General features: G+C 38.2%; 7 protein-coding genes across 9 annotated transcripts; 3 read left to right on the forward strand and 4 right to left on the reverse strand.

The window, feature by feature from the left end:
• Positions 1-7,066: 7,066 nt before the first annotated feature.
• Positions 7,067-30,261, reverse strand: LOC125225113 (probable glutamate receptor). The gene is made up of 9 exons (XM_048128674.1): positions 30,225-30,261; positions 29,189-29,390; positions 27,848-28,018; positions 24,309-24,526; positions 22,878-23,089; positions 19,755-19,906; positions 11,577-11,696; positions 8,323-8,489; positions 7,067-7,161 (listed from the first exon to the last, which is right to left on the reverse strand). The coding sequence occupies exons 1-9, from the start codon at positions 30,259-30,261 to the stop codon at positions 7,067-7,069; spliced, it is 1,374 nt and encodes a 457-aa protein (XP_047984631.1).
• Positions 30,262-35,509: 5,248 nt separating this feature from the next.
• LOC125229311 (acyl-CoA Delta-9 desaturase-like) lies at positions 35,510-78,773 on the forward strand. Its single transcript, XM_048134120.1, has 6 exons — positions 35,510-35,782; positions 54,186-54,561; positions 56,573-56,703; positions 58,259-58,464; positions 72,704-72,889; positions 78,192-78,773. Exons 2-6 carry the CDS (start codon positions 54,195-54,197, stop codon positions 78,421-78,423), a joined length of 1,122 nt encoding a protein of 373 aa, XP_047990077.1. The 5' UTR covers positions 35,510-35,782; positions 54,186-54,194; the 3' UTR covers positions 78,424-78,773.
• A 493-nt stretch (positions 78,774-79,266) lies between these two features.
• Positions 79,267-81,758, reverse strand: LOC125229328. Its single transcript, XM_048134143.1, has 3 exons — positions 81,463-81,758; positions 81,147-81,256; positions 79,267-80,719 (listed from the first exon to the last, which is right to left on the reverse strand). Exons 1-3 carry the CDS (start codon positions 81,527-81,529, stop codon positions 80,168-80,170), a joined length of 729 nt encoding a protein of 242 aa, XP_047990100.1. The 5' UTR covers positions 81,530-81,758; the 3' UTR covers positions 79,267-80,167.
• A 658-nt stretch (positions 81,759-82,416) lies between these two features.
• LOC125229300 (E3 ubiquitin-protein ligase TRIM9) lies at positions 82,417-96,906 on the forward strand. Of its 2 annotated transcripts, none has more exons than XM_048134102.1 (10): positions 82,417-83,468; positions 83,608-83,703; positions 84,388-84,621; positions 86,215-86,362; positions 88,421-88,563; positions 90,620-90,758; positions 91,136-91,363; positions 92,040-92,575; positions 92,657-93,357; positions 95,127-96,906. In XM_048134102.1, exons 1-10 carry the CDS (start codon positions 82,791-82,793, stop codon positions 95,383-95,385), a joined length of 3,162 nt encoding a protein of 1,053 aa, XP_047990059.1. In that variant the 5' UTR covers positions 82,417-82,790; the 3' UTR covers positions 95,386-96,906. The 2 variants fall into 2 exon arrangements, with proteins under 2 accessions (XP_047990059.1, XP_047990065.1); XM_048134108.1 differs by lacking the exon at positions 92,657-93,357 and adding an exon at positions 87,019-87,045 and having other exon boundaries at positions 92,040-92,212; positions 95,127-95,392.
• Positions 96,907-102,398: 5,492 nt separating this feature from the next.
• Positions 102,399-112,115, reverse strand: LOC125227544 (ATP-dependent RNA helicase me31b). The gene is made up of 8 exons (XM_048131884.1): positions 111,971-112,115; positions 111,334-111,560; positions 111,163-111,244; positions 110,644-110,850; positions 109,578-109,749; positions 109,026-109,176; positions 107,928-108,123; positions 102,399-103,992 (listed from the first exon to the last, which is right to left on the reverse strand). The coding sequence occupies exons 2-8, from the start codon at positions 111,399-111,401 to the stop codon at positions 103,540-103,542; spliced, it is 1,329 nt and encodes a 442-aa protein (XP_047987841.1). The 5' UTR covers positions 111,402-111,560; positions 111,971-112,115; the 3' UTR covers positions 102,399-103,539.
• A 1,067-nt stretch (positions 112,116-113,182) lies between these two features.
• Positions 113,183-116,763, forward strand: LOC125229814 (WW domain-binding protein 4). Its single transcript, XM_048134757.1, has 7 exons — positions 113,183-113,276; positions 113,356-113,428; positions 113,649-113,840; positions 114,310-114,448; positions 114,881-114,980; positions 115,811-115,981; positions 116,512-116,763. Coding segments are annotated over exons 1-7 (876 nt in total). The 5' UTR covers positions 113,183-113,274; the 3' UTR covers positions 116,711-116,763.
• A 10,101-nt stretch (positions 116,764-126,864) lies between these two features.
• Positions 126,865-199,013, reverse strand: LOC125229869 (visual system homeobox 1-like). 2 transcript variants are annotated; one of them, XM_048134811.1, is made up of 3 exons: positions 198,230-199,013; positions 170,880-171,124; positions 126,865-128,306 (listed from the first exon to the last, which is right to left on the reverse strand). In XM_048134811.1, the coding sequence occupies exons 1-3, from the start codon at positions 198,450-198,452 to the stop codon at positions 128,094-128,096; spliced, it is 681 nt and encodes a 226-aa protein (XP_047990768.1). In that variant the 5' UTR covers positions 198,453-199,013; the 3' UTR covers positions 126,865-128,093. The 2 variants fall into 2 exon arrangements, with proteins under 2 accessions (XP_047990768.1, XP_047990765.1); XM_048134808.1 differs by having other exon boundaries at positions 198,200-199,013.
• Between the last annotated feature and the right edge of the window lie 19,663 nt (positions 199,014-218,676).

Consider the following 218,676-nt stretch of genomic DNA (forward strand, 5'->3'; position numbering starts at 1 on the left):
AGTGCATGCAGTTTATTAAAAAAAATGTATAGATAAGCTGAGTATCACAGCAATATTATCCAATTATCGTCAAAATGAATAAACGTCTTAGAAGCGAATTACATGATTTTATATTTTATTTTAAATAAAGTATGTTTCTCTTACCCCAACTGACCTTATGTCACTATCACACCACCTAACAACGGCACCTAACGAACGACAATAAACAGGCCCCGTAGCTGAATGGCATTCTGCGACGCGAAACGCCACCGAAACGCCGCAGAAAGGTAGTCTTGCTCTGTCGCGCCAATGTGCAAGAGCGATAGAGATAGATAGCTACGAAAGAGATATATCGTGAGCGTTTGTGCATTCGGCTACGCGCACAGGTAAAGTTTTTCAAGCTTTCAACACAAAAAGTTGGGTCTTTAATAAAAAGAATCCGACTTAGCGCAAATTGCAGCAACCACATGCAGACACATCTACGTCACGCATTAAGTCTATGGAGATTCTGCTAAATCTCAGAGCATAAAATACCATTTTTTAAATCTGTGTGCTAAATCTGTGCTAAATGCTGCGAACTCTACGGAAAGAAGTGAAGATATATTTAAATTCGAAGACATTGCCGAGCCAGTGTAGATATGATATGTCTCATTACATAGTTATTTAACAATTCCTATTCGCTACGTGGACGACTAGTGTAATAGTGTTGCTATCATTTTGTCGGCTTTTCCATATTAAATTGTATGATGTAAATTAGTTCCAACGGCCGCCGCTAGCATTAACGTTGAACATGCCCACGGTTACCTGTATTTGTGACAAATGACAATCAGAGCAGCTCGCAGCGGCGGTTATTGGAAACGCGCGTGCGTGACAGAGAAGCTGCTTCTCTGTCACGCACGCGCGTTTCCAATAACCATAATTATGGTCCTCCATATTGAGGTAGGTAGGATTGATTTCAAATTATAACGACAGACATTTTAGAAAGGTTGAAGACGAATCCCAATATGTAAGTATTGGGTTGGTAAGAAAGTAATGAGCGAATCATAACCAATATTGTAATTTTTATTTAATTTATTATTTTAATCATTTATCAAAAATATAATGGCCTTCGTTATCTACTACTTGTCTCCATCGTTCTGGTGAAGAATGAATAGCATCGGCGAAGAAGTTCTTAGGTTTAGATTCAAAAAACTCTGCTATGTACTGTCGTAGATGGGCTTGATCATCGAACTTTTTTTCATTCAAGGCATTGCTTAGCGATCTGAACAATGCGTAATCCGTAGGTGCCAAGTCTGGAGAGTACGGTGGATGAGGTATCACTTTCCAACCTAGCTCCAATAGCTTTAGCCGAGTCACTTTTGCAATGTGTGGGCGAGCATTGTCGTGTAAGAAAAAAACTTTAGCATGCTGTGGACGATTCTGACAGATATTTTGGTTTAAATTTTCAAGCTGATTACAGTATACTGATGCGGTAACAGTCATTCCACTTGGTAGGAGTTCCCAGTGAATAATACCATGAATATCCCACCAAACGGACTGCATAACTTTTTTCGGGTGAGGCTCTGTTTTTGGTGCCTCTATTCCTTTTTCGTTTGGAGCTAGCCACTGACGTTTGCGTGTGTGATTTATATATAAGACCCATTTTTCATCTCCAGTGATAAGATGGTCCAACCAGTTGAATGTGCGGCGAAAAGACAGAAGTTGTATGCAGATATCGGCACGGCGGTTTAGAACACGGCGGTCTATCGGAACTTGATCTCTATCAAGTTCGTGCGGTATCCAAACACTGTATTTGTAGTTTTTTCCCAACTCGTGTAAATGTGTTTCTATGGTGACATGAGAGCAGCCTAACTCGGTAGCAAGAGTACGACTCGTTAGCCTCGGATCTCCTTCAATTAAGGTTTTTAATCATCAATCTTCACCGGTCGACCAGACTTAGGTTGATCTGATAATGAAAAGTCGCCACTACGAAACCGCTGGAACCATCGTTTCGCCGTGGCCTCAGATACAACTTCAGGAGCAACACGCTGACATATATTACGCACTGCTTCGGCGGCTGAATGGCCAGACTGAAATTCATATAGTAAGCAATGCCTTACATGCACTTTTAATTCGTCCATTTTCTTCCTTATATTAGCTCGGCGACAGCTAGTGAATGACTGACGAGAAACTGTGCGACTCGCCCTTTATATACTTTCGACCATAGAAGATTCTAGAACTCTCTCAAAAATTTTATGTGGAATTCAATCGATCGCTCATTACTTTCTTACCAACCCAATAAAATACAACATTTAATGCAAGATGATCCTTCAAAACAAATGAGTAGGTACCTAATGAAAAAAAGTGTTTTAGATAATGCTTCAAAAATACTTCACACACTTCTTTCAATATCCGGTGGAGCTAAAAAGCGATCTCTACCAGACAACCTTTAGGTACCTAGCGGAGATTAATAAATTTATACCTTGCAAATGTATTAAATGTAGAGTTAGAGGGAATCCTATGCTTTACTAACAACCCCCTTAATAAAAATTAGGTACTTAATATAAAAGAAAACTTATGTTAAGACGCAACAGGAGCGAAAATGCTAAAATGGAAAGGAGCCCCCCTTTCAATTTGGGAATTTTAGTTAAATAACTACTAGTGTTGGTAACTAGATATAGCGAAAATAAAATCCATTAAGGACAACTCAGTTAAAAGATATTGCGAAATAGTTATTTGTTATACAAGGGGGCAAAGTTGTATTTTAACGCCGAGTGTGGAATTGAAAAACGAGCAAGTGAAAGGATTCTATAGTTGAACCACGAGCAAAGCGAGTGGTTCGAGAATAGAATCCTGAACTTGCGAGTTTTTTAACACACGAGAAGTAAAATACATTTGCACCCGAGTGTAACACAAAACTTTTCCCCTCACTACAGCGAGGAAACTACAACGCAAAAAATGCGTTTATCGCTGCTTCCAGGAGTTCCACAGGTGGTAAATCATCTTTATTACTAGATTCACCTACTTGTATCAATTTTAAAGCAGTTAATTTGACTTTATTCAAGGTCAAATTACTTTACCCACTAGTGGATAAAATGCGTTTTTACCCGCTGGTATTAAAGGACAAAACACGTGTTTCTGAGCTAGTGAGGGGAAAAAAAATTAAAATCGAGGTTCCGCTCTCGACTGTTTTCCTCCTTCAAAACTAACAATAATATACCTAATTTTTTTTTAAAGTTTTTTTGGCTAATTGTTACTAACTTCAAAAAAATCAATACGGCCCGACAGAGATAATAATAATAATAACCAGTGTTGAAAAAACCATTGCTCAGCTCTATCTTTAAAAACCAGGGAGGAAATAGTCGAGAGTCTTAATAGTTCGGTGTCACTTACCTTAATATTATACCTTTTTATGTATATATGTATGTGATGTGTGTATGTTTATGGTTATAGGTACTTATTTAAGTATGTCTATTTGCATGAGTGTTTTGTGTTGTTTGGTTATATTTAAATTCTACTTTTCATATTTCCTAGAGCCACCAGCCATTCTGATTATATTAACTCCAATACCCAAAAGTTGTCTGGAAGAGATCGCTCTTAAGCGATAAGATCGCCTGTTGTTACCTCTGTTTAATTGTTTTTTTTTTTTTTTCTTGTGAATTACTTGTAAACTATGTGAGGTGTGCAATGAAGAGTTTTGTATGTTTTGTGATGGTTGGGTTATTATGGAAACATGGAATTGTTTCCATAATATTTATTTGTTATACAAGGGGGCAAAGTTGTATTTATACGCCGAGTGTGGAATTGAAAAACGAGCAAGTGAAAGGCTTCTATAGTTGAACCACGAGTGAAGCGAGTGGTTCGAGAAAGAATCCTGAACTTGTGAGTTTTTTAACACACGAGAAGTAAAATACATTTGCACCCGAGTGTAACACAAAATTTTTCCCCTCACTATAGCGAGGAAACTACAACGCAAAAAATGCGTTTATCACTGCTTCCAGTAGTTCCACAGGTGGTAAATCATCTTTATTACTAGATTCACCTACTTTTTTATCAATTTTAAAGCAGTTAATTTGACTTTATTCAAGGTCAAATTACTTTACCCACGTTTTTACCCGCTGGTATTAAAGGACAAAACACGTGTTTCCGAGCTAGTGAGGGGAAAATATAAAGACCCTATCACCTACATAGTGCTAGTGTCACAACACAGCACTAGTCATACAAATAAAATAACGCTAAGTAAATTCTGTGAGAGATGGTTTTGGTGCAAACGACCCTTACCTGGGCATTTCCAGAACTTAGGACCCCCCAATTAGCGAAAGTTGTTAACAAAAATTAACTCACTGCCAATTTTGTCACGATAATTAAGCATGAAATTTCAATAAAAATATCGTTTTTGTGTTAATTACATGGACTTTAAGCGATAATCTACATTCAGAATGTGTAGAAAGTAATTTTTTAGACAGATTGTATAAAAATCCTTTTTCAGGTTATGAATTTTTCAGACTGTCTGTGGCGTGCCTAATACTCGATCCTCTTTGATATGTGTTAAAATGTCAAATGTTAATATTAGCGCCGTCTAGCCGAGCGTCCCCCAAAGGTGTCACGCCATCTAGGCCACCGTACCTTTTCCTATATGGTTCTGAGGTACGTTTTTTTCTTAGACTGTAGCCAGGCCCCCGTCACTCGCTCAAGGTTGCGCGGCGAGTACCTACGCGCTAGCCGTTCCGCCGGCGTGACTGGCAGATAGGGTATGCAAACCGGTTAACCGGTTAACCGAAAAACCGGTTAACCGAGACTTTTTAGCCTCTTTTAAAAACCGGTTTTCAAAGTCTGTAACCGGTTAATAACCGAAACTATATTTATTTCCCAAAATGACCAAATTTAGGCATAAAAAAGGGTCAAAAGTACGTAATTCTTCAATGTTTTGTAACAATAATGATTTATTTATTACTTTTCATTGATAACATTACGCACCTGCACTGAATTTCTTAAAGAAGTCATAGTATAATCATGATTTTATAATCTAACTAAACGTGAAGATTAAACAACAGTCCCGAGTCCACTCAAATATACATTTTATACAGTATAGTCCGGTTAGTATTACGACTCCGCATATACCTAACGTCCAACCGCTTACAATAACCGAATAACGGAAGCACAGGTATTTGTTTGGTTTTCATATGTGATAAACATCTTATACTTTTAAACGAGCAATTCTTGTATATTTATTTATATCAGCCAATCTGTGTAAGAATGTCCTATTAATATTTATTTATTTATTTATTTATTTATTTATTTATACCGACGATCTCGGAAACCGCTCTAACGATTTCGCTGTAATTTGTTATGTGGGGGTTTTCGGGGGTGAAAAATCGATCTAGCGTAGCCTTAGATCCCGGAAAACGCGAATTTTCGAGTTTTCATGAGTTTTTCTTTTGCGTTAGTAAACGTAAAATATGGTCGTTAATTTCGCCGCGCGCGCATCGATTCACTTAACTCAGTCGTACGAGGTCGGTCTAATGTACGCAGATAGATCGTAGGTGTCAGGGTTTCGAATCCCGGCCAGAAATTAAGTTTTTGTCTTTTTTGTTTGTTTTTGTATTTATAAGAGTTTTTTTTTTATCTAAAGACGTGATATATTAAAATAGAACCGAGCGAAGCTCGGTCGCCCAGATATTGTGATATTATGAAAGTACATCCGTTTATTACGACTCCGGTTTTAACAACCAACCGCGTTTTACGACGTAATTTTACGCAAAATCCGTCCGTCAAGTCCGGTTACAACGACGACAACGTTTTTACTAGTAAATTGAGGAAACAAAGCTATTTCCACCCCAAGCACGGCCCCTTGTTTTGCCTACAAGTAGCAAGATGAGATTGTGGCCATGTGACTTTTTGGAGCATTGGTTTTAATAATTTTAACAATTGGTTCGCCTCGGGTCTAATCTTATAAGCTAAATAGAATCCACTTTTTATTTTTCGATTGCGTATAAACTAGTTTTACTTAATAAAAAAATCGATTGTCATATTAATTACGTAAATCGAGGTTCAAGGAATGCGACTATTTATTATTACGAAATACGACAGTAATTTGTCGGTGATGCTGATGAGCAAGCACGCATACTAAAAAATGACATATCTTTAAACCGAAATGAAATTCGTTTTGTACGACGTCCAGTTAGTACGACGTAATATCAGCGGTCCCTTGGGCGTCGTTATATCCGGACTCTACTGTATATGTGTCGCTTAACTTCAAACCTGGGTAAATCCAATCTGCTTTAAGGTTGAATATATAAAAAATATAATATGATCTGAAAGATAATTAACCTTATAACAGAATGGATTTACCCAGTTTTGAAGTTAAGCGACACATATTTCAAATTATATTTTTAAAATAAAGGGAAAATGTAGATCTTGGTTTTCTTACGTTAATTCCTTGTATTACTAGTGTCTCTGCGTCTCTGGGAGCTGTAGACCTCCGCGACATGCTTAGAAAACGCACAACTGACAAATATTTAGTTCTTAAAAGTGATTATCACAGTAAAGTCACGACAGTTTTAAGCGCCATATACGCTATGGGCACTCAAGTCCTTTATGGCAACTTCTGCATTTTACAAAATTTCCAAAAACTGGATAAAAATGATCTTCATCTGCATCGTAATATATCATAAACAACAGAATTCTTGAAGGTAATGGTAATATTATTGCGTAGTACGGTAATTTACTAAAAATCCGCAAAACCGGTTAAAAACCGGTTAACCGGTTTTGAAGGTATAGGTTCGGTTATTAACCGGTTTTTAAAGTTAACCGGTTTTTGCAAACCCTACTGGCAGAGGGCCATATATTGTCAGAAAAGGTACGAGTTACGCGATAGAAAGAGAGCGCACTTCTACTTTGATAAAATTGTAGGCATTTAGCGTTGCGCAGTCGGAATTTGAACTTAATAGTATAGTAGCATGAGTCGTTATTTCTTTAAACGGGTTTTTGGAGTGGGGTTTCTGTACTTGTACTAATATTTATTCTGTGCTGTAGCTGTCTATACGGAGTTTTATATGTCTTTGGTATTACTCACTGTATTTACTACAAATATTTTTTATTTACCAAGCTAATCAAATCTGATTCGGTTTAGTATTTTCGCGAAGTTTCGAGCCGTAAGTTTTTGGAACTTTTTGCGATTTTTCCAAAAGTATTCACCCATGCCTGAAACAAAATTGTGCAAATAGTAAATCGTCACTACTTTTAAAAAAACTTGTATCTTCGTCTGTCAATGAAAAGAAAATTGTAGTCAATGTTACATACATTTTAGTACTTACTGGTATAGATTTTTTAAAGTACCTATACATTTTATTAAAGTTACAAACTAATAATTATTACAAACGGCGGCACCCTAGGTTAGGTTTTTTATAATGTGTTTATATGTTTTTTTATATTGTTTTGTATGTGTTTTTGTATTTTACTTTTATATCCATATTATAAACAGCCTAGCCTAAGATAGAAAATAAATACTGGGAATTACAAAAATATAAAATAAAGTTACATCTGTTTGATTGAGTCTCAGAATAATTATACAATTCCAAATAAAAAAGGGCAGCCATTTGATGTTTTGAAGAATGAAAATATTTATATTGCGATAAAACTCCAGACAAGTTTCTTAGATATTCGAACACTTTCTGTTTCCTAGAACGGAAAGTAGTTTTGCTTTGATATCTGCTACTGAGAAATATATTAAGGTTTATTTCGTATGTATGTACCTAACGTCTGTAAAGGATACTTCAGAGGTATTTTTTTAATTTTTAACCTAGTATCATTATATAGTAATGCACGAGTTGCACGACATAATACGATCACGGCTTTAATACAATAACTCCTATTTAATAATGTCTTAATGATGCTGCTATGCCACTTGAATGGATATTTGATAAAAGGGTAAAACATATATCAATAAATAGTAATAGACTTACAATTTTAACATTTTTTATATTAACAATCGCTGCATCAGCAATAATATTGAAGAGCGTCTACAGCGAAGTTACTGGTTTACGGTACCAGCGCCGCCTGCAGCAGCGCCATCACTCCGCAGCAACAGCAAACTAGATCACAGCATTGTTTACGCTGAAGAGTCTCTACAGCAGGGCAACTGGTTTACCTAGTAAAAGTACAGTAACGAGTCCAATGACGAGGAGTATGAGCGCGGATCGCACGTCAGCAGCCCGCGCGGATGCGAAGCCGGGCGGCGGCTCGCTGCGCGGCATGCGCGGCACCAGGGCCGCCTGCAGCAGCGCCATCACTCCGCAGTAACAGCAAACTAGATCACAGCATTGTTTGTGCTGAAGAGTCTCTACAGCAGGGCAACTGGATTACCTAGTAAAAGTGCAGTAACGAGTCCAATGACGAGGAGTATGAGCGCGGATCGCACGTCAGCAGCCCGCGCGGATGCGAAGCCGGGTGGCGGCTCACAGCGCGGCATGCCCGGCACCAGCGCCGCCTGCAGCCGCGCCATCGCACCGCCGCTCCGCAGCAACAGCAAACTAATTCATCACGGAATTATATTAACAAAAATACGAACGATGCTGTTAAATTTTAACAAACAAACACAACAAAGTTGTATTTTAACGCCGAGTGTGGAATTAAAAAACGAGCAAGTGAAAGGATTCTATAGTTGAACCACGAGCGAAGCGAGAGTGGTTCGAGAATAGAATCCTGAACTTGCGAGTTTTTTAACACACAAGAAGTAAAATACATTTTCTCAAACATGCAATGAAATATTGTCTTTACGTTCCTTAAAATGAGCTGGGAAGTATCGCTTTTTGGGCGCAACAACTCGAGAGGACTGTAAAGGGATTTCATATTATTTTTTAGGCCTAGGCCTGCAAAGTAACGTTTTTTTTTATAAAATATTGTCCTTTTAGAGCATTTTTTTTTTATTTCATTGTATGTTTGAGATTACTCAAATACTAGCTAAAAGTAGATCAATTAGCATTCGACATCTCGTCACTACTTTTAAAAAATCTCGTATCTCACGCTGTTCCTCAAAATTAAAACGCAGTAAGTCTATATGCATTCTATACATACTTACTACAATTTTCTTTTCATTGACAGACGAAGATACAAGTTTTTTTAAAAGTAGTGACGATCTTCCAATCTGAGCCTAACAGAACTAGAGAGTGATTATACTTAAAAGAGATGTAGTTGTAGATTCTAAAAAAACATGCTTCGAGTTTGAAAAACAAATGGAATCACAATGAGGGTGAAATACACATGTCTGTCGTCCCCAGACTATTTCAAAGTAACGAAATCAAAACACATTCTTAACAACGTGTTGAATAATATGCCAAACGTTGGTTTTACTTTTTTATTTGTAGTTTATATAATAGCCCGAGCAATTGCTGCGTTTTAGTGTGGTCTTGTTCAATGTATGATCTGTATGAACTATGAACTATATGTGACTGATATTGGTTCTGGGATTCCGAGAATTATTAATTCCGATAGTTTAGTACTCCGATTCACAGTTTACAAAGCAAAGCTTAGCTTAGCAAAGATAGGTACACTAAAATATTTAGATACCAATTACGGGTTCCCTTTATCTTGCAGAATATCGATTGTCCGAAATACATTTGGCATAGCAGCTTTCGCAGAAACATTTTTACCCGAATGATACTTTTGCATAATTGTACAAATAGCATAACTGTCATATCGCATATCATTCATTTGGCAGAATTCTGGATAGCAGAATACTAATATTGTCGATTTTAATATAGAAGAATTGTATATAGTATACATTACATTTCACCGAATTAGTATTTTGCAGCGTTTTATGTCGCATAATACCTACTCATGTTGCTGACTGTAATTTGTTTTGCACCGAATAGACGATCCGCCGAATTTATTTTGACATGTTGCCAGAAATGTAGATTGGGTTAGAATCCCTATCCAGACAAAATACTCACACGACACAGAAATGTTATATGTCACAGAGTCGGTTTAGGTGCGACGACGAGCGAAGCGAGGAGGAGCGTGTTAGGTTGACAGTGAGTAAACCAGAAACTCCTTTTTAATGTAAATAATAAATGAAACATAAGACAATTGTGCGAAATTGCAGAATGCCTAGTCAATAGAATGCGACACAATTTTCGACAAAACAATTAATCGATTATACGACTATTATACTATTTACCATTATGCCATTGTATTACTCTGCTTTAAATAATTCTGCAAAATGACAGTATGCCAAGAAATTTATGCAAAAAGTCATTCTGCGAAAAGAGGATTCTGCCAAGCGTTGTTATGCGAAGGTAAAATATGACAAAGAAAATTATGCAAGATAATGGTAATCCACCAATTACGAGTAAATTAAGTGCTTATAATGCAAGTAATTATTATAGTTATTTTTAAACATAGATTGCCCGTGGTTTAATGTGAGATGAGCCTGCTTGACTGTTGCATGTTACTTAGCAACACGCGTTCTTTAACGAATTGGGGTTTGGGCAAAATGACAATCGTTCTTAAAAACGACACGAAAAACTTTCTCTTTCGCACTCATTTTAAAGAATGATCAATTAATAACCCCTTCCCCTTTCCCTTCCCTTCCCTTCGTTCCGTTTCTTGCAAATTATTATCAGTTTGTCTAGCCCCCCTTAACACATTTCATACAATAGGCCTTACCAGAAAATATGGATCTTTTTTTCATCTGTTTCATATGTCTGTTCTAATAGTAGAAGCAGATAAAAATGGCAATTTGCAGGCGTTTAGCTACCTGAGGGGCAGAAATGCCTTGAGTGGGACATATGTGGAGCAAGCGAAGATGCAGCGGCTACAGAAGGTGGGCCCGCGACCAGCATTCCACGACCAACATTTCTCGAATATTCCGCTTCATGACCATAGGACTATCTGACGAGCGTCGGACGCGCGTAGGGCGAGCGGAGAGGCAGCGGGGACGCGAGGTGGGCCCGCGTGGATGGCACCGCTAGCTCATGAAGTCTGCTAAAGGACCATGTTCCTATAGGTGCTACCTGACAAGCGTCGGACGCACGTAGGGCGAGCGGAAAGGCAGCGGGGACGCGAGGTGGGCCGGCGTGGACGGCACCGCTGCTCATGAAGTCTGCTAAAGTACCATGTTCCTATAGGTACTACCTGACGAGCGTCGGACGCGCGTAGGGCGAGCGGAGAGACAGCGGGGCGCGAGGGGGGCCCGCGTGGACGGCACCGCTAGCTCATGAAGTCTGCTAAAGGACCATGTTTCTATAGGTAGTACCTGACGAGCGTCGGACGCGCGTAGGGCGAGCGGAAAGGCAGCGGGGACGCGAGGTAGGCCCGCGTGGACGGCACCGCTGCTCATGAAGTCTGCTAAAGTACCATGTTCCTCTAGGTACTACCTGACGAGCGTCAGACGCGCGTAGGGCGAGCGGAGAGGCAGCGGGGCGCGAGGTGGGCCCGCGTGGACGGCACCGCTAGCTCATGAAGTCTGCTAAAGGACCATGTTTCTATAGGTAGTACCTGACGAGCGTCGGACGAGCGTAGGGCGAGCGGAGAGGTAGCGGGAACGCGAGATGAGCACGCGTGGATGGTACCGCTAGCTCATGAAGTCTGCTAAAGGACCATGTTTCTATAGGTAGTACCTGACGAGCGTCGGACGCGCGTAGGGCGAGCGGAGGGGTAGCGGGAACGCGAGATGAGCACGCGTGGATGGTACCGCTAGCTCGCGCAGGGCACAACGACCGCGCGCTTGGCTCAAAGACCTGTAGGACAACAACATCAATCAGCGGTCAGTAAGACCTGTCTGTTTTAGGGTTGCCAAATTGAATGGTCCCAATGTCAATGGTCAATGAAAGGGAGGTAAGGGGGATTTTTTCAACGAGTGTCACTCGCGACAGCCGCAGGCTGGAGAGAGTTAGAGACACGAGTTTACAAAATCCTTACCTCCTGAGTTACACACAATATTTTTCATCACATTTGAGAGGAAAATAATCATAGGGCAAAACCTTCAATGAATATCGGCGCCACTGCGACCAGTAGTCTATCTTCATCTTTATCGGATTCTTCATATAAGCACAAACAAACACTAAAATACTGCATATAAATTAAATTCAATGTTCAAAGAAGCATACAATTGAACTCATTTTACGTATCCGTCAAAATATTTTGTGAAGATTTTCTGTTGTACTGCCAGTTGCTATGGCAACGCGGTCAAGCGCAAATAGAGATGGCCGTCACAATTTCCAGCCAGATTGCAAATTATAAAGATTTTTCTACGTGAAATTTACAAAATAAATGTAAAACACACTGAAATAATTGTAAAACATAAATAAAATGCATTTTTATAATCCATACTATCCATACTAATATTATAAATGCGAAAGTAACTCTGTCTGTCTGTCTGTCTGTTACGCTTTCCCGCTTAAACCACGCAACCGATTTTGATGAAATTTGGAACAGACAATCTTTAGACCCTGAGACAGAACATAGGCTACTTTTTATTTCGAAAAAAAGGGATGAAGGGGTTGAAAAAGAGGTTGAAAGTTTGTATGGGATTTCTTAATTTTAAAAGATAAAACCATGAAACTTTATATTTTAGCACTTGATAAGAAATCATTGAACATCTTGATAACGGATAGGGATAGGGATAGGGATAGGTATAGGGATAGGGATTGGGATTGGGATTGGGATAGGGATAGGGATAGGGATAGGGATAGGGATAGGGATAGGGGGGATAGGGATAGGGATAGGGATAGGGATAGGGATAGGGATAGCGATAGCGATAGCGATAGCGATGGCGATAGCGATGGCGATAGCGATGGCGATAGCGATGGCGATAGCGATGGCGATAGCGATGGCGATAGCGATAGCGATAGCGATGGCGATAGCGATGGCGATAGCGATGGCGATAGCGATGGCGATAGCGATGGCGATAGCGATGGCGATAGCGATGGCGATAGCGATGGCGATAGCGATGGCGATGGCGATGGCGATGGCGATGGCGATGGCGATAGCGATGGCGATAGCGATAGCGATAGCGATAGCGATAGCGATAGCGATAGATGTCTGTCTGTTTGTTACGCTTTCCCGTTTAAACCACGCAACCAATTTTGATGAAATTTGGAACAGACAATCTTTAGACCCTGAGACAGAACATAGGCTACTTTTTAGTTCGAAAAAAAGGGATGAAGGGGTTGAAAAAGAGGTTGAAAGTTTGTATGGGATTTCTTAATTTTAAAAGATAAAACCATGAATAAAACCAAAATTTTATTTTCAAGATCGGTCCAGCAGGCCTAGCACATGATGGCCGCGAGAGTATGTCGCCGCGAGATAGACTACCTGTCCTTATGTCATTAATACAATTAGACAAAGACGTGTCATCTATCTCGCGGCGACATACTCCCGCGGCCATCATGTGCTAGGCCTACAGTAACGACGGAGATATCGTGGAACAAACATAAAAAAAAACATACAGACGAATTGAGAACCACCTTCCTTGAGGGTGCGGCGGTTAATAAGTTCGCCATAGCATATTTACCCACTTTACCCACTTATCCCCGTGCAAAGCCGAAACAAGCCGCTTGCTCGTTTAAATCATATTAAGTACTTATGTTCACGAGAATGTCAAATCCATGCCTCAGTTTGTAAATTAAATGTCGGGAATCCTAACTTCAGCGAGGTTCAATGTCCAAGTAGGGCGGATTTCATATCGATGACTATAAAATATTTATATTCCATTTTATGTCCACGGTATATGACGAGTTTCGCATTTTACGTTATGACCAACAAACATGTATGTATATGAAGCAAATTGCGATATCACAGAATATTTCAATATTTTTTTAGGATTTTGCTATAGTTATTTATATACCTTGTACTTTTAGCTGTTGAAAAAAGTGTAAACAAACCGGAGCCGTCAAATTTGACAGATCCAGGGGTAGTGAACCTTTTAAGGCCAGATCGAAGAACAAAATTTGTAGGTGGCAACTTGGTACTTTTTATTCATGGCGAGCCAATTTTAATGATTATAAACGCATAAATGGTAAGTAAGGTGAGAGTAAAAATGCGATTCCTTGTATTTTTAGGTATTTAAAAAACTGTGAACAAACCGTCAAATAATTGTTTATCAGGTAACGTTTGGTTCCTGTTAAAATTTTCGTATTTAAAAATAAATGCGCTCACTCCACCCGTTCCATTCCAAAAACATATACCTACTTTCGCTTAATTCTACCAAATACACATGTACAATTAGACAAGACGAGTGTAAGTACAAGTTTATAATGGGTCGGCAAACGCACATTGCTAATGTGAAACCAGAAAACTGGAGAAGATGCGAAGAGGCTACCTAATGATTCTCCGACAATTTTTTAGCCGATTATTGATTCGCCGACAACGATTCGCCGAATGCCATTTAGCCGAATAATCAAACTATCGCTGTCACTTTTGGTCGAATAACGTTACGTAGAATCTTGGTTCGCATACAGTTCAGTTCGCTTCTGTGCAAATTATCCGAACTATTATTGGACATTTTTCATTTAACAAAGTAATATTTTCGTTTAAGCCACGTTTAGTCGAATAACGTTTCACATTTTACAAATTGTTAAAATATTTTCGAATGAATGAATTATCGCTGTTGTAAAAAAATTACGCACTTAATAGACACTTTTTTTTCTTAAACTATGTATAATGTGAAATTCTTTTCGTTGCGGTAATAATTTACATATTCTGGCAATTAACATTATGTTCTTGAACAGAAAAGTGCTAATTTCCGAATGGGAGAACTAAAAATTTTAAAAGTAAAAATTTGGTGAGTTGATAGCAACAACACATAATTAACTAAAATTAATCCTTAAAATCAGGACATTTTGACACGTTGAAATAAATGTGAGTTTCTTATAAACGATCTAACAACTAGATTTTTGAATCCGCAGGACAGTTTGTACGCAAGTTTCAGCCAACTCACCAAAAAAAAAACCAAATGATCACTCGACCTATTGTGTTTCGACTAATTTTTTGTCGGCCAATTTTTACAATTACTGAATGATTATTCGACGAAAAGTCAATCGGCGTATCAAATTCCTGCTTACCGACTCCGTTTACGAACAAATATTATGCGAAATGAGACTTTTCCAATCGTTATTCGGCCAAAAAAGACGTCGGCGAATCGTTGTCGGCGTACCGAAAATCGGCGTATTTTATTTCGGAATATCAATCGGGCACCATGCGAAGAACATGTCATCAAGGAAGAGAAGAAAATGAAAGAGTTAGACAAGATTGACGATTTGACCCACAGAATAATAATAAATGTGACAGAATCATCTTCGTCTTCATCCTCATCGCCGTCATCGTCCTCACCAGAATAAAATAACGTTTTATTTAAAAATATACATATGTTTTCACCATTAAACACATAGAATAGAACGACATTTTTTTTTTCATATTTGTTATTAATTTAAGGACAGATAATCTTAATTTTATTTCTATTGCTTTATTTCTCTGTCTTTGATCAAAATTTAGTGTGGTACCTATAAATATTACTGAATCAACTAAACTACCATCTACTAAATATAACAATCATCATCTCATACGGAGAAACGGAAGCTCGAAAACACAAATATCAAATTTGGAACAGATGATGATGATGATAGCAAGCAATGGAAAATGTCAGATAGAATTAAAAATCGTGTTAATCCCAGATTAAAATGCAACCATGAGTTTTAAACCTCTGCAAAATTGGGTACTTTTTGGTTGATGATTCCCTGAAGAAAATAATAATATAAATTAAATGTAACGACGATATGCTTGTATTCATGAAGGTGTATTGTGTTTCGTCAAATTAAACGAAATTACATGTTAGTGGAATGAAATGGAAAATAGTAGTGAACTCAATTTATTTTTAAATAGAGAAAAAAAATCAGTAACCAAACGTTACCTAATAAACAACCCTCAAATTTGACAGCTCCGGTTTGTTTACACTTTTTTCAAGAGCCAAAAGTACAAGGTATAGGTACGGAATGGGAATAGTTTTCTTCTGTTTTGACGTGTATTTTTTTTTCTTGGTAAAATAAGAAATATTAAGTATTACCGAATAAGATTAAGTCCCTGGCGATGAACTGTCAATCAAGAGATGTTAGTAACTAGTTTACACGCGTGTGAAACTTGAACGTGTACACGTTCAAGTAGCGTTAACTTCGTAGACCGACCTTCGAATTTCAAATCAAGGGTGAACAGGCATCTTCTGGGCGAGCTCACTCCATTGTAGGCCACGTCTTTGCCTTTGGCTAGTCTGCGGTCAAGAGTAAGCCCATTATAATTTAAAAAAAAACGAAATTTTAAAACGCCAGTAAATACCCATAGCGGTACGTATTACTATTTTTGCTATAACAATTCGAAATCAGTCAATTGTTATCTCTTAAGAGGACAATCCTTAAACTATTTTGAGAATAAATTAAGAGATAAACAGGAACGACCATGGGAATTGTTACCTATTACTTAGCAAATAAGCACTTAAGGTTATTTAGGTGAGTATTAGATTATACCTATGACAACGCGATAGGCTTCTGTGGTCAGGTTTCAGAGAGAGAAGGTAATTACGTATGTTGAATTACGTATGAATGTGAGGATAAGACCCAGCGTAAATAATCCTGTGGAATTTTAAAACAATATCATGATATATTTCGTTGGCATAATGCGATTAAATGTTTAAGACCTTTAGTTTATTGTTATATTCTGATATAATATGGTCGTATTGTCCTATAATGTTTTTAAAGCTTCATATGAAACAAAAGGTGAATGGAATTATAGTTATTTGTTATACGTACAAGGGAGCAAAGTTGTATTTTAACAGAGAGTGGAATTGCAACACGAACTAGCGAATGGATTCTAGGGTTGAACTACGAGGTAGCGAATGGATTCTATAGTTGAACCACGAGCGAAGCGAGTGGTTCGAAAATAGAATCCTGAGCGAAGCGAGTAGTTCAAAAATAGAATCCTGAGCGTAGAGAGTGTTGCAATACACACGAGGTAAAATAACTTTGCATCCCGTGTGTAACACATAACTTTTCACCTCACTAAAGCGAGGAAACACGCAATAAAAACAACTGGAACATAACTGCACAGAAATAAGTCAATTTGCATTTATTACAATTTCCACGAAGCACCGACCGACACCACAAAAGTTTCAAATTAAGAATCAAGAAGAAATAGTTATTTGTTATACAAGGGAGCAAAGTTGTATTTTAACCGAGTGTGGAATTGCGACACGAACTAGCGAATGGATTCTAGGGTTGAACTACGAGGTAGCGAATGGATTCTATAGTTGAACCACGAGCGAAGCGAGTGGTTCGAAAATAGAATCCTGAGCGAAGCGAGTAGTTCAAAATAGAATCCTGAGCGTAGAGAGTGTTGCAATACACACGAGGTAAAATAACTTTGCATCCCGTGTGTAACACATAACTTTTCACCTCACTAAAGCGAGGAAACACGCAATAAAAACCACTGGAACATAACTGCACAGAAATAAGTCAATTTGCGTTTATTACAATTTCCACGATGCACCGACCGACACCACAAAAGTTTCAAATTAAGAATCAAGAAGAAATAGTTATTTGTTATACAAGGGAGCAAAGTTGTATTTTAACCGAGTGTGGAATTGCGACACGAACTAGCGAATGGATTCTAGGGTTGAACTACGAGCTAGCGAATGGATTCTATGGTTGAACCACGAGCGAAGCGAGTGGTTCGAAAATAGAATCCTGAGCGAAGCGAGTAGTTCAAAATAGAATCCTGAGCGTAGAGAGTGTTGCAATACACACGAGGTAAAATAACTTTGCATCCCGTGTGTAACACATAACTTTTCACCTCACTAAAGCGAGGAAACACGCAATAAAAACAACTGGAGCATAATTGCACAGAAATAAGACAATTTGCATTTATTACAATTTCCACGATCGACCGACCCCACAAAAATTTTGAATTAAGAATCAAGAAGAAAAATCTATTTGGGTGCTTTCCATTGCACGCGTTTTGAGATTGCAATGTTACTTAAGGTGCGTTCTGAATAAGTACAATGGAAAAGTCAATAATACAATTTCTTGTACGATTTCAAGTGTCTTATGGTAAAATTATGTTATAAAATTGTTTGAATTTTATGTTTTTAATCGGAGACAATTCGATATGAAATTATTTTTACGTTCACATCACATGATTTGTTAAGACAATTTAAGCACAGGGAGAAAATTGTCCTGTCTGGGACATGCCTTTACAAGAAATTATATTTAAAAAGGTAACTAATGACACGTTCGGATTTCAAATATTCTTTGCACTCTTGTGGATAAAATGCGATTATGCTATCTGTTTTTAAAGAATAAAAAAGTCCTTTCTGAGCAAGTGAGGTGAAAAATCTATTTGGGTGCGTTCCGTTTCACGCGTTTTGAGATTGCAATGTTACTTAAGGTGCGTTCTGAATAAGTACAATGGAAGAGTCAAAAATACAATTTCTTGTACGATTTCAAGTGTCTTATGGTAAAATCATGTTATGAAATTGTTTGAATTTTATATTTTTAGTCGGATACAATCCGATATGAAATTATTTTTTCCCCTCACTAGCTCGGAAACACGTGTTTTGTCCTTTAATACCAGCTGGTAAAAACGCATTTTATCCACTAGTGGGTAAAGTAATTTGACCTTGAATAAAGTCAAATTAACTGCTTTAAAATTGATAAAAGTAGGTGAATCTACTAATAAAGATGATTTACCACCTGTGGAACTACTGGAAGCAGTGATTAAACGCATTTTCGCTCGCTTCGCTCGTGGTTCAACTATAGAATCCTTTCACTTACTCGTTTTTCAATTCCACACTCGGCGTTAAAAATGTTAAAATACAACTTTGCCCCCTTGTATAACAAATAACTATTACGTTCGCATCACATGATTTGTTAAGACAATTTAAGCACAGGGAGGAAATTGTCCTGTCTGGGACATGCCTTTACAAGAAATTATATTTAAAAAAGTAACTAATGACACGTTCGGATTTCAAATATTCTTTGCACTCTTGTGGATAAAATGCGATTTTGCTATCTGTTTTTAAAGAATAAAAAAGTCCTTTCCGAGCTAGTGAAGTGAAAAAGTATTTTTCTATCCCGCATGTACGGCTTGCATTACAAGTTTACATTTATACAGATCGCCCGTCGACGGTCGCGGCAAGATAGGCTAAGGCTACGTTCACATGGGGCAATTTTTCCCGTAAGTATACCGTGTACGAGATTTTATCGAATATCGTAGTGACAGTAAAATGTGTATGGCAACTCTGTAAATCGATCACACGACGTCCATGCGAGAAAATCTCATATTCGAGACATATTTTTTACCGTATACCGTAGGGTCTTGCCACCGGAAATACGAGACTCTCGCAACGACGTCATCGAATGCTATGCTCAGTGGCGCTTATGTTTACGTTGAGTCGTTCACACGGACACAGTGGTTTCTCGTATAAGTTGTCGTTGTGTTTGTGACGTCGTTGGCGAAGGTTGCATACGGGAAAAATCCGAATGGACCTAGCACCGTGCGAACGGCCGTCTCGTATACGGTAAAACCGCACACGAGAAAATATCGAATCGAATAGTCGCCGTGTGAACGTAGCCTTAGTTCAGATGAACGCGCGGCGACCGACGGTTTTTGCCGCCGCGCGGTTAAAGATTATACTTAAGTAACTTAACAAATTAAAATCAATGGTGTTGTATACATACATATGACCGCGCGTTACCGCGGTCATCTGAACAGCCTTAGACCGACCGAGGCCTCTACAAAGACGGAATACAAACTTTAGTGTGGACCGTGCGGCGCGTTGTCCAGCGAAGAACGCGTAGTCCAACCGCGCAGCGCGCGCGAGCCCCTCCTCTGCCGAAGACACCAGATTCTCTGCGTCCGAATACCCCCGGATGTAAAACGCATTCAGTTGGGAGTCTTTTGTCGACTGTAACAATAATATATAATATTCTTATAAATATCTATCGTTTAATCCATCTTCCAGTTTTCGAGTACAATGGCTGTGACAGGATATACCTACGAACGGACATGATGAAACTAAAGGGTTCCATTTTTCGATTTAGGCAACGAAACTACCTCTATAAAAATTCACTTTATTGGAACAATACCTACTAACATTGGTAGGATATATAATATATATACTTAGGTACTTGTGTGTATCGCGTTTGTTTGAAAGTGTCAAGAGTGTCACGTCTCTCGCCTGTAATGTAAAAGCTTCTACTTGGCGGATAAAGCATAAAAGTTTATATTAAATATTCATATCACATTTTGGCAGTTTATAATGCAACAAATTGACCATTAAGTAACTTTATGCGAAAGCTATCTTTTGAATGCAGCTTCGTATCAATATATGGGTTTTAACATATTGTAGCCCTTGAAAACCTTATTCTATAGGCGCTAAAAACTCGATTTCGTCAAAAAGTCACTTAGTCGGTATTTGCATTAATGGGACGATATTCGGCCCATCTCTACTATAAGCCAATTTAATATAGTGGTCTTCTGCAGCATACTTTGACTCAAATTTATTTTAACGGGCAAACACTTCTGTACACGGCCAGACTTGCTTTTAGTGACACATTTTGACTACTAAGGCCCCAGGGGGCCGATTTTGGAGTCTCACTGTCACTAAAATACCGGTTGAAAACGGTGAATTGCCTATTATTTTCAGTGACAATTTTCTGAATTCGAACGCCGTGAGACTCAAAAATCGGCCCCCTGGTGCCACATTTTCAAATTTTCACGATCCTCATCATTCATACTCGTTTCAAGAGCCCGTGGGACTTCAAAAGGGCCTTCTGTTTTGAGGGAAATCCGACGTAATTGTAAATTGGACACCCACTTGTCTTATTTCCGTATTATCTTCATTCCAAATCCCCTTTGAAAGAGCTTGCACTTGTATTTTCGTCCGTGAGTCCACAAACGCCTAGCCTTAGATGCCTCTTTGAGATAATGAGACGTTTTATATATCTGTAGTTACATACTTCTAGATGGCAGAGTTCTTTGATACTTTTTAAATGAGGTTGTGATATACTTAGTTATAATGCTGATGGATCACAATTACTCTGTGGGGAGTAAAGTGGATATTTTACGGTAATGTCACTCTACGTCAATTGAAAGCACTTTGAACTCGGGGGTTAACAATTTGGAATAAGCTATCGGCCGTCGGCAGGACTACATTTACTGTTGATTTTCCGTGCCATAAATGTTAGCAGCATTTGGAGGACTCGTTCAAAAACGTAAAATAACTTTTCGATGACCGTAGGCTCAAAGGGCGTAAGGGACAAAATGGCGAAAATGAGTTATGAATGCAGTTATACTCAGATTTTTTTTCTCTATCGAATGGTATATTCAACGTCTCGATACCTTTGAAAAAATTTCCGATACGCCCTAAAAAAAATCGTCATTTCTACCAAGTTTGAGAGAGCATTTTGTCGTATCCACCAAGCTAAAAAAAACTTTTGGTGCGTTTTGGCGTAACTCCCTAATCTCATGTACGTTACAGGGCGGATCATTTTTCTAGATTTAAGAAATCTTTTAACGATGGGTGGGGATGGGGATGGGGGTTTGGTGCTCTCTAGGGTGCAAATGACGTAAAAAATATTTAAAAAAAATTTAAATAATGGGAAGTGCCTCCACAAAGCTATCTAAAAAAAAAACCAACGACGTAATAACTCTGCTTTGTATGTTTTGCTATGTACCCTCGTCGATATTTATAGTAACGTAACAGGAATTAAACTGCCGTTGAACATAGTGAAAAACTAAGAAAAAGAGTAAACAATTAAATACATGACCATTATGAGTTATGACCAATATAGTACTAAATAAGTAAGTTCCAAAACACTTTTAATGTGTTTTTCATTACTTTAAATAGCTTTGTGAAGGCACTTACCAATAATTGATAGTTTTTCAATATTTTTCTAAGAACGGCCTCCACAAGAGGCATCAATATCGCACCCATCGTTTACGAAAACCTCGAAAAAAGTATTTTTATACATTGATGGATCCACCCTATAGTACTCAGTGCTATATACGACAATTTTAACGCACAGTGTAATTTAATTGCGAAGTTTTAATTTGGTTAATTCCAAAATAAACTTATGATTCCCTCTTAATTACATACATAATAATAAAAAAATACGCAGTAAAATAGCAATTTGCATGAAATTTGTCGCAGATTTTACAAAATTATTGTTAAGAATAGTGTACGACTTACGCCAAATCGTTCTCATAAAACAAGTACCTATTTGTGTCCGATACGCCTAAATATTCATGAACTGAATATAGCTGTTTTTGGCGTAACGTACAAATCTTTTCAAAATCTCAATTTTTTTTGGCGTAACGTACATCTATCTCTGTTATTAATCCACTTAGCGTAATACTTATTATTTAGTAAAATAGAACTCAAAGATATATGAAAAAATCAAAAACAAGCACCAAAATTCATGAAGAAATAAAAGAGTTATGATTTTTTTTCTCAAAAATAAATAGTTTTTGGCTCACCTGAAAAATCGTGTTTTGTCCCTTACGCCCTTTGAGCCTACGGTCATCGTTTTATTTTCTAAATAGAATCAAATCAATAATTCAATACATGCTTCTTGTTTGCGAATTACCGAAATCAAAGGAAACAAAACTACTTACTACTACTATATTTGGGTCCGTAGCACAATTTGATCAGCTAGAGATTTTTGGCCGGCGCGAGCGAGTTTTAGTCGGCGAAAACCTTTATACTCGTATGTCACCACTGCGAAGAGGAGACACACGATCAGGAGCCTAGCAACTAACACTGACTGAATGATGATATTGATGATATCCTTCGGATATCGTTCTGATGTCGGCGACGTCGGTGTATGTTTGGTCTATAGGGTTCTGGTAACGTTTCTTCCGTTTGAAATACCTACCATAAGATACGCCTGGTCCGCTCCATTCTTTATATATCCGATTTTAAAGTTAGGCGAGTGTAGTACGGCGGCCACGGTGTCGACACTGGCGACGCGCACGGAGAGCACGGACGTGATGAACGCTGCGTACGCGTTATACGTCACCACGGCGAAGAGGAGACACACAATCAGTAGTACGCTGGCCGCCGGCGCCGGCGGCGTCCATGACCCGCCTAGAAACGAAGTTATTGTCATTACACATTTTACGAAAGATAGTATAATAACTAAACCAATTATACTGAAATTTAATTTAATCCCTAAAAAGACAAAGAAATGCCAAGCTCAACAGACAACAGCAAAGTGATCCTATAAGGATTCCGATGTTTCATATTACATATGTACTATCATAAAGCTGTTGGTTCTCATTAGTAACTAAATACGTAGTACCATGTAGGTAGCCTACTATATCTCGGATCTCAGTTACAGAAACAAGTTGGAGACTGAACACTAGGTACGTGCAATCTTACATAGGCATCAGGCACATGCAATGCAAATTGACAATACGCTGATTTCCATGTATAGAACAATGACGCAATCAGCTGGCAACAGCGAACATCGGCTGCTAGGGTTTACCCCTCCCATAGTTTTAATTCTTAATTTTTTATTTTGTGGTATCCGGGATTATAAATGAGTGGCTAATGGATATTCTAAAAAAATAAGCCATTCCCATGAAGTTAGCAGTAGGTCGAAGTTTAATAAAAACGATAGTAGCCCATAAGAAATCCCGGGCCCTTTACGTCTTCTTTGACTCGCCACGCGAGTCGCTTCTGTCTATTTCTATGCTTAATTGCGAAATTTTATTTTTATTTGCCTCCTTAATAGGAACCTGGGCCTGGGATGACTTTAATAAACAAAAAACTTTCATGGTCGACCGAGCGACGTTCTTACATTCAACTTCCCATGGCGAGTTTGAGACATTTCCGGCATTTAGATGTTTTAATCTCAACTCATAGAAATCCTTATATGTAATAATTGAGTTCTAGCCGACAAAAACCTATAAATTTGTGGGTGGTATTGCTATAATGGCCACCTCCTATGCAACAAAGTAGTAGGTATGCTTTGTTCGCATATAAAATACATAGTGTATAGGTACAGTCGACTACAAAGATATGTATCCAGTTTTTCACCTTATTACAATGCAATAAGGTGAAAAAGTGTATACCTACATCTCTTTATAGTCGACTGTACAACGTTTTTTTCACCACACCAACTGGTAAAGACCCTCTTGATTCTTCAAAAACGGAAGAGAAAGTGGCATTTTATCCACAAGAGTGCAAAGTAATTTCATACATTTACTTTTTATTTGTTGTAATTGAATGAATAACTTCTAAGGCGAACCAAATATCGAATATTTTTTTTTAGTTTGAACTACTATAATAGTAAACACAGCACCTTGTTGACAAAGAATCCCTGTAGTCCACACAAAGGCCTCAGTATACTCCATAGGCCGAGGATCGTTCGGATTAGGGCTAGCTCTGCTAATAAGTACGACGACGACCGAAGCGGCCACTGCCACGGCCAGCACACAGGCGAGTAGGCGCGCACTGAACGGCGCCAAGAAAATATCCCGCACTGTCGAGGTTTCCTGATGCCGGATGTAGATGTTGCACCTGTCGAGACAGAAGTCCATGGGCCATTTTTTTCAAAATTGTCCACCCCACTTTTTTTTTGGATTTGGATAATTTTATGTGGTTTCCACTCAGAATCGCGAGCTCTTTCAATTCTAATAGGAGAAAAAAAGTGTCCCAAGGTTTTTTTCCCATTCCGTTACCATTTTTTCATACATTTTGTATGGCGATAACGGAATGGAAGGTTTGAAGAAATATAAGGAAATCTTGGGACATTTTTTTTTCTCCTACCAGGATCGAAAGAGCTCGCGATTCTGAGTATTCATCGCGTTAAAAATACCCATGTTACAAAAAAAGTGGGGTAGCCAACTTTGAAAAAAATGGCCCCTATGCATTACAGAGCTTGCTTCTCTACAAGGGCAGATATAGGCTGACAGCAATCAAACCGCACCTTTTTTAGGATCTGCACGTCCAGTATAGCATGAATTTTCTGAGATGCTTTTTTGGCTTTTACCGTAATCTGTTAAACAAAAGCCTTTGTTTCTTTTATTCACGGCGGCTAGCTCCCGTCTCCACGGCACGCGCCATAGTCTCAGTGTAGTTAAAAAGCAACTTTCATAATAGTAATAATGGTCAAATCCGTAAAAAGCCCTTTCGGAGATAACTTTTTTTGTCATCTTCAAAAAAAGTTACCTGCATACTGCAAACTGTTTCATAAACCTTATTGCTTTTTAACTGCACTGAGACTTTAGCGCGTGCCGTGGAGACGGGAGCTAGAAGCTGTGAATAATAGAAACAAAGGCTTTTGTTGGGCAAAAGCCAAAAAACTGTCTCAGAAAATTCATACTATACAACGTCGGCGGTCGGTAGGTTGCAAATGTTACAATCCGTCATTAGTATTGGCCCTAAGGTTTTTTAAGCTTTTACTCTTCCAGGATTTGATGTACTTATAGAATAATGAGGCAAACGTTTAGTTACATTTTGCTTTCAGTGACTTTCTTCGAGATTTATTTTAGAGGATATTTATATCCCCTCGATTTACCTATGTTATCCCTTCCCCTCCCGTCGGCTTTACACGCGCATTCTTTCACACGCGATTGCTGTATCACGCGCGACAGAGCGTCTGTGTAAAAGCGGCTAATCTTAAAAATAATGTTGAAGACATGGCAACCTGTATGAGAATTTTCTAATGAAAATTTCCAGTTATTTACCCAAAGTTTGTGAATGTTCTGCAACTTGTACATTGCTTCCTACAGTTGCCGAAAGCTTAGCGTGAATACGAGTAAAAGCCATTTTGACCAAATTTGCTTTCCCAGTAACTTAAATAGTTCTTGAGATAGAACTCGCTAATTAACAAGCGGATTTAGTTCCTAACTTTAATAAATAGGGTAAACCTGAGTGAATGAACATTTCAACATTTTTTGAATTCATAAAAACATTTCTCAAATATTAGTTTAATTTTTATTATAAATTTAATTTTAGAATAATTTTAGATTCAATTTTTCAATTTTATTTGAAGATAATAATATATACCTACCTATAATTTTAATTACCTACCTATGAAATAAAAAAATTATAGTTTCTGTCCAAAACCAACCTATATTTTCAAAAAAATCTACATTATGTATTTATTATTATATTTTCACTGGCGGTTTTACCCGATATTGCTTACGAAGTGTTTAAATCAGATTTTCACGTTCCTTGTAATTGTAATCCACCGGGATTTCTTGGTAATAAGTAGTTTTGTGCAACAATTTAGTGTGATAAGTAATTTCAGCAACAACTTACTCAACAACAGTGGTTGAATTAAGTATGGGTCAAAGAGGATCTAGTACTCGTATTATAGAGAGTTGCTGTCAAAGTAAAATGTGTAATCACAGTGCATAGACTGCCATCTCAAAATCAAAATCAAATCAAAATTGTTTATTTGGCAATACAAATTTAGTCAGTGGTACATTAGACTGACCTCCACACTAGGCGTAGCCTGTATCGTGGAGGAGAATATACGATTAACAGAAATATTTGCGGCTAGTAACAAACATTAATCCAATTAAGAAACTATATTAAAAATTACATTTAATTACTTTGGATTTTTAAATAAAGAAATTAGGCTTATGTTATGAGTCATATGTATCAATAAACAATTCGCGTCAGCTATCTCGGGTTCAGAAACGGTGGGAGACCATTTATTATTTACATAGGCGATTACCCCACCTGCTTTATTTATATATTTTTCTGTTCTATACTAAAACCTTCAATTTGCTTGATGGTAGAGCTATCATTAATCCAACATTCACTGAAGAGAATGATATCGAAGTTTACATTAAAACGTGCAAGAATCAGTAGAAAATTATCGAAGTTCCTTTGCCTGCTCCTGATATATTAACTTGTAAAAGTTTAAGATTATATTTGTTTAGTATAGGACAACACTCTTCAGGCGTGGAGATTGTGTGGCATTCAAAATTGAGAGAATTGTCGAGTGCTGAAATATAATAAAATTATCGAACCTGATGATAGGATAATAACGCCACACGGAGTTATAAACGTCCCATACCTGCAGTGAGTAGTGATTCCTAGTTATGTATGTTTTAAAATAAGGTGCATCTGTTAAGTGTTTTTTTTTTGTATGTGACTGTGTGAGTGTGTGTTTAAGTGATGCTTGAGCGTGCTTCGACAAATCGACATGAATACAAATCGTGTTATTGTTAACAGAGTCCTTTTATGTGGGTTGTGTGTCGTGCTTTCGTTCCAGCTTCTGCAGGTCTTCATGTCTCTCGACACAAGCTTAAAACTTTTGAACCTCAGTTTTGACAATTTGGCCCATGTTGTTAGCTTGATATGTGTTAAAAGACAAATATTAATATTAGCGCCATCTAGCCGAGCGTTCCCCAAAGGTGTAACGCCATCTAGGCTACCGTAACTTTTTCTCTAGGGCTTTGAGGTACGTTTTTTCCTTAGACTATCCGTCTATACGGAGTTACATATGTCTTTGGTATGGGTGGATAAATATCGTTCTACTCATTAAGGGCTTGAATAACAGCACTGACAGAGTATTGTGTAGCTCTAAAAATACCTACCTACCTACCTTCATCATCATCGTCATTATCAGCCTATTCTCGTCCACTGCTGGACATAGGCCTCTCCTAATGCACGCCACTGCTCCCGATCTTCAGCTAATCTCATCCAGCCCGCACCAGCCAACTTGCGGATGACGTCACTCTATCTTGTCACAGGGCGTCCTGCACAACGTTTGCCGAGTCGCGGTCTCCACTCAAGAACCTATCGGCTCCACCAACCTCAAATGGCTGAGTGAGAGTAAATGGCGGAATTAGAACATATTTTTCAGTTACCCAAAAAACTCACATAGTTTCAGCAATTGGGAAGATAAAGTCCATGTCTTGGTAGCGTGGAGCGTGGACCGTGACGGGCTCCAGAGCGATGTCCACTGAGCGCTCGGTCAGCGCGCCGAGCAGGCCCGTCCATGCCCCTTCGTAGCTACGAAACCCTAGCTTGCTGTAATATCTGGTCGAACACCTGTGGAAAATCACGTTTTTATATACTGATAGATGGAGGAATGGGAGAGAGATATATGGGAGTTCACGAAATTATTACAGTTTTTGCAAGTCCTAAAGCGTCACGCGCGTCACATCATCACTAGAACCGTTGACTGCTTTGGTAGGAATATTCTTGAGTGATACCAAGGTAGCCCGCAAGACGATCTGGTTTGTTGCTGGGAACCATTGACATTGAGTTAGGGCAGGCGTTATTCATCGGGGGGTGCTGATCTGCTGATATCCTTCATGGCTTTGGTTAGAAAGAAGATTGAGTGATGCCAAGGCAGGCCCGCTAGACGATCTGGTAAGTTGCTGGGAAACAAACATTGAAATAGAGCAGGTTATGTAACGGGGTGCTGATTCGTACCAATGAGTTCTTCGAAACTTATATACGAATGTCATTTGGTATTTACCAGTTGCTTTTCGGTGAAGGAAAATATATATCGTAAGGAAACCGGACTAATCCCAATAAGGCCTAGTTACCCTTCGGGTAGGAACACAGACCAACCCCTATAGACATCTATTACAAGACGACTCGCGGTGGCCAGCCTTCCTAGTATTTGCACTGATATAAGCGCGGGCGCTCGCCGTGCCCGATCAGTATCGACCAAGTAACAGACCCGAAAGCAGCGCGTGTTTTTCGCACAAAAAAATTGGAAAAGGGTATTTTGATGCCTTAAAGATGTCCACCTGTAGTGTGAAATGGTGTGGAAAGGTAACAAGAAGCTCAAATTTAAAAACAGACGGCATTACATTCCACAAATAAGTCATATTTATAATTTATTCAGAGCCGGCATAGGTCAACTTACATTGGCCACTTACGCGTCAGTAGAGGGACAGTCATACTTCTGTCCCTTTTCATCTGGCGCGACTGCCCGCCGTCCTTGAAACGGCCAATCACAGCGCGCTTAACACATTCCCCGCCCGCTCCTCGCACCCCAAACACTGGTGACTCGTATCGCGAACCAAATATACAAGACTGCCACTCTATAGGAGGTTCTCTGTGGGTAGGAAGGTCAGATAGCAGTCGCTTTCGTAAAACTAGTGCCTACTCCAAATCTTAGGATTAGTTGTCAAAGCGGAACCTAGGCTCCCATGAACCATGGCATATGTTGGGATAACGCAAGGTGGATGATGAGTACAATCTTACGTAGCGTTTATCCTGAACGTGAGGAAGTGCAGGACATCGTCGAGCAACGCCGGTGCCGAGGGTCCGTCGTCGTCGGCGGCCGCCGCGCCGTCGCCGCTCGAGTTGCACCGGCCGACGACCAGCTCCTCGCCCTGAAAGTTCCGCGCCTCCACGGGGTGTGGAGCGTCTACGAGGGACATCGAGTGCTCTCCGTTCCAGTCGCCTGAACAAGGTGTAAAAAGTGTATACATTAACTAATAAAGGTAACGAAAAGACTTAAATTTTTAAATCTCGGAAACAGGTAGCGTGTTGAAAAATCTTTGTTACATTTTCCGACGAATGCTCTGAAATTCTGAAGATTGGGGTCATTCGATCTGGCAACCCTACCGACGGGCCAGACCGATCGTGATGCCATTATCTTTATTCTGAAAACTTTGTTATCAAATTACAGACAAAACAAAATAGCATTTATAAAATATTGTTGCGACTTCGACCTCCGATGGATCATTCATTTATGCACTATTTTCTCATATTTTTCTATTTAACGTTAGTGTAATCTTTTTGAACGTCCGAAACAAACATGACCGTTTTCTGGACTCAGGCAATAACTGTGTACTTTTAGAAGAAAACCCTTAACGGGATCAAAAAAATTGTGCGTGGAGGGAGTCCCTCCGCGCGAAAGAAGTGAAACTTCGTAATGTATTGTTTTTCAAAGTTCGAGTTGTCTGTCCGTTGGAGTCGCATTAGAAGTTTCACTTCGAAAAAAAATTACTTACCTAAAAAGACAGCGTACAGTGTTGAATTAGTCCGCACTTTGAAGTACTGAATCAAATGTATTCCTTCAATCCCACGATTAACATTAATCGCTCTGGCCCACTTGTTAAATTCTCTAGCGACAAAGAATTTACTTATGTTTACCATATCAAATGTCCGAGAAAAATTGTAACTTAAAACTCCTGACTGAAACAGCGGATAAACGCTGCCATGTTTCTTGTAAGTTTGGTTTCGGGTCAAATTTCTGAACCTTTCAGATGTTCGATAGTAATTTCTTTCATACTCTGTCTTGTTGCAATATTGATCGTAGCGATGTACATTTCGGCAATTGGTGTAGTAATATTGTTTTCTGGATAAGAAGTTACGTCTCTGATTAGTTGTTTTAATTGCCGATTTGTATACGAAATTGCTATCACAAATTTGTATGGAGCGAAATCTAGGCCTATAATTTGCATTTGGAAAGGAAGCTACAATATTTTGGTCGAATCGTACAGAAGTCGCATTCATTATTCCATTAATATGGTGCAAGTCCTCTATTGATTTGCTGACGACAAGCCAGTCGAAGGACGCCGTGTTCATGTCCATTGAGTGAAGCTGTAACAACCACATATTTCATATACCACAAATCAAGAAAACGCATCTATTGCTAAGTACATAAAGTAAACGAAAAGTCAAAACGTCTAGGGAGTGCGTCCCTACTCATAACTGCAGCTTTCGCGCGTCAATTTATGTCAAGTAGGTGAAAGTCAACTAAAACATAGAAAAATGCCTCGTCACGTGATATTTAATTGCAACAACATAAAAATTATGAACACTCAATGGCCAGAGATATATTTCCCATCACAGGTAGGTACCTATTTAACAATGTCAGTACAAACTGTGACACGCTCGGCCTATAAATACCTATAGAATAACTTAATATAGTTCTGTGGTAGCAACAGACGTAATCTCCAGGCTCCAACGATAATTGAAATTAAAGAACATCTTATTAAAGTATCATCAAAGATGAGAATGATAAAATAACTCTATAATACACACGAAATAACACATACGTTGCCAAAGAGCTAATAGGAATTTTATAGGATATATTTCTACTTATTTCCTCGCAGTTGGAATAAAAGCCGAGGCTCAAACAAAACCATCCGCGCTGTAACATTTTCAAAATAAATTGGCTCAACTGAAATGTATTGTTTGTTTATCAATAACTGTATACAATTCAATATAAAAAAAACCGGCCAACTGCGAGTCGGACTCGCTCACCGAGGGTCCCGTACAAACTTTCTTTCAAACTACCTAAAGTAAAATCCATAATCCTACGGACCAAATTGACAAGTAAGTGTGAACGAATGTTGCCACAGTTTGGCCAGTGTTGTTCTTATCGATATTAAAATTATTATTACATCGTAGATTTAAGGTGCACCCAGACGGGACAATGAAATTGGCAATTTGATCGGCTAATCAATATACCAACTTTTTCTGTGATTTCGACAGATCAAAAGGTCTGTAGACCGCTAATTAGAGATATTTTTTTTTATTTTGAAGCAGCAATAATATTATTCGAAAATTATATAGATATTTATGATATACTTGCCATAGCGTGACAGATAATTTATTATCGTTGGACATGGTATTTTATTTTTTACCTACAGGCTCGGAAACCTTTTTATGTTTTAAAACTAGTGGGTAAAAATGCATGGTATCCATCCACTACCTCGAAGATACATAGAACAAACCAAAATGTGTACCTCTTATTTGAAACTCATATACTTATTCTTGATTTAAACTTGTCTGTTGTATGTACTTTACAACTTGTCGATATATTGTTATCGACATATACCCTTCCCTATTTTAATTTTGCTGTTCCTGGTATCATTTTACCTGTCAGTCATTTGTCAATTTAGTCCGTAGGATTATGAATTTTACTTTAGTTAAAATAATCTCATGTTTTCATATAACTCTAATGACTTGACTAGAAGACAAAAGTATAGGTACTAATGAGCATTATTGTGTATAGCGCCATCTCTCGGTGAATTCGCTAACTAATTTGCGCGACCTGTATCCTGTATACTATGTTGGTTTTCAGGGATAATTCTGTATAATGTTAACCGATTTAAACAGTTTTTACTTTATTGGAAAGAAGACAGGTTACGTAACATCTCGTATTAATTTGAAGTACGATATACATTCGCAAGGGTGGGTAATTTGAAAGTAAAAATATGAAAAGTTTTTTGTGAATTAAAAAAAAAGTTTCCAAGATACAAACACAATTATATTTTTCCTGTAATATTTAGCATAAAACCAATGTTTCCTAAAATGTTCATAATTTTTAGTTGGTAAACTTCGGAGATAAGGGGGGGGGAACGGTATTTTTGTTTACATTTTCCTTCAAAATTCTTTTTTTTTCTACAACAAAAAAATTTTAAAAATAGTTTATTTACGTTCAATTTGCGCTCTTTCTAACGATATCCCACTTGACTTAGTAACTTGAAATTTACAGTTTGCCCCCCATTCATTTTGGCCATTTTCTACAATTAAAATTCATAAATTAAAAAAATTATACTTTCTATTTGTAGAGGTTTACAATGTTCATAACTATTCCAAATTTCAAGTTGATAGCATTAGTAGTTCTCGAGATATTTAGGAATGTGACAGACGGACAGACAGACGGACAGAGTCGCACCATAAGGGTTCCTGTTTGTACCTTTTTGGTACGGAACCCTAAAAGGGTACATATTCAAAACGGTTACCTATCAAAAAGTCGAAAATTGTAATGTCGAATATTAGTAGCCCGAAAACGCTTCCCATTTTGTTAATTGGCCTTGTTTGCCCGCAAGTACTTTTCCCTTATTATTATTTTCCCCATTTTTATTTCGCTGTAATTTTGTTTCGCTTATGATTCGAATCAACACTTATTAAAATTCCTAAGAATCATTTCATAATGTGTCACATGGTAGCAACAATATTTCCACCTTCGGTGTTAACGCTTGAATAAGGTGCATTAGGGTAATTCCGAATGACAGAATTGCTCTGGTAATTCCGAAAGGGGAATCTTGATATGATGGAAATAATGGTGATTTTATGCGACTTTCGTAATTAGACGACTTTCGGAATTACTCTAATGCAACTTACTGCACTACGCTCAGGATAGTCAGGATGGCACAAACGCTCAAATAAAACGAAGCGCTAGTAGATATCTATCTCTATCGCGCTTGCGTATTGGCGCGACAGAGCCAGCGGCGTATCGCTTTCGTTTGGCGTCGGAGAAATGCCATTCGGCTACGGGGCCAGGATTAAATAAACGCCCTCGCTATAAATAGGTCATTTTGTTTCCGTGTGACACAATCTACTATTATTCAATACGTATTCAATACAATCGCTTGGCATTTCCGATCTCCTTCCTTCCGTGTCATCATACCTTTGTAATAAGAGTAGCCAACGCCGCGCTAGCATTCCTCTGCATACTTGGCGCCAGGATGACAATACCAACACCGATTTGTACGTGAACGCGGTCCACCACGTCGACTGCCGTTGCGATCCCGTTCACGCTCAGACATTTTATTAGGCGCACTGTGGCCCACTGGCAATCTGCGAAGTAAAATTTATAAAATACTTAATTAAATTAAATGTAAACCTAATATATACCTGTTTAATAACAATCGTCCCAAATCGTAAATGTTTATGTTTTTATGACACACAATGAAATAAATAAATTGTGTTGGATGGATAGCAAAATCGAAAATATGAACGCAAGTTTCAAAGCTTCAAAGATAGGTACGTCAATGTCAATGCGAAAATTGGGAGTTCGGATTGTTTATCGTTTTATTTCGTTGTAGTGGTTGTAGTAGTGTCTTTTCGCAACTGTATTAAAAAACGTCGTTCGTCACACGTGCGAGAATGTCATTACTTCACGAGTCCCGAGACATTTTGCCACGAGCGGCACTTAAAACGAAATGTACTATTTCATTGCTGGTACAGTTAACCGACCAAATTAAAAAACTGCCTCTTTCTTAACCGTAACCATAGTCCGATAGTACTCTTTATTATACTGTGCCGTATAACACATGACATGGTATGACATGGTGTATTTTGTTATTGGGTCAGTGAGGGCTGCTACCAGATCCAGCTTGCGTAGCCGAATGCACAAACGCTCACGAAACGAAACGCTCGTAGCTATCTATCTCTATCGCCCTTGCGTATTGGCGCGACAGAGCCAGACTACCTTTCGCGGCGTTTCGTTTTCGTTTTCGCGTCTCAGAAATGCCATTTTGTGTTTCGTTAAATTCGTCACGTTGTTAGGTTCAATTATCAGGAACCATCCTGTATATCACTTTTGCTTAAATTCGCAAAAAAAAGTTTTTCATCGTTTTTATACATAATAAATGAATTCATCAGTGTGAGAAACCCTTAAGGATAACATTCAAGTTAGTGTCAAGTGATTGACGGCACATGTCAAAACAAATAACATTAGAAAGTGGTAAAGGCGGTACACACGTGTTCAGTAACTTTTTTTTTTTTATAACTCGGTAACCGTAAGAGCAAAGACATATAACTCCGTATAGACAGATAAAGTCTAAGATAAAAACGTACCTCAGTACCATACAGAAAAAGGTATGGTGGGCTAGATGGCATTTACACCTTTGGGGTACGCTCAGCTAGATGGCGCTAATATTAATATTTGACATTTTAACACATATCGAGCTAATAATAGTGAACAAATTGTCAAAACTGAGGTTCAAAAGTTTTAAGCCTGTGTCAAGAGATGGCAGTTTATGCACTGTGATTACACATTTTACTTCGACAGTAACTCTCTATAATACTCGATCCTCTTTGGTAAGAGTTAAGACGCTAGTTTCTTAGAAATTAATTGTATTTGATCTAAAGAACCCACCCTTAAAGTTAACGGAATTCAATAAAAACATAGTTTATATGTATTACAACGTACTTATGTATAGGCACTGGTCCCACCACCAGCTAGTAAACTTTGAGCTATCGGCTGTAAAAACGAACAAAAGATAATCACTCCCGCGTAAATAAAAGAGACACGGCGATGTGTATAGTTACTCGCCCAGCGGTGAGCTATCAATATCGCCGTGTCTCTTTTATTTGCACGGGAGTGCTTATCTTTTGTTCGTTTTTATAGCCGATAGCTCATAGCTTACTAGCTCGCGGTGGGACCAGTGCCTTAACAACGAAACTGGGACTTGTATTAGTACATTAGCAAATTTTACATAAATGACTCCGGAAAACTAGCACCAAAGGGAATTCATATTTCAATAAACAACACGATAGTTTCGTTTCGTCGTTCGCAAACATATTTAACTTGACGACAACACAGTTTACTAAGGGCCGGTTGCATCCAACCGTCTGTCACCGTTATAGCGTTCGTTAAATTTTATTGTATTGGAAGTTGCATAGACGTCTGCTGCTTGACGATTAAGTGTCAAATGTGGTTGAAGCAACTGGCCATAAATGTCAAAAAGTTAAGTTAAAAAGTAATTGCTAATTATGTTTAAAAAAAACGGGTAGTTTATCTTACACTGTCGCGGGCTCGTGTTCTAAGCTGGCAGTTTCGGGGCAGTCGCATATCTCTTGCACAATCGTGTAATGTTATCGGAATTCTTGAAATAAGTTAATTCCTCATGAATGAGGCATGGTCGGACGTGCTGATGCAGCGCCGGAGGCACATGGGACACACGTCGAGGCTCCTGTAGCATAAACAAACGTGCTCCGAAGTGCAACGTTGCACATCCATAGTCAGAACAGTCCGCGTCCGTCTACCAACTGCATGTGAAGTGCGAATGGACAAAAATGTGCTAGTGATTGTTTTAATTATCAAAACAGGTAAGAAAGTGCAGTTATATTATAGCAGGAACTGAGAGACAACTTTAATGGCCTCTTAGTCTAGGAAGAAGTGACATTGACTTTGCCTACGATTCCTATGAAGCAGGAGCGTTTTCACATTATCCGATCCGATATCGAATGTAAGACCGATATCTCGTATATGCCGTAATCTTTGACATCTACACCTTTTAAGTTCTTCTGAAATCCGATATCGGATCGAATAATGTGAAAACGCGCTAAAGTGGATCTGTGTATTTACAACAAGTAATCGGTACTGAATTATGGATGTTATCTACATACTCTTATATAGGTATGTATGTAGTGATTTATACGGAGGTATACATAATTGTAGTCTTCTTTTTATTACCCACAGTGCAAGCTTTGCTTATTTTTGGGCTACGACGTTCTGTGTAAAATTGTCTCCAAAGTCCGAATATACTTACATATTTAACTTATTTGTTTGGTAAAGTTTCGCTTTTGTTTATTTATTTACGTTGTTTAACTTTTTGTGTGGGTAGATCGATGATCGACTTTATTACCCGTTCCGTTCTATAAAATAGCAAGTTGTAATTAGTGCGTTTTCACATTATCCGATATCGGATGTCGGAAGGATTTCAATAGAAAAAATCCAAGATGGTGCCTGTAATGTGTAGGTAGCGAGTATGGACACGGGCGCGAGAGCGCAATTTGTGCTAAACGGCACAAAATCGCTATCACATCGTTTTCTACTCACTTCCAAGGTCTATATCCAAATGTATGAATAGCTATAAAGTAACATTACCGCTATTTCTATTATACTCATAACTTATTAATATCTGTGTCAATTGACGTCCCTTAATAAGCTCAAGCTTAACCATTAGGAGTAAGGTTTCAAAATGAACGTTCCTCTCCAGAAACAAACAAAATCCGTTTACGATATCGGAATGAAACGGTCGTACCGTAATGCCTGTAAATATTCATAAAAGCTTTACCTATTTACGCAATCCCTGCCTGATTCCACCCTCAAGTGGTTTTTCTCAGATAAAGCCTCTCTCTCGCGCGGAATGTTTCCACTGATCTAATGAACTTTTTTTTTTTTTATACTACGTCGGTGGCAAACAAGCATACGGCCCGCCTGATGTAAAGCGGTCACCGTAACCTATGGACGCCTGCAACTCAAACAGTGTCACATGCGCGTTGCCACCCCATTAAAAACTTGTACATTCCCTTTTGCCGTGTTAAGTACACAGCAAAAAGGAGTTGAACGACTCAAAGGACAATAGACGGAACAAGTTAGTTCCGTAAGTCCTCCCGTCATCAGCACACCGCACCCTCGTTGAGCTCTGGCAGCCTTACTCACCGGCAGGAACACAACACTATGAGTAGGGTCTAGTGCTATTTGGCTGCGGTCTTCTGTAAGGCGGAGGTACTACCCCAGTTGGGCTCTGCTCTAGATTCGAGCGAGACGATATCCGCTGTGCTGTGCCCTACCACACAAAGCGGAATATCATTCGCTATGCCCTACCTACTAACTTGAATGAAGAAGTACAATACCAGGCGGTTCTACCCTTGAGGAACCTTAGATGTCGCTTTAATCTAATGGGGGCGAGTCGCGCTCTGTCAAAATAAAATTGGTATTCATTTTATTAGACAGGCGTCCAGTTTTTAACCGATATCCATGTTTTGTTTTTTTTTTGGCATCCGTGGCGCAGTTGGAAGCGAGATGGCCCCGGCAAGGCCAGAGGTCGCAGGTTCGAGTCCTGCCGGAGGTGTGAATTTTTCCATTTTTCCTTTATTTTAAAAATACGATATCCATGTTTCATAGGGAGGAGGTTATCAATTCGGTTGTTTTTTTTTAAAGTTTGTCATTTGATAACTTTCTCAACCGTTCTGAAAACAAAAAACCGGCCAAGAGCGTGTCGGGCCACGCTCAGTGTAGGGTTCCGTAGTTTTCCGTTTTTTTCTCAAAAACTACTGAACCTATCAAGTTCAAAACAATTTTCCTAGAAAGTCTTTAGAAAGTTCTACTTTTGTGATTTTTTTCATATTTTTTAAACATATGGTTCAAAAGTTAGAGGGGGGGGGACGCACTTTTTTTTCCTTTAGGAGCGATTATTTCCGAAAATAAAAATATTATCAAAAAACGATCTTAGCAAACCCTTATTCATTTTTAAATACCTATCCAACAATATATCACACGTTAGGGTTGGAATGAAAAAAAATTTCAGTCCCCACTTTACATGTAGGGGGGGTACCCTAATAAAACATTTTTTTCCATTTTTTATTTTTGCACTTTGTCGGCGTGATTCATATACATATTGATACCAAATTTCAGCTTTCTAGTGCTAACGGTTACTGAGATTATCCGCGGACGGACGGACGGACGGACGGACGGACGGACGGACGGACGGACGGACGGACAGACAGACATGGCGAAACTATAAGGGTTCCTAGTTGACTACGGAACCCTAAAAAGGTTGAATATATACATACAGATTCGTCCCATTTTTTATTAAAACCCAGTTCTAATAACGGAAAGCTGTGCTGTGCGTTCATCCCACAGCATGGGCAAAGATCATCCGCTCGGTGTGCCCCTTAGGTACATTTTATGAAAGTATCATAATTAACACACGTAGGTAACGTGTTAGGGTCCCCCCACATCAAGCGTCTAGCGAGCGTAGCGTCGGGCCAACTGTATGGAAAAGCCTGACGCCGCGTCGGCGCGACGTCGACGCAGCGTTCTTTTCCGTACAGTTGGCCCGACGCTACGCTCGCGAGACGCTAGATGTGGGGGGACGGGGACCCTTATTAAGTATAAATTAATAGGAGGTAGGGCATAGCGAATGATATTCCGCTTTGTGTAATAGGAGGTAGGGCATAGCGAATGATATTCCGCTTTGTGTGGTAGGGCACAGCACAGCGGATATTGTCTCGCTCGAATCTAGAGCAGAGCCCAACTGGGGTAGTACCTCCGCCTTACAGAAGACCGCAGCCAAATAGCACTAGACCCTACTCATAGTGTTGTGTTCCTGTCGGTGAGTAAGTAAAGGTCCGGAACACTATTGTTTCGTAATGGAAAAAAAACACTGAACACCACAACATTATAAATATAGACCGAAAAAAAATATACTGAAGGTTTTAAACAGGATCTAATAAATAACCTTATGTCATTCTGTACAATCTCATAAAGCATACCATACTGAATATACAGGGTGGTCCAAACCTTGACGTCAAGACTTTTTTTTAGATTCCTCACATCATGGGCTATCAGCAAGTATATACCCCATGTATATTAGCTCACACTTTCACACTTTCGTTTTCTATCGACCCCTTTTTTGCCAAGAGTGGCACTGAAACTTGAGTAGTTTCATGTGCTCTGCCTACCCCTTCATGGGATACAGGCGTGATTGTATGTATGTATGTATATTAGCTGATTTTTTGTAGTTTTCGAGTTACGAATTTTGCATTTTTTGTTAGAAATCTAAAAAAAAATTGTTGAAATATTGTCGTCACATCCTGGGGCCCGTTTCTCGAAAGCTACAAGTCTTGTATTACAAGTGTGTTTCCATGACAATCCATACGATTTGACAGTTCGCGCACTTGTAATACAAGGCTTGTACCTTTCGAAAAACGGGCCCAGAAGTTACAGTCTAATGACAGGCCCCCGTCACTCGCTCGCGGTCGCTCGTTAAGTACCTATCACGCTAGCCGTTCCGCCGGCGTAACCAGTGGCAGAGGGAGGGCCGCGAAACGCCCGCCTGTGTAGTCGCGCGGCACGTATTGCTTTTCTGAGTATTACTTAGTAATTTATTAGTACTAGTGATCTTTTTTGTTTCTGTTTTATAATATAGGTAACGGTGGATATTAGTGAAAACATACATATAATCACGCCTATATCCCTTGCGGGGTAGACAGAGCTTGCATTGGTGTGAATACAAAGTACGTTCACGTATATGTATACAAATCGGTACTTATTAATTTGAATAAAAATATATGTACTTGTACGTAAAAAGTAACTGTATAAACAATCTGCATATTACTTCCAAGCCTACACATAAATACAAAGAATACCTATGATTAAAATACATTGCAGATTATTCTGATTCTTACTTTGCTAATTTCAAAAAGTTAAATTTATAATTAAGTATATTTACCTATGCTAGAAACAGTTCGGAAAGTCAAGAGTCGTGGAATGTATTGGACCCCATACATTTCACGACTCTTGACTTTCCGAACAGATTCTATTCTATAAATATTTACCTATAGGCACGTGACTGTACTTAAAATAGGTGATGTATACCTACCTACCTAAAGTTTAGGGAAGGTAAAAAGTAAATGACTATTTTATAAAAGTAAATCATAAAATATTACCGACCGACCGGCGCGGCGACCCTAACGTATTATTATCACACCGGCAGCAGTCGTCGCGCGTTGTGCGCTTGAAACGCTCCTTTGAGTCAAAGCCGTTAAGTTCATTTTTCTTGACCGCAAAAAAATTTAGGTAAATAAAGCGTAGGTATTTGTCGTTTGCGGGGAAGTGAAGTATCTGTTACGTTAGTATTGTAACTTATTATTAATCTGTGCTAATGATTATGATGTAAAGTGAACTCACCGCGATCCGACTCCGGCGCGTAGATAATGGCCTGATGCCATCCCCTCCACACTGCGTACTAAAGGAAAAGAGGGAACGATGCGAGTGAAAAACTGGGGCAGCGCCCTTGGACACACCCGGGCCAGCGTAATGGTGATTATAAATGTTAAGTGAACTCACCGCGGTCCAGCTCCGGCGTGTAGATACTAGCCTAATGCCATCTCCTCCATACCGCGTACTCCAGAACAAGAGGAAACGAGACGAATGCAGACTGGGACAGCGCCCTTCGACGCCGAGCCAGCGAAATGGTGATTATAATATAAAATATGTGAAGTGATACCAGCTTGCACCCTTTGACTCGGTCCAGAGACGCGCTGTGTGAATTGTCGACGATTCCAAACTTACAGGTGGTATTGAACCCTTAAGTCTAAGGAGAAATTTCGCCTCCTTATGTATGTTCTATCGCCTGTTCAATGGGTTGTGTTCTGAGGAACTGTTTGACATGATGCCAACGTCCACTTTTCATCGTCGCACCGCTCGCCATCGACAGGGCGCTCATCCACACACCTTGCAACCTAAATGGTCGCGTACCGTGCGGTTTCAGAGGAATTTCCTCCCACGGACGCTCCGGCTGTGGAATGAGCTCCCTGCCGAGGTATTCCCGATAAACTACAGTATGGGAATCTTCAAAAAAGAAGTGTACAAGTTTCTAATGGGTCGGCAACGCGCATGTGACACCCCTTGAGTTGCAGGCGTCCATAGGTTACGGTGACCGCTTTCCATCAGGCGGACCGTATACCTGTTTGCCACCGACGTGGTATAAAAAAAGTGAACTCACCGCGATCCGGCTCCGGCGTGTAGATAATGGCCTGATGCCATCCCCTCCACACTGCGTACTCCAGAACAAGAGGAAACGATGCCACTGCAGAACTGGGGCAGCGTCCTTGGACACACCCGGCCCAGCATATCACGATGCCAATTAAAACCCACCGCATCTGACAAAAAATGTTGGCAGGTGACAAGCTAATCGTATTACCATTGTAATCATAATAAGTAATTTAATCAGAAATAAGTTAGTTTATTCTTGATTAAATACAATACGGTAAAAATAAATACGGTTCAACTATGGCTATGAACTTGTTGTAATTGTCTACAGCTACTAGGTCTACAGTTTAACTGGATTTGCTAAAAATAAGTTGTAGGAACGGATGTTCTCCTCAACAATTTCTCAAAATGTTGTACACTGGACACCACATGGCATAAATTACACGCTCCTCAGTCATATTTGTCGAGATTTTCTCTGTATTGCTTTCTAGGCTAGGGCTTCACGTTTTTTACAATATGTGTATAAAACAGAATATAAAAACACTTACAAAACAATACAAAAGATATAAACACATTATAAAAAACTTAACCTAGAGTGCCGCCAGCAGCGGGAGCTGGGCTTGGCCCAAGCTGCCGGTGGTTAGGGCTGCAGAGAGAGGAGCCGTCGAACTATGTATCCACGCTGTGTCCAAGATCACCGCCTTCTGCATCCGACCCTTGATCCAGCCACCTAGCGAGAGTCTCTCGAGATGTTGGTCGAGAGACTCTTCGCTATGGGACCGTTCGCTGAAACGACTATCGGGATAATGACTGTCGAATCAACATCCCACATGGTGGTTATCTCGAAAGCCAAGTCTAGGTACTCACTGAACTTGTCCTTCTTTGTCGAGATTTTTATTATTTAATTAGAAGCATGACCTTGAAATGCACACAGTTGACCTATTTTACTAATGTGCTACAGCTGTCAGCACTATTACTTACCATATACCTATACGGATACCAACTTCCTTATCTCTGTAAGCACTTGACTAATTTGAAATTAATTTGAATCTCCAAATATGGCACACCAACATACCTTTATGCTAGCTGAAGAGTAATTAAGTCAATCCCAGTATTGCTTCAGGTGTTCCACGAATTGACAAAGGGTGAGTCGGCATTCGAATATTTGAATAGCCTTATGGCCTTAAGGGAATTGTAGTCAGTTACTTTATGAATATTGACGATGATTAATTAATATTGCCTCGTAGGTCAGTAATAATATTTTCTCAAACATGGTATGAAATATTGATGTTATGTGCCTTATAATTGGCAGCGAAGTATGACGTTGCAGGTGCGGCTAGGACGATTGATAGATAATGGAATTTCATACAAACCTTGCAGGCCAAGGCCGGCAAAGTCTTCTTTTTTAATTTCCAAACACAGATAATTGTGACATAACATCCAGGTATTTAGCCAATTAAAAAAAAACTATAAGGGGCTTTATAGACGTGCCGACTGCAACTGGTACGGGCCCTAGACAATATTTGATTTTGGGTGCGTTTTCATACAAAAAAAAATTTTATAAGCGTATACTCGATTATTTTTGCGCTACGACGCACCGTTTAGGAGATACAGCCATCCAAAGTTACTATTTTCAGTAGACTTTATTTATTTCATACCATGTTTGAGAAAAGCACTATACATACCTTTGTCCCGGCCTCTGTAGTAATGTACTATTATTGGAAATTAAGACGCTACAGGAGCGAAAATACTAAAATGGAAAGGAGCCCCCCCTTTCAATTTAGGAATTCTAGTTTAATATACTAGTGTTAATAACTAGAGATTTATCGAAAAAAAATTATCCATTAAGAACAACTCAGTTAAAAGATATTGCGAAAAAATCTTTGAAATCGAGGTTCCGCTCTTAACTGTTTCCTCCTTCAAAACTTAATCAATCGTAACGAAATTTGAGAATCTGAAAAACAATGAAATAATCTGTGTCAGACCGTTTAGTTTTTTGGCTAATTGTCACGAATTTTGAATACCACAGCCACACATTTTTTTACGCCTTAGTCAATAACGCCGTTTTTGGAAATTTTTGATGGGCTCCAGGGTCTTTAAACATAAGAATATCAAAAAAATCAAAACTGTTCGAAACAGATAACTTAGCTTTCAAACAAAAAAAACTAAATCGAAATCGGTTAATCCGTTCGGGAGCTACGATGCCACAGACAGACACACACACAGACAGACAAACAGACAGACAGACACGTCAAACTTATAACAACCCGTTGCTTTTGCGTCGGGGGTTAAAAATAAAAATAATATGTGTTGAAAAAATCATCAAAAACCAGGAAGGAAATAGTCCAGAGCGTTTGTACGGAGAATTGGCCCCTCCTGTACTGTCTTCACTAAGTAGTATTAGTCGTAGTTCGTCCCAAACTTAACTTAGAACTTGCTTTTCGAACAAACTTAGAATTCGCAGTACCGCACACCCTTTTGATTTACAATAAAATTCAATCAGACAAGTGATACCTACATTTCTATAATTATATTTCATCACACTTAGGCCGGTCTTACACAATCTGAATCAGAATTTGAATTTACGGAATTGCACATAATTTGAAACGCTGGTCTGTTATTGAGCTGAAAAAAAAATGTGTAACTGCTCTCGTCCACTGGTCCGCTGTCCCCACAAGTGTTTGCCTCAAAACGATTTTGAATAGGTACCACGAAATAAGCTTTGTTGTTTGAACTTGTCTCTGTTTCAACCGCCCTTTGCCTCCCCTACCAACCTACCTATTGGGATTACGTTAATGAACTCGAACAACTGACTTAAGACGCAAAGGGACGAGGACGATCGAGGACTGTCTGTTTGTCATACAAAAGTAGTCATATTTTTACTAAATTATGGAGACAACTTTTCTAACTTACACTTTTAATTTTCAAGTTTCGAGTAACTGTGGGAAATTCTCTGAGACATTTATATATATATGCCATAACTCTCATAAGCTATCGAATGTTTTGTTTTTCACGACAGGTAATTATGGCAAGTGCAGTCGTATTTGGTTAGCGATATGAAACTTTGGAGGGTTGCATTTAATAACTTAACCACAAAATTAAAAATTTGAAAAAACCTCTGACATAGTGGACCGATTTTCATGAAACATGGCTATTGAACACTCCCAACTAACTCAGCTTTCAAACAAAAAAAAGAAATCTAAATCGATTCATCCGTTCGGGAGCTACGATGCCACAGACAGACACACATACAGACAGACACGTCAAACTTATAACACCCCGTCGTTTTTGCGTCAAGGGTTAAAAAAATATTGAGAAGAAAAATAGGTAAGTACATAAATGAGGGTGTGTTGTAAATAAAATTCATCGTACTAACTAAGATACGTGGTTAACAGCTGCATTATAGATGTAGGTAGGTACCTATAAGTAGGTCGTACAAGCAGATCGTGTTTCGTTGTTTCGTGAAATATTTCTAACTAATCTATGAGGCCGCGTCGGACCGGGAACAGTGGAAATCCTTCCTGAGAGCTCTACAGGATAAAATCATCATCATCATCAATCTATGCGCACTGCGTAGGTGGCGGTAATAATTATCATGAGTTAATTTGTCCAAGAAATAAGTTTACAAACTGAAGTTGAATAGTTTTACTGTAATGAGCGAAATTTTATGAACATGTCCGTCCCGAGTCCGTCAACATGTTTATAATGTTGATCAAGCATTTATAACCTTAATTTATACCTCACGCTTTTGGGCGCGGAATTTATATTATTATAAATACTGAATTAGTTTGTTTAATACCTACCTACATCTACGTTATATATTTTTCCTCGCAAGAGTGTATTGAAGAACGTCGTGTGATACGGGTGTGCATATTTGGTCATTGTTTTTACGCACATCGGCATTTCTTATTGTGTGCAATATACCCCAAGAGCTATCCGGTCTTGCTACTACTGGGAAAAATAACTTAATTCTATAACAGTACTTTTTATCTCACCAAAAATTAAGTTTGGTAATTTGGTACAGTTTTTTTAGTTAAGCCACCAAAATTTGTGACAAGAAACGTATAATATAATAAAAAAAAGATTATTTTAATTCACTAAAAATCAGGCGAAAATGGTATCAGGACTTTTGTTTTAAATTCGACTACTTTAATTTATGATCTTTATAACACATTAAGAAACCACCTATTTTTGTGAATGATACTTCGTAGTAGCAAAAAGCGGAGTAATTAAATTAGTTATGACGCAAGCAATAATAGGACAAGTGAAGTTATGGTTGTTTTGTATCTACATTATGTGTTGAAACACTATTTCTACTGAAACCACCCTAAAAACAAAACGGAAGTTCAGTATTTTACTAGCTCAGAATAACATTCAGGGCAAAAATTATATCAGCAAAAAAATTGGAACAGACTTTTCGTTAAGATCAAAATAAAGAAGTATAAAAAATAATCCACCTTTAAATGCACGCCAAGAAGCGCTAAAATCTGTACTGAAAGAAGTATTTTCATATTTTTCATTTACCTACAAACTCTACTATTGACGATGTCATTTTCTGCATTATTTCAAAAGTTAGTTATTCATTCGTATTTTCATTACATCGCGGTATAATAATATATTTCGCCACCTTCTGACCTGACGTCGCGTCGTGGGTTCGATCCTCGGCTGTGGAAATCTTTTTTTCTTGTTATTATTTTTTTATCTTTTACACCCTTTTCAACCCTCTCTTTTTAAATATTGATTTTTTAGTATTAGATTTACAACCCATTTCATTGTTATATATCACTAGCTTTTACCCGCGGCTTCGCCCGCGTAATAAAAGTATTCATTAAGATTTTCATTTGGATCCTTAGGTTTCTCTGTAGGTATATTTATCTGCGATTATTTCGATTGCACATAATACTTTTGCTTGCATTGATTGTAGAAATATTACACATCGACCACAGCGTAGGTAATTCTATATACGCTGGGAAACCTTTATAAACATCCCACATAGCCCGTATTTCGACACTATGATCGGTGGGTAAAAAGTACTTTTTCTATTATCCCTTACAATTTTTTACATTTTGCTTATACTTATCACAAACGTAATCTTCAAGCAAGCAAACAACGATCGTCTTAGAGCACATTGATTGTAAGAGACCGCCGACCGATTATCCGTATCCCTCTAACGATAACCATATTATCCGTATCCGTATCCGTATCCGTATCCCTATCGCTATCGCTATCGCTAACGCTGTCGCTATCGCTAACGCTATCGCTATCGCTATCGCTATCGCTATCGCTATCCCTATCGCTATCCCTATCCTATCCCTATCGCTATCCCTATCCCTATCTATCCCTATCCCTATCGCTATCCCTATCCCTATCGCTATCCCTATCGCTATCCCTATCGCTATCCCTATCCCTATCCCTATCCCTATCCCTATCCTTATCCCTTATCAAGATGTTTAATGATATAACACTTTAAGTTCTCGCGCTTTGTACACATATTTAAAGTCACATACAGGTCGAACGCGATTAATTAACATTATTTTTACCTTTTTTCCCAACGTTTCGGCCAGGTTGCACTGGCCGTGGTCGCGGAAGACTGACGTCCCAGCAAAATGTCACCGGAGATGTAAACAACACAAAACTACCCGATATTAATTTATATAAATGTTCGGGGTAGACAAATAAATATAATCTACCCGCTTTTAGTTAATGTTTATTTCCCACCATGTTTATTTTAAAGGTAAAAATAATGTTAATTAATCGCGTTCGACCTGTATGTGACTTTAAATATAATGTTTAATGATTTCTTATCAAGTGCTAAAAGATAAAGTTTCATGGTTTTATCTTTTAAAATTAAGAAATCCCATACAAACTTTCAACCTCTTTTTCAACCCCTTCATCCCTTTTTTTTCGAAATAAAAAGTAGCCTATGTTCTGTCTCAGGGTCTAAAGATTGTCTGTTCCAAATTTTATCAAAATCGGCTGCGTGGTTTAAGCGGGAAAGCGTAACAGACAGACAGACAGACAGACAGACAGACAGACAGACAGAGTTACTTTCGCATTTATAATATTAATATAATATATAAATATATATAGTATAGTATGGATTAAGCTAGATTGAGTTGTTAGGCCAAAAAGTGTGTCCACATGAGAGGGTAAAGTTGGGGCTGGTGTCCCTCTCGCACTTATTGCCACTGTCAAAATTATTTGAATGACGTCATCACTGTCATTATTTGGGGATACCGGTCAATATTCAAAGTTACTACCAAATCTACTAATACCGAATTAAAGGTTTTTTTTAATTGCGCAAATCTTTGGTTTTATGGCTTCATAATAATGACTTACCAATTCATTACAAGGTATTAATATCCTTGCCTCGATATAATACAAAAATAATTTAAGAAGTTTATAAACTTAGTTATCATACGGGTAAAAAAAAATACTACTACTGTAGTAATCTCTTTAACACTGGTCATATGCGAGAGGGACACCAGCCCCAACTTTGACCCTCTCATGTGGACACACTTTTACTAGTCTGATAAGAACGCCTTTCTGCACCGGTGATAAAGTTCAATTTAGTATGGCAAAAAAAGTGTGAGCTCAGTCCCTATTGAAAGTCCATGGTATGAGTCAATGAAAAATTGGCTAAATAGTAATCAAAAAACAAGCAAAAAGGGTAGAATATATTTCTTATAAGTTATTTCTTTGGATTACATTACAAAATGAATGTATTATACATTATAATACTCGTTGTAATTGTATAGATTTCAATGAATAATTTTATTTATTCAAATTAATGACTTTCAAGGAACAAAAACTATTGAGTCGCTATTAGACCGTTTTCACATTATCCGATCCGATAACGGATGTCGGAAGGATATCAATAGAAGAATCCAAGATTCCGCCTGTAATGTATGGAATATCGGTCCGACATCCGATATCGGATCGGATAATGTGAAAACGTACTACATTTTACTCTTTTTAATACCAAGATTAATTAGAGTCAGTTGTATCGTCGGTACGTACTGTAAATAAAAAGTCGAAAAGTAGGTCCTTTCTATACTTTTTGCTATGTATTTTATATTTCAATAGGCAGGCTTTTGTACCCATATTACAGTACTTTCAATATGTGCTACCCTATAATTAAATTCGAACACTCGCGTATTAGACACTTCTAATATTATTTGAATGGCATTACCAACATTAAATCTCCTTTTGATCATCCCACACTATCAGATCAGAACCACTGGTATTTAATTTAAAACAAATGCCTATAATAAATAAATCCGATAAACCTTTGGGTTGTCTGCTGTCGAATTTAATTATTTTCATAGAAAATATTTTAATTTGTATCCTTCCAGCTCGAGATTCTTGGAAGCCTTGTAAATTTTTCTTCGTGACAACAAGATATGACATTTATTTCAGGAAATTTACACATACATACATTACATACATTTATTGTAATAAACGGAGTACAAGTGACCAAGATAAAGATGATACAGTAGGGTATTTTTAAAGTTTATGTAATGAAGAAGTAAAATTGCGGCCTTTTTTAGGTATTTATATTTATGGAATAAATTGGAAATATCTAATACCTACATACTTATTTATATTGGTAGCGGCTCCATTCGTTCAATATTCGTTCGCAATTCATTTTGACATATAAGTCATTTGAGCATATTATGCCAAAAGGTATTTTGATAAAGAGTTTTTAGTGTGTGGCAGTTCCATTTGCAATTTTGATACTTAGGTCTTTATACACTATGTTGGTTATGGCATGAACGATTTTTTTCCTAAGCAGATAAGAAGTTAACGTTATTAGCATCAACAAGAATGTTATAAATGCAATTTAGACCCAGATTTTTAAAACATTTTTGTTATGAATTGTGCGTCCTTGTATTTAATGTCATTGCAGTAGCTTGTACTCATCAACTTATAATATAAATAAAACCTTAAAAAATGAATTAAAAAAGCTGTAAAAACGTATGCGACGACTGAGATTTGAACTTGTGACCTGTGGCTTGTAAGTCTAACGATAATCGCCGGGGCTATACCTGGCCGTGACATATGGGTCGAAATTAGACTTTGCATAGCTTTCGCGTGTTTATAACAAGCGTTGCTTCAACGATTCTGAAGAATGGAAGAATACATTTCACAAGATGACGGAGATCTGTCAAATGGTAGAAGAGAAAAACGTGAGATAGATGTATGTACTGACAAGTATATACTCTTTTCGACGACTGTCAAATCGCATGCCTAAAATAAATGTGTAATTTTTTTAATTACTTTGGACTTTATTATCGGTGGGAAACGTCTGTTTTTAATCTACTTAAAATATTACTTATGTAGAAACAGGCATGTAATGAGGAGGAACACTCAAAGGATATGACAGATGGCGCCACCCTATTAGTCCGTGAGACGTGAGAGCGAGAAGCTGATAATTATGTTTTTTCTCTCTCTCACATATGAATGACAGTGACATGCATAGGCGCCGCCTGGCGGGGTAAAATGTCAGTGTGCCTCCTCATTTACGTTAATGTGTAATAGAAGAACAGAATAAAAAGCATGCGACACGGCTCATCACCTACCCTCGGCCCAGCTCCACCGGCGTGGTGGTTTGCCATATGGATTCCTAAATGTAAGACACTAAGGTCCAAACCAAACCACGCAAAAAATGTAAATATATTAAATAAATTAAAGTATTTAATAAAGGTCAAACTTATTGGGTGGATTATCATGCTGTTAATATTGTTAAATAGGGACAATAAAAGTCAACCTCGTACTATTATCTGTTTCGAATTTGCCCGGTCAAATATTTAGATTTTTTTATTTCCATATAAATATATTGGTGGTTTTTATATGTTAAATATCTGAAAAATTATGTGCTATTGATTTCTGCTTAAAAATATCTGTTATTATATCAGCTCTAGAGCACGTTAGACAAAATTCAAAAATTCTATATCAATAAAAATAGTCTTATTTCCCGTCATATATTTAGGTGGCTTCGGGTTGTAAACCTTAAAACAGATTTTTTTCTACATGTTTCCACCATTAAATTACTGTGAGGTATTTTGCTGAAAGAAAACGCTTATTTTCTAGGCGTAGTTTTTTTTAATATCTTCCATTCCAAACTATTGGTGGATTCGAAAATATAGGTTTTTTAAATTGCGGTTAAGCGCTGTATATGAAATAAAACTACTGTTATAGAATTATTTTCAAAAATATCGTACCGGTCTTAGGCTAATACCCACATGGCAAGTTTCGATTTTTTTTTTGTGAAATGAGATTTCTAAAGGTTCACAGTCTACATTTTAAAGTTAGATTTACTTAATAATATGTAGATATCACAGATGTCATATATACCATAGATCAAGCAAACGTATCTACTTAGCGTGTCAAATGAACTCAGTGAAATCCACTGAGTTGTCCGTCTTTACTCGCAGCTTGCAGCTTTCGGGCGTCAATTTTTGTAAGTTGAAGTCAACCAAAACATAAAAAATGCCTCGTTACGTGATATTCAATTGCAGCAACACAAAAATTATGAACAATCAAGAGCCTGAGACATATTTTAAATTACAGGCAAGAATCAACTTCAGTACAAAATTTGACACGCTCGGCCCCTATACAAATATATGACTTTGTTTCTTCTATCTTAGATATGGAAGTTATAAATATCGTCTTTTTTGTCGCAGCATTAAACTTATCAACCATTTTAAGGCACTATTCAGCCATTTGTTAAGCTACACCAGTTAATACACGATCGGCGTTCTGTAAAGAGTCGTGATGGATGGTTCTGACCAATTCTCTATGATGCCTCATCAATCTTCTACTTCGATTCAATCAATTTGAGATTTAACAATTGGTTAGAAATTAGTTATAATTATGTCATGTCTAAGGCATGAATGTTAGAAAACATTTCAGGTTTGTGACAGTGTACCTAATTATTTCATTAATTATGAAACGACCCATCAAAAAAATAAAGGTCTAGTTCAAATACAACCAACGGTTTTGTATCGATTTTGATATGTCGTTTATTATACAATACGACTATGTTAATAATAATTAGAAAGGTTAATAGAGGTAATATTATTAACCTTTCTATTGAATGAGATAATGGAAGATTATAGTAGTTTAGCGCCAGCGCCAGCTTGTATTCTCGTAAAGCACACGTTGAACGCACCATTCCAAATGTGAAATTAAGACACGGCAGTCGTGTAGGTAGCTAATAGGTACCTTAGCTAAGTACTATTGATTCAACCTTGTTGTCAACGTCAACATGCATGCAGCGCGGGTGCACGCGACCCGCCCACTCGCCCCTCGTACCCCGCAAAATTGCCCTTTTTATTAGACGACTACGAAATCTTCAAACGACTGTATTGTTTTATAGACTGTGCTATCGCTGCTATCAGTCACGATCCAGTCCCTCCCGTGCCCACGCTTGTTCGGAAAAACGCAGCCCATGTTTGTTGAGTCTTTTCAGTGGTACCTACTCAATTAATTAGTACATTACATCAGAGGCCGGGAAAATGAGGATTTCCGGCCAAGTGGGTATATACGATACGGATAGGGATACGAGGCCGGGAATCCGTTTTCACGCCGAGGCATGTATAGTGCTTTTCTCAAACATACAATGAAATAAATAAAAAATGCTCTAAAGGACAATATTTTATAAAAAAAAGTTACATTGCAGGCCTAGGCCTGAAAAATAATATGAAATTCCTTTACAGTCCTCTCGAGTTGTTGCGCCCAAAAAGCGATACTTCCCAGCCCATTTTAAGGAACGTAAAGACAATATTTCATTGCATGTTTGAGAAATAGTTATTTGTTATACAAGGGGGCAAAGTGACAGAGAAGAGTGGTTCGAGAATAGAATCCTGAACTTAGCGAGTTTTTCAATACACGAGAAGTAAAATACATTTGCACCCGTGTGTAACATAAGACTTTTCCCCTCACTATAGCGAAGAAACTACAACGCAAAAAATGCGTTTATCGCTGCTTCCAGTAGTTCCACAGGTGGTAAATCATCTTCATTACTAGATTCACCTACTTTTATCAATTTTAAAGCAGTTGATTGACTATATTCAAGGTCAAATTACTTTACTACCACTAGTGAGTGGATAAAATGCGTTTTCCCCTCACTAGCTCGGAAACAGGTGTTTTGTCCTTTAATACCAGCGGGTAAAAACGCATTTTATCCACTAGTGGGTAAAGTAATTTTGACCTTGAATAAAGTCAAATTAACTGCTTTAAAATTGATAAAAGTAGGTGAATCCAGTAATAAAGATGATTTACCACCCGTGGAACTACTGGAAGCAGTGATAAACGCATTTTTTGCGTTGTAGTTTCCTCGCAAGTTCAGGATTCTATTCTCGAACCACTCGCTTCGCTCGTGGTTCAACTATAGATTCCTTTCACTTGCTCGTTTTTCAATTCCACACTCGGCGTTAAAATACAACTTTGCCCCCTTGTATAACAAATAACTATTTTACCCGCTGGTATTAAAGGATAAAACACGTGTTTCCGAGCAGCTAGTGAGGGGAAAAATAATTTTCCCCTCACTAGCTCGGAAACACGTGTTTTGTCCTTTAATAGCAGCGGGTAAAAACGCATTTTATCCACTAGTGGGTAAAGTAATTTGACCTTGAATAAAGTCAAATTAACTACTTTAAAATTTATAAAAGTAGGTGAATCTAGTAATAAAGATGATGAAGATGACCTATGGAACTACTGGAAGCAGTGATAAACGTATTTTTTGCGTTGTAGTTTCCTCGCTATAGTGAGGGGAAAAGTTTTGTGTTACACTCGGGTGCAAATTTATTTTACTTCTCGTGTGTTAAAAAACTCGCAAGTTCAGGATTCTATTCTCGAACCACTCGCTTCGCTCGTGGTTCAACTATAGACTCCTTTCACTTGCTTGTTTTTCAATTCCACACTCAGCGTTAAAATACAACTTTGCCCCCTTGTATAACAAATAACTATTTCACCATACCAACAAGGCTCTCTTGATAATTCAAAAACGAATTAAAAAAAATGCACAAGAGTGCAAATTTAAGTTCATGTTCAAAGCTAGCTAATAGAATCGTCCTTGAAATGATATTGAATCATAAATATTAAAAAAGTAATCAATTTGGTTTAGTTTCATGTTTTACGGTTAATATTTTCCTCGAGTTGGTGCGGTAAAAAAATTGTGTTTGTCTTGGTGGCAAAATTTGTTTAACCTACGTGCCTTGAAATCTTCGCAGTGTTCAAGATTCCACATTTCTTTACCATTCTCGATTCTGAACCACTCGCTACGCTCGGGATCAATATTGGACTCTTTCGCTTGCTCGTGCGGGTATCAATATTTAGCACGTGTAAAATTGTGAACAATAGTTATTTGTTTTACAAGGGGGCAAAGTTGTTGTTTAACCGCACGTGCCAATATTGATACCCGAGCAAGCGAAAGATTCCAATATTGAACCGCGAGCGTAGCGAGTGTTTCAAAAAGTGGAATCTTGAGCGTTGCGATGGTTTCGAGGCACGAAGGTTAAACAAACTTTGCCCCCGAGTGAAACACAAAAATTTTCACCACACCAACACGAATAAAATACAGACTATAAAACATGAAACTAAATCAAATCCATCAATTTATTCAATATTTAGAATTCAAAATCATTATTTTTAAGTAAATTCTAACAGCCAGCGCAAGACATCAAGTTAAAATTTGTATGAAATTACTTTGCACTCTTGTGGATAAAATACAATTTTGCTATCTGTTTTCGAATAGCAAAGGGAGCCTTTACCAGTTGGTGTGGTGAAAAAAACTTTACCTCCTTGTAAAAAAACTAACTATTGTTATTCTCATGTAGCTATATTGATATGATTGATTAAAATAGTTATTAATATGTCAAATTTAATGAAAACATTTAAAAATTCCTGCAGTAGTCGGCTGTGTTGCAGGGTGACATGACTGTCGCCTACATTAATACAATAGGTACTTAGCTGTTGGTTTAATATTTATTTTTCGACTTACAGATCCACATAATGTCTCCAGAAACGGAAACGAAAACAACTCATTTAGACCCACCGGAGTTCATGAAGAGTCTTACACAATGCAGGAATTGTCATGTCATCCACAAGTCCACTGAAGGGACAGAGTGCGACAATAACAACAATAACAATATAGAAACTAACCAACCTTTCATAAATGAGAACCACAACTCGGATAAACCTTTAAGAAGGGTGCCGGAACTCTTCTGGCTCCGACGATGGGAGAAACGGATGGGCTTCGAAACAGAACTCATCTGGTTGAACATTATATCCATATTCGTATTGCATATAATTGCAGTTGTGTGGTTCACATACAATTTAGTGACCGGTCACTTCCCGAAGTGGCAAAGTACAGTTTATGGTGAGTTAAAAGATTTATCTTTACTTTTCGTGGTGTTTGCAACTTTTGCAAGTAAAAGGTACCAAATTATCGACTAAATTTGCTCGTGTAGATACTAATAACTTGTTAGACCATCCTCATGGTTAAAGTCATCGTCAAAATATTCTTTATTAAAATAGGCTTACAATAATAGTATTTTATGCAACAGGCGTTTAAAGGAGGTCAAAAAAGACGAGTGGCGTGGGTAACAATTTCAGGCGAAGCCGAAAATTGTTATTAAGACGCCACGAGTATTATTTGACTCAGTTAAACACCGTTGCATATAATAGTTTTTCTACGACCATGCACTTAATTTTTAATACTTTTCTTGAATAACTTTCGTGAAATTCACACTGTTTCCTGTATTTTGACGCAAAGGTTTGCACTGTCAGCTCAGCTGCCCAAAGCTTTCCCGCGCACGCGCGCAGTATCGTTATAACAATGCGTTGCCATGGTTACAGAGCCAAACAATGCGTTTTCAGTTTTTTCGATACTGCGCGCATGCGCGGGAAACCGGCGGACGCTGGCTTTGGGGAATAGACTTTATGTAGGGTTTTTAAAGATCTATGCACGACCCTGTAAATGGTGTGATACTATACAGCACGACCAGTCGACCACGGATGATTTTACTAATTCTGTTGCGGTACAAATTCACGAAAAAAATTTACTTTTTTGTACTTACGTTTAAAAAAAATGTAGGTACCTTTATGGTTTCGGAGTTTCGATATAGGGGCCGTAGTCGTGCTAGGTAGGTACTCCCTGGCACGACCACACTGGTATTTAATGATTTTTTAAATTTCTGTTGTGGTACAAATTCACGAAAAAAAATGTACTTTTTTGTACTTACCTTTTTTTTAAAAAAACCCGCCCCGCGCACCCACGCTATATCCCTTAAAGGCTTCCTAACAATGCTTTAAGAGCGGGCATCTTTTATGTAGGGTTTTAACGATCTATGCACGACACTGTAAATGACGAATAACAACACGGGAGTAGAAAAACACTTTGAAATCCTCAACAATGTAGGTACATGTACTTGTACAATTATCATCTTATTCTAAATATCAGAGCAATTTATTGGTGCAATGAACATTATTGTTTTAAAAGTAGGTATATTGAATTAAGAAAATAGTTAACTGCAGCTTAAGCAACAATGTGGTACCTTCTACTTGAAAAGAGATAGGTAATTTTCCATAAAAATAAAGAACCGACTCCGATAGGTATCTCTCTGTCGTAACATGCGATTGTGACACGTACAGACAGGGCCCAGGCAACCTAGAAATGTTTTTAAATTAGAAGCGCTATGACAAGTTCCTAGGGGACTTAGGTCTTTAAATCCGTGCCTGGTAATAAAATCACTCCCTCGGGAAACGTAACCAATTATTTCGGAGGTTACTCGGTTGATCTAAATACTTATTTATATAGGTTCAAATTCCTGAGTTAATTAAAAGGTTCGCATAAACACTTTATAATTTATAAATCTTTAAATAACCCTCAAACCAGGAAGGTGCTTCTCAGTTTACTTGAATGGTTAATTGTTTATGTTGAAATTGGATTGGAAATTAATTTTTCACCACACCAACTGGTAAAGGATTTCTTTGCTATTCGAAAACGGATAGCAAAATTGCATTTTATCCACAAGAGTGCAAAGAAATTTCATACAAATTTAACTTGATGCCTTAAGCGGGCTGGTAGATTTTACCTATAAATGATGATTTTGTATCATAAATATTGAATAAATTGATGGATTTGATTTAGTTTGATGTTTTATAGTCAGTATTTTGTTCGTGTTTGTGTGGTGAAAACTTTTGTGTTTCACTCGGTGGCAAAGTTTGTTTAACCCTCGTGCCTTGAAATCCTCGCAACGCTCAAGAATCAACTTTTCTTTTAAATATTGGAATCTTTCGCTTGCTCGGGTATTAATATTGGCACGTGCGGTTAAACAACAACTTTGCCCCCTTGTAAAACAAATAACATTAAATCGCGTCTATTTCAGGGTACTTCGTAGGCAATGTGGCGGGGTTCGGCGTCACGGCCGGCGTGCACCGGTACTGGTGTCACCGCTCCTACAAAGCCAAGTTGCCACTGCAGTGGATCCTCATTATATGCTACTCGGTGGCAGGACAGGTAAACGACAGGAGTCTTACCTTTCAACAATTGACAATTATTTTTCACCAATTTTCGAGGTGGTATAGTCAATTTTAATGGCTAATTAAAACAGTCTTCAAAAAACGGTGGTGCATAATAAGGTGGTTATCAATTTAATTATCGGTTTTGGAAGTATCTGATATGACAGAACTTGGTAATTTTTGGAGCGATTTTTATTTTGACTTCCATGGGATCATTTAGTATCATAACATAATATACCTAACAGTCGTCGTGTGTTTTTCCGATTCACAATTTTAAGCGTGTAATAGAGTGATCGTTAATAACTGCTAAGAAGTTATTTGATTTTCTATCGGCCCTTAAATTGAGAACCCCTCATTTGAATTGCACGTGTTACTTTGACAGTGACAGCAGTTTGTTTACGTTTATGCCGTTCAATTCGAAATGGCATAGATGGAAACCAAAAGTACTTATTCTGATTTTTTGTAACTGAAATAAACACATATACATATTGTCAGTGTCAACAGTGTTAATTCATCGACGTTACATTGCTCTGCGTGCATATCAAATCCAGATCTAATGACTCATTCGTAACCTTTAATCAATCAGAATACGCCTAAATAAATATAAATAATTATCTATTTAGATGTTCAGCCGCTGGGCCGAAACTTGTTAAAACTGCCGATACCAGTCACGAGTTAACAAGGGTATAGCCTCAATTGTAATTGTTTAACTTTTTGAATTGTGTTGGCCGAATCTTACTACTTTAAGCTTACCTTGGTAGCCTTGTTATCAGGTAATAGAAAGCCAAGCCGAATAGGATTTTCCGATTTAGCCACGCCTCAGGTAGTCAGGTCAATTATGATTTCATAATTTGTGAATGGTTTCGATACGCCCTTGGCGATCATCTTGGGTTCAATAATTAATATCGGGAACACGTATCTAATTACATAGCAGCGTTGTTGAATTGAAGGTATCTGAAAAGGAAAATTTAGCTCGAATTGTTAATTGAAACTCCTCCAGACCTTAATCAATATTAATTGTCCGACTGATTCTAAAATTGTTACACTTTCATGAGAATGATACTTATACATAAAACAGTCCCAGTATACATTGAACTCTAGGCTATTCAGATCAACATTTGTTCAGACTTTTATATTTATTTTGATTATAATCACCCTGAAAGTTTTTTCATCTTATTGCGAATTCTGTCTAAAGTGATTAAACAATGAAGCTAATATTTAGTCCTCACTCCAAATCACCTCAGTTTTGACTTTATTTACTGTCATCTTTCGTCAAGGATTAAACGCCCATTTTGACTTTGCAGCAAAACGCCCATAGCTTGCCTGTTGCTAATTTTGCATTTGGAAGCTTTTCTTGCTCAAGATTCCACTTTCAAAGTTATGCTATCTAGAGCTACACATCGTGGCATACGAGATTTTTTATGTTGCCTGTCAATCATTGCGATCGATCTTTGAAGTTTGAGTCAAATATCAAAGCCATAATTATATAATAAATAATTATAATTGTCTTTCCCGACGCCCAAATGCAATATATTTGAATGTAATGTCTGCAGAACCCCATCCCCGACTGGGTGCGCGACCACCGCGTGCACCACAAGTTCTCGGAGACCTCAGCGGACCCCCACGACGCGCGACGCGGGTTCTTCTTCGCGCACGTCGGCTGGCTCATGATGAGGAAGCACCCGGACGTCGTGCGCGAAGGCCGCAAGATCGACATGCGTGACATCACCCAAGACCCGCTCGTGCAGTTTCATACGAAGTAAGTTCTTTAGCTCATGATGAGGAAGCAGAGGAAGCATCCGGATATCGTGCGCGAAGGCCGCAAGATCGACATGAGTGACGTCACCTAAGACCCGCTCGTGCAGTTTCATACGAAGTAAGTTCTTTAGCTCATGATGAGGAAGCAGAGGAAGCACCCGGATATCGTGCGTGAAGGCCGCAAAATCGACATGAGTGACGTCACCCATACGAAGTAAGTTCTCTATCCGTGCGCCACGCGGTCTCGGAGACCTCAGCGGACCCCCACGACTCGCTCCAGGGTTTTTTACGCATGTCGGCTTGCTCGTGGTGAGGAATCACCCTGACGTCGTACGCGAAGGCCGCCGTTTCGACATGAGTGACGAGCTGCTCGAGCAGTTTCATATCAAGCGGTGGACGTTTGACGAAATTCAACAATACTTAATTATTTCTTTTTGGGAAACAAGAGAACAAAGTTCATATTTAGTGATATGAAATGAACGATTCTATTAGTAGAATCAGGAGAGTCAGGAGCTAAGCTAATTAGAACCCTAAGCGTAGTGTGAAACACAAAAGTCACGAAACGTAAATATCTCCTCGGCCTCGTGTCGTGTACTGTAGAATGTTTCATCAACCCACTGAGATCTGTTTGTCACTTTCCTTTTGATGATTACGTAAAAGGGATTGATAAATAGTTATTTGTTTCACAAGGGGGCAAAGTTGTTGTTTAACCGCACGTGCCAATATTGATACCCGAGCAAGCTAAAGATTCCAATATTGAAAAAGTGGAATCTTGAGCTTACACAAACTTTGCCACCGAGTGAAACAGAAAATCTTTCACCACACCAACACGAACAAAATACTGACTATAAAACATCAAACTAAATCAGATCTAGCAATGTAGGTATTCAATATTTTTCAACAAAATCATTATTTATAGGTAAATATACATATTCTACCAGTCAGCTCAAGGCATCAAGTTAAAATCTGTATGAAATTACTTTGCGCTCTTGTGGATAAAATGCAATTTTGCTATCCGTTTTCGAATAGCAAAATTGATCTTTACGTTGGTGTGGTGATATAATTAAAATAGGTAGTTATATCGAACATGTATTAGGCTCCGAATATATAAAGGACATTTGAATATATAAGTCACTTTAATGTCGTTTAGTCTCACTCAGTGAACCAATAACTATTTTGCGGGCGTAGCACACTAATTGGATAAACTTTATCGCATCGGTGGGTCCGCTCTGGCAAATAGAAAAGGACGGCCCGACGTCATATCATTTATCGCGCGACCACGCTTGGCTGCTTGCTCACTGGTTTTAACGAACAAAGTACGGCTGTCCCAGCTTAGGTTCGAAAAAAACCGGCCAAGAGCGTGTCGGGCCACGCTCAGTGTAGGGTTCCGTAGTTTTCCGTATTTTTCTCAAAAACTACTGAACCTATCAAGTTCAAAACAATTTTCCTAGAAAGTCTTTATAAAGTTCTACTTTTGTGATTTTTTTTCATATTTTTTAAACATATGGTTCAAAAGTTAGAGGGGGGGGGGACGCACTTTTTTTTCCTTTAGGAGCGATTATTTCCGAAAATATAAATATTATCAAAAAACTATCTTAGCAAACCCTTATTGATTTTTAAATACCTATCCAACAATATATCACACGTTAGGGTTGGAATGAAAAAAAAAATCATCTCCCACTTTACATGTAGGGGGGGTACCCTAATAAAAAAAAAATCCATTTTTTATTTTTCCACTTTGTCGGCGTAATTGATATACATATTGGTACCAAATTTCAGCTTTCTAGTGCTAACGGTTACTGAGATTATCCGCGGACGGACGGACGGACAGACAGACATGGCGAAACTATAAGGGTTCCTAGTTGACTACGGAACCCTAAAAAGGGTTGGCGATTATATTTCCGAAATCATTAATTTTCACTCTTTAAGAGTCCGCAAGCTAGTTTCACCATACAGACGTAGTTATGCTCTCAGATCTCAGTAACAACGACTAGTTAGATGTCTCTGAAACTTTGAGCTTAGCTAATTACACTCAGTACAAACAAATGTATTCACTTTTTCACCTTATTGCATATGTATGTAATAATACTAATAATGTGAAAAAATTGATACATTTCTTCGTAGTCGACTGTACATACCTATAACGATATAAGTACATATGTAAGGTAGGTAGGTATAACCATGTCTGTATTTAAGTCTTTCCAAGTTTTCCAAAGATACTCCACTTGATCCACACTTGAATTTCAATTGGTAAGGGTTTAATCCAGATTTCAAATCAATAGCGTGTTGTTCTTGAGATATTTAGCTATAAAAACGGGACGGGCGAACAGAATAGCAATATGAGCACCTTCATTTTTGGTACCCTAAAATTGACAGAATGACAGCGAATTAAAATGTTATCATACAAAACTTGTTTGAGCTCTATAATTTGTTTTATAAGCATGTTCTTGTATGTGGGTAGTTGCATACTTTAAATTACAATCCAACTAGTAGTTCGAAATTAGGCCTAAAATCCGTTTGTTGGGGAAGGTGAAACTCGGCCGAGCTTACTGCGGACTCTTAAATCTTTAAACACAACTTACAAACGTACCTTTATCATTTATTTTCTCTTGAGCTTACTACCTAATAGTGTTACGACATATCAAGGTAAAGATAATATTTCAAACGACAAATATCAAATTAAATGTTTATTTAACAAAATATTCAAGATTACATAAATATTCAAAATGTCACCAACCTTACTAGAAGACGTCTCGTTCCGAAGTGTCAACTGTCAACCGTGACTGACTGGTTGTGACGTAGCCATTCGTTCACTATGATATTAGCTAGCAAAGTATTGCCAGTGCAAATAATAAACGTCACGTTACAGTCGGCCATCCTTCAGGAACGAGTCTCTTCGTTCCAAATCATAATCAATCTTTGTTTTAAAATACACTACAATCAAATATCAGTCTTTTCTTTTTAAACCGGAAATAACAGTTTGGTACATCTAAGAATCATAATACTCAATATATATTCATCCATTATTAGGTATAGTTTCATACAAGTTCACACAATTCTAATGAATTAAAATCTTAATTCAATTATAGTCATGAAGTAAGGAGGTTATTCCTCACAACTACCTCACTGTCAAGACTGCGATGTTTGGAACCACTCCTGGGCGGTGAGTTCGTACACCAATCATGCCCGATTCCAAACACCCTCCCTAAGTGTGGAAGTTACTTCCTTCACAACCACACAATCACTAATGGATATGGTTGAGCCACTCCTGGGCGACGAGTTCATACGCCAATCCTGCCCGACTCAACCAATCCTCTCTATTCATCATTATCAATCAATAATCAGTTTGAGCCACTCCTGGGCGGCGAGTTCATACGCCAATCATGCCCGGCTCAACATCACTCACTATCCTTTGCTTTATATATAATCATAATATAATTATTGTCTACAAATATAATAAAACTCACTTAATCAATACACTCGTGATATTTGAACCAATCCTGGGCGACAAGTTCATATGCCAATCATGCCCGATTCAAATATCACTCATTCCAAAATACACTTATATATTTAATTATATTGTAGATCTATATATACATTTTTAATTATTAAATCACATCATTTTAATCACAGTATCTTTTTAGCCATCTGTAAATCGCATCATTTTCATCAAAGTTCTACAATTAGTTGATTCTGTATGCTTTGTGATAGTGAAGATGATTAGAGTTAATGCAGTTTATTGATCGATTCTAGATTCCCTCTTCGCTTTCAAAATCTAATTTTATAAAAACATCATGTATTTAATCATTCATTATGGTTAATCATTCTTCATTGCTCCCTTCATCCTCACTATCATCACTTGAAGAGCAAGCAGTGGCGTTAAAGCTAAGCCAAGGAAATATTTTATCGATTGCGACAACTGTCTCATATCTAGGTCCCTTTTTGGTTAGAGGAGTATCCTCCACAAGAAAACGATCATTTGGTAAAACTTTCTTAATTCGATAAGGGCCCTTGCATTTGGGCTCAAGTTTTTTTGATTGGCCTGGTCCCGTCACTACCGCCCTCACAATCCTAACCAAATCGCCCTCTCTATAAACCGAACTTTGTTTTTTGTTTCGATCATAGCGCTCTTTAGTTTTTTCTTGATTCGCTTTTATTTTATCTGAAGCCTCAGACCTAATGTCCTCTATTGTTTTATTCCCTACGTTCTGATTAACAATGTCATCCGCAATTTCATTTAATATGCCCTGTGATGGGTTTGTAAGTGTTCTACCAAACAAGAGTTCCGTTGGCGTTTTCTTTGTGACGTCATGAACTGTCGTATTTAACCCTAATTGTACATCAGGCAGCAAATCTTCCCAAGTATTCTTATTCTTACCATGCACCATGGAACCAAGGGCAGACAGGATCGTCCTGTTGTAACGTTCGACCTGCCCATTGGCCCGTGGTGTGGCAACGGCGTTTAGCACGTGTTTCGTGCCAATCGATTGTAAGAAGTTTTTAAATTTCTTGCTTGTGAAGCTTGTACCCCTGTCCGTAATTAATCGCGTAGGGGACCCAAAATAACTAAATAGCGTTTTAAATGCCCTAACGCTCTCCTTAGTTTTAGTACTTCGAACTGGGAATAGGCTTACATATTTTGTGAAAGCATCCACTATCACTAATATGTAAGTGAAACCACGTCTACTCTTTGGGAAGGGCCCAAGGTGGTCGGCGTGGAGTGTGTGAAACGGAACATCCACCTTTGGGATTGGGTGCAGTAGTCCCTCTCGAGAGCCCGCTGGCAATTTATGATGCGCGCATTCAAGGCAAGCGGATACGTATTTTTTTATAAATTTACGCATTTTAGCGAACCAAAATAAGGCACGAATCCGGTCCAGTGTCTTCTCAAAGCCAAAATGGCCTACGCTGTCATGATTAGCTTTTAAGAGTTGCCAACGAACTCCCCTTGGGACTACCCATCTCGTTTCTCCATTCTTAAGAACGCGAAAGACCCGCCCATTTTTAAGTATGTACTCCTTGGAGACGCTAACGATCTTAGGTGTCATTGGATCTTCAAGAATACCCTTTATGCGTTTTATTTCATCATCAGAGGACTGCACAGTTGTTATCCAATCTTCTGTACTAACGGATAATACATCCAGTGTATGTGTTGGCTCTGGACCCACTGATACAGGTCCCCTGCTGAGGGCATCAACGTGTGACATTCTTTCACCCGGACGGTATTCAATGGTGCAGTCGAATTCTAAGAACTGAATCCACCAACGTGCTATACGTGGGACAAGGTCCCTTTTAGTGAAAGTCGATCGTAAGGCGTTACAGTCACTAACTATGGTGAACTTTATACCGATGAGGTATGTGCGAAACTTGCTCAAAGAACTCACTACAGCAAGCGTTTCGAGTTCGAATGAATGAAGTTTCATCTCATCCGGCTGAGTTTGACGGCTATAATATGCGACTGGCCGCCAAGCATCGGATTTGTGTTTCCTTTGCATCAGTATACCTGCAACGCCGAACTTGCTGGCATCTGTATGCAATTGCGTTTCAGCGGTATGGTCGTACAATGCGAGAACAGGCCTATCCATTAGTTTACTTTTTATTGTCTGAAAGGCTTCGTTTTCTAGTTCGCCCCACTGCCAAGGAGTATCCTTCTTCAAAAGGTTCGTCAGAGGTCTCGCTATTACGGCGAATCCCTTAACAAACCTCCTGAAGAAGCTCGCCAATCCAAGGAACCTCCGTATTTCGTGTTGATTCGTTGGCTTTGGGAATTTGGCTACGGCCTCAGTCTTTGAGAGCCCCGGCCTTATACCATCTTTATCTATCTCGAATCCAAGAAAATCAATTCGTTCTTGAAAGAAGTGACACTTTTCCATTTTTAAAGTGAACCCTGCCTCTCTCAACAAGCCTAACACCTCCTTGAGACGTTCAAGTCCTTCCTCGAAGGACTTGGACGGTATCAAAATATCATCCATGTAAATTACGATGTAGCCTACCTTAGATTTACTGAGAACCCTGTGAATTGCCCTCTGAAAAACTGCTGGAGCGTTTGCCAAACCAAATGGGACCCGGTTATACTCATATAAGCCATCAGGTGTGACAAACGCTGTTTTCTCACGTGAACTCTCGGATATAGGTATCTGGTGATAGCCTGAGGCTAAGTCCAGAGAAGTAAATAAAGACTGACCAGAGAGCTGATCCAGCAGATCCTCGATATGTGGCAAGGGGTAATGATCTCGTTTGGTGCGACTATTGAGAGCGCGATAGTCTACGCAAAGGCGTTTTTCACCCGACTTCTTTTTAACCAAAACGATCGGGCTCGCGTAAGGAGACTGGGACTCACGCACTATTCCGTGGTCCAGCATATCACTAACCATGTCTTGGACAAGCTTTCGCTCCGAATGAGCTAAGCGATACGGTCTATATACTACCGGAGTAGTGTCCTTCAGGTGAATCTCCATCTCAGTCACAGTAGTAAACCCCAAGTCGTGCATTCCAGTCGAGAAACAATCTTTAAATTCACTGAGTACTTCTTTGCATTGGCGTTTTTGACTATCCGTTAATTGCTCCCCACACTTAGGTGCCACAGAGTCTTGAGGGAGGAACTCATTCGAAATTTGCAAAACAGTCTTACTAAAACCTACAAATTTAGCGCGAGTAATAAGAGTGTTTTCTTTAAAGATCAGCGGTGTTGAGCTAACGTTCTGAATAAGAAGATTGCAGTCACCACCTTTTACTTGGTATTCGCCTGGCAAAAGGTAGTATTCTTGACCAACAGGACCCCTTACTGACCCGTTCACATAAAAATTTCCATGGCAAGAAATGTTAGATTTTACTGGGACAGATGCCATTTCATTTAGATCTATGGAAATATCACAGGTCGTATTTAATTCTACTTTCAAATCATCTACATGTTCCGTCCGTTCAAATTTCAATTCTTCCGGTGTCTTAGTGATTTTCAGAGTCGGTCTCTCCGTGTAACTATGGCCCAGTAGTACGTTAGATTTCACTAAATGATCGTCTACAATAAATATTTCTACATTTCTTTCTAAAATACCCTGAACCTCTATGTCCACTAATGCAAAACCCAATGGCAAGTATGGGACGTTAACCTAAGCCTGTCAAGTAAGGACCTGTAACTTCCTTCCAAACAATGCCCAACTGCAAAGCAGCACTCTTTTGGACAAGAGTAGTCTCACAACCTAAGTCTACTAGGCACAAAATAGGAATACCGTTTAGTTTTACCAACATTCTATATTTATCGCTTGTACTTTCAGAAACTGAAACTCTAAGGACATTTTTCTCTTTGGGTGGATTTTCTTTTGTTTTTGTACAATTTAGAGAATCGTGTCCAACAAAGTTGCAAGTTGTACACTTTACCAAGGGTTTGGGACATTTAAAACTAGGATGTCCCATACCCTGACAATTGAAACACTTAATAGTTCCTTTCTGGCTATTATTTTTAGATGCATTACCGTTAACGTCACTAGGCTTTGATAAATAACTATTCGTGTTACCAGGACGCCTATCGCGGTTCGTATTAATTGCGCTATCTAACTGATTTCTGTTATTAGATTTTACGGTTTTCAGGAATTCAAGTACATCTTCAGGTTTGTCAAATTTAGCTGCTTGAGCGCCTACGCGCACACCTCTGTCATCAATCGCGTAAAGCAAACAGTCCACAGCTTGCTTTCCAAATATTTTACATCTATTCAGGAGATTAATTTTTGCAAAGTAATACATCTCAAATGATTCCCCAGGGCGTACCCGTCTATTAAGCATCTCAGTTAGTAACTCAGCGTAATTTTCAGTGGCTGGAAACGATTCTCTTAGTAAGTCTTTCCACTCATTCCAAGTATGCTTAATTGAGGGTAGACCCTGATACCAGGTCTTCGCAAGTCCAGTTAGTTTTGGCAGGGCGTAGTGAATCGTTTGCTTGTCGCTCCAGTTATAGATCTCTGAGCATTCCTCGACTTTATCTAGCCATACATTTATTGTCTGCTCTTTCGATATAGGGTCAAACTCAGGTATGACATTATTTAAGCTTGAACCAGAAAACGTTTCACTATGCCCAGTCTTTGATTTCAACAATTTTACAAACTCGTCAAAAATACTTGATGATGTCGGTTTATCCTTTTCGTTTTTACTTTCGTCGAAGCCAGGACTACGCTCTTTAGCAGGTGTTCTTAGGCAACGATCACGAATATGACGACGGTTGCGTGTAGTATTTTTGCTTCGGACTTGGCCATGAGAGGCACGCAAAGATGGTAAAGAATGCACTACGCGCTCGTCGTTTATTCGTGAACGTTTACAGCGTACCTCACTTTCGAGAATCCTGAGCTGCTCCCTCTTCCGTATGAGCTCCCGCTCTCGCTCTCGCAATGACTCGCTGCTATCGACGCTCGAGCTCCGGCGGCGACTCCGGCTAGGCCTCGTCCGCGAAGCACGATCAGCATGACGACTGCGACTGCGACTTGGGCGCGTCAAGGAGTTGCGGGGTCTGCGTAGGCTGCGGCTGCGGGTGTGTCGCGCACGAGTGCTCCGATCATCACATCGACTGCGCTCGCGGCTGCGTCGCGAGCCTCCAGGCCGCTTTCGCTCAGTATCTTCGTCACTCATTTTCTGAAACTCAGTCCTATTATGTTAGCTTACAGTTAGATTTCTTCAAAGTTAATTAGTTCACAGAATATTTAATCATGTATTTTTTCTGCCAGGAATAGGGTAGAACACAAAATTCATCTAATTATAAATTTTTCTGTTTACTTTGTAATGTCATAACTTTATTTTTGTTTTCAAAATCCATGTTCATCCAAGCCATGTTTCGTTATTTTTAAGATTAAATATATAAAATGCGTACAATTATATTTCTTATTTTCATTAAAAGCCATATTTTTAGGATTCCTTACGATATTTCAACAAAATAAAATAATATAGACAAACTTAATAACCAACGGTTTTCTTTAATCCAAGTTCATCTGCTATAAAATACGTTATTTTTATTGTAAAAGACACTTATTCCCATTAAACTTGTCAGTTCTTTAATATTTTGCTTATATTTTTGCAATTAGTGACCGTTTTCGAATATATTTTTTTAAATTAAAACGACGTCGGTACGATTCCAACTCAAAATCCATTTACATCACTTTACTGACGGTATATTTTTAAAATAATCGGCCACTAATACGTTTAACTATTTCAATTGTATCCATTTTCACTAATATTTTTAGAGTAACCAACTATTTTCTTTTATTTTTAATTAAATAACATTCGAGCTAATGGCGTGGCGTTTACGAAAGAAATTCGACTATTTTTCGCAACGATCCCTACTTCTGATATGTTACGACATATCAAGGTAAAGATAATATTTCAAACGACAAATATCAAATTAAATGTTTATTTAACAAAATATTCAAGATTACATAAATATTCAAAATGTCACCAACCTTACTAGAAGACGTCTCGTTCCGAAGTGTCAACTGTCAACCGTGACTGACTGGTTGTGACGTAGCCATTCGTTCACTATGATATTAGCTAGCAAAGTATTGCCAGTGCAAATAATAAACGTCACGTTACAATAGTGACTGATGAATGAATGTTTTCTCAACTTCAGCAATCCCGAACACCCCGAACTATAATACCTTACACCCACACAAAGAAAATAGTTTCAAAAAAGGTTCAGATTCATACACAAAGAAAATAGGGTAAATTGACGAATAACGGCACCTGCCATCAATGTCAGGTCGGCTGCCCTACGCAGAAATCAAGTATCTCAATTTTTTCCAAAAAATGGTTTTTTACATCATTCGATTAATTTTTTCAAAACGAAATAGATGTATCTATCAGTATTTTTTTGAAATTTTTGTAATGTATATTTTTCAAAATACAGAACTTTAAAAAATTCAAGTATCTTTTTTTAACAGGGTATTCTACGCTAAAGTCAAGTATCTATCTTGACGACCGGTCTGGCGCAGTCGGTAGTGACCCTGCCTGCTATGCCGCGGTCCCGGGTTCGAATCCGGGTAAGGGCATTTATTTGTGTGATGAGCACAGATATTTGTTCCTGAGTCATGGATGTTTTCTACGTATATAAGTATTTATATATTATATATATTATATATATCGTTGTCTGAGTACCCACAACACAAGCCTTCTTGAGCTTACCGTGGGCCTCAGTCAATCTGTGTAAGAATGTCCTATAATATTTATTTATTTATTATTTATTTATTATCTACCCTATTTCTATCTTGAAATCGAGTATCTTGCGAAAGATACTTGCAATTCATATTACATGGTTAAGTTACTTGACTTCAGAGTTGAAATATTGATATTGATTGCGAAGTTACTTGACTTCAGCGTAGAAATATTGATATTTATTGATAAGTTACTTGACTTCAGCGTAGAACTGTTATTGATTGATGTGTGTGTTATTGATTGCGAAGTTACTTGACTTCGGCGTCTATCATTTTGTGATAATGTCAAAAGCTTGTAATTACTCATACATGTATTAATTTGGGTTTCAGGTAGAAATTAGTATTAAAAACAACCAGATGTAAACAGTAAAAGCACGAGGAACTTGTTTTATTTAATGTGTAACTTCTTTTATACAAAATACGAAAATACATATAACGAACATACTTAATAATTATTGCATGTTGATCTTGTTATTGCACTTGATCAATAGGCTACTTGCCACCTAGTCAAATCAGCTTCTTTTTAAGAACTGTTAAAACGAATTTGAACGACTTGCTAATATGGAATTTATATGAAATTCAATTGAGTGACGTCACGGTCAACTCAGTTACTTTATATATTTCCTGACTGACTTATTAAGTAGAAATTGGATTGAAAAATAACTGCTGTCCATGTTTTCTCATAATTACGAGTATCTGATGCTTTATTTCGTGCATGGTATAAAATATTTTATTTTAACTACAGTTCCCTATTAGTATAATTAAGGAAGACTATAACTTTCATTATTTGTTTCTGTCTTCAAGTATTTAGGCACCTACCTACTTAATTAATATTGTGCGTTCCACGGGAAATCGCTTTCGAGGTTTTTTAGGGTTCCGTAGTCAACTAGGAACCCTTATAGTTTCGCCATGTCTGTCTGTCCGTCCGTCCGTCCGTCCGCGGATAATCTCAGTAACCGTAATCACTAGAAAGCTGAAATTTGGTACCAATATGTATATCAATCACGCCAACAAAGTGCAAAAATAAAAAATGGAAAAAAATGTTTTATTAGGGTACCCCCCTACATGTAAAGTGGGGGCTGTTTTTTTTTTCATTCCAACCCCAACGTGTGATATATTGTTGGATAGGTATTTAAAAATGAATAAGGGTTTACTAAGAACGTTTTTTGATAATATTAATATTTTCGGAAATAATCGCTCCTAAAGGAAAAAAAAGTGCGTCCCCCCCCCTCTAACTTTTGAACCATATGTTTAAAAAATATGAATAAATCACAAAAGTAGAACTTTATAAAGACTTTCTAGGAAAATTATTTTGAAGTTAATAGGTTCAGTAGTTTTTGAGAAAAATACGAAAAACTACGGAACCCTACACTGAGCGTGGCCCGACACGCTCTTGGCCGGTTTTTTTTTGTTATGTAAATAGTCTCCTACAACGTAAGTAATTGATTACGTTTAATGAGTATTTTTGAACTCTTCGTGACAGAAAAACCTCTTAAACCTATTTTAATCTTAAGACAACTTGCATTCAAACACAACCAGAGCTTCTTTTCCGTGGATTACTCCAATATTGCATTTATATATTAAAACCTAATTTACACAAGCATGACATACACTACATTAAAGGCATCTATCTAAAATGTATTACATTGTATACATATACTAGCGGTCCGCCCCGGCTGCGCACCGGGCTATCATAAAAATGGTTATAGTAATTTATCCCTAAAAGATAGACATATGCTATTACAGACTTTTTTGTATGTCTATGAAAGGTACACAATTTTGCCATACATTGTTTTGATATAGCTCAAATAGTTTGGGCAGCGTTTTCGATTAAAGCTCTCAGCCAGCAGAATTTTGTCCGACTTGATTATCAAAAATGGACATATTTCAACCAATTCAAACAAGATCTTAACAAATTATATACTAAAACCTGTCCCAAGAATCATTCTATTCATTGGTGAAAACGGCATGAAAATCCGTTCTGTAGTTTTTGTTTTAGATACAGTTAAAAATAACAAGCCTACCAAAGCTAAATGAAAACAGTTCAAGATACTTGCTTTCTTGTAGAAAAGCTTTAAAATTTTCTTATCGCATTCTACGCAGAAAGCTGTTTTGGTATTTTAAAATGATTGTGCTAATAATTTTGAAAAAATAATTATAGTACACTATTAATGATATCTAGTATAATAAAGTTCATCTGTTTTAAAGGCTATCAATTAATTAATAAGCATATAATCAGGAAAAATTAAAAAAAACGTTTTTTCGCTCTACTGTAAAATTTGACAAAACCCAGATACTTGATTTCTGCTTAGGGCAGCCGAGGTGCTTAATCTGCTAATATCTCGTTTTTACCCTTGTCACGTCCGGACTTTTGGACGGAAATTAATATAATTATGAATGCATGAAAATCACAATGTCCCATTCAATATTACTCATTCGAATGAAACGGACGAAAGTACCAGCAGTCAATTATTATTGGCTCTTAAATGCATGACCTTGACAAAGATTTATTCAAATTTGAATTTTGACATACTGTCAATAGTCAAAAATGCATGATGCATATATACATCACTATGCATGTAAGGGTCAATTAATTCTCTTGATAATTGGATGCTGTAAATAAATATATGTACTAATACTATTTCCAAACAGTATGTTTATCGACAACACAGGGTATCCCAAGACTATGGGACATGAAAAGAAAGTACCTAAAATATAACACATAGGATATTTTGCTGAAACAAGACATTATTTTATTTTTAAAACTTAGTAAAACTGCATTGAAATATTTTTTTAATACAGTTGCTCAAAAAGTGCCCGTTTTTTGGCTGTTTAGCGTGCGAGAAGTTGTATTTTACGAACTAGTGCGTAAAAAGTATATACGTTCCATTTTACGACTACTTACCGAGCTGTTTTCATATTAGTCTAGTTTACTAAGACAGAATAAAACTATAAACATACTATTAAGTGATTAATATTTAAAACGTTAATATTTCATATGTAATTGTTTACTTTTAGTCATACTAAACATAATTTATAAAATGGTTTATACATTAAAAAATCGGTCATAATGAGTCGTGTAAACAGAACATGATTGGAACGAAACGCGTCTTCTACTGTCAAAGTAGAGGCGTCTACCATGTTTTAACTTAATGCACGTTTAAACCTCAATATGTTACGCGATTTGTCATAATTTTTTTACGTTATTTGCAATACGTCGGGGCATAAATGGATCGATTAAATTAAAATGTAGTTGTACATTAAACAATCGTCCCAAATCGTAAATGTTTATGTTTTTATGGCACCCAATGAAATAAATTATGTTAGATGAATAGCAAACTCGAAAATATGCACGCAAGTTTAAAAGCTTCAAAAATACGCATTTGAATTGTCAAATAATCCGTCAATGTCCATGGGAAAATTGATAGTTCGGATTGTTTTATTTCGTTGTAAGTAAGTAGTAGTGTTTTTTCGCAACTGTATTAAAAAACGTCGTTCGTCACACGTGCGAGAATGTCATTCTTCACTCGTCCCGAGATTTGCCACTCGCGTGCCGCTCGTGGCAAAATGTCTCGGGACTCGTGAAGTAATGACATACTTCTCGCACTTATAACGAAATGTACTATTTCAGTACAGATGGTGTTTTTTTTTTACGCACTAGTGCGAGAAGTGGTTCATTATATGCCAGGTCGAAACTTCGGAGGCTCATCTGTACTTACTGAAAAACGTCGTACGATACACGTGCGAAAAGGAAATTCGTAACTCGTGTCGATTTAAAACACTCCCTTCGGTCGTGTTTTAATTTATCGCCACTCGTTTCGAACTTCCTTTTTTACGCACTTGTATCGTAATGTACTATTTTTACTTGTGGGAAAATTTAAATAGGTATTTTACAAAATAACTTATTATTATATTTCTAATCTTTAAAAGAACTAATTTCATGTTCGGAATCTAAGAATTACGACTAACAAGAAAATCACGCGTACCAATTTTATTCCTAGACTTACTTACCTAGAACTTCCTCCGAACTTGCAACAAATCTGCTTGTTCCAGACACTTCAAGTTGTTCAAGGCAGCGTTCTGCTTCGTGCTGCCGACGCTGGTGCCCGTGTGGGGCTGGTCCGAGAGCTGGGAGTACGCGATACTCTCGCAGGTGTTCCTGCGGTACCTGATGAGCCTGAACTTCACGTGGGCAGTGAACAGCTTCGCGCATCTGTGGGGCAACAAGCCTTATGACCCGTAAGTGTAGATAAATATCAGCCGTCAACCCTTTTAGAATGGCTCATGGTGGACCGCGCTCAGGTGTCCGACATACAATTTTTTATGACGAGTTGATGGATCAATCGAGCGGTCGGAAACGGATCGCCGGAAACTCTGGTCCAGACCTAACCCAGTCTAAAAAAAACTACAATCAGAGGCCCATTTCTCAAAACGAGATGACAAGTTGGAGAGAGACTTCCACTTGTAAATTGTAACTTTCAGTTTTGAGAAATGGGCCCCTGATCTCAAAGTTGCCAAATGCCAATGGAAGGAAACTTGTGCAACAAGCAGGGGCGGCTCACTCCGCGATTCTATCGCCGCGCTACAAGTACATGCTGGCGGCCGCGAGTTCGCGGCCTATTCAGGGGTGGCGCGCGTTCTCACGAAACGCACGTTCGCACTATCTACTTATTGTTACTTTAGGTCGCGAGGTTTTTTTAAGAGATATCCGCGTGTGGAATGGGTAATAATACTTAGATAAATAGACATATTGAATAAAATAAATGCCATAGGACATTCTTACACAGATCTACTACTGATTAAGTCTCACAGAAAAGTTCAATAAGGCTTGTGATGTTGGAACTTGAACAAAAATATATAAATACAGTATATATACCTAGAAAGTAACCAAGACTTGAATATAATAGTAGGTATAACATTTTATGTGAGTATTAATTCGTTTGAATCCATAGGTAACCCTATCGCCGGACGCCGCGCACGTGCGGCTCGTTTCTTTGTGAGAATTTTGTAGGCATTTAAAAAGGCGGCATTTCGTGAACATCAAAGCAGTGGGCCTTCTGTACTTGTACTATTATATATTCTGTGCAACAAGTACAATCCTGAATTTCACGCATTAGTTTAATCATGATCCAGAATACCAAAATCATATAACATAATCACTGCTACGCTCACGATTTAATATTGGGAATCTTTCGCTTGCTCGGGTATCAATATTAGCACATGCGGATAAACAACAACTTTGCCCCCTTGTAAAAATTATTTAACGTAGCTAATCAAAGTCTGGTCAGGATTAATGTTTGTAAACGATTTACTGAGATTAAAATGTTCTTTTCCAAGATCAAATATGGGAAGGTATATATATAGACTCAAAGGTTTTTTTTTTATTATTATAAATGGGCTTACTCTTGACCACAGACTAGCCAAAGGCAAAGACGTGGCCTACGATGGAGTGAGCTCGCCCAGAAGATGCCTGTTCACTCTTGATTTGAAGGTTGCCGGGTTATATGAGCTCGGAAATAAAGGTTAGATAATGTAGGTACAGTCAGCGTCAAATACAATGTGACGGCCAAAGCACCAAATATATCGTAACACACCTTGGTTAGCATAGTAATAAAGAAGTGTACCGGTATATTTGGCGCCTTGGCCGTCACAATGTATTTTGACGCTAACTGTACAGTCACCGGCATAAATAAGTGATGATTTCTGTACCTTGTCATATTAAAGTCAAGTCATCACTTCTTTGTGCCTGTACCTACTTATTACCTATAGATACTTTCAGTAATTATTAACACAGCGCTGAGCTACGGTACCGCTACGTCGTAGCCGATAATATGGATTTCCCCGTATGTAGCGAAAATTGATCGTAAAGCCAAAACGACAGCGTGTCGTGATTAGTCTGTGCACTTCTCAACTTCTTCTTCTTCTCGGCATATTCGCGTCCACTGCTGACCATACATAAGCCTCTTTCATGGATTTCCATTCCGACTTACTACTAGGTACTTATTTACTTTTAATTTTACAGGTTCTACATATAGGTATTCGGATAAACCACTATTCGGAGCATCTCTACAGTCCTCTAGACAACGTGATGTCTATTGGTCTTTTGGGCTGTAAATACACTAAACTCAAAATACACTAGTAGTCAATATGCTACAATTTCAAAACGACCTTTGCTCATAACACACGAGACCCTAATTACTATATTCCCAAAAGGAACCTGTCCTCGATATGCACCATTCTCATTGCGTACTATTTCCAAAATACTATAATCCCAAAATACCCTAAATTATCTCCACTCGCAAGTGCCAAAATACTCTACTGTCATAAGGCATTATTCCCAAAATACTCTAATCCCAATACACCCTAGTCCCAAAATACCCTAATTTGTTTTTAATGCCAATTTCTGTTTTTTCGTTATTAAGTTTTCTTTCAACTCCTGAATTGCCAAGAGTGGCACTGAAATTCAAAGTTTCATTTGCTCTGTCTACACGATTTGTGAGTTTATGTACGTTAACTTATTATACAGGGTGTATTTTGATAGCGGGTCAATAAGGGCAGCTATGAGATGCCGTAGTCCTTACGTGAAATTGGTCTAAGGAGACCATCCATCGATTTCAAATTGATGAAAAATGGCATTTAACGATTTTGGAAAAAACATACAGGATGCGAGAAAAAGGGCATTGTTGACAAACTTTTTTTTTGACGCCAATCGATCCCATTCCTATCCAGGAACAAAAGCTTGTATGGGACCAAAAAAACGTTTCCGGCTAGAAAAGTCACAAATTGCGAGAAACTTTTCCCATACAATTTGTATGAAAAAAAAATTTTTTTCGCATGGTGTTTTTTGATGCCAATCGATTCCATTCCCATTGAGTATCGATAGTTTCTTTAGGCTCAACTTGCGGTAATGTACTAAAGAGCCACAAATTGAAGAAAACTTTTTCGATATTTTCCCCATAGTAAAATGTAGCCATTGATTTGTGGGTTTTTAGTGCATTGCCGTGAGTTGACCCCTAGGCAAGTATTGATACTGAATAGGAATGGAATCGGTTGGCATCAAAAAACACCATGCGAAAAAAAAATTTTTTTTTCATCAATTTGAAATCGATGGATGGTCCCCTTAGACCAATTTCACGTAGGACTACGGCATCTCATAGCTGCCCTTACTGACCCGCTATCAAAATACACCCTGTATAATAAGTTAATGTACATAAACTCACAAATCGTGTAGACAGAGCAAATGAAACTATGAATTTCAGTGCCACTCTTGGCAATTCAGGAGTTGATAGAAAACTTAATAACATAAAAACCGGCCAAGAGCGTGTCGGGCAACGCTCAGTGTAGGGTTCCGTAGTTTTCCGTATTTTTTTCAAAAACTACTAAACCTATCAAGTTCGAAACAATTTTCCTAGAAAGTCTTTATAATGTTCTACTTTTGTGATGTTTTTCATGTTTTTTAAACATATGGTTCAAAAGTTAGAAGGGGGGAAGCACTTTTTTTCCTTTAGCAGCGATTATTTCCGAAAATATTAATATTAAGAAAAAAAGATCTTAGTAAACCCTTATTCATTTTTAAATACCTATCCAACAATATATCACACGTTGGGATTGGAATGAAAAAAAATATCAGCCGCCACTTTACATGTAGGAGGGGGAGGGGGTACCCTAATAAAATATTTTTTTCCATTTTTTATTTTTGCACTTTATCGGCGTGATTGATATACATATTGGTACCAAATTTCAGCTTTATAGTGCTAACGGTTACTGAGATTATCCGCGGACGGACGGACGGACGGACGGACGGACAGACAGACATGGCGAAACTATAAGGGTTCCTAGTTGACTACGGAACCCTAAAAACAGAAATTGGCATTAAAAACAAATTAGGGTATTTTGGGACTAGGGTGTATTGGGATTAGAGTATTTTGGGAATAATGCCTCTAAAATACCTTAATTTCTTAAGCTATGGCCGGTGCAAATAGGAAATGATGATTATCAATTCCTAAGTAAGGAGTTGAAATTAAACGAAATTGTGATGGTGACCGGTTGCCAGCCCACCGCCCGCACCACAATGGAATCCAATAATAAGTTAAGTAACTACTACTACTACTAATAGTTTAACAATTATACTTAGCTACACTCGAGCACTCTTACGCTTAACTGCCAAATTAACATAAAAATTCATATATATACAATACTATGAAACGCCAAATGTGAAAATATACGCGCGAAATCGTTTTATAAAGGAAAATTTGGACTACATTTTTGTATGAAAAGGCGATTTGACGCCTCTCAATTTTCGCCTTAACGCTTCCGGCTATCTACTAAGCGCTACGGAAACGGTGGCAGTGAATGCATTGTTATCATAATTGGCCATCGTGCGCCCAATGGCACCCTCCGCCGACCAATTAGTTTATGTAGGTATATCAGGCCCCGTAGCCGAATGGCATTTCTCCGACGCCAAACAAAAACGAAACGTAGTCCGGCTCTGTCGCGCCAATATGCAAGAGCGATAGGGATAGATATCTACTAGCGCTTCGTTTCGTGAGCGTTTGTGCCATTCGGCTACGCACCCAGTTGTACATTTACATAAAGATACCCCCAATTCGGTCTTAGATTTATAACTCAGTAGGCATCTAATGTTGTACTGGTGGTACATGGGTACTTCGCCAAAGTCACACTCGCTTACGCTTCGTATAGGCGTTTCGTAATAGGTACCATCAGCAACACTGTTAGCTGTATATTTTCCTTATTACAAGAGCAGTAGTTAAGAATATCGCTGTTGTACTCGTAGTTGGCAGCTCTGTTGCGCCAATACGGAAGCGCGATAGAGATAGCTAGCTAGCTATGATAACGGTATTATCGTAAGCGTTTATAAATGCATTTGGCTACGTGCCCTGGGTACGGTAGCCGAATGGCACAAACGCTCACGAAACGAAACGAAACGCTCGTAGATATCTCCATCGCTCTTGCGTATTGGCGCGACAGAGCCAGACTACCTTTCGCGGCGTTTCGTTTTCGTTTCGCGTCGCAGAAATGCCATTCGGCTACGGCACCTGTAGTGGCGCGACAGACTAAGACAGCTGCATTACGATCGCCACATTCGCCACATAGCGTCAACGATTGTCACTTCGGTTATACCTACCGGCTGACGAGTTTTGCTTCTTAAAAATATATGTAATTTAACACAATTACTTGAGCATTTCTTTTTTTTTTTGCCACTTTTATAAAGTGTGATATTTTTGAAAAAAAAACGCGATTTCTACTCAGAATTACTAGCCTTTTCAATTCTAGTAGTTTAAAAAATTGTCCCTTACGATTTTTTTCTTATTTTGTTACCATTTTCCGTACATTTTGTATGGGGTAACAAAAGAAGAAAGTAACAAAAATGTATGGAAATTCTGGGACACTTTTTGTCTCCAGTGAGATTGAAAGTACTCGTGATTCTGAGTACAATTGACCTAAAATTCCCTAAAACAATAAAAAAAAAATATTGGCAAAAAAAAAAGAAATGATCACTTATTTAATTTTAAATCCCCAGGAACATCACGCCAGTTGAAAACTGGGGCGTGTCTGCCGTGGCCCTGGGCGAGGGCTGGCACAACTACCACCACACGTTTCCGTGGGACTACAAGGCGGCGGAGCTCGCCTACACTTTGAACCTCACCACGCTCCTGCTTGACGGCTTCGCGAAGATCGGATGGGCACATAACCTCAAACAAGCATCGCCGCAACTTATAAAGGCGGTGGTCGAGAGAAAACACAAACATTAAAAACCTAAGTTTGTCAAATAAGAATAAAAGGGTTAACATTGTAGTACCGTCCCTTCCAAATCAATGTGAGAAAACGAGACGACACTACCTTGTTGCCACTTTTTAATTACCTACTAATCTTTTTTGCCAAGCTGTATTTACTCGGTGAGAGAACTCGTATTCGAGTTTCATTGACTACATTGCGGAGTTTTATTGGTGTGCTGAGCTGAATGTATGTAACCTCAACAGTCTGCAATGAAACTGAAATAAGAAGCGAGTTCGTACGCCATTTAAAGTTTTTAATAATGTCAGGCTGTCTCATTTAGGACTGGCAAATGAGAGAGTCGATTTAGGTTTACCTACCTATCTTACCTACTTACATATATTATTAGGTGTCCATAAGTGTAGGTATACTATAGTTTTATGGATTGATATTGCAGAAAGTATTTTAAATGTCTATGTCATGTAGCAATATTTTTCAGTAGTCTGTTCAGTCAAATAGTACAAACGGAGCTAAGTAGACTACCGCTAAGTAGCTACCTACTTTAAATAAATCGAAACTATGCCATAAGTACTTACTTACTGTAAAACCAGCCATTACTGGCCTTATTAGACTAACAACTTTCGAGAAATGGGCCCCGGCTCGTATACCTACTGAAAAACTTTGTACGATACACGTGCGAATGAGTGACTTGCATTTCGTGTCCATTTAAGGGTCCCTTTGGTTTTTTTTTTATGGGATAGGAGGCAAACGAGCAGACAGGTCGCCTGATGGTAAGCGATCACCGCCGCCCATGGACACCCGAAACACCAGAGGTGTTGGAGGTGCGTTGCCGGCCTTTAAGATGGGTGTACGCTCTTTTCTTGAAGATTTGAAGGTCGTATCGGTCCGGAAATACCAGCAGGCGACAATTCATTCCACAGTTTAGCTGTTATAATTTATCGCCACTGTGCACTGGTTACAAATTTTCGACATTTCGCACTTGTATCGTAATATACAGTAAATACATATGGCGCTACTTTCGCGCACCTTGCACTAGAGTACCTAGCTACCTACATACGAGCGCTACTTTACTTACCTATGTCGTTAATTCTAAGCTAAGGGCAATATTTTGTACCTACCAAACAATACACGTGCGAAATAGGTAATAAGCGTTTCGTGTCCATTTCATTCTTCGGTAGTATTTTAATGTACCGCCAAACGTTACGATTTTTTCACTTTTCGCACTTATATTGTAAATAATTGTAATCAATTGTCAGATCGATAAAACTGAACTTAATTTATTTCTACTTTATTTTAGTTATTAATGTTTTATAAATATACATATTTATTAATAAAATCCTTCATTTTTTTCTACTTACTGAAATGAAAACCATGAATCAGCTAATCAAAAATATAGTGTGACAGTCTTCACTTCACGCAACAGCAATACCTACACTTTAAAGAAATCAAAATAGTGTTTACTTACTAATAGAATTCTTATATCTTCCTAATGACTGACATAATCACATTACTCTGTCTGCAGAAGTCTCAAACTATTTGTTTCTTATTTCTTCTTAGATATGTGCAACTGCAATATGAATAATAAACCTTTCAGCAAATTTTAAACATTTATTTTTGCAAACTAAGTTCTTTATATTTAAGCCAATAAAAATAATAACATATCAGTATTGTACATCTTTATGCACCACACTTACAACAATAGAGTAAATTAAATTAGTTGCATCTAGTTATAACTATACTGAAGGGACCAGAGCTGCAAGTTCAGTCTTCGATTAAAGTAAACAGGTCCTTTTTAGGCTTTAAACTATTTCCTGAAACAGTCTCATTATTGCACTCTTGGATAGCATTCAGTTTTTGCTCTTTCACCGGCCTTACATTCTCATCTTTAGAAGGTTTACGCTTTAAACTAATCACTCTATTAGAATACACTCCATCTTTTTCATTTGTGTCACTGTTTGAGATCTTTCTCTTCTTAGTCTTAGTAATAACAAAATCTAAATCGGAAGAGTCATCATCAAAGCCTGCATAGATAGGCACAGAGCGTCCACTCCTGGTTGACCGTACAGGCTGAACCCTGGTGGTTTCCTCCACTATTTGAATTGGAGGAGGCCAGACAGTGAAATTAGCAGACAATCTAGCTTGGCGGTAGTTGTTTATGGACATCATTTTAATGTAAACCGCCAGAGCTTGGGCCTTCTCGGCCTGTGTGATATTGCTGGGTAGCACACTCCAAGGCATTCTTCTGTCCTTTACGTTTAAATACCTTCTCTTCAATTGCTTCCTAGGTGTAGCATCACATTCCATTATTTCATCCTGTAAGTAATTGAGTATGTTAACTTGTTGCATGCCGCAATTTTTTTTTATATGGTTTCCTTGTATGCGGATCCGCGTTCCGGCATACGAGAAGTTAATAATATATGTATAGTATACACAACAAACAAAATATAATATTTCTATACCTCAGAGCATAAAATACTTTCTATACATATTATATTCCATAAACAAAAATAGTAAAATGCTAAGTATATAAGAATACCCATAGGACATATTATACTTTGGAATTAATCAAAGAGATTACAGAAACTAGTTCATATTTCTGATGGTAACTATGGTTGATAGAGCCCTAGTTACATGGTAAATAATTATTCCCTATTTATGTATACAGGGCAGACCACTGCTGTGCAACAAATATCTGCAGGGTTGGCATAACAGGAGGTGGCCCCGGACAATTAAATACTACCTTTTGTCGAGAGATTTCATCCTCCATAGCAGTTGACTTGGAATTATTCAAAGCTTTCAATAAATCACTCATTTCTTCTTTGCTTAGGTTTTCATCCTCCAATCCAAACTCTGCAAGAATAAAATTATTGAGTATAAAGTCGTTTAAATGATTTTTTAATACAAGTTTCTTTGTAATTAGAATAGGGTATCTTATAGAAGCATTGAATGTTAATGAGAATAATGAGGTTTTAGACGACTCGTCGAAGTAGCAACTTGAGAATAACGAATTCGGATTCTACTTATTTTATATTTAACAAAAATAGGTAGACGATTACCGGTTAGCTGACTTTTCATATTCTTCATTTCGGAATCGCAACTATCATCAGAGGATGGCGCTTCCATTGTTGCTGTTTTCGGTACAGCGTTGTTGAACTCCTGTTGCTTTTTACCGTGGTTACACCATGTATGTGAATAATGAAGAGGATCAGAATATCGTATGTTTTAACTAATTAATTATGATAAACAGCTACCATGTAACATAGAGAAACAGTAGTGAAAACTTAAATTTTAATTTTATCAAGCCGCAATTCCTTCGAATGTCAGTGTCAAAAGTGTCAAAACAACATAAATAGTATTTACAACAAAAGACAACAAACATCTGAAACATCCAAAGCAAAACATGCCAGAACCACAGACTAACAAACAATTTTATAACAGACCGGCGTCCCGGATTGCGAACTTGGTCTGGTTCCGGTTCAAAAATGGATATTTCATTCAGACCATTCAGTTCATCATGTGATTCGTGTGTGATTCCATCCCTATTAAATTTGTTCTTGTTCTGTTCTATTCAGTTCAGTCAGTAGGCTTGTGCCGTTTCGTTCGTTGATCGGAGCGCTCCGATCTCGTTCAATCGCTCCCACGAACTAGTTCGCTCTTTTAGGTCTTTTGCTCATTTAGTTCAGCCAGACCAGCGACCACTGCGGTCGGAAACCGGGACCGAATAGTGTCAAAATGACACGAATAGTCCACAGATAGTATTATTTCGGGCCGAAAGGTTGTAAGTAACCGAAGTTCAATATGAAAACTTGACTTTTTTTGTTGCTCTGCTAAGTAGCTCTACACTCATTCTCGATCCAAACCGCTCGCGCTCGCCGATCCTATACTGAACTAAATGAGCAAAGACCGATTCTCAGAGCACGGAAAGATTCAGTTCATTTCGGTCATTGATGGGATTTTATTCCTAACAGTTCATAGTTCGTGAACGACACAAGCCTATCAGTCAGTTTCAATCAATCATTCGTTCAACTGCTTACATTTTGGGCTATATGTTGTAACCATTGTTTATTTTTATAAAAGTATTTTAGATTTAGTTCATAACAAGAAGCGTGACAATTGATAATATTTTTAACGAAACAAGGCTTTGACGAAGTATTAACAGCATATTAGTGACTTAATATACACGCCTTGATATATTAGGGAACAGAAAGTTTTGTGCAACATGATCTCGTCCATGAGGGCCGCGGCATTTACCAGTGACCCTGGTTTCCATTATTACTATTTTGCAACACCAGAAAAAACATTAATCAATTCGTTAACAAGTCAATAACAAACGGATTCTGATGGGTGCAGTGTTCAGTAAACACTATTTGTCCTAAGCCTCAAAATGGAAGAAGAATTACGGTGCTTCGTTTGTAAGGAATTTTACCGAGAACCAGTGCTACTTCCCTGCGGGCACGCTCTTTGTCGTTTATGTGGGGTGAATCTACAGAGTCCGGTACATGAAAATGACGGAGCTTCATCGACTGACTATCAGGAGGCGGATAAAGCGTCGGTGTCGAGTGAGACTGACAGCGGTGTGGTCTGCGGCTCCAGGCCTAATAGCTTTGCGGGTACGCCCGCCGCCGCTGCATACCAGAGCGCTGCATTCACTTTAACTTGCCCTTCATGTAACAAGCAAGTTTTTTTGGATGACAATGGAGCTGAAGGCCTTCCACCGTTTCGTGTTATGCGAACTATTGTGGAGCGTTTCGGTGGCGTGGCCGGAGCACCGCCGGCTGAAGAGGCATGTCAGATGTGCGAGGGGGAGCGCCGAGCGGCGGTAGTGAGGTGTGAGCAGTGTTCAGTCCGGTATTGTGCTAGCTGCCGGGACGCATGGCATCCCACCCGTGGACCGCTTGCCCAGCATGAACTGAGAACTCTGGGCACTACTTGCCCTGACCATGGCTCTCCCCCAGTGCTTTATTGCAACAGCTGTCTAGTCCCTGTGTGCCAGAGGTGTGTGACTGAAAGGCACTCTTCCCATGTCACACAGCCCCTATCAAGTGCTGCTAGAGCACACAAGGTAATCTTAGTTATTTTTTTTTATTATAATTGCATCTGCATTCAGAATTACCTACATTAATTTGCATTAGCATTGAATTTAAAGTTTATATGCTGTTATACCATGTAGCACCACAACTTTACTCAATACTTTGTTTCAGACTGAACTCTCCCAAGCATTACAACAGCTTTCAGAAAAGGCCAAGGCTATGACTGAATACATCCAAGTAGTAAAAGGCTCAAGTGAACAAGTTGGTGTAAGTATTCTTCATTATTTCATAGCATAAGTTGCCTAACTTCCTACATGTTTTCTTGTAAGCATACATCAGAAATTATTAACATGATGAAAACAAAGTTACATCATTTCTTGTCTTGAACAGTCAAGTGGTGACTTCCTGCTTTTTGAAAAAGCCAAGCCGTCCTTTTTAAAACATAAATTCATCTTGAAAATCCAATTAAATTGCATACATTCTGTGTCTCACACTCACTTTAGTAAATTGTTTTGTCATCTTTTGGTTTGATAGGTAATCCAGTTGCCATTAACACCCTCACTGTAAACTTTATAGCTTTGTAATAAAGATTGTATCCATATGTGGAGCACTGGACAGTGAAATTGTTAATGTTCAGCCTCTGGTGTTGTAATGCAATGATAATGACATAACTAATGAGTTGTTGTAAGTAGATGTAGAATACAGTACAGGTTTCTTCACTTAATTATTAAATAGTTTGTAACTGCCTGCATGTTTATTACAGTTTTATACTGAACTCATCTATGAAGCAGTTATTGACAATAAAAAAATATTTAATCTCTTTCTTGTGCTCAAATCTGCCAATTAAAGACATTTTCAATTTAGAGACCACATTCTACATGTAAATAGAACATCACAATTGAAATGACATAGTAGATAAATCAGTGTAATGCATACTATACATGTCTGTAGGAATCATGCTCTGAACTAGAGCGGCAGATAGAACAAGCATGCGCAGAAGTGACCCGCACTCTGGGGCAGCGGCGTGAAGAGTTGGTGCGAGCGGCACGGGCGACCCGCGCACAGGCCGCGGCCGACGCGCGGGCCAGGTCCGCGCAGGCCTCCCACAAGCTCAGGGAGGCCACGGCTCTGCTGCACTTCTCCATTGAGGCTCTTAAGGAGGCTGACCATGCTGCCTTCCTTCAGGTAAATTATTAAAAATACTCGAATTTCAGGCGTGCAGGCTTTCTATAGATATTGCTGCAAAATTTCTACATTAAAAACAGACTCGACAAATATTTATTGAATGGACAAAACACAAGTGCATCAGGACATTGACGTGCACGTATCAGCTTTTCGAAGCTGCATTTTCTGGGAAACCCATGCTACGCTTCTACGAGCGGTGTGCCCGATTTCTTGGTAGCAAAGTGTTAATAATAATAATTAAGATGCTTATGGAGGAGTGTTCTGTTTTCATTTACATTGTAGCAAGAGATTGATGATGATGAAATGATGATGTCCTCCTAGACGTATCCGTCGACGGCGACATCCAGACAAGCATTGTTAAGTTATTATTATTTATAAAGAAGGGGTTGATTTTTTTAAGACTATTTTATTACGTGCATAAGCATGAGCCTGACTTGCAAATCCGAATTTGGTTCTGAAAGTCCGACAGCACGGAGCACAGTTATGTAGAGTTGTAAGTTTTGAAGCTATAATGTAAAAACTTTTAAGGATCAATCATGATAAGTAGGTGACTTTATTACAAAGGCGACCTATGTCATCATTGTAAAGGAATTCCAAACAGATCTTTACATAACAGATAATGCAGCTATTAGCCTAGAATACTAGTCACAGCTAAATTTATAGCCTGATATCATGAGGCGTGTGTAGTGTAGTGAATGTTTATCAATCTGTGTCATGGATATCTAACTCGAATATCATATTCAGGCTAATCAATAGAACCATCCTGATTTGATACGAATTATACGTGCTGAATATGCTTTATCACTCTGTAGGTACCTACATTTATATTACCTATGTGTTATTGATTCAATATTTATCGAAGTTTATTTTGTTTGCTTGGATAACATTATTTTCCTAGCAATAAGATAAGATGTTGACTAATAAAAGTAATAAATAAGTATGTACCTATTTGATATTGTTGGAAAGGAACAAGGGGTACATAAACAAACATTTCTTGTTCATATCATATTAGACAAATAAAAGTAGACAGAATGAGTCATATGTATGTCATTACGTATATCTGTACGTAAAAGGAGAGGTTAACCACTAAGGAGGTCAATTTTGCTTATATATCTTATACAAATTATTACCATCTAGTTTCCTTGTAACACAAGGTTGATTATGCATTGCCTCACATGGATTTACAATTTTTTTTTTTTTATTATAGATGGGCTTACTCTTGACCACAGACTAGCCAAAGGCAAAGACGTAGCCTACGATGGAGTGAGCTCGCCCAGAATAAAATTGTTTCGTAATTTTTGCCTTATATTAAAAACTTCAACCTATCTGCAATTGTAGAGTTCATTCATAACATGTCTACTCGACGCTTTGGTGCCCAGATCTCTAAGTTGACGCTCGGTGCGGAACTGCGCGTTCGGCGGGGGTGCGGTGGGGCGGGCGAGCGTGCATACAATCTATCCAGCGTCGACTCAGGACACTTGTATGAGCTTCAATTTGAGCGTGCACTTAGGCCTTACACTAAGCTTACGCGTCTGTTACGCTCCATGTGCTGAGTGCCAAAGGGTCCCCTATTATAGCGATAATTGCACACAGGTGGGCAACATTCTGTCAGCGCGCGCACAAGAGACGAGCAACACACTATGCGCGGCGCTGGAGCCGCCGCCGCAGCCGCCCGCGCTCACGCTCGACATCGAGCCCGTGCTGCGCACCGTGCGCGCCATGAACTTCGTCGAGTGCATCCGTGAGTCCCTTCTATCTGAGAATGAGCGAGTGAGCAACGTGAGTCTCTTCTATGTGAGAAAGAGAGGTGAGCAGCCGGTCATGGAAGTAAGGCGTCGCGAACAGCCTACGATGCTTCCAGCAAGAAACGACGCATCAATATGTAGCCGCTCGAGGGTACTACCTAGGTGACTATTCACTAGCTTGCGTGGGTTAGTCATCTTGTATCGACGAAGACTGCTTTGAGATGTAAAATTATGTATGTTACCCTAAAACTAAGTCTCTTCCCCTAGGATACTTTTTTCACTGGTCGCTCGGTCGGTCACTGTTTTTTGTACTGTAGTGGTTAAGTATTTAAACATATAGAACCAGGATAGGACTCCTAGGTGAAGAGACGGGGTTTTATGGTACAACCATTGACTGCATTTTTATTGAAATACATATGTAAGTATAATAAGCATATCTGACACATTAGTCACACTAATTGCAGTCACAACGAGCGTGAGAACTGATTAGTGGGCGAAGTTCAGATTACAAACAGTCGTCAAACTCCTGTTCAACAGGAAACTCCGTCATCTAGTTTATAAATAAGATGAACCCGTTTTAACAACAAACTGCTCATAAAACGGTTGCCGAATATAACTTTGTGCTATTTTAATGCTCACATTTGGAATGCAGCGGAGGAAAAGGAACTGGGATCCTCAGGTACGGTGGCGATTTTATAAGGTTTCAGATTTCTATTCTAGAAGGAAACTCTTTTTTATAAAACGTATTTGAAGATGAACTAGTCAAATAATTCTGCTGAAACTAAAATTAGCTTCAACTATCCCAGTCTGATAGTCTATTAATCTAGTTCAGCTACATACTGAACGAGAGATATATATTAGGATTAGGAAATTATTATACACTAGCTTTTTTGCCCGCGTTTTTCTCGCGTTAAATTCGAAAATTGCGGAATGCTCCATACTATCTTCAACTCCCTTTTAGGGATGTGATCTTCAACTCCCTTTTAGGGATGTGATCTTCAACTCCCTTTTAGGGATGTGATCTTCAACTCCCTTTTAGGGATGTGATCTTCAACTCCCTTTTAGGGATGTGATCTTCAACTCCCTTTTAGGGAGACAAAAAGTAGCCTATGTCATTCTCCGTCCCTTCAACTATCTCCACTTGAAAATCACGTCAATTCGTCGCTCCGTTTTGCCGTGAAAGACGGACAAACAAACAGACACACACACTTTCCCATTTATAATATTAGTTTCTAACTATATCTACTTATGGATAATACATTTTATTTCAAAGGAATATTTCATTCAGAAGATACGAAGTTGCAATCGAAAAATAGAACTAGAATTACGAACGATCTTTTACGCAATTTTTAGAACAATACAATACCTATAATTTGTTTTCATTGTGAGCACTGAAATGAAATTGGGTAAATAGGTCGAAGTGCGCGAAATAAACCGTGGTTGGCTTTCGGCCACACTCGCGTAACATTCGTAACCGATCTCATGTTACAGCGTGTGCCGGTATCAGTGTCATGTTTATAATTTTAATATAGCATGAGATTGAGCATCAGTATAAATCGGTTTTGGAATAATTTATTTACAAATCGATATTCTAATATCATGGATGCAATGAAAGAAGTCATCAAAGATTATATTATTTTAAAGTATGCATAAGTTCGGAAAGTAATGTAGGAGAGTCTGCAATAATGTAATGTACAAGAATTACGGAATGGCTACGAATTCGCAATTATTTACACGATGCCGGTGCGAGTTTCATTACATTGCGGTATTTGATTGGTGCTGATTTGTATGTAGGTAGTCTCAACAAGTCAACAGTGTAGTGTAACTAAAATCGTTTTCGGGGTCTCACGTCGTCTAAATGTGCCTTAACGGCCCAGCCACGACATTGGTCTAAGCGCGACAACGGTGAGCGGCCGCCATACGTGCGAATGAAAAGTCCCATCGCAGTGTCTCGCTCCAATGTAAGGCCGCCGCTCACCGCTGTCGCGCTTAGACCCATGTCGTGGCTGAGCCGTAAGAGTCGGGCGTTAATGAAGTGTCGTGTCGTGTTGCAGCCCCGGGCGCGCCGACGATGGCGGTGGAGGCGTGCGCGGCGCGCGGCTGCTCGTGCACGCTGGCGTGGCGCGCGCCGCCCGCGCCCGCCGCCGTGCGCGGCTACGTGCTGGAGCTCGACGACGGCCGCGGCGGGCCCTTCCGGGTGAGTCTCTATAGTGTAGTGCACTCTAGTAGCTGTACGCTAGTCGCTAGTCTAGTGTACAGTCGAGTTCATAAATATGTGTACATTTCTTCATCTTAACTTGTTGCAATAAGGTGAAAAATGTACACATATTAATGAACTCGACTGTACAGGCTGTGGCGCCGTGCGCGGGCGCGTGAGGAGCAGGACGACGGCCGCGGCGGGCCCTTCCGGGTGAGTCAATAGTGTAGTGCACCCAGAGATGTTAACTATTTGAAATAAAAGCATTTCAAATAGAAATACAAAATACCTATTTTGTATTTGGTATTTTAAATACTTTTATCGAAAACTATTTTGTATTTTATTTGAAATACTTTTTAGTACAAGTATTTTGCAATTTCTACCACTTCAAAATACAAAATGCTTTTTGTCACTTTTTGACGTAAGATAGATGGTACCGAGCGCGTATTCTATTTTTTTGTCTGCCTAAGTTATGTAGGTGACCGGGACAACACGTTCGGAAGCGCTTAATTTAATGTTTTACAAAAACACACTTATTTTCAGTGCTGCCAACATAGTGGTTCCTATAATAATTAAGGTTGCAAAGCACCCTGACCGTGAACATCGAAAAACCGGGGAAAATCCATATCGATTTGTATACCTTAATAATACCTTATACAGCTGTAATTTATGCTTAATTAATATTAAGTACCCAGTATTATTTTAGGATTTTTTTTTCATATTTCATACATGCAATGTAACTCTTTCATTCGATTTTTATAATATTAGGTAAAAGACATGGAGACAGTCCATTTTGGCTTCACTTTTTATCGTGTTAATTTTATAGATCCAGGAAGGAGCCAGGTTTCTGGGATCTCTAGTGATTCTGTGTTTTAAACACATCTTTAAAATAAAGGCTTTACTTTATGTCAAAAAAGTATTTTATTTGAATAAAGGTATTTTGAAAATACCTATTTTGCATTTTGTATTTCAAATACCTTTTTGTAAAACTATTTTGTATTTTTATTTGAAATAGGTAAAAAACCAAAGTATTTGCATTTTGTATTTAAATACATTGCACTACCTATTTTTTAACATCTCTGAGTGCACCCTAGTCTAGTGTAGTGTACAGGCTGTGGCGTCATGCGCGGGCGCGTAAGGAGGCGGGCCCTACCTGGTGAGTCCCTAGTGTTACATACGTTGGTGAGAGTTTCGTGACGCCACTCAGTGTTAATATCAACCGGGTCTGTATCTATCCCTCTATCCTCGAGCATTGCCATTCTTCTGACAGCTTCGCGGCTGCCGCTCTCGTACTGAACTTACCAAGTTACCTGTTATTTGCGAAAATGTCGCAATCTTACGGATTTTGCTTGTCCCCCGATATAAAAAAAAATAGATTCAGATAGCAAGATCCAAATTCAAATTATTACAACAGAAGGGGTTAATAGAGATGACCCCATTCCATGGCATTATATGAAAACCGGTTTTGAAATTGGGGTGTACGGCGGTACAGGCATATGGAAATACGTAATAATGGTCCTGGGAGTAATTTTATTAAATACCATTTTAAAATGGTAATATGATTAGGTCTAGAGTTCTGTCCCACTTACGTTTACTTTTTCGTAGGTACAATTTTTAGCAGGATCCTGTTTTTGTAGTATACATGCAGTATCCTACAGCACGCAATTAGCATGAATATTTCGTAGGTTGGTACATACTAAAAGTTGCGAGACCTTGCATGCAACTTGAGTTTCATTACAATGCGATATCTAATTGGACGGCTGAATTCAATGCAACCTCAATCGAGCGCTATGTAAATAATTGCGAGTGCACACAACTTTCTAGTTATTCAGCCCTTACGTGACATTGCTTGGCTATTGTTGCCTGCGCTCATACCATAGAAATCGCCGAAAACTCCGCCAAAGAGCTCGTTTGACCATTTATTAACCAATGACATATTGACCGGGATATAGACCGTGATTACCTTTTTGATTTTTGTTGTTTGTGTGTGTTTTTGTTTGATATCCCGGTCAATATAAGTCTAATGAAAATAACCGTGAATCATTCAAAACTGCAGGAGGTGTACTGTGGGCGCGAAACTATATGCACGGTGGATGGACTACATTACGCGTCCCTCTACAGCGCGCGGGTTAAGGCCTTCAACGGCGCCGGTGAAGGCCCTTACAGCGAGGTCATCGGCCTTCAGACCTCATCAGGTATAAACTACATCCTGTATCCTACTTAAGAATAACTTTTCTCATTCTGATTTATTTTGTAATCTTTATTAACTTACTTTTAGGTAAGGAAAGATTAAACTTGCGCACGAGCATGTTAGGCAAGGAGCATGTCAGCTGCAAAAGATTTTGCTCAATGTTAATGTGACGTCGCCTTTACGCTAAACCGCATTGGATCGGTTGGTTGGTTTCTGGAGTCTTCAGTTTCCAACGCCAATATATCTAATCCAGAACAATAAAATATAATTGAAATTTGATTCTCTTAAGGATATTGAGTGTTTTAAGTTTGGCCATGCTTCACTAATAAGTGACTACTAGTAACTGCGCCCAAGCATATAAACATGAGCGTTATTCCCCAGTGGCGTGGTTCACGTGGGACCTACGGTGCGCGGCAGGCGAGGGTCTGACGCTGTCCGCGGACGGTCTATCAGCGCGCGCGGCGGGCTGGCAGCCGCGCGTGGCGCTCGCCGACCAGCCTCTAGCGCGCGGCGTGCACTACTGGCGTCTACTGCTTGACGAGTATGACGGCGACGCCGATCCTGCGTTCGGCGTGGCGCGCGCCGACGTCGCCAAGGACAAGATGCTCGGTGAGACCTGTTGCTAGGCGACCAGCCTCTAGCGCGCGGCGTGCACTACTGGCGTCTGCTGCTCAACGAGTACGACGGCGACGCCGACCCCGCGTTCGGCGTGGCGTGCGCTGACGTCGCCAAGGACAAGATTCACAAGATGCTCGGTCAGACCTGTTGCTAGGCAACCAGACGCTCGCGCGCGGCATGGACTACTGGCGTCTGCTGCTCGACGAGTACGACGGCGACGCCGACCCAAGCCAAGGAGAAGATGCTCACCTATTGCACGCCCATTATCCGCTGGCAACTATAAAATCAGTAATAAATTCTTCTAAAAAATTTTGCGCCGCGCGGTTTGTCCTTGAGTAGCGCTCTGCGCGAGCGAGGTGCAGAGAGTACATGTACGACGGACGATCGCGGTCGCGCCAGTACGCGCCGCGCCGCGTGGCGCTGCCAAGGTCGCGCGCGGCGCGTGCGAGAGAGCCAAACACCGATAGCAGGAGATTCACTACTGGGTCGTCCTTACACTGTGCCACTGGCGATTTTAGTAAACCAATATTCATCTCTGAATCACGTCAAATTTGTGTGTTACTGTGATCAAACTGGATACCATAATTTAGAATCACCATCATCGTTGATGAGATGACATTTATTGCTTCTAGATAATAATTAGAAAGTTATGTTCGTCAACTCACAGGTAGCGACGCACTGGGCTGGGCGATGTACATCGACGCGCGGCGCTCGTGGTTCGTGCACGGCGGCGCGCACGGCGGGCGCGCGGCGGGCGGCGTGGCGCGCGGCGCGGCCGTGGGCGTGCTGCTCGACCTCGTCCAGGGCACGCTGCGCTTCACCGTCGACGACACGCCGCAGGTACCCACGCCACGTGTGTCTCCTACATCGTGGTTCGTGCACGGCGGACGTTGTCGCGCGCGGCGCGGCCGTGGGCGTGCTGCTCGACCTCGTCCAGGGCACGCTGCGCTTCACCGTCGACGACACGCCGCAGGTACCCACGCCACGTGTGTCTCCTACATCGTGGTTCGTGCACGGCGGACGTTGTCGCGCGCGGCGCGGCCGTGGGCGTGCTGCTCGACCTCGTCCAGGGCACGCTGCGCTTCACCGTCGACGACACGCCGCAGGTACCCACGCCACGTGTGTCTCCTACATCGTGGTTCGTGCACGGCGGACGTTGTCGCGCGCGGCGCGGCCGTGGGCGTGCTGCTCGACCTCGTCCAGGGCACGCTGCGCACGTGTGTCTCCTACATCGTGGTTCGTGCACGCGGCGCGGCCGTGGGCGTGCTGCTCGACCTCGTCCAGGGCACGCTGCGCTTCACCGTCGACGACACGCCGCAGGTACCCACGCCACGTGTGTCTCCTACATCGTGGTTCGTGCACGGCGGACGTTGTCGCGCGCGGCGCGGCCGTGGGCGTGCTGCTCGACCTCGTCCAGGGCACGCTGCGCTTCACCGTCGACGACACGCCGCAGGTACCCACGCCACGTGTGTCTCCTACATCGTGGTTCGTGCACGGCGGACGTTGTCGCGCGCGGCGCGGCCGTGGGCGTGCTGCTCGACCTCGTCCAGGGCACGCTGCGCTTCACCGTCGACGACACGCCGCAGGTACCCACGCCACGTGTGTCTCCTACATCGTGGTTCGTGCACGGCGGACGTTGTCGCGCGCGGCGCGGCCGTGGGCGTGCTGCTCGACCTCGTCCAGGGCACGCTGCGCTTCACCGTCGACGACACGCCGCAGGTACCCACGCCACGTGTGTCTCCTACATCGTGGTTCGTGCACGGCGGACGTTGTCGCGCGCGGCGCGGCCGTGGGCGTGCTGCTCGACCTCGTCCAGGGCACGCTGCGCTTCACCGTCGACGACACGCCGCAGGTACCCACGCCACGTGTGTCTCCTACATCGTGGTTCGTGCACGGCGGACGTTGTCGCGCGCGGCGCGGCCGTGGGCGTGCTGCTCGACCTCGTCCAGGGCACGCTGCGCTTCACCGTCGACGACACGCCGCAGGTACCCACGCCACGTGTGTCTCCTACATCGTGGTTCGTGCACGGCGGACGTTGTCGCGCGCGCGCGGCGGCCGCCGTGGGCGTGCTGCTCGACCTCGTCCAGGGCACGCTGCGCTTCACCGTCGACGACACGCCGCAGGTACCCACGCCACGTGTGTCTCCTATCTACTTGTCTCCTACGTCGTAGTTCGTACACGGCGGACGTTGTCGCGCGCGGCGCCTCCGTCGACGATACGCCACAGAACTAAATCAAGATAGAAGGAAAAAGTGTATCTACTTCGCGTGCCGAAAAGTTAAATAGCGAGCAACATTGTTCGCCGCGCAAGTCAGTCTGCTCCCGACCGCTGCCCGCGAGTGACATACAGTGAAAAATACAAAATGGGTCGGTATTCGATAATTAACTGTTCAAACACCACCAATAAAAGCAAGGGTGTTAAACAAAGTGTTTCCTATCATCGGTAAGTACCATTTGTCCTAAAATATTTTTTATTAAATAAAAGACACGATTTTCCTATTTTTATCATCAAAACATTAGCTGACGTACGGCCGTCAAACTAGTTTTCCATTGCGGCTTTAATTTGACGAGTCCGACTTGGCGTGCGTTTAAAACAAGCGATATAAAAATAGGCTATTCAAACTGTCGAGACAAAGTGAAGGTAGATTTGTTATTTTGTCCGTCGAACTCACGTCGAACTTAAGAATAGTGGTGCACCACGGAACTATATCGTCATGTATGCTGCGATTTCCTTATTCGATTTAAATCGATTTTGCGAAGCAGTGGAAATTATAATTATGTTTTTATATTGTTATGAACGTACATATAAAGTACGAGTGAAAAGTAAATTTAACTTTAAAATGGGTTACAGTTACGGTATTAACGTTGAATTTGTGGTCGGCAGAAAAACAAATACAAACATAATACGCTCTATATTTATTATGAATAAAAATAACTCTAAAAATGTGTTAATGGTTAATTATATTTATATATTACTAAAAGTTGTAACAAATAACATGAGGATAATGAAGTGAGTACATGGTCGATTTTCTTAAAAATATTACGAAATATTAACTAGTATTACCTACCTACTAAAATCTTTGTTCCTGGCCTTAGGCAAATTATACCTATACCTACTAGTGAATTATTTGTCATCACACGAATACAGGTATATACTTACTTCATTTCACAATGAAGATGAACATCCGATATTTTTAACTTCGGCGGGCATCCCGCACGCAACATCCACAATCGATCGAATGGGTTACGCGGCGACAACGTTCCCATCACTAAAGTACACTCGTGACGTCATAGGCTCGACACAAAACGTTACACGCTCGGTTTCGCTGTTAATCGCCGAGCATTTTCCTTCTATCTTGATTTAGTTCTGTGGCCTACGCCTACGAGAAGCTGATAGTCATGTTGATGTTCGGAATCCTAGTCATTTCACTTTGTGGACGTTGTGGTCGCAATTGTTAAAATTACCGCGTTATGAAGTTACGTTTATTATATGACCCCGATTTCCAAAGAATGTTTATAACGTCATTCACCTATTAGTTTTTATTACTATAATGACCTGTTTTGAAACCTCACTAAGGCCGCGAACTATACGCAAGCGGCGCGTGGTGCAGCAAATAATTGATTGAGACCATTCATACGTTACGTCTCTATTTTCCGTGCGCCGCTCGTGTCCAGTCCGATCTTTGTCGGGACTATAATGAATAATATTTGCAGCTTCACTCCCACCAACTGACCAAACGAATACTCATTTTCAGGGCGAGATCGCGTTCACAGGCCTCCGCGGCGCGTTCTACCCCGCCGTGTCGCTCAACCGCGGCGTGGCCGTCACGCTGCAGCCCGGCCTGCCGCCGCCCGCGCTGCTGCTCGACCAGCTCGCCGCCGAGTGAGCGCCCTCCGCTATCTACCGCCGCCGTCGGTGCAGCTCGTCTAGCGCCTTCCACGACACGACACGGTCGCCATCAACTGCTGCCATCTACAAATACATCGCTCAAAACACCAAACAAAACGGTGTGATGTAAAGCGGTATTTTTGGTATGTTGTTTCGAGTTATATTGCGATTTTTCGCAAATTACGAATTGCGTCCCCTGCAACGAGTTCGAAAAGCGCGTGTATGATGCGAGCCCATGGCGTGGCATCATACATTTTTTATAGAGTCATCTTTCCCATAGACTTTTTATACAGTCGAGTACACAAACATATTACGAGCCAACATGGTGACCTCGTGTACTGCAAGGTACATACCTACACTACAAGCGCAAAATGTGTTCTTTTGGTTAATAATTCATATTGAACAATTAACTTAGGTACTTAGATATCGAATTTATATTATTTTTTATTATTTAAACATGTATACCCGCCCAATAGATAAAATACTAACTTAATTAGTAAGTAAATTTTCGTAATATATATTGTTACCTACACAGGTATAGCGAGTAAGTGTTGAGTACACGAAAATATCACGTTTACCGTGTGCATATAGTTATATGTAAACATATAATTATTCAGTTATGGTCGGTCAATTTGACTGTAATTTACATATAGGTAAGTTAATTCTACACATATTAAGTAATATTAACTCCTCGTGTTATTATTGAAATCCGAGTACCTAGGCGAAAAGTAAGTAAACCATATTTGAAATGTTCGAAAAAGGGGTTGTTGAGCGTTGCAAAGTACAAGGAATAACAATTTGCTACCAAAACAAATAAAACATGCAAATTTTCACAAAATACCTCAGGTATAACCATATTACGTTATAGCGTTTACCTACTATAGGTCTATGCGTAATAGTCTATCTAAGTAGGTAAACGCCATAACGTAATATGCTCCGTAATCATTCAAAATCATCACTTGATAGTGACATGACATGAGGGAACTCAAAATGTACATTAAACTACTTCGTCTCTCGATAAATTGTAGCGAGCCGACGCAGTAAGATACAATTCATGTAACTGGCATTGTGTTTATTTTTTAACTTTTTTAATAACCTGTGTTGCAGATACTTAGTGATATTTTTTATTTTTTTTACGTTGATATTTTTATACTAAGTAGAGCCTACATGCACGGCAATTTAATGAGCAGCTTATTAAAAGGTTGTAAGGTAATTGCATTCCGTTTGAACGTAGCCTCCGATGTTCCATGTTTTATTTTATTACTTAAGATATTGTGACGTACTTAAGAAAAAGGTACTAAGGTGGGGGAAGATTGTAGGGTTTTTAATAAAATCTTCTGTTCAAAGCACTACAAGAGGCTGTCTGTCTTACCCTTCAATCTTCCCCCACCTTACCTTACATTGATAAGGAAGTTGAAATTTGCTTGTATCTTTGAACGAAGAAACTATTAGAGCGTTTTCATGGCAAGCAACAATATGATACCTTTTCCTTGAAAACTTGACAATTTATTTTATTTCATTTAAATATATAATGATCTCTAGATAGCTAAACTTTGTAGTCAGCAGTAATAAATAACTACTTAACAATGCGTTAGTAAACAATTCGGTCGATTCGATTTATTCAAATGCATTTCTTTTTGTGTCACAAACCTCAGGGAAAAACTTGGCACCAAGAAAAAAAATCAAAAAGTATTGAAAAAATAATATGATTTCTTGGGTTGGCCACATCCATGACAGCAAAGATGGATTCCCGGTAGTGATTTTAAGGCCACTTAAAATTGTCTCTAGACTTTTCAAGACTACAGACTTACAAGACTCTAGACTTTTGACAAGTATACCTAGGCTAGGCTAGGATAGGTAGTACCTGGCCTCCATCCCAGTGACTGCTAATGAGAGATATCTTCATGCTCTAGCTGACCTTAATTTATCCGGCCCAAAATCGTAAATGCGGAAAAATCCACTTTTTTTTTTACATTGCGTGCCCTACCCACATATTCCAAAATGGCGAAGGGGGTCGCGAATAAATTCAGTTATTGTGATTCAGATTAACTGGAAAGTTGCACCAATGTCACCATGTACCTCCAAGTCCTCCAACATTCATAAGGTAGGTGCTTCTGTTAGGGCGATGTGAAAACGACAAAGACAAAGTTACATCGCTGTCCAAATTCTATCTATCCGACAAATCCAAAGCGGAGCTCCTCATAAAGCTAATGGCGCAAAACGTCACATAGAGGCGCAATTTGTATGAGTCAAAGGAGCATAGGAGGATAATAAGCGTGACGATGAGTTCAAATACTTGGAAACCTAAAGGCACATGTAGTGGCAAAACACCTAAATGGGCATCCCGACGCTGACAAAGAAAAAATTTCGCGCTCGCTTCGCTCGCGTTTACTATTTTTCATTTCATAAATTTAAAATCCCTTTATTTTTCGTGAAAGTTTCGTGAATTTTTCATGAAATTTAAGATTTTTTTGGAAACATTCCGCAACTTGCACATAACTACTCTGCTCTGATAGACTAGGTACTTCATTTTGTTTCCTATGTTATGTACATACAATATAAAAGGGGAAAAAAATTCGCACTCGCTGCGCTCGCGAGATGTTTTTTCTGGTGTAGGATATCTAAGGGCGCTGAAACTCAAACTCGCTCTACCCTGATGCACGGGCCGGCACTGGTATAGCCAAAAGTAAATGGCGATAACTACGAACTACAGATTTCGTTTACGTTAGTTTTATAAAACCAGAAATTAAAGTTTAATAGTTAACCTTAGGTACAAAAGTATGAACTGCCTTGCAAATTTTAATACAGTGGAAACTGTATAAGTGGAATCGCAAGGGACCGGCTGTTTAGTTCCGCTTATCCAGGTTTTCCATTTATCCAGTTTTCCACTTAACCAGGTTCAAATAAAACGTTTTCTCACTTACAGAGGCTCTCACTAATAGAGGTTGTCGATTCTAGTAATGTCGCTCATAGAGGTCACGTATATGGTCAAATAAATATGTATCTTTTATTTAATATGCATGTAAGTAGATATAAATTAACAAAATCCTGACTTCAAAAAGCAATACTGTAAATAATCCACAATACTGTTATACAAAAACAATACCTTTCCTTTGTTATGAAGTAACTTATATTTATTTAGACAAAATCACTCCCAATATTTATTTATGCAAGAGAAACCAGTATGGTTAAATAAATCAATATACCGATTGTACTTAAATGAAAATTCCATTTTTTTTTTAATTTATCCCGGAGAGACAAACACTTGATTGTGTGCTTAGGAATTGCTTATCTAACAGCACGGCACCGCACCACAGCTAAAACCAAACTGAACGATGTGTAATCTCATACAAAATATATAGGTATAGTTAAAAGACAAACCATAATGTTAACGAAACAAACTACCCTCCTTGTGGCGGTTTATTATAAATACAAATTATATAACGCCAAGCTTTTCCACTCATAGAGGTTTCGGAGATGACTGCTTCCAGTTGCAGAGGTAAAAATAAGAAATCTACGAAAAAATGGATTCCGCTTATAGAGGTCCCAAAATTCCACTTATAGAGGTATTTCGGTGCTAAGGGACTGGGACCGAGAACTTAGGTCCACTTAAAGAGGTTTTCCACTTACCCAGGTTCCACTTATCCAGTTTCCACTGTATTTCGTACTTTAGAACACACACATATTCCAGAAAAAAATTGGATTGACAGACGGACAGACAGACGCACGAGTGATCCTATAAGGGTTCCGTTTTGCCTTTTTAAGGTACGGAACCCTAAAAATTTTTTTAGGTTTTTTCAAGACAAAAAACCGTTTTTTTGCAACCCTAAGCAAAAGTGGTAAAAATTAAAAATTTGGTCAGGGAAATTTTCTTAAATGGTCATGGAAAGTCAGGGAAAAGTCAGGGAATTTTTTTTGGGTTTAGTAGTGGACACCCTGCCTAATACAATAAATGTACACTGACTGTACCTACGGACTTGAAAATGATTGTAGGTACTTTTAGTTTAATTTGAGTGTTCTACATATTTATTGTCTTAAAATTGCTGCAAATAGTATACATTTATAAACAAAATGCAGAGGTGCATTTCAAAAAGGCCTAATTAATGGATAATCTATTAAGATTATTTTTAACTTTTGTGCAAGTAATTTATTTTGTGAATTTATTTATAATTTAATGTACTATTTCCGCCTTCTAACGTAAAAGATAACCATAGTTTATATCGTACTCTAAAATAAATTTGTGCCATCATCAGACACTAACCATTTTTTGTATTAGTACTATCGGCATAGAGCGTACCGTACTAGTTCTCATTATTTTTGGTTGTTAATATAAATCAAATTATATGAAAATGTTTTCCGTGTCAATATTAAATCCAGGGAGGAAAATGGGTACCTAAGTACTACACCCTGGCAAGAAAGAGTAGAATGAAATAAAGTGACAATATCCTCGTCTGGTCCCTTGAAAATCAATGTGAGTGAGAATTTGAGAAAACGGGACGACACTACGATGCTGCCTGCCACTTTTTTATTTAGTTTTCTCTATTTTGCCAAGCTGTAGGTTTATATGAAAAAGTAGCCTTTCCTCCTAAATTTTAAGAACATGTACTTGGTCCTAAATTGTTGGATTTTGATATATTGTAAATTGAGTTATTTAAGCGAAAATGTGTGCTGTTCTTAATGTACTTAATGATTATTGCGACTGATTTACAATAAATTTTAATAACCTTTATGGCTATTTTGTCTTGACTGACCACAGTCCACAATTCTAACAAACCCAAACACAGATTGCGTTGATTTAATACATAGTTGTTTCCATTGTCATACATTGCTCAAAAGTTATAAGCGGAAGTCTCATCTCACTAGTCATAATGAGCTGAGACCAACTTGTAATTTGTAACTTCGATTCGAGAAATGGGCCACTGGTCTTCATCATCAGATAAGATTGTCTTAACCATGATATTGCATTGGCAGCAAACTTTTTAGGTTTCGTACGCTTTTTGCTTTGTAAAATATAAACCGCTACTTCGCCGGATACTTCATCGCCGTCCTTGCATTATCCCATGCCTCATGGGTGTCTGGGTTCGCTTTGACAACTGGACGTAGTGGACGCAGGAACCTAGAGATAGATAGTCTGAAGATTAGGCGTAGGCACTCATTTTAGGAAAGCGACTCCCAAGCCCGAAGTTTGGGTTTGGAGACGGCCACTATATGGCGGCACCGCTATCCTAGGAAATCCGGGACGAGATCACAATGTTGCTCACAATTAACTTGTGATTTTTGTTGCACCACAAGCATTACTTGTAAACTATATGAGGTGTGCAATAATAGTACATTGCAACAAGGGGAGGAAGTTGAATATTATTAACGAAAGTAAGTTAAATCGCGACGGCTTATCGGAGCGATTTAAAGCCTCGAGTTTGTAATATTCATACTCCCCGAGTTACACACAGTTTTTCATCACACTCGCAATGTAAACAATATGTAAATATGTACGGTACAAGAAATTTCATTATTCCCTTGGGAGAACGATTTTTCTATAACTCACGCTCCGCCTGCGTGCAATAGCACATTTGTGCGGGTGTGATGAAAAGAGTATTGTATCTTGGAGAATTTGGTGTGATGTGGAATCTATAATAAATAGACTTCGCCGTCTACGACTGGTGCCCGTATATATCCACATCAAAGTCAATTTGAAAAGCTGGAAGTGGAAGTAAATCAAATAAACTATTTGGCGTGAAGAGTTTATTTTGGCCAATTTTCAACAATAATATATTTTTTTTAATATCAAAAACAAAATCACAGAATTTTAATGACACTGCCACTGGAAAACACTAAATTTGCAAAATGCTAGTGTATAGATAATAATAAAGGCATGATTTCTTAAGTAAATAATTACACATGGGTTATAAAAAAATCTAGATGATATGGTTGATTGTCAAATTGTCACTGGATGAAGTTAAATTCAGTATATAATTATTTTTTGTTAACCGATTCAAGGATATATTGGTACCTACTATACTCTATACATTTGGTCTATCTTGTAACATATCCATCAAACATACATAACTTGATTCACAGCATTACTTAGCATATCGGAAGACCAAATCAAAACCCAAATGTCAATTAGACCTAAAACATAGCCAGCATGAAGATTATCACAGATAAATAATAGCTCCCATCCCATCATTATTTACTTGTTTTGTCGCGCTTCTTCGTAACGGTTAAACCGTACATTTACACTTGTGTCCATAAAAAGCACTTTCATTACACTCTATTTCATATACATACCTATTATATAAAACATGCCTGAGCTAACTGTAATAAATTTGATGACTATGTTTTCGAAAGTAAAATTGCAAATTTAATGTGTATTCTAATAGGTAGGTACACCATTTCCACATGTTCATTAATAATAAGAATAACACAGTGAAGTGCAAAACCATCAGAGGACTAATCTTTCAAAGATGTTCAGACTGTAGATATGAACATAACCAGAGGGCGGAATTGCTCATGGCAAAAATCAAACGTCAATAGAGTTGGAATGTTAAATTTTATCGACATTTTCAGCTATCGATAAATTCAGTCTCCTTTTACATTTCTGACTTTAAACCTCTTTGATTAGCTATTCGACCATTTGATTTTGACCTCTTTGATTAGATTAAAAGTAAATTGTATGACATATAATTACAATTACCATTTCTGTCACTAGTCCTTTTGAAACTAATTCACGTTTGAAAAAAATGGTTAATCCAAAACGAAAAACAGTCAACAAATGGATAAAGAAGTATCCTTGTCGTACTTACGTCGAAAACAACTCAACAATATACTGATAATTTCAGTGTTATCGATAGTCGATAGAATTTAACGTTCCAACTCTATTGACGTTTGATTTTTGCCATGAGCAATTCCGCCCTCTGAACATAACACAACTCTTGTCCACTTAAATCGGCATCATGTCCGTTTACACATTTAATAATAATACAGTGACAGTTTCAAATTACAAATGTGAACATCAAATACTACAATTTCTAAGCAGAATTCTGCAACAATAGTGACAATTAAAATCAGGTACTAGCCGATTGGTCAAGTGTCCCTGGGCACAAGTCGTTGAAAGGCAGTGCCACACTACAGGAAATTATTTATCCCAAGTAATACTGAACACAGTTTTCTTTTTATAATTTAACGTTAAGCTACATGTTGACTGAAAATACAGACCAAACGTTTTAACTCTTCACTTGACATTCCCCATAATTCATTTCCCCAGAGAGTCAAAATATCATGTTACTTTAATAATCAAAACTAAATACTCTCTAAATAAAATTTCCCCTAGACCAAGCAATGTACCGTGACCGCAAGCCGCAGCAGTACAGTTCATTGCCCAGCCTCGTTAAAGTCACAGTTTCTTCTAAATTCAACAAAAAAAATCATCTCCATAAGGTCAGGTAGGCCCAGCTGCATCTATCATTATCACCAATTTATTTAGAAGTCTTTCGGAATCACTTTTTTCCTTAGCCCTTGTTATGCAAATATTTCTCTCGGAACCAGAAAAAGAATTATAAAATAGATTTGATTTGTTCCATTAGACATGCCTACCAAACCTTACACCAACTTAAGTTATCCTACTGTGACTTAAGCTGCTTTACACTCGAAAAAAATTTAATGACATTAAAATACATCTGATATATAAACACGGCTTGATGGAATAGACACTGTCCCAAGCAGACAAAGACAATGTCCGTGACACTGTTTTTCATTTTGTATCATTTATCACAACATTAATTTGACAGATTGGCAGAGCTAGACTGTTCATACTCACCCATATCACAGAATTAAATTTTTAGAAATTCACACGTAAAAGAAACCCGGTGCTAGCTCTACTGTACGAAATATGGGCAAGTATCCTCATGATCATCTGTCAAAAGTCTACCACAATTTATGTTAATTTCACTGACAAATCTAGGTAGACTCCCACAGATTCAGATAAATATTTTACGTTTTAACAATATAGGAATTCACGCACAGTATCCAATATGGACAAAGAACGTAGACGCCTCTCGCAAGTCCCGATGTTCGTTTTATATACACTTTAAAAAAGTAACCCATTCCAGGTTCAAAGTCTTATTTCACGATAAACTATTTACACGCACATTTCGTTACAAATAAATTCATTACACTTTTTACAAATAAGTTTTTCGTTTTATATTTTTATAGTAATCCATTCACCAGTCAGTCGGCGGCGCTGGCATTAGCGGCGCGGGCGCGAGCACTCACTCGGCGCGTTACTTGTCCGCATCGTCGTCGTCGCCCGCGCGCGCTACGTACAGCGCGGGGTCGATGACCTTCGGGATCGGCTTGATCTCCGTGCCCAGCTCCTGCTCGATGCGGTGCAGGGCGAACCGGTCCTCGTACGTGATGAGGTTGATGGCGATACCCAGGTGGCCGAAGCGGCCCGAGCGGCCGATGCGGTGCAGGTAGGTCTCGGCCATGCGCGGGAAGTCGAAGTTGATGACGACGTTGACGGCCTGCACGTCGATACCGCGCGTGAACAGGTCCGAGCAGACGAGATTGCGGCACAGCCCAGCGCGGAAGTCGTGGAACACGCGGTTGCGGTGCGCTTGCGCCATGCGCGCGTGGATGTAGTAGCAGCAGTACCCCAGCTCGGTGATCTTCTTGGCTAGCAGCTCCACGCGCTGAGTTGAGTTGCAGAAAATGATGGACTGATTTATTTGTAACTGTAACAAAATAATGCAATAAAAACGTGTTTTTAACCGCCTTCCAAATCTCAAAGGAAGGGGTTATCAAGTCGTCTGTATGTTTTTTTTTTTAATGTTTGTTCCTCGATATCTCCGTCGCTACTAGACCGATTTTGAAATTTTTTTTTTTTTATTGAATGTATATGCATACAGATTGGTCCCATTTTTCTCAGAACCCAGTTCTGATGATGGGATCCTGGAGAAATCGAGGGAACTCCTCAAATCTGAAAGGCATACATATGGTGATTTTTGTGTTTTTAAAGGAACAGTGCATTTACGTACGGAACAGTGACATTTGGTGCAGTGGAACTCCTGATGATGGTCAGAATGGAACTCCTCAAATCTGAACGGCACACTTATAGTGACTTTGGTATAATTGCTGATGATGGTCAGAACGGAACTCCTCAAATCTGAACGGCACACTTATAGTGACTTTGGTATTTTTATAAGAACAGCATGCACTTACGTCCAGAACAGTGACATTTGGTGCAGTGGAACTGCTGATGAAGAGTGAGCCGCCCCTGGTTAGAGTTCCGTTCTGATAATCATTCTCATCTGTAAGTACTTCAGAATCATCCAGATTTCAAAATTGGTTCAGAAATGACGGAGATATCGAATAACAAACATTAAAAAATATACAGACGAATTGATAACATAATCCAACATTTGAAAGTATTTATCACCAGAACCCCAAAGGAAGGCGGTTTTTTTTTCCTTAAAAATTATTTTTCTAATATACAAAAGCTGTACACAACCTAAAATTCAAAGATAAAATGTTGTTGTTTGGGCCAATAGAAAAAATTTTTTTGGACTTCAAAGAACAATATTACAAAAAGATGCTTTATTAGAGGAGGACAAGAACTGAAGCTTTGAATGGAAAATGTAAAATTTAACAGTTGCAATGCAACTGTTCCAGGTACCTAATGGAGGCCAGCTTTTATAATACCACCCCACACTTACGCGTTTAAGAACTACCACACAGTACATTTGAGTTGATGTCGATACAGATGGACTGCAACTTGAAAAGGAACTGCATGCAGTCCCTGCAGTTGAGTTGCAGTCTGTTTGCATCAGACTTTAGGGCTATGAATCAGACTGATCAATCAGATCTAATGAGAAGATTTGAGGAGAGAAGTGTGGAAGGGCAGCCGGGACAGTAACCTGCAGCTCCAACTCCAGGGAATTGGGCTGAATGAATGCATCATGTGATTGATAGCCCGCCTGTTTCATCTACAAGACTGATCAATTTAAGGTAAAATCCTAGAGTAGGTACAAGTGGTACTACAGCGTCAAATGCAGTATCTCATATTAATAACATATTTTTACATTTATTATAATTTTTGTTTGTTATTCAGATGCACCATCATAGATTTTCTGATATCATTTTGTAGGGTATATGATAACATTTTGTAGGGTTATCAAATGATGTATTGTTATTTGCTTATAAGACATTATATAACTCACCATCATTGGCAGTTTGTAAATAAAACCAAAGAGAATCAAGTATGTAGAGGACTGTCATAGTGCATGACTGTTTATCTCTAAACACAAGATTAAAACATTTGAACCTCAGTTTTGACAGTTTCATCTATATTGTTTACTTGATAGGTGTTCAAATAATTGACAAATATTAATATTAGCATGATCTATCCGACAACCAATAAATAACAATAATAAAATAAATATTATAGAACATTCTTACACAGATTGGCAGAGTCCCATGGTAAGATGGTTTGTGTTGCAGGTAATCAGACGCTATATATAATATTAATAATATACAAATACTTCCATACATAGAAAACATCCATGACTCAGGAACAAATATCTGTGCTCATCACACAAATAAATGCCCTTACCGGGATTCGAACCCGGGACCGCGGCGTAACAGGCAGGGTCACTACGCGCTAGGCTAGACCAATCAAAGGGGTGGCGCCATCTGAACCAGAATAAATGATTCTTTATGGTTTAGAGTTATGTTTATTCTTAGACTTTATTTGTCTTTTACGGAGTTTTATGTTTTAGATAAAACATAATATATAGGGTAAATTGTAAATGACTGGTCAATTAACTCTTGAACGAAGAATGAACTTGTACTAGAATTTAATATTAAGAATAAGAATAATTTATTGAAAAATTGCTAATATTAATTAAACAGAATTTATTTTAGGACATTGTGGCAATTTTACTTTTTTTAGGGTTCCATACGAAAGAGGTAGAAAAGGAACCCTTATGGTCCGCTCTGTCTGTCCGTCTGTCACATTACAACATCTCGAGAACTACTTATGCTATTGATATGAAATTTGGAATAGTTCTGAACATTGGTTCTTAAAATTGAAAGTATTTTTTTTTATTTATAATATTAATTTTAGAAAAAGGCCAAATAAAATTGTCAAGTTACTAGGTCAAGTGAGGTATTGTTAGAAAGAGCTCAAACGTACATATCTGTATCTTGGAAACTTTTTTTTAATTCACAAAAAGCCTTCCAGATTTTAACTCTACATTACGGGTTTGCGTATATTGTACTTCAAATTTATATTTTTTTTTACGTAAAACATCTTTAAAACAAAATTCAGTTCACAATGTATAAAGAATTATCCCTGAAAAACCAACATCTCTAAAAACAAAGAGAAAACGTTGAACATTTTGGGTAATTCCATGGCAGAGAGCGAAAAAAATTAATTTTTTGAGGTCAGAATTTTTAAAATCTGGTTATGGGGTAATGTTCTTTGGCTCTAGACCTTACTTGAACCGATTTTTTTTTAATAAACTGAGTTTAACTAAGTATGCCAATTTTTTTAAAGTTTGAAATGCGTGCTTTTTAAGATACGTGCGTAAACGGAACTAATTAAAACTCACATTATATTCAAGGGGTTTTTCTAATTATAAAAAGTAGCTGACATTTTTAGAAAAATACCAAAATAACAAAATATTCAAAAAATCAAAAAAATAATTAAAAACTGAATATCTTTTTTGGGGGAAACAATATAATCTTCCCTAATATCAGGGGCGGCTCACTCCGCGATCCTTTCACCGCGCTACAAGTACATGCCGGCGGCCGCGAGTTCGCGGCCCATTCAGTGGCGACGACCTTCGCGCGGCGCAATAGAATTCAATGTCGTCTGCACGCGTGCGGTCCGTTTGTTAATGTAGGTAAGAATTTAGAATGGCGGCGTTTTGTGAACATCAAAGGAGTGAGCCTTCTGTACTTGTACTATTATATATTCTGTGCTAATATCTAAAAATCAAGGAATCCTGTATTTTTTTACTTGTGTAACTTTTACTTCATATTTCGATCACTAACTATAAAAAAATACGTTTCATTCGGACGTAACAAAAGTTACTGATTTCTTGAAACGCAAGTTACCAATGTTTTGCATGTTTATTTTCATAATTGAAAAATATTAAGATTCCTTTTTGCTACATAAACATACCTGTACTCTTGACTGACACGATTTAAGTTACAAGAAAATTCGTAAACCAGTATGGAAATAAAAAAATCGTATTTAAATGATGCTTTAAAAACCCATGTCCAATTTCTGTAACGAAAGTTACCACCTCATTTTAGTGTACCAGGCCAGAAAATGGTTATGTTTCAAATAATTTCCACTTTAGTTTAATGAGATTTAACTGTATTAAATGGTGCACCAGCAAAAAAAGATATTTAAGTATGAATTAAGCCACAAATAACCTTGTTTGACAACTTTGCGTTCTAAATGTAACGCAAGTTATCATGGAATTATATATCCCCCCGACGTTTTATATTTGATTTTTGTCTTATGTCTGTCTGTGGCAAGGACATAATTTCAGTTTTTTTTTTTATTTGAAAGCTGTGTTAGTCGGGAGTGTTCAAAAAAATTGATATAGGTTATGATTATGATTTGATGACTGAGGTTAAAAGACACTAAGAAACTCACCTTTGAAAATAGGGTATTTAAACAATGCACCTTCTGCCTCTCTTGTACAAATGCATAATATTGTGTGACTCCCTTCAGCGTGAGCTCCTCCATGAGGTTAATTTCATAGGGCTCCCTCAAGTGCTTCTCCATGAATTGCTTCACACTCAACGGGAAAGTGGCAGAGAACAGCAAGATTTGGCGTTCTTTGGGTAATCTGGGAAAAGTAACCAACTATGTAGTGCTGAACCTTATTTGTTTGAATCACAGCCTTGTTGGAACAAGAATATAAAGGATCACCAGCACAGACTCGATGACAGCAGCTCAAGACAGAGACAAATGGTTAAGCCTGCACCAATCTTAGGGTTGTAAATGAAATTTTTAAGTATTATTTGTTTTAAAAACACCTTTTTAGGGTTCCATAGTCAACTAGGAACCCTTATAGTTTCGCCATGTCTGTCTGTCCGTCCGTCCGTCCGCGGATAATCTCAGTAACCGTTAGCACTAGAAAGCTGAAATTTGGTACCAATATGTATATCAATCACGCCAACAAAGTGCAAAAATAAAAAATTTAAAAAAAGGGGGTTGCATGTAAAGTGGGGGTTGATATTTTTTTTCATTCCAACCCCAACGTCTGATATATTGTTGGATAGGTATTTAAAAATGAATAAGGGTTTACTAAGATCGTTTTTTGATAATATTAATATTTTCGGAAATAATCGCTCCTAAAGGAAAAAAAAGTGCGCGGCCCTCTAACTTTTGAACCATATGTTTAAAAAATATGAAAAAAATCACAAAAGTAGAACTTTATAAAGATTTTCTAGGTAAATTATTTTACACTTGATAGGTTCAGTAGTTAAGTTTTTTCGGAAAACTACGGAACCCTACACTTAGCGTGGCCCGACACGCTCTTGGCCGGTTTTTTAATATTAGGGTTTGATTCATAAAAAACCAAATTAGCAAAACCAAACCAGGAACCAAAATTATGAAGGGTGTAATTCTGGACAGAAATAAATGGAGAATTATGGGAGAGGCAGATGTCAAAGACAACCAAACAAAACATCTGCGGAGAAATGCTCTCAGTAAGTAAGCAGTAAATACATTGAATTAAATACTAACCGTGAAATAACCATATCCAGCATGCCTTTGAAGTCCTGAGAAAGAAGTTTGTCAGCTTCATCTAGGACCAGCATCCGGCACTGGTCCATCTTAGCAACCTGCTTGTCCATGAGATCAATCATTCGGCCTGGTGTGGCAATAATCACTTGCACTGGAATAATAAAAAAACTGTCAGATGATCATTTACCATTGGTGAGAAATAAACTGAAGTTTACCAATATCAGAACTGGTTTTTCTCACTTATACAAAGTGAAGGGGAATCCAGTAAAATATCATCATAAATTTCTTTGAAGATGATAGAATAAAAAATATTTGTTGCAAAGGCTTTGAATATTAGAAATCTCACCTTTTAGATTAGAATACTAATGTGCTAGCATGAGTTGTTTTTTTTTTTCAATACTATGTAAGCACCATCACCACCAGCTCCTCACCATGCTCTTGTTTTCATGCAGAAGACCATAATTATTTGAAGTCGTGTAACTCATACTAGCAGTTCTGATCTTAATTAAGACAATAAAGCTTGATAATACAATAAAGATTATGAATTCTTACCATTTTGATAAATACGCATAATATCATCTCTGAGGTTGGTGCCTCCTGTGGTGACCATCACGCGTATGTCTGTGTGTTTTGCCAGTTCAATGCAAATTTGTGATGTCTGAAGTGCTAACTCTCTAGTTGGTACCACAATTAAAGCTTGGATAGCGTCTTTTTTAGGATCAACCTAAAATATGTTCAAAAATATTAGAATCATGAAATCATGTTGAAGATAAATCGTTAAACACTGTTTGAATCAGAACTGTTTTTTCTCATTTATAAAAAATGAAGGGGAATCCAGAGGTATCATCACTAAAGTGCACATTTCTAAAGGTAAGTGGTCTGGCCACTCAAATTAGTATATGGTTTTCCATCACAGAGAGGTGATGGAGATTCAAGTGCAATAAGGACATCTGAAATTTAGAAAAAAAAATCTGAACACCACTTATTGCAGATGAAACATAAGAATCCCTCTTTGATGGAATGTAGGCTTGTGTCGTTCACGAACTATGAACTGTTAGGAATAAAATCCCATCAATGACCGAAATGAACTGAATCTTTCCGTGGTCTGAGAATCGGTCTTTGCTCATTTAGTTCAGTATAGGATCGGCGAGCGCGAGCGGTTTGGATCGAGAACGAATGTGTGACTGCGTCGACCGAGAGCGAGAGCTATTTAGCAGAGCAACAAAAAAAGTCAAGTTTTCATATTAAACTTCGGTTACTTACAACCTTTCGGCCCGGAATGTTACTATCTGTGGGCTATTCGTATCATTTTGACACTATTCGGTCCCATTCGTTCTGATCTTTCCGACCGCAGTGGTCGCTGGTCTGGCTGAACTAAATGAGCAAAAGACCTAAAAGAGCGAACTAGTTCATGGGAGCGATTGAACGAGATCGGAGCGCTCCAATCAACGAACGAAACGGCACAAGCCTAATGGAATGCCACAAAGAAGAACTCTAATAATAAATAGATATCTAGTCTTCACATAGCACACAGTATTAGGAGGGTGGCAGCCTGACATCAGGGAGCACCACATAAATTAAAAATAATTACATTAAATAAATTATCTCAATATTGTACCTGTTCTAAAACTGGAATACAGTAAGCTCCAGTCTTGCCTGTACCATTTTTGGCTCGAGCGAGCACATCTTTACCACTTAGTGCAATGGGGATTGAAGCCTCTTGAATGGGGGACGGTTTTTCCCACCCCTTCTCAAAAATGCCCATCAGCAGCTCTCGTTTTAAGCAGAACTCTTCAAACTCATTACCTCTAGTATCAGTGACATCCTAAAAATAGAAATGTTTATTTATTTGTTTCTACATGTTTGATACAATATCTCTGACCTAGTTTAGAATAGTTTTAGAAAGACAAGGTAGATAAACAAATATTATAAAACAATTACTGAGTAAAAATTAGCTAACTTAAGCTGAGTTTACACCTACCTGCAACTTTTGAAACAGAGGTATACAAGAAATGATATTTGCCACTCACTTTTACCCATAGTTGCGTCTGAAAACTTGCTGGTGTAAACTTAGCTTTATAATAGGATGCAAGTGCATTCACATTCAAAATGAAGGTAGATAAAGAAAATCACTTACACTAGTTCTTATTCTTCTATCTTTTGGGGGTATTTTTAATTTTGATTTCCAACCGATGTCGTCGACAGCTTTATCGACATCTCTGAAATTTTAAACAAGGGGATAAGTACCTAAAGGCATTTAAAATTTCCGTTATTTGACAACGAACGCAACAAAGGAAAATATACAGACCCCTTATTCTGATTGCTCATACTGTTTCCGACGTGATTACTTGAACTAATTCTATTTTCGGTCATCATTTTGCCAAACTATCCCACTTAGGGGTAATTAAAATTAGAAACTGATCACAATTTTTTTTGTCCAAGTCCGACACTAAACAAAATTTATTACAAGTCACTTTTAGATACATAAGCTATTTGAGAAGTTTATCACGTTCACCAAGTTAAGTCCAGGAATATCTGAAACAAGACAAACGTTATCAACTATATAACGGTACTTCAAATTAGATTAGAACCGAACAAGACGCGTCAACAATCAAGATACCTATAAATACAATCTAAATGTTATTGACGCAAAATATCAATACAAATTGTTAATTGACAACTATAACATTAAATAGATAGTATTGTACGCATAAGAGAAATTACTGAAACATAAATGAAGCCTAAGCTGATGATGAAGAAGATTGAACGCGATTCAATAGTGCAAGATGTAAATTTCGTCTTAAATTTTTAATATGGCCGCCCGCCAGTGGCATCCAACAAAAACCAAATTTTACAGTACACTTTAATTAAAGGAGTGTTGATTAATTACTATTATGTATAAGAAAGTACGCTTTCTCTAATTACCAATTATAAACAAACGTTACCTTGATAAAACTTTACAAAAGACGACGACACTCGATACTCGACGACGACATCACAGTAACAATTCACCAAAGACAAGATTTTATTTTATGAAAACTGACAACAATCTGTTTACCATAGAGGTCTAGGGTTGCCCGTACACCAAATGCTAGTGCATGTTGTTTAGGGCCCCCACAGACGGGAGACAAAACTGTTTTGTCTCCGTCGCTCGGTCTATGGGCTAGTATGAAGGTGCGCACACGAGGCGACGCAACTTTTCATACAAATACGAAAGTCGCCGAGCAACTGTTGCCTCCGTGTGCGCGGGGCCTTAAGCTAGGAACACACTACGCGGACGTCCGTCGTAAATCGACCGCGGACGGGAATCTGGACAATGGAAATACACATAACCGTGCAAACTATCGGTCGACGGACGCGGACGTGGCCTTGAGCGCACGGACGTCCGATCGAAATCTGGCTCTCTGGATGTTTTGTTCCGTGCACACTGATAGGTCGCGGTCGCGGTCGTTTTACGACGGACGTCCGCGTAGTATGTTCCTAGCTTTATTCACGGTTTAATATAATAGACCCAAACTAGAACATTTTAAATTGTTAGGTTCCCCACAGACAGTCTTAAAAATTCATAATCTTAAAAAAAACTTGTATGCAATCTGACAGTTCAGATCTGTCAGTGTCTTGTCAGTGTCAGTTTGAACTGTCAGATTGCATACAAGTTTTTTTTAAGATTATGAATTTTTAAGACTGTCTGTGTAGTATGTTCCTAGCTTGAAACATAATATCAATCCTGTTTTGTTGCTTTTGAGGATGACAATTATATATTTAAATCGCATACCATTTGTTGCAACATCTCTAGAAGCCTTTACATATTGTGCTTTGTTGTCTGTGGCTGTATGTTCGAAAACCATTATTCATTGTATTTTTTACTCTCACATCTCAGAACTAATTCAAAATAATAAGTTTTTATCCGGAGTAGCTATCAATGCTTTCATCAAATTTAATTAGTTAAAAAAATTGATCGTTAAAGTTAAAAGACCAAAAGCTCGAGTGACCACATGTCTATGTATATTGGCATGATTTAATGCAAGAAAAGTTTTGGTATTCAAACGTACCTTTGACAGATGACATTTGAGCCATTTGTCAAGTGTCACTGCCAAAGCGAAAGCCAAAATATTGAGTGTGTTACATTACATTGAAATGCTGTAATGCTGTATTTTTTAAACTCAAAATTCAATGCCGTAGCTCCATTCATTTGTAATAATTTATTAACTTTAGTAATTGTCTGTCCTGCAAGCTGCTGTGAGGCAAAATGTATGTGTCCAAATGCTGCTCATTCCTTATATTAATTGGGGTGTAAATAGCTATATAACCTCCCTTCTAACCATTTCAGGACAGAATACTGGAAATCTCAAGCTCGTAAATATTGTGAATTCTGTAAATGTTGGTTTGCTGACAATAAAGTTGTAAGTAATGCTTAAATTCTGATGAACAAAAGTCCTAATTCAGTTCAGTCTGTAAGGACGGTAGTTCATGATTTATTGCGGTTATCCAATTTTTACTTATTAACATGTGTACTCACAAGACTATTATTATATTTAAAACATGTAGTTTAAGAAATTACAATTAGGTTTTATGTATACCACTACCAGCTATACTAATAAATTGTATGTGTATTCTTTTCAGTCCATTTCATTTCATGAAGGAGGAAAACGTCACAAAGAAAATGTACAAAAACATATATCTCAGATCACAAAGAAAAGCACTAAAGAATTCAAACAAAAAGAGAAAATTGATGATGATTTGAAAAAAATGGAAGCAGCTGCCATGGCTGCCTACTTGAAAGATGTACAGAATAATGCAGACCTCACCTCACAGGTAGTATGGGGTTAACAAACCTGGCCACAAATGTCACAATTTTCGTTTTCTTTCAACCCTTTAATTGCAAGAGTGGCACTGAGACTTAGTAGTTTCATGTGCTCTGCCTACCTCTTAATGGGATACAGATGTTAATGTATGTATGTATCCTGTGCAAACACATTATATTTCGTGTGTTGTGATTATATTTTCAGCTCATATAAGCAGACAATAATTTTTCTGTACATAATCCTGCACATTGTTTTAGAAAAGATCCTCTTTCGCCAGCCACTTTGCAGAAAAAACTCCTTTGTATAGGACAATGACAGACTATTTTATATAATTCTCCAAATTTAAGCTATAGCTTGTATTGTGGGTCATCTTGCAGAATTAATATCACTAGAATTAAACAGCTATTAATATTCAACATGCAAGACATAGTTTCTTATAGTTTTAATTACACACTGAGATTTGGTAAATTGTGTTTCAGAGTATCAACAATATGTTGGGTGAAAGCACCTCAGAAAAAAATGATCCCGTTGTGGAGGTCCCTCAAGCTAGGGCTGCTCCTGTTTGGCATGAGGTCAAAGCTGATGATGGTTCATACTTTTGGAACACGGAAACCAATGGTAAAAATAAAATCTATGATGTTAATAGTATTATTTGCAAAATAAAAGCTAGACAGATTTGCAAGCTTTTTATACTACTGTGACATCTTGTGATAAATACATAAAAATAACTACAAAATGTTTAAGCCTCATTAGCAAAATTAAACATATAAAATTCACGGTCTCATGGTAGTTTTATTATTAAAATTAGCAAAATTATGTTTATATTTTAAGCTTTTAGACATTGTTGAAGAAGTTTGAGGAAACAAACTTGCCCTTACACTAGGCCACATACAGACTATGGAAAGACACCCTTACTCAGTATTTAGCTAGCTAATTTTAGTGTCAGTGCAAATTGTTTATACATAGTTGTGGTTGATAGTATAAAATATCTTGGCTTGAAACAAATGGCACTGTTTTTATATTATAAGACATTATTATCTAATATTTCAGAAACCACATGGGATCCCCCAGACCATTATTTATCTCTTGCTGATCAGGAAAAAGAGAAACTGAAAGAAGAGGAAGCAAAGAAAATTAAGAAAAAGCAAAAGTAAGTTTATGGGTAAAGTAATACTTGTGATTCTCATTTTCATCAAAAACCATCTTTACACGAAAAATAATATAAAGAAATAATGTCAATACAATCTTAATACCAATAATACCCAATACTTGTGTCACTTAACTCAGTTAACTTCAAACCTGGACTGGATCCAAATTGCCAATGATAGGGACATGTGGAAATCGATGAAGGAGGCCTTCACCCAAAAAGGGTCTAATGCACCAGCATAATTAAATAAATTAATGTAAAAAAATTGTAATACTTGCAATGAGAATAAAAGGCATTTTTATTTTATTTATATGTATAAAAAAACTGTTTTTATCTGAAAGATAATCAACCTTATAGCAGAATGGATTTACCCGAGTTTGAAGTTAAGCGACACACTTTTTTGTGTAACTAGGTCTTAAAGGAACATGTGACTCATATATTGACCGGGATATAAAATGTGATATTGTACCTTTTTCCTGTCACCATGATGCATGCAACTTCGTTGAAGTATCGGCACCTCAATAAAAATCTAAAAGGTAATCACGGTCTATATCCCGGTCAATATAAGTCTAATGAAACTAACCGTGAATCATTTAAAACTTAACATGTGAGTACCAAATTGCTGTCCCCAAAGAGCCTACGTATAGACGAGATCATAATGATTTATTTCACATAAAAATACATATTTGAGTGTGGTACATACACATTACTGTGTTTTACAATATAAAGATAAATATACATAGAATAAAAAATACAAAACAGAAATCCGAAAGTGTGTTCGAAACAAAAATGTTTATAGTGAATACGCACCTTTAATGATGTACTCTTTTCAGAGAACAGAAGCACAAAGAAGCCGTTGTGGAAGCGAAGGCGCACCTCGCCCGCGAGAGCATGCGGGCGCTCTCCGTCAAGAAGGAAGCGCCCCGGCCCTCCGCAGGGATGGAGTTCGGGCCCGCGCCGCGCGCCGCCAACCCTTATGGCTCGTGGAAAGCTGTGGAAAACAAGTGAGTGCTACTTTGTCTCTAGGTTTCGTTCGTCATAGATGCCCAGGCAGCAGTGTGGACAGCATATCATATTCTCAGCACACACGTGCAATCAACTGTGGGTATACCTACTGAACCTGATATAAGGCCCTTATTAAATTATATAGTTAACACCTACGTATTGTATCGAATCAGAATTTATTACATAGGTAAATAGAAAAAAAATGATTGAGGTTTCTTTCAGATTAGTGAAAGTTTCCTATTGTACCTCGTAAAATATATTGATTAATACTGATGGATGTTCAAAAAACAACTCTGCGTCGTTTAATTTCAAATAATTTAGTCGTTTGTTAACCATTTCTACATTTTATCATCATGACATGGGTGTAGGTATACAGTCACTATACATATAGACTGCTGCAACTCCAGGGTTGATAAATACACGGCGCCTACTCCAACGCATACACTCCTTTCTAAAGAGCCCTGGTCTTCAAGAAACCTAGCGCACGCTACAGCCGGTGTCAAGAAAGTCATCCCACGACTGTTTTCAGACCGGTGGAGCAGATCGACCTGCAGCTGCCGAAGCCCGACAAGGAAGTGCTGCCGCCGCCCGTGGTCATGGAGCCCGAGGCGCGCGCGACCTTCGGCGAGCGCCGCGTCGACTCGCTCGGCCAAGGGCCCGTCGAGTTCAAGAAGCGGAAACTTAACAACCCTAAACGGAATATGCGGCAGAAGCTCGATGATGACTGATGAGAATTATGTTATTTATAAGTATTAAGTACCTAATATAAGTTTTTAACAAATGTTGTTTTTTACTAATATTTCCTGTTCTTACGTACTTATGTAGCCTATGGGTAGGTACTACCTGCACTATCATTGAAATTCTTACGACTTCCGATATCGGATCGGATAATGTCTGTGATCTATGTCTATGTCTAATGTGAAAACGGACTAAGGGTCCATTTACACAGTTGAAGAACTCTCGTTTGAATTGTATGTATTGCACTTCACAATATCATTTGAATGGTATGTGTATCCAATAGGGTGTTTCATTTTTCCAAAATTTTGATTTATCTTTGACTTTGCTTTTCTTCTTGGTTCTACACCTATACAGAGCCCATATACCAAAAATCAGGGAAATCGGACAATATTTAGAGGTCGCGCTCTGTTGCAACTTTTGTCTCAAGAAGTTACTATGGGCGCAGGAGAGGTTAGGAACAAAACTTAATGTAACTTTTTGTAGGAGGTGGTTTAAAAGTGATTTTAATGAGTAGTGTGTATATTGAAGCAAGTTCTTTTTTAAAAATGAGTAGTAGTCGTGACATTTAGTTTCTAGGCACAGTTCCTTATGGTCCTTTTTTGGACGCTCGACTTCCTTCTAAGGAACAAGTTTTGTTGATTTTTTGTCCTGTTTTTGGCATAAAGCAGTGGTCTATCGGCCCTCTCAGGGCACTAATAACAGGATAGGTGGAAGAAATCAAGCGGCACATGGCTATCACCAGGTCCGCCATGGACCGGCTCAGGAAAATATGGAGAAAAAGAAACATCACAAATGCCACTAAAATGCGACTTGTCAGGGCATTAGTATCTCCCAATTTTCCCATACTTCTTTACGGTGCTGAGACATGGACTTCAAGGGGAAAGAAGATAGATGTCCTAGAAATGTGGTGCTGCAGAAGAAAGCTAGGAGTGTCCTGGACAAGGTTCAGATGCTATGGACCGGCCAAGTCAAGGCTGCATTCAGTGGCCCACTCTACGAATGCGTAAGGAGTATGGCCATGCATTGTTAAGCTTGCTACCACCCCTGATGTGTCGACTACCACCCTGCCAAGAGTGTAAGGAAAAAGAAGAAAACAAGATCGTTCTTTGGCTTAAGTATATTTACCGGGACATAGACCGTACTTACCTTTGTGATTTTTGTTTTCGAACTATTTAATGTCCAGGATGTTAGCGATTATTGTAGCCCTAAAACCAGAGACTTGGTCGATAGTCTGACAATAGTCTATGATACCGCAAAGAGGAGAATATATTTAATAATAGAAATTAACCCTCCAGTCAAAGATAAAGAGCAAAACATCGGTGTCGAACATCACAGAAAATGCGTTACTAACTTACCTACTAGTCCTACTACTTAAGCGAACAGAAGATAAGGTTGCGGCTTACATTTGTAAGCTAAATTATGATGATGATGACTTTCTTTTATCAAGAATGGATGGTACAACTGTTGTATTTTAAGTTTAATAAATTTACTTGTACTTTAAAATAATTTACAACTACTCTATTGTTTTATTTGGTAATTGGATAACATTACTTTTTAGTGACTTTCTTTCAAACTGTTCATCAAGCGCGACCTCTAAACAACGTCCAAATCACTTGAAATTTGGTATATATGCGTTTAAGATAAGCTATTAGAACCGAAAGCCGAGCGAAGTCAGAAAAAATATCACAATTTTATTTTTCCCATACAAATATGAAACACCCTAGTATCCAATTGTTAAATAAATATTATTACATAATTACTTAGTGTCGCCAATTTTCCATCTCACCGAATATAAATCAAGGACGTGGCGCCATCTAAACAAGAACTGTTCTTGGTGTGTTAGAGGTAGGTATAGTATGAATTTTTTGAAACGAACGTTTCTAAACAAAGGTATTGTTCCTTTTGTGTTGAGCGGGAGCTTCTGTATTTGCACGCGCTAAGACAACAAGAAGCGACTGTATCCTCATAATTGTAAGGTTCAAATCTGTACAGCAGCAAATTTGAGATAGATTATTTTGGAAATGTGAAGCGATAGACCACACCGCTATAGGTGCGAAAATACAGCGCTTCTAATACTTTGATACTTGGTGGTGGTGCTGTAAGTAATGAAACACGTATATTATCACTGTTATTTTTTATTAATGATTTTGTTAACAATCACCAATTGTATATAGCAATATATAAATAGTAATTACATAAATATTAGGTACAAGTCTTGATATATAAAATAACATAAATAACTAAACAAACCGTAAACCGTATTTATAACAAAACATAACAATGGCGGTCAGATTGAAAAACCTTATCAGTGTTTATTGTCACTTTGCGATGACACCTTAAGGTGCCAGGTGCTTATCAACCTTTTAATCTGGCAGTTTCGCTGTTTAAACGTGTTATTTTTATTATACAGACTGACATATTACCGATGATTATTATAACTATATGTACTATACTTACACCATCAAGTATCAAAGTATTAGAAGCGCTGTATTTTCGCACCTATAGCGGTGTGGTCTATCGCTTCGCATTTCCAAAATAATCTATCTCAAATTTGCTGCTGTACAGATTTGAACCTTACAATTATCAGGATACAGTTGCTTCTTGTTGTCTTAGCGCGTGCAAATACAGAAGCTCCCGCTCAACACAAAAGGAACAATACCTTTGTTTAGAAACGTTCGTTTCAAAAAATTCATACTATACGAGTATGTTTTTTCTTAGACTTTATTTATCTAATGCGCATATAATATCCTTGGTTTTAAAATGAGAAATAGTTATTTGTTATACAAGGGGGCAAAGTTGTATTTTAACGCCGAGTGTGGAATTGAAAAACGAGCAAGTGAAAGGATTCTATAGTTGAACCACGAGCGAAGCGAGTGGTTCGAGAATAGAATCCTGAACTTGCGAGTTTTTTAACACACGAGAAGTAAAATACATTTGCACCCGAGTGTAACACAAAACTTTTCCCCTCACTATAGCGAGGAAACTACAACGCAAAAAATGCGTTTATCACTGCTTCCAGTAGTTCCACAGGTGGTTAAATCATCTTTATTGCTAGATTCACCTACGTTTATCAATTTTAAAGCAGTTAATTTGACTTTATTCAAGGTCAAATTACTTTACCCACTAGTGGATAAAATGCGTTTTTACCCGCTGGTATTAAAGGACAAAACACGTGTTTCCGAGCTAGTGAGGGGGAAAAATATTGAATGGGTTTCGATCGAGCTTACCGAGGACTTAAGCGGATGTACCTACAACAAATTTAGTTTATTAGTCATTTTGGGTGTCCCCAGATCCGCATACTTCCAATTTCGATACGAGATCAACTACAGAATGAGAAGTAGGTAAGATGCGTATATTTATCGTGAGGTATGTATTTGAGATGCGTTACGCATTCGTAATAGCCTGTGACGCGTGTACGATACTTCTAGATCAATTGCTTAAGAAATTGCTAAATAAATTCAGATGACATGTTTTCATACAAATTGCTCATCTAAATAGGTATTAAAAATATAGGAAGCCATCATTATCATTAGTAGGTACCTATTGATCCGGTAACAATGGTTTAACTTCATCGCATCGTTGTTGAGTTAGATAACATTCAGAGGTGAAGTTATAAAGTTATAACTTTAGTTCTTAAGGTTCATGTATGAATGGTGAACTTACGATATCAAAACAGTGAGACAAAAAGCTTGAAAGCTTTAGCGTAATGAGATGTTGGCGTAGGACGGGAAGGGTTTGCTAAACTGAAAAAAAAAGGTTTTTTATTACGCGTGGGCACTTAATAGTTTGTTTACAGGCAGGTACAGGTATTACTAATAATTAGAACAAAGTAGATACGAACGGAGGCTTACCAACAACTAGTTGTAAAGATGTGATAGGCTATCCTTTTTTTATAGCCCTAAAAGTATACCATTAGCATTAGCTTACCCTTATACCTATCGTGTTTGACTCTTTAGAATGTTAATTCCGCTTATACCTAGGTATTTACTTATTTTAACTTATGGTACTACTGGTAAGTATAACATAAACATGATATAAGTACTTAAGTACTCGAACTATCCTCTATAAAGAAATCGTTATAAATCTTATCACAAAGGAGCCTACGACTACGTCTCACCGCTCATGACAGATCAATTATATGGATACCACTTTTTTGCGTCGATTAATGTGTGTCGAATGCGCACTGATCTATTGTCACCGCGATCCGATATGGAGATGATCCTCGAGATGTTCCGAAGCACTTATCACGTTTGATATAAAGCATACTATCCATTGGATTATAATGTAATGGTTCGGTTATAGCTTAATGTGACATTGTGTGCGTTTAAGTCCGGTACCATTGAACGGAGGACGCGAACATTAGTGGTCCGCGCACGAAGGGACCCCGCCGCGTATATAAGGATACGGCGGGAGAGACTGACACATATTAACCAGCAATCCCGTCTAGTGCAGGCTAGAGCAGGCTTTGGTGGCTTTTTTTGAAAAACAAAACACATTACCACGATGGTGAAATTGGTAAGCAATTTAAAAATATTTAAATTAATTTTGCCTAAATTATGAACTTTCCTGTTTATTGAACTTTCACCCAAAATAGTGGTCTAATGTACCTAATTTCTATTATTTTTATAACCCTGTATATAAAAATAATCTAAGTTGGACTTCATAAGCTTCATAACTTAACAAATTAATTTGTAAAACTTACGGAACAAACCAAATTACTGTAATTAAATACCTCGTATTGATAATATCCTCGTTGTTTATACCTACTGCATGTAAAAACATATATGTACCTAAGTACTTACGCCGTAAAACTTATTAATTCATATTATTTTAAAGATGTCCCTAAATAATGTTAAACTCGTTGATTTAAACGTCAACGGTTTCCGCAAGTTATGAAACAACCAGCAGTTACATACACCCGTGTACTAATGTACTAATCACCCTGGGGCCTAGCCAAGATTACAATCGTTTGCAGAAAACGAAATGCTGACGTAAACAAACATGGAAAGAAATTGTTTAGTTTGTTTTCTGAGAATGAGTGTCAATTTTTGCTTTGCCCGCTGACCTACATTAATTACCAAAATATAAATTAAACTCGTACAGCTCGTACTTTTATGGAATCCAAATAAGATAAGTCTGTATCTTCAGCCTTCATTATGTAAGTAGGTATATATAGAAGCGCATAAAATTAACATTTCATTACAAGTGGCGTAATTGTTGATTTTCATTCATATACCAGCTTGTTTAAATTAGGTTTGAATTAATAACTGAGTACCTGCAAATGATTCCCTAGGTAGGTACTTGTGATATACATAGGTAGTGCTCTAGAGAATATTGGCGCGACAGATCCAGACTACCTTACGCGGCGTTAGCGTGCGCACTAATCATAATTATTATAGCCGCAAACTTAGCTCATGTGTTACGTCAAAAAAGGTTTTTATATTAAAATGAACGCAAACTTGCGCTCGCACTAAGGCCCCGCGCACACGGAAGCAACAGTTGCTCGGCGACTTTCGTATTTGTATGAAAAGTTGCGTCGCCTCGTGTGCGCACTTTCATACTAAGCCATGGTCGGGACAAAAAAGTCGCCGGCAACAGTTGCTCGTGTGCGCGGGCCCTAACCCAAGCGACGTTTGTACGATATTGTTCTGTTGCGCAGATGGCACTGGTGGTGTGCGTCCTGGCGGCACTGGCGCTGAGCCCTGCAGAGGCGAAGCCCCAGGTGCTGGTCGACTACGGGTACTCCGGCTACTACGCGCCAGCTTACGTCTCCCCCTACAGCGCTGTTGCGTACTCCTACCCGTACGCATACACATACTCTTACCCCTACGCGTATTACTAGACCTAGCAGGCAATTATGGTCGCGCGATAAATGATAAAACATCTGGCCGTCCCTATCGCACTTACTAATAGTGCGATAGGGACGGCCTGTTATTTTATCGTCTATCGCGCGACCATGCTACCCGTGCTAGAGTAGACTAAGCTTCGACAGACAAGGGGGTAAGCTATCGTTATTTTACTTTAAAATAATTATGAAGGTTATATTATACGTAATATTTGCTATAAAAAAAACATTCGTATTGAATTCGGAAGCTACTTGGTAATTCCATTCTGCGGATGACGTAATCGATGGATAACAATCGAGTGTTTATCCAGACACTCATACGAGTATGTTTATGAATATCTGATATACTATTTGTGTTGCGAAGACACTGTATATTCAACTAACCTGTGATGTAATGTCTATAATTCTACATATATTAAATGTGGATATAATAAGTGGAGGTATTGTACGTAGGTACACTCATATATTTTTTTATATGTTCAATCATAATTATGTAGAGCTGTCCGGCTGTATTTTTTTTTACAAAATAGTACCTACATAATTTACTGTCGATTGCTAATTGTTACCAAGATAAGTATTGAGTTTAGTTCTTAATGAAAATAATGAAATCGGCCTTGAATAATTATTTCGTATAATGGCATTAAATTAGGTAATGCATTGTTATCATGAATAAATTACCAAGAAATTAATTTTGTTTTATTACGTGTACTACATACCACTGCCAAAATGAATTTATGAAATGTGGATTTGTATGACATAGAAGCGACATGACATTTGTACTTATTTGTTATATATTATTTATCCCGTTCTGACTCTGATTGTATGGGCCAAGCCTGTAAGTACAATTATTTTGATTGTCTGTCTGTTCGTCAGCAGGCTCTAATAAATCGTAGGTAGGTAATAGGTAATTGATTCGTTTAAAAATATAATTACTTATGTATTTACACGTGCACCCTACAATTTATTATGTCCGCTATTTTAACTTACTCAACTTAACTAAAGTCAACTATAATGAGCTTATTATAATTGAGTCGGAACTGCCATAGAGTATCCAACACTGAAAAGTTAGCACTTATAGTTTAGTCTGTGGTGTCCTAATTGACAGATTACAGTCGACAAGTAGAAAAAATACTATTAGTTACTTACATGATGACTTCGGCTCCGCGCACGCTTAACAAATGTCCGGAACATGTTCCGTAATGGGTAAAAATATGCGTATTATTATATATTGTTTAGTCACTCTAAAGTTATGAATGTAAAGTTCGTTTCAATGGAATACTAAAGTTCAAATGAAGTTATCACATTATTGTTAATGAAATCCATTACAAGCGGTTGATTTGTTATTACAAGTTATAAATGGGCCATTTTTTTCAAAGTTGTCCACCCCACTTATTTTTTTTAGATTTGGAACTTTTTATGTGTTTTCCATTTTTTTTCCTATCAGGATCGAAAGAGCGCTCGATTCTGAGTATGAATCGCGTAAAAAATACCCATGTTACAAAAAAAGTGGGGTGGACAACTTTGAAAAAAATGGCCCAAATATTGTACTAGTAGGAGTAGGTACTTAATCATAATCAGAGTATTGAGTAGTACCTGCTTAGCATGCAAACCTGTTACGCGAGATGACAGCCCCATGAGCGCATGGTGTGAAGTGGTGACGCTGACGCAACGGCGACGCAGACCTTGTGGTTTTCCTCCTTATCAGTATGCCAAGAAGAACCTTTTATTATACCTACTCTAATATGTATGTACTGTCGATCGATCATAAACATCTTTGCGAGTCAACATGCCAAAAATATGTAATAGTACGTCTCTTAAAACAATCACAATAAGGTAGTGTAATATAGATAGGTATGTAGGTATATTTGGAGTGTTGGTTTGTAAATATGTTTGTGAAGTCGACTATACGTACCTAAGGATTTTTTACGCGTGACGCGAGAATACCTGTCACAATGGAATTCGCGAACAATGTAAACAAACCTTGTATTGAAATGTCTTTAATTTCCATTCTACCTTGTCAATTCTGCTAAATCCATAATCAATTTTTACCACATTAGTATTAAAATAATAAATTAGTGCTAGCATATGGATATATGTCATTAAATGGTTTGTTTATATTGTTCGGATTTCTATTGATTTAATTCAAGAGAGATTGATTATATTTATATTGAATATAATATTTTTAATAAGATTAAGAGAATTATCAACAAACTAGTGATGTGTAAGTTGCGGAAACTTTCCAAAAAAATCTTAAATTTCTAGAAAAATTCACGAAACTCACGAAAAATTAATATTTAAATTTATGAAAATTATAAATTTATGCAATGTTTCCATCCATACGATTGTCCATATAAAGTATGGAAAGTTTCCGAAGTTTTCCAATGTGAAAATTTCTGAATTTTGGAAACTTCCGTCGGCACATCAGTACACCAAATATTACCACGTTTTAGATAGGTAGTTGCGATTATGATGACCACCGTCATAACACTAACAGACGAGAGATAGGTAGGTACACATTTTGCGCTCTAATAGACATCAACGATCAATTCAATTAAATATGCACGTATTACAGTGTACACACGGATGGGTAGAGATAGGTATAGGCTAGTTTCCTACTAGTCAAATCAGCTTCTTTTTAAGAACTATCAAAACGATTTGCTAATATTTGCAGATTTGCAGTAGGTAAATAATACACACACACTTTCTCTATCACGCCCAAACATATATAGTTTCTGTATAAGTGCTCTTACGTTCTGTTTAGTTATAAGACTTAGTTATTAATTTTCTGGGTGCCCTGAAAACCAGTGCCGCGTCTATTAGACACGGTATTCGCTGAGTGGCATCCTATTTGGTGTAGGTACTAGTTATTAAGTATTACTTTTTATATTATTTATCTGTATGCCAAATAAATATTTTCTATTCTAATCTAATATGGAATTACTATGAAATACTGAAGAGAATGACGTCACGGTCAATTCATTTACTTTATATCTTTCTGCTTGACTTATTAAATATGAATTATGTTTAAAAGTAACTACTGTCCATATTTTTCTTTTAATTATGTGGTGCTTTATTTCGAGCACTGCATAAAATATTTTATTTTAAGTACCTATAGGAAACTAGCCTATTGTAGGTAGGTCTCTCATTAAAACTAGCACGAACTTCAAAGTATCTATAGGACATTAGACATTCAAGTCTACATTTTTTGGATTTGTCGCTTCTACTACGCTTCTACTGACGGAAATGGATGAACTTAAATACTGGCTTATTTAGTTGTATATGTACTTGTACAATTGCACATATATGTATTAGACAGCGCCGACAGCGGTTAAAGAATTATTACAAATATTTTGGCATAGGTAAATATTTATAAACAGAGACAGGTAGCGGTAATTTTCATTGTAAGTAGATATATTATATTAAAATAAATACACCGGCATTGGATATTTAGTGAAAGTTTATTACAGACAAATATTTTAGGTATGCTATATTCTGAATGATGGTTTCTTTGTTGGTAAAGAAGTAAAGATCGTGACAAGCCCCTAGCCGTTTGAAAATCTAGGTATTTACAAGATTGTCATTATACTCACCACCAATTTGAAATTAAAAGATGAGTCGCTTCGTAGCAACGACTAAATAAACGCAGTAATTTAAACTCTACGCAGAAATATGAATTCTGTTACGTTGATATATAAGTCCAGAAGGCGGAATTGCTCATGTGCAAAAATCAAACGTCATTAGAGTTGAAACGTTAAACTTTATCGACATTTTCAGCTATCGATAAATTCAGTAATTTTAACTATAAAACTCCCGTGAGACTCATACATATTTAAAAATATTTTAAGCGGGTTACTCACGTATTAAGTCGATATAGCGTTCGACATGTCGAACGCTATATCGACTTAATACGTGAGTAACCCGCTTAAAATATTTTTAAATTCAGTCATATTTTACATTTCTGCTGACTTTAACATTGACCCCTGATTAGCTATTCGACCATTTGATTTTGACCTCTTTGATTAGATTAAAAGTAAATTGTATGACATTTCTGTCACGAATCCTTTTGCAACTAATTCACGTTTGAAATAAATGGTTAATCCAAATCGGAAAACAGTCAACAAATGAATAAAGAAAACAACTCAACAATATACTGATCATTTCAGTTTTATCGATAGTCGATAAAATTTAACGTTCCAACTCTATTGACTTTTGATTTTTGCCATGAGCAATTCCGCCCTCTGTATATAACTAATATAGAGATAAAGCCTGACCAGAAATATATGACTACGCGCCATGTTGCGGAATTTAATTAGAACTATTTTCTTCATACTAAACTTAACTGTCACCCCATACATCAGAATAACAGCGCCCTCCTGACAATAATAATATACCTATTTCTGGTCAGGCTTTACTGCATTACGATTTAAATCTAGTGGTATCACGAGGGTTCCATATAACCAAATTTGGTACAGAGCACTAAAATATAGAGCTACCGCGTAGGTACTTGTTCAAATTACTGGTTGGTGGTACTTTTTTGGTGCTGATTTTTACATAGTACCTAATCTACTGTCACAAATATGTTGTAATAGGAAGTTCAGTTTGCATCTAGGTAAATTATATCTTCTTTTCTTCTTTAAAAAAATCTAGTTAAAACGAGTAACTACTTGACAAAACGACGATTTTATCTAAGGAAATAAAGAAAATAAAGTCACTGAATTGTATTTAAAATGTAAATAAATATGTTTCTTATGGATAGGAAAATATGACTGTATGTAAATTTACGCATCGTATCGCACTATTTATAAGTGCGATAGGGACGGCCTGATCATTTATCATTTATCGCGCGACCATGCTTATACGGCTGATTTCGATAAACACATGCATATGTATACATAAAACAAAACTTGCAGTCTTTAACAGTTGCTTCGTCTTTTGTCATGTACGAGTTTTTCCGAGAAAATGTTCTACAAGTAGGTACTAGGTACATCAAGGAATCGTGCTACTTTAATGTTGAATCTATGCTCGTATATAACTTGTCATGCAACAAATGTGTTAGGTACATCAATTATACAATAGGAATTCGATTATTCTGTGGACCATTTCTAATTACATTTGCTTATCAGATAGGTACCTTAAAATCTAAAATATACAATATGTTTACCTAGTATTCTTCAAATAATAAATATTAGCACACAGTTGTCTAGTGCCCGAACTATATAGATAATTACCTAATTATATTGTTACTAGTTGTTAAATCTGTTGCATTTAATTAAACTGGCGTCTGTTGCTCTTGTGAAAGGTCACAGCGTTGCACCGTTTTCACAAGAAACTTGCACAAGTCGCGAAGAGTTCCAGTGTCAACATTTCAAATATTGCATCAAGTTCTTCTGCGACACTACCGTTCCATTCGATTGCACGTATTGACAAAACAGCGTTCACATCACTTGTTTGTTTATAGTTTTCACTGATCACTAGTTGTACCCGTATTGAGTAAGGAGTTTGGCACGCGAGTGTCTGTGGGGGAGGTCTCAAGCGACCTCGAGGTCGGAGTCGGAGTCGTCGGAGCAGCGCGGCGGCGGCGGCGGCGCGCGCAGCGGCGAGTGCGCGATCGCGGGCGGCGCGGGCGCGGGTGCGCGCGCGCCGAGCCGCCCGCACACGCGCTCCTCCTGCAGCTTGCGCAGCCGCTCCTGTTCCTCGCGCTTCTGCTTCCGCCATTTTGCCCGACGGTTTTTGAACCACACCTGAAACAATTACTTCCGTTAAAACAGTAATTGTCAATCGTGTCATTGGAAAATTGTAATCCTCTCCAACACTGCTAAATAACAAGAATTCATTCATGCATCACTTGAATCAGTTCCTTGTTATCCAATTAATGTTATTCGGTTACACCTGTTTGACGCCTTCAGTAGGCTAGTAGGTAGGTAGGTACTACTCTACTAAATCTACTAATCAAATCGACATGGGTGTCTAGATCTAGATGTATTTTAGACTGAATGCCTCTTATCCTAATCAAAACAAAACAAGACCTGAATCAAGCAGTTATTTAGACAGCAACAAGGCACAACAGATGAGGGCAGGGGCCACAGTAACTCTCTGCTAACAATTGCTTGAAAATAATTGATATCAGGCGTCCGGTTCCATCAGAATAAAAGCACCACTAGAATTAGTTACACCTCCATCTTACACCAGAATTTGTAATATCATTTAATTACCGCCTCCTAGCCTAGTCCGTAATATGTAATGTCGACATATTGAATGCATCTACGATTCTGCGAATCAGGTCATAGTCCGGGTTTGGGCGGTAATCCTACACCTGAGTTGCCTTGCCTATTATGCATCTGTCCACCTAATTAAGTAAGTACTTACTCGTACGTAGCATGTCGACTCCTTATACATAGGTTCGTGTAGCATAAACTCTATTTTGCTTAAAGAACGATTTGTGTTACATTATCCAATATTTTTTTATATAAATAGCACATGACCGATCAACCGCTTAACATTTCATTACTTTATCCTCATAACACAACATATTTTATCAATGAAAACTCAATTTAAATATTTCTGTATAGCTACCGTTCCGCACCTCAAAAGGTTTAGAAATTGATATTAACAAAGCATTCAAATTCAGAAGGCGATATCGTATTGTGATATTTGTAACTGATGCATCAATAATCTGGCGTGTTATTTTCGGACAATCGTCCGGCCCAATTTTGTGAACTGACCGGGTTCTTGAGGTTTGGAAAAAATGTGTTCACGTATTGGAACGATCATTGATGCTGGTTCTCAGTAGGCTTTGTGTCGCTTGGGTGCGCGCTTCCACTCGAGCAGCCTCCACCTTCGTCTCCGGGTGGTCTGGCCATTGTGCCACCGAAACGATCACAACACCGGGCGGCAGGCTTTCTGTACTTACCACTCATTCATAAATGTTGACATGGATGTTTGTGTATTTTTTATACTAATTATTACATTTTCATTTGGCGTTGGGATTAAGTTGAGAAAGTTATAAAAGGGATGGAATCTTTCAATTCAAATATTGTATTTAATGCAAGCGGCTGTTTATGGATATTAATAGTTATTTGTTATACAAGGGGGCAAAGTTGTATTTTAACACCGAGTGTGGAATTGAAGAACGAGCAAGTGAAAGAATATTATTTAGCTGGCATTGTAACATATTTTCAAAATACCCAGATACATACCTATATGGCGCAGTCTGTGTGAGTGTGTACCTAAGTACCTATAAGTATAGATAATACCTATACTGTAGTAACTCTCTGCTAACAGCAATGACTGTCTTCTAAAAACTATGTTTCTTCTTTAACTTTGTTTTCTAGTTATAGGTATGTATTTTCTATTTAATTATCTACAACCAAACTAATTAAAGTACCCGTACCAATGATTCACCCTTTGTAGATAGATTAGAAAAATAATTACCTATACATATATAATGTCCGTAGTAATTAATATTTTCTAGCTTGAAATCATTTTGTTTGCTGTAGGTACGTTAAGACGATACGGTAGGGGTCAATTCTCCATACAAACGCTCTCGACTATTTCCTCCCTGGTTTTTGAAGATAGAGCAATGATTTTTTCAACACAGATTGTTATTATCTGTGTCGGACCGTTTTGATTTTTTTGATATTCTGCTTTTTAAAGATTCTAGAGCCAATCAAAAATTTCCTAAAACGGCCTTTTTTATTATGGCGCAAAAAAGGTGTGATACTCAAGATTGGTCACAATTAACCAAAAAAGCTAAACGGTCCGACATAGATTATTTCATTGTTATTCAGATTCCCAAATTTTGTTCCGATTGATTAAGTTTTGAAGGAGGAAAGAGTCGAGAGCAGAACCTCGATTTTAAAGATTTTTTTGAATTATCTTTTGACTGAGTTGTTCTTAATGGACAATTTTTTTTCGATAATTCTAGTTAATAACACTTGTATGTTTAACTAAAATTCCCAAGTTGAAAGGGGGGCTCCTTTCCATTTTAGCATTTTCGCTACCGTATCCTCTTAATGGAACACTGTCTGCATTTCTCTTTTAGTACCTAAGTATATCTATTAAAGGGACGGAGGTCTAGAGTTCGTTATCGGAGTGCAAGCGATCGGCATCTTGGTTAGACTCCCTGGAATACCATATCCCTACCAAATCCCTACGTCATGAGATGATAATTACTTACTTAAACACTTTTTATAGGACCTAAAATTGTCAATACCAAATGTTATGAACGTTATGTATAAGCCGCACCCCGGCCATTGATAATGATCTCCGCTTCCGCGCGGCAGCTTTAAAAATTAATTCGTCAGTGATATAGCACCATTGTCGAAGTTAATTGCATTACAAGGGCCGGCCGGTAGCTCGACAAAGGCCCCATTAACTTTCGGCGAGCGAGTGGCGGCTTAACACTTGTGCCGCTTGTGCGAGTTGTTCCATTCGGTGGCACTCAAGCGGGGAATATGGCCCGGGCTGCATTCCCATCGCATCCCGAGCGTTCTCTTCGAACCGACCAGTGTACCTATAGCCAAAGCTACTCAACGTGACCAGAGATCCCTGTTCATACTGGTTGTTCTCAGGCTGAGGCTTTGTAAGCGATGGGAACGTGGTCCAGGCTGCCAACGCCAGACGCGGGGGCGCTGCAATAGTCTCTCGTCTCGGCCTATAGAACCATTCGCAAACCTCTTTTGTCCTCCCGCCCACTAAGATTATCCGCGCGACGTTCTTTTGTGTGCATGATTGTGCTTTGGTTTAACTCGTTTGTCCTTATCGCTGGTGTTAAATCTTTTTGAAAAACGCCGGCGCTGCTCAAATTGGTTTCGGCATAATAATGTTTCCGATAAGTAAATAAATACGTAGCAATGCTGTGTACTGTTGTACGTACTGCGTAGCTACACGAGGTAGGTAAAATACATATATGTAATATTTAGTTTAATAAATCCATGGTAGTTTATCGTTTATGGGAATAATTCGATATTGGTACGAGGCCTACATTCAGTAGGCATAGGCTAGGCACATAACGTTTGCTTTCGACTTAACCGGCTGACGCGGAGTTAGCACAGCCCCCTCCAGCCATCATGCACGTACCTATTGTTTTAAAGCCGAGCGAAGAGAATTCCCAAATTCCATTGTGCCCGCACGTACTGCATCGCTCCTCGTATCATGCATACATAATATGTTAGTTCGCAGTCTGCCAAAGATAAACATGGCGTTTTATTGAAAGCTAAACCGTATGGTAAATTCGTAGGCATTATGTTTCACTCTGTTTAGGCACGGCGAGCTGAGCTGAATACCCGGTGCTCAGTAATAATCAACCAGGCTGCGCTCTACTACGTTTGAAGGGAACGTGCTGTAAGCTTAGGTTTCGTTATGATAGAAAAATAATTAAATTTCTCAGAATTTTGGATGAGAAAAGCTAATTAAACCCAATAAAAACAAACAAAATGTTTTTTAGGTATTAAAACAGAAACAGAATGTGGTCTCTTCGGGGACTTTCTTGAAGCACCTGCTTTTTTCAGATGATCCAACAACTGTGTTTAACAATGCGTGTTGGAATATTTAATTTGATAAAAAAGCAGAAAATTAATTTGCCTAGAAGCGAATTTTATTTTACTGCAGTTTCAGTAGACTTTAATTATATTTCCCTACATTTAGAAAAAAGAAAACACACGCCTGTAAGAAAATAGGTACTCAAATTCAGGGTACCTAAATACATATTTGGCTTTAAAAATCAACTTTCACATGGAGTATGTGCAACGATTTCATATTTCTGTGGTAATCCATACTAATATTATAAACGGGAAAGTGTGTCGTGTGTTTGTTTGTTTGTCCGTCTTTCACGGCAAAACGTAGTGATAAACTTTTTGTCTCTTTCTAACGCGAGCGAAGCCGCGGGCAAAAGCTAGCATTATAATATTTATAATTGCATGTCAACGCCACCTTCCTCCTATATTTTCTGATAAAATCCAATCAAATAAGTGCACATAGCTATGTGATTCCTGCCAATACCAATCTGCGTACGTAATTAGTGTAGAAGCGGCGTGTGGGAAGATAAGCAGATGAGTATCGCCGCGGGGCGGAGTCGCGTACCACGCCTCGACGCCTGCCGAGCGCCGACACCCTACTGTACGGGGGCTCCACACTATTACTCGACTATCGGACTAACACATAACATGATCTGAAAGTTTGGTTTTTAGAGCTGAAGCCGGTGTATGTACCTTTTATTCTGCTTTGCTCTACAAACTCCTAGTTCACTTATCAGAAAAATATTGTAATGAAATATCCTTGATTTACAAACTTTTAATTTAGTTCTAAGAAAGCTATACTTAATAGTAGACATATTCGGATATATGCAACAACTGCGCGTACTTTAGGTAACTAAGTGGGAAAGACTCCATAAAAAAATTACGCATAACGTCAAAATTGTCTAATCATAAGGCCTTAACGGTTCGATATCTAGTAATGTAAACAAAGTAGGTAATTCTAATTTATTAACGACGATTAAATCCAAGTATGTATGTCAAAATATAGGGCCATTTTTGGGTGATTTTCTATATAATAATTCGAAAATAAGCTCACGGAAGTTTTATAACAAAGCATGAAGGTACTCTAGACCTGCGACAACATATTAAAATCACATATTATATTGTACTCCTAATTCCTTGCGCTGGCGCTTGCGGTGGCTGGGCCATGTGCAGCGTATGGACAGTACTCGTTTGCCCAGATGGACTATGCTGAGCCAAATCGCATCAGGCAAGCGCAATGTAGGACGCCCACTCCTCCGCTTTGACTGTGTAAAGCGTGATATGGCAGCTTTTAACATAGATTATAACTCATGGGAAGACCTAGCAGCAAACCGCGTCGAGTGGAGGGCCAGCCTTTTAAGAGGTCGTGAAACCCATGACAGGTCCTGGTTTCAAAACTTAGCCCGAAAACGGGCAATAAGGCACAATGAGGATCGCGCTCGTGCGGACCCTAATTCTAGTTTTATTTGTGACTGATGTGGTAGGTTATGCCGATCACGAATCGGGTTATATAGTCACAAGCGCCGCTGTCGTTAGATCAGAGACGCTGCTTAAATCATCTGTAAAGATGTACAAGGCCTGATGATGAATTCCTTCAAAAAGGGCGCACTTTACGTAGTGAAGAATTGATACTACTATAATCAGTCACAATCACAATGTCACAAATATCGCCAATATATAACATATTAGCTTTTGCTCGCGGCTTCGCTCACGTCAAATTCGAAAATTGCGGAATTCTCCATATAAACGCCCACCCCCCATTTTGGGGAAGTGGGGGGTTAAAAAGAGACAAAAAGTAGCCTATGTCACTCTCCATCCCTTCAACTATCACCACTTAAAAAATCACTTCAATTCGTCGCTCCGTTTTGCCGTGAAAGACGGACAAACAAACAGACACACACACTTTCCCATTTATAATATTAGTATGGATTATAGAAAATCCCAACCCTTATTTATACATCTCTCGTGACATTTATTAAACATCTTAGTATGATACTTGCTCTACGGAAGTTTTCACAAAATTTAAAGTTAGGAATTTCATAATCTGGCAATTAGAGTAGAGTGTTATGTTATGAGAGTTTGTTCACATTGCCGATTTTCCTATCGCAGAATAAATGTAATGTAAACACAGGGCGCAAAGTGGCCTTCGTGTGAACGGCCCGCTGGGCCGCGGCGGCGAAGCGAACCCGAACTTATTGTAATAATGTTTTTAGAACAAACACGCTCCCTCCGCTGTTTGAGATTACAATTACGGTTTTAGCGAACTGATTTATTAATGGACCGCCTGATCCGCCCTTGATACTTTAATGTCGATTTAATTTGCATTCACTGATGTTTTTAGCTTTCAGGTTTTGCAAGTTAATTGATTTAACCTAGCGTATGTTTTGTTTTAACTTGGAAGCTAATTAGGAAGAGTAACAGAGGATGGACGATGGATGACGCCCGCTATAGTGGTTTATTGATGAAGATAATCTATTATGAAAATGTAATTGACACATTTTACTACATACTCTATTAGCTTCTTATGGCAATAATATAATTTTGGACAATTTAGATTTGAATTTTATTACGATTAATAATAGACGCGTCTTCTCTTACACTGATATATAAATGAGTTTGGAGTTTTACATGCAACTGCAGAAACAAGAAGCCCGTGCAAGCTAATTTCTATGCAGGTCACTTTTTTTGCAGCGCAAGGTAATAAGGGTAGGTAATTAAATACATAAATATTGTATGACAAAATCATAACACTACAATTTAATGTAACCGAGTTCAAGAAAAAGTCCTCTCCTATGCCCAGCTTTACAAGAGCGCCTCTAATTATAGCATTTTAAAAATCCATCATCATGTGACACGCACCTGTCGACGCTCATCACCCCATCCGCGCGAAATGCATTAGTCAATATTAAAGACGCCGCGATAATTCCACAAAGGGCACTTCAAATCACACCCATCTCTTTCTGCTGAATGTCAAAACACCCCCTGCGGCCCGGAGGCTGGAAAAGTATCCCCCAGTATCTGTCACTTTGTATCAATTACCGCACCCAAACAACCGTGTCCGCGCGACGCTTACGCTCGGAAAGGCCTATCTGCGCACAAAGCGACAGTCGAATCGAAATTCAATTGTTAAAGATTGCTTTAATAGTACCCCGATTTCCACTCAAATCAGAAAAGAATTTTATCCTTAACGTTTCCAACTAAAACAACACTTAATACCGTAAATATAAGAGTCTGATTCGATTGACCTGCAGCCCTCGTAGGCCCCCCGAGGGTCGCACTGCAAACAACGCGCTCCCCTAAACGTTATACTTTGAAAACAATAATTTGTATTGCGTATCGAACGCGTCCATAAATAATAGAGTGATACTCCACTACAGTCGGGGATGTTGGTTTGGTTAGATTAAAATAATAACATTATTACCTTCCAACTAATCATTTGAAACTTGAATAACGAAGAGTGTAATTCAAAATAGAGTTAAATGCTGTGTTAACTTAGCAATCAAACTAAATAGCGCTAATCTTAAACCACAGAACACTCCTAAACCTGACTATGGAGCAAGTCGAGTTCTCGTAAATGCAGTGTTTGAATATATTGGCGCAGCACAGTGCATATACTTAATTCATATGCATATTGTTTACATGAGGTCGGAATGTCACGATGACATATGACATATGATATAAAATGAATAATGGAGATGAATGAACAATACGCGTTAGTATAAGATCGCTTGGTCCGGAAGTACCTAAGATTTATCGAATGATCTGATGTATTGTGTCTCTTTGTTTGTTAGTATGTTCACGATAAACTTAAAAACTGCTAAACGTATTTCACCCATGAGGTTTAGGTTTCAGGTGAGGTTTGGGTCCATCGTAGGCCACGTCTTTGCCTTTGGCTAGTCTGTGGCCAAGAGTAAGCCCATTTAATTGGTACATTTGGTACTATCATTTGTGAAGGTTTTTTTATAAATTTATTGAAATACGATGTTATGAGCTAATCAAGTAGGTATTACAAGCACAAGCATAGTACAAGCTTTGTACCTTAAGGGTACCTATGTCTATCTTTTAAGGATAATTTAATACTATAACCATTTTTATGTTTTTACTCCCGTGCGTAGGCGGGGCGGGTCGCTACTGTAATATGATTCAAAGTGAAAATCAGGGTCATCATCATCTCTAGGTATAACTAATGAATTCTGCTTTTCAAAATTTAATTGTCAATACCTAAATACCTAAGGTTTTCGTAACGTAAGTCTGACATCCTTCTTCTTAACAAAGTTTTATCCTCATTTTCCTTTCCGTAGGAACAATGATGATATATGCATTAGTTATGCCTATTTATCAGTTTTTGAAAATATAAAAAATGACGGAGTTATAAAACCAGTTCTATATAATATAACAGTTAACAGACATACACACATGCATAATCTCACGTCTGTATTTAAATATTCCCTAAAGGGGAAAGCAGAACATAAGAAACTGCTCTAGTTTCAGTTGTCACTCTTAGAAATTAAGGGGTTGCAAGATATCGAAATTGTAATTTCATGTTGTATTGCCACTGCAATTGCTTAGCCCATCGCCCTGTACCTATCACAATTGAACCCACAGTCGATTTCTAAGTCACCCACGGGAGAAAATTTGTGGTGAAATTCTTAACCCGTCGCTACACGGGGCCACAGGGGCCTATCTACTAGTACAGTATAAAGAATTAATAACTATCGATATCTTGCTAAAAGTGAGGTAAAATAAAATTATAAGTACGTGTATAGAAAATAGCCTACATAATTCTTCATAGCACATAAAGACGAAGCGATTGACTAAACTCAAGCATCCGCAGGCGCTCACGGAAAGTCATTAAATTACGGTTAGTCCCTCCTTAATTAAAGAACAACAAATATCGTATACCTACCCGCTCAGCAACATTTTTGTCTGTAGAATAATTGTATTATCCACGTCTAGTTTCACAATCAAATAGGAGTAACAAGCGTAAGGGGTTCTTTGATCAGGGCGCTCGCTTTTCCGCGCTCATAAAGTCGTTATTACTCGTTTGTCATGGAGGCAGGAGACAAAATGGCGCCGCTTTATTACTTAGTAACACATTGCGAGCATATCTGTTTTATAGGTACCTTACGAGATAAATTTCCGGGAGACAGGGTGACACGGCGGGCGGGGCGGGGCCACGCCCACTTTTTCTCGCCGCCTGTGTCTGTCGGCGGATGTACTCTATCATTTGACTTTGCATCGCGAGACTTCTTCGAGACTGAAGGATATTATTGCGTTTTCATTTCATCCCGAGCTGCTGTAGAGCTGCCTGTTAGATACATTATTATGCCGAGCCTAAAGCTTTCTAGCAAATAATTTGGTAGGTATAATGCGTGCTAATAAAACATGTTTATTACCAAGAACGATTTAATACTGGACTGACAAAGCCCATACAAAGAAGCGTACCTCTGAAATTGGGCCTTTTAGGCTTAAAATTAGATGGCGCTCTTCGCAGTCTGGAAGTGGCCAAAATCATGTTTTCCCCATATAAGGGTGTAACAGTACCATATTAACGTTTTGACAATAGAGGCGTTTTCCGATATTTGTGAGAAGTGTAGTATCTCCGATATATTTGATGGTGACTGTATATGATCGTGTATGTTAATATTAATATTAAAATTCTTACACAAAATAGCGAATCCTACTAACAATATAATATACATAGATTGATGGATTTATCAATCTCAGAAGCCGTTAGTATGAAAATTACACCACATCATTATTCCACTATTTGAGACCCACAGGGCTACCCTGCACACCTCGGGCATACGAATTGTTTTAAAAATGAACCATAATTAGCCCAAATAGTCTTTTTCATGTGCACCTATATTGTAAATTTCATCGATAATATTAGCCGTTTTTTTTAATTCATGAAATAAGTATGCAAATGTGTCCGAAAAAATATGATAGCTTATTTTCCGCTACTGTTCAATATTGCAGCGCAACTAAAGGCCATAGACGGGTTTTCACAGTGACATTAGTAGGTCGAATCGGCCCTTAAATTAATTTGGCTCAGGGATTTTTCGTGATTTCTTATGGTAAATAATATGTACTTTTGCTGAGTATCAGTATTCTACTAGAGACAGTTTTTGACTTAGGAACAAAGATTTTTCATACCTGATGTATCGTGTTTCGGGATGTATCAAACTTACCAATGAAGTATAAATGGTTTAAATTTTTTAAATTATGTTTATTTAATTGAAATTTGCACCGAGATGATTTTAACTAGCGTACCCTAATTGTATAATATTTAACTGCAATGAGGTAATCCTTTTTATTAACATTTCCATAAAACGGATTCATTACAATTAAGTAAATACGAGTACGTATTATCGAATTACGCTCGTTAAAATCATAAATGGCCTATAAATATTTCATTAAACAGCTACATCACGATTCACGATACTACATTGATGCACGATACTACTATGTACATTGAGAAACGCCCATTGGAAAATTTGACCACACATTTTGCCGATTTGTTAACAGGAAGTACCGCTGGTGAAAAAAGTTAAATACCATTCACTTTGATACATCTCGAAATTAAAAGAAGAAACCGGCCAATTCGAGTCGGACTACAGCAAAATAAAATATACTTACTTACTTTCTTGTGCAATGGTGATTTTTTTGCCCATTTTCTTAAATTACTTGACTAAAATGAAAAGTAGAAAAAAATGTTTTTTCACCACACTAACTGGTAAAGGCTTTCTTTGCTATTCGAAAACAGATAGCAAAATTGCATTTTATCCACAAGGGGGTAAAGTAATTTCATACGAATTTTAACTCGATGTCTTAATCTGGCTGATAGATTTTACCTATAAATGATGATTTTGAATCATTAATATTGAATAAATTGATGGATTTCATTTATTTTGATGTTTTATAGTCAGTATTTTGTTCGTGTTGGTGTGGTGAAAAATTTTGTGTTTCACTCGGTGGCAAAGTTTGTTTAACCTTCGTGCCTTGATACCCTCGCAACGCTCAAGATTCCACTTTTTGAACCACTCGCTAGGCTCGCGGTTCAATTGCGGTTAAACAACTACTTTGCCCCCTTGTAAAACAAATAACTATTTTAGGGTACCTCCCCTACACCAAAGACATATGTAACTCCGTATAGACGGATAAAGTCTAAGAAAAAAACGTACCTCAAAACCATAAAGAAAAAGGTACGGTGGCCTAGATGGCGTTACACCTTTGGGGAACGCTCGGCTAGATGGCGCTAATATTAATTAATATTTGACATTTTAACACATATCAAGCTAACAATATGGGCCAAATTGTCAAAACTGAGGTTCAAAAGTTTTAAGCTTGTGTCGCGAGATGCACTGTGATTACACATTTTACTTTGACAGTAACTCTCTATAATACTCGATCCTCTTGGCCTACACGTAAAGTGGGGACGGTTTTTTTTTTTTCACTTCAACCCCAACAACGTCTGATATATTGTTGGATAGGTATTTAAAAATGAGTAATAGAAGTTTTCTAAAATTATTTTTTGATAATGTTAATATTTTCGGAAATAATCGGTCCTAAAGTAAAAAAAAATGAGCCCTCCCCCCTTTAACTTTTGAATCATATGTTTAAAAAATATGAAAAAATCTCAAAAGTAGAAAATTATAAATACTTTCTAGGAAAATTATTCTGAACGAAGGAAAACTACGGAACCCTACACTAAGCGTAGCGTGGCCCGACACGCTCTTGGCCGGTTTTCCTTTTTGGGGTTCGGAACCCTAAAAAGCATAGATATTGGATAATCAGCATATTATAGGATTATATGCCTAGGACAGTAAAGTAGATTTTTTTTTAAATCTTTTAATTTATTTTCGATAAAATTTTATTTTTAAGGTTTAGGTACTTTAGGTATCCACGTTATGCGTAGCATAGGCGCGTAGCATTGCTACTATAAGTTAACGAATAGCTACAAGTCAAGGACCATAATAATACGGGACAGACAATTAAAGCCCATACAAAAAAGCGTACCCCGGAAATGTATGGGTCTTTCAGGCTTAAAACTAGATGGCGCTGTTTCGCAGTCTGGAAGTGGCCAAAATCAAATTTACCACAAATATTTTTGCGTGTTTTTATGTTTTATAAGAACAAATGACATGCTTCTTTATTAACCGACTTCAAAAAAAGGAGGAGGTTCTCAATTCGACTGAATTTTTTTTTATATATCATGACATCACGTCAATACACATCTTGTATAAAATAAATTTGTAGGCATGATCAGTGTAGTTATGACAGTAATTTAATAGGTGGCGCTAAAAAATGAGGTACGATTCTTGGTACGGAGATTGTAAATCCTATATAAATCATCCTTGCTACAAATTGATATCACCTATGCAGATTCAGTATTTTTTTTAAATTTTACTACTTATTAAATACTTATAAATGGCTTAACTTAACAATTCATCTATAAGAACACGTGTCGAGTTTTGTGTTTTTGTTGGGTTACATTTATGCGTATAAAATACGATTAAGTATAACGGGTATAGCCATTGCACTGATAGCACGTTATCTATTCGCGGATAAACAAAGTATGTTTTAGATTTTAATTTTTCCCAACCTGAGTGTAAACCGGTGAAAAAAATCGATATATGTTGTAACTTTGTACTAGTAGGTACCCACAATGAGCTGTATCAGTATGAACAATAGTAGAGTAGAACCACATTATAATAAAGAGTATTATCGTACAGTATGGCCACTCTCGCTCCCCGCTGAAAGTGCCGCCCAACCCCTCTCGGTTACCTCACAGTTACCGCCTGTCAAAAATGCGAACAGTCGACCTGTCATATCTTACTCATACAATCATGGTACGCGTTCACTCAGCAGCTGCAGCTCGTGTAGAGCTTAAAATGTGTGCTAGGAACGCGCCTCTTTCATATATTTGATCGCCAGTGTCCGAGATGTGGTATAAGCTAGGAACACACTACGCGGACGTCCGTCGTAAATCGACCGCGACCGCGACCGATCAGTGTGCACGGAACAAAACATCCAGCGAGCCAGATTTCGATCGGACGTCCATGCGCTCAAGTTCACGTCCACGTCTGTCGACCGATAGTTTGCACGGTTAAGTTAGGAACACACTACGCGGACGTCCGTCGTGAATCGACCGCGGACGGGAATCTGGACAATGGAAATACACATAACCGTGCAAACTATCGGTCGACGGACGCGGACGTGGCCTTGAGCGCACGGACGTCCGATCGAAATCTGGCTCTCTGGATGTTTTGTTCCGTGCACACTGATAGGTCGCGGTCGCGGTCGTTTTACGACGGACGTCCGCGTAGTATGTTCCTAGCTTTATATGTAATATCATTGTCCAGATTCCCGTCCGCGGTCGATTTACGACGGACGTCCGCGTAGTATGTTCCTAGCTAGAACCGTCCAATTACTGTGATGCAGAAGCGCGTGAACACTCAACACGGTCACTCGTATTCGTATTTCGTACGTACGTGAAATACTGAATGACATTCCGCGACTACCACTATTTGAGGCTTTGAGTTTCAGCGGCATGACGAAAACTATTTTTAACCCCCGACGCAAAAACGAAGGGGTGTTTTATAAGTTTGACGCACCTATCTGTATGTATGTGGCTACGTAGCTCCAGACGGATGAACCGATTTAGATTTTTTTTTTAAAGCTGAATTAGCCGGGTGTGTTCTTAGCCGTATATCGGCGTCGTTATGTCGTGCTTTTTTTTTTAAAATTTAAATTTTGTGGTTAGATTATTTTGAACTATTTTGAGGCATAGAGAAATAAGTAAGCCATTTATACCCATGTATGCCAAGAAATTTGTACAAACGTACAGCTCGAGTCAGTCGTAACAAAGAAGGAAAATAGTTCCTTCTCAAAAGTACCTACTTGTTAATGTTCTATAGTAATACATTTCGTTTGACGTTTATGCCACAGTATTACCTGTATGTGGTCCACAGATATAGGAAAGAAGGAAGGAGATCGGACATGACGGGCGATTTGTATCAACTTCTTGAATCCACACACTGTAGATGGACGACAGACGCTCCTATTAAGAGGCCGTCAATATCAAAAAGTAGAAAATCGTAAAATTGGTAGTTTTCTACGTCCGTTTTTAGTTTCAGTATATACTTATTGATAAGAAAAGCACTTGTTTTAAACTGCGCGTATTCTTATCTACAAAATCAGTAGTTAACATCAAGGAAAAGTTAAATCCCTGAATTAATTATGATTTTTTTCCTGACGCTAGTTTAAGAAAACCCGCAAATAGTGCTCACGTCTGAGTGAGCTGAGCTCAATTTTGTATACTTTAGGCTGCTAAAATTGATGTTGTCGCATTACTTATATCCTAAACTAAAAATTCAGTAGTTTACATGTGTGTTATCATGCTACTAAAATACAGTAAATGGAAGTTAAACGACATCAATATTTGTCTAAAAATACTTCGAATCAAATGGCAATTACTTCGAAAACCTTTTAGGCAAACAAAAGGCTTTCTTGATAATTATAAACTTTAAGTATGTGTATGCAAAATAGTGTGTAATACAAATCAGGAAACACTTCCAATTTTAGATACATACTTACTTAAAGTTGCAACTAAAATGCGGTCGGCCCCTGTCGGCATCTTCATAAATTTGAATATGTACGACCGTGTTTTAGTTTTAAAATAATGTTATTTTATAAGCTAGATAACTGGACTACAGAATTATTACCTTTTCATATTTTTCCTTACAAAGAGAACGAATAAAATCAATGTTAAATATAAACTTTCGTAAATTTTCCATACAAACGTCAAAACTGCGAACAGATTCTATTGAGTCAGACGCCCGATCGGGCTCGTTCGGAGTGGACGTGTCGCCAAATTTGCTCCAATGACATTTGTTTTTGACACTGGAAATCATATACGGATACAAAAAGATTGCCAGTGCTATGAATGTATTCAAAAGTAATAAGGTAAATAAATATCGTCACGTCTAAAAGAGTCTCAGTTTAAAATCGTTTTTTTTTTGTGTTGTTTACTACTTATTATTGTTGAGAAATAAAAAAATATATGTAACTTTAATACAATGATAAGAAATGTAGGTATTTTTTGTCTTCTAAACTTTATTAAAATGAAAGAGTTTTAAAATTAATTTTAACTCGTTGGACTTTATTATCATTATACTGGTCACATTATTTAGTGTGTCAGTGTGTGTAACATTCTCTTTCGCGAAGAGACATTCAGTGTGGCGTATGAAAAAACTAACATAACTAATCATTATAATTATATTCTATAAACGATTATTTACGTAAATGGCGAAATTATTAATTGTAATAATATATTATCTTATCACAAAATTGTTCTGTATGACTTACCTTCTTACGTTCAATATAATTTTTAAATGGTGTTTGCACACGGGGCACGTAACCTTAGATTCAGACAACTTTAACTAAATTTTGAAAATTATTATTTTAATGAAGAATTCTATATATGGCAACAATTTTACATGTAAACTGACTGTCAACCTCTGTTCATACATAATCTCAACCTTTGTCTCAGTGCATTTATAACGGATGTTATAATGGCTAAACCGATCAGGAACAGTGAATTATTTTAATTCATTCGGAAAAGGGTTTAACCATTTATAATTAGAATAAAACTAAGCACTGTTTTTTACACCAGAGTTGTTTTGATTTTATATGGTGTTTGCACAAATATATTTTGAAAAATAATCGGAGTCAATTCGTGTGATGTGAGATGGTAACACTAAATTGACACTGTCCGCAATCTAAACACGCGGCAGCGTGTCAAGCCAAGTTCAAGTAACCGAACTGGCAGACAACATCGTGTGTAATATTACACGAACTATTTGGAGCCTCTATGGGCGTCCTCACAACAAAAACTATTTCACATAAACGTCTTAAATTTGGCTCTTATATTGATATTTGTGACATACATATTATGTGCCTGTCGTGATTGTTTCACCGGATGGTCTGATCGGAAGATTAGACCATTTCGTTGGAGCTCCTTCTTGTTTATGTCTTATTATTTGTAACGTTTATTTTGTGTGTGTGTTAACGAATAAATTAATTATATTCTATTCTATTCTATTATAAAAGTTATAAGAAATGATATTTTATGTCATCAATTGTCATAAAACATTTTAAGGACTGCCATTGAACTTGGCACCCGTTTAGATCTCACTGCTTTTGTCGTTGACGCCAACAACCAAGGCATATATAATATTGAACTTGGCTCATATTTCCCTTTTTTGGTTTTGATGGGATTTTAACGTTACAACTGATCTTCAGTGAAACTATAGACCTGTCTTAAGTTCCTCTCACTTAGGTCACTGACCTCTTCCAGTAAATTGCGGTAGTGTGCGAAAAGTATGTTGGTGAGTGTGACGTGCGTTAGTGTGTGTAAATGGGGTAATTTGACAGATACTGAATTTTTACCCATCGTGACGGGCTCTTAATGAGAAATACACGCGTATCATGTCCATGTCTGTTTACATACAAAGGACCAATGAATCGTGTCATCACGCACGAACACAACGACAATTGTACTTGAGCATTTCTTTTTTTTCGCCACTTTTATGAAATGTGATATTTTTTGAAAAAAATTATGGTATTTCTACTCAGAATCACTAGCTTTTTCAATCCTAAATAGTAGTTAAAAAAATTGTCCCATAAGGTTTTTTTTTATTTTGTTACCATTTTCCGTACATGTTGTGTGGGGTAACAAAAGAGCTAAGTAACAAAAATGTATGGAAATTCTGGGACACTTTTTGTCTCCCAGTGAGATTGAAAGTACTCGTGATTCTGAGTACAAATTGACCTAAAATTCCCTAAAAAAATCAAAATAAAAAAAATGGCAAAAAAAGAAATGCTCACCTGCGACACGTCTTCCGGCGGCTTTTCCGCTCTTTAGCATATTACCTCTGAGGTTTATACATATTATAAGGAAATAATCATTGATTGAACATCAGACGGCGTGCTGTAACGAGTACGTACGAGTATCTACATTAATAGGGTACCTAAGTCCATTTTCTCAAAAGTTAGCTATATGTGTTCCGAGTGTTCCTATGACTCAATAATTACATTATACATAATATACCTAGTGCCATACATCTAACTTATACAGAATAATAAAATCAATTTTCAGTTCAATTACCCTGAGTGAAAATCTTTGAATGTGAACGGTATAGCCAACGAGAAGTCTCATTGCCCCAGGCAGAGCAGAAGCCAAGATTACATGTCTCGTTAATAATTAACTTGTGTAAAGAGTTGGGCGCGCCATACAATAGGATTCCAACCCTCCGCTGTCTTTTTAGTTTACTCAGTTGCCATTCTCAACTGGATGTATTGACTCAATTTTCTTAAATATATATGAAGAAGCCGGGTTGCTAATTTGTATGACTGCAATAGCACAGGTAGTTGTTTGCCTTGTCGAGAAATTAAAATTAAAATAGTATATAAACTACTAGCTGTTGCTCTCGACTTCGTATGCGGGGAAAGTTAAATATGTTGGATGGTACATCTATGTACCTATATTCTGCATAAACGTTGCACAACAAAAAATAGTAGTACCTACATAGGCTTCAGAATATATTTAATTTTTTAGATTTTTGTGCCTACCATAATTACAAACTTTCAAGCATTTTTATAATCACTTGGGAAATAAAATTATCATATAGGTATTATGTTAGGTATATGCTGAAATAAATTTCCTTGCTTTCTATGATTTTATTGTCTACTCATTTTGTGTTAAGAGGATACGATACAGGTCAATTCTCCATACAAACGCTCTCGACTGTTTCCTCCCTGGTTTTTGAAGATAGAGCAATAATTTTTTGAACACAGATTATTATTATTTTTATCTGTGTCAGACCGTTTAGATTTTTTTGCTATTTTCATTTTAAAAGACGCTAGAGCCAATCAAAAATTTCTAAAAACGGCCTTTTTCAATATGGCTCAAAAAAATGTGTGATACTCAAGATCGGTAACAATTAGCCAAAAAATCTAAACGGTCCGACACAGATTATTTCATTTTTATTCAGATTCTCAAATTTCGTTCCGTTTAAATAAATTTGAAGGAGGAAACAGTCGAGAGCGGAACCTCGATTTTAAAAGATTTTTTCGCAATATCTTTTAACTGAGTTGTTCTTAATGGACAATTTTTTTTCGATAAATCTAGTTAATAACACTAGTATATTTAACTGAAATTCCCAAATTGAAAGGGGGACTGCTTTTCATTTTAGCATTTTCGCTCCCGTGGCGTCTTAAAGGAAAGACCTTTAATAGGGTAAATGCACCAGTGCGCGGCCATGTGCCAGTGCTCAGCCTTTCTTGCCAATTTCTGGCTGTAGGAATTATCATTTTTTGTCAAAACTAGATATAATTATAGTAGATTAATTAAATGGTAATTAGAAAAGAAACATTTAAAATTGTTTTCAAGTATGAACCACAAGACTTCTCCAAAGAAGTGCTGTTTTTGGACATAAAACATTATGTGATTATTTATATAGAATTTACAACTTCATACTAAGTATCGTACCTCGATTTTTTTAGCGCCACCTATTAAATACTATCATAACTACAATGATGATGCCTACAAATTTATTTTTAGGGTTCCGTGCCAAAAAGGTACAACTTATGACTCTGTCCGTTTGTCTGTCCGTCTGTCACAATACTAAATATCTCGAGAACTATTAATGCTATCAACTTGAAATTTGGAATAGTACAACTTGAACATTGTAAACCTCTACAAGTATAATCTTAAATTTATGAATTTTAACTGTAGAAAATGGCCAAAATTAAAGGGGAACAAACTGTAAATTTCAAGTTACTAGGTAAAGTGGGGTATCGTTAGCAAGAGCTCAAATTGAACGTAAATAAACCACAAGAAAAAAAAGCATTTTGAAGGAAAATGTAAAAAAAATACCGTTCCCCCGCCTTATCTCCGAAGTTTACCAACGAAAAATTATGAAAATTTTAGGAAATATTGGTTTTATGCCAAATATAAATAAAATAAAATCGTGTTTGTATCTTGGAATCTTTTTTTTTAATTCACAAAAACTTTTCAGATTTTTACTTTCTATTTAACCACCCTTGCATGTTACATGAACCATCTTCTTTCAAATAAAGTAAAGTCTGTTTAAACCAGTTAACATTAGAAACAATTATCCCTGAGAAACCAACATAGGTACTATACAGGTCGAAAAAATTAGTTAGCGAATTTACCGAGAGATAGCGCTGTACACAATAATGCTCATTGTCCTTATAAAAAATAAAAAAACACGTAAAAATATTTGGGTAAAATATGATTTTGGCCACTTCCAGGCTGCGAAACAGCGCCATCTAGTTTTAAGCCTAAAAGGCCCATACATTTCAGGGGGTACGCTTTTTTGTATGTGGGCTTTGTCAGTCCCGTATTAAATCGTTCTTGGTAAGTACTTATTGATTTTTTTAATATACTCCAAATTTCTAGCGGATATTGTATTTAAAGCGCGGCGTCGATGAGTCAGACAGAACACATGCATAAATATTGGAGTACTATAACAAATTAATTCAATTTTGTTTACATTTTATTTCAATAAATTGAAACAAGAACCTTAATTGATTACTCTCAATTGAAAATAACATTTTTTATGTTACACAGACATGGATGAAAATCCATGCCTAAATTATAAAAGTTGATTAAATTAAAGCGGTGCTTTACTAAAATAAACATTCATGAACCGGGATTAATTCATGTAATAAGCCTAAATTTTAACTAATATAAAATAATTGAGCCTATATATACGGTATACGTATACGTCCCACTGCTGGGCACAGGTCTCTTCTCATGCATGAGAGGGCTCGGGCTATTAGTCCCCACGCTAGCCCAGTGCGGATTCACATAATTATAACTTTGAATTCCGCATAACTTTAAGATGCATGCATGTTTCCTCACGATGCATTCCTTCACCGGAAAGCTAGTAGTAAATATTTTTGTTCAAAATGTTTGGGTCTCGAGGGTTCCGTACAAACTTTTAATAGTTGAATCATCAAAATGTTATTCATAGAACTCTACAGACTTGACTAAATCCCTCAAGACTCGATTTCCCACATAACAAGTAATATTTTAATATACAATGTTATTGTTAGACAACGTCCAAATAAAAGACTATTCGACTTCAATAGTTTACGACTTACGACATGTCGCAAGGACGCTCCTCAACCGACCTCATTATATCAAGAAAAACGCGTTGTAGGAAATGAGCGTTCAACATACAGCGACATCTATCGGCAAATTGAGTAAACTAATGCGCGCGAGCTAGTATGGAAGATGATTTTTATAGGATAATTTTATTGTTTATTGCGTGAACCGATTTTAACCATTTCGCCTCTATTTGAAAGCAGGTAATTTCATTGTTATTTTGTTAAAAAATGCAGGTACAATAAACACCCGCAAGGGTGTTGAAATTGATAATGAAGAGGGTAACGACGTTCATAAGTATTCCAAATTTCAAGGCGATAGCATAAGTAGTTCTCGAGATATTTAATAATGTGACAGACAGACAGACGGACAGAGCGGCGCCATAAGGGTTCCTTTTGTACCTTTTTGGTACGGAACCCTAAAAAATCTTTAAGGTGCAGCGGGGTGCAGTTGTAGCGCAGAACATGGACAATATTTCGATTAAGGTTAAAATTGATCCTCAATAGAAATTGTCCCGGTGCTCCTTACGTTACATTAAAAAAAAATCTGTTGCATAAAAATCCATAAGAAACACATTGGCAGCTTTTTTGAGAAATTATTATATTTTTTGGCATAGCCAAAGACGGCGTCATAATGTGTAACGCACACAGAGCAATACCTGAGGTACACCCGCCGGGGTGAAAATTTGAGAGTCCATCGGACCCGGGCTATTGGATTGGGTGAACTAAATAAATATTGGGCTATGGCAAAAACCGGACGTCTGCCTAATTAAATGATATACCTATACTAAACCAAGACGTGGGTGACGTGACCTAATAGGTGAAGTACCTATCGTCTATTTTTAAAACTAGAAGATGCAGGTATTTTGTGTATAATAGGTAGAGTCTGATCCGAAAGAGAACAGTCGTTGAATGTATGAGGCGCTATACTTTCCTAAATCACACGATTTAGTAAAGAATAGGCTATAATAAAATGAGTAGTGGTAATTCTACAGGTCTATGACTCTTCTCTTTCCAAACCGACTCTAGCGAAATCAATTATAATGCCTACACGTTCCATTTGCCCACTGAGGGAGGAACTAACATAAACATAAATAATTACAGAATTCAGAAAAAAAACAAGCCCGGTTAGCAGTAACTCGATTTTGGGCAAGTGTTGCGGTGGCTAAACAAAAGCGGTTTAATAATGCAGTTTCCAATTGGTGCTGCGCAAATAGCAGGGGCCCACCGCCCGTTGCAAACACGCGCTTTACGCTGAGCCCACACAAAAATACTACACATTCCATTGTTTTTACTCCTTTAAGTTTTATTACACGGGCAGAACACAACGGAGATCAAAATCCAGGCATTTATTTATATAACGTCTGACCCCCTTATTCATAACTTATGTTATGGGCCTGTATATGATTGAATTCACACAAAAACGTCACACACATAAGCCATTTTCTACAATTAAAATTGATAAATAATAGTTATTTGTTATACAAGGGAGCAAAGTTGTATTTTAACCGAGTGTGGAATTGCAACACGAACTAGCGAATGGATTCTATAGGGTTGAACTACGAGCTAGCGAATGGATTCTATGGTTCGAAAATAGAATCCTGAGCGAAGCGAGTAGTTCAAAAATAGAATCCTGAGCGTAGATAGTGTTGTAATACACACGAGGTAAAATAACTTTGCATCCCGTGAGTAACACATAACTTTTCACCTCACTAAAGCGAGGAAACACGCAATAAAAACAACTGGAACATAATTGCACAGAAATAAGTCAATTTGCGTTCATTACAATTTCCACGATGCACCGACACCGACCGACACCACAAAAGTTTCAAATTAAGAATCAAGAAGAAAAATCTATATGGGTGCGTTCCGTTTCACGCGTTTTGAGATTGCAATGTTACTTAAGGTGCGTTCTGAATAAGTAGAATGGAAGAGTCAAAAATACAATTTCTTGTACGATTTCAAGTGTCTTATAGTAAAATCATGTTATAAAATTGTTTGAATTTTATGTTTTTAGACGGATACAATTCGATATGAAATTATTTTTACGTTCGCATCACACGATTTGTTAAGACAATTTAAGCACAGGGAGAAAATTGTCCTGTCTGGGACATGCCTTTACAAAAAAATATATTTAAAAAAGTAACTAATGACACGTTCGGATTTCAAATATTCTTTGCACTCTTGTGGATAAAATGCGATTTTGCTATCTGTTTTTAAAGAATAAAAATGTCCTTTCCGAGCTAGTGAGGTGAAAAAATAGTTATTTGTTATACAAGGGAGCAAAGTTGTATTTTAACCGAGTGTGGAATTGCAACACGAACTAGCGAATGGATTCTAGGGTTGAACTACGAGCGAGCGAATGGATTCTATGGTTCGAAAATAGAATCATGAGCGAAGCGATTAGTTCAAAAATAGAATCCTGAGCGTAGAGAGTACTGCCATACACACGAGTTAAAATGACTTTGCATCCCGTGTGTAACACATAACTTTTCACCTCACTAAAGCGAGGAAACACGCAATAAAAACAACTGGAACATAATTGCACAGAAATAAGTCAATTTGCGTTTATTACAATTTCCACGAAGCACCGACCGACACCTCAAAAGTTTCAAATTAAGAATCAAGAAGAAAAAATCTATTTGGGTGCGTTCCGCCTCACGCGTTTACAGATTGCAAATATTGCAATGTTACTTAAGGTGCGTTCTGAATATCTAAGTACAATGGAAGAGTCAAAAATACAATTTCTTGTACGATTTCAAGTGTCTTATGGTATAATCATGTTATAAAATTGTTTGAATTTTATGTTTTTAGTCGGATACATCAATTCGATATGAAATTATTTTTACGTTCGCATCACATAATTTGTTAAGACAATTTAAGCACAGGGACAAAATTGTCCTGTCTGGGAGATGCCTTTACAAGAAATTATATTTAAAAAAGTAACTAATGACACGTTCGGATTTCAAATATTCTTTGCACTCTTGTGGATAAAATGAGATTTTGCTATCTGTTTTTAAAGAATAAAAAAGTCCTTTCCGAGCTAGTGAGGTGAAAAAAAAAATAGGTACTTTCAATTTGTAGAGGTTTACAATGTTCACAGTTATTCCAAATTTCAAGTTTTTTTTAATTCATTTTTAAAGGACCTTTATAAACATTACATATCGGCCCTGTAAAAAAAAAAAAATCAAGTTGATATTAGCATTAGTAATTCTCGAGATATTTAGTAATCATTATTTAGTAATGTGACAGTGACAGACGGACAGAGTCGCACCATAAGGGTTCATTTTGTACCTTTTTGGTACGGAACCCTAAAAACTACAGCGTTTTAAGTAAAATAACTTGAAAGTAAAATATTTGAGTGATTTTGACGGACGATAAAAAAAACGAAAATAGCTAAGAATGTTTAAATGGCCTAGACTATTACCTACTTTCGGCTTTGTATCCGGTTTAACGGTTACCTATCAAAAAGTCGAAAATTGTAATGTCGATTATTAGTAGCCCGAAAACGCTTCCCATTTCATTAATTGGCCTAAGTTTTGTTTGCCCGAAAGTACTTTTCCCCTATTATTATTTTCCCTATTCTTATTTCGCTGTAATTTTGTTTCGCTTATGATTCGAATCAACACTTATTAAAATTCCTAAGAATCATTTGACAACTACTTTTTGTCGCGTAAAGTTTTTATTCCGAAATATTATTTAACCGCTATATCAAAAGTTTGAAATTCGAATTAACACTTATTAAAATTCCTAAGTATCATTTGACAGCAATTTTGTATGGCGTATAATTTTATAATTTGAAATATTATTAAGCCGCTATATCAAAAGTTCAATAAATCCTTAATTTTCTAACAAAAGTTTGTTCCAGACCGACCCTTCACGGTCGCAGTTTTTACTTGACCTATGAGTCCTTGCCATAAGAGTTTGTGGCAAAGGTTTGTTTCTGCAGGGTCGCAGTTCTAACCTAACCTAACCCACTTTCTTACAAACGTTTGTTTCTGTGAGTGTCGCAGTTCTAACCTAATCTAACCCACTTTTCTAGCACAAGTTTTTTTCTGTAAGGTCGCAGTTCTAACCTAACCTAACCCACTTTTCTTGCAAATGTTTGTTTCCGTGAGGATCGCAGTTCTAACCTAATCTAACCCACTTTTTTAGCAAATGTTTGCTTTTGTATGGTCGCAGTTCTAACCTAACCTAACCCACTTTTCTAGCACAAGTTTGTTTCTGTATGGTCGCAGTTCTAACCTAACCCACTTTTCTTGCTAATGTTTGTTTTTGTGAGGGTCGCAGTTCTAACATAACCTAACCAACTTCTCTAGCACAAGTTTGTTTCTGTATGGTCGCAGTTCTAACCTAACCTAAACCACTCTTATGGTAAGGGTTTGTTTCTGTATGGTCGCAGTTCTAACCTAACCTAACCCACTTTTCTTAGCAAGTTTGTTTCCGTGGGGGTCGCTTTTCTAACCTAACCTATTTTTTTTGTAATGTTTCTATAAAATTACCTCTATATTAGGGAAAATGACATTTCGATGTCGCGTAGCATCGGCTTTATGAAAAGGTGGTTAACGAAACGGTTGTCAAATGATAAGATTGGCAACCGTACTTCTGGTTATTGAGTTTCTATAAAATGATATTAGGGAAAATGACATTTCGATGTCACGTAGCATCGGATTTATGAAAAGGTGGTTAACAAATTGGTTGTCAAATGATAAAGTTGGCAACCGTTCTTCTGGTTATAGAGTTTCGGGAAAACGATAATGTGGCATAGCAAACTAGCGACATTTTAAAAATATGGTAAGCAATGTATTTGGATTATAAAAATTCTGTCAACCGTTTTCGGACAAAGTGATAATCGGACAAAGGATTTTCGAAACATCGATAGGTTACCGGTTTAACACTAAGTTCTCGCGCTTTGTACACATGTTTAAAGTCACATACAGGTCGAACGCGATTAATTAACATTATTTTACCTTTAAAAAAAAAACCTTGTAAAATAATGTTAATTAATCGCGTTCGACCTGTATGTGACTTTAAATATTTGTATCCGGTTACCAGACACCCTGCGGGTAATACCTACGCATGTCTATAGAGATAAGATAATAGCCCCATTGCGAACTCCACACATTAGGATAAGAACTACTTCTACAGGGACAGATTCTGATTTTAAGAATAGGTTAAGTCACTAACGACGCGACCATTTTTATAAATACATATGGCAAACGGTCGAATACTCGTTTAAAATATCAATTTAACAAAGAGCTTATAAAACGTGCAACTTATTCAAAGTTTCGCATATTGTCGGAAAAAACGCCGTTATCCGTGAAAAGCCGTAAAAGTTGCCCTCATTAAGCGCCTTGTTGTACTTTTGCCCTCGTCTCGGGCAGCATAAATAAATCAAGTTTAATTAACTTATATTAATTCACTCGCAGCCCCTGCCGCGTCGCCCACACCGACAATTGTGAACTCACCGGACTTGCTAGGGCTTCCTTAATAAAAAGTTTACACTTAGCGAGTTAACGTATCGTCCATTACTTTTTCCATGGGGCAAGCCGTACAAAAGCATTTAAATTTGGTTCATTTTGTCCGATGAATTCATCTGCTGAATCTTTGTAAATGTATTTGTAATCGTAAATCTCGAAATTCATTTGAATGCGATTGGAGCATGTAGCTATTTGATTGAGGATTGTGAAAGGTCATTTGAATACAATATTTAATATAATTATATATGTAGGTACTGTCGAAATTATATAAGTATACTAGCTTTCACCCCCAGTTTAGGGAAATGGGTGGTTAGAAAAGACAAAAGTAGCCTATGTCATTCTCCATCCCTTCAACTATATCCACTTAAAAAATCACGTCAATTCATTGCTCCGTTTTGCCGTGAAAGATGGGCAAACAAACAGACACACACACTTTCCCATGTATAATATTAGTATGGATACTTAAGAGGAATCGGTAAAATATGAACATGCAGTTTTGTCTATATCTATGAGTCTACTAGCAAAAAATATGAGCACAAAATTTGAACTCTATATTCATACTGATAAAAGTATGAAATATTGGAAGTGGGCAGTGTTTTATGAACCGGGTCTTCTTAAACCATACCTGTTATTCTGATGTATAGGCTGACAGTTGAGTTTAGTATGAAAAAAAATAGTTCTAATGAAATTCCGCAACATGCCCCGTAGCCGAAAGGCATTTCAGCGACACCAAACGCCGCAGAAATGCAGTCTGGCTATGTCACGCCAATACGCAAGCGCGATAGAGATATATTGCATTTCTGCGGCGTTTGGTGTCGCAGAAATGCCATTCGGCTACGGGGCCAGGCTTTAAGCCTAGTGGCATCGATTGCAGACGTTTCTGCTTGTCAAAAAGTTGAATAAAATGTTTCATTTATGAAACTTATGTACGAATTAAAAATATTCAAGTCACTTGGGGGTAAAAAGCGAAACGATGCACGACGCTGCAACACAAGTTAGTCCATTTCTAAATTGGCAGAGATCACGTGTAAGACGGTGGGCAAACACCTCGGCCTGGGTGGCGTGTGGAGTGGTCGGCACACACGCCAACACCGGTAGCCACAAATATCCCCTACTCACTTTCAACATCACAAATTCTATCATCGAGAGCACTCGGACGGAACTACGGAGAGTTTAAGCGCAAACAGACTTCGGTAAGAGGTCTTGGTATTTGGCGCGAGGAAATCTTTCTAAAATCACTATTAAACATAGGACTGTCCGTCTGCCTCGTAGTGTGTAATGTAATGTGTATGCTTCATTTGGAGAATAAGTAGATATTAGACATGATTAGGCTTTTTTAATACTATGTTTTCACTAATGAGGACATGGACTACCATGGTTAGAAAGCGACCACCTGCAGTTTATTTCAACAGTTCTAGTTTTGTTTTCACTTTATATACTTAAGAGAACAATTATAATAACTAGGAAGATTTTATTATTAAGCAAATCAAATACGTACCAAGACATGAGTAAGATAAAATGTTACTGCAATATGATAAAGACCTGTCAGTGTCAATAGCGCAGTTTAATTCTTCAAACAAAAACGTCAGTTTTTGGCACTGACTTATCCGATCTATATCTTATCTGGATCTAAATTTTTTTTTTTTCAAATATTAAACGATTTTTTAATGAGACAATAGGTATACGAAAACATCCGTATTGAGGACACAATTAAAGAAAACGACAAGATAAAAATCGACCCGTATGCGAACGGTAGGTATTTTTTATAACGCATACGAACAATCAATAAACGATTTTCATTTATTTTATTTTTTTCATTTGCTACATGCATTACCTAGCTATGTGAATAATGAAAATGACATCGTACTTACATACATAATATGTATTATACTTATTACAACAATTGACGGACATATGTACGTAAGGTACAGCGGGGCAAACCTCGACTGGGGGGCAAATTTAATTGGTCCATTTTTTCCATGTTTTACAATGTTTGCATTATTAAATAGGTCCACCGGTTATATAATTATGGTAGGCGTGTTCAGTGGATACATATATAACTATTTACGTTATACAAGGGAGCAAAGTTGTATTTTAACGCCGAGTGTGGAATTGAAAAACGAGCAAATGAAAGGATTCTATAGTTGAACCACGAGCGAAGCGAGTGGTTTGAGAATATAATCCTAAACTTGCGAGTTTTTTAACACACGAGAAGTAAAATACATTTGCACCCGAGTGTAACACAAAACTTGTCCCCTCACTATAGCGAGGAAACTACAACGCAAAAAATGCGTTTATCACTGCTTCCAGTAGTTCCACAGGTGGTAAATCATCTTTATTACTAGGTTCACCTACTTTTATCAATTTTAAAGCAGTTAATTTGACTTGGTTCAAGGTCAAATTACTTTACCCACTAGTGGATAAAATGCGTTTTTACTTTTTACCCGCTGGTATTAAAGGACAAAACACGTGTTTCCGAGCTAGTGAGGAGAAAAATATCATAATCCAACACAATCACCTTATTAAAATTACCGTTAAATAGCTGTTTACGGTTTCCCAGCGAGGCGACATAGACGGCCACCCACCGAGTAGTGGCACTTGAAAAGTGTCGCGTCAGCGCTGTTGGCCCATGGTCCTTGCTACTTATAAACGTTACGCCCTACTGAACTCCTCGCACGCGGCTATGCAAACAGCGTACGAATGTTAATCTACTAATACACAGCGTAAAAACTCGTTACAAAAAACGTAAAATCGATTCAAGAGAAAAGACAATATACTTTGTCCAATAACACGAACTTACATTTTGCGAGTCTAATCAAAGATGTTTTAAAAACAAAATACATACGGGGCCTTATTCGACTAGCATTAACTGTCTTAAGTTGCATCATTTTAAAACCAACAGAGGCAACAGATGACATGACAATTGAATGCTAAAAAGTGGATATAAATATACTAGCTTTTACCCGCTGCTTCGCCCGCGTACTAAAAGTATTTTTATTCAAACGTATACAAAAATTAAGATTTTCATTTGGATCCGTAGGTTTCTCTGTAGGTACATTTGTCTGCGATTATTTCGATTACACATAATACTATTGTTTTTAAAGAAATGCTTGCAATGATTGTAGAAATGTTACCACATCGACCACAGCGTAGGTAGTAGGTATGAGTAGGTATGTATTCTATATACGCTGGGGAAACCTTTATAAACAACCCACATAGCCCGTATTTCGACACTAATGGTCGGTGGGTAAAAAGTACTTTCTTGCATTATCCCTTACAACAACGATCCCTTCCCACTGAGCCGCCTGCTTTTTGCACTGCGTTTTACACTGCCTGCATATCCCTCTAACGATACCCATATTATCCCTATCCCTATCCCTATCCCTGTCCCTGTCCCTGTCCCTGTCGCTGTCCCTGTCCTTATCCCTATCCCTATCCTTATCCCTAACCTTATTCCTGTCCCGGCCCGTCCCGTCTCGTCCCGTAGCGACTACATTATATAAGGAACCTACGTGCCAAATTTGGAATCTCTAGGACCAGCGGTTTCGGCTGTGCGTTGATATGTTAGTCAGCCAGTCAGTCAGTCAGTCAGTTTCTTCTTTTATATATTTAGATTTAGAATGTTCGGGAAAGTTCTTATATTTTCTAGAATGTTCTAGAACGTTCCAAAACGTGTAAAACTTAATGTTGTTCATAAGGATGTTCTGGAATGTTCTAAAAATTTCTGAAATGATCTAGAAAAGTCCAGAATGTGTGTAAATGTTTCAATCGATATGGAATGTTCTAGAAAGTTCTGAAAACTTATGGAATAATGTAGAAATTTTATAAATATGTAAAACTTAATTCAGTTTAACACATTTTGGAACGTTCTAGAACATTATAGAAAATATTAGAATTTTCCAGAGCATTCTATATCAACTGTATTCAGTTTTGCACATTTTGGAACGTTCTAGATCATTCTAGAAAATATCAGAACTTTCCAGAATTTTCTATATCAATTACATTCAGTTTTGCACGTTTTGGAACGTTCTAGATCATTCTAGAAAATATTAGAACTTTCCAGAACATTCTATATCAACTACATTCAGTTTTACACATTTTGGAACGTTTTAGAACATTCTAGAAAATATTAGAACTTTCCAGAACATTATATATCAACTACATTCAGTTTAACACATTTTGGAACGTTCTAGAACATTCTAGAAAATATTAGAATTTTCCAGAGCATTCTATATCAAATAAATTCAGTTTTACACATTTTGGAACGTTTTAGATCATTCTAGAAAATATCAGAACTTTCCAGAACATTCTATATCAACTACATTCAGTTTTGCAGATTTTGGAACGTTCTAGATTATTCTAGAAAATATTAGAACTTTCCAGAAGTATCTAGAACTTTCTAGAACATTCGATATCGATTGAAACATTTACACACATTCTGGACTTTTCTAGATCATTTCAGAAATTTTTAGAACTTTCCAGAAGTACAGATATTTAAGTACAGATGCACTTACCCACATTTTTTATATTGTGTGACACATTTAAAATTATATTGCGTGATACAGAAGTAGAGATGTACCAGTACAGAAGAAGGACAGATATATATTTTTTTAACATTTTCGCCACCTACAGCCACCCACTTCCACCCACCGCGACCAAACTCCCTTACTTTCATCTAGAGACCAAGGCGTATTTACCACCCCAACAGGGGGTTGATTGGAATTGATAGTGATAGAGAAAACCCCGGACATACGTACATTAGCGTTAGCATTTTATATATGTATATAGATTATATCATGTTAATTCTATCATAATATAGGTATCTTGATTCGATCAAGTGTACAAACAAAATGTAACAATTCAAAAAATAATGTAACCAAAAAATTTACTTTGTTTCATACCGTTGATACACGAGGGTTTACTGGTGAAACCCGATAAGTTGAGCAAACCGGTTTTTGAAATTCGAACTAAGTGCAATTTCCACAATGTTGTTATTTCAAGGACAAATTATCTCGATTTATCGGGTTTCACCAGTAAACCCTCTAGTCATAGGGCTTACGGCGAAATTATGGTCAAAAGCTGCACTTTATGCAGAAAACAAGCCACTTTGCACAGTGATACTAGGGACCAATACAAATGATTTCATCCGAGAAAACACGATTTTCATCCACTAGAATTCAAAATGGCGGACATTTTCTAAAATGGCGGCCGCATATTTTTAAAAATTTATAGAATCATAACGGTTGTACCGATTTTGATGGTTGGGGTGTGCAATTCAAATAATGCGATGTAACATTTGCAAAGGCAGCTGCCGAAAAAAAAGTATTTTGCAAAAATTATATTATAAATTATTATTTATTCATTATTTCCTTGTATTTTGGTATTATTTTGTATAACTTTTATCTTTCAGTATAACTTAGACGAGAAGCAAAAAATAAGTTTTGTATTAATATATGTTTCCGTAGCCCCCAACACAAAACAGAAGTTGTCGGAGATTATCTCTAGCCTTGAAAAGGAGAAGTGATACAAATGTTATGTAGTAGTTCAATGTGTGTACCTATTCAAGTTCTTTTACGTATTAAAATAAGAATCTGTTTGGTGTACCTAATAAAGTAAAATAAAAATAAAATAAAAGAATGATGACCATCAAAGTTTACGGGGGTTATCTAAATATACCTAAACTCGGAATAAAAAACTAATAATGTATATAAATACTAAAAACATTGATCCCGAATAGTAATATAGTAAGTTGTGACCAAAATAAATAATCAGTCTTGCGTGTATAGCGATACCAAACGATACGATGCATCACATCAAGTGCAAAGACGTCTTTCAACCCGCGCGCTTCATTTGCAATAATTGCAATAGTTCAAAAACTACTGAACGGATTTTAATGTTTTTTATTTTATTTTGCAGATGATATTATCAGATTTTATTTCAATAAATAAAAATGTGACCATATCGTAGAAAAACTGTTCGTAAATTTCGTGATAATAAAAAAAAATTGAAAATTTCATATTTTTCTTATTATTCGGCCGCCATGTTTAATTTTTTAAATGATGTTAATTTTTATATGAATAAATGTTTTAATACAAACTGAAAGCCACCCCAACCATTAAAATCGGTGCAGCCGTTATGATTCCAAAATTTTTTACATCACGTGCAAAAACGTTTTTCAAATCCGCGCGCTCCATTTGAAATGGGTACAGTTCAAAAACTACTTAACGGATTTTCATGATTTTTCCTTTATAATTTAGATAATATTATCAAATTTAATTTTAATACATAAAAATGCGGCCATGTCATAGAAAATTTATTGGTAAATTTCACGAGAATGAAAAAAAAAGTTTGAAAATTTCATATTTTTCTTATTATTCGGCCGCCATCTTAAATTTTTTTATGACTTTATTTTTTTATATTAATAAACTCTTCAATACAAAATGACTGACATCCCAACCATCAAAATCGGTGCACCGTTATGATCCTATAATTTTTTTAAAATATGCGGCCGCCATTTTGGAAAATGTCCGCCATCTTGAATTCTAGTGGATGAAAATCGTGTTTCCTCGGATGAAATCAGTTGTATTGGTCCCTAGTATCACTGTGCAAAGTGGCTTGCTTTCTGCATAAAATACAATTTTTTTCCGTAAGCCCTATGACTACTCGCAATTTGATTTGTCACACTTATAACCTAACTGTGAATTGCAAATGTCTAATTTTGTCAGGTTATTGTACCTATTCGACAACTTGTGATTTTATCCACACCAACGGAGAATCAATACGAAACGACAACAGTTTAACAAGTCGAAAAAATCCTGTTAGAAAGTACTAGAACGTTCTGACGTTTCATAAAAGATGGGTACCATTTTTTATTTGATTAAGATTTAGTTTCATTACTATATATTATTTGGCATAAACTAGGTAAGTTTAGTATGTACCTAGGTATAATAATATGGCTCTTAATGCCGATATTGGCAAAAACGATAACTAACTAGGTATTATCGATTTTACCGATCAGTGTCTATAGGGTTTGCTCCCGGGAAATACCGGTACCGAAAGTACCGGGAATTCCCGGGATTTTTGAACAAGCAAAGAACCGGGAAATCAACTTGAAAAATCCCGGTATTTTCGGTATTTTCGGAAAATACTTTTTAATGACATTTTTTGCTACAAAATGTATTTATTTCTGTTTATATTATTTAAACAGTTAAAAAATAGGCATAGGTACAGTAGCACACGCTTAATCACTATTTAATAGCGGGTGGCAGTGGTAGCCTGACAGCCGTGGCCACCGCGATACCCTAGCTAGCCCCACTAGGCAGTTCAGTAGTCGAGTTTTGTATTATTGGTGAAGGTTTGTTATATTCATTTGTGTATTTATTTTTTCTCTCTCAATCTCATTTCTCATTTGACTCATTTCTCTGCATTTTATAAAACTGTGTTCGCGTATTTTTCGATAGACTCAAAAACTACTAAACGCATATTTATGCGTTTTTCACCTATGTATCAATAGAGTGATTCTTGAGGAATGTTTAATGTTTTATTATTATAAATCCAAAAGTCGGTACTGCTTAAGAGCTTTAATCGAAAACCCTGCCCGTACGTACCGACCGACTTATAACAAAATAATGTATAGTGGAATTGTCGCTCTTATACATAAATGTAGGCCTAGAAAAAAAGTCGGCAATGAATTATGTCTAACTTTTAAGGATAACTGCTATAAACATGCTTAACTGTTAAAAAATGTTTACATACAATGTGGTATTACGGTGTTCCACAGAAATTTCTAGAAAATGACTAATTTTCTCGAGAACATTCCCTCTGACTAGCAAAAAAATAGTGCACCATCTCATATGTTTTGTTTCCTTTAGTTTACATTCTTTGCTTCAAATTACGTGTTTGGGGAATTTTGTGAGGTTTTACTGCCGGTCTATAATGAATTATTATATTTCTCTAATAGTAATATGTCTTATTTCTTTTACTAAGGGATTAAACATCTCTCAGTAATGGCACATCGCTTAATCGGAGCAATGTATTGCAACGGTAACCATTAATGCCTAATGCCTATGGTTGCCAGATAGTCGGGTTTAGGCGGAATTTTTCACGATTTTTTGCTTGTTCTCCCGACTCCCGATTCATTATAATAAGAAAAGCAGATAAAATAATACGCCGAGCGAAGGCGGTGCGGTTCGGTTATGGTAATATAATAATAAAAGATGTAAAATGACAAAAAAAATGTTGTTTTATTTGAAAAAGCCAAAAAAATTGACCAGTCCCGAAAGTACCGAAAATCCCGGGAAATCCCGGTTCCATATTGCTTCGGTACCGAAAACCCCGGTTCTTTAAAACAGTACCGGTACTGCAATCCCTAGTGTCTATCCGCAAATTTGGATACCTAAGTTATTTTTAAAATTATAAATTGAAATAAATATCATACATACCACACGCCCGCCCGCCGCCGTCTAGTGGTAATGACGTTAGCCGCGTAAGCTGAAGACCCGGGTTCGATTCCCGGCTCGGCCACCAGTGGGCCCTGCCGTTTTTTATTTCGTGTATGATATCTATTTCAATTTATATATATATATATATAGTAGTGTGACTACTTGAAAAAAGAACAAACCAAAAATATTCTTAAGAGGGCATTCAACGAAAACGTCGCAATAATGTAAAATTGATAGTTTTAGTCGGCAAAATGCTACACTTTCCGTCATCTAAAAGACTTATTAAGTTCAGGATTCGATTAGGACATCTTCTTAACTTACATGTTGTGAGACTGGATTTTTAAAAACTAACTCACTTAATTAATTATGATTTTTTTTCTGGTGCATGTTTAGGAAAACCCGCGAAAAGTGCTCACTTAGTCCGTCTAATTTGTAAAATTTGGATAGTTTTGAATGCTTCAAGTGGTAAATTTGTATTATGTATATCCTGTACTACAATCTTCTGAGACTACTTCTTTGTTATAAGGCTTTAGAATAGAGTAAATGAGGATATGATGAATCCAATTTGTTTCAGAAATCACCTCAGAATAAGTGTCAATTTCTTCGAAAACTTACGTGTTTTTGAAGTAGTTTTAATATAAAAATAATCTGTAACGCTTACTCAAACAGATTTTATGCAAAAGTTTTCTATTAATTGCAATTTAATATTTTTGACGATTTTTTAAAAATGCCTCCCTATTACCGGTTACGCGCGCTTGCGATGTCAGTACCGCGGCAGAGCTTGTAGAGGCAGGACGTATGTTAGTCCGCTCCGCACGCGGCTCGACGATCGCGAAGTTATTTTGTCATTGTGTGCGGCACCCGCCGTGTCCAAAACCGCACTTGTGTGCGTGTTTGGCTGTACTGTTGCATGTATACTGCGACCGAAAACTTTGATCCTTGGGTTGACGACTTTGGTAACTAATTCACTTGACTAATATTTTTAGTAAGTATTATTTATTATTGAATATCATTTTAGGTTACTGACTCGTCTCAACAAAATCTTTGACAATAGATGGTACTCAGGATCTGATGATGAAGTCAGATGGTAGTCATGAGTTCTCATCAACCAGGTCTTGAAACCATTTCGTGTTTGGGCTCGTTTGATTCACCTCAACAAGATCTTTGACAAGAGGTGATGGTACCCAGGATCTGATGATGAAGCCGGAAGGTAGTCATGAGTTCTCATCAACCAGGTCTTGAAACCATTTCGTGTTTGGGCTCGTTTGATTTGCCTCAACAAGATCTTTGACAAGAGGTGATGGTACCCAGGATCTGATGATGAAGCCGGAAGGTAGTCATGAGTTCTCATCAACCAGGTCTTGAAACCATTTCGTGTTTGGGCTCGTTTGGTTCGTCTCAACAAGATCTTTGACAAGAGATGGTACCCAGGATCTGATGATGAAGCTGGAAGGTAGTCAAGAGAATTCATCAACCAGGTCTTGAAACCACTCCGTGTTTGGGCTCGTTTGGTTCGTCTCAACAAGATCTTTGACAAGAGGTGATGGTACCCAGGATCTGATGATGAAGCCGGAAGGTAGTCATGAGTTCTCATCAACTAGGTCTTGAAACCATTTCGTGTTTGCGCTCGTTTGGTTCGTCTCAACAAGATCTTTGACAAGAGATGGTACCCAGGATCTGATGGTGAAGCCGGAAGGTAGTCAAGAGTATTCAACAACCAGGTCTTGAAACTCTTCTGTGTTTGGGCTCGTTTGATTCGTCTCAACAAGATCTTTGACAAGAGATGGTACCCAGGATATGATGATGAAGCTGGAAGGTAGTCAAGAGTATTCCACGACCAGGTCTTGAAAACACTACGTGTTTGGGTTCGTTTGATTCGTCTCAACAAGATCTTTGACAAGAGATGGTAATCACTCTTTTATACTCTGGCGCATCCACTGTCTCAGTGTGTCAACAGTCAACTAAAGCAGGTAGGCGTAGCGTAGAGTTGTATTTCCTTACAAAAAACTAATACATAGATGTGGACCTTCCTGTGCTCCATGCAATTAAAACAACATAATATTTAAAAACCGGCCGAGAGCGTGTCGGGTCACGCTCAATGCCTACACTGAGCGTGGCCCGACACGCTCTGGGCCGGTTTTTAAAGCCGCGTTGGTAAATAGCCGCTCGGCTCTTCCGTAGTTTTCCATATTTTTCAAAAACTACAGAACCTATCAAGTTCAAAACAGTTTTCCTAGAAAGTTTATAAAGTTCTACTTGTGTGATTTTTAAATATTTTTTAAATATTATGGTTAAAAAGTTAGAGGGGGGGGGAGGGGGGACACACTTTTTTTTTCCTTTAGGAGCGATTATTCCCGAAAATATTAATATTATCAAAAAACGATTTCAGTAATTCATTTTAAATACCTATCCAACAATAAATCATACGTTAGGGTTGAAATGAAAAAAAAAATCACTCCCTACTTTACGTGTAGGGGGGGTACCCTAATAAAACATTTTTTCCACTTTTTATTTTTGCACTTTGTCGGCGTGACTGATATACATATTGGTACCAAATTTCAGCTCTCTAGTTCTAACGGTCACTGAGATTATCCGCGGACGGACGGACGGACGGAGGGACAGACAAACAGACATGGCGAAACTATAAGGGTTCCTAGTTGACTACGAAACCCTAAAAACACATTATAAATATAAAGAAAACTACTTAAAATGAAAGAAAACCGATCTTAGTTCCATTATATATACACGGTGGGAATGAGTATACCGACAGACTTTAACAACAGCTTCCTGGTGACATTACAAGTAAATTTTGTTATATCAACATTGGTCCAGTACCGACATATTAACTTAGTTAATTTTAGGAACAAAAAAAATCAATTAACGATGGTCTTCCTTGTGAACAAATCCTAAGTCTAAGGAGTGATAAAGAAAAGTATACACTTCACGAACGGCTCCGACAAGATACGAGATAAGAGACGAGTGAACTTCAGCATGACACTTGATTTTTACGAGTTCAAGCTTTTAAGACAATAAACGTCAACTTTCGCCGCCATATTAGTGTGATCCATAGACTTAGAGACAATACGACGAAATTAAAAATACGTTTGGAGTACTTAGAATGTTCCTGACAACAGTCAAGAACCTACGTAATTTGGTCGGAATGATACATAAGAAAAAATGAGACTATGTAAGTTCAATAAGAGGACCTCATCCAGCATCCAGTTATAATAGATAGACTTATAATGTTTTATTGATCTTTTTTACCTATGACTTAATTTTGGCTATTTTACCAAAATAAGAAATTTGATACCCTATTTGAAATATCATCTGCACAGGCAGGTCTGTCAAAATCACTGCCGCGGCTAGCTTATAGCTTGGTACTATCAAAATTGAGTTGAAATTCGACACATTAGTCGTAACGCAAGATAACTGGACTACGTATGAGTTAGGAAAAAAATACGGTTAAATACCACATACTTTTTTATTATAATAATACATTTTAGAAATGCGAGCCTTCATTTGCAACACAAAGAGCTAATCGTAATCTGATTTGATGATGTAATAAGCAATTACTATTTCTTATTTCATCCGAAGCTCTTCTTCTCTTGTATTTACCGGCCTTGCGTACAACTTGTCCTTCAATATCCCCCAAAAAGAAAAGTCCAAAGGGGTGAGGTCGGGTGATCTGGCCTGGCCGGCCGGGTTACTGATTCACTTCCACGTCCACGTCCTATCCAGCGGCGAGCATATGCTTGATCCAACCAATTCACACTTCACGGCCAAAGTGAGGTGGGGCGCCGTCATGCTGAAACCGCATACTGCGTCTGGTTTGCAAAATTCGACAGTAAGCCACCACAGCTAGCCCATCACCAGGTGTTAGTCCTTGAACTTTTCTGTAGTGATATGGACGAAGGCCATACCTTTTCCATTAAGTTATTACAATAATGTTGCGGCATAATGACTAACTTATTATTTTGATTTTGGTGACAATCGGTTATGACTTTGAAGTCATAAAATGTCATAATATGTCAAGAACGTTTTCTAACCAAGAATATTATATACCATGGATATTGCGTGCCGAACATTACGTTGAAGCCAGAAAATTTGACCTTGAATTACGTCACGCCGGTCTTGCATCTCTTTCTTTAGGGTGTCCATGATTAAGCATACATTAGGGATATCCCGCGGAATTTGACGTATTACGTTTATACGACTGATTAATTTTGTAACTTATTAAATTCAAATCCGATCAATCGTTTTATCACGAAAGTGAACATCCATCCTCACAAACTCAAAAAGTAAGGTACATTAGGGCAATTCCGAAAGTCGTCTAATTAGGAAAGTCGCATAGAAATCACCATTATTTCCGTCATATCAAGATTCCCCTTTCGGAATTATCTGAACATTTCTGTCATTCGGAATTACTCTAATGCACCTTACTAATTTGTCAACCGCCAATAAGGTCCATTTCTATACCACTCTGCAGTTACTTTGCCTTACGCCACAAAATACGGTACAGTTTTTACCAGTGGTAAACTACTGGGATTTTTTTTTCAGAGGCTTAAAGAGAGGCTTAAAATATAACTTTTCTTTTACTGACACCTGTATTTATTAAAAAATGTTTCAGTCACTTTAAACTATCACAATAATATTTTGGTAGTAACTACTGGGAAAACTAATCCCAGTAGCTATCAACCCCCGGTGTGGTAATTAACAATGTGGGGAAAATCCCAGTAGTTAGGACAGGTAAAAACTTGGTGGTAACTAGTGGGAATAGCCACAAAAATATAAGGGAAGTATTTGTCAATGGGGAAATAATGAAATACTAGGACGTTTTAAAACAGTATCTTTATTTTTAAGCGCCGCCCCAAATCTCAAGGAAGGTGGTTCTCAATTCGTACGTATTTCAATTCTCTTCGCATGTATATATATATATATATGTATCTCAATTTAATGTTTATGCCACGATATCTCCGTCGTTACTGGACCGATTTTTAAAATTTCTTTCTGTGTCATAATCTTCAGGCTTAAAGTGCAAATCTGCAAATTGTCGAACGCTCTGAAACATTCCCTTTTATCGACAGCTATATACAATCGACAGCCAACGCTGCCTCCTTCCTTCATCTTTTGGAACACTGAAAAGTTTAATATTATTCATGTTAATTGTAAAGACATAAACAATAAAGTTGGTATTATTATACTGTGATATGAACTATGAACATAGAAACCGTACCAAGTTGATAGATTTAGCTCCATTCAATAAGAGTAAATACCATGCAAGAAAAAATATTGGTCACCCTAGTCGTAAAACCACACATAGCATTATTTTTCTTTAAAGGTCATATTTATCGTTCGAAACCTATTCGTGGGAATTTTGATATAATTTGAGACAATGAAAACAATATAATGATAAGAACTAACCAAGATTACAAGCAAAATAGCAGAAAATTTATTGCCAGCGAGGTTTATGAACATTTTGGTAAAATAAGTACTTACTTGTGAAATTTTACGTCGGATTTCGGTTTCCATTTACTTCCACAATGGTTCACTATGCAATACATAGCGCAGAACTTAAGTAAATCGTCGAAAAACGTTTATTTCGCAAAATAAATATCTGAATCGGTGAATGACTTTTGACAATTCTGACATATCGGGCATATTTTTTTATTATTAGTGTTCCCATAGTACGCAGGAGGTAAATACCGGAGAAATAAGGTTTTTGATTGAGTTTTTTTTCGTATAATACAAAGAAAAGTAAGTCAATTTGATTGAAGAATGTTTTATACGTTTTTTTTAGTAACTAATCTGGCAATACATCACAGTGTCGGAAAGAGATAGAACATAGGAGTAAAGGTGAATGAACCTGGCTTCAACTCATTGGTCGGCACGCAAAATCCATGGTATATAATATTCTTGTTTCTAACTGATTAAAGGCCTGTAAACGTACACGACCAGAAAAGTCTGCTATCGTTGAGAACAGATAGTAAAATGAAAGGCCAAACTAATAGTGATAATATTATGCTAAGTTTTAAGGATATTTTGAGCACAGCTACGTTTATACAGAGCAATCGTTACGTTCGTGTGCTATGTTATGGTAGCCATAAATACTTAACACATTTTCCTCAATAGGTTTAAAACTCTTTGCTGTTTAAACTCAACTATCAACAAAAAGTTTCACAAAATTATAAGGACTGGCCGGCAAGTTTGCTATTACCGCATTGAAACTTCGTGTAGGATGCATCCTTGCGCGGATGGTGACGTCACATTATAAAGGCGTGTTACCATGGACATTTTTCAGCATGCGAATTACTGAAATATTTTAATATCTTGAAAACTAAGGCTTTAACTAGCAATGTTTATATGAACTTTTTGAGTCGAAATGGGCCCTAGAAGCGTTAGTTAAAATCTGTCGGTATACTCATTCCCACGGTGTATGTACCTAGAAAACATCATCATCTTCCTTGCGTTATCCCGGCATTTGCCACGGCTCATGGGAGCCTGCGGTCCACTTTGACAACTAATCCCAAGATTTGGCGTAGGTACTAGTTTTTACGAAAGCGACTGCCATCTGACCTTTCAACCCAAAGGGTAAACTAGACCTTATTGGAATAAGTCCGGTTTCCTCGCGATGTTTTCCTTCACCGAAAAGAACCTAGAAAACATATCATATACAAAATGAAATAAAACTAAGAAAACGGATTATATTCATTATACGCGATATAATCTGATTCCATAAATTTATTTCATGAGTAACTATCGCGGTGACAGAAGACAATATTATATACACAATGTATTATATTATAAAAGTTTTTTAATTTATTTCTTCCAAGGCTACACACGTTTTAATAAAAAAACTGTGATAAGTTTAATAATTAAACTAAAAGGTCAAGTATTTATGCACGAAATCATGTATGTGTTTTTACGCAAGTATCAATAATGGTTAGTCCGCAACGCTACTGACGGCGTGGCGGTACCGACCATGAATGCTATCCCTTTCGCTCTAGCCGCACGTAAGGTTGGTTCGAAGAGGATCGCACGCTATGTCTGTACCGCAGGCTACAATCGTTATGCTTCTGGTTATAGTGTGCGTCTGCACACAGGCGCACGCCAGCGCCGCCGGCGTCGAAATTCGAGCAAGCAGATTTTTTGAAAGCGCTCTTAAAAAAGTAATTTGAATTGTTCCCTAGTTATTTTTAAAATTTAACATTATCTCCTTTACCAAGAAACAAGTTAATTTTGGTTTTCGCCAACGAAGAATTAAATATTTTCCTTTTCCCGTAATCCTAAAGCTTATCGAATTTGTTTATTTTTACTCGGTTATTGTTAAAACTGAAATCAGAGAAGTCCCACGCATCAAAAGTATTATACGCTTTGATGTTGTAGGTACTTAATATTTTTTATGTTAGCACACTTTGCCAATTGCCAATAGGTAGATGCTTGACATAATTAGATTGTAAATGTGAAATCAGAAAAACTTTTTACACATACATATTACAAAACAAGGTCCTCCGCCGCGTTCGTATGTCTAAGATAAATTCAAACACTTACACAGATTTACGAGTACATGTGATTTTCAGGTTTTCATCTCTTAATAAATGTTATAACATGGTGTGAGAGGGACAGCGCGCCATCGTTACATCGCGCTGTCCCTGTCACACCATGTTATATAACAGCCAGTGTGGGAGCACCATTGGGTATATACAATTTGTTGAGTTATTGTGTAAACTGGTTGAATCCGTGCGAAGCTGAGGCGGGTCTCTAGACATACTTATTTCAAAAGGTATTTGGCCGTAAGTAATTGTAGATTACAAATGTAGTAAAGTAAGAAATGTCTCAGATCACATGTAATTGTCGGCCGAGGCGAAGTTGAGATCAATAAACATGTGATCTGAGGTTTTCAGATTTACTGGCAAAGGTGTGTAGGTAACACACCTACACACCTTTCAGTTACGAGGTTAGGTTCAGATTAGGTTCAGTTAGGAGGTCGAACTAGTTTCGGTTCTACCTCAGAGATGGCGGGGGGCGCCAAGCTCTCGGTAATTGTGTCATATACTTGAAATTTTCGACCCTTGCTTTCGTGTACCGATGGCCGAGTGTTTGAGGCATCCGTCCGGTTAACGGAGTACGCTGGTTTGAATCCAGCTTGGAACACTTGGAGTGGAAGCATTGGTCATTTTTTCTTTGTATATGACATTTATTTAATGTGTGTAGGTAAGTATACCTATACAATTTTTTCTGTTCGACGGAGTTCGCCTCGTCGGACTTCGTTTAGCGCAGCAATCTGAAATTTGACGCTTTCCGGCCAGAGGGCAGAAAAACAATTTATCGACTTTTACTTAGCGTCAGTTACGAGTCAAATAGGTACGTCAAAATACAAGTCGGGCGTGACGCACTACGTTATCCATACACCCATAAACCATACACTTAAAATAATATAAATTAATATTGTCTTCGGTTACCGCGATAGTTACTCATGAAATAAAACTATGGAAACGGATTAAATCGCGTAGTATAATTAATTTAAAATTCATCCCGATGCACATTGTAATTTTTACTCAGTCACCCGTTGACCACGAACGCTGTAAAGAGTTCGAAACGTCGGGATGAATTTTAAATTCATTATACACGATTTAATCCGTTTCCATAGTTTTATTTTATAATATAAATTAGGTAAATATTACCTCAACCCTCTCCTCCTTCAAGTCGACGCGCAGCGCGAGTTGCTCCCGCAGCACAACGTCGGGGTAATGCGTCTTGTCGAACGTGCTCTCCAGTTGCTCGAGCTGCTCCTCGGTGAAGATGGTGCGGTGGCGGCGCTTGCGCTTCGGCGGCGGGCCCGCCAGCCCCGCCAGCGCCGCCGCCGCGTACCCGCCGTACAGCCCGTACCCGCCCGAGCTGGACACGCCGCCGCCCATGCCGCCCACTCCTGCGCACAACATTAGGTAGGGTTAGTGGGCTAGTTTAGCTACGTCAGTTTAATAGTTATTTGTTATACAAGGGAGCAAAGTTGTATTTTAACCGAGTGTGGAATTGCAACACGAACTAGCGAATGGATTGTAGGGTTGAACTACGAGCTAGCGAATGGATTCTATGGTTCGAAAATAGAATCCTGAGCGAAGCTAGTAGTTCAAAAATAGAATCCTGAGCGTAGAGAGTGTTGCAAATGTTGCAATACACACGAGGTAAAATAACTTTGCATCCCGTGTGTAACACATAACTTTTCACCTCACTAAAGCGAGGAAACACGCAATAAAAACAACTGGAACATAATTGCACAGAAATAAGTCAATTTGCGTTTATTACAATTTCCACGATGCATCGACCGACACCACAGAAGTTTCAAATTAAGAATCAAGAAGAAAAATCTATTTGGGTGCGTTCCGTTTCACGCGTTTTGAGATTGCAATGTTACTTAAGGTTCGTTATGAATAAGTAGGTACAATGGAAGAGTCAAAAATACAATTTCTTGTACGATTTCAAGTGTTTTATGGTAAAAACATGTTATAAAATTGTTTTCATGAATTTAATGTTTTTAGTCGAATACAATTCGATATGAAATTATTTTTACGTTCACATCACATGATTTGTTAAGACAATTTAAGCACAGGGATAAAATTGTCCTGTCTGGGACATGCCTTTACAAGAAATTATATTTAAAAAAGTAACTAATGACACGTTCGGATTTCAAATATTCTTTGCACTCTTGTGGATAAAATGCGATTTTGCTATCTGTTTTTAAAGAATAAAAAAGCCCTTTCCGAGCTAGAGAGGTGAAAAAAAAATTGTATATAAAACTTCGCATTGCAATCCATATTGCGTAAACACAAACATATATAAAAACCGGCCAAGTACGAGCCGGACTCGCCCACCGAGGGTTCCCAAACTCTCAATAGTTCAAATAATCTCACGTTTCTCAGATAACTCTAAAGACTTGACTGTATGTACTATTAATGAGTATTATTATGGTGCTACCATCTCTCGGTGAATTTGTTAACTAAATAAGTAAACGATATTTTTTCCACAACAAAAAAAAATAGTTTGCTCCCCTTTCATTTTAGCCATTTTCTATAATTAATATTAATAAATTAAAAAGAAATAAAACTTTTTAATTTGTAGAGGCTAACAATGTTCATAATTATTCCAAATTTCACATCGATAGCGTAAGTAGTTCTCGAGATATTTAGTAATGTGACAGACGGACAGAGCGGAATCAAAGGCCTGATTTAGACGGCTTGCGAACTCGCATGCGATTTTAGTTACATTGCGGTCTGTTGAGGTCACATACAAATTTGGGGTCCGTATCATTTTTACCTTATCGCTAAACGACAATATAGCTGAAACGTCTGGATTGTATTATGTCGTTGTGACCACATAGACATGAATGCTAAATGCCTATTTAGCAAAACGTCTGGAACTCATAATGTTACAATTTAAAATGAGCTAGCAGCAAAACCTCTTTATCTTCGAATATCTTTATGACTTAATTGACATTAACGCTAAATGGTTCGGTAGCAAAACATTTGCAACGCAAAATACCCATGAAGCAAAACGTCTGGATTGTGTGACGTCTTCATAATTAAATATGACAAACAAATTCTAATTCACACGTATACTAATTATTTTATTTCAGACATTTCATGACGTTATGCTACTGACTCGTTCTGTGTTCATGTCAATCAACTTGTATCACTTTCGGCTTATTGGGTATTCTAATCATAAGGGCTATTTATATTTCCAGACGTTTAACTACTTGTCCATTCTAATTCTTAGTCATTCAGCTAAATTGACGCTTTGCTGAGTGTGTATTATACTTTTATGTCGCCGCGGTTGAATTGACTCTATGCTGACCGTATATTTAACTTTTATGTCATCTAACTGAAATGGTCGTTTAGCGATAAGGTACATTCGATAGTGACCCCAAATTTGCACAGCCATCAAATACCGCAATGTAATAAAACTCGTATGCGAGTTCTCGTACCGTCTAACTGGGCCTTAAGGGTTCCTTTTGTACCACCACCCCAAATGGGCTTACACCTAGAACCATACCGCTGTCGATTGGTTTCAGATAGTCAGATTCAAGAGTTCGATTCTGCCGGAAACTTAAAATGGATGTAAGTACATAAATGCAAATACTAAATGGATGTTTTCTATGTACATAAGTATGTATTTATCTATTTAAGTATGTATATCGTCGCCTAGCACCCATAGTACAAGCTTTGCTTAGTTTGGGGCTAAGTTGATCTGTGTAAGGTGTCCCCAATATTTATTTATTATTTATAGAAAAAAAAAGCACAATCGACCTCAACCCATCATTGGCAACTTGCGTAAAGAAGTACTAAATGGACACTATGAGATTAAGGGCCAGTTGCATCAACCACATTTGACAGACGTTGCATCAACCACATCGTCATCACGCTGCAAAGGTCTATGAAACTTCCCATACAATAAAATCTTGCGAATGCTTTAACGGTGACAGACGGTTTGGTGCAACCGGCCCTTAAAGTTGTGCACGTAGCGAATACATGTGGTTTGATCCATTATATTAATGTATTACCTATTCATAGTATAAAAACATACCTACTGATAAAAACAGACTGAAGAATTAATAAGAAGCTTGTATGTAGTGAATATTTTCCTCTCTAGGTAAAAATAGAAAGTACTTATACCTATAAATATATTTCTTATTATGTTATTACTGAGAGGAAAACTACCGTCACGTGACTTATTTTTCACGTGAAAGGCCTCCATCGTTAAACAAGGAATTTAGACCATTATTTTGCTGGTTCTGTACAATTTAAGAGGGCTTTCGTGTGAAAAACAGTGAAATCGCAACCGAGCGCTTGATCATACCGTCGTGTGTGGTATCAAATTAAAGAGCTTTGCGAGTAGTTTACAAATATATATCACATTATAGGACTTTTTCTACTTGGTCTAACAAAATATGAGAAAATGTCCAAAAGTGGTAATAATTGTACCGGTGAAGGCTCGTTTTCAAAAAATTGCCAAAAATAAATAATAGCAATTTATAATCACTAAGGCATAACAGCAATTTAAGTAAACGTTGCAGATTAATTAGGTACAAAAACTACTTCGATGTGATGTTGATTTTCAAAGAAATCGTCACTCAATTTTAGGTAATTTCTGAAAAAAATTAAATTCGTCTTAGCCTCGTTTACTCTTTTTCTAAACCTTATAATAAAAATGTAGTCTGAGATGATTGTAGTACAGGATATACGAATTATAAATTTACCTGTTTTAGTATTCAAAATTGTCCAAATTTTACAAATAAGATCGACTAATTCAGCTCTATACGTGAGTTTTTCTAAATGTGCATTAGAGAAAAATTCATAATTAATTTAGTGAGTTAGTTTTCAAAATCCAGTCTCATAAAAATCAAGATAAGAAGATGCTCTAACTGAAACTTGAATTAAATAAATCTATTGGATAACGGAAAGTGTAGTATTTCACCGACTAAAACTATCAATTTTACAATCTTTTGACGTTTTTTTTTGAAAGCACCCTTAAAAATAAAATAGTTATTTGTTTTACAAGGGGGCAAAGTAGTTGTTTAACTGCACGTGCCAATATTGATACCCGAGCAAGCGAAAGATTCCAATATTGAACCGCAAGCGTAGCGAGTGGTTCAAAAAGTGAATCTTGAGCGTTGCGAGGGTTTCAAGGCACGAAGGTTAAACAAACTTTGCCACCGAGTGTTTGAATTTTTCACCACACCAACACAAACAAAATACTAACTATAAAAATTGTATGAAGTTACTTTGCACTCTTGTGGATAAAATGCAATTTTGCTATCTGTTTTCGAATAGCAAAGTGAGCCTTTAACAGTTGGTGTGGTGAAAATATCATTTCACTACCTAGGCACCAAATGTTGATTAATGGTACATTTCGCATTATGATTATCTACTGCTTTCGGTCCTTATTAAAAAAACAAAACTTCAAAGCAAACAAATTCGCCGCGCGCCGTGCTAATCAATAAAGATTTAAGGTGAGTACATTTTTAAAATCCTACCGCGTCACTATCTATCAGCTTAAACATGTATCTGAGGCAGTCGATGCATGAATATCCCGGAGCCCGGCGCTCCCCCGGCGCTTCTTAACGTTAAAAATACTGTTACGAATAAAAATTGAATATTTTTGCATAAGTATTCAGCTGGTAACGGTATTACTAGCATTTCCCTTGAGTTGAAAGCTTTTGTGGCCGCCGGCGTGTAAGGACGTATCGATTAGCAATTTATACAATATAAGCTTTAACAGTCTGCATCTGCAGGACGAGGAAACACTTACCTACCTACGGTTTAGATCATTGTCTCAAGTTATTTCCTGTATAATAATTAATCATTTTCAACAGATCGCATTAAATTATGATTACATTCCATGCATAAATGTATTATAGAGATTAATTAATAGGTAGGTACACTTTGAAATTATATCCTTAATTAACATTACCTACACTAGTTAAGCAAATGATAGTGTATTAAATTTGTATAACATATATTCATTAAGTAAGTAGGTAATTATTTTTAAGTAATCATTTTTAAGAAAAAAAAACCGCCGCTTGTGGTTCTTGTGAAAGGTACTTGCGAATATTGGATTATGTAGAAATGTGTCGGTATTTTTTAAAACTGCTTTTAATATAAATCTTTGATTATTTGATGGAAACACAAATGAATATACGTATACTGTTAAGGTTTGAGGAGTTTCAAAACAAAAAATCACCATATGTATGCCTTTCAGATTTGAGGAGTTCCCTTGATTTCTCCAGGATGACTGAGTTCTGATAAAAATGGGACCAATCTGTATGCATATACATTCGATAAAAAGAAAATTTTTCAAAATCGGTCCAGTAACGACGGAAATATCGTGGAACAAACATAAAAAAACCGGCCAAGAGCGTGTCGGGCCACGCTCAGTGTAGGGTTCCGTAGTTTTCCGTATTTTTCTCAAAAACTACTGAACCTATCAAGTTCAAAACAATTTTCCTAGAAAGTCTTTATAAAGTTCTACATTTGTGATTTTTTTCATATTTTTTAAACATATGGTTCAAAAGTTAGAGGGGGGGGGACGCACTTTTTTTTACTTTAGGAGCGATTATTTCCGAAAATATTAATATTATCAAAAAATGATCTTAGTAAACCCTTATTCAATTTTAAATACCTATCCACCAATATATCACACGTTGGGGTTAGAATGAAAAAAAATATTAGCCCCCACTTTACATGTAGGGGGGGTACCCTAATAAAACATTTTTTTCCATTTTTTATTTTTGCACTTTGTTGGCGTGATTGATATACATATTGGTACCAAATTTCAGCTTTCTAGTGCTTACGGTTACTGAGATTATCCGCGGACGGACGGACGGACGGACGGACAGACAGACATGGCGAAACTATAAGGGTTCCTAGTTGACTACGGAACCCTAAAAACATACAGACGAATTGAGAACCACCTTCCTTGAGATTTGGGGGCGGCGGTTAAAAACAAGTTTAAACATATGAGGATAATTTTAGCCTTAAAGTGTTAATTTAGGTACGTAATAAAATATCATGTCCAATTTAGACTCGAAAATGTGTTCGTACGATCAGTAGATAGTGACGGACCCAAACATGGACAGTTTAAGATGCAGGTGGACCGTATTCCCAATATTCCCATACCTATGCTTGTTTGCCACCGTCGTAGTATAAATAAAAAACCGGCCAAGTGCGAGTCGGACTCGCCCACCGAGGGTTCCGTACAAACTTTCAATGGTTAAAATAATCATACTACTCATACTCATATTCATTTATTCATATTTGTAACGCCATTTTACACGTCAAGATTTGATTTAAAAAAATAATATTCATACAACAATAATACTTAGAGAATAAATAGACAGAAGATTGAAATTACAAAAAGTTAGGCAATATTCACATAAAAAATGCACAAAAATATTTTTCTAATTAGGTAATAAAAAAATTGTCATAAGTGTAGAACGGGTACTCGACCAGCCAATTTTTTAAGCGATAGGTACTTAAAGTTCGACACACTAGGCGCTTCAACCATATATTGCGGCAATTTATTATAGACGGCAGGGTCCATCACATGTGTTAATTTGACCGTAAATTGGATTTCGCCAATTTACGGTCGATACCTACTAACTTTCCGGCATTTCGAATGTTGTACTTGGAACACATGTTGTTAGTTTTGTCACAGAATATATGTATAATAGTACAAGTACATGCAGAAGGCTCACTCCTTTGATGTTCACAAAATGACGCCATTCTAAATTCTGCGAGCAGCCAACATTGAATTTTTCCCCTCACTAGCTCGGAAACACGTGTTTTGTCCTTTAATACCAGAGGGTAAAAACGCATTTTATCCAGTAGTGGGTAAAGTAATTTGACCTTGAATAAATTCAAATGAACTGCTTTAAAATTGATAAAAGTAGGTGAATCTAGTAATAAAGATCATTTACCACCTGTGGAACTACTGGAAGCAGTGATAAACGCATTTTTTGCGTTGTAGTTTCCTCGCTACAGTGAGGGGAAAAGTTTTGTGTTACACTCGGGTGCAAATGTATTTTACTTCTCGTGTGTTAAAAAACTCGCAAGTTCAGGATTCTATAAATAACTCGCAAGTTCATGATTCTATAAATAACTATTATACAAATAACTATTATTGCGCCGCGCGAAGGTCGTCGCCAATGAATGGGCCGCGAACTCGCGGCCGCTGACATGTACTTGTAGCGCGGCGATAGAATCGCGGAGTGAGCCGCCCCTGGTTTTGTGTGCTGCCAAGTTCTCTCTTACATAAATGGCTACCTGCATGATAACTATTGCAGGCAGTGTAATGAGTGTAAAGATTCTTATTTTTTAAAGAGTTCTTTGGCCGGAGTGTCTACTGTCTACAGGTACCTGAGCAACGATCCTGACAGCTCGTTTCTGAAAGCAAAAGACCCTCTCCCATTCAGCACAACGTCCCCAGAGCTCCGCACCGTATATTACTGTATTAATGAATGGACAGTGGCGAAATAAAATAATAGATGGCGCTGCATTTGAATTTCTTGACTGATTACTCTAATACTAAATTGAATATACTCTAAGATAGAGCAGAGTCTAACTGGGGAATTACCTCCGCTTTACAAAAGACCGCAGTCAAGTAGCACTAGACTTTACTCATTGTTGTGTTCCTGCCGGTGAGTAAGGCAGCCAGAGCTCAACAAGGGTGCGGTATGCTGACGACTGGAGGACCTACGGAAGTAATTAGGACAATAGATCCTTCCTCCTTCCTCCTTCCTTCCTTCCTCCTCCTTCCTTCGGTCCTTTGAGTCGTCGGCACCCAGGCCCCTTCTAAGTACAGGTTTGTACAAGTTTCTAATGAGTCGAGTCGGCAACGCACATGTGCCACTCCTTGAGTGGCAGGCGTCCATATGTAACAGTGACCGCTTTCCATCAGGCGGACCGTATGCATGTTTTAGGGAATGCAGAACCGGTACCAGTCCCAGAACCGGGACTGAGATTTCCGGTACTGGGAAAGAACCGGGAAATCCCGGTTCTTCGGTACTTTTCGGTACTGAGGGTTTACTAGTACATTTGTTGTAAAATTATGAATAAAACATAAAATGGAAGTCGTCGATAAGTTTTGCTACCTTAGGTCGACCGTATCCAACAATCTCTCGCTTGTTGCAGAGATTGTTGGATACGTTTTGGCCAAGCGGCGACCATGTTCGGGAGGCTACGTTCAAGAGTATGGTGTAACAAACATCTCATTGTGTTTTATTATTATTAAGAGCCTGCGATGTCCCACTGCTGGGTAAAGGCTTGCCCCGCTTTTTCCATTCCTCCCGGTTTTGTGTAGTCCTCGGCCATTCTTTCATAAAGGAGTCCAACTTGTTCCGCCATCGCATACGTGGTCTGCCGGGTCCCCGTTTTGGCCTGGGCTGCCACTCTGTGGTAATCTTGGCCCATAGCTCATTCGGCATTCGGCAGACATGACCGGCCCAGTCCCACTTCAGCTTTGCCGCTTTTCGAACTACGTCGATTATTTTTGTTTTGGAGCGCAGCGTGGTGTCCCATGTCCATGAGTTTTCGCTTAAGTGACAGTGGCAAATCGCCTTTCATGAGATGTTTTATGGACCAATAGCTTCTCCAAGCCTTTTCAGTCCGTCTTTCGACTTCTTTCTCTTGTCGCGCCTGGAAAGAAATTAGTTGGCCCAAGTAGATGGACATATGCAACTGATTCTCCGTTTATCTCAATCCTACATGCGGTACTATTATTGGTCATGAACTTGGTTTTCGACATGTTCATCTGAAGTTCAACCTCGAGGCTTGCGTCACTGAGGTCTTGAAGCATTGATCGTAGTTAGGAGGCAGTTGAGGAGAACAGACCAATGTCGTCGGATTAGCCTTCTATTCCCGACGATAAGGCCCCGATCTTCCCAACTTGGCATAAGCTTCTGGAAGACTTGTTCAAGTGTGCTGGTAAACAGTTTTGGCTATAACGGATCTCCTTGCTTGACTCCTTTTTGAATAGAAAATGAGGAACCTGAAAACTGTAGTTTTATGGCGGCTGCACTATTTTGGTGGTTATGAGCTGAATGTAACTGGGATCTATACCTTGATTACGTAAAGCTGTGAAAATGGAATTGTGATGAAGGCTGTCGAAAGCTTTAGAGTAATCGACAAATGCGATGTTGATGTTGGAAGCTTTCTTCTAAATCAGACACAGGCTGTGGGTGTGTGGGAGATTCGGAGTAAAGGGTTTTGTAGAATTTGGTGGCTATTGTTAGAATTTTATTCCGGTCGCCTATTAGGACCAAAATTATAGTATACCAGACTGCGTTCTAAGCACAGAACACCCCACTAGAAGCCAAATGCAAGCGATATTGTTCGAGACGCAAATCACCAATCCTTGCGGGGTGAGGCGGGCGCGCACGGTGCTGCCATTGGTCGTTTCAAATAATGGCGCGCCTTTATGATTAGCAGTAGGGATGGGAATGGGACATGTCTATTATAGACAATGGTACCGGTACCAGTACTGTGGTGAATTTGTTTTGCAACAAATTATAATATTATAATTAAATTATAATAAGGCCTAGTTACCCTTCGGGTTGGAAGGTCAGATGGCAGTTGCTTTCATAAAACTAGTGCCTACGCCAAATCTTGGTAGTAGTTTCCAAAGCGGACCCCAGGCTCCCATGAGCCGTGGCGAATGCCGATGCCGGGATAACGCAAGGAGGATGATAATTGTGATAGCATCTCAATAAAAATCATTCTAGTAACCAATAACTAAACTGTGCATTTTTACTTACGTTTACTAAGTTAAATGCCTAGTCGTTTACGTGAAAGGGATAGCATATCACATTGTTAACTCGGTAAAGAGGGATGGACGCGCCTCGGCGCCGCTCAGCACAACCATATTGACCAGTATAAATGAACTCCGCGGACAATAAACAATATTCAACAAAATAATTAATTTGACTTAACTGTGGAATGTTGTTCCATCTTTTTTACATGTAGAAGTGTTAGAAGACTTGCCACACCACTTTATGCTGTAAGAGACCATTGTTTGCAACCAAAATTGATTATTTAAGATTTTTTCCCGAGCGGACACGGACACTGTTAGCGGGTCGTATACTTGGGCGCTACTGATCGGTGTCGCACGCGTTCAAACTTTTATAAACCTGATTTGTCGTATGCTTGGTGACCGCGAGTCGCCCTGTAAGGGCCATCTTGTTGTATTGATCTGTGGTTCTAAGCATACTTTCGAAACCTGGACGACATGTGCAAGAAATCATTACAGACCTCAACTAATTCTAACATTAGCAAAGTTAGTTTGGTTTACCCTCTAAGTATAACCGACGCCGAGGTCCCGATCATAGCCGATGAATACCGAGCGGGACGAGTCTAACGCGTTTGAAACTATTTTCATTACATTTGTACAGCATTCAAAGGATATTCCGTTTTTTACGTTCAAATTTTGATTAAATGCGTTTTAGTTTGTAATCTTTGTCCATTTTTCAGTACCGAAAAGTACCGAAGAACCGGGATTTTATAACATCAGTACCGGTACTCAAAGAGTTCAAAAATCCCGGGATTTCCCGGTACTTTTGGTACCGGGAATTCCCGGGAGCATTCCCTAGCATGTTTGCCACCTACGTGGTACGAAAAAAAAACTCTCGACGAATTCACCTTAAACATTAAAAACTAAATCAAAATCGATTGATTCGTTCGGGAGCTATGATGCCAGACAGACATGTCAAGCGTCAAACCTATTATTATTATTTTAACACTCCGTCGTTTTTGCGTTGGTGGTTAAAAACAAGAAACCTCCTTCAAAACTATAATAAAACACAACTTTCTATGAAAATCGGTCAAGTGCGAGTCGGATTTCGACATTTCCATACAAAAAGGTCATGAGCGCCTGACGACATGTGATGGCAACGTAGACTAGATTTGTACTTTCAATATTTTGCGTATATTTTGGAAACTATAAGAGATAGAGCAAATAGACTTCAGATTTTGGTTGTCGGTGGCACAATTTTTTTGTTTTCGTATATATACACCATTTTTTGGACCTATGTGGGCAATATTATGGTCAATGCAGTTCTAAACAGTCTTAAGCGCCTCCTTTTTAGTAGGAACTTAAGTCATTTTGGCAAATGATTAAAATTTTTAACAATTTCTAAACAGAAATGAATTTCTTTCTACCTGTCCATGGCGCTCACAAAATTTCAAAACATTTAGTAAGTACTTGCAGCGGCAGTGAGTGAAAATCTCAATTTGAGTTTTTTCTCTTAAGTCCGACTTACGCTTGACTGTAGATTTCTAATAGGTTTTCCTGTAATCTACAGGTAGAGGGCTATCTCGTGTATTTTTTTGAAAATTTTACGCTAAGTAGTTTCGGAGATAAGGGGGGGGGGGGGGAATGGTAATTTTTTGCTTATTTTCTTAAATTACTTCTAAATTACCAAAATAAAAACTATAAAAAAAATATATTTGAGATGCTTATAAAATGCTCTTTCATTTGATATGTAACACAATATAGTTCTAATAACTTTGATTTTAAATTTTCAATTTTACCCCCCAAAAGTGCCCCCTATGATTAAATTTCGTTTAATTTCATTTAATTATATTACATGTCCGTCTTTGGGCCACAGGTTTACATACGTGTGCCAAATTTCAAGTAAATCGGTCTAGTAGTTTCAGAGAAATCGGCTGTGACAGAGGGACAGACAGACACGCGAGTGATCCTATAAGGGTTCCGTTTTTCCTCTTTGAGGTACGGAACCCTTTCCTCTTTGAGGTACGGAACCCTAAAAAGAAACCAGTCAAGTAAGTGAGTATGTAAGTACATAATTAATTAACCTCCTTGTAAAATAAATATGTACTAATAAAAATACTACCTAGTTTTAAATATATGACTTCGCTTAAAATCGAAAAAACCATAAAAAAGTTTCAATAAAACGTTGCCTATTTTTACAACCCTTAGGCCGATGGTCCACTATCATATGTTTATCATAGAAATATGATCATAAGCAACATGCCCAAAAAGGGAGGCATACAGAATTACAGACCTATGATCATATTTCTATGATAAACATATGATAGTGGACTATCGGCCGTAGGTAGACGCCAATATCGTGTTGCTTTCTCACTCTCGAAGGAGAAAATCGTAAAAACAATGCCCTTGGGGATGTTTTGAAATACGAAAAAAGGTTTCCAAGCTAAGTGGAAAAAATACTTTAATTGAGATAAGCGGTCTTCACCCCTGCCGGGGTTTGCCGCGGGCTTCGGCGTAACTCGCGTAGAACGCTTATAAGACGTCACTGCGACGCGGTACAGTCAAGTGTAAAAATATGGGTGCGTACAACTTATCAAAAATATGTCCCATAGCACTTTATGTCGGCGGAATAAGGTCTCGGTACATATTTTTGAGCGGATAAAATCGATACGTATTTTTAGGGTTCCGTAGTCAACTAGGAACCCTTATAGTTTCGCCATGTCTGTCTGTCCGTCCGTCCGTCCGTCCGTCCGTCCGCGGATAATCTCAGTAACCGTTTGCACTAGAAAGCTGAAATTTGGTACCAATATGTATATCAATCACGCCAACAAAGTGCAAAAATAAAAAATGGAAAAAAATGTTTTATTAGGGTACCCCCCCTACATGTAAAGTGGGGGCTGATATTTTTTTTCATTCCAACCCTAATGTGTGATACATTGTTGAATAGGTATTTAAAAATGAATAAGGGTTTACTTACATCGTTTTTAGGGTTCCGTACCTCAAAGAGGAAAAACGGAACCCTTATAGGATCACTCGCGTGTCTGTCTGTCCCTCTGTCACAGCCGATTTCTCCGAAACTACTAGACCGATTTACTTGAAATTTGGCACACGTATGTAAACAAGTGGCCCAAAGACGTACATGTAATATAATTAAATGAAATTAAACGAAATTTAATCATAGGGGCCACTTTTGGGGGGTAAATTGAAAATTAAAAATCAAAGTTATTAGAACTATATTGTGCTACATATCAAATGAAAGAGTATTTTATAAGCATTTCAAATATATTTTTTTTATAGTTTTTATTTTGGTAATTTAGAAGTAATTTAAGAAAATAAGCAAAAAATTACCATTCCCCCCCCCTTATCTCCGAAACTACTTAGCGTAAAATTTTCAAAAAAATACACGAGATAGCCCTCTACCTGTAGATTACAGGAAAACCTATTAGAAATCTACAGTCAAGCGTAAGTCGGACTTAAGAGAAAAAAACTCAAATTGAGATTTTTCACTCACTGCCGCTGCAAGTACTTACTAAATGTTTTGAAATTTTGTGAGCGCCATGGACAGGTAGAAAGAAATTCAATTCTGTTTAGAAATTGTTAAAAATTTTAAGCATTTGCCAAAATGACTTAAGTTCCTACTAAAAAAGAGGCGCTTACGACTGTTTAGAACTGCACTGACCATAATATTGCCCTAATAGGTCCAAAAATGGTGTATATATACGAAAACAAAAAAATTGTGCCACCGACAACTAAAATCTGAAGTCTATTTGCTCTATCTCTTATAGTTTCCAAAATATACGCAAAATCTTTAAAGTACAAATATAGTGTACGTTGCCATCACATGTCGTCAGGCGCTCATGACCTTTTTGTATGGAAATGTCGAAATCCGACTCGCACTTTACCGATTTTCATAGAAAGTTGTGTTTTATTATAGTTGTGAAGGAGGTTTCTTATTTTTAACCACCAACGCAAAAATATAATAATAATAATAGGTTTGACGCTTGACATGTCTGTCTGGCATCATAGCTCCCGAACGAATCAATCGATTTTGATTTAGTTTTTAATGTTTAAGGTGAATTCGTCGAGAGTTTTTTTTTGTACCACGTAGGTGGCAAACATGCATACGGTCCGCCTGATGGAAAGCGGTGACTGTTACATATGGACGCCTGCCACTCAAGGAGTGGCACATGTGCGTTGCCGACTCGACTCATTAGAAACTTGTACAAACCTGTACTTAGAAGGGGCCTGGGTGCCAACGACTCAAAGGACCGAAGGAAGGAGGGGGAAGGAAGGAAGGAGTACCGCACCCTCGTTGAGCTCTGGCTGCCTTACTCACCGGCAGGAACACAACAATGAGTAAAGTCTAGTGCTACTTGATTGCGGTCTTTTTTAAAGCGGAGGTATTAGACTCTGCTCTACCTTAGAGTATATTCAATTTAGTATTAGAGTTATCAGTCAAGAAATTTAAATGCAGCGCCATCTATTATTAGTTTCGACAACTTTTCATGTGACTTTCCATGCCTAAAGGTTCGCACAAGTCTCAAGTCGCGTAAATTACTTAGTAAATTTTGCCGAGAGACGGCGCTAAATACAATAATACTCATTAGAGTACCTATACTTCTAGTCAAAGACATATATAACTCCGTATAGACAGATAAAGTCTAAGAATAAAACGTACTTACCTCAGTACCACACAGAAGATGGGCTCAGCTCACAGACCAATACAACAAGACGGCCCTTACAGGGCGACTCGCGGTCACCAAGCATACGACAAATCAGGTTTATAAAAATTTGAACGCGTGCGACACCGATCAGTAGCGCCCAAGTATACGACCCCGACCCGCTAACAGTGTCCGTGTCCGCTCGGGAAAAAATCTTAAATAATCAAATTTGGTTGCAAACAATGGTCTCTTACAGCATAAAGTGGTGTGGCAAGTCTTCTAACACTTCTACATATAAAAAAGATGGAATAACATTCCACAGTTAAGTCAAATTAATTATTTTGTTGAATATTGTTTATTATCCGCGGAGTTCATTTATACTGGTCAATATGGTTGTGCTGAGCGGCGCCGAGGCGCGTCCATCCCTTTTTGCCGAGTTAACAATGTGATATGCTATCCCTTTCACGTAAACGACTAGGCATGGGGCCATGTTAGTTTATGTCTGTTGCGGGAACGTCGTACTGCCGTTCGTACCATGTGCTACCATTTTATGAAATATAAAAGAAAGCAGATTTGTAATAGTGAATAATTATCTAGAATCTGTAGAGTCTGTAGTGGTATTTAATTCATTGATTAGTTTAGAATATTTAGTTGGTAATTTAACTTAGTAAACGTAAGTAAAAATGCACAGTTTAGTTATTAGTTACTAGAATGATTTTTATTGAGATGCTATCACAATCATCATCCTCCTTGCGTTATCCCGGCATCGGCATTCGCCACGGCTCATGGGAGCCTGGGGTCCGCTTTGGAAACTACTACCAAGATTTGGCGTAGGCACTAGTTTTATGAAAGCGACTGCCATCTGACCTTCCAACCCGAAGGGTAACTAGGCCTTATTATAATTTAATTATAATATTATAATTTGTTGCAAAACAAATTCACCACAGTACTGGTACCGGTACCATTGTCTATAATAGACATGTCCCATTCCCATCCCTACTGCTAATCATAAAGGCGCGCCATTATTTGAAACGACCAATGGCAGCACTGTGCGCGCCCGCCTCACCCCGCAAGGATTGGTGATTTGCGTCTCGAACAATATCGCTTGCATTTGGCTTCTAGTGGGGTGTTCTGTGGCTCAGCTAGATGGCGCTAATATTAATATTAACACGCTTTTATTAGGTCGTCGTGTATGTAACTAACTATGTAATGGAATCTACGCCTCTACGGAGGCTAATTTAACCATCTTCCAAGGATCGTAGCGTAATGATAATTGGCAGCTGTATGTAGTTCTGATGACCAGTACAATAATATGGTACTGTTGAACTGATCTGATGATGGAGCCGGAAGATATGAACTGGAACTACATGATGGAACATCGTATCATAGCTGTTTTTGGGTTTCTTAGAAAAGTCTTGTAATGAACTTTGACTACGATTAGGTTTCAAGGTCTGATGATGGAGCCGGAAGATATGAACTGGAACTACATGATAGAACATCGTATCATAGTAGTTTTTGGGTTTCTTAGAAATGTCTTGTAATGAACTTTGACTACGATTAGGTTTCAAGGTCTGATGATGGAGCCGGAAGATATGAACTGGAACTACTAAAAAGATCAACGTAGTATTTAAAATAAGTTGGGATAGGGTTTACTTGAGACCCGTAAGAGCAAATAAAGGCGGGCTCAGGGGCGATCGAAGCCCCCCACAAAAAATACAGATCAACGTAGTATTTAAAATAAGTTGGGTTAAGGTTTTCTTGTGACCCTCCAGAGGAAATAAAGGAGGGGCTCGGGGGGCGAAGCCCCCCGCAAAAAAGAAAGATCAACGTAGTATTTAAAATAAGTTGGGATAGGGTTTTCTTGTGACCCTTAAGAGCAAGTAAAGAGGGGCTCGGGGGGCGAAGCCCCCCACAAAAAAAAGATCAACATAGTATTTAAAATAAGTTGGGATAGGGTTTTCTTGAAACCCTTAAGAGGAAATAAAGGGGGGCTCGGGGGGCGAAGCCCTCCGCATAAAATAAACATCAACGTAGTATTTAAAGTAAGTTGGGATAGGGTTTTCTTGTGACCCTGAAGAGCATGAATAAGGGGGGCTCGGGGGCGAAGCCCCCCGCATAAAAGAAAGATCAACGTAGTATTTAAAATAAGTTGGGAAAGGGTTTTCTTGAGACCCTTAAGAGCATATAAAGGAGGGCTCGGGGGGCGAAGCCCCCCGCATAAAAGAAAAATCAACATAGTAGAGAATGCCTTAAAGCATAAGTCCGCCTTTTGTACTGCAAGATTTTCTTTTATCACTGCTTCCAGTAGTTCCACAGGTGGTAAATGATCTTTATTACTAGATTCACCTACTTTTATCAATTTTAAAGCACTAGTGGATAAAATGCGTTTTTACCCGCTGGTATTAAAGGACAAAACATGTGTTTCCGAGCTAGTGAGGGAAAAATTCAATGTTGGCTGCTCGCGTGCGGTCCGTTTGTTAATGTAGGTAAGAATTTAGAATGGCGTCATTTTGTGAACATCAGAGGAGTGAGCCTTCTGTACTTGTACTATTATATACATATATAAATACATATATTCTGTGACAAAACTAACAACATGTGTTCCAAGTACAACATTCAAAATGCCGGAAAGTTAGTAGGTATCGACCGTAAATTGGCGAAATCCAATTTACGGTCAAATTAACACATGTGATGGACCCTGCCGTCTATAATAAATTGCCGCAATATGTGGTTGAAGCGCCTAGTGTGTCGAACTTTAAGTACCTATCGCTTAAAAAATTGGCTGGTCGAGCACCCGTTCTACACTAATGACAATTTTTTTATTACCTAATTAGAAAAATATTTTTGTGCATTTTTTATGTGAATATTGCCTAACTTTTTGTAATTTCAATCTTCTGTCTATTTATTCTCTAAGTATTATTGTTGTACGAATATTATTTTTTTAAATCAAATCTTGACGTGTAAAATGGCGTTGAATGAATAAATGAATATGAGTATGAGTAGTATGATTATTTTAACCATTGAAAGTTTGTACACGCTCTTGGCCACACTTGACTGTACCGGTACCGATCTATAGTCTGTATCTTTAGGTATTTAACGATATATAAACAAAATATACCCTCAAGTTAAAAGAATACTCAAACAAGTTGAGGGTAAATGAAAAGATTACACGACCAAATAAGGTCTTGTATTGTATAACAAATATATTTGTTGGTTGGTTAACCAACAAAGATGTAACTACCCGAAAATGTACAAATTAGGTATTTGTTTACGTTTTTTTTCTATTTCTATTTTCTATATTATATAAAGCTGTAACCCGACTGATTAATTGTCATGATTGTTTGTTCTCCTAGAAGGAGACGAGATAGATCAAATTAAGTGTTTGATACCGTCGTATATTAGCGGTTGGTCCTGTGACCATGACCCTGGGAAAAATCTGACATTTGGTCTACCCGTTCTGGGTCAAGAACAATATCAGCTGTTAATTTATAACAGCTAGGCCAAACGATAAGTAGAGGAGAGGACCCTGGGCAGTGGGCAAGGGGCAGTATCTGACGCCGCCATTTTTTTCAAAATGGCCGACTTCTTTGGTCATTTCAAATTTTGGACAAAAAAATCTCCAAGAGAAAAGGCGAATAAACAATGCTACAAATGCCAAAAAATTAACCACTTTTTGTATGGCACCTTTTAAACAGTAAATGGTAGATAGGGGGTGCTCGACCAAATGTCATAGAGGGCTTTGAGTAGAAAAAAGTTGCATCAAAAAAATTCTAAAAACTAACTAACTAATATGGCTCTGCGATCCAAAGAGAATCCTGGCCTCCAAAATGAGAGCACGCCACTAATCCCGATCCTGCGCAGCTTCCTGCCAATTATCGGCTAGTAGCTGACACAGATCTGCGTCTTCCCAGCGGTATCTGGGTCGACCCGTCGGGCGGCCACCAGTTGGTCTTCCCAGATACGCCCTTTTAGCAGCCCGATCCTCTCCCATTCTTAGTAGGTGGCCGAACCAGCGAAGTCTGTGGGATTTTGTTACGCCGATGATATTTGCTTCGCCCACCAACTCCTCTATGGCGTTCCTTCTTATCCACTCCACGTGCTGTCTCTCTTGACAGGTCCCAGGATTTTGCGATAGATCTTTCTTTCCGCTACCAGGCTTTCCTCTTTTTGTGTTAGTGTCCAAGCTTCACAGCCATACATTAGGCTTGGTCGGATGACGGTGTTATATACCCTTAGCTTAGTATTTCTGCCGAGAAGCCTAGACACCAACACTTTATGGAGGGCTGCACTGCACCGCAGCGCATTCTGTATGCGAATAATGATTTCCTCCTCCCTGGGTGGCTAGCCGAATGGCACAATCGCTCACGAAACGCTCACGAAACGAAGCGCTAGTAGATATCTATCTCTATCGCGCTTGCGTATTGGCGCGACAGAGCCAGCGGCGTATCGCTTTCGTTTGGCGTCGGAGAAATGCCATTCGGCTACGGGGCCTGGTGTTTGTATCGGTGATGGTACATCCAAGGTACCGGAATTAGTCAGCTCCACGGTAGACGGTACCCCCAACATGAAGGCTTGCGCGCTTAACTTGTGTATTTTTATAGCGCTTCATGTGGAGGTATTCGGTTTTGGCGTGGTTAATCCTGAGACCTATCCGAGAGGCCTCTCGCTCCAGGACACTGCTACTTCTCCGTGGTTTTCCCTAATAAAGCAAGGTCACCAGCGTACCCTATCACCTTGTGCCTACCGCTCAGCTTCAGCCCTATGCCCAACGATAACACTTTTCGGACCACACGTTCAAGGGCTAAGTTGAAGAGCACAGGTGATAAGGCATCTCCCTACTTTAGACCGGTCATCACTTTAAATTCTTCTGTCAGCTCTCCGCCCACCCTGACACGCATCCTACTCTCTTTTGTTGCTGTAGTGATCATGACAACCAGTTTTTTTAGGATGTTAAAATTGTCGAGAATGGAATAAAGAGCGTCCCTGTCTATACTATCATAGGCCTTTGTGAAGTCCACAAACAGAGAGTGAACGCTCTGTGCATACTCCCACTTCTTCTCCATAATTTAATTTAAAATGATAAAAAAAATGTAATTTGTAATTTTCTCTTCTCAGTCGTTCCCTCATGGCTGAGGATCGTGACCAACAGTGATTTCTCTCCACTTGTAATTTTAAGATAGGTTTTAATACTCATTTATATTTTTTCTTGCTGTGCATACATGTTTTGGACGGCATTCTTATTTTAAACCTGTAACTTATAGCCAGAGATCGGAAAAATTTGCGTCATTGCTCGCAATAATGTGGACACTGGACATGTCTTCAAAATTAATCAAATAATTAATCATTTAATTAATTTTTTACTTGACATATAATTTGATTCCTAGTCAACAAATACAATTTTTTCCAAATTTTCAGCAGTCAGTTTATTTTTTTTACATCAAAAACATACTTAAGTGCTGAAAAACTCCGCTCGCAATCCACTGATGTTAAGACGATACGGTAGGGGTCAATTCTCCATACAAACGCTCTCGACTATTTCCTCCCTGGTTTTTGAAGATAGAGCAATGATTTTTTCAACACAGATTGTTATTATTTTTATCTGTGTCGGACGGTTTTGATTTTTTTGATTTTCTGCTTTTTAAAGACTCTAGAGCCAATCAAAAATTTCCAAAAACGGCCTTTTTCATTGTTGCGCAAAAAAAGGTGTGATACTCAAGATTGGTAACAATTAACCAAAAAAGCTAAACGGTCCGACATAGATTATTTCATTGTTATTCAGATTCTCAAATTTCGCTCGATTGATTAAGTTTTGAAGGAGGAAAGAGTCGAGAGCGGAATCTCGATTTTAAAGATTTTTTTTAAATATGTTTTGACTGAGTTGTTCTTAATAGACATTTTTTTTTCGATAAATCTAGTTAATAACACTTGTATATTTAACTAAAATTCCCAAGTTGAATGGGGGCTCCTTTCCATTTTAGCATTTTCGCTACCGTATCCTCTTAATGGGGCAAACTGAAGTAGTTTTATAGGAATATTATTATTCCAGTAGGTATAATTCAGAGTTATTTTCTGTTCTAAGTTGTGGGCGATAACCTCAAAATCGGGATTTAGTATCTGCATAGTTCTTTGAATTTACATCAATATAAATAGTATAGGTAAATACGCATACGTACCATTTTCACGTCGTATTATATTAAATTCAATTTTCGCCATTAATTCGTTTTTAAACTGGCGATATTAGGTAGGTACTCATCAGTAAAGAAAATACCATTATTTAATTTTGCTGCCGTTTAGGTAAGGTACGTAACGTACGTAATTTAGGTACGGCAAATACGACTGTAATTTGAATACTATCAATGTCAATATACACCGTGTTTCACTTAACACTAAAAACCTGAAAACACTTTGTTCAGAATCGAGAGTAGAATCGATTGAGCTATATCTTGATGGGGGTAATATTTTTATTTAAATTAGTATTATTAGTTATTTTTTACGTGCCCATTCTATTGTACTCGTAATACAACATTGTGTATATCGCATTGCTAGAGGTTGTTTACCTTTTTTCAGTATTTAGGGGTATTAATACTGGCCGGTTACTTGGACGATTATTTTTTCCGCTACTAGTTTGACGTTGTTTGTCAGTTTAATCTTAATGTTTATCATAAGTCATAACAAATTGAACTCGTACCTAATTACAACCTTGTCATTTTGAATATTGAGTTTATTTGCTTACTGCGATTACCTGTCCAATTTGAAGTTTACTGTGACAAAGCTTTAAAGTGTTTTACAGTGACATCTTAGCTGTCTATTGGTAAACCTTATGTCGTTGCAGTAACGTCCACAAATAAATAGTCTTATGGTTTATGATGGTAGTTAGCAATTATTTTATTGAGTGTAGAGCTAAAAGTCAAGTAGAGCTGTACAGAAAATTAAAAATTCAATTTAAAAAAAAGTAACGATCAGATTAAAAGATGAATACTCTAGATGAGTTTAAAAAAATAAAAATCAGTTGGGGTGTCTGAGGTTTTGAGTGATACCGGAAACACCGTGTATATATATTAAGAAAAAGTGAATCCACGGAGGTTTTATATCTAGAGAACTAGACGAACTAGTTTAATAAATCTACACTTTAACAAACTTTTGTATTTATTGACTAGGAATCAAATTATATGTCAAGTAAGAAATTAATTAAATGATTAATTATTTGATTAATTTTGGAGACATGTCCACATTATTGCGAGCAATGACGCAAATTTTTCCGATCTCTGCTTATTTGCGGATTTTTTCAGAATACGGTTCCAGCCTCTTGAGCAACACGTTGGACCAGACCTTGTACGCTGTACTGAGTAACGCGATTCCTCTATAGTTTGAGCACTTCTTTTTCGAGCCTTTTTTATGGACTGGACAAATGACGCCAACGTTACATTCCTGTGGTTGTTCTTTTAGTTCCCATATTTTCAGCAATAGTTCGTAAATCTTAGAGTGGACACAGTTATATAGTATAGAATAGAATAAAATCATTTATTGCATGTCACAAACCAGGTATAAAGGTGTTACATATATTATAATGTGTGGTTAGTTTTGTGTGACGTCCTGTAAGGACACAACAAATCTAAATACTTACATCTAACTTAAATATAAATGTTTAACAATATATTTATATCTTAACAATAGTAGGAACTTGATACATTACTTACTCATATGTCTCGTTGAAGTAATCTTTAATACTTAACACTTATCAAAAAGGAAAAGTTTTAACTTAAGTATCTTTAAAGGACGAGGTTTTTTAAGTTTTTTAGAGAATTCGGAAGGTGATTATAAATTTGTATGCACACAAAATGAGGACTAGATGTAACAAGCTTTAATGACGAGAAAGGCAATTCTAGTTTGTTTAGGTTGCGATTGTTTCTTCTATTATTAATAAGTGGGGCATTTCTCAGGAGGCGCGTTTTTACGTGTCCGGGGCAAAAAACGTCAGAACGGACTGTTCTAAAAATCTGAATTAATTCAGGCATAATCTCTAGCCTCTGTTCTACTTGGTACACTACAAAATTATTTATTTATTATTTGTATAATATAAGTAATAAAATATTAAACGCGAAAAATGACCTTCGGTGAGCGTGTCCCGCACCCAGAATTTGCAAAACAAAAAATCATAACTCAAGATGGAGTTGTTGATCGCAGTTGATATAGATATTCACGTATAAGGTGTTAGTTAACCTACAATATTTTCTATATAAAAATAATATGTTAGCTAAATTCATCGAGTAAAGACAAATTTACGATGTGTCCCGGGCTAATGACTGATTTCGGTGTAATTTGTTAAACACGACAGTACTCTTACAAATTAGTAGATCAGGGACATAGTGGCACAAATATAGTATGTTTTAGCTATGTTTTAACCATTCAGTGTAGAGGAGATGCAGTAGCGTTTCATAAAGGGGACTTTTTAAAGGTTTCTCAGTCATTCGGTGGGTTTGGTCCCATGTTTTTTAAGATTCGGTGGTTCAATTTACTCTCACAGTTTTAGTGCATTTGTCGTTATGTAAGGTACTAATAAATCCTTGTAAGGATGTTATTTCGTCATTATGACATCTCCTCTGTATTGCATGCTATCTCAGTTATCTCCAAAAAAGCGATAAAATTTGATATCAGTGGTGTTGATTTCCGTGGTTTCGGTGGATTTTTTGACCACCGATATCAAAAAAAGTGACCACCGACTTCGATTGCCGCGTTGTAAATTGGGTTTTGTTTATTATTTTCTAACATTTCATACTTAAATAGTAGGATATACTTTGTAAAAACATAAAACTCTGTTTGTAAGCAAATTAAGCCATAGTATGGGTACAAAATTCACTACTCGATAATGACTAGTATATTACCATGTTAAATTTAGTAAAATTGCGCGATTATGAGCCTTTTTACATGACCTGTCATCAAATTAAAATGAAAAATATCAATAAATTGAATAATAAATTATATATAAAGTTAAAATGTGGAATAATATGTACAAAAATGAATTCGGTGGTGCAAATTGATTACAGTACCCATACATAATTTCGGTGGTTTTAAAATGTCAGATTTCTTACAAACTATAAGGTTCTAATGGAGGCCTCCACCACCAATATTTTTTATATTTAGGCTAGATTTTAGTAAATAAACTGATATATCAAAAAAGTAGTAAATAAAAATCAGCACCGAAATCAGGCACCGAACGTCATCTTTGAGAATCGCCCGGTGAATAAAGATCGAAATGCTTTCTGACAAATTTTCTGGTTTCAAAGATGTGCATCGAGGCAAGAGTGAGTATTTGGTGTTTAATGAAATATGGTTTTGCAGGATTCGAGTTGGTCTATATTTACTGGTATTCTGATGCATTTCTTTTGTAAAAGAAAAATGCTTTCAATTTTACAACTATTTCCCCACAATACGAGACCGTAGGATAACCTAGAGTAGGCATATGCGCATTGCGCAGTATGCAGTAAGGGCAGTTTCTAAGTCCGTAGCTCGTTTCAGATGATGAAGTGCATAAATAAAAGAAGACAACTGTTTCGATAGTTTCTGAATGTGAGATTTCCAGGTCATATTGCTGTCTAAGTCTAATTATAATAAAGTAGCTGTATTTACACTATCTGTATGTTTTGATAATTTATATTTAACGGCAAAGCAGTTTTTTGACTAGGATTGAATTGAATTGCTTTTGTTTTGTTTAAATTTAGTTGAAGATTATGTGCATGTAACCAATTTGTAATTGAATTTAATACTGACCCTAATTTTGTTGTGCAATCATGACTATCACTACACGGTATTATTCGTCGGCAAACAGTGGTGAGACAGTTTGTTGGCAATTCAATTCAATTTAAGAGCGGGGCTCTTGTCGGTGCAGCTTGATGAAGTTGTCTCCACTTTGGTCGATCCGAAGCCAGCCTTTTAGTGTCCTGGTACGACACGGCCCTTACATGTTCCTTTACTTGGCTCATATAACTCTTTCTTGGCCTTCCCCTTCCTCTCCTTCCATTTAATTTCCCTTCTATTATGTTTGTGATGAAATGGTCGTGTCGTAGCAGGTGGCCTATCATCTTTCCTCTCCTATCTTTAATAATATTCAATAAGGTCCTCTTTTCCTTCACTCTATTTAGGACTGCTTCATTGGTTACTCTTTCTGTCCATTTGATCCCTTCCATCCTTCGCCAACACCACATCTCAAAGGCTTGCAGGTATTCTTCATCTCTCTTTCTTAGCGTCCATGTTTGTTGGCGTAGCGCTCAATTAAACTTTAAACTACATTAGATTAGGTACTTTGCACTAAGATTAAGATAAAAACATTGAAGTATATAGCAATTGTCAGTCTACGATAGCAAACATTTTTTTATGAAGGTAGATAAATTATTAAGTGAACAACATGGGGCTTAAAACCTATTATAGTTGGTAGATTTATACTACAGAAATAAACTCGACTGACCATTCGTGAATGCTATCGTATTTCAATAAGGTTCACGAATGATCAGCAGCCTTTTCAAGGTTTTTCAGTAACAGCCGCTTAAATTTGTTTTTTGCTGCCTATACCTAGTTTTGGTGAATCGAGTAAAAGTGGATAATCATTATAAATTTTAGGAATTAAATAAGAATATTTTTGTTCTTCGTCCATAGTAATTCTTTGCCGTTGGTTGAAACAGTTTGATTATTTTACTAGACCTAGTGACACATTTAATTACTTACCCTGATTTTTTATGACAATCTGAGTAATAACACTAATAACTGTGTATGTAAAACATTCAAATATACAACTTTACAGTGCACAGGGAGAATTTAAATTTGAACGGTAGAGTTTTTTTTTTGCAAATTTTCAAATTGGTCCGATCGCGGTGAGATTTGGCCTACAGATGGACAGGAGCCCATAACATATAGATGTACATAAAGAAAATTTTGAAAAATTTAAATGGTGGCCTTTGAGGGCGAATTGTATGTATTTCAGGTTTTTAGAGATGTACCGACTAGTCGGGAAAGCTGACTATCCGGCCACATTTGTAGTCGGCGATTAGTGGCGACTAGTTGACAAAAAAGGCCAATTAGTCGGCACTATACAGCGTGTTAACGTAATATAGGCGACAAATTGAACCAGGCATACAATTAATTGAGAAGTGATTTTGAGTTACTCTTAAGTTTAACCCCATGATTAATTTTTTAAAATATTCTCAGCGGCAATGTACTGTAAACATGGTTGCGATGACAGGCAATGACAACTGTCAACGAGCGTTTAATGCTAGTCTGCTTGCATTTCATTGCGGGCCGATTTATTTTGTATGGATATTTTTTATTCCAATTTTAAGTAAAAATTATTTAATTTCATTTCTTATGTCCTATACTCACCACCGTTATGAGATTCGCCAGTATTAGGTATACACCCTGTATACGTGACAGAAAAATAGTATAAAAAAAATAACAGCTGATATTGTTGTATTATGAACCTATTTGTTATGCCTTTCTTAGTCAAAAGAAGAAATATCTGTGATCATCACAGAAATAGAGGTAAATGTCCTACCTAGGACTAAATAATAGTTTCATGGGCAGGATTAGGTTGTTAAAAATGGAAATTGTATGTCAATATCAATATTCTCATAGACCTTTGACGTGTAAAAAATGAAAGCGCGAACAATGGACCAAAAATGTAGTTCAAAAATTCTGGTGAATTTAGTTTAAAATTATGGTCTTGCAGACTAATCGGAGTAATCGGCCACCCAAGTGCCGACTAGTCGGTAGTCGGCCTAGTCGCCCAAAGCAATAGTAGAAGATATATAAACTTATATGGTGTTAAAACTAATATTTTATAGTTATTTGAGGTGCATAGAATGGTAGTTACAAAAAAATTAAATGACCTACTTTGAAAAAAAAAAGAATTTATCTTCGGCCCGAGTCCGAGCGCGCTAAAATTTGGCATGTGGAGAAAACGGCGCCCAAACATAAGTATGCAAAAAACTTTTTTGGAAAAGTCAAAAACGGCGGCGAGACTGGGCAAAGTCAAATTTCCCCACCTGCCTACGGGTGCGGGCACGTTGCGAAGACCGAAACCCATCTCACAAGAGTCGTGCTGTCCAAGTGTCTTAATCCTAGCGAAGACCGAAGGACGAGCTCCGCGTAAAGACGAAGGCCCGGAGCATTCGTGAGAGGGGTTGGCACGTGAGCCCAAAGGCCGCAAGGGTTGCAGGCAGTGAAGTAAAACGGTGGACCAGAGGCCGAAGGCCGCGGGCCCGACGTGAGCTTCTCAAATCTAGAGCTCTTCCTAACGATCGATACCCCACTTGGTCTAATATCTTGACATTAAAATTTTGCGGCCTTTTCGTATTTAATTTTGTATTTATGAAACATTTTCTATAATGAATATTAACAATGTTCTTAACTATTCTAAATTTCATGTCAAGAGTTCTAGATATAGACAGTTCTAGATAATCTAGATATAGGTAGTTCTTGAGATATTTAGGAATGTGACAGATAACAAAGATAGACGGACAAAGTCGCATAAGGGTTCCTTTTGTACCTTTTTGGTACGGAACCTTAAAAACAAACCAAACGAACCAGACAAGAGTGAGTCGGACTCGCCGGCCGAGGGTTTCGTAAAAATTAAATGTACCTAACTATCTATTTTGAATATTGTTTTTTTCTGTTTATAGAGTTCAGATTATTTTTCTGTTGTCCATCCGTTATTGCCTGTGAATCTATCAATAATGTAGGGAACACATGAGGATATATAACTTTATGGTATCAACGATTTTGATAAATAATCTTCAACAGAGGTTTAAATTGGGCTGGGAATATGTATATATCGAAAACGTTTTTTTTTTACGAGTGACCATGGAACTAACATCAAAATCCACGCGTGTAGGAAGTGTCCCCAAACTACTAAAACATATTTGCTTATTAAGAAGGTTAGGTATTAAATAAAATTAAATGTCATTGTATGTTCTGCACTCATCTCATATTTGCATTATGAATAATTTTTATTTATATCCTAACCTAAAGACCGTCATTAGTCGGAAGCAAGCTATAAATGTATTCTTCAAGCTCACCATTCATGAACAACATCTTTGCAGACGTACCAAAGAGATCGTGCGCTCTGTGGAACGTGGTGTGCGCGAGGTGGTGCAGCTGCAGCGGCGGGATGGCGGGCGGCGGGCGCGGCGCCAGGATGCTGTCGATGGTGAAGAGCGGCGCCGGCGGGCGCTCCGGCAGCGCGCCGCCGAGCAGCAGCGCCGTGCTCAGCAGCGCGGGCGCCTCGCGCGGCCAGCCGCCGCCCGCGCTGCCGCCGCAGCCACCGCCCATCTCGCGCTCGCGCGCGCTGCCCGTCGCCACTGTCGCGACCTTCACCGCTGCAACGACACGAACACACTCCACCCGGTCTCACTCCCGATCTCACCTTCACACCACATCACAGTCTACTGCTTCTCAACATGTTCATCAACAAATCACAACTTTCATTAATAATAATATTTTCCACTAAAGCACCGATCTATTAATAGTTCGATCATTGGTATTCGAATCGAATTTACGAAAAGGGTTGACTTGGTTTATCACGTTCACTAAGTAGGTTATTTTTTAGAAGATGATAGGAGGCACGGGGCGAGATGCGATTGTGAGTAAATCGTTTTAGTAAGTTGTCGCGGCGGCGGCGGCGTGGAGCCGGGAGTGGGTGCTCGCGGGGCGGACCCGGGGCGTGGCCGGGCTCCGCCCTGCCCCGGCTTAATGGATGTGACAATACGACGCTCCCGAAACGTTATTTCAAATAACAACATTCATTCTATAACTCTGCTTATACGTAACTTACAAGTATGCGTTATTAAACCTGTAATCAGCTTATTGTTTCACTATAAGAATAGATTTAAAATTTTTGTATAGGTGCATACACAAATAAATATTTATAAAAGTGCCTAAGTACGAACTTTTTTTTCTGTCCGTATTTCAATGAGTTACAAAATTAAATACTTAATACATTAAGAGGGCTTTCATGTGAAAAATAGTGAAATCGCAACCGAGCGCTTAATCATACCGTATGTGGTATCAAATTAAAGAGCTTTCCGAGTAGTTTACAAATATATAACATATTATATGACTATTTCTACTTGGTCTAACAAAATATGAGAAAATATCCAGAAGTGGCAATAATTGTGACGGGGAAGGCTCGTTTTCAAAAAATTGCCAAAAATATATAATAGAAATTTATAATCACTAAGGCATAAAATCAATTTAAGAAAACGTTGCAGATTAATTTTTTATGAAAATAACTCCGATGTGATGTAGATTTTCAAAGAAATTGTCACTTAATTTTAGGTAATTTCTGAAAAAAATTGAATTCGTCTTAGCCTTGTTTACTCTTTTTAAAAACCTTATAATGAAAATGTAGTCTAAGAAGTTTGTAGTACAGGATACATGTATTATAAATTTACCAGCTTCAGTATTCCAAATTGTCCAAATTTTACAAATAAGATCGACTAATCCAGCTCTATACGCGGGTTTTCCTAAACGTGCATCAGAAAAAAATTCGTAATTAATTTAGTGAGTAAGTTTTCTAAAATCCAGTCTTATAAGTATCAAGATAATAAGATGCTCTAATTGAAACTTGAATTAAATATATCTATTAGATAACGGAAAGTGTAGTACTTCACCGACTAAAACTATCAATTTTACATCATTTTGACGTTTTTCTCGAAAGCAGCCTTAATCAGATTTGTTATAATTATTTACTCAACGAATATTTAAAAGAGTGAAGAAAAATCGCTAACCCGCTGAAACCAAAAGGATTTTTGGTTTGCAGCATATCAAATGCAGCCTACGGAAGCTGGCACCATGCAAACTTGGCTGTACCAGCACAGAGCGTTCTCGGCCCAAAACCACAAGTATGGCACCCTCGGTAGTCATAACACTAGTCACAGCTAATACCGTGTGACGTGTGAGGACCTATTATAACCTACGCCTTGTCGACTCTATATGGAAAGATATAGAGCTAGCAAAAATTGAATTTCCTGAAATATCTACCTACTGAAATGAAAACTGCCGCGGGTGTTCTATCAGATTAGTATGTATGTACAAAATCTACACATAATTTCTGTTCCTAAATATCTGCCTGAAGCTACTACCTACCTAATATCCGACTCGAACTCTGCACCTTCTGTACCGCCCACATTCTTAAATACAAGATATGCGTCGTAAGATGTCTTTTAGCAGACGTCAGAGGGATTAGCAGGCGGTTGCTAACAGCGATCAAATTGGAACTGTAAGCTGCGCCCGCGGCTCGCGACGCGGGCCTTTTGCAGCTTACAGCTCCAACAATACTTAAGCCCGCCTAGTTACGCGCGAACACAGAGAAATAAAAGACGGATCGGTGACAAAAAACAGATCTTTTTGTGGGTTTTTCATTAGATTGTGAAGATATGTCGGATTTGAGAGTTGCGTATGTGTTTATTTATGTTACAATAAAACACCGTTTGTATTATCCACAACACGAAGACATATGTATACGTACCTAGTATCTCCTTATACCTTGTCAAAGTTGTCCTATACTTTGTGAAAGTTGATAAAAAAGTAAAGAAGGATATGATAGATAGGTAGCATGTATCATTTCAGATATTCTATACATTACCTACCTAAATGTTTCTTATGTATGCGTTTCTATTTATATGTTATTTAGGCTAGAAAAATAAGTAGACAGAGATTTAACGTACCCAATAGATAACATAACGGACTCTAAATTAATTTTTATTAAGCAGAAACGTCTGCTAACGATTCTAAACATTTTTATATTAAAGGAAAAAATTGAAAAATTTACGCTTCCGGCGGGACTTGAACCCGCACCATTTTTGCAATCCGTGCAATGCTCTTACCAATTGAGCTACGGAAGCCACGCCGGACTTCGCAAATCTTTCCATGCCTTTCCTTTTGTACACACGTCTTGGGGTGACGTCTAGCGCCATCTACCGACAGACTATTACATCTTGTAACGGCACTGGAGTCTCAAGTTATATTGAGAATTCACCAGTAACAATGTGCTAACCCATACTAAATTAATTTTTATTAAGCAGAAACGTCTGCTAACGATTCTAAACACCCGCACCATTTTTGCAATCCGTGCAATGCTCTTACCAATTGAGCTACGGAAGCCACGCCGGACTTCGCAAATCTTTCCATGCCTTGATTGGTAAGAACATTGCACGGATTGCAAAAATGGTGCGGGTTCAAGTCCCGCCGGAAGCGTAAATTTTTCCATTTTTTCCTTTAATATAAAAATAACGGACTCTTATCTGATCTTAAATAATTAAGTACTAAATACCTGTAAGTAGATAGATAATTTTGTGAAAACATCCTATTGGTATTATAATGTAAGTCATATACAACCTAAACAAATTATGGAAATACAAAAGATTAGCATAATACTACAGTCAACTAAGTACACAGACTATACAGTATACTAGTGCGATAAACTTTAAAATAGGTAAATAATAATCGTCAAAATATCAAATCGCCAATTAAAACTTAACGAAAGACTAAAAAAGGTTGCGTACAACTTTATTAGTCTTTAATTTATTTTAATTGCGTAAAAAAAGTAAAACCAGTAAGCTTAGAGGGGACTTTCACGAACTAATTAATAATTTACGTTAATGTTACTTTGAAAAAAGTTATAGGTAACTGAAGTTAATTAGGTAATAAACTGATCGAATCAATTGGAGAAGAGGTCGTCAATTTTTAACCCGCGTACGTTCAGAGTTTACGGTCTTTAAATCGCTTATATTGAGTTTTGAACGTTCAACCCAGGATAATATGTAATCTACCTGTTAAGTATATAAATTGATGTAAGTAGAATGCGAAATCAGGTAATTCTGGGGTAGAGTTGTCATTGAATACCTAATACTTATACCACTTTAAGTTTTCGCGCTTAGTACACATATTCAAAGTCACACACCGGTCGAACGCGATTAATTAACATTATTTTACCAACGTTTCGGCCAGGTTGCTCTGGCCGTGGCCATTGAATACCTATCAAAAATAAGAATTATATTAGGTTAGACAGTCGATTGTCCGCGCGTCCGCGACTCGCTCCGCAAAGGGCTACCGTTCTCATCACATACCTACAGAGATAATGCTGTAGAATAACCAGTATTTCTGAGACCTCGAGATCTGTTACATCAATGTTTCATGGGAGATCTGAATAATATTGGACCGTCGGCAGCGAACGCTCGGAGCAAACGAAATACAGAACAACTCGCCGGGGCGGCGCAACTCTGCAAATATTGACAAAGGTGGGAGCCCGAAACCCAAGCGCAGCCCTGTTTGCCAGTAATTGATGTAATTAGTCGTGTCGGCCAGCTGCGATGCAATGTTTGGACAGTTAATATGATACTTTAGAGCGCCGGAAACATCTCCACGGTGTCGCGTTCCGGCAAATATTGGCCGCACTCGACGATGCGTGACACTAGGCCAGATTACTCGGTACTGACACAGCCTTTAATGCCTTTTTCAAGCTTACCTACCTGTTGTCCCTACTTTATGCAATCTAACTGCCCATCTGACGACCGGTCTGGCCTAGCGCGTAGTGACCCTGCCGCGGTCCTGGGTTTGAACCCCGGTAAGGGCAAGTATTTGTGTGATGAGCACATATTTGTTCCTGGTTCCCGAGTCATGGATGTTTTCTATATTATATATAATCGTTGTCTGAGTACCTGCAACACAAGCCTTCTTGAGCTTACCCTGGGACTCATTCAGTCGTGTAAGATGTCCTATAATATTTATTTAGTTATTTATTTATTAGCAAGTATCTTTCACCAGAACCCCAAAAGCGGCGGCAGCACAGATATTTGTTCCTGAGTCATGCATGTTTTCATGTACTTATATAAGTATTTGTATATTATATATGTATATCGTTGTCTGAGTATAACCCATAGCACAAAGTTATACCCATAACACAAGTCTTCTTGAGCTTACCCTGGGAGTCAGTCAATCTGTGTAAGAATGTCCTATATATAAGACCTCCTCTCAGAAGCTGTGCGACAACTGCGACGAGACACATCTCCACCAATATAAAGTGGTTATGGTAGAAAGTTATTGTATGGGGTCTCAGTAGTCTGAGTAATGACTATTGGACGTGCCTTTGAGTAACGGCGGTGGTGAAAACTAGTGGTGGATGAAATTAGATCACAAACCTACTTATAAAATGAACGGGACGACAATAGACGCGAGTTTGCAGTTCTTGAGCTTCTGATGCAGTACGTTCTTTACTGATGAAAGACCTTTTCCGGCTCTATTTTTTAAAGCAAGCACTCGATGCATTTGGAATATAATTATGGTAGTAAACTATTTATTTATAATTTGATAATTATATCTATGCAAGTATGTATGTAGATTATCAGAATCAGTATAATTTATTTATATGACACCTAAATATATGCATATATACTTCGCCGCTAGGTTATACCCGTAATTCTGTAATCCTACGCTAAATATGTATGTAAAATAGGGAGATACCGGCCTGGCCCCGTAGCCGAATGGCATTTCTCCGACGCCAAACGAAAGCGAAACGCCGCTGGCTCTGTCGCGCCAATACGCAAGCGCGATAGAGATAGATATCTACTAGCGCTTCGTTTCGTGAGCGTTTCGTGAGCGATTGTGGCATTCGGCTAGCCACCCTGAACTGCAACCACATTGTTAGATTTGGCAAATGTCGTCAGCAGCCTGTACTCAATAATGTAGTAAGTATGCACGAGTGTGTGCGGACATACGCCGTTCTCGTTTCCCGCGCTCGCGACCGTATGTGGATATGTTATGTGCAGGGGACGCGGTGGGCATACTATTGTAGGTTAGCCCGGATAATCCCGACCATTGTTAGCTATTTTAATGCTTATGCCCTTTGTGCGACCGTCCTGTATTAAGTCATACGCGGATAATCGCCGTATTATACGGAGTTAATTTTCCATTAGTTGTATGTACCAATAAAAGGGACTAAAAGATTGGCAGCTGCTTATCGTGACGAGACAAATCTGCGAATGTTTTTCCGATTGTATGTCGACTCTGAATGTCAACAATGGAATCGATACGGGTTGCGCTTTTAATCGAAATTTTAATCATCCAGTGAAAGATTTAAAACGGGTCACGAAGAATCTTGACAGTGAAACTCAGTAAGAAGCATAAAGGTTCGTAGGTTTAAAATTAATCAGCACAAATTTAACACTCTTAATATAGTCCGACTGAGGAGCTCTTGTTGGTCCAATTTGTCAGTGAATCAAGCCGTGTGATTGGTCAAAGTGATAGACTTCTGAACTGAAGCAATTAAAGGTACAGAAACATAATATACGACTCGCACTTAATTACAGATATTGCATCTGTATGAATTAGTGAAGCCAATAAGGGGCAAACTTTTTATTTTAGGCACTAATAATAATCTGAATCCCGAAGTTTCATCTACTTTAAGCCACATAAAAACATATGCATACAATGCATAGCCAACTTTAATTGACGACTTTAAGGGTTTCTATGTAGAGTGCTTTAAAACGTGCACTAAACTGTACATTGCGCATGCAAGTCTAAGTAGAGCAAAATATATTATGTATTAACTACAGTACAGTCTATATCAACACAAACCTCTTTTTATTGTAATTAATTACTTGCCCAGTCAAATAGACCCTCTATTTGACTGGGCACTTTAGGACAAATCATTTATTTAATAGCAGCTCTGCTTTCAAGAACAGGAACTCAATAAACACTTCAAAGGTTTTATCATAAATCACGGTAACATTATGTACCTACGAAACATGACACCTGCATGAGCTGTAATAGGAGTCATCGCTAACTAATAGTATTAGGTAAGACGTAATGCCGACTAACAAGATTGTGCGAAGATTCACCCTTTCTGGTCTAGTCATTCCCATCGCTTGGCTCGATCGCTCTTTAACCAGAATAAGCTGGACTTCATGGGACAAACCCCGATTTTGCGAAAACAAAGTTACTCCCCCGTGGAAAATACTCAGACAGCTAAAATGTAACTCAGTATGTCTGTAGTATTTAACTCAATGTCGAAAATCAAATGTCAGAAGTACGAAATTCCGAAGGACATGATATCGAAACTAAAATTGCTAATGTACCTACTTACGAAATTCCTAAAGATGCATGTCCTATGGTTAATGGTTGATCCCGCGTCTGGGCGGAATTAGGCTGGCTAGACCCCTAGCCAGCAAACACAGCACGCACAATGGCCTCTCTCTATGAGGCTAACGGCCCAGCCACGACATTGGTCTAACCGCGGCAGCGGCGAGCGGCAGCCATACGTGCGAATGAAAAGTCCCATCGCTGTGTCTCGCTTCAATGTATGACCGCCGCTCGCCGCTGTCGCGCTTAGACCAATGTCGTGGCTGAGCCGTAAGTGCGGAAATCGGAGCCCATAACCATAACCATAAGCATAACCCACCCATTCATTTCCCCGGAAATTATTACAGGTGACTAAATATTAATAAGTATCTAAGAAGCCTGTATGTTATACTAGCTTTTACCCGCGGCTTCGCCCGCGTAATAAAAGTATTCTTATTGAAACGTTTACAAAAAATAAGATTTTCATTTGGATCCGTAGGTTTCTTTGTAGGTACATCTGTCCGCGATTATTTCGATTAAGGTAAAGCGGGGCAATTCTCGACTGGGGGGCCATTGTAACTGATCTATTTGCTGTACGGTCAGCCAAGAACCTTACACTGCTTTTTGGCTGACTGTACCTTACACATATTACTATTGTTTTAAAATAAATTCTTGCAATGATTGTAGAATTGTTACATAGCGACCACAGCATCAGGTACGAATATGTATGTGTTTTACCTATATAAATATTTATACTGGGGAAACTTCATACAACCCACATAGCCAGTATCTCGACGCTATGGTCGGTAGGGTAAAAAGTACTTCCTTGCATTATCGCTTACAATTTTTTCCATTTTGCTTATACTTATTGCAAACGTAAACACATGAAAGGCAAGCAAACAACGATCTTCTTACAGCACATTGAATGTAATAGTTATTACGGGTGCAGGATACTCGCCGATGCCTACTTACTAATCCCTTCCCACTGAGCCACCTGCATTTTACACTGCCTAGATATCGATTGCCGACCGATTATTCCGACCCCAATCCCTATTCTTATCCCCGACCCTATCTCTATCCTTGTCCCCGACCCCGTCCCCGTCCCGTCCCTGTCCCTATCCCTATCCCTATCCCTATCCCTATCCCTATCCCTATCCCTATCCCTATCCCTATCCCTATCCCTATCCCTATCCCTATCCCTATCCCTATCCCTATCCCTATCCCTATCCCTATCCCTATCCCTATCCCTATCCCTATCCCTATCCCTATCCCTATCCCTATCCCTATCCCTATCCCTATCCCTATCCCTATCCCTATCCCTATCCCTATCCCTATCCCTATCCCTATCCCTATCCCTATCCCTATCCCTATCCCTATCCCTATCCCTATCCCTATCCCTATCCCTATCCCTATCCCTATCCCTATCCCTATCCCTATCCCTATCCCTATCCCTATCCCTATCCCTATCCCTATCCCTATCCCTATCCCTATCCCTATCCCTATCCCTATCCTATCCCTATCCCTATCCCTATCCCTATCCCTATCCCTATCCCTATCCCTATCCCTATCCCTATCCCTATCCCTATCCCTATCCCTATCCCTATCCCTATCCCTATCCCTATCCCTATCCCTATCCCTATCCCTATCCCTATCCCTATCCCTATCCCTATCCCTATCCCTATCCCTATCCCTATCCCTATCCTATCCCTATCCTATCCCTATCCCTATCCCTATCCCTATCCCTATCCCTATCCTATCCCTATCCCTATCCCTATCCCTATCCCTATCCCTATCCCTATCCCTATCCCTATCCCTATCCCTATCCCTATCCCTATCCCTATCCCTATCCCTATCCCTATCCCTATCCCTATCCCTATCCCTATCCCTATCCCTATCCTTATCCCTTCCCTATCCCTATCCCTATCCCTAACCCTATCCCGTTCCTGTCTCTGTCCCTGACCCTGTCCCTGTCCCTGTCCCTGTCTCTGTCCCTGTCCCTGTCCCTGTCCCTGTCCCTGTCCCTGTCCCTGTCCCTGTCCCTGTCCCTGTCCCTGTCCCTGTCCCTGTCCCTGTCCCTGTCCCTGTCCCTGTCCCTGTCCCTGTCCCTGTCCCTGTCCCTGTCCCCTGTCCCTGTCCCTGTCCCTGTCCCTGTCCCCTGTCCCTGTCCCTGTCCCTGTCCTTGCCCCTGTCAAATTATCATGCAAGGAGGTGAACTTTGAAAAATCCTTTCTTAGTGCCTAAGGAACTTCCGTGTCAATTTGAAATCTCTTGAACCAGAAGTAAAGATAAAAACTAAACCTATACTTATGGCTATTTTGGATATTTTAACCCCGTTGCTCAACAACAGGGGAGAAAATTTCTTTTCCACCTCATTAGATTTTAAAATCGTTGTATTTATCGTGATCAGCGACCCGATAAACCATAAAAACGATACGCATATTGTGTTTTTGACTTTACCCCCTTTGCACCCCTTAGGGGTCAAATTTTCAAAAACCCTGAAACATGTATTTAGTCATATGCCTTTAGGAATCCTCCTGTGAAGTTTCGAATAAAATAGTCAAACTAATCTTGTGTCCCCATACAAACTTTGAACCCCCATTTCACCCTTTTAAGAGGAGAATTTTGACAAATCCCTTCTTAGTGCTCCTCAAATTTCGGCTGTGTGTTGATATGTCAGTTAGTCAGTCAGTCAGTTTCTTCTTTTATATATTTTTTGATATTTAAACCCCATTGCACTATAACAGGGGAGAAGATATTTCACTTCCGCCTCGTTAGATTTTAAAAACTTTGTATTTATCGTGATAGCGACCCGATTAATCATAAAAACGATACCCATATTGTTTTTTTTTTACTTTATCACCCCCTTTTCACCCTTTTAGGGGTTAAATTTTCAAAAAACCTGAAACACGTCTTTAGTCATATGTTTTTAGGATCCCTCCTGTGAAGTTTCGAATAAAACAGTGAAACTAACATTGTTTCCCCATACAAACTTTGAACCCCCATTTGACCCCCTTAGGAGGCGAATTTTGAAAAATCCTTTCTTAGTGCTCCTCTACACTATATAAAAAACCTACGTGCCAAATTTGACATCTCTAGGACCAGCGGTTTCGGCTGTGCGTTGATATGTCAGTCAGTCAGTCAATATCTTCTTTTATATATTTTTTTGATATTTAAACCCCATTGCATCACAACAGGGGAGAAGGTATTTCACTTCCGCCTCGTTAGATGTTAAAAACGTTGTATTTATCGTGATCAGCGACGCGATAAACCATAAAAACGATACCCATATTGATTTTTTGACTTTATCACCCCCTTTTCACCCTTTTAGGGGTTAAATTTTCAAAAAACCTGAAACACGTATTCAGTCATATGTCTTAAGGAATCTTCCTGTGAAGTTTCGAATAAAATAGTCAAACTAATCTTGTTTCCCCATACAAACTTTGAACCCCCATTTGACCCCCTTAGGAGGTGAATTTTGGAAAATCCTTTCTTAGTGCTCCTCTACACTATACAAGGAACCTGCGTGCCAAATTTGAAATCTCTAGGACCAGCGGTTTCGGCTGTGCGTTGATATGTCAGTCAGTCAGTCAGTCAGTCAGCTTCTTCTTTTATATATTTAGATAGAAGAAGAAGAAGATACTAGCTTTTACCCGCGGCTTCGCCCGCGTAATAAAAGTATTCTTATTGAAACGTTTACAAAAAAATAAGATTTTCATTTGGATCCGTAGGTTTCTTTGTAGGTACGTACATCTGTCCGCGATTATTTCGATTAAGGTAAAGCGGGGCAATTCTCGACTGGGGGGCCATTGTAACTGATCTATTTGCTGTACGGTCAGCCAAGAACCTTACACTGCTTTTTGGCTGACTGTACCTTACACATATTACTATTGTTTTAAAAGAAATTCTTGCAATGATTGTAGAATTGTTACACAGCGACCACAGCGTAGGTAGTAGGTACGAATATGTATGTATTTTACCTATATAAATATTTATACTGGGGAAACTTCATACAACCCACATAGCCAGTATCTCGACGCTATGGTCGGTAGGGTAAAAAGTACTTCCTTGCATTATCGCTTACAATTTTTTCCATTTTGCTTATACTTATTGCAAATGTAAACATATAAAAGGCAAGCAAACAACGATCTTCTTACAGCACATTGAATATAATAGTTATCACGGATGCAGGATACTCGCCGATGCCTACTTACTAATCCCTTCCCGCTGAGCCACCTGCATTTTACACTGCCTAGATAGCGATTGCCGACCGGAATAATTTCCGACCCCAATCCCTATTCTTATCCCCGTCCCTATCTGTATCCTTGTCCCCGTCCCCATCCCCGTCCCGTCCCTGTCCCTCCCCTATCCCTATCCCCGTCCCCGTCCCCTATTTTTATCCCGATTCCTATCCCTATCCCTATCCCTATCCCTATCCCTATCCCTATCCCTATCCCTATCCCTATCCCTATCCCTATCCCTATCCCTATCCCTATCCCTATCCCTATCCCTATCCCTATCCCTATCCCTATCCCTATCCCTATCCCTATCCCTATCCCTATCCCTATCCCTATCCCTATCCCTATCCCTATCCCTATCCCTATCCCTATCCCTATCCCTATCCCTATCCCTATCCCTATCCCTATCCCTATCCCTATCCCTATCCCTATCCCTATCCCTATCCCTATCCCTATCCCTATCCCTATCCCTATCCCTATCCCTATCCCTATCCCTATCCCTATCCCTATCCCTATCCCTATCCCTATCCCTATCCCTATCCCTAACCCTAACCCTATCCCGTCCCCGTCCCCGTCCCCGTCCCTGTCCCTGTCCCTGTCCTTGCCCCTGTCAAATTATCATGCTAGGAGGTGAACTTTGAAAAATCCTTCCTATAAGGAACTTCCGTGTCAATTTGAAATCTTGAACCAGAAGTATAGATAAAAACTAAACCTACACTTATGGCTATTTTGGATATTTTAACCCCATTGCACAACAACAGGGGAGAAAATATCTTTTCCACCTCATTAGATTTTAAAATCGTTGTATTTATCGTGATCAGCGACCCGATAAACCATAAAAACGATACCCATATTGTGTTTTTGACTTTACCTCCTTTAGGGGTCAAATTTTCAAAAAACCTGAAACATGTATCTAAATACATGTTCACGTCATGACTAATCATATGTCTTTAGGAATCCTCCTGTGAAGTTGTCCCTGTCCCTGTCCCTGTCCCTGTCCCTGTCCCTGTCCCTGTCAAATTATCATGCTAGGAGGTGAACTTTGAAAAATCCTTTCTTAGTGTCCTCTTATGGCTATGTTGGATATTTTAACCCTATTGCACTACAACAGGGGGTAAAATTTCTTTTCCACCTCATTAGATTTTAAAATCGTTGTATTTATCGTGCTCAGCGACCCGATAAACCACAAAAACGATACCCATATTGTGTTTTTGGCCTTACCCCCCTTGCACCCCTTTAGGGGTCAAATTTTCAAAAAACCTGAAACATGTATTTAGTCATATGTCTTTAGGAATCCTCCTGTGAAGTTTAGTATAAAATAGTCAAACTAATCTTGTTTCCCCATACAAACTTTGAACCCCCATTTGAGCCCTTTAGGAGGCGAATTTTAAAAAAATCCTTTCTTAGTGCTCCTCTACACTATATAAGGAACCTACGTGCCAAATTTGACATCTCCAGGACCAGCGGTTTCGGCTGTGCGTTGATATGTCAGTCAGTCAGTCAATATCTTCTTTTATATATATTTTTGATATTTAAACCCCATTGCACCACAACAGGGGAGAAGGTATTTCACTTCCGCCTCGTTAGATTTTAAAAACGTTGTATTTATCGTGATCAGCGACCCGATAAACCATAAAAACGATACCCATATTGATTTTTTGACTTTATCGCCCCCTTTTCACCCTTTTAGGGGTTAAATTTTCAAAAAACCTGAAACACGTATTCAGTCATATGTCTTAAGGAATCTTCCTGTGAAGTTTCGAATAAAATAGTCAAACTAATCTTGTTTCCCCATACAAACTTTGAACGCCCATTTGACCCCCTTAGGAGGTGAATTTTGGAAAATCCTTTCTTAGTGCTCCTCTACACTACATAAGGAACCTACGTGCCAAATTTGAAATCTCTAGGACCAGCGGTTTCGGCTGTGCGTTGATATGTCAGTCAGTCAGTCAATATCTTCTTTTATATATATTTTTGATATTTAAACCCCATTGCACCACAACAGGGGAGAAGGTATTTCACTTCCGCCTCGTTAGATTTTAAAAACGTTGTATTTATCGTGATCAGCGACCCGATAAACCATAAAAACGATACCCATATTGATTTTTTGACTTTATCACCCCCTTTTCACCCTTTTAGGGGTTAAATTTTCAAAAAACCTGAAACACGTATTCAATCATATGTCTTAAGGAATCTTCCTGTGAAGTTTCGAATAAAATAGTCAAACTAATCTTGTTTCCCCATACAAACTTTGAACCCCCATTTGACCCCCTTAGGAGGTGAATTTTGGAAAATCCTTTCTTAGTGCTCCTCTGCACTACATAAGGAACCTACGTGCCAAATTTGAAATCTCTAGGACCAGCGGTTTCGGCTGTGCGTTGATATGTCAGTCAGTCAGTCAGTCAGTCAGTCAGTCAGTCAGTCAGTCAGTCAGTCAGTCAGTCAGTCAGTCAGTCAGCTTCTTCTTTTATATATTTAGATTAATGTTATTATACACCTATAGACCATACGAGTACAGGCGCAGACATGCAGTCTGGCTCTGTCGCGCCAATTCGCAAGAGCGATAGAGATAGATTGCATTTCTGCGGCGTTTGGCGTCGAAAATGCCATTCGACTACGGAGCCAGGGTGCAACCAAGCCAACGTCACAATCATTTACGCTTCGTAAGCCTATCGTATCTAGCTTTCCCTATCGCTCTTCTGTAGTGGCGCTACAGAGTCAGACTGCGTTTCACTTCGGTTAGGCCAGCGGGTTTAGTTTACCCTAAAGGCTCATTTAGACGCCGCACGAACTCTCAACATTGCGGACGGTCGAATTTACAATTTACATATAATTCAGCACCAACAAATAGTACGCACCGTAGAGTTCTCGCACCGTATTAATGATCCCTGTGTTTTGCGATAGGAATGTTGGTGTTGTACGCCGTGCCGCCTTAGGCACTGCCTAGCTCCTTAGCGCGTAAGACGCATAAGAGTGTCGCCGTGCAAGCCCTAAGCGCATTAGTCTGTTAGCGGTTTGTGTAACACTGGAACTGGGACAAGATAATATTACCCAAGTACGGATTTTTACCGAACAACTAACCTCGACAAATATAAATGGATATCAAAACAATGACACGATTGTCACCAATGAACCATCAATATCATCATAATCAATGAGACATAAAATCGCATTTTATGCTCTAGAGCAGAAAAGTAAATTTCTTCTATTAAGACTAAGGTATTCGGTATTCAACAGCCAAACAGTTAAAACATATTGCACAATTTTACTGAGCATTAAAATTTTGTAGATGACAAAACTTGTGATATTATTTTATTTTTCTACGTTTTATTAGAATTTCGTATTTTCTGTCATTAGTAAATCACATAAAACAAGAGTCGATTTATCGTTCAAAAATTCTCCGAATTGTTTAATTATTTGACTTGGCAGAAAACCAAGCGACTGAAACTCTGATCAAATTTTGAAAATTAAATAATTTTTAAGAAAAAAAAACCGCCTTCCTTTGGGGTTCTGGTGATAAATACTTTCAAATGTTGGATTATGTTATCAATTCGTCTGTATATTTTTTAATGTTTGTTATTCGATATCTCCGTCATTTCTGAACCAATTTTGAAATCTGGATGATTCTGAAGTACTTACAGATGAGAATGATTATCAGAACGGAACTCTAACCAGGGGCGGCTCACTCTTCATCAGCAGTTCCACTGCACCAAATGTCACTGTTCTGGACGTAAGTGCATGCTGTTCTTATAAAAATACCAAAGTCACTATAAGTGTGCCGTTCAGATTTGAGGAGTTCCGTTTTGACCATCATCAGCAATTCCACTGCACCGAATATCACTATTCTGGACGTAAGTGCATGCTGTTCTTATAAAAATACCAAAGTCACTATAAGTGTGCCGTTCAGATTTGAGGAGTTCCATTCTGACCATCATCAGGAGTTCCACTGCACCAAATGTCACTGTTCCGTACGTAAATGCATGCTGTTCCTTTAAAAACACAAAAATCACCATATATATGCCTTTCAGATTTGAGGAGTTCCCTCGATTTCTCCAGGATCCCACCACCAGAACTGGGTTCTGAGAAAAATGGGACCAATCTGTATGCATATACATTCAATCAAAAAAAAAATTTTCAAAATCGGTCTAGTAACGACGGAGATATCGAGGAACAAACATTAAAAAAAATAAAAAAATAATTTTTAAGAAAAAAAAAACCACCTTCCTTTGGGTTTCTGGTGATAAATACTTTCAAATGTTGGATTATGTTATCAATTCGTCTGTATATTTTTTAATGTTTGTTATTCGATATCTCCGTCATTTCTGAACCAATTTTGAAATCTGGATGATTCTGAAGTACTTACAGATGAGAATGATTATCAGAACGGAACTCTAACCAGGGGCGGCTCACTCTTCATCAGCAGTTCCACTGCACCAAATGTCACTGTTCTGGACGTAAGTGCATGCTGTTCTTATAAAAATACCAAAGTCACTATAAGTGTGCCGTTCAGATTTGAGGAGTTCCGTTCTGACCATCATCAGCAATTCCACTGCACCAAATGTCACTGTTCTGGACGTAAGTGCATGCTGTTCTTATAAAAATACCAAAGTCACTATAAGTGTGCCGTTCAGATTTGAGGAGTTCCATTCTGATCATCATCAGGGGTTCCACTGCACCAAATGTCACTGTTCCGTACGTAAATGCATGCTATTCCTTTAAAAACACAAAAATCACCATATGTATGCCTTTCAGATTTGAGGAGTTCCCTCGATTTCTCCAGGATCCCATCATCAGAACTGGGTTCTGAGAAAAATGGGACCAATCTGTATGCATATACATTCAATCAAAAAAAAATTTTCAAAATCGGTCCAGTAACGACGGAGATATCGAGGAACAAACATAAAAAATAAAAAAAAAAAAAAACATACAGACGACTTGATAACCCCTTCCTTTGAGATTTGGAAGGCGACCTGTTACCAAAAAACATAGTGTGTACGTGGTTCGCAAAGCGGTACGCGTTGCTGCTCGCAAGCCGATGTTTACAACGTACTCATTTCCGAACCTGTAACGTTAGAGGTAACCGTAACCGTTACTGTAACCAAAACCATAGTGTGTACATGGTTCGCGAACCTCCTGCGAGCGGTGCGCGTTGCTGCTCGCAGCGAACCAATGTTTACAACGTACTCATTTCAGAACCTGTAACATTGCATGAAACCGTAACCAAAAACATAGTGTACGTGGTTCACGAGCCTGCAACGAACGCAACACGAGCGGCTCACAGCGAGCCGATAATTGTCGGTTTTTGCCGCGAATCAAAGGGCGCTCGCAGTGCGCTCGTGGACGTCGAGAATCTGGTACATTCTCTGAATCCACCTTCGTGGCCGATAGGTATCATAAAGTAATGCATCTATAAATATACATATACATATCTGCTGCACACTTATATACGAAATGTCATTTGATATTTGCCAGTCGCTTTTCGGTGAAGGAAAACATCGTGAGGAAACCGGACTAATTCCAATAAGGCCTAGTTACCCTCTTCGGGTTGGAAGGTCAGATGGCAGTCGCTTTCGTAAAAACTAGTGCCTACGCCAAATCTTGGGATTAGTTGTCAAAGCGGACCCCAGGCTCCCATTAGCCGTGGCAAATGCCGGGATAGATAACGCAAGGAGGATGATGATCTGCTGCACAAGCGAGAGACACCTTCGTCCGACATTGTGGAGTTACAATCCAAAAATGCAGATACATCCGGCTCGTCATTAATTTTACAGTGATGTGGCCTTCTCGTACACACTAGAACCTGGTTACTGTATCTTTTTGGTTACAGTTACTGCTCACAAATGAGTACGCTCCAGGAAATGGATCCGGCGACGTCACGAGCCTGAACTGTAACACGCGTACACACTAGACCTCATTACTGTATCTGTTCAGTTACAGTTACGGCTCGCTAAATGAGTACGCTCGGGGTACTGGATCCGGCGACGTCGCGAGCCCGAACTGTAACATGCGTACACACTAGAACCTCGTTACAGTATCTGTTCGGTAACAGTTACAGCTCGCTAGTGAGTACCCGGCTTAAAAGTGTGAACATTACCACTGACATTGCGATTCAGGTCCTTAAATGATAGGTTAATTCTCGCCCGTTTTTTTGCAGTTTTGACTTCGAACATGTAGGACCCTTCAAATTTTTACATTTCTTACAAATGTATTTCAATTATTAATGTGATCATATATTTACCAAAAATGAAAGGTCTCATAGAGGGAAAACTAGTACTTTCGTTCAAGCTATCAACACAAAGTGGTAATGTGCCTTCATTTCCCTACCCTACCATATATTCCCTGCGTGGAGAGTTCTCCCGGAGGTGCACATTAACACCAAGTACTCTGGAGATAGACGAAATTTAATAACTTATCAGTGAATTCAGGGATTATTCCTTTTCTCCCTCAAATTATTGGTATTGCGGGCCGATTGCCTAATTTGATGAAATGTTCTAGTAAATTTATGAGGGCGTAGGTATGTATGTAGGTACAGTCTACCAAATATGTGGTTTACCACCCTATGGTTGAGGTTCGTATATGAACGTATGAGACAACAAGGTCGATTTCCCCTTGCAATAATATTATGTCAGTGACATGACAATTGCTCTCTCTCTCTCTCTCGCCGTGGCTTGCGTGGGCGACGGTCGCGCGATGATCGCGCGACGGCGATGCGACGCATACGAAATCAAACCTTATCGATATGGAAGTGTTAGACGCGCGACCGTCTCCCACGCAAGACACGGCGTATATTTGATACTTACGTCATGCCATGTGTCAAGTCAACCTTAGCGATCTTTAGAGCTCGCAGAAACTTTTGTCAAAAGCGGTAGACCACTTTCTTGGCCGACTGTACTTAGTGTACTTACCTAGTTAACTACCTACATAACCTATAACATATACAAGCTCTATTAACCACAAATACGCGTTGCGCAAACGAAAGCACTTTATAAGGTCAGCGCGGCCTTGAAAATGAGTTCGATTGAAAGTGCACCTTTAGAAAAGAGTGCAACAGAGCATGTCGGTCGTGAACTTATTGTGGCCGGCTGCGCGATGAGTTCGATGAGTTTCGATCTTTTGACGCCGAGGAGTTTCCCATGATCACGACAAGTTATATAATTCATATTTGGGTTTAGGAAGATTTAGTGCTGACTTTTGGGGAGTAAAGACTGTTGAAACGGTGGACTAGAATTTGGCAGATAATAATTGTTAATAATATATTTTCTTCACAAACAGGAATCTAAAAACTAAAACCGGCCAAGAGCGTGTCGGGCCACGCTCAGTGTAGGGTTCCGTAGTTTTTCGTATTTTTCTCAAAAACTACTGAACCTATCAAGTTCAAAACAATTTTCCTAGAAAGTCTTTATAAAGTTCTACTTTTGTGATTTTTTTCATATTTTTTAATCATATGGTTCAAAAGTTAGAGGGGGGGGGACGCACTTTTTTTTCCTTTAGGAGCGATTATTTCCGAAAATATTAATATTATCAAAAAACTATCTTGATAAACCCTTATTCATTTTTAAATACCTATCCAACAATATATCACACGTTGGGGTTAAAATGAAAAAAAAATCAGCCCCCACTTTACATGTAGGGGGGGTACCCTAATAAAACATTTTTTTCCATTTTTTATTTTTGCACTTTGTTGGCGTGATTGATATACATATTGGTACAAAATTTCAGCTTTCTAGTGCTTACGGTTACTGAGATTATCCGCGGACGCGGACGGACGGACGGACGGACGGACGGACAGACAGACATGGCGAAACTATAAGGGTTCCTAGTTGACTACGGAACCCTAAAAAGTGATGAAAAATAAAAAAGTAATTTAAAAATAAGTTAATCTTGTACGGAGCCACCAGTGAGCGAGGCCGACTCGCACTTGTCGATTTTAGTTTTTTTTTTAAATATATTTATACATAATTGTATTTCCTTTCCATATCTCAAGACCATGGGGTCCCGTCACGGACCTTTGGAAGGCGTACGTCGTGGGGCCGAAGCTAACAGCGCAGAGGACCTCTAGAACAACTTAATCTAAATGCAATGGTTATACCTGACGGATACCATCCCAATGATACATCTGGAGATGGATACCGCCAGGTTGCAGTGTAGCACTTTTGTACTGCGATGGGAACTCAGGTCATTCATATTAAGCCTATTCATTTGTGCAATATATTGGATGCATTGGATATCAAGCTATGGGAGGAGGCTAGTGTACACCTGCCGTGACAATCATCCTCAAAATTGTTAGACAGGTAGGTACAGCCCTGCAAAATGGCCTCTGTAGACGCACACTAACCGTCAGCTCTCCACAAGCCGCCCCCGCGGTTTAATTATATTGTAATTTGATCTTGAATAGAGGCAAATTTTCTGCTTTAAAATTGATAAAAGTGGGTTAATCTAGTGATGAAGATGTTTTACCACCTGTGGAACTACTGGAAGCAGTGATAAACGCGTTTTTTGCTTTGTACTTTCCTCGCTATAGCGAGGGGAAAAGTTTTGTGTTACACACGAGTGCAAATGTATTTTATTTCTCGTGTGTTGAATACTCGCAAGCTCAGGATTCTATTCACGAACCAATCGCTTCGCTCGTGGTTCACTTATAGAATCCTTTCGCTTGCTCGTTTTTCAATTCCACACTCGGCGTTAAAATACAACTTTGCACTCTTGTATAACAAATAACTATTATTATTAATTATTATATTTTTGAATGTAGTGCCTTGAATATAGTTAGCTATATATAGTTAGCTAGCTACCTAATAAATATACTCTACACCTATGTATGCAGACTTTGAAGTATCCTACTAGCTGGTAAATAATATATAACATCTCAATACAAATCAAGAAATCCAATTTCAATGAACATTGAATTCGCAGCATACCTCAATAATCAAAACACCTCAATGGTTTAGATAGGCGTACCTACATTCAGCTGTTTACAAAGACCGCGATGAACTCATAAGCGTGCATAATCAAGCTGAATGCCCAAACAGAAATACATTACAGTGAAAAGATCCCGGACAAGCCAACAAGGGCGGGGATTACACGAGTAGTCACTCGGAAGAATTGTTTAGCGCTATCCAAATAGCGGTGTTCCGAACGAGAAAGGATCCACTAAGCAGATAATTTTCGATCGATGCGAGCTCATAAGCTGTCAATCAAGTGTG

This window comes from Leguminivora glycinivorella, chromosome 1 (genome assembly GCF_023078275.1).
Source record: "Leguminivora glycinivorella isolate SPB_JAAS2020 chromosome 1, LegGlyc_1.1, whole genome shotgun sequence".
Classification (NCBI taxonomy): Eukaryota; Metazoa; Arthropoda; class Insecta; order Lepidoptera; family Tortricidae; genus Leguminivora; species Leguminivora glycinivorella.

What these genes read in the sequence shown, in the direction of transcription:
- LOC125229328 (XM_048134143.1), bottom strand. Translation starts at nt 81,529, where the DNA reads ATGGAAGCGCCATCCTCTGATGATAGTTGCGATTCCGAAATGAAGAAT. An exon ending in TATGAAAAGTCAGCTAACCG is followed by an intron (nt 81,257 to 81,462) that starts GTAATCGTCTAC and finishes TTATTCTTGCAG; the next exon opens with AGTTTGGATTGGAGGATGAA. An exon ending in ATGAAATCTCTCGACAAAAG is followed by an intron (nt 80,720 to 81,146) that starts GTAGTATTTAAT and finishes AATTACTTACAG; the next exon opens with GATGAAATAATGGAATGTGA.
- LOC125229869 (XM_048134808.1), bottom strand. Translation starts at nt 198,452, where the DNA reads ATGGGCGGTGGCTGCGGCGGCAGCGCGGGCGGCGGCTGGCCGCGCGAG. An exon ending in AAAGATGTTGTTCATGAATG is followed by an intron (nt 171,125 to 198,199) that starts GTGAGCTTGAAG and finishes TGTTGTGCGCAG; the next exon opens with GAGTGGGCGGCATGGGCGGC. An exon ending in TGAAGGAGGAGAGGGTTGAG is followed by an intron (nt 128,307 to 170,879) that starts GTAATATTTACC and finishes TAATTGTTTCAG; the next exon opens with GTGTGGTTCAAAAACCGTCG.
- LOC125229311 (XM_048134120.1), top strand. Translation starts at nt 54,195, where the DNA reads ATGTCTCCAGAAACGGAAACGAAAACAACTCATTTAGACCCACCGGAG. An exon ending in CTCGTGCAGTTTCATACGAA is followed by an intron (nt 58,465 to 72,703) that starts GTAAGTTCTTTA and finishes TGCTTGTTCCAG; the next exon opens with ACACTTCAAGTTGTTCAAGG. An exon ending in GGCAACAAGCCTTATGACCC is followed by an intron (nt 72,890 to 78,191) that starts GTAAGTGTAGAT and finishes TTAAATCCCCAG; the next exon opens with GAACATCACGCCAGTTGAAA.
- LOC125229814 (XM_048134757.1), top strand. An exon ending in ATGCAGACCTCACCTCACAG is followed by an intron (nt 113,841 to 114,309) that starts GTAGTATGGGGT and finishes ATTGTGTTTCAG; the next exon opens with AGTATCAACAATATGTTGGG. An exon ending in AAAATTAAGAAAAAGCAAAA is followed by an intron (nt 114,981 to 115,810) that starts GTAAGTTTATGG and finishes TACTCTTTTCAG; the next exon opens with AGAACAGAAGCACAAAGAAG.
- LOC125229300 (XM_048134102.1), top strand. Translation starts at nt 82,791, where the DNA reads ATGGAAGAAGAATTACGGTGCTTCGTTTGTAAGGAATTTTACCGAGAA. An exon ending in GCTCAAGTGAACAAGTTGGT is followed by an intron (nt 83,704 to 84,387) that starts GTAAGTATTCTT and finishes ACATGTCTGTAG; the next exon opens with GAATCATGCTCTGAACTAGA. An exon ending in ACCATGCTGCCTTCCTTCAG is followed by an intron (nt 84,622 to 86,214) that starts GTAAATTATTAA and finishes AATTGCACACAG; the next exon opens with GTGGGCAACATTCTGTCAGC.
- LOC125225113 (XM_048128674.1), bottom strand. Translation starts at nt 30,261, where the DNA reads ATGTACATCGCTACGATCAATATTGCAACAAGACAGA. An exon ending in CAATATTGCAACAAGACAGA is followed by an intron (nt 29,391 to 30,224) that starts GTATGAAAGAAA and finishes CACCTTGTTCAG; the next exon opens with GCGACTGGAACGGAGAGCAC. An exon ending in ACGTTCAGGATAAACGCTAC is followed by an intron (nt 28,019 to 29,188) that starts GTAAGATTGTAC and finishes GATTTTCCACAG; the next exon opens with GTGTTCGACCAGATATTACA.
- LOC125227544 (XM_048131884.1), bottom strand. Translation starts at nt 111,401, where the DNA reads ATGATGACCGAAAATAGAATTAGTTCAAGTAATCACGTCGGAAACAGT. An exon ending in ATGAGCAATCAGAATAAGGG is followed by an intron (nt 111,245 to 111,333) that starts GTCTGTATATTT and finishes TTAAAATTTCAG; the next exon opens with AGATGTCGATAAAGCTGTCG. An exon ending in GTATTCCAGTTTTAGAACAG is followed by an intron (nt 109,750 to 110,643) that starts GTACAATATTGA and finishes AACATATTTTAG; the next exon opens with GTTGATCCTAAAAAAGACGC.